The sequence below is a fragment of the Eublepharis macularius genome, chromosome 2, assembly GCF_028583425.1.
Source record: "Eublepharis macularius isolate TG4126 chromosome 2, MPM_Emac_v1.0, whole genome shotgun sequence".
NCBI lineage: Eukaryota > Metazoa > Chordata > Lepidosauria > Squamata > Eublepharidae > Eublepharis > Eublepharis macularius.
In genome coordinates this window covers 34,351,388-34,639,745 of record NC_072791.1, presented here as the reverse complement: position 1 = coordinate 34,639,745, position 288,358 = coordinate 34,351,388, and the positions used below count along the sequence as shown (strand labels likewise).

Genomic DNA, 288,358 nt, shown 5'->3' with positions numbered 1-288,358 from the left:
ATGCTGTTTCCCCAGTAGGTATCAGGCCCTTCCCTCTGAACTGCTATTAGCCACAGTCTGGAAAAAGTACAGTACAGGTCCCTGCAGCAGTATTTCTACTGCAGGCTATTTAGGCTGGGGAAATGGCACAAGAAAAAGTGTTAACTCCTTCTTTGCTCTAGCCCTTGATAAAAATTTGAACCCCTCATAGATTTGTTTTAATATTCAAGAAAACTCTGGGAGAGCTGAGCATGGGTTTGCCATATAGCATGTACACAAACCCTCAGACGCAGGGGCTATGAGTCAGACCATTGGTCCATCTGTTACAGGAATGTGTGGTATTAATGGCAGTTATAACCCAAGTTTCGGGCCTAGTTGTTAACAGGTCAATCTTGCCTAGTCCCACTACTTGAATTCTTTTCACTGAAGATACCAAAGACTGAGCTACAATTCCTTCCCTCCTAGAAGAGTTAAATAAATTTAAGTTGTAAATAAAAGCTACCCTTTTCTTTCCTCTTGTAAATAAGAGTTATCCTTCTTTCTGTTTCAACCCCGGCTGGCTTGAAATTGTTGATTGAAGGGAAATAACACACACACACACACCTATCTGATCACGACCAATGTACCTAAATAACTATATGGTGGCATCATATATGGGAAGCAAACACTGAGTTCCTGACTCCAATAGCCCTGGGCTTTTAGTGAATATAGGGAACTGGCAGCCTGTCTAGTAAAGTCCCTGAAAAAAAGGAGATAGCGGACCCTGTGTGGATTTGGGTCAGGGCTTTCTGCCCAGTTGTTAGAGACTAATGGATGGTGAATGGTGACTGCCCTGATCTGCCTGTGAAGCCCTGGGAAGGGAGGTTTATGGTAAGTGGCAGTGTGTAAAGGGGTCACAGAAGATTTTGCCATTGTAGACAGACAATTCCATCTCTGGTATTGTGGGCTGATGCAAATCATTAAAATCTGTATTGGTTTATTGGTTAAAAAAAAAAAGATAAGTCAGCATCAATAAGAGAATAAGTTGCTGTCCCTGAGAGATGCTGAAAAGATACAACAGTCAGAGATTCCACACACACACACACACACACACACAAACACACACACACACACACATTTCATAATAAATTTAAAAGGTTTAATTTACAGTTTCAAGCTGATAAAAATGAAGATCCTTCACCTAAGAATGTGTGAGGAATACCTCTGCAACTGGTTTACATGATACTCTGAATACTTCATAATTACCGTACACTCTGGCACATTATTTGCCTCATTTTACTTAGATTGTAAAAGGTAATTAGGGACTAAACTGCTGTGCATTCCTGTTTGTGCCTGCAGATGTTGAAAAGTATGACACAGTTTGCTTCCTAAAGATATCCCTGTTACAATGCGCCTGCAATTAAAGATGGCAGTGGGGAAGAAATTCTCGTTTGCCAACGGTCTATAGAGTGTTGGGGTGCTCTGCTGCCCTCTTTATTCTCCTTATGGAAAATCAGGCATGCAGACAAGAGACAGAGAGTCTCGATGCTGTCCATTATGGCTGGTTGACTACATCTGGAGACCATCATTTGGAGAATAAGTAGTGTGATATTATGATATTGTGGGATAAGAAATCTGTGAGTTTTCTTATCTGGAAGATAATCCATTTCTCACAGACTTCTTATCCCACAATATCACAAAATCACACACAAGTCACAATTTCAGGTTACATGGTGGATTGATCCATGTCTCATAAAACATGTGTGTGTTGTGTTATGTGCCATCAAGTCATTTCTGACCTATGGTGACCCTATGTATGAAAGACCTCTAAAACGTTCTGTCTCTAACAGACCTACTCAAATCCTGCAAACTGGAGGACATGGCTTCTTTTATTGAGTCAAGCCACCTCCTTTTAGGTCTTCCTCTTTTCCTGCTGCCTTCCACTTTTCCTAGCGTTATTGACTTTTCCAGAGAATCTTGTCTTCTCATGATGTGACCAAAGTACAATAGCTTTAGTCTTGTCATTTTGGCTTCTAGGGAGCATTCTGGCTTTATTTGATCTAGTACCCACTTATTTGTCTTTTTGGCTGTCCATGATATCTGCAAAACTCTCCTCCAGCACCACATTTCAAATGAATCAATTTTTTTCCTGTCAGCTTTCTTTACCATCCAACTTTCCCATCCATACATGGCAATGGGGAATACCATAGTTTGGATTATCTTGATCTTGGTTCCCAGAGAGACATCTTTATCTTTAAGGATCTTATCTAGCTCCCTCAAAGCTGCTCTTCCAAGCGTAAAACATGTAGTCACTGTATTTTGATCCCACACAAAAACAATGAATTTCCTGAGGCACCTTGTAGTATAGGAAGACTCAAGGTCTCCAGCTCTGAACTCCTGCATTCAAAGTTCCTTTGTTCTTGTCAAGGAACTAGTTTTGCATTGACCTAATACCAGATACGGGCTCTGTCAAACTATGGTCACATTGAGGTCAACATCCTATTGTAATATGACAGTGAAATTCTTAAGAATAATTGTATATGGCTTGTATTATATGACTTGAATGGCTCCGACTGTTTATTTATCTGTTCCATTCACTTTGAGCACAAAGCACTTTCTGCCATGTTGTTACATTGAGGGAGTTTTATAGTAATTTGGCCTTGGCAACAGATATTAATCAGTAGGGCTCCTGTTTAAGTAGTAAATACTTAAATGACTATGGTGGATGACAACTGACTTTTTTCCATTGGTTGGACCATTGCTGCTCCTCGATCGCCCACCGCATAAAATGTCTGATTAGGGGTTGGAAATATGAGCTGCCATCTAGATCTATCTTAGAACTGTTATTACTGAACTGTCTAATTATGGTTTTAATGAGAATTTTATTGTAAATTTACTATAGATGTCATCCGCCATGAGCCCATTCGTGGGGAGGGCGGATTATAAATATAATCAATCAAATCAAATCAAATCAACTCTATAATTAACAGAGAAAGGTTTAGCGGGCTCCTGCTTTTGTTCATTCATGCTTTCCTATTTTCTGCCAATGGATTGGGCCATTTTGTTTTCCAAACACAAAGCAAAATATGTTTCAGCGCAATTTCAGCAAATATGCCCTAACAGAAAAGTATTCACTTTGGGACCGAGAATCAGGGGAAATTTCTGTGAAGTATGAATATTTTCGTATGGAAGCTGTAGTGAAGTAGGCCAACCTCAGGTAATGGGAAATGTTAGTACATGCAACAATTCCTATTCAATACACACCTCCCCAGTGCATAGAAGTGACGTTATGTTAGTTCCATTAAGTTCTATCCCATCATGTCATACAGTACCTATTGATGTGCTCTGGTACAGTCACATGGAGGACCTGTGCCTAGTCATTGAATTAAACTGAATAAGCCTTTGTGCTTAACAAGGGATATGCAAAGTTTTGAAAAGTCTTCTACGGAACTGTTAAAACTGTCTGCCATGCATTCCAAAGTTTGCATCAAAATATGCCTCTGATGAAGAGAGCTGTAGTTCTCGAAAGCTTATGCTGCAATCAACTTGGTTAGTCTTCAAGGTGCTACCAGACACTTTACTATTTTTCTAAGTAAGTATGAACTCTACAAAAATGGAGACAATTTTCCACTACATTGCTTGATCGCTAAGTAGTATAATTGAATTTTTCTTTTTTGCATATTTTCTGCCTGCAGCAGTTCAATGATAGAAGGCAGAGCAAGAGGCCTATGAATAGCAAAGAAAAAAGATAAAGTCCCTCCAGGGACTTTATCATGGCATGCATAGGATTCCTTTCTGGGAACTGACTAGACCCAGACTTTTTCCAGCTTGAGGAAGACTGCTACACCATGTGCCTTCAGCCCACACCCTGAACTCATTGAAACACCACAACTTTGTGCGACTCTTCCTGCAAATTTTGCTTCTCAACAACTATAACTCCACATATGCAAAATCAGCCTAGGCATCTGTGGTAATGGTGGCTGTCCTTATCCCTAAATTCCCAAGCCTTTGGAGCAAACATGAAGAAATATATGGGGGGGGGGAGTTGTCGCAGATGTTCAACCATGGCAGACAACCTCCTGCTCCCACATTCTGGGCTCCTGCTGCTGTTTAATGGAACAGCAGAAACAAAACATGGATGGGAAACCAGTATTGCATGACACTGTGGTGTCAGTTTTGGGTTTGCAACATTGCACAAAGGTCTAGGCATTTCCAAAATGTTTATGGTAAAACAATTCTAGAAATTTGAGAAATTCTTCGATAGTCACTGATGCTGTGACATCATTTCCAGGTATGCAACCAGTAGTGATGTCACAGCATCATACAATGCTGGTTTCCAGAGTATTCCCACACACACATTATATTCCATTGAATGTCTAGCCACTGGGAGCAGGGCCAATTAGTATGATTCAGTCTGTATGTGCTGATGAATCTCTGAAGTTTCTGTCAATGGTTGTGAAATCACAGTGTTGTAACTGGACTGCCGAGGCCAAGGACTACCTTTCTCTACACTCTCTGGCTTCTACTGTGACCCAGGAAACTGCTGACCTTCCTGAGAGAGAGGAAGGAAGGAGAGAAGCTGTGAAAAAGAAGATGAAAAGACAGAGAATTGTAAGAGATGACTGTAGCAATTGGTAGGTCTGACAGAAGCTATAACTAGTGAAGTACCAGTATGGACTGGAGAACTGGAGTGGAAGATTTCAGTTTTAGCAGATGGAAGGCGCAGGGAAGCTACAGGATTCTTACACAAACTGACAGTGCTCAGGGAGGGACCAAAGGGCCTGAGACATTGCTGTGCCTGTGCTGTTTTGATACTGCTGTGGAAACTACAGAAGCTTTGTTAATGAGCTGAATGGCTATGTTTTGAATGCAGGTAATTCCAGGTGGCTGCAGACATCGCTGGTCAACTTGCCCCTGCTTTTTTTTGCAAGTGTGACAGCTGGAATATACGTAGATGAGTATGCTACAGAGGACATTAACACTGGAGTGCCTTCAGCACTTCTCTCCAGTGTTGGCCTGTTACTGATTTGTACTCTCATTACCATGTAATTTTGAACGGAGGAGAAGCTCCCGAGTGACATCACCAGGAAAACAGAAGAAGCCGGCAACATATGCTAGCCTCAAGCTTCTGTGTGAACCGAGAGCCATACAGCATCTACAATTACACTTTGCTGTTAACACAACAGTTAGCAGTATAAATTACAAATGCTCGAAGGGAAACTAGGGACCGGAGAAGAATAGGATCTATGTCGATCTGTAACTGAAACTTCTATGCAAAGCTGATGCCAAGACTGTAACCTGTGTCTCCTTGCAAAGAGCAGGATGGGCACAAGTGAGGTGTGCTCACACTGAGATCTGGCAGCCATTCTATGCCCCGTTTGGCTTTGCAAGAGATGCAAGATGATTAGATAACCAAGAGTGCAACTCTAAGCAGAGTTACGCCCTTCGAAGCCAATTGGCTCCGGTGGCTTTCAGAAGGGTACAACTCTGCTTAGGACTGCACTGCTGAAATGACTTTGAACCTCGCGGTCATCTAATAGTCCAGTTCTTTGAACCAGCGTTCTGGAAAAGAGGCATTTGGTATGTGGTGCAGCAATTGCAGGGCTGGGCTAAGACTACTTACTTACTTAATTTATGCCTGCCTTTCTTGCTCAGGATCAAGGAGGATTAAATATACACATTTTTTTAAAAAAAAATCAGACAGCATAAGACACCCAATAAACAATGCAATAGGAATAGGATTACAGAATTAGAAAACAATGCAAACAAAATACTGTCTACTCTAAGGCATGACATATAACGCAGAAAGTGACATCTGCTACTGCACAAAACTGGCAGAGTGTGCTTCCGTTGTTCTGGGACTCGAGCCTGGTCTAAATCTTACACTTACCATATTCTTGGCTGGTGCCATGATGTGTTGTAAGAGTACTTGCTATGTGTGTTTATCGTTGTAGACAACAATATACATTGTGTGTTGTAAAGTTGTTGTTTTTTAAGTTTCCACTGCAATGTATCCCCCTCTCCCCCAGCTCTTGGAACTCCAGAGTTTTCATACTTTGTGTGCCATCACTAACTTTCCCACAGAACTTGTAGAAGCTATATCTAAAGCCAGTACTTGGAAGAAGAACCACAGAAACACAAACGGTCTCCATTCTTTTGCATGGTCTGGAATCCAATACAATGCCAAGACTGATATGTGATGTCACTGAAAACCACATACCCTGTGAGCATAATGCAAATGTTCAGAATTCCACAGGCAGAAAAGATCATGGCATATCATCATGAAATTCTTGAAGTTAACACAACATGCTAAACACGTGTGGTAACCTTTAGAAATGAACAGATACGTCATGTGAAAACAGAAAACTCCATATGGTGAACATAATGTTGACACCAGGCTTCAGTCTGAGGGGATTTCACCCATGACAGATAATTGGTTTTGCCTAACACTCGTTCCAGCCATGCCACTGAAGTTAACTTTAAATCACGGGATTTGAAAATCTGTACAGCTGGCATGAAGAACTGATTTGTATGGAATGAAGGACACACAGAGAGCTGTGGATGGAGAGAGTAATCATATGGTGCTGGAGGTGAGTAGGGAGACACGGGACTTAGGAAGAAAGGTCTAGCTGATTGTCAGGAGAAGGAAGGGGTGTCAAAAAGACGGGATGAATGGGGAAATTCTCACACACTTCTAGGCAGAGATGAATTTAAAATGTCAATTCAAAATAGGGATTCCATTCTCTCGGTAGGGGTGGGGATTCCCCACTTTCACTCCCTGCCCCTCAGCCTCACTCAACTGGCCAGCGGGGGAGAAAGGCGTAGGAAGCGGCCTCCTGGGTGTTCTCCCGGGGCGGCGTGACAACATCACTGCTGGGAGTGACATCATCGTGCCACCTGGAGCTCTCCTGCGCTTTGTGCCGGGACTGACATCATCACGCTACCTGGAGCACTCTCAATCTGGGCCGCAAATGGGCCAAATTGGACCTGTTTAAGGCCCATATTGACCTGTTGTGAATCATACGCACACTCCTGCGCCTGTGCAATGACGTCACCAGAAGTGACGTCATTGCGCAGTTATGGGGTCACACGCGTATGGCGAGCACAAGTGAAGCATGAAGAGTGGAAGAAGGAGGTAAGAGTTGGATCTCCCACCCTCCTGCTGGCAGGGTAAGGGGACCTGGCAATCCTAACTCAAAATGGACAGTGTAACTTTTCATCATAAGTAGGGCTGCCAAAATCCAAGGAACTGGTCTCTTTGGAAGCCCATGGAGTTCATGACTGGTCATGAGATTTGTATTTAAAAGATTTTTTAGGTTGGGTGTCAGTGGTGGTAGGCCTACATGGACTCTCTACTCTGGGCCCATGGTCATTGTTGGTATCTATTAAGATACAAGGAGCCCACTTAAAAATACCAGCATGTGGGAAAGAGCAAGTATGACTTCCACTCTGCCGAGCTCCAGCTGAACATGAAGGCCTTTGGAATGATGGGACCCACTGCTCTAAGCACAATAGCCTCAGCTGCCTAGTTCACTGACTCAGCAGACCTTGCATAAAATCATTTCATCATGTAGCTGCCTCTTCAAGCCAAAAAGAGGAGGGCAGAGAGGGTATCTTCCATTTACAGCTAACCAGATGCATTTTCAGACAACATCTGTTCAATGCAAACATTCCTTAGATTGGAAAGAATAGCTAAACATTGTTTCAAAGCTCATCTGGTGTTTCATATTTTTCAGGCTGAGGCATGAACCCCTCAAAGAAAGCTCTTGTTTTTTTGTAACTGAGGAGACTGCTGGCTCATTTCAAATGGACCGTTTCATTTTTGTGCATTTCTTTTAAAGAACAAAGGGGTCTTTTTTGGTTTTTACATTGCTGCTGCATTCTGTAAGGCAGAGGGTTTTTTTCATTAGAGTTTGCCTGTCTCTTGGTCTGTGGAAGATAAATGATCTTCAGAACTAGAGTTGCCAACCTCCAGATGGAGCCCGGCAATCTCCCAGAACTGATACAGAGATCAATTTTCCTAGAGAAAATTTGGAGGGTAGACTCTGTGGCATTATATCCAGCTGAGGTCTCTCATTTCCCAAACCTAGCCCTCCACAGGCTCCACCCCCAAATTTTCAAGAATTACTTCTACCCTGAGTTTAGAATTTGGAATTTAGGACAGCTCTCACCTTCTGAATATACTTGTAGTTTTAAAACTCAAATGATAGAAGTTTCTATACATTTTACTTATTTTGGATAATGTATATGTAATATAATGCATGTGTGTGTGTATATCTGTATGTGTGTATGTATATATGTGTTTTAAAAAGTTGAAAAATGTTATATAAATATGTATTTAAAAATAAAAATACAGTTGATTCTCATCAAGAAAGTGGCTGTGATGATAAATGGTTATGCCAGATTTGGACAGTGTATGATTATTTCCACTATGTTATAGAATAGCAGTTCTAAGAACTATTTTGTAGTTGGATGAAGAGGTTAGGTAAGCTTTCTGTACTGGGGACAGTAGATGGGGCAAAAGGGGTCCTTCATTCAGCTTGAGATCTGGGAAAAGGAAAGAGAAGACATACATTATACTACTGCTCCATTAATTTGACATTAATTTCAGTAGTATATAAATTGCTTCCAAAGAAGACATGCCAGAGAAAGTTAGCTGCACCCAGATCTCAGGGGAATTGTTGAGCTTTCAGACATTTCATGCCTCTCTCCATGAAATGCCATGTAAGGGCTGCCACTGGGTTTGCAACTCAGCTGGGATTGTGTGGAGATACCGCAAGATTTAAATCCAGTAGCACCTTAAAGACCAACAATATTTTCAGTGTACAAGCTGTTGAGAGTCAAAGCTCCCTTTGTCAGATACAGAGGTGCACATCTGGAGATGCCAGTCATGCAAACTGGTACCTCTGCATGAGGAGCGAACCAAATACACAGCTCCTATGATTTGTGCAATCTCAGGGGGCCTTTTTTCAAATTGTGATGAGCACTTAAACTTGCAGCAGTTGTGGGTTTATCCCCACAACGAAGCATGATTAGTGGTTTATACTGATGGACTAAGGATTAGGAAGAATGAGAAGAATGTGGTGTGTTGAGTAGCAACCAACTCGTGGCAATCCCAATCACAGAGGTTTTCAAGGCATGTGATTAGCAGAGGTGGTTGGCCTTCCTTTGCCTTCCTCTGCATAGCAACCTCAGTCTTCCCTGGCAGTCTCCCATCTGAGTACTACTGACCATGGCCAAAGCTACTTAAGTCCCAAGACCTGACTAGCTGAGGTTAAGCTGGGCTATTTGGGCTGCTAAGAACTAGGAAACCCACCTTCAATCCTCTCTCTGCCATAAAGCTTACCAGGTGACTTTGGCCCAGGTGTAAGCAGTCAGCCAGGACTCCACCATCTTTAATAGCTATTTAATATAGCCACTTGTGATATAAAATCACAAGGCCCCTGGATTAAATGCAGTTTGGCTTGCAAATGGGAATTCCAGCTAGCAGTTGCTGAGTCTCGCCTGGGAGACCCAGGCATGAATGGAATGCCGCATGTCAATGCAGAGTGACCAGCGGTGATTAGTTTACAGTCCTATCAGCTCCAAAAGGAATCCAGAGCAACAAAGGTCTTGCAGTGTCTTCCCACTTAACCCTTTCCTTTCCCTCCTTCTGTGATGAGATCCCCAGCCCATGATTGAGGAGAAATCAATTAGCATTCATAAGATCTTATAATTAATTCCTGGGAAAGGTACATTCCATAACTAAATTCATCAACTTAGCTCCAGTGGACTCCATTAACAAACTGTCCCTTTTATGCAGTTCCAGGACAGACTTTGCGTTCTCTTTTACACACCTCGGCAGCAAGCAATTAAGGTAATCAAACCTTTGTTATTCCCAGGAAATGACTGTTGGAGTCTTTGTTCCAATGGCTGCGAGGACTCTCCCACCTCAGGGCACGCTTTACCCTATAATAGTAGTGCCCTTGCCCCATTCAAATCATGCACACTTACTGGATCCGAAGTGCTGCTCCCTTGAGGTTACCCTCAGCCTCTTGCTCTCCTGACTGAGAATGCTGGCATTCGAAGTTCTCCCTCTACAGACTTCCCTGCTCTCCAGATAGGTAATAATCACCTTTCAAACTCTCAAATCTATTCCACCTTCACCACTGATTTTCCAAGGCCTCTTGTGTGTTTTTATGCAATCTTGTATGTGTGTGTATGAATTTTGCCCCTTAAATAAAACTATCCTTTAATTAAGAACACCAGCTTCGTGTGCATCCTTGGGAAAGGACTCCGTAAATTACTGGTGGAGATCCCGTTGTTACCGTCTCTCATATAGCCATCTTCCTTGCCTCTAATTCCCCACTTACTCACAAGGAGACCCATTTCAGATAATACAATCTCTCTATATGAGACCTCTTATAAGAGGATGCTCAAGTGAAGGGAGACACAATGTTAGCCAGGAAGCTGAGTTTTAAAAGACAGATTGGAAGGCTCTGTCATTTTCCCCTCTCTACAGAGCCAGCAAAGATCGCTCCGCAGGGGATTTGTTTATCTCCTCTTCTTCTCCCAGAAGGAGAGGTGAAAGACGAACCTATGTCACAGGGTTGTTGTGAGGGAAAAATGGGAAACAGAGAACCATGCAAGAGAACCAGAGAACCACCCTGAACTCGTTGGAAGAAGGACCAGGATCAAAGTGTGATAGATATACATGATAGATACCTTTTTATTTTCTGGGACTAAGGTTTTTCTTTTTTTAAAATATCCATATTTATATTGTTGAAATGAACATAAGCCAACACACACACCCAATGGAAAGAACAAGGCTGGAAATGTAAGCATTACTATTTAGGAATCAATTAAGAATATCAGCTATAATAAACCTAATGGATTTTTATCTCTTTTTCTGGGCTGGAGTCTAGTACGTTTGTGACTCTGCATGACAGGGTTTCTATTATGTGCATAATACTTGCAAATGGTACCGCCAAGAACCTGGGAGCTGACATTTATATGGAAATGTTGTATGTCTTGTGCATTTTGTATATTGCTTTACAATGCACAGGCTGTTATGATTCTTGCTGACTAGTTTGGAAAGTTGTGGGTCTAGCCAGAAACCCTGGATTAAATTTGTTGTATTATTCAGTTGACACTAGCTCCAGACAAGGAAATGGAACATGAGCTGCAACAGGAAATTAAGGACAAAGTGGGTTTTTTTCCAGAGCAAGGAAGAGAGAAGATTTGAAGCAGAATGAATCAAAGTGGGACGAAGAGATGCCATCAATCAGAAAGGGTCTAAGGGGCATCAAACTCATTTCTCACGAGGAAGGCAGTGGCAAAATTATCTGTATTGTTACATTTCTGCTCTCTAGCCTCTCCTAGATTTTAAGCATTGCTTGCAGATAAGCTCAACAGCAGGGAGAGGAAAACGATTCTCATGCCTAATCTGGTATGTGGTATTTTTAAGCATTCAGGTAATGTTCTGCACTTACAGATTTGCTCATCCTAAGACTTCGTCTATCCAGTTAGTTTGCCCATACAAAACAGAACCACAATTTCATTGAGCTCTGCAGTGGATGTGAAAAGTGTAGCACCAGAGCCAAAGAAATGTCACATCCAGACTATCCTCCAATCGGTGAACTTTCACACAAGCAGGCTCAGGGTCAAACCAGTTAAGAGATTAGGAGATCCCCCAGGGGCTCTCCAGTGTGGTTTTAAATTCTTAAATAGCAGTTGTTGGGGAAGGGGATACTTCAGATAGGAGTCTTCTTAGGGAAGCAAACACACAATCTCCTTTGTGCCAAAGGCTTCCTAATCGTTGCAGGCCACTTTACCGCTTCGTATATATTAAAGAACAACTCAGAGTCCAAAAGCCTGCCTAAAGCTGTTATAAAGGCAGGCATGGAGGTCTCAGTTAGAAAAGCCTATTTCCAGAGGGTACTCACTACACTGGAGATAAGACAAACAGTAAGTGCCTTCAGTCACGTGAAGAATCTGCCTGAGTAAATGCTTCTTGCGACCGAGAGCCAGTACATAGGAATTAGGGTGTTGGTGTTGGTGTAGGGAGACCCATTCAAATCTCAACTTTATCTTAAAGTAGGGTAACCTTGGAGCAGTTCCTCTCTCTCTCTCTCTCTCTCTGTCAATGTTATCTACCTCACAGAGTTGTTGTAAGGATAGAATGGGAGGTGGGAAATGTCCATGTATGGAACCTTGAGTTCCCTGGAAGAAGGGCTAGTTAAAAACACATTTTAAAATGTGGGCCTTAGGTGTGGCTATCAGAGATCAGCTGTCTAGTTACTTTTATTGTACTGAGTTATAGAACAGCAACTCCATCTGGTATTGGCAGGGAATATTAATAAGTGCCTTGAGCAGTAAAACACTAAAAACATCTACACAGCTGAGAGCTACCTCATGGCAGGGTGGGGGATTGCCATTTGGTGGAGAAAGCCCATTTGGTGTAGTAGTAAGAGTAGCAGATTTCTAATCTGGAGAACCGGGTTTGATTCCCCACTCCTCCACTGTAAGCCAGCTGGACGACCTCTCTTGGAGCTCTCTCAGGGCCAAGCTACACATGACGAATGACACTTGAACAGCAAGTGTATTTCTCCCTGTTCACTTGCCCTCCACTCAATCCACTTGCCATTCAAGTGTCATTCGTCATGTGTAGCTTGGCCCTTAGCTCCTCCTGTCTCACAGCGTGATTGTAGTGAGGATAATAATAACAACACACTTTGTAAGCCACTCTGTGTGGCATTAAGTTGTCCTGAAGGGCAGTATATAAATCAAATGTTGTTATTTTAAACCTGTCATTCCAAAAACTGCTGTTCTATGAGCCAGATTCCGCCAGTTTTTCACTCAGTTTTGCTCTGTTTCCTTTCTTACTACAGCCTCTGTCTAACATGACTTTTCTCCACAAGGGTCTCATGACCCCAGCATAACTTTTTAGGTGGTCAAAGGGGACCCCCTCCTCCCTTTTTCATCAGCAAAAAGTTGATTGGATCCAACCCTATGTGGATGAATACATTTCCATCCGTTGGAAGACTGCAAATAGTATAAATCATGCATGAGCCTGCGCAAAGGTCCTGAGGATGTGTTTTGCCTGCCATGGTCCAATGTAGGCCTTAAGCAGAGCTACCACAGACCTGCATTCAAGCCATCATGAACACACCTAAATGAACAAACAGTACAAGAACACCCCAGGATATCCTTAGGCTTGTGTACTGCCCTCTTCCTTTCTATGGTACAGATATTGAAGATTTCCTAGTTTAGAACAAACGGCAACTTATTGTAACATCGGAAGCTGCAGAAATATTGTTTGTTCTCTTGACTCCAAACCAGGATTCTAACCCAGGATCAAACTATGGATTAGAGTCCTGGTATGGAGGCACATGTGCACATGAAACTACCTTAAGCTGAGTCAAACAAGTGGTCTGTCCAGGTAACCAATGTCTACTCTGACAGGCGGCAGCTCTCCAGAATATCAGTTGGAGTCCTTTCACATCACCTACTAACTGCTCCCCTTTTTAAAAATGGAGATACATTACATTTAAAATCTTGTCCATTTTCAGTTTCTAAATTAGGGTTGCAAACCTCCAGGTAACAAGAACAACAACAACATTTGATTTATATACCACCCTTCAGGACGACTTAACAACCACTCAGAGTGGTTTAAAAAGTATGTTATTATTATCCCCACAACAATCACCCTATGAGGTAGGTATGTCTGAGAGAGCTCTGGAAGAGCTGTGACTGACCCAAAGTCATGCAGCTGGCTTCAAGCAGAAGAGTGGGGGAATCAAACCCAGTTCTCCAGATTAGAGTCCCACACTCTTAACCACTACACCAAACTCCATGTAGGGGCTGAAGATCTCCCAAAAGGACAACTGATCTACGGACTAAAGAGATCAGATTCCCTGGAGAAAATAGTTGCTTTGGAAGGTGGACTCTAAGGTATTATACCCCACTGTGATCCCTCCACTCCCCAAACCTAGTCCTCCCAGGTTCTACCCCCAAATCTCCAAGAATTTCCCAAGCTGAATTTGGCAACCTTATCCTAAATACTGAGCAATTCCAAGGCTCAGGCTAAAATCTCGAATTGAGCCACATTTCCATCAGGACTTCATTGTTTATTAATGTATCATAAGTGGCAGGCAATTTTGGAGCAGCTGGGGATTTTGGGAAATGCTGATCTTGGCAGAAATCATGAATAAAAAGGTTTCTTTTTGATTGAGATTATCATTTGTTATATTGCTGAAGGAAACTGCTGTACGGCTATATTTTAAAGACTGTTAGGAAAGAACAATCAGTCACAGGAACGTGCCATGGCCCATTGCCAAAATTAATGTACTGAGTGCCTTCACTAAAGAAAAGAAACCACGTTCTTATCCAAGATTTTCTGAATTGTATTTTGCTGCATTGCTATTACAGTGGACATCATTTAAAATGGGGAGCGATAGGTAGGTATATATCCAGGAGACAAAATGGTTCATCCCCCCCCCCCCAGTTCTCACATGCAAAAGAATGAGGGGATAGAATGCTGACCGCATCACCTCAGACAGCAGGCACGAGCTTCTAGCTCTGAACGGTCCTTTGCAAACCAAGCTAGGCACAGATAGGAAACCAATGCAATGTGTAGAAAGGTCCCACCCTCTCTCTTGTGTTGCTGTGTTGGTTTTCTATCTGCAGGGAGTTTGTAAAATAGCAGAACATTCCAGAATGTGCTTCACCACCACGCGTGCAGCCCATTCTGCCTCCTCAGGACTCTGCCACCTCATTCTCCTCATTAGAAAGAAAACTTCTGGGGTGGGGGTACTTTTTATTTATTTATTTATTTCAGTTCACGACCAGCTTTAAACTAGTAAAATAAGACATTCCCTTATTTGTTAAGAATTATACAAGTTAAAACTTCAGTTAAAATAGTACAAATATAAATATTATAAAATCTAATTAGCATATATCACATACCTTGCAACAATTATCACAAATATAAATATAGCCCTGCATAAACACTTAAAAATTAGAAAGCCGAGATCTTAAACAGCCACCATATGGTAACCTCCTAAAGTGGTCTGAATTAAAGCCCAGATACGCCTAGTTGGTGTTTGTTGCGTAATTTGATCACCATTGCACAAAATTTAGCTGTTGCCTTAGTAGTGGCTAAAGATTCGACTTTTAATAGATTATCTAAACATGCACTGTCCGTCACTGTGTCAGCTCTATTTATAATTGAAAAAATCGTCTGAACTCGAATTTCTTTATAGAGGGGACAGTGCAAAAAAACATGTCCCATGTTTCTACCTCAGCCAGGGGGCAGGGACAGATCCTCTCAGAGTATGGAATCTTTTTATATCTCCCCTCCAAGATCACTGAAGGCATGACACTACATCTGGCCAATGTAAAAGCCCTCCTATGGGAGGGATAATCTAGGAGCTTGAGATATTGGGCCATATTCAAACTAAATTTGGTAGCCTCAGGAGCCCTAAATCCAGGAGATCTCATTAGGTCTTGTTGGCGTGGGGTGGAGGTTGAAATTCTCCTGGAATTACAACTGATCTCCACTTTCCCTGGAGATCAGTTCCTCTAGGAAAAAAAGCAGCTTCAAAAGGTGGACTCTGCGGTATCACTTCTTTACTAAGCTCCTTTTCCTCCTCTAACTTCATCCTCCTCGGGCATTGCCTCCAAATCTCTAGGAATTTCCAAAGCTGGAGTTGGCAACTCTAGCCTAGCCAGTGACTTCACTTCTGGAAACATAGTGACATCACGTTCAGTGCGACCTGGACAATGTGTCTCCTTAAATTTAAAGACTTTCAAATATGAAAAGGCAACAAGAAAAAAAAAGACTCCTGATCTTCAAACACAGAGGCTCAAATGGCAACAACCTGACATGTGTTTCTTTGCTTTGCACTCTTGTGATGAACTCAATTCCATTCCAGGTGTAGATCTCATTTGACAACATACAGCAAATAGCATGTTTTCATGCCCGAGTTAGAAACTCTCTAGAAGTGCTGACACAACTTTCTGTAAGCAGCCACGTGAGCAGGGCCAACTGTGATCCATTTACAGGAGGGAAAGCCCCTTCTTTCCCTGGGCTCTCCTATTACATGGCAACTAGAAACGAAGAAAGGGAAAATGTTTTAAGAAGCCTTTGTAGTTCCTCTACCTGCTTTTCTTCTTACATATTTCAGGAAGGTTCTTGGTGTAAAGATGAATCAGTTCCAAATAGTTAATCAGAATGGCTTTAAAAGGACAGGAGAGAGAGCCAAGTGAAATCTAGGAGTGGGCCCCAGCATTATGCACAGTCTCGCAAGAGATTGCAAAGGGGAGAGTAAGGAGACAAAATTCTGGGGGTCCCAGGACCTGTCAAGTCATCTGACTTTTTCATATGAACATAGAAACAAAAGAAGAAAAGCCTGGCTGTATCAGACCAGTGGTCCAGCATCCTGTTTCACGCAGTGGCTAACCAGTTTCTCTGGAGGGCCAATAACAGGACACAGAGGCTGAGGCCTTCCCCAGATGTTATTTCCCATCACTGATATTCAAAGGCTTACTGACTCTGATTGTGTAAGTTGCATTTAGTCACCATGGCTAGTAGCCACTGATAGACCTATCCTCCATGAATCTCTGATTTCCCTTTAAAGCTTTCTGTGCCTGTGGCCATCACTACATCTTCTGGCAGCAAATTCCAAATTTATGTTTATGAGATTTGGTTTGGATTTAGGAGTGAGGAGTAGCCCAGGGGGGATTTTTATGTGTAAGTGAGTGTGTGGGGGGGGGGGGGGCGGGTTGCACCTATGTTGCCTCTTGGCAGCCCTGCACAAACAGTTCCTGAGATAAAATTCTTGGATCACATGGCGGAATTATCCTGGCAGGAAATTATCTCATGCCATAGTTGGAAGGGTCCTTTATGGCCCATAGAGCTTTGGCCGGCATTTGGGTGTTCTAAGAACTTGAATGCATGCCCTTCCTTTGGTTTGGAGTGCTGAAGAGCAGAAATTTCTGTTTGGTTGGAGAAGGGCAATTTGGATTATGGGGAGACAAGAGGGCTGCCCACTCAGTACTGTGTTGGTGAAGGTAAGAGAGGAAATATAGAAAAGTTCAGTCTCTTGACTTGCCTTCTGACTTGATAATAAGTCCACCTCTTAATTGCTTTACAGGTGGAAGTCAAGGCCTTCGTTACTTTTTCTTTTCTTTCAACCTTTTAAGGTCAGCACCTGCAGCCAGCCCCAAGGACATATTATGAAGACACATGGCTTAAAATAGAAGCCTTTGTTCTTTCCTACTACCCTGTAACATTTAGGGATATTCAACACATAACATGACATTATCACAATTGGCAGTCAGTGAAATGGAATATGGGGTGGGAACACTCTCCATGTGGTGATGTCATGCATTCAGTATCTCTGTACATTATGGGTTGAAAAGAGAATGAGAGCTGAAACAGACGTGATGAGATACCTAGGTTCAACTCGTGTTCTCTTACCTCAAGGTTTGTTGGGAAGTGTAGGCGTCCTTGCAGCTTAAAGTTTAGCATTTACAGAGCAGCAGGGAGGGAAGTGCAAGCGCGGGGCGCCTTTCCTCCTGCTCTCCCCATGCAGCCTGGCATCGCTCTGCGGGGGCTGGGCAAGGGCATCGCTGCATCTTCCCCCTCACTTGCCTGGCTCCCACCTGAAGCTGCACGGCTCGGAGCTGCATAAACTTTAACCTGCAAGGACGCCTACACTTCCTGACAAGCCTTGAGGTAAGAGAACACGAGTTGAACCTAGGTATCTCGTCACGTCTGTTTCGGTTCTGAGACACAAGGTTGCTGTGTACAACTCCATGTCCTCCATAATGTTTAATTCCACAACCAGCTCAATTCCCTTCATGCTCTGCAGAGCAACTCTGGTCCACCCAACAGCTCAGCTATGACTCAACAGGAATCACTACTAGACATGGGCACAAACAGCATTATGAACGGAAAAAACCCATGAACAGCCCATTCGTCTGTTCGCGAACAAGCCATTTGTGAGGCTCCATTCTAAACGAACAAGTGGTCGTTGCAAGAGTTGTTCGTTGCCTTTGTCAGCCGTTCATCAAGCCAGACAGTCTGGGGCCTTTCAATCAATTCCCCTGGCAACGGCAGGGACTGAACTCTGTCTGAACTCCTTCTGGCTTTCCTTCTGGCTTTAACCCTTCAAAGTACTTCCAGCAGAGTCCCATTTTTGCCACTGTGAACAGAAAATGACAACAAAGGGAAGGACCCATGGATCATGCCTTTCCTGGGGTGCAATCTCTCTGAAACTTGGGGGGGGGTCTTTGGAGGACAGTGAGGACTATGTCCCCTGCAAATTTGGTGGGTGTTGGACATTGGGAAGGTCAGTTTGTGGAGTGTTTAAAGGGCCCTGCCCCTTGCATGTGGCAGGAAAGGGCCCTTTAAACTATCAGCTGGCAGGCAGCAGGGGGGAATTCCCTTGAATCAGTGAAATTTACTTCTGAGCAACCTGCCAGCTGATAGTTTAAAGGAATCTTTAAGAGGCCACAAACAATGAACAACGAACATGTTTGTGAACAGGGTCATGTTCGTTACTGTTCGTTTGTTGTTCATGGATGGTAACGAACAACGAACAGCTTGTTTGGTTTTTCCCCCACTAGTGCTCATATCTAATCACTACATGACAGCTGTATGATCTATAAATGGAGTGTTACTATGAGAATGCATGGGAATAAGGAAATGTTCTATGGCCGTACTTTGGGGGAATACTATCCGGACAGTTAGGCGTTTTTAAGTTCCAGCACTGATTTTTATGGAAGAGACTGAGTTAAGCATGTATTTAACTCTCATATTAAAATCCATAGCATGTACAACCTGAGCCTATCTGTGTTTATTGCTCAGAAGTAAATTTCACTGTTTCAATAGAATTGAAACCCAATGTTAGGAGTGTGAATTCTGAAATTCTTGAGCCAAGAATATACCTGAAAACTACTGATTGCGGTTGTCACTATGATTTTCTATAATGATTATACAAATCCAGGGGTGTTCTTTTTTTCTTTCGCAGAAGATCCCAAGTCCAATTACTAAGATCTTCAATCTTTTAAAAAAGGTTCAGGTAGTAGGTGATGTGAAAGACCTCAACACGAGACCCTGTAGAGCAGCTGCCAATCTGAGTAGATGATACTGACCTTGATGGATTGGTGGTCTGATTCAGTAAATTCCAAATCTGTGGTTAATTCAATTTTAAAACAAAATAGATGCATTGAAGGATGAATGTTTGAAAGCAGGTGAAAAGAGGCACAGAAAATGTCCAACAAGATTCCCGATAAGTTATCAACTAGGACCGAAGCAGGCTTTACTGAGGTTGTAACATAGGCTTTTTGCTTTCAGATACTTTCCCCTTTTTATGAGCAACTGTTCTCCAGGCAAAGTCGTAATTTTCAGTCCTGGTATGCTGCTATTATTTCATATAGTTTTTCAGAACAAGCAAAGGTCATTACTGCAAAAGGATGAGTCGTTTCTAGTTGCCATGGCCATCCCTGCGTCATGGTAACTAAGGCTAAACGACTTCTAGCTTTTGTATTGCAAATGTATTTAATCTCTAATGAAGGCTTGCTGGGGATTCTGCACCACTGATTCCCATCCCTGCAATCAGTTTAAAAAAGAGACTGTGGGAGCCGCTTGCTCAAATGACCTTTTAAAAAAACTACCCTGAAATCCGGAGATGAGATCGTGGCTTTTCAAGCAGGCCCTACAGTTGTCTGGTGATCTGCAAAGTGACATGGAAAGGACTGTTTGTGTCTCCAAATCTATGGTTCCTGGAATGCTGGCAGGAGCTAAGGGCTTTGATGGGACAGAAACGAAGGTTTTTGAACAGGTTGCTTGTGGTAAAAAATAAGAAGGCATTAAAGCACAGGTTACTGAATGAATTACTGTGTTCTAGTCATATTTGAGAGCCACTGGAATGTAATGGAGTGTCAGACCAGGATCTAGAACAGCAGTATGGAATCCCCATTCTGCCATGGGCCAGTCACACAGCCAGCCTAACCTACCCCAGAGGGTTGTTGTGAGGATAAATGAAGGAGAGGAGAATTATGTAAGCTGCTTTGGGTACCCTGGGGAGAAAATACTAAAATAAATTACACGCATATGTGTATCATATAGTGCTGCACTGGGAAGAAATGAAGGACCTGTGGAGCCAGAGAAAGGGGGTGAAAAGCTCCCCCTTTCTGGTGGTGAAAGTGGAATGGGAGGGAAACTGGAAGCTCCTTTCCCCCCCTCCAAGTACCTTTTAAGGTGAGTTCCCCCAACATACATGCAGTTAGGGAATAAATTATATAACAGGAAGGCCAACACATACACACACTCACAGAGGAAGAGGTAACGATTTTGCATGAGGATGTGGGAGAACCAGGTTTGGATCTCCAGTCTGCCATGGACGCTCATTGGGTGTGGTGACCTTGGCCCAGTGATTCTCTCTCAACCTAACCTACCTCACAGGATTGCTGTTGTGAGGATAAATTGGAGGAGGGGAGAGACATGTTCTAAGCCATTTTTGGTACCTTGGGGAGAAAAGCAGAGAGTAAGTACCAAAATAAATGGTGATGTATGTGTGTATCATATATTAGTGGAGCGTATTACTGTCTACCTCACACAATATGGCAGCCTAGTATACATTTTTGCAAATTTATACAGACTCCTGTTACTTCACCTATGTGACTAATTTTGTGCTGCACAAGGCAAGGATGTGTGTTTGTGTAAGACAGGCAAAGGATTGCTGGAGGTTGCCCTCAAAATGTCTACACTGACTCGGCACTGCTTAAAAAGACTTGTGATAAGAGATTTTCTGAAATGTGCCAATCCTGCTGAGAGCCCATCTGCTCAGAGTAGAAAGCCCTGCATAGAAAGCCATTATAACATAAACAAGAGGAGAGAATTCCCTTGCAGCTTTAAATGGAAGCAATTTTTCTTTCTCTGTGTAAAAACTGGGCACATTTCCAGAGGCTGATTAACTGAAGAGCAAGAGCAGCAAATTCTTTTAAAGCAAAATGTAAAAATTCAGCTTTTCCCCAAATACACACATATCAATTTTTAGGAACTGGAAAGCCTGTCAGAATGAATCCTGCCTACTGTGAAATGCTGGAGTTGGTGTGCCTGTTTAAAAATGGAAGCTTTGGCAGCTCTAGATTTCCATCGTATTTAAAGCTTACGGACAGGTAGTAGAATACCAGTGCAATCGTATGAGGTTACTCCAATGAAAGCTTATTGGATTGGAGTAACTCTGCATAGGATTGCATTGAACATTACTGCTACAAAGCACAGAAAAATTATTCTCCCTTACCATTCCAGTTCTTAATATGATCTGTTAAGAAGGATACTCTGCTTTCAGATATCCCAACATTACAGCATAGAAAGGGTCCTGCTGGATCAGTCTGAACATCAATCAAGCCCTACATCATGTTTCCAGCAGTGGACAGCTAGATGCCTCCAGAAAGCCGACAAACTAGGTGCAAAGGCTTTCTTTGGTAGCTGGAATTCAGAGGTATACCCCTCTCCAAACATGGTCATCTGTTCTGACTGATTAATATATCTCTTTTAATCATAATTATAGGATGACCATTTAATGCCAGAGTGTGTATGTGTGTGGGTTTTTTTTTGTCATTCTGTGATTTGAAATTAAATCAGTGTTGGAAAACGATCTATATCCTATTAGCTACAGTCCTTCGGGGAGATGCCTGCCAGCAGCTGCTGTTGCCATTTCATTTCGCCTTAATCCCCTCGTGCCCTAGAATCCAGACTAAAACAAATGTTGATATCTTGCAGGGCGCACAGACTGCATTTCATTATGCCATAGGTGCTGCACAGCCAACATTACTCTCCACATAAGACACTGTCAGTACATTTCAAAGGGAAGCCATTGGAAGGCTGGCCTGTGCCTCCTTTAATCCACCCTAGGAATAATGAAAACTCCACACTGAACACTGCCAAATGATCTGAGATTTTCTAAGCCTTCTTAATGCTGAACTGCAGAATAATAAAATCCAGCAGAGATGTGGAACCTTTCAGGATGGGGAGGGGCAGGGAGTGTCTGAAAAATCCTACAACAAGTTAATGGTAAGTGTGGTTGCAGGCACTCAGACTCTTAACTATGGGGAGAGAGTATCTTTATTTAATTATTTGTACTATCGGACAGGGAGGGAAAGCAGCATGGCCAGATCTCAGAAACTAAAAGGTACATGGATAGGGGATCACCGAGGAAGACTCTGAAGAGGAAGGCAGTGACAAACCACCTCTGCTTCTCGCTTGCCCTGAAAGCACCTTGCTGGGGTGCTGTAAGTCGCTCGTGAAGTGACGGCATATGCACGCGTATGTACCATCTGAGAGCTGTTCTGCAAATTATGCAGCATGGGGTGGAATCATGAAGTGGTGAAATGCTGAATTGCATCACTTCACACTGCTAGCAGACAGAACAGATTGTGTAATTGTTTCCCGTTTGGGAGACAGTGAAGTTTGTTAGGCTTACTGCTCTGGTTAATAAGAAAGAAATGAAAGATTGGGGAGCATATTGCATTGTGTTAGGTCAAAAGGATTATTTATGAGTAAAAAAAGTTTAGCTGTGTGTTTTGTTTTGAATTATATTTGGTAAAAGTAAGTAGCTCCTTATTTTGCATTTATTATCATATATCAGGGGTGGCCAAACTTGCTTAACGTAAGAGCCACATAGAATAAACATCAGATGTTTGAGAACTGCAAGACATGATGCATTCAAGTGACTTCAGAGGCGAGTTTGGGGGAGTGTCTTGAAAGTAGCATCACAGGAAGGGGTGGGGTTTTGGTGCAGTATGCTGGAAGTGACATAATCAGAAGGGGTGGAGCTTGGGAAGTGCTCTCACCTGACCTTTGACAAAAGAAATATCACATCCTTGATAGGCTTCACCCCCAAAGAGGTGTCCCAAGGTATTTTCTGAGTTGGACCTGGCAACCCCAACATTTTTATTGAAAATATGAAAGACATGGAAAGAAAGAAGGAAAGGGAGTGAAATAAACTAAAATAAACTATATGGCCACTGTGATACTCAGAGACCTCTGGGAGCCTCACAATATGTCTATAAGAGCCGCATGCGACTCCCGAGCCGTCGTTTGGCCACCCCTGTCATATATGAACTTAAAAAATGCCTTTTCTGAATGAATGAATGAATGAATGAATGAATGAATGAACCTTCCTATATGTACTACATGAGCACAGCAAGGGAGAGAACTACATGGAAAATTTCTTCCTGGATTGCTAAATTTTTTCATGCCAGGGGGATTTGCTTTAATCAGTAGGAGCAATGTAAAGTGCAATCTCTCATCCACTCCCTAAAGTCGTATAATCTAAAACTCTTATCTTATTCTATGGAAATTGCTCACCTCTCTATGCTATGCAGGTGGTATGTGAGTTCTTGCAGGGCAAGTTACAACTTAAAATGTAAAATATATTCCAAAATGGTATTTATTATGGGTGTGCACAAAGTTCAAGTTAAAAACAGAGAGCCTGAATGACAAGCTACATGCATATGTTAAAAATAGCTAGAATGTTCTCCATACACAGATGATGATACAATCCAATACAATTCATGGCAATACAAAGACAGACCATACGTGTTTTGGCCCTAAGGCCTTCCTCTGTGGTCAATTGTACAGTATTTATGGTAATCAAACATACCTACACATTCAGAAAACAATATAAAAATGCTCCCAATGCTCTTATCTAAAAATGCAAAAAGAGAAGGGGGAGAAATGTATTTATTGTTGGCAACCACTATATTCTAGAAATATTTTTTAGAAAAACACTAAACCAATTTTACCTCATGTATTGTGTGGTATAATACAAATGGTTGCAGCAGGCAACAATTGGATACTGTATTCTATAGAATTTTTTTTACAAATGTAGTAAATATTCCATACAAAACTTTTTTAACCCCCCAGGGCTCTCCAATCTCCAACAAACTTGAGGCTTGGTTTCCACACCCAAATACATTGGAAACCATTTTTAGATAAGAACATTGAGAGCATTTTTATATTGGTTTCTGAATGTGTGGGTGTGTTTGATTGCCATAAATATTGTACAATTGACCACTGAGGAAGGCCTTAGGGCCGAAACGCGTACATTTTGCTCATTGGACTGTATCATCATTTGTGAATGGAGAACATTCTAGCTGTTTTTAACATATGCATGTAGTCTGCCCTTCAGGCCCTATGTTTTTAACTTGAACTTTGTGCACGCCCATAATAAGTACCTTTTTGGAATATATTTTACATTTTAGGTTGTGTGACTTGACCCCTATATTTCCCCCCGTATTTGGGAACCTACCATGCAAGATCGTTACTCTGGAAATGAAGGAAATGTGGCTCCTCCCAAGAATTTTCAACTCACTCTAGCATACCACCAATATAACAAGATTTTCTGTGAGGGTAAATGACAGCTGGATATACTTGCCAAGCCACGGAGGTGCACAGTGGAAGGGCACAAATGAAGGTGCCGAGCAGGAGGAAAATCTCTTCCGGTGCTCTTGGAAAGCAGGAAAGGAAGACTGAGGCAGCTGCCTCAGAAAGGGCAGTTGCATCACTGGGGAGCATCTCTGCTGAAAAAATTATACCCCACTTTTCTCCCCTTTAGCCACCCGAGCAGCTTAGAACCCCCCTCCTCTGTTTTATCCTCACAATAACCACAACCCTGTGAGGGAGATTAGGCTGAAAGAGAACGACTGGTCCAGTGAGCTTCCATGGCAGAGTAAGGATTCAAAGTTGCTAGACGGGTGCTATAACCACTATACAAGACTGGCTGGTTATGTCAGCACTTGGGTGCCTGTGCTGAATACAGGTGGGGTTGCATCACCTCTGCCCTCATCGGAGTCAGTTCTAAAAGCACAGGCTATTTGTAGCCAGTTTCTCAGGCCTGAGAAGCTGGGATTGTACCCCCGACCCCAGTACAAGCACGATGCTTTTAACAGGCATGGACCACCAGAAACTCTGCATGTGTGTCTGGTGTACCTGGTATAGTGATGCTGTCCTGGGGGGAGCCACATCTATTGAATTTATGTATAGATAAAAGGAACAGTTTCTGAAAAGAAAACAATGCAACAACTCTGTTAAGGTTGGCAGAGACACTCCTTTGAAGGGAATGTGGCGGGAAGACTCTAGGGACAGGGTCTTCTTTGTGGTGATGTTTCATCTCTCAAGCTCCATCTCCAAAGCTGCTTCCGAGCCTTTGGAATTTTATACAGGCGATGAAAAATTTCTTTTTCACTTACACTTCCTGCTGTTTTTGTTCAGGCTTTTTGTTTTCGTTTTACAGATGTTGGGCTGTATCCAACTATAGCCGTTTTCACGCGTCTTTACATAGCGCAAAACTCATGGAATGAGGGTGTCTTCATGGCACAATTTCTGACATTATCAAGCCATGATTCTAGAATTATGGTGTGATGATATGAGAAAGTGCGCCATGTTCTTTGAATTCTGCGCTATGTAAAGACGTGTGAAAATGGCCTATCTTGCAGAGTTTGGAGTTTGCCACTTGCCCCTCCTGTTACAATCTATTCATTGCTAAACTAGATAACATTTTTCCTCTGAGTTGGATCTTGGTTCTCCAGTCTTGACCCAACTCTCATGCTGTCAGTCAGATGCCAGCGGTATTGATAAGCTACACATGTGCCCACCCCAAGACAGACAATGCCTCCTGAGCTATTTGGGGTTAGGAAAAGGGCATATGAGAGAAGGCAAATGCCCCTTCCCCCATGCCATGATCCTGTTCCAAACTAGTTCCTTGCAGAGCTTAAGAAATTAGTTCCCAGCAGCTGATATCTGAATAATGAGCCGAGAATCAGGTTTGCAATTTGTTGCTCTTGCAGTTAGAGAGTCTCTTTGGGAACAGCATCAGGGCAAAGGGGGAGTCTGCCACGGTGGGAAGGAATCTGCAGAAATTGCAGCCCCCTCAAGACTTAAGTACCATTGTGTTTGCAAAATTGTGTGATTACATAGATGCCACTGCCTTTACCAGTAGCTATATTGTAATATCTTGTTTTGATGTGATTTTCACAGTGGTTTTGGCTGAGAGAGGTAAAATGTTCAATAAATAGCCTGTAGACTAACAGCATTTAGTCACCTTCCTCAGAGGAGAAATGAATGGCAGTGCATTTTAGCGAGGGTGTGTGTGTGTGTTAAAATTTCTAACAAGGATAGCATCCGATTCAGAGCTAATTAAATGGCTGCCACCATCTGGTTCCTCCTTTTGACGGAATACTGAAAGCTCTTCTCCGTCCATTGCACGAACAGTACTGTGGGCACACTTGCTTTCTGATTTGCTGCAAAACATTCAAGTAATTATTTGGCATCCTTTCCACCTTGCTGTTTAAAATGTTTGAGTTATGTTTCCTATTCACACTCTTGGAGAGCAACACAAATGCATCGAGAGCAGCAGGAAGGAAGGCTGGGCATTTCACCTAAAGCGATCCAGCAATGCTACGTCTGCTAGCGTTTTAACCTGATCTGCCGCTTTTCTGCTACAGCTCTTCTCTGACAGCCATAATTGACAGCCACTTCTTTCTGCCGCATGCTTAAGTTACAGGATGGAACAGCTTGTTGAAATGCGCAAGCCACCTGCTGGTGGAACAATTTGGTTTTGTGTTCCGCCCTTGCAAGATTAAGGCTGTTTCCATGCTTGATCCTTCAAGTGCTGTTCCTCAGCAAGCCTCACGCACTTCAATGCTGTTTAAAGTAATGAGACAGAATTCATAAATTTAACTGAGCTGAAACAATGGGACTCTAAGACATGCAGCCTGATCTTATGCATCAAAAATGTCCCCCTGGACTCATAGGGGCTTACTTCTGTGCAGGGCTTTTCTTCTGGGAAAAGAGGTAGTGGAACTCAGTGGGTTGCCCTCGGAGAAAATGGTCACATGGCTGGTGGCCCTGCCTCCTGATCTCCAGACAGAGGGGAGTTGAGATTGCCGGCGCGGAGGGCAATCTCAACTCCCCTCTGTCTGGAGATCAGGGGGTGGGGCCACCAGCCATGTGACCATTTTCAAGAGGTTCCGGAACTCCGTTCCCCCACGTTCCCCCTGAAAAAAAGCCCTGCTTCTGTGTAACTGTCCAAAGGATTGCAGGCTTAGATTGCAAGGTGTTTGGCCAGAAAGCATTTTGTTATCCACACAAAAAACTTAATTTAGATCCTGTATTTAGGTTCTAAAATAGGAAGTTTTGGTCTAATCTGGTTTGATTCCCCACTCCTCCGCTTGAAGCCACCTGGGTGACCTTGGGTCAATCACAGCTCTCTCACAGCTCTCTCAGCCCCACCCACCTCACAGGGTGATTGTTGGGATAATAATAACACACTTTGTAAACTGCTCTGAGTGGGCATTAAGTTGTCCTGAAGGGCAGTATATAAATCAAATGTTGTTGATGATGATGTTGTTATACCCTTCTAAACCCATTGCCTCCAATGGATTTAGAAGGGGTAACTCTCTTTAGGACTGTACCACAGTAATCACAGAGCTAGTGAATTCCTGACTTCCAAATCTGTTTCTTAATCTGTACAACACAAGCAGAAGTATTTATTGGGCTTTGTACTTCTGGCTCTACACAGGTTACAGTCAGTGGGTTAGATTTCTGCTAGTGAAAAAAAAGGAAGGAGGGTCCCCGCCGAGCATCCCCAAAAGGCTATGCTTTTGCAGTTTCATGTATAAAGGACATGTGGGGTGAGGACTGTAGTAAGAAAGGGATTGATTGAAATTCAACAAGAAAGATGGCTGGGTCCAACCTATTGGTTGGGGGTGAGGAACTAGCCTGACTTGGTGCAATAAGCAAGCCATGGATAAATAATTTAATTGGAATCTTTAGTGGTTAGTTACCACTAAATAAGAAGTGCTGTGACATGAGCCGGATGTACGCACCCTGACTGAGTTCCTGGGCCTGGATCTGGAGCCTTATTTCTGTTCTTATTTTGTTCATTCTAGAACTGGTTCTCTGCTGTGGACTGTGCTCCTCTGTGCTAGGCAATTTCAGATCTTGAAAGGCATTGATTTTTCATTATCCAATTCATTTCTTTTTGAGTTAAAACAATCTAGGGTTAGACTTTTGAGACTTTTTTTTTCCTTTTAGGAGATGGATGCTGGTCAGCACCGTCTATTCAGGCCAGATAAAAGGCCTTGAGCCACAGATGCAAACCTGAAAGCTTCACAGAGGCTGTGCCTGGCTTGTTAGCATGTAGCCTTATGGGGATGGGGGGCTGAGTTCTTCCCCCTCTCTTACCTGTGAGGAGAGGCCACAGCTGAGCCTGGCATCAGAGGTTTTTGGCCCATCTGATTGGCTAAGAATTTAGACCATCTGCAGGCATCTGGTCTTGAAAAAAGTGTTGTTCCTTCAGTCTCTTAGATCAGGAAATCAGGGGGAATCAGGGAGGAGAAGGGGAACTCTCCATGAATGCTACACAACTGGTGGATTCCTATGCTAGCAACATTTCTGCTTTTGTCTTTGGGACCTCTGGACTTAAGTGTTAAAGCTCCCCTTTGGACTCTGAAACTTGCTGAAGGTAACATCTAGAACAAGTTTAGGAACTTCTAGTGAATATAGCCCTAGTCTAAATAGTCTGTTGTTGTTTTATGCTTCTCCACATACTTCTGTGTTTATTTTTGTTTGCTTTTGCAGTTTCCTTTAATAAATTCCTTTTCTTAAGTTGGTGTGGGGTCACTGAGAGTTGTGGCTTCAATCCAAATCCTGTTCTTTGGCCATTTTGCTACACACTACCCTGTTAGTTTGCTTCTGGACTCAACCTGCTGAGTGCCTACCTTGCAGGTCTGGCTTCCTGTTTAAAAGCTGGTAGGGCTGGGGACTTGCCTCTTGTTTCCACAGCTGAAGGTTTAGTTAAGAGAGGCTAGTGGCAGCTTTCTACCCTGGCAGTGAGGCTTCACTTGGAAGTCCTTTTGGAATTTTGCCTTTTGACATCAGCAAGTGACTGGCAGCCCCTCCCCCCCCTGCAGACCCAGGCGGGCTTGCCAAAAAACCAATACAATGAGAATGGCTATTGTCAGAGCAAAATACACTTCCATGGAAGACTGCCTCCACAAAGGAAAATGATACTACGCAAGGCTTAGGATCTAATCCTACTCTTCCAAACCTAGGAAGTCTGAGAGCTTGTGGGTACTCAGTGATGAAAAGGTACTCTCTAGATGCTCACATCATTATTCCTCTCAAGAAAATGGCTGTTCTGGAGGGTAGACTCTATGGCATTATGCCCTGCTGAGCTCCCTTCCTTCCACAAACCTTGCCCTCCCCAAGATCCCCCCACCCCAAATCTCCAGGAATTTCCCTACCCAGAACTGGCAACTCTACCTTATACATACTTACTTGTTCACAGTGAACTTGCTCGTGAGTAAAGATACCGGGATTGAAATATACTTGAAAATACCATACGCTGGCGATTTTGTCTTAGGAATTCATCGAAAACATTGTCTTGTGCGGTTTCTTATCATTTTAGCAACTCTTTTATCATTTATTTAAATCAAATTATGTATAAAATTTTAGCAATTTCAAATAACGCTATTACGAATTTAAACTCCCCCAGACATATTTTCAGGTAAAGGATCACATACCTCATTATCTAGAGATGCTTGCACATCCACCAGCTGGGCTGATGTTCTGCTTGCCATTTTTCAATGGGCTGTTCATCTGTTTGTAAGCCATTTGAGCCTGTTTCTTGGGTTACTTCTCATATATTCAGACAGTACAGTACAATACAGAGCAAACAGCAGTATTTGATGTATGCATATATTTAAATCAACACATTGGTAGTCCTAGTTTCCTCCCACACCCATAGACCTATCCTGCTTACTGCTTGACAGCTGTTTGTATAAATAAACAGTGAGAAAATTAAATGGCTAGCCAATTTATATATATATATATATATTGAAAAAGTCTTTATATATATATATATATATACTCTCTCTCTATATATATATTGAAAAAGTCTTTACTGTTTGATGTTCACTTAAGTACATGTTATCATTGAGGTTATGTTACGCACATGCATTTTTTGCACAGCCTTATGGGAGTTGTAGTACTGCCCCGCGTCATTTAGTCACTTGATCCAACCATCCATGACCTTGAGAGAGAATAAATTTCACCTACTGTGCAGATGCAAATACAGCTTGCAAGGCAGATGGAAATTAAATGAAACTGAAACACGGCGGCTCCTACGCAACTGCAAAGTTCTCTGGCAGCTGCCAAGGCAGACGACAGCAAGTTGACAGGAGGAAGTCTCCATTTGCAAGTACTTGTGGCTGTCAAATGTGGGTATGTTTGCCTGCTGAACCTGTTTGCTGGGAAGTTCGTGACATAGCCAGCTCCCAACAGCACATGCAAGTCAGAACCTCATATGGAGCACTACACAGCTGGGAACCTTGTGTGGAAAAACCCCTATCTCATAAAGATGTGTTATTGTAGGTGCTAATCTGATTTTCTGTGTGGAGGAACTGGGGACAGAGAGCTTGATTCTGCTGTTTCCCTCCATGCATTGTGGGAAAAATGTGAAAACCCTCTCATGTTCACAGTTATTAAAACAACAACAAAACCCGACCCTTATATTTTGCAGGACTTATCAGACACACATCTGCCATACTCCAATGCCTGCTTGAATGCTGAGAGATAATTTTGTTCTCCTTTCAGAGAACCAAGAAGGTCATACTTCAGCCTTTTCTCTGCAGCAGCCTTGCAGATTTCTTCTCAGCATGCCGATCATCTTTTGTGTACTGTTAACCTCTAAAGACAGACATATACAAGACTCTTTCATTTAAGGATGCTCCTTCATAAACAAGACAATCTCTTCATCTGTTAGCACACAGAATAAGGGCATAAAGACAGCCAACTTCTAGCAGACAGAAAAAGAAGATCAGATAAAAGCTTCCATCATTTGAAGGCTGTGTGCCCAAGCTCCAGCACGAAAATGACTGAAGCTGTCTTGCATTAAAGAATATATAGATTCCAGTGCTTCAGAGGAAAAAATCCCATGTACATCTCACAAGGCAAACTTGATACACGGTGCGTACCCTGATTCTTGGGTGATGTTCCATCTCAGGAATTAACAGCTTGGGTGGGCAAACAGCCTTAAAGCCAGATGAACAACACATGAGCAATAATTAATTGTGCAAAAGTCAAATGTTGGTCAGTCAAGGACAACTTAAGGCATTTTGAGATACAAGGGACCAGAGAGTACAAGAGTCTGGGCTATGTGTTCCCTGCACACCTCTCAAGAAGTTTTATATCTCCACCACCATCAGAGAGGAGGAGTTTTTTTTTACCCACCAAAGGGTTATCCTTATTTTTAAAGGTACAGCTAAAAATGATTTAAGTCTGTTATTTTTCTTTCTTTCTTGCATATAGAAAGTGGCCCTGGAGCAAGTGTTACCTTCTGAAAACACGAGTTCTTTGTATAATCCTGAAGCTCACCATTTTCCTTCTCACATGGAACCCCCGGATTCTCCCCTGATGAGAACGTGCTTCTCTTGTATTATTTACTCATAAAAATATGTATCTAAAACCTGACCTTTCTTTTCTTGTTTGCTGTAGGGAATAGATTATCTGTTTCGCACAGGCAGCCTTGCCACTGTGCCTCAGGACAGCAACGATTTGCAGGAACCCTTGCAAAATAATTATGGGAAGTTAGTAGGGTAGAAGGAAATGTTCTCGACCATTTTCTCTTGCTCCAAAGGATGTGAAGAAACTGTAAAATAAGCTATGACATTGCTGCAAGACAGGCAGTTAAAATATTCCACGCTTTCTCAAGTCTGCTTCTTGGTATCTGATAGCAGTTTCATATGTAGGAAGGGCATCAAATCCTGCCCCCTCTCCCAAGGCAAGTTCTCTCTCTCTCACACACACACGCACATACACACAATCCAGACCACAATTGAAACATCAACATAAAATAATAAAATATATATTTTAAAAATGTTTATTCAGTTTTCTCTTGAAACAATCAGCTCTGGGAAATAGCTCAGATGCTGAACTGACTGGAAGCCCAAACTACACCTGAATCAATATTTTGGGCCATCAAATGGTATTCCAGATTTGTGAAATACCCCCCTCCCCATGTTTAGAAGCACCCAGAACCTAATTCATGGCATCATCACTATGTAGGGTTGCCAGCCTCCAGGTAGTGGCTGGAGATCTCCCGGAATTACAACTGGTCTCCAGGCCACAGAGATCAGTTCACCTGGAGAAAATGACTACTTTCCCCCAAACCCCACTTTCTCCAGGTTTCTCCAGGTTTAACCCTCAGATCTCCAGGAATTTCCCAACTTGGAGCTCGCAATCCTATCTCTGTGCTACTGATCAGATTCCTCCCTGTATGCTTTCAATGCAATCCTCAGCAGAGTTACTCCAGTCTAAGTCCATTGAAATCAATGGGTTTAGACTGGAGTAACTCTGTTTAGGATTGCACTGTTTGTCTACCCCAAAATGGCATGGGAAAGATCACAGGGAAGATGTAAAACCTAGGAGGTGCACATAAGCGCAGTGTGGTGGGAAAGCAGCACTTCCCAATAGCATCCAAGTTGGGGCAAACAACCTGTGTCTGAGTGACCCCAATTTTTGTATTGTTTATGGAATGTCATGCTTTATACTCTTAGAGCCAGTTTGGTGTGGTAGTTAAGAGTGGTTGGGCTCTAATCCGGAGAACCAGGTTTGATTCCCCACTCCTCCACTTGAAGCCAGCTGGGTGACCTTGGGTCAGTCACCGCTCTTCCAGAGCTCTCTCAGCCCCAACCACCTCACAAGGTGTTTGTTGTTGCGGGTATAATAATAACATACTTTGTAAAATGCTCTGTGTAGGGCTGAATCCACACACCCTCGGAGCATCCCGGCATTGCACTAAATGCTTGCTAAACACCCGGAAGTATACCGTCTTTATAGCGCGATTTCTGAATTGCGCTAGAAAGACGCTACACTTTCGGGTGGATTCAGCCTGGGTGTTAAGTTGTCCTGAAGGGTGGTATATAAATTGAATGTTATTGTTACTATTACTATTATTATTATTTGCATTGTTTTCTAATTTGATAATCTGGGCTGCATGAGCTATGTGACTACGGTTTGGCCTGGCTATGGAGTCGTGGGGGGGGGAACCTAACCCAAGAGGAGGAAATCCACCTCTCTGAAGAAGGGATTTAAAAGATCTGCAGCTTTTTGTGCTGTGTTGTTCATTTGAGGACTGGAAGGGGGGAGGTAGAGGAAAGCTGTCTCTACCCCCTTGGCTCTCCAAAAGGATCCTGAAGGATGCTACGGTAACCCTCAAGTGCTGTAGCTAGACATTAGTCATGTCCTTTTCATAGTTAGCTGCTAGGTTTAGTGTGCTATATCTTCCTGTCTATTGTGCGCTCTCTGTTTTTATATTCCAATAAAGATCTTTCTTTAGTTAAGAACAAAGCTGTGTCAAACGGCATCCTCACTCGCCCACCTACTGCTCATCCATTTGCTAGACTTTGCTCACAGTCAGAAGCTCACCAGTTTCCAAATGGCTGGTGAGGGTTCAAGCCTATAAGTTTGGGGGCAGTAGGGAACTTAAAGAAATATGATCAGGAGGAATGAAAGAAGTCCCCCCCCCACTGCCATAATGAGGTGAACTAATAAACATTCTTGTCATTTTGAATACATTATATCCTGTATCTAATGCTGAACCGGGATCCATGCAGATCAACAGACCAAGAAAATGGGGCCAGATTCTGATAGAAGGTATTTGTCAACGAACTCAGGAGATTTTAACCCAAACAGAGGTCCATTGTCTGTGCTTGAGTAACCCTTGGTCCACCAGAAGGAATTAAAGAGTTGGAGTATTCTTTGTAAGGGAAAAAAGGTGCAATTTTCCCTGAAAAACTGGAAGGCCTGAAATTGCGGGAGAAGCACTCTTACCTCAGAAGCACTCCTTTCTATGAACACTCTCTATTAATATTTTAGGTATGAGAATTTCTTATACTAATTACTGGAAGGGAGGGTTGTGTTTATATTAATTGGCTGTTAGTTTGTATTTTGATTATTGTTGGGACTATTTGAAATGGATGTTATATATATATATTTTCCTTGAGAGGCTGGAGGGCCTAAAGCTGCAGGGAGAAGCACTCCCACTTTAGAAGCACTCCTTTCGATGAACACTCTCTATTAATATTTTAGAGGCTCCTGTAAAGAACAGAAGATATCCCAATGCAGAGCACAGCTATAAGTTGGTGCATTTTCAAAGGACTAGCTAGAAAGAAGTCAGAAAGACTGAGACCCGGGTCTGCTTGAATACAACAGGCCTGAATTGTTACATGATTCTTGTATATCCTTTATTATTGTACCAAATAAGATATCTTTTCAAGTTGGTTCATTATTATTTTCATAAATACAAGTGTCACAAGGTAGGATCACACTCTCATAGATGTGAACTCTCTCAGTACTTTAAATTAAAATAAAACGACGATATATTTATCTGATATTGCTCCTCAAGTTAAATAGGTTACACATGCACAGACAATGTAATCCTACTGAGTGCTGGTGTGGGAGAGTCAATGGGAGTGGCAGTGGCACTGCAGGCAGGTTGGCTGGCCAGCCATCTTAGTGAGCAGAGGGTGGAGTATGGGATCCCCCTCCCCACAAGTCTCATGTGCCCCCAGCTTTTATACATCTACATTAGATGTAAACAAGATAAAGACAGCTGAGAATTCCATTTCTTCACTAAGCATCCTGTTCCACTGTTCAGCTGTTTGCGCAGCCTGATAACTATGCAGAAGTAAGTTCCACTTTATTCAATAAACCTTACTTCTGAGTAAACATTGATAAGACACTGTAAATGCTATTGTCCTGGCTGCCCTTCACTGATTTGTTAGGAACCCTCTTCAAAGTACAAATCAACAGCACAGCTATTTTTATCAGCAAAGGATCTGGTATTTATCAGCAGCAAATCAAGAGGGGCAGTATTACAATCAAGGGTGAGTCTTCTATTTTGATGACTTCGCCGATTACTCGTTTGCTAAGAAAATGCCCAGAAATGTTCCCGTGCAGAGCCATAAGCAAACTCCTGAAAGCACATTAGACTAACAGTTGATTTTTCACATTCATTTCCCCTCCCCATTAATTTCTGGTCATTTTACTTCTGTACACCAAAGTGTGAAAACTGACTTTAATGGAAGTAGTGTTTTAGCCTAAAGGACATAATTCCCCCTGCCTGCCATTACTGAGTTGGTTTAGGAGCTGTCCTTGGTAGATGGCATTATATTCTGAGTAGAAAATGCATTCTGAAAACACACAGCTTTGTTCATTGTTTGCAGCACGTAGGCATGCAGTTCTAGAAAATTTAGCTTGTTACTGTTTTCATTTTTGTACTTTTGTACATTATTGTATTTGGTAGTCTACTTCAGCATTTTAATAGCCGTACATTCATAACATTTTATGCTCTGTCTTTCATAAATTAACTGATATTCATTCTCACAATTGTTCTATTAAACTGGTCATTAATTCCTGTGCTACAAGTTGGGAAACCTCTTATATGTATATGTAAATGTTTATATGTATACATAAACATTTTTAGTCTTTATGGTGCTACTGGATTTTTGTTTCATTTTGCTACAACAGACTAACATGCGACCCCTTTGCAATCTTACATGTAGCTCAAGAGAGGTAGTCTAAAGTTTGCGTCTGATGTGACTAAGATATAAAGTTGCAGTAAATGCCTATGAAAGTTAAGGTAGTTTTCATTCTTTATAACATTGTCCTCTGATTTTGTAATCCAGCTTTATTAACACTGTAAACAGTATAATGTTTCAGTGCAACTTGTAACACTGCTCTTGTATTAGTATGTTCTCTTACTTGGTTTTATATATGTCTCTCTTCTTACTACATTGTTTTTAGTTGTAATCTGCCATCAGTCTCAGTGAGAAAAGAGGACTATAAATGAAGTAAATAAATAAAATTAATAAATAAAATGTATCTGTTGAAGCAGGCCTTGAACACTATCTTTTGGGCTATGTATCATTAAGTTTTTACATATGGATTCCAAAAATAGAAAAAGGCAACTCAGTCAGTGGTTTTCTAAGCACAAAGGATTAAAAAAATCCTGGGACAGTTCTTAACTACCACACACAACCTCCTCCCCTCCCCAGGATTTGTCTCTCTTGCAAAGCTATTTATAGTGACCAATTGTCTAGCTGCATTACATCTTCACCTAGATCTTGCTTCCAGAACCAAACTGAAATGAAAGCCCTGGGGCTGTGACAAAAGCCAATTTTAATATTAAACAGAATTAGAAATACCAAGAGTGGAAGAGAAAGAAATGTATTCCCAGCTGGAAAGAGAATATAACGTTGAACCCATTTTTCATTATCCTCTGATTGATTTTACTGACCAAAAACATGACAGGAGAGGTAAATGTTTGTAAGTGAGTTGGGGGGGGGGGCGTTGTTAAGCAAAGAAAAGAACAAAGAGACGCAAATGAGACTGAACAGATTAGAACTTGCTGAGGGAAATGCTCCTCCCTCCTGCTCCAAGAAAATCTGTGTGGAAATCAAGGAGGACTGTTCACAGATGGATAAAAGAAATATTGCACCTCAAAGAGGCTGAGACTGTTCAGGAAGGAGCCCTGAGGAATAGATGATGAAGTGGCTCCTGTGAGTGGTGGTTTCAGAGATTTCCATTTGCCTGAGCCAGCCTGGTAGTTCCTGAGGCATGTTTATCAGCGATGTTTCAGGGCAGGCAGCCTCTGGCGTTCATTCACTGCAGGGAGAACAGCAGAAATTGTCGATTGTCAACTGATTCCTTATGGCCAAGGACTTGCTTCCTTTTCAAGGCTAACTGACTAGGGAACACACAACACACTGGGGTTACTGCCCTACTTAACAGTGCTTACTTGAGATGTCCATGTAGGGTCAAGTTTGGTGTGTCAATGGGAAGATCTGAACTCAGATCTCACTCTGCCATGAAGTTCATGGGCTGCTGATTCCAGAATCCTGTTGCAGACTAGAAACGACGTGGGGAAAGAAGGGTGAGGGGCACGGTGACAAACACACCCCACACAAGTGCTGGACTTAAAGGAGGCCACAACTTTATTGATTTTACAGCTCACGGAGCATTGGCATTACCTGGGGCATGGATCGCAGCATCAGCTGTCCTGTCTGACAGCTGATGACCTCCACGGCCCCCTTGGACCTTTGATGAGGGGAGAACGATGGGATGACAGTTAGAGGGAGACCACCTGGGCAGATGTCTCTGTGTGGATCCCCTGCCATCTGGAAGTGAAGCAGACCCGACAGCCCTCGAGCTGGGCATGCACCTGCCAAATCTCACTCTCCAAATCCCTTAAGGAAATTCCAAAATTAGGAAACCGAGCACCAAGGCCCTGTTTCCCGCCAAACAAATCAGTGCCCCATGCCTAACTGCCACGAGAGCCACAAAATGGCTCCCACCAATGCTTCTAGAGCTGCAACCAAATCAACAATCTGTCCCAGACGTGCTCCAAGTAGAATGGCAAGGAGCGAGGCCAGCCTCCATTAAGGCCCCTGGCTGCGGACCTGAGAGGGAACTCTGTCCCTCATGTCTGCAGGGCTCCCCCAGTCCCTGACTGCCCAAGCTGGTCAGCGCTGATTGGCTGGAAGTTTGAACTGCAGCCACGCGGGCTCCCCAGCAACGGTCTGTAGAAACCCTGTAGCCCAAGCAAACATGTCAGCCATCATGCATCTTGCCCTCTGCTTCCCCCTGCTGCCCGCAACTGGCTCTCCCAGGTAAGTCTTGGCGCTGGTGTTTCTAGTGAGGAAATTCTTACTTTGCAATGTTTATTCCTATGGTATCCTTTCCTCTGGATATATTAGATGGTTACAATTTTCATCATGTCTAGGGTTCTTACTAGGGGTGTGCAAGCCAAAAATTTTCGGCTAAAGCCGAAAGCAGAAAGCCGAAAGAGGATTCTCTTTCATATAAGCTGAAAGCCGAAACGGGCAGCCGTTTCGGCTTTCGGCTTACTTTCGGCTTTCGGCTTTCGGCTTTTTCAATGGGAAAATGCCTCCGGCGTCTTCCCGGACGTCTGGGGGAGGCATTTTCCCACAGAATCAGCCCAAAATTGGTGGGGACCTTCCTCTAACCCCTCTCTACAAACCCCCCAAGTTTCAGACCGATTGGACTTTATGTTATGGCCCCCCAAAGCAAGTCCCCCTATCCTCCCATAAGAAAGCGAAGGAGCAGCATATTGTTAGCATGCTGCTGCTCATCTTCTTCATTATTTCCTATGGGGAAAAATGAAGAAGCAGGCTTCCTTTGCCAGGGGTGGCATTTTGCATGCAAAATGCCCCCTTACCCTCAGGGGCCCTTCTTCCACCCTTCCTCCCACCCCCCACCAAGGCTCAGCCTGCTCCCACTTGGGGGGGGGCATTTCATGGCCTCCCCAAGTAGGTGCTCTGCTCTCATCTCTACCACTGACAGCTGGGGGAGGCTTGTCTTGCCAGGGGTGGCATTTTGCATGCGAAATGCCCCCCAGCCCTCAGGGGCCCTTCTCCCACCCCTCCTCCCACCCCCACCAAGGCTCAGCCTGCTCCCACTTGGGGGGGCCATTTCATGGCCTCCCCAAGTAGGTGCTCTAATCTCTACCACTGACAGCTGGGGGAGGCTTGTCTTGCCAGGGGTGGCATTTTGCATGCAAAATGCCGCCCAGCCCTCTGGGACCCTTCTCCCACCCTTCCTCCCACCCCCCACCAAGGCTCAGACTGCTCCCACTTGGGGGGGGGCATTTCATGGCCTCCCCAAGTAGGTCCTCTCAGCCCCTAAAGTCCACCCCTTACAGCCCCACACAAACCCAATTCCCCCCCAGCTGCCACACACAGACCCAAATCCCCACATTAGCCCCTCACAGACCCAAATCCACCCCCACCTGCCCCACACCCATAACCCCAGGAACAGGCTGGCAAAGGCCAGCCCTCTCCCTTTGTTCCCTATGCTGGGAACTTCTAAACTCTCTTTCCCTGGGCAATTCTGCACAGCCCAGGGGTGCCACAATGGTGAGCACACTTCTGAGTGCCAGCTGGTCCCTGTGAAAGAGCACCTGAACCACAGACACCCTCCCTCAAATTCCCCCACCACCTACAGAGATGGCTGGCCAGCCAGCCCCATTGTTCCCTATGATGGGAACCAACTGCACAACAAAGAATAAAACAAGAACAACACAAAATAAAGTTTTTAAAAAATTATTTTCTCCCTTCCAAAGTACAAGTAGGCAAAGCATTATGACACATTACACCATTGAAAAAGCCTAAAGCCGAAACGTTTCGGCTTTTTTTCTTTCGGCTAGCCGAAACGTTTCGGCTTAGCCCGAAACGTTTCAGCTAACCTGAAAGAAGCCGAAACACTTTTGTTTCGGCTTTCTTTCGGCTTTCAGAAAGCCGAAATGCACATCCCTAGTTCTTACCTTTAAAACCCAGAGTGGGTTGGGACCGACATGTCTTTGGGACTGCCTCTCCCTATATGTTCACCAGAAACTCCTTTGATCAGAGGATAAATGTTTACTGGTGGTCCCTGGCCCTAAGGAAGCCCACCTCACTTCAACCAGGGCCAGGTCCTTTTCAGTCCTGGCCCCAGCCTGGTGGAACGCTTTGTCAATGGAGACCTGGGCCCAGCAGGACATATTATTGTTCCGCCGGGCCTGTAAGACAGAGCTGTTCCGCCAGGTGTTTGGTGGTTGAAGGGGGCGGTGCCATGTCGGCCTCCCACCTTTGGGGTGGGGTGGGGGTTCTCCCCACCATTGCACTTTAATGTACTTGGTTAATTTATTTTATTATTGCTTATTGTATGTTGATTTTAGAATTATTGTTTTCTTGTTGTTATTGATTTTAACTGTTGTTCACCACCCAGAGCCCCTGAGGATGGGAGGTTTATAAATCGAAATAATAAATAAAATAAATAGATAGGGGAAACCAAAGAACCTCCACAAGGGCATAGTTCACAGAGTTAAGAAGACATAAAATTCTCATGCATCTTGTTGCCAGAAATGCTAAGAGTATACATGCAAACTCTGTTCATGAATACACTTCTAGATTTCCACATGAAGAGATCTTTTGCCTGTGCTTGAAATTAGTACAAATTTGGACAACACCTCAGGCTGGGGCTTGGGATGGCAGGCAGTGAGGGAGCTTTAATCTTCATTGGATATATTAAATGAACAGAAGAAAAAGCAAAAAGTGAAGGTAGACTGAAAAGAGCAATATAAAATACTAAATTTGTGGAATTACTGGACTGCAAGTCGTCAGATGGCATCTGAAACTCTTACCAGCCCAAGCAAATCAGAAGATTTCTAGTGGAAGGTGTCCCAGTTACATGAGATATTTCTCCTTCAGGCTGGTCCAGAACCCATCCTTGGTTTTGTTAGGAGTGTACTGTGTCCCCTGAGAGATGGAGATGGAGGGGGGGTAAGGGGCCAAAGATGCAGGTTTTCGTTGAGCAGCTCTTCAAATGAAGGGAGAGGACTTGGGAAGAAGGAAGAGGGACTGGTTTAAAGAAGCACAGCAGTAAGTTTCATACATTTCTTGACCCAGATGTCTTAATGTGGTTGGAGTAGTTCCAAGGCAGTGAAGAGTAGGGGCCCATGTGGAAGGACGGGGTGTGTGTGTCTCTGTTCACTGATTTCAGTAGCGGAGGAACGATCTTTGGGGGTGAGGTTAAACCTAATTTTTGTTAGAGCGAGTGTTAAACTACGCTGCGGAATTAAATGCCGAGCTGGTCAGAGAGGCAAAAGCTTTATTTGAGGAAGTTACATACTTGAGGGAAAGGGAGAGATAGATCCTAGCTATCTGACTACATCTTGCAGAGACAGAGAAGAAGTGTGGCAGGAGAGAGAAGAAGCAGGATATTGCCCTGTTTAGCCCAATAGGAGACAAGACAAGGAAATGACCCCCAGGAAACAAGAGAGGTGCTACTCTCACTGTCCTAACTAAGTGATCCTTGCTGCCCCCTGCGTGGTAGGCTCTTCTTACTTCTTGTTGCTGCAGTACACCAGACATTGTTATTTCTAACACCCCTTCTCAATGTCTAGTGTACAAAGTCCACAAAGTTCAGTCTTTCTCGTAGACTTTGAAATTTCTCTTTGGCAAGTGGCTTGGTGAGGATGTCTGCTGTCATTTCTTCTGTAGGGCAGTACTGTAGCTCAACAAGTCCATCTTCTTGCATATTTCTCACAATGTGATTCTTTATGTCAATGTGCTTGGTTCTTGATCCAATTCTTTCTGTATTTGCAAGCTTTATGCAAGATTGATTATCTTCAAAGAGTTGTATAGGTTTGGGTTCATTTATCCCAAAGTCTTTTAATAGTTGTAGAATCCACTTGAGTTCTTGGCATGCTTCTGCTGCTGATATGTATTCAGCTTCTGTAGTTGATGCCGCTACTAGGTCTTGCTTTCTGCTTGTCCAACTGATTGCTCCTCCACCATAAAAGAATACTCGTCCACTGGTAGACTTTCTGTCTGTGATGTCTTCTGCCCAGTCAGCATCCGTGAATCCCACTAGTCTGGGATTGTCGCTTGCTGGTAGCTTGAGCTTCAGTTGTGCAGTACCTCTCAGGTATCTTGCCAGTCTTTTGACTGCTTGCCAGTCATTCACACTTGGTGATGCACTTTTCCTGCACAGTATTCCAACTGCTGCTGCTATGTCAGGTCTGGTCACTGTACTTATGTAGAGCAGTTTTCCAATTGCTTCTCTGTACACTTTGATGTTTCTCAGAGGTTCATTGTTTCCATTTTGTTTCAGGAAATCTGTTTCCATTGGAGTACATGTTGGTTTTCCATCTTTCATGTCCATGTAGTCTAGGAAATCCATGATCTTTTGCTTTTGATTGAGAAGATAGCTTCCATCTTCCTCTCGCTCTATTTGAACTCCAAGGTAAAAGCTGACATTTCCAAGACGCTTTACTTCAACCTCTTGGTTCAGGTGCTGAATTATTTCATCACAATCTTGTTGATCTTCATAACAAAGAAGAATATCATCTACACAAATCAGGATAAAAGTCCATTTGTTGTCTTTCTTTCTTGAGTACAGGCAGCGTTCTGCCCCGCCTTGCTTGAATCCTTCTTTGATGAGCATTTGGTTCAGTTTCTGATTCCAGGCTCTTGCAGCCTGTTTCAGTCCATAAATGCTCTTCTGCAGTTTGCATACAAGTCTTCTGTCTTTGGACTGTTCAAATCCAGGAGGCTGTGTCATATACACATCTTCTTCCAGCTCTCCATGAAGAAAAGCAGTTTTCACATCCAGATGCTCCACATGCATCTTCCTTGCGGCTGCTATGCTCAGTAGTGTTCTTACTGAAGTGTGTTTCACTACTGGTGCAAAGGTTTCATCATAGTCTTCTCCATACTTCTGGGAATATCCCTTTGCAACTAGTCTTGCTTTGTACTTTTGTACTTCTCCATCTGCATCAAGTTTGGTTTTGAAAATCCATTTGCATCCTACTGTCCTTTTTCCAGGTGGTAGTTCTGTGAGAATCCATGTCTTATTCTGGATCAGAGAATCGATTTCTTCTTCTGCAGCTTTTCTCCATTTCTCTGCTTCTCTTGCTGGCATTCCTTCTATGTCTTCCCAGCTAGAAGGTTCTGGTACAGCTTCTGTTTTTGCCAGGTAAGAGAATTTCAGTGGTGGAACTCCTTTGTTTGTTCTGTCTGAGCGTCTGACACTTGGCTCTGCTTCCCCTTCTCTTTCTGTGGGCTCTGCAGGTGTCTCTTGCGTCTCAGTCAGGTCCCAGAGTTGCACAATCTCTGGCTGCTGTGCTGCATCAGCTTCCTTTGGTGTAGACTCTCTGGTGTCAGGCTTGCTTGCCTTCTCTTCTTCATCAATGTACACCACATGGCGGATCTTCACCATGTCTGTCTCTGGGTTGAGGATTCGATATCCCTTGCATCCCAGTGCATATCCAACAAATATGCCTGCTTCTGTTCTGAGATCCATCTTAGACCTCTTTTCCTTCGGAACATAAGTGTAGGCTTTTGATCCAAACACTCTCAGATGCCTTACATTGGGCTTGTGGTTGTACCACAGTTCAAATGGTGTGCTGCTTGCACCCTTTGTAGGTAGCATGTTCTGCAGATAGGCAGCAGTGTTGATAGCTTCTCCCCAATATTTTTGAGGTAGCTGTGCTTCTTGCAGCATGCTCCTGCACATTTCTGTGAGAGAACGATTTTTCCTCTCTGCTATCCCGTTGAGTTCGGGGGTGTATGGCACGGTCAGGTGATGCTCTATTCCTTCAGCTGCTAGGAAGCTTGTCATCTCCTTCCCCGCATACTCGCCTCCATTGTCTGTGCGGATAGCCATTGGTTTTCTCTGGAATCTGTTCTGCACCATTGCTAGGTACATCTTGGATTTTTCCAGTACTTGGCTCTTTTCCTTGAGCAGGTAAATCACAGTAAATCTTGAAAAATCATCAGTAAAAGTCAGAAAGTACTTACTTCCACTGGGTGTTTCTGTTCCCATGGGTCCACAGACATCACTGTGAATCAGCTCCAGTGGTCTTGTCGTCTGCTTCTCACTCTGTTTGGTGAAAGAAGGTCTTGTGCCTTTGGCTTGAATACAGCAAACACATTTCTCTGCATCAGGACATTTTCTCATTTGCAAATCATTAGTCAGATTCTGCCTTTCAAGCTGATATATATAATCCATATTAGCATGTCCAAGCCTTCTATGGATAAGACTAGTACAATTCTTGTGAGTGCACTTTTCAATTAAATTCACTGCGCCTTCAGAGCAATCCAGCATATACAGGCCATCTTCTAATGTGCCTTGTGCAATTAATTCACCTTCATTGCTAATAAAACATTTCTCTCCTTTGAATACAGTCTCGATTCCTTTCTTGGCCATAGCAGAAACCGATATTAAATTAGATTTAAGTTCAGGTACGTATAGACAATCAGTGATCTGCACTTCTCTAGTTTGGCCACTGGGTAGTGCACAACATGCAGATACGGTCCCTTGTCCCTGAGCCGTTAAAGCCTCTCCATTTGCTGTATACAATTTGTCGTGGCTTTCTTTCATCTCATTAAAAAACTTCTCTTGATTGCATAGGTGGTTAGTACACGCACTGTCAATTGCCCATTTGCATGTGCTTTGATCATTTTTACCAACATTTAAACAATTCTTATCAGATCTGCTTTTCCTTTGACCATCGGCATTAGGTGACTTAATGGCTGCATTAGCATTCCTAAAGCCCTTTGTTCCCATCCATCGTGGCGGTTGCTTGCTAACTCTCTGTGAATCACGAAACCAACAGTCTTCCTTTAAATGTCCTTTCTTTCTGCAGACGCTGCAGGAGAAATCCCTTCTTGAACTGACTCTTAAAGCTAGCTCTCTTGGCTCACTTATATGATCCAGTTTGCTAAAACTTTCCTCTTGCAGTCTTGCAAGTACATAGTTTAAGCTTAAATTTTCTCTCATTTCCAACACATGTACTATGTTTGTATAAGATTGAGGAAGACTAGACAGCAAAATTATAGCTAGATCCTCATCCTGGATCTCCTTTCCAAGGGATCTTAATTTCTGTGTTAATTCCATGAAATTTGCAATATGATCTTTCAGTTTTTCCTGAGGCTTCATCTCAATCCGATACAATTGCCTCATTAGCAAAATTTTAGTTTTAATTGATTCTTGACGGTTTATTTCTAGAAGAGACGTCCACATTTGTCTAGAAGTGGGCTCATGAATTACTCTTATCAATTGTTTATCACTTAAAGCATTAATGATAATAGATCTTGCCTTATTGTCTTGCTTGACCCATTTGGCTTCCCTCTGAGGATCTCCAGTCGGTTTTTCATCTGTTACTGCAGACCAGACGTCCAGTTGAATAAGATGGGCTTTTATTCTTTCTGCCCAAAGATCATAGTTCCTCCCGTCGCCTAGTCGGTCGATCTGGAACCCCTGCTGTGCTCCCCAGGAGTCCGCCATCTTTCCTCTATTGTCTGCCCTCTGTGCTTTAGCCTGCGGCTACGGCAGAACTTTTATTGCTCTCTCTTAACTTCAGCTTGCGTTAATTGCCTCTGTGGCCCATTACCCTGTTAGAGCGAGTGTTAAACTACGCTGCGGAATTAAACGCCGAGCTGGTCAGAGAGGCAAAAGCTTTATTTGAGGAAGTTACATACTTGAGGGAAAGGGAGAGATAGATCCTAGCTATCTGACTACATTTTGCAGAGACAGAGAAGAAGTGTGGCAGGAGAGAGAAGAAGCAGGATATTGCCCTGTTTAGCCCAATAGGAGACAAGACAAGGAAATGACCCCCAGGAAACAAGAGAGGTGCTACTCTCACTGTCCTAACTAAGTGATCCTTGCTGCCCCCTGCGTGGTAGGCTCTTCTTACTTCTTGCTGCTGCAGTACACCAGACATTGTTATTTCTAACAATTTTCCCCTTGCTGGGTTGCTATTTTTTGTCCTCTTTTTCCCTTGAGCATTTACTATTGAGGCTGAATCTTATTGGTGGCATTTTGGGGCCCTTTGTGAAGGTAACAAGAGGAAGGGCATAGACTGTTCAATTGTCATCATAAAGGGGAGAGGCAGAGGACAATCTGTATAAGATAAGGCAGGTGGGAGATTGGTTAATTTGGGAGGGATGACTGAATTACCTGAGTGACAGACCTGATTATCAAAGGCCAGGAGACAGCTGCTGGCCCTGGCTTCATTCATATTTAGGTTACCAGGGAAGTCTGCATTGTAAGGCAGATTCCTGAGTGGTCCTAAGTCAATTATTGTTCTCCAAACCTTAAACTTGCCTTGAATTTTGATGAACCCTCAGGAAGTCAGAGAACAAAGCAGGGGATTGTCCAGGTCCACAAGGGAACCTCGCTGTTTCCTTGTCAGTCAGTAGCTTGATTTTGCCTGTAGCCTTATATTAATTTCTCGGCTTTACTATGAAACACGGATTCCCTCCCACCATCTCAGGCAGTGTAAGGTCTGAGAAGTCATGGAGGGAGCTCAACAATTGGCTCTTGATCAGGGGTGCTTGGGGAGGTTACAACTTCCCCCAAACTGCAGTACAATGAAATCTGGAATGGCTGTTGTGTATTTTCTGGGCTGTATAGCCCTGGTCTTGGCATTGTAGCTCCTGATGTCTTGCCAGTAGCAGTGGCCGGCATCTTCAGAGGTGCAGAGCCAAAAGACAGAGATCTCTCAGAAATCTGGAATGTTTGTTCAGCCCTCTGTACAAGTGTGAAGGGATTTCTCAGAGCTCTTCTTTGATGCAAATTCTGGAGTGTTTACCCTGGATGCCAAAGATACTTTCCTGGTATTTCCTCATATGTACCTTTTACTCGTCACTAACATGCCAAGGACTTACTGAGAATACAGCTGATATTTCTACACACTATAAATTGGTCACCCTCAGTTGTTCACTGCTACTCTTTCTCCTGTCCTTATGTTCATATTATTTACTGATTGGAAGTGATTGGAGATTCTGGTTATCCAGCAATCTCGGCAGAAGGCTTCCTCTTTCGTCCCTTTGCAGTTTCCACTGCTAATTTCAATCTCAGGCATCTCCTCACCTCACTCTTCCAGGAAACTGCCAGGGTTAAACAACTGGCCCTGTGTCAGGCTATGGATGACAGGCTATGGCAGATAGATCCCTGTAACATTGCAACAAGAAATCTAGGCTCTTGGTTAAATGGCTTTATTCAGAAATCAAATCATTTCCACAGATATGTCCATAGGATTACTCAGAAGCAAGGTAAGCGTCTGAGCAGTAAGAGCAAGATTGACAGGACTAGTAACATGTGGGAAGATCCTTACTCTTAACATACACGGCTGCTCCTTCCCCCTCCCAACAGTAAACAGGACTTTTGGAGCGACTTTATCCTAAGAGCATCTCGCATATTTGTACTATCAAGTCGAAACACTGAGAAAGCAAGAGATCAAAGTCGAGACATAGCAATGCATGGGAGTGAGCAGTCTACAAGGTCACAAGCACTGAAAGTGTCTACAGTCCGTTAGATAAAGCACCTGCAATAAGCCTGTGAAAGAAACAGTTATGGCACTGGCAACATGACATGAAGTTACAGTATGAAACACTGGTTCAAATCAATAGGTCAGCATTAGCATTAGCATTGGCATGGATGGGGTCTCAGACATGACACCCTGGCGATTGTGTGGCAAAAGATGAAAATCTGCAGGGAAAGGCCATGAAAATGTAATGTGTAGACAAGGAGCAGGAGGTATACTCAGAGACCAAGGCCAGGGAGAGAAGGGCAGTGTACCAGCACTTAGAGCATCTGTGTGGGGGGGAGGGGAGCATTGGCCCACTGGTGGCTGATGACCAATCTGTCCCTGACTCTGAGGTTATTGGACCGAAGGACATAGGATGGAAGAGAATCTAGCAAGCAGGCAATGAGAGAGGACAAAATAAGTATCAATAAACTAGCTGCCTGGTAAGACAGATACAAAATTGAACTTATTTGGCAACGTCGATGCTAAACCAGACAGAACATGGTTGTTCTGGTTCAGCATTAATAAGAGCCATACAAAAACCTGTCTGGCTTAAACAGTAAAGTTCTGGCACACTGTTTTATCTTGTCAGTGATAGGCTTTCAACATCTTTGTGGGGACTTGTTCTGTAATCTTGTGCACAAATCCCCTTTTCTAAATCTGACTCTGGTGCACCATCTAGAGCCACAAGAGAATATTGCTTATACTGAGGAATTTCTGGAGCTTCAATAACATTATGAAAAGAGTAGGGAGCACTCCTACTTCCTACTGATTTCAATGAGATGGATTTAAATGGCTGTATAACCCTTTCTGCAAAATCAATACGACTTAAAAGCATATACCTTCGCTGCCTCTGTTTTCTGCATATTCCTGTCTAAAACGACATGACTGTTATGCACACTAAACTATTGTGAATCAATTATGTGTATAAACGTAGGAGAAAACTATTTGGCATTGCCATTCGTTTTGTGTCAAATAACTTAGAATTCAATGAGATTATTGAATTATACAAAACAAACAAGGAGGCCCCATGAAAATTGGGGGTGGTGGGTGGAACTGCAGAATGCCACAGATCCTTGCAGTCCCCCTCCCCACCATCACCCTGACCTGGTCCCCCCACAGCCTGCCACAGCTCTTCCCCCATCTGTGCCTCCAGCCTAGTCATGGTTGTGGACACTTCCCCCTGTCTGACACCAGCTTTGTTGTTGGGGCAGTGGCGGTAGCTTCCCCTCGGAGCTCCCCCCTCCCATCTTATTGAGGGTGTGGGCACTTTCCTTCTCCCCTCCACCAACCTCAGATTTGCTGTGACAGCAGCTCCCCCACCTCCCCCAGCCTTGTGAAGTCCCCTCCATTCTGCCATCTTTGTTCCCATTGGTCTCTCCCTGCCTACGCCACCACCATCACCAACAACAGAGGACAAACTTAGGGAGTGCCCATGGTGGCACAAACATCTCTTTTATGCCACCGATGAGCACGTTTAAGTATCTGCATGCCACGGGCACGTGGCTATTAGATGCGATTGTTAATCCAAGTCCAAACATTTAGTAAAGCATCGTGGAAAATTTATGGTCTTTTGCAGATATTTTATGTTTCCCTGTTGACTGCAGTAAATCCTTCATATACGCATACTGCCTTTCTCAGGAGCTCAGAAAACAGGAATGTTCCAAAGAAGTGCAATAAAAGTATGTTTACATCAGTCCATTAAACTGTGCTTTCTTGATATGTTCTGCAATTGCCTGGTCCAGCAAGTATTTATTGGTTTAGATATTTATGCCCCACTTTTCTCCACAATGTGGACTCAGAGCAGTTTACAATGACTTTCACCTCTCCTCCATGTTATCCTCTCAATAACACTGCGAAATAGATAAGACGATACCTAGTCTCCAGACCTAGAAATTAGGGACTTATTTCAAACCCTACAAACTTCTTTGGTTTCTTTTTCTATACTTTTATTTTTACAATTGAGGCTTTGTGTGCTGCTTATCTCTAGTCCTCAACGAAAGCAATACTTAGACAAAGGGTCCACTCAGCCTTCACTTGGACTGTTGTGAGAGGATTGTGGATCTGAAGGAACAACACAGTCATCTCGATGAAAACGACTAAGAAAGGTTTATTTCAGTAGTGTGCATGGCTTGGTTGTTTCTTTGTTTTCCTTTTCTCCAGCCTTCTCCGTATTATAAGAAAAAGTTACTGGAAAGCTGGGCCCTGAGAAAGAGAACAGTTACAAAGCAGGTTTTGTGTTTGACTGATTCAGACTTATAGACTGTACAGTTGATGGATGATGGCGTGTGCAGTTGATGGAAAGCCAGCTAGAAGCCTCTTTTGATGAAGATGGAGGTGGGATGCTAGGCACTGGACATAATAACAGGCACACAACTCCAGTTGGGTGAGAGGTAGTACTTCTTACCATCATTTCCTACCCTACTCTTCTGGGCTTGCATCTGTCTTGACAACAGGAACTTGGGAAGAGGCAGAAGAGTGTGTGCACACTGCAGCCTCCTGAACATCAACGCCATCTTGTGCCTCCAGGATTCAAGATGCTTGATGGATAAGGTGGGATAGAAACGTAACTAAATAAAGAAAAGATACGGAGGGAGGAATTGGATTAAGCATGTGTGCTATGGGAGGGGGGCTTGTATACAATCATGGAAATCTTTTTTATTAGGACCAATCACAAGATCGCAAAATGAAGATCATTTCATTTCTACAAAACAGTTATGCTGCATCATGGCTAGATTAATACACATTAAGATTGATACACCAAAAGTGGAATTGGCTGCCTAGGGATGTGGTGGGTTCCCCCTCATTGGCAGTCTTCAGGGAGAAGCTGGACAAATACTTATCGGGGATACTTTCGGCTGTACCTGCATCGGGCAAGCGGGTTAGACTAGATGGTCCCTTCCAACTCTGTGATTCTGTGACATGGTTCTATATTTCAAGTTGTTTTGTTACCGCTGTTAGCTTTGTCTAAAGGAAAGCATTTTTCTTTAACAGGATTTGAGTGTTGCGTGGTGATTGAGAGAATAGTTAATCATCGGCATAAGAAACCTTGGAAAACCAATCAGTGTGTGTGTTATGGTTTAAGTCTGACTCCAAGGTTGCTGCGGGGTCATTTTTAAAGCGCAGGTGGCATTTGTTTTTAGCCTTCAGAATTAATCGGAGTACTGAACAAACCTCAGTGTCAATATAAACCATTTACTGTTCCTTTGCTGCAGCCTGGACCTCAAGACTTGCAAGCTAAAAAGTTTGTTTTCTTCAAGTTAGGCTTCAGATACTTTATCAGATCGTGATTTTAAATTGAGGCTTTTAAAATGTATTTTTATGTCTTGAGTGTTATAAGGTGGCTAATAAACAAACAAACGAATGAACAAATAAATAAATGGCATCACAAAACAAGCCAGAGGCACCAGCAAGAACTGAACTAATGGCCACCGATTTACAGAACCAGTGCTGTAACCACTGAGCTATGCAGCCACAACCCAAAACCTATGCTGCGTCTTTCCAGAAGGCAACAGATACGTTCGGCAATCACCGCCTGTTAAACTTATTGCATTCTTTCTCTTTCGCTTGCACAGAAATCCATAAATCCTCAGCCACCGCGGTGCTTTTGAGGTGCACCCCAGAAAAAAATAAGGGCTTGACAGGTGCGGAGAGAGGGGAACCCAGTGGCGACCGGCAAAGGCAACCTTCCTCGCCTGTGTGTCGCTTTGGCAGAGTCTGGCAAAGAAGGGAGCAGTCGCCGCTGCTGCTGCAGGGAATTTCTGGGGTCCCCTTTCAGGAGATCTCCGTTCGCCCCGCCCAGGAGGCCAGATTGCCCCCTCCTTCCTGCAGGCTGCAATGGTGTCACCGCCACTCGGAGGCGGGCTCAGGACCAGCCACTCGCGCCGGGCCGTTTGTTTCCCCTGCGCTTGGAAGGTTTCCACGGAGAAGATGGGAGTCATTTCAGGTCGTTGGCAATAGCGCCGAGCAGCGACGTGCCACGCCACGATGCGTTAGCGGCGCTTGGCCACTGGAGGGCGCGGCCGCACTGTTTCAAAGCGGAAAGAGCGCTATTGCGCCGGGTGATGCCCGCCTTGCTACGTTAGGGCATGTTGACTTCGGTAAGGAAATCCACTCTGTACTGTGGCAGGGAAGAAAGGTGGGCATGTTGAACTCTTTCACAGGAAGCTGGCCTGAGACCAAACGATTGGTCCATTTAGGCCCGGTATTGTCTAGAAAGCTGCTCTCAGGAGATGTTCCCCAGCCAACTGAACTGAAAATGCCTGGGATGGTTTCTGGTATCTTGTCCCACCACTGAGCTAAGCCTTGGCTCAGAGGTAAAGTTTTGCACGCGTTTCTGAGGTTCCAAATAATTAGGTGGTATCTTTAAAAAAATAAACAACTGTCAATGCAGTCCTATACAAAGTTACCCCAGTCTAAGCCCTTTGAAATCAGTGGAGTGTCTCTGAGTAGGATTGTGGTGTATGTTGATAGCTAGCAAGCTTTCAGGTTATACAGTGCTGCTCCACAGGTGGGAGGAGGTAGAAACCGAGGCTGAAAGCAGAGCTTGTGCAAGCTGAAAGACTGCTTCTATGCTCTGACAATGCACTTTGAACTATCTGAGATCCCAACCATCCGAGATCCCAACTGTCCGAGATCCCTTGAGTCCTCTTGTCAGTTTTCCTTTCTTGATACAGCAGAGCATCAACAGTGATTTTCCAATAAAACATTTTTTGTTGCAAACAAACACACAAGTCTGTAGAAGGCCACTTCAGCAAGGTGCTACCATGGTTAATTTTGTTGATGCTCCACATTAGTTACCTTTCTAACTGATTGTTAGTTATCTGAATTTATTTTCTACCTTTGTAGTCCATCTTTCCTCCAGGTTGCCGCAGAGGAGTTTGAATGAAGTCTATTATTTTTTAACATGCAAGGCAGCTTCAAAGCCAAGTCATTTGTCCACTGAGCCCAGTTTTGTCTCCTCTGCCTGACTCCAGGGGGTCTGGCAGAGAAGGGTCTTTCCCAGCATCAGCCACATGCGATTTTCTAACTGGAGGCAACAAGGATTCAACCTGGGACCTTCTGCATGCAGGACAGGTGCTCATCTACTAAACCACACTCCCCTTTAGTGCTTTGTATTACTGAATTACTAATACTTTGTATTACTGAATTATAGGTAAAGGTGCAAGCACTGAGTCATTACTGACTCATGGGGGACGTCGCATCACAACATTTTCTTGGCAGACTTTTTGTTACGGGGTGGTTTGCCATTGCCTTCCCTAGTCATCTACGCTTTACCCCCCAGGAAACTGGGTACTGAATTATACTGAAATATACTGAATTATAGAGCTCCTTAAATCCCTTAAATAAATAAAAGGCTCCTGGCACCTTAAAGCCTAACAGATTTACTGTAGCATAAACATTTGTGGGCTTGAGCCTATTTCATCAGATGTACTTAGAATGGCCAGCTCCTGGCTGGAAAGCCCTGGGAGTCAGGGATGGTGAAGACAGACCGAAACAGTGTCCTGTGATACCACAATGCCATTTCTGGCTGTGTAAGTGGAAGTGCCCCAGACCTGGATGGCCCAATCTAGCCTGATCTCATCAGATCTTGGAAGCTAAGGAGGGTCAGCCCTGGTCAGTGTTGGGATGGGAGACCAGCAAGGAAGGCCAGGGCCACTATGCAGAGGCAGGCAACAGATGAACCTCTGTTAGTATCTTGCCTTGAAAACCCTAGCAGAGATTATCATATGTCCACTGCAACTTGATGGAATACACATACAGAATGGGAAGTGACTCACAGTATTGTAGAATGCTCTAAGATTTCTCTAGAATTCTATGATAAAAACCATAGTGTTCCAGGAAATCCTAGAGCATCTCACAATACAATGACATCACTTCTGGTTACACAGCTGGAAATGATGTTGTGGTTTTGCAGGACACGTTCTAGGCCCTTCCATATTTCCCCTTCTACTCACTAGAGCAAGGATGGGGAAAAGAGGCTGTGGGTAGGAGTCTCCCTGCCCTTACTGGGCAGTTGGTAACCCTAGATGTAATAAATGAGCATTTCTCTGTTAAAATGTAAACCCTTTCATTGTATGCATCTCTATATCAATATCAGTGCTCCCAGGGGTCATTTCGTAGAAAAAGAGCTGGAGGAACTCATGAGCATAACTCATTAGTATATGCCACGCCCCTTGCCACCACCGGAAGTGTGTCATTAGCATAACTGATTTGCATGTGCCACACCCCCTGACATCACCTATCCTGGCTGTTTTGGAACTAATCCTGGCCATTCAGGGATGAAATTGGGCCCAAAATGGCAAAAGGGGGCTGAAAATGGCTGAAAAGGGGCCCAAAATGGTCAGGATTGGGCCACTGCTGAGTGGGAGAGTGATCCACCACCTGTCAGAGGCCCGATCCAGGCTGTTTTGTCCCCAATCCAGGCTGAAACAGGCCCCAAATGGCAGAGAGTCAGGTGGGCGGGGCCACTTGCCATGTGACCTCTTTGGAGAACTGCTGGAACTGCGTTCCTGCGCATTCCCCCTCAAAATGAGCCCTGAGTGCTCCCTGATTGCCAGCTGGAATAAAACAGCTTTAGTCACTGCCCTAAACTTTCAAATGGATCGGACAGACTTGACAAGTCTCTATCCAGAGTGAATACAACAACAAAGGACCCACCTCTAAAAAGGCCCTGCTCTTGTACTCACCAAGCTGACCTGAGGTACAGGACCCCATTCTCGCATTATATTTATGGCATGCAAAGGTAATGTTAAAAGGCCTGAGTCATGTAGAAGGACCCCAAACTCTTCTATGCTACAGCAGTGTCCCAGTTTCCAAGAAGGGTGTGGTGTCGGGAGGAGTTTCCAACGTTTATCAGGCTGGAATGGTGCCGTGGCTACATTGACTTGCCATGCAATGAAATATGACTGTGAACCCAGAGATGGCATCCGGAACCTCACTGATAATCACAGGGCATGTGGAGGCTTATACCTGGGTTGATACCGTATTAGAAACAGTGGTGTAAACTGACCTTCAGTTTCCTGATGGGCTTCAGGGCTGACAGAGGAAACTGTTTCTTTCCACAGTGTGTAATTGGCTTGCGGAATGCACTGCCACAGATTGTGGCAAAGGCACATAGCCAAGAAGGCCTTAAAAAGGGCCATGATGGCTGAATGTCTGGATACCGTCTCCCTCTGAATGGTAGCTGCTGGGGGTAGCCACAGAAGGAAGCCTTTGTTGTGGCCGTAGGGTTGCCAGGTTGCAGTGCCAAGCCCCAACTGGGGGCAGGGCCTGACTTACCATAGCAAGGATGGGTAAAAACTGGAAGTGAAATAGTGGATGCTCTCGCAATTTGCAAAAATATTTTTGTGGCGTTCTAGAGCATCTGGTGCCTCGGGAATAAGGAAATGCCAGGAGGCAGCTCACTATGATGGGAGGCTTGGCATCCCTATGTGGGCTTTTCAGGACTGGAAAGATCATTCACTGTGGTAAACAGGATGTGGAACTAGAAGAACCACTGGTCTGATCCAGCAGGCCTCTTATGCATCTAACCTTCTTAGGTACATGGACCAAGATGGTCACCCAGCAGCACAGGACCAAGCTGCAGAGCCAGCTTAGTAAAATCTAGTAGCACCTTTAAGACTAACCAACTTTACTGTAGCATAAGCTTTCGAGAATCACAGCTCTCTTCTTCAGATGCTAGAGAGCTCTGGTTCTCAAAAGCTTATGCTACTGTAAAGTTGGTTAGTCTTAAAGGTGCTGCTGGACTCTTTTCTATTTTTGCTACTACAGACTAACACAGCTAACTCCTCTGGATCTTAGTAAAATCTCTATCACTGCATTTCAGAGGCTGAGCTCAGACAGAGCCTGGTTTTCTTCAGCGCATTAGTATTGACAAGGCAAGTCTCTCAAATGCATTTTTAATGACCTTTTCATATGGTGTAATATCTCTGAAAACCCACTGCATTCATTTCTGTCAGTTCCTAATGGTTACTGGTGTTACGTGCAAGAACTTAAAAGATGGCTTCCCTCCCTCCTGTTACGGTGTTTCATTTTTTTAAAGGGCCTGGAAAACATTAATGCAGTGTATATTAATAGCCCAGACTTTTGGAAGAGTAATCTTGCTCTGTTCGTGTTGGGTAAAGAGTGCAGTCTGGCAAATAGAATAGTAGCTTTCCAGTTCAGGAGCCAAGCCAGAACTCCAGGAATCTCCCTTCACGGCTGATGATTTATCAGTTGGTCTTGACTTTCCTTGTCACTGCATCGGACAAGAGAGTGTGCAGACCCCTTAAGCCTTTCATCCCAAGTTATTAAGCCATCTGCCTTGAACCACATGACAATATTTGCAAAATGTTCAGATATCATCTATGCTTTCCACCTTCCCATCCACCCAACTCTCTCCTGTCCCATCCCCATTATTCAGGAAGTGCAAGCAACCAAACTACCCCCTCCTGGGGAAGCACTTTGACCCAGCATTGCTTAGTCACCTCTACCATTCTGCCAAGTGGTCAGAAGTTTTTCATGTCAGGTGCTGTTGCTTGGTAAGGTAGGTTGTAGAATATGTTGTGACATGTCTGCCTATATCCACCCATTCCCTGTCCCTCTGCTCTGGTCCATTCCATGTAACCCATATGTTAGCAGTCAAACCTGCCCTCACATGTGGCTATATCATAATCCCCTCTCCTTGTGTGTTTTAAACAGAGAACACTGCTTGGCAAGGCAGGAAATGGCTGTCAAACTGGAGCCTTGAGTTGGAAAATTACTGGCATGTGAGTCACGAGGGACCTGATAGCTGCTCCCATCTGGCCATTGTGAGTCATCAAGCACCTTTTCTACCTTTAGTAACACCCAGGAAGGTTTAATGAAACCTTTCCTAGTTTTATTGTTTCACCCTGGAGACAGCCATTGAGTTATTGTTTCTGGGCAGAAGATGCAATCCTACCCCACGGTATGTCCCACAGTATAATTGGGCTACCCTCTGCTATAGTTGTGTGTGTGTCTTTGGAGCCAACACCCATCCTCAGACACTCGTCTGAGCCTCTCCTCTTGCCGCAAAGTGCTGGTCCCTTCAATTCATGTAATCCTCTCCACTTTTCTTCCCTGTTTTCTAGTTAGCTGTGAGTGTGTGTGCTGTGTATACTTTGTGCAACTGATCTTTATTATTTTATAAATAAAAACTCTTTGGTTGAACATCCACTTGTTTTCATTAAGACAATTTACATTGGTGGAAGTTCTCGCTTAGTTATCCCCTCTCACTGCCTCTCCATGCACGCTGATTCCCCAGACTCGAAAGGAGACCATCCATTTGGGTAACTCTTAAGGCTTCTGTGCCACTGATCCCCATCACAGTGCTAACTTCCTCCTTCCTCAAACCCTCTTTTCCTCAAAACAAACACCCAATCCTGGCTTTCTTCTACTCCACTGAGTAGGAGGCGGTTTCAAAAGAACTCAGGAAGCATCAGCTTCATGTCTGCAGGGAACACCCATTCAAAAACAGCTGCCTCCATCATAAGAAGAGCTTGGCTTGGAACCTCCTAATATTTTGGGTTTAGCCACAGCATCCCATGGCAGCCATTTTATGGTGACATCACTCACTATCTGTTCTACAAATTTCAGAAGTTCCCACAGACTCAGTAAATTTGGGGACTTCTGTTCTAGGCACATCCTTGGCAAGGTATGCTACCTGTTACATGCAATGTTGTTTAATTGTGGAAGTTAAGTGTTATGTATTTGGACTGTTGGAGCCACTGTAGTTTCGGGGGCAGGGTCACTAGTTCTCCTCAGAGTTGAGAGAGAGTCAGTTAGGAGTTAGTTACAGCCAGATAGAGATGGCTGCAGTTGTTGTTCCCTCTTACTAGTTATTGTTCAATAAATGGTTGATTGTTGAACTCCTGCAGTTGCCTTTCAGTCTCAATACTTACTGTTAAGCAAGCCTAGCTTTGTGCACTGCCTGGGTTCCGTTCAGGGAAATTATGTGGCCTGAGTGTTAACTTTGTCATGGGTATTGCATTTACTATATACCCAACCATTCAGAAAGTTTCAAGATCTGATATTCTTAGGTATACGTCTCCCCATGGACCCTGTGGGTCAGTGATGGATCCAACACAAGTGAAAGTGAATGAAATTAATGTCCTCTGTCCAGGCCAATGTATTTGACCTACCACAGGAACATAATTTTCCATCCCGCTCTATAAGGCCATACAGCCTACACCACCCGTATTTTTTACTGTAACAGATTTTTCCCTGATGTGAAATGATTTGCCTTCTTCTGGAGGGCCTTTGGCAGCGGTGCCGTCATTTAGGGCAATAAAAATGCCTCATCACATTCTCCCCTCTTGTGCTGTCTTTCATTGTACGTTTGTGTTTTCTTTAGGGAGTGGGGGGCCAGGAGTGATGCTCGGCAGGTAGTCACTCGGTGTGTATGAAATAATATCCTCTTAAATGAAAATGCCAAAACTGGTTGTACTTTATAGGCAAGGTGATAGGAAGTGAGTTCCCTATGAGGTAAGGTGTGTGTGTGTTCAAATAAGATTTTCCACACCATTTCATAGCTATCTAGTTAAGAACAGGAATCACGCTTCAACGGAGGATCAACAGGTAATTTTCTTTGACACAGAGCACCTTCTGTTCTTTCCGTTATCCTGTGTCATGATATGTACTGAATATTAACATTGACTTGCTGTCCTGCCTTTAGCCATAACGCTGACTTTCCAGGAGGAAAAAGGACTAAGGAACTAATTCTCATTATGAACCTTGTAAATCCCTATCTATAGGAACAATTTGGCACAGTACTGAAATTCTCTCCTGTTCTCTTAAACAGAAAAAAACCCTTTTGAATCTTAAATTCCAGGTACTTACGTATTTAAAAAATTACCTCCTGCCCCTTCATATGCCAGCGAACCACAGCAGTCATCTTTAGAGGCCCTGCTTTGGGTGCCTCCAGTTTCTGAGATTGGGCAGGTGGCAGTCCAGGGGAGGGCCTTCTTGGTCATGGCACCAAAACCCTGAAACTCTCTCCCTAGAGAGGTTTGTCTGTTCATTTCTGTTGCCATTTCCCAGCAGGGTTGCCAGTCCCCCCATTGAGGCCGGGGGATCTCTCACGCTCAACCCCCTGCCTCTCTTTACCTGGCTGGCAAGGGAAAAGGTGAGGGAATGCGCCTCCCAGGGTATGTTCCCAGGCAGCGTGGCACGCACCTGCACTCTGCAGTCGACCGATTTGGGCCCCAAATAGGCCGACTTGGGCCTGTTTGGTCATGTGAAGTGCAGGAGCATTCCAGGGACCGACACGCCACCCTGGCAGTGATCCTATGCTCTGCAGTGGGCAAGTTTTTGCCCCAAACGCGCCCAATTCAGCCCACTGCGAAATGCAGGAGTGCTGCCTGGAGGGTCCAGGAAAGCTACTGCACTTCACAGCAGGCCAATTTAGGTCCCAAGTGGGCCCAATTCCGCCAACTGCAGAGCATGGGAATGCTGCCAGAAGGGCCCTGCAGAGCTCCTGTGCTTCACAGTGGGCCAATTCAAGCTCCAAACAGGCCAGATTGGGCCCCAAACGGGCCAAAAACAGCCTGCTGCAGAGCATGGGAGCTCTCCCAGAGGCAACACGAGGCCCTGCGCAATGTAGTCACTTCCCAGAATTGATGTCATCATGCAGCCCAGGAGCACGGTCCTGGATCCAGCATTGCTTATGAATGTTTAAATAGCATCTGTAGCTCAGATTGTCATCTTACACCTTGAATTTGTATGCCAGCTACGTCTTCCCCCAGGAAGTACTGATCTTGCCAAGTTATCTAGGCTTGAATGACATCCAGGCTTGAGTAATGCAATGTAGAGATGTCATGGATTTTACTGAGAATGTGTTTGATGGCTAAACTTACTGCGTTAGACTGTGCTGATCAGATGTGAACCGATCACTGGGTGTGTTCAGTTTGGCACTGAACAACTCAAACACTCGACTCAGTTTACATTGAGTTTTTCCGTAACTACGCAGGCACAAAAATGCTGCCAGTTGAAACAGATGGGCAGCCATTAATATCTCTAGGGATTACTTCTTAAATGCATATCAAACGGTAAGATTATTTTTTTACCACAGCATTTATTTACAACTGGGTTATATAATTTGTGACTGAATTAACTGTCTATTTAAACAATAGCTCGCTAAGCATAGCAGTGGCTCAGAAAGTACAGAAGGGAGTAAAACTCCATTGAGCTGTGTGAGAAAGTATGAGTGAAAAGCCAATTACACTGTACTGAACAGTTAGGAAGGAATCATTGAAGGAACCCAATGAACAGGTCAAGGAATAGATTTTTTAAAAAATGGCTGTCAAAAAAACAGCTCCCTGTTCGGGGCTGGTGGATATTCAACCCCCTAGAGTATTGTGTTATATGTGGGGCTGCCTTGAACTTCAGAAACTTTAGTTGGTTCAGAATAGGGTGGCTAGGCTACTAAACCAGGTTCTGACATAATGAGGGTACCACACCAATATTGGCGTGCATGTGGGATAATTCAAAGGGGTAGACACGATACTTAAAACCAAAACCTTGCATTATCAGTCTCTCTGCTCCATGTGCCCGGTTGTTGCTGAAGTTAGATAGGTGGCTAATGCAGAGACTTCTTTGTGGTGGTGGAACTTTTCCCATAGGAAGTCAGCTTCATGTCTGCCTTCTTTCTTTCCATCATCATGTGAAGTAAGTTTGGTTCTCCCATGTTGAATGCCACTGATTTATTGACTGATCAGTAGACTTGCCAGTTGCTGGTGGGAGTGGGGAATCCCCCACCCCCAGCCTCTGCCCCCCCACTCACCTGGATGGCGGGAGGAAAAGGTGCAGGAATGCAGCTGGGGAGGAGTGTGCTCCCACACACTCTGGAGCACCCCCATGTTACTGCGGGAATGATGTCATTCCTCGCACAACACAGAATCACTGGGGGGTCCGACTGACCCCAAATACTAAATTGTGGGCTGATTTTTAAAAATTGCTCCCCAATTTAGTATTTGGGGTCAATTTGACCCCTGGCACAACCTGATGCTTCCATGTTGCATTGGGAATGATGTCATTCCCAGCATGACAGGGGACACCCCCCCCCATGCTACTCAACCTTAAAAAAAACCCGTCCCCTACTTTCACCCCTCAGGGGTCCTGGCAACCCTACTCATCAGGGACCCACTCACTGGAGTTCACTGGTGGGGGGAGTGGCTGCACATCAGCAACAAGGATGCTGTCTTTTACATCCCAGTATTACCACTGCACAGACAATTATTTTTTCTGTCTTCCAAAATGAATTTGTTCTCATCAGTGACTTCTGAGTATAGCTGGCCAGCATGGTTTTATTGCTTACAATTTAGCTAGTTTACAAAGGAGCCCAAAATAGCGGTTATAGTTACCCATAAAACCAGGAATGGATCCGGAAGGGAATGTATTTAATATGGTCTCTGCAAGCAGAATGAGGCTGGGTCCTTCATCTGAGTAGACCTGCATAAAGATGGCCTGGGAGGCCAAAACGCCTCTGGAAGATCCTCCCCTCAGCCCTCTTCCTTGGTTGGAAGAAAGAGAGAAGACACAAACCCTCCAACCACTAGGTAATACCGCCTAGTTAGCCTTTTCTCTCGTTTTTTTTAACTTAATTTCTTTTCTACATAATACTAATAAATCTATGCATACTTACTTGAGAACAGTTCTCAAAAAACATGGGAATGAGTCTAACATGGTCTGGGCAAATAGAACGAGGATACAATCCTTCTTTGGAGTTAGCTCACTGAATAAAAGGGTACTTGCCTCTGAGTAGATCAGCGTAGGTCTGGGAGGCCAAAACAGCTCTGGAGAGACCTCTGATTCCACTCCCGGGCTGTCAGTCTAGCCTGGGGGGCTGTCATTGCACTTTTAGTCCCCAGGGTCTAAAAGTGCAACCCTAAACTGGTTTGCTCAGAAATAAGTTGATTTTTATTCAATGTTTACTCTTAGGAAAGAGGATTGCAGCTCTTTCTACTTTCAGGCACTGTGTTTGACCCATTCCCTTGGTTTTTTAGATCCGTACCTTGTTTTGTTGGCACCTTTGCAATGGAGAAAGGGATCTTCAGCTCTCTCTGCAAGTGCTGCTTGTTAGCAGCAAGTTTACAAGCAGATCTGCAGTTTCCCACAATAATAAAGTAATCAGGGTAAATTCACCTGGTGAGCTCATTCATGGCAAAGTTCATGGCATCTCTAACATGAGATTTACTAAATGCATATACAAAGAAAAACAAAGCATACACAGGGTTGCCAGGTCCCCCCTGGCAACTGGTGGGGGAGGAACTTACTGGGTCATGGGCTGGGGGGGGGGGGCGCTTGCTCGTAATGTCCCTATGTTGCTGGCAACATACCGATGTCTCCTTATGTGCTCAGAAGTGACATCAGTGCACTGCTGGGAATGCCAGGGATGCTCTGGTATTTGGGCAAATCTATCATTTAACCACAGAGTTTTGTCCAAATACCAGAGCATCCCTGGCTTCTCCCAGTGATGTTCTCCCAGTGATGCACTGGCATCACTTCTGAGTGCACAGGGAACTATGTCAGTGCATCTGAGCACTGCCCATCCTCCCCCCCAGTTTCTCACCATTTTCCCCCGCTGGCCAGCTGAGTGGTGGTGGGAAGTCCCAGCTGGTGGCAGGGGATCCCCTGCCAGTATCAAGGGAATACCATACAAAAAGAGAGGCTCCTCCAGAAAACAGCAAAGAACAAAAAGCAGCCCCCCTGCACCAGAACAGGATACAATCGATCATGAAGTTACAAAGCTATTCACAATCTATTAGTGCCCAGTGCAAACAGTGAATAAATATACATACTACAAATACTCATAGTCATTCATGGTACCCTATATAAATAGCAATAATTTACATTTCAATAAACATTTCAACAGTCCTTCCAGTAATATCACTCACTGTCCAATAAGAATGAGTAATCCATCTTCTTAACTCTATCTCTTGCAGAGCTGTTGGAATAAGGTCTTAAATTGACATGTGAATTGGCAGATGAATTGTGGACACGGCAAGCAAGTGCATTGAATTCGAATATGTTGTTAACATCCTCTTTTTCTGTTTATCTTCTGATAGGGTGGATACCAAATCCCAGGGGACCCCCTAAGAGCCCAACAGGGAAGCCAGCTCACTCAACCTGTTTAGTCAATTCCACTTTTTCAAGGGCAATAACAGTATATATACATCCCTGATCAAATGGTCTGAAACTCACGACTATCCAGCAGAAACTGGTAGAGCAGTTTCTGGCTTCTATGTGCATAGTGAAAGTATGATGGACCTCCTTCACTCTCTCCACTGTGAGGCAGATTTTCCCACCAAAATTCAATTTCTCTGCTTTGACTGAGCAGCCCCAAGTAGCATGTTAATATTTGTGGTTTTGAAAGTCTGTTTGTCCCACAGACACGCAGATATAATTTTAGCTTTTTAGCCCAGCCCAGGAATTTGATGAGGAAAAGCAGGAGCCCTCTTCCTTTTTGTTGGAAATGGCATCAGGGACTGTATAACATTTAAGAAGAAATAACTTTATTTAACAGGTAGCGATTGTGTAAATGTAGTCAGGGACTGGAAATGCAGAGGTAAAATTTTGTTGGTATTTGTTGGTTCGTGTAACAAGCAAAATAGTATCCTTGAAGCTTATTTTCATATATCTTGGTTCTTAACAGTGACATCTTTTACTTAGTAATTTAGATACAGCAACAATGTTTCTTCAGGAAGTTTCCTATAACAGTTCAGGTTTTCTGGAGTTAGTCACTTTCTTTGTGCACCTAAATCCCTTCTTTCTTGAAACTAGAGGATATTTCTATCTCCATAATAGCCTAAAACCATTTTCTCTTCAAAACAGACCCGGGGTCCTCCTCAGAGCCAAACCCTATTTGAAACTGGGCCAAAATTAATCTTTTTCTTCTCAGAAGATATAACCCCTCTTCTTTTTCGCTTAAAAGGGAGTCTCAACCCACTACCCAATCACCCTCGCCAAAACACACTCCCAGTTTTCTGGGGTCTGTGTAAACAGTACTTCAGTTTATGCAGACACTTAGACTTTGAATTCTTAGATAGAATTCTTCCTCAGGACAGTAATCTTACAGTTAAGGCAAAGGAGCCTTCTCCTTTCACTCTAAAGGTGAACCTGTCTAACTTTTCTTGTCAGACTCCCTCCCTGCAAAAATCCTGACAGAAACCAACTCACTGCCTTCTGACTGGTTCTAACTGACCAATCAGAAAAGAGGGAGTAGCCTGTCACTCAAGCTCTACATTCTAGGGAATAGTTAATCATTCCCCTGCCAGCTTTCTGATTTTGCTGCACTTCAGAAACCTGCTGTTAAGTGCAGTCCATCCCATAAGAACATTTGCTGTGCTCATGTCTAGGGGTGTGCAAGGCCTGCCTGTTTCAGTAAACCTGATTCGGTTTTAACTGAATCAGGAAACCGTTTCAGGTATGGCAAGCCAATTCGGTATTCGCGTTTCAGTAATAGTTTCGGCTTTTCGGCTTGATTCAGCCATTGTTTTCAATGAGAAAATGTTCTCTCCGGTTTCTGGGAGTTTGGGGGGGGGGCATTTTCTGTCCAAATCACACCAAACTTGGTGGAGACCTTCTCCTAACTTTCCTCTAACTACCCCCCAAGTTTCAGAAAGATTGGACTTTGGGGAGCCATGTTATGCCCCCCAAACAAGGTACCCCCATCCTCCTACATTCTCCATGGTTCTCTATGGGGAAAAACAAGTCCTCTTTCTAGGTGGCTTGGGGTGGCATTTTGCAAGCAAAATGCACCCAACCTTCAGGGGACCTGCTACCACCTGTCCTCCCACCCTCCACCAAGTTTCAGGCAGATTCCACTTTCTCCATTATTTTCTATAGGGGAAATAAGAGAGGTTTGTCTGGCTAGGGGTGGCATTTTGCATGCAAAATGCCCCCAACCTTCAGTGGCCCTATGGCCACAGGCACAGTCCCCCTTTTAAATCCACCCCCCCACAGCCCTACACTGACCCAAAGACACCCTCTCCAACATTCCCACACCGGCCACTACCCCAGGAGCAGGCTGGCCAGCCAGCCCCCATTGTTCCCTGTGATGGGAACTTTTAAACTCTCTTTCCCAGGGCAATTATGCACAGCCCAGGGGTGCCACAATGGTGGGCACACTCCTGAGTGTGAGCTTGTCCCTGTGAAAGAGCACCTGAACCACAGACACCCTCCCCCAAATTCCCCCACCACCTACAGAGATGGCTGACCAGCCAGCCCCATCAAAAAAAGTGAAGTGAGTTGTGTTATTTTGTTTAGTAGACTGCTTTCATGCCCTGTTGTGCCCTCCTACTGTGTAACCTAAAGCAGTTAAAGAAATAAAGTGTTTTTGACAAGAATTGTGTTTTGGGTGATTCTTTAATGTGAAGATTTTTCTGTGTGGGGGACTGCTGGTGTAATGTGTCACAAAACTTTGCCTACTTTTACTTTGAAAGTGAGAAAATATTTTTTTAAAACCTTATTCAGTGTGCGTGTTTTATTCTTTGCTGTGCAGTTGGTTCCCATCATAGGGAACAACGGGGCAGGCTGGCCAGCCATCTCTGTAGGTGGTGGGGGAATTTGGGGGACTGTGGATGGGGTGGATTTAAAAGGGGGACTGTGCCTGTGGCCATAGATGCCACATTCCGTGGGTTCCTGCTGTGGGAGATTTTCCCATAACAGGAATCAATAGAAAGTGGCTGGCCACAGGACAGGGGGGGGTTAGGTTTGGGGGAGGGTGTGTGTGGTATTTGGCAGGTTGGGTGCAGGTGGACTGTGGCTGTGGCCATTGGCAGCCCCAATCCCATGTGTTTCTGCAGTGTGGAAGTCTTCCCCACAGTAGAAAGACAAAGTGGTGTGGCAGGAGAACCACCTTTGGGGGGGGGCATAAAATGGCCCCCAAAGTGGGATCAGCTTGGGCCTTGGTAGAGGGTGGGAGGACAGATGGGAGATGGCCCCCTGAAGTTTGGGGGTATTTTGCATGCAAAATGCCACCCCTAGCCAGACAAACCTCTCTTATTTCCCCTATAGGAAATAATGGAGAAAGGGGGGGCTAAGAGCAGCATCTTTGGGAGGCCATAAAATGGCCCCCCAAAGTGGGATCAGCTTGGGCCTTGGTGGAGGGTAGGAGGACAGGTGGGAGATGGGCCCCTGAAGGTTGGGGACATTTTGCATACAATATGCCACCCCCAGCCAGACAAACCTCTCTTATTTCCCCCATAGGGAATAGTGGAGTGGAGGTGGATAGGGGCACCTTCTTTGGGAGGCCATAAAATGGCCCCCCAAAGTGGAATCTTCCTGAAACTTGGTGGAGAGTGGGAGGACAGGTGGGAGCAGGTCCCCTGAAAGTTGGGTCATTTTGCTTGCAAAATGCCACCCCAAGCCACCTAGAAAGAGGACTTGTTTTTCCCCATAGAGAACCATGGATAATGTAGAGGATGGGGGCACCTTGTTTGGGGGGGCATAACATGGCCCTCCAAAGTTCAATCTTTCTGAAACTTGGGGGACAGTTAGAGGAGAGTTAGGAGAAGGTCTCCACCAAGTATGGTGAGATTTGGACAGAAAATGCCCCCCCAGAGTCCCAGAAAGCTGGGAGAAGGTTTTCTCATTGAAAACAATGGCCGAATCGATTCGGCAATCTGATTCAGTATTACCGAATTTTTTCAGTATTCAGAAAAAGTTTCGGTAATACTGAAAAAAAACGAAACGGCCCTGATTCAGTAACTTTAACCTAATCAGAATACCGAATTGCACACCCCTACTCATGTCCAGAAGTCCAGGTATGAAATTCAGGAGGCAGCAGTTATAAAATGCAGAGTTTAATAAAAGGTTCCTTCTGTGCCAGAGTTACAACGGCAACTAACGTAAGCTTATTTTCTGAACTTCCTTTTTGTCCTTTCAGTTCACTGTAAATTCTGGAGTGGATTGTCAGGTAATTAATCCAGGATAGTGTGAGCTACTGGCCAGAATCAAATGCCATATTTTCCACAGCACAATTTGGAATATTAGCTAGTGTGTGAACAGGATTTTGTTTTCTCTCTCTCCTTAAAAGAAGCTGTACATGCCTTTGGCCTTTTTCCTGGACCTTTCTGGACAGAACTGTTTTCTTCAAACATTCCTCAGTCCTCGTTTATGCTTTCCCAGGTCCCTGCATTTAGAGAAATCTTCACATGTATAGATTCCCTGCAGCACTTTATGATTTACTGCACCTGCTTATTACAAAATATCCAACACATCTACCAACTGCCATTTATAACGTGACATTTTACTGCAAAAAGACACCATTTTCACATTAACGTTATTTCTCTCCCACATTCTCGTTTTTTTATTACATTTTTTAATAAAGACAAAAAAACAAGCAGATTAAAGCTACGTAGGTTTATTTCAGTTAAATATTCTATCTGTGGGGGAAAAGAATATTCAGACATGCTATTAAGACAGGCTTCAGATTGGCTGAGGTCCAGCTAAAACCACTTAAATGAACACTAATAGAGAAATACAATTATTGTTGACAGTGGAATGCCAGCAAGAATATGAGACCATGGGTTGTATGAGGTGGGCTCAGATAATACACAGTTTCAGTAGCCATTATTGAATTGAGGTGGTGTGAAATTTGTTTAGATTCTTTCTCTGTATAGAAATATAGTGCATCTATTGGAGCTGGAGGTAACAAGGTTGCCTAAGTCTTTCTGCTGGCATGGCTGTTGCCCTAAATGGTGGGGCGGGTCCTTGTAAGTTGGGGGAGTTAGCATACAAGGAGGTGCAGCGAGATGGGGTAACTAGCAGGATCTCCACCAATATATACAAGGATCTTTCCCTTACAGCACTCTCAAATAGACAGGCTAATGTTCAACAGGAACAGTTTTTCTTAAAGGAGCAATAAAAGAGCAATGGCACACAAGATACACAAAGCATACACACAGAGCTAACTAAGAAATCAGTGAGGAAGAGGGATAGAGATTCAGAGTCAGGTTATATTTACCAGTCTAGGAGAAGAAGACGGACCTTGGAAGTAGCAGCGAGGATGGCCAGCATCTCATAGAAGAGAAGAGAGGAGGGCTCAGACATATCTGAGGGTGCATGGGTGGGTTCAGAATACACACACTGAGCACATAGCTGAAGAGTCCAATTATACTGCAAAACATATCCTGGGGCAAAATTGATGTTTCTGCCCCCAAAACAAATAGCTTAATGGCTGTCTCCAGAGGTGAGACAATAAAACTGGGAAAGGTATGATTATGCATATCTGGGAGGAATGGTAGGTAAAAATAGTGATTGATGACCCACGATATTTGGATTGGAAGGGCTTATCAGGTACCTGAATACCCCGAAGTGGGAAGAAGGATGAGGGGATATTTGGAAGGGTGTGGATGAGATAAAACAGGAGTTTCTGGAAGAAACTCTTTTGTCTTAAATCTTTGCACATCTCCAAGGTGTGGGACTGATAGTCTTGCCTCATGACTCACATTTTTCCATCTCCAGCCAGAGTTGGGAACTGATTGTGCCTAGCCAGGCAATGAGACGTGCTTGAAATGTCTGGGGGGGAAGGCTTATGTTATGTCCATATTCATAAGCTTCTTTAATAGTGTGAGGCTATGACTTGACTGCTAACATGGCCTGTTTTACCCCCTTCGGGCTGGTTGCCAGATGAAGGGTTTTATTTTTCCTTATAATGGAAGGACTATGAGAGAAATTGAATTGTGTGTTTTATTTATTGTTGTCTCCGTGACTGGAATGACTCAGATCACTTCAAGTGAGATCAGAGAGGTCCTGGCCTTCCATCTCACCTGAAGGCATTCTGATCATAAGGGAAATGAGCACGGATGGCAGAAGGAATTTTACATAGCCTTCATCCCTGCTCCTGGCTCGGCTATCACATACAAAGTCCCACATGACCTTGGTCCATCATATCTACAGGACCACCTCTCCCCCTATGTTCTGCCACGGCAGCTTTGCTCATCTGAGCAGGGCCTTCCGCAGGTGCCAACTGCAGAGCAAAATTTACAACTTTCCAGGTGGAAAGTAGGATCCTACTATGTAGTTTTTGAATTGCTGAATGCTTCTTGTTAATATGTATGCTTTGCTTCAGTTCTTTTTTCAGGTTTCTGGTTGATTCCATATTTCGACATACATTTTTTGTATGTCCCATCCTGTTGATTGTATTGACTAACTTCTGTGTAAACCACCTTGAGTCTTAGCGAGAATGGCGGACTATAAATAACAAATAAAATAAGTAAAAATAAAACCCCTGGAAAATTAGAGGGTGTGGCTAGATGAAAACGTTGTGTCTTAATAAATATCCACTCATCATTTATAGTGCTGCAAGCTTATGAATCTTTAGAAATGAATTGCTCAAGGCAAAAGTAAGATAGACCTTGTTATATGTTTGTATGTACTACCTATGTTTGTGTATATTACCCTAAATCTCTCATCCCTCAAACCAGGTTAACAGAGAAAATATACTAAGTGCTACTGTAAGGTTCAAGATGAAGCCATTCAGAGTACCACTGCTTCTTCCAGCTTCACAGCAAGCCATTAATAACTACCTTCTAGGGATAGCTTCTCAGCTGATCAGCCACTTACTAAATCAGTAATCTTTTCTTAAAGAACACCATAATTTCCCCTTATAATGCTACTCCTTGCTCCATTCCACTGTCTCACATATTATAAGATGACCACTATTTTTCTGAAACAGCAGAGAACATGTTTTCAAAAATGTCCAATGTCTACATTAAAATTATGTCATTCAATGAGTTCTGAAGATGGAACTATACATTATGGCAGTGGTTCTGAAATGGAATCCTGGAGTTCCAGGGAGGCTGGAACCTTCCTCTACTCATCAGCCAAGTTCCAAGAGTTGAATGGTCCTTGAGAGAGGATCCTCAATGATCCACACTGGTTTTTGAATGCCCAGTTTCCCATCAGCCTAACTTGTATTAGAAAGAAGGATGTTCAGGGTCAGAGATGTCCTATGCCTCTTCTAATGCTAGGGTGGATAAGTATATCAATATATAGATCCTCGCATGCCGCACTTGGAGCTTCATGTATCTATACATAAGAATCCCTGAAGGTTGTCCTGTTAAAAAAATGACACTGGCTTCCAGGAGCCCTGAGCCCAGTAGGTTTAAAAGAGGGTCCAGAGTCAAAACTGTTGAGAAACAATGCACTGCAGGGTGACATGCAGCTGCCACTGAAAATGTCATGGAGTTCTCTGTTTTTCTCCTATAATACTGTAGAATTTTTATTTATTTTATTTATATTTCAATTTATATACTGCCCATCCTCAGGGGCTCTGGGTGATGAACAAGTTAAAATCAAGAAAAACAAGAAAACAACAATACTAAAATCAACATACAAAACAATAATGAAATAAATTAACCAAGTGCAATGGTGGGGAGAACCCCCACCCCACCCCAAAGGTGGGAGGCCGACATGGCACCGCCCCCTCCAACCCCCTTCAAGTGTCTGATCAGACACTTACTAAATCAGTAATCTTTTCTTAAAGAACACCATAATTTCCCCTTATAACTTACTCTGTGGCATGACATCAAGATGTTATAATTTTTTACATCTCATAACTGGATGCCACAAACCAAAGCAAGGAAATATAGCAGGGTATGGCTTGGCAGGAGAGGATGAGCACTGCTACCTGTTACAAGGATGCCCATTTTGGTGGCAGCCCTGTGTTTCTCAGAAGATGTAGTTCCACTCTAACAAAAAGGACATAAGAAGGTTGGGGGGAAACCTTTCTTCTAACCTATACAATGTATTTTTGTCATTCAACTTCTCCTACAAAGGTGAATGTGAAAAGGTAAAGCTTTTAAGCAAATAATTATGACTTTCTAGGTACATGGCTGGTAGGCTGAGCCCACTCCATCAGCCATATCATGCTCCCTTTGGTATCAGGTCATCGTATTTCCATAATCATTAATCATGTTGCCCAATAAATTCTTGAGCAATTATTTGAACTGCTGTCGCTTATCAGCAACCCACTCTGCATTGTGCCACCTTGACTGCAGAGTTACTTGTACTCCTTTGATCTGGAGCCCTTTCAGTCAGGTGAGCAGAAGGGATGGGGGGGGGGTGACGGAGTGCAGTGGGAATCAAGCACCAAAAGGTATGACTTTCATGTGCAATATCTCATTTGGAAGAACCCTTTCAACTCTGAAACTAAAAATGTTTGTTTCTCTTTCTGCTGATAAAGGCTTTAACCCGACTGGGGGAAAAAATGTAATGCGGAACACTGCTTGCTAATTGAAACAAGGGGGAAGGCATACGAACCAGAGATGAAAAATAACATCTGTGGAAAGAGCCAGCACCAGCTTTGCTTAATTCCTAGCTGCCAAGTTGCAGTGCCTCTGAGGGGTGTTTTATGTAAATTATATAATTAGCTAATTTGCATGTTTGAAAATTATTTGCATATACATAGGACTAAAAAAAAAACCCTACCGAATTTAGCTTCGGATAACATCCAGTATGGCAGTATGCTCTGGTGAGGGAACTCCTCTGTATTTCATTTCAGGGCAGCAACAGGTTGTGATTCGCCTCTTTTATAACAGGCCCTTTTATCCCAGACAGGGAGGGTCTCTGAAGACCAGAACAATTGTATATCTTCAAACTGATCTTGGCACAGAACTTTAATTACATGTTTACTAACTGAGCTGGAATACAGCTGCACCAAGAAGCTTCTATATCAATGGCTTCCCCTGTTTGCCACTTTTGTATCCTGCTCCCTTCCTCCCAGGGGTGAGAGATGCGATGATCTCATTTTATCCTCACAGCAGCTTGCTGAGGTAGGCCCATGGTGGCCGGGCACACTTCATTCCCGAAACGAGGTTTGAACGTAGGTGTCCGTCCCCCAAAACCAACATTCTAGCTACTCTGGATCAGTGCAGATGCCACACTGGCTGTGTTATGTTAACTATGGTTAACAGGTGGGAGCCAACCTATTTGCAGCCATTCCTGCTACAGTCAAGAAAAGGAGAGGGGGCACACCTATTACAACTTACATATAAAATACAAACATTAAAAATGAATAATAGGATACTAAAATGAAATAATAATAATAATAACATTCGATTTATATATCGTCCTTCAGAACAACTTAATGCCCACTCAGAGCGGTTTACAAAGTATGTCATTATTGTATTGTCGAAGGCTTTCACGGCCGGAGAACGATGGTTGTTGTGGGTTTTCCGGGCTGTATTGCTGTGGTCTTGGCATTGTAGTTCCTGACGTTTCGCCAGCAGCTGTGACTGGCATCTTCAGAGGTGTAGCACCAAAAGACAGAGATCTCTTAGTGTCACTGTCTCTGTCTTTTGGTGCTACACCTCTGAAGATGCCAGCCACAGCTGCTGGTGAAACGTCAGGAACTACAATGCCAAGACCACGGCAATACAGCCCGGAAAACCCACAACAACCATATGTCATTATTATCCCCACAACAAAACACCCTGTGAGGTGGGAGGGGCTGAGAGCTCCAGAGAGCTGTGACTAGCCCAGGGTCACCCAGTTGGCTTCAAGTGGAGGAGTGGGGAATCAAACCCGGCTCTCCAGATTAGAGTCCCGTGCTCTTAACTACTACACCAAACCGGCTCTCTACAGACATTAAAATGAATAACATAGTAAAATACAACATTAAAACCCATAGTAGAATACGAACATTAAAACCCATACATCCAAAAGAACAGTGCCACCCCTATACCCTACTCATACTCATTGTCTATAATTTAAAAACTGCCCTAGGGCCAGGAAACACCAACAGGCCCTGAGTTGTGGGCTGTAGGGCACATGGGGGGGGGGGTTATATTTCATTTGATCAAGGTGAGAATTTAGAGACGTGGTGGTTTTGCAGATCCCTGATGAAGTGACAAGCAAAATATGTTGGGATCTATAATTACAAAAAAAAAATGATTCTCCCACTGCACCTTGTTTCTTTTCCTGCTAGGTACAGGTAAGCACTTTGTCAATGCCAGAGTTAACTAAAGGCTAGTGGTGACCTAACTATATGTTACATTATCCTCATGTTCTCCCTGAGGCCACTATGAGAATTTTTTATCAGACATGTCTTGCAGTTTCTGTGCTCATAACAAAGATCCCAGGTGTGCAGGGATCCACTTTGAATCATGACCCTGGTGGGTAGCCAGGAGGGGCCTAAGCCTCTGCCTTTGCACCTGAAAGGGCCCCAAGGGGCTTCAAGTTGCCCCAGTGGCCATATGTAGATGCACAGATGGCTATACATAAGTCTACCTACAGAGGCAGCTGATGGCTTCCCAGGCTGCTTCAGGTCACAGAAATGGCACAGAGGAGAGGCTTAAGTCTCTTCTCTCTGTACACTGTTGTTCTGATCTGAATTGGGACTCTCCAATTCAGGACTCTCCACATCAAAGAAAGGAGCAGAATCAACTTCTCGCTTTTTCAAAGGTCAAGAACTCATAGATTTGCTGCTTCTTACATCTGCCAGATCAGCTCAAAGTACTAGCAGAAAATGATTTGATTGGTTAGAAGAAAGGTTAAAGCACTTGGGGCTCTTTAGCTTGGAGAAATGACAACTGAGGGATGACATGATAGAGGTTTACAAGATTATGCATGGGATAGAGAAGGTAGAGAATGAAGTATTTTTCTCCCTTTCTCACAATACAAGAACTCGTGGGCACTCAATGAAATTGCTGAGCAGTCAGGTTAGAATGGATAAAAAGAAGTACTTCTTCATCCAAAGAATGATTAACACAGGGAATTCACTGCCACAGGAGGTGGTGGCAGCTTCAAGCATAGACAGCTTCAAGAGGGGATTGGATAAACATATGGAGCAGAGGTCCATCAGTGGCTATTAGCCACAAGTTGTAGATGGAACTCTCTGTCTAGGCAGTGAGTTCTGTATTCTTGGTGTTCACAGGGTGATTGTTGTGAGGATAATAATAACACACTTTGTAAACCACTCTAAGTGTGGCATTAAGTTGTTTTGAAAGGTAGTATATGAATCAAAAGTTGCTACTTTTTTATTATAGTTAGTTCAGGTATAAAATCGATTAGATTGCTAGTTTCCCATGCAAAGGATTTCGTTACAGAAGTAGAGAAATGCTACTTTGTGTGCAAAACGGTGGGTTTTCAATTTAATTATAGAATTTTGGTTTTTGTGCGACATTGTTTTCTTTTCTTTTTCTATGAGTAGCTCAAAAGGGGACAGAGCCCCTTACCATAGTTCCTATGGGCTCCTTTCCCATCCCTTCAGCTTCAAGTTATCAACACATAAGGAAGTTTCTTGCAGCCTCCAGCAGAATTTCCCTTCCATTCAAGTGGTGAAATTGATTAGAACTCTGATCAGGTCCTTTTGAGTTGTGGCCTTATAGAATCAGTTCTTTGGGGGATTTGATCTTGGAGGCCACATGCAGACGATGCAAGCATTTTACCAAAACTTGCTTTTAAAGTGTTGCAGACATAGTTCTCACTATTTTGTTAGAGAAGGTAATTAGAGATGGGCACGAACAGAAAAAAACTGAACATGATGTTCGTTGTTCATTGCCATCCACGAACAGGGACTCTTGAACAACTATGAACATGGCCCTGTTCACGAACATGTTCGTGGTTGGCTGTTTGTAGGGGCCAGCAGGCTCTCCTCCAGCCATCATCCAAGTTTGGTCAAGATCCCTACTGCACCACTCCCAGAAACCCTACCTGAGCAGGCAGCAGGAAAGGTATAAATAGTAAATAATAGCTTGGCCCCAGAGCCTGGCAACAGCCCTGGAACCTGAAGGAGTAGATCCATATCCCACCACACACAAAGAAAATTCAAGCTCCAATGCACTCTCCCTGTCTATCAAAAAGCCAACAGCAGCTGTCTCTCCCTCTCCACTGTCTGCAAAGATTAGTCAGAGCTGGGAGCCCCCCTCCCCCATGGTCTTTGCTCTCTTGTAACAAATTTGGAAGGAAGGAAGGAAGGAAGGAAGGAAGGAAGGAAGGAAGTCCTTCCACACTTGGAAGGAAGACCTGCCTATCGAGCTAAATTGGGTTTAGGCAACAGCAATTTAAAGTTTAGGATTTCCAGGGCAACAGCAGGAGTTCAGACAGAGTTCAGACAATCCCTGTCTATGTTGCCAAGGGAATTGATTGCAGGTGCCAGAACGTCTGGCTTGACGAACAGCAATGAACGAAGCTTGCAATGACCACCTGTTTGTTTAGAATGGGGCATCATGAACAGCTTGTTTGCCAACAGCAGATTGGGCTGTTCGTGGCTTTTTTTGGTTCATATTGCTGTTCGTGCCCATCTCTACTGCTAATCTGGGCAGCACATTGAGAAAAACAAAATGGCTGTCAAATCTGAACACCCAGTGCTGAATCTAACTCTGCATGCAGGACATACCACAGACCCTATGCGTGCCTAAGCTATAGATGAGTGACTGTATATAATAACAATATATTATGCATTAGTGCCAGCATAGGCTGTGCATTCACAGCCAGAATATTACAAGTTTGGCCTGGGAATCACAATTCCATTGTCTGGAATTCAGTTCTTGGATTTATTGCTTTACTATAAACCCTACATTAATTACCAATTGTTGCACACAGCCATTGAGTCACACTAACGGTGGCATTACTATAAGGGCTACAGATGTGTAGACAATCAACCAAGTGAATTTCTCATGACCTAAATTCATTTTAACAGAGGAGGGGGCCAGATTGTAGGTGTTGGCTTCACACCTAAAATGTTGCATGGGGCCTTTGTAGTTTTCCTGCCAGCTGTTCTCAAAGGGCTGATAAAATAGCAAGGTATTTGCCTAGTAAGTGACAACATTTCCAAGCACACTTGCAGCAATATGTACTCGGTACTGTAAATAAGCAGGGTTGTAATATTTTTTTAAACTCCTTGCTTTGTAGCCTCCGGTCCCCCTGGTTCTATAACGCAAGTCATTAATTTTTCCATTAGTTGCTCAGGCGATTTCTCCTTATTCTGTCCCAGAAAAAAAAATCTGAATTTAAAATACATCTCACATAATTGGATCCTAACGAGACAACACTAAGCAATCATATTTTTCATTGAGACTGCAAATTTGCTACAGACAAGAGTGGGAAGCATCTTCTGTTCATTATCTGCTATATCTTTTACATACTGGTGTGACATTGCGTGGCTTCGATATGGGCAACAATAAATGCCAGCATGGTGCTGTGGCTGGGCTCTGTTCTGTCAGACCCAGGTTCCAATCCTCACTCTGCCGTAGATGCTGGCTAAAAGACTTTGGGCCAGTCATTCTCTTTCAGCCTAACCCACTTCACAGGGCTGTTTCTCTGAGGATCAAATGCAGGCAGGGAGAAGAATGTTGTAAAATGCTTTAGGATAAATGCAAGGTATAAATATCTTAATCAGTGGTACTCATTCTGCAGCCCGCAGAGGGCCACAATCACAATTACCATCAACCAAAAGTCACATTTACTTCCATCCCTGGCATGAGGCTTGCACTTCAGGAAGACTTGCAGCTAGGGTTGCCAGGTGTCTGGTTTTCACTTGGACAGTCCAGTATGTTGGGGAACTGTCTGGGGCAAACATTCCCTAAATACCGGACACCTGGCCCCTCCCCTCCTCCCCCCTTGCTCCATCGCCTCAGCCCGTCTGCCCAGCCTCTTGCAGCTGTGTGATGCCACCAGCCTGGGGAAGTGGCCAGGCAGCCTGGGGGCCTGGCCTCCTGAGTGGTGCCAGCAGCAGTGGCCAGCCAACCCAGGTGCCCGGCAGGCCTCCTGCAGCTGTGTGGTCTTGCCCAGGAGTGGCCAGCAAGCCCAGGCACCTGGAAGTGGGTGGGACCAACAACAAGACACACTTTTTTGAAATAGGAGGTAGCTACCACATTGGGGAACAGTGGTCAGAAAAGCCACAAGTAGCATGTCAAAGAGCCACTGATTGGGTATCACTGATCTAAATCATATAAAGGAGAGTGCCATAAGAATCCAATGCTCACCCATCCAAAAGGGAACAGTTTAGGCAGTGCTGTCCCTTCTCAGTGCTCAGGGAAGAGAAGGTTGCATTAATAAGATCAATATCTGTCTCTATATCTATCCGACACATCGGCAGGGACCTGGTTACAGGACTGCAACCTGAATGAAGATTTATGAAAGATTTCTATATACGGGTTTATGTATTCTTTTACACCCGTTCTCCAAGGGGCTGAATGCAGTGAGCAACTCCCCCTCCTCCATTTTGTCTTCACAGTATCCCTATGAGGTAGGCTAGGCTGGAAGGGAATTGTTAGCCTTACATTACCCAGTGCGTTTCAGGTACCTGGTGATTTGAAGAAGGGTCTCCTCAGACTTAATCCTACCCTCTGTCCCTGATACCACGCTACTTAAAATGTTGCACAGACTAAGAAAAACGACTAGGAAGAAAGCGGCACTTTTTTTTTTTTACTGCTAAAAGATTTGCAGAAAAAATTACTCAAGGGAAAGGTAAACAGAACTAAAAGATTAGCTAGAGAACCATGGGAACAATTTGGAGCAAGTGTACTAAGGATTAAGTCCACATTTATTCAATGGCATTTACTCCTTCAAAAGACTAAGAGTTAAGACTGCAGCCTAAATCTGGAAAGTTCTGAGGAACCAACCCGAGTCTTGAGTTGCAGTCAGCGTTTTAATAAGCGCCAGTTCTTTCCCTGACACCAAACCCTTGCTCTTTAGAAGAATTGAAACATCACTTTCATTTTACCAAGTCTATGATTTCATGGAAAGCATAATTTTCACATTTCAGCAGATGTGCTGTGCACCCCGCTGTGTTATGACTTTTCAGATTTCAGCAAGTCGCGTTAATTTCCATTTGCCCAAGCTTTCACAGTGGAATGTGCACTTGGGGTCAATTTCCTATCATGACTTGATCATCCTTGTGTTGCTGGATATTGGGCCACATCTCTGCATACCCCATACTTGCAATTCATTAGCAATCATTTCTTTTCTCTGCACGAAGAAATATGAAAAGGAAAGAAACCGTGAGAAAAAAGCAAACAAAATTAGCTCACAGTCTTAGAGGCTTGACAATGTCAGAAAATGTGCATGGAAGTAAGTAAATTGATTTAAAATGGATATAGCAGCAATGTCACTCTCACTCCCTCCCGTTTTAGGTGGAGAGCTGTGTCGGTCTGTAATAGAACAGCAGCATTTGAGTCCAGTGGCACCTTAAGAGACCAACAAGATTTTCAGACGGTTAGTTTTTGACAGTCAGAGCCGTCTGAAGAATTGAGCTCTGACTCTTGAAAGCTTACACCCTGAAAATCTTATTGGTCTCTAAGGTGCCACTGGACTCAAATCTTTCTGTTCCTCCAGTTTTAAATTATTAATAAATATATAATCTCATTTAAGAATTAATAATTCACTTTATCTAAAGTTCAAGGTAGATTACAATCAGTCACAGATAAAAATATAAACACATTTTATTTATTTATTTATTTGATGTCATTTATAGTCTGCCTTTCTCTCTGAGACTCAAGGCGGATTACACAGTGTGAGATTAGTACAGTCAATATCAGGAACATTTACATAAACAATGCCATAGGGTAAACAGATACAAGTTCACAAAGACATAGCATTAGCAGGAATCCAAGACAACATAGTAGTGGTTCCTAAATCATTAGTGAATCATTTGAGATCCCCTCCCTACAATACAGCCCTCCTATCTGAGTAAAAAGCCTTTTTGAATAATTTGGTTTTGCTTCATTTGCAGAAAGCCAAGCACGTGGGGGCTCTCCTGATCTCCTCAGGCAGGCTATTCCACAAGGTAGGGGCCACCACAACAAAATCCTGTGTATGGTCTGCTGTTGATTTCGCCGATGTGCAGGGTGGCATCTGCAGGAGACCCTGTTTGGAAGAGTGAAGCTGCCATGGAGGAGCATAGGGAGGGAGGTGGTCCTGTAGGTATGCCAGACCACGGACGTGAAGAGCTTCGTAAGTGATAACCAATACTTGAACTGAGCAGGGTAACTAATGGGTTGCCAATGGAGTGACTGCAGGATGGGAGCGATGTTCATGCTCCTGCTTGCTCCTGATAAACAGTTGAGCTGCAGTGTTTTGCACCAATCGGAATCTCCTAGTTAGTTTAGATGGGAGACCTATGGATAGTGCATTACAATAGTCAAGTCTTGATGTTACCATAACATGGATCCAGGTGGCCAGATTGGCCATGTCGAGGATAGAAGCCATTTTTCAGGCTCGGGAGAGGTTGTAGAAAGCATTTTTTTGTGGCTGCCTTAATTTGTTTTTCTAGTGATAGCGCTGGATTCAATATAATCCCTAGGCTCTTAACAAAGTCTGCAAGGTTCAGACAAATTCCATCAAAAGTGAAAAGTGGTCATTACAAAGTAATCTTAAGGAAAAATCCAGATGCCCCGTAAAACAACTTCTAGAGGATGGATGTTTTAGTCTGTTTCACCAAAACCATAGAGTCATATGGCATCTTAAATAAAGGCTAATGAATTTATTATGGCATAAACACTTCTGAAAGTGGGAGTCAGTGTGGTATAAACAACAACAACCGCCTTGTGCTTATATAGCGCTCTTCAGGACAACTTAATGCCACACTACTAATTCAGTGTCATTATTATCCCCACAAACAGACACCTTGTGAGGTGGGTGGGGCTGAAAGAGCTCCAAGAAGCTGTGACTATCCCAAGGTCACCTGGGTGGCTTCAAGTGGAGGAGTGGGGAATCAAACCCAGTTCTCCAGATTAGAGTCCCACCACTCTTAACCACTACACCAAACTGATTAAAGTCAGCCTAGGATCTTGAATACTCACATTCAAACTCTGCCATGGAAACTCACTGGGTGACTTTGGGCTAGCCACTCTCTTTCTCAGCCTAACATACCTTGCAAGGTTGTTTTGGTGAGGATAAAATGGGGGAGGTGAGAATGTGTAAACTGCTTTGGATCCTCACTGGTGAGAAAAGTGGGATAGAACTAAATAAATAAAACTTCAGATGCATAAAGTGTTACACTCAGTAGGCAGAAATACGTTGCACAAAACTGCAAGCAGAAGTGGGGGAGAGGAAGAGTTATTACACAGGGACATCGGAATGCTCAATATCTCAGGAGTCGGGACATAGATGTGCTACATTACACTGCAGAGCATAGATGAAAACTAGCCCGTCTTGTCAGAAGAGGAAACAATGGTATAAACAGTCCAAGCTATCGACATAGGGTCAACGTAGGCTTTGTAGTGGGCAAGCCATTCCCAGTTGGCAACTGAGACCCCGATAGTGTTAAATTTGCTGATGAACTCCAAAGTAGCAGCTTCTCACCGGAGTCTCCATTTAAAATTCTTCTGCTGATGTATGGCAACCTTTACTGTACGTCTATTATTGAATGCCAAAGGCAATTGAAATGCTCTCCCACTGGTTTCTGCACATTTCCATTTTTAATGTCTGATTTGCATCCATTTAATTTCACACATAGAGACAGTCTAGTTTGGCCAATGGAAGTGGTTGGAGGGCATTTCTGGAAATTAAAAAAAAAATCCTGATAAATAAGCAGAAGAATATTACTCTGAACAAGCCCTCCCCTCCCCCAGGACAATTTTGAAAGCCGTGCTTTAATGGAAGTGCTTTCTTCACATTCTCTGACAGGTCATTTTCCTCATTTCTACCACTGCCACCAAAAAGGCATATGACCTTTGCTGTAAATGTCTGCAGATGTTAGTGCCGTGACAAGTGACTAAAACGTTGTCAGAGAATAAGAAGACACCACATGTTTCTCAGGGTCAGGTATGGCTGCCCAGGAAAGATTTTAAATCTCTTTCCCCCTTCGCCATTATCCTAATTTACTTTTCAGCCAGCTTTCCTTGCCCATGGTCACAGCTCCAACCTTGTGGAAACTGTTGGGGAAATCCACAGGACTTTTGATTACGCACAGTATCTTCTCCTTAATTCAAATCTTGCATTTTTAAATAAAATTCTTTTACATGCTGTGCAGTAACAAAATGATGACAAAGCCCTGCCCATGGAATTAAATTATAAATCAGGAGCCAACAGGCAATGTACTGCTTTCTCATAGTCATAAGTCTACACTCAGCCTACAAGGTCCTGCTGAATTTATACAAATGTGTGGTAAAAGTTTTTGCTTTGTTCTCCAGAAGTTGGGAGATACTCCATATTTCAATATAATTTCTCTGCTCCTCTAGATTTTTTGTCTAAAGTGGCCCAGCCAATTGACCATTTCTCTGACCCCCATCTGGAAACATGGCAGCCTTGCCTAGCAAAAGAAGACGGCTACAACCCTGACTAGGCTCACCATCCTCTGAGTCCTAAGAACCATCTGATTCCAGCCAGCCAGCCCCATGCCACTCAGTGGCCTATGAAACTCCCAGACTGTCTGAGAAAATAATTGTTGAAGGTGGCTACCTCACAACACCTCCAGACTGCCTGCTGTACTAAAGCTGTTTGTTAGCAATGAGGCCTATTCAGCTTTCCAAACTGTGGCGTGTCAAAGTACTTTAAAAGGCTTAGTTTTGCAGGACACAATTAACGTTCTTTGCAAATGATGCAAAAAGGGGACAAGGTAAGACGTGGAAAGAAAGCCTAGGTGGAGATACTGTGTCCTTCAGAACACAGATGGCAGATGATACAGTGCAGAATGTCCTGAGAATTAGAGATCAATCCACAGCGAAGTGCAAATGGCAGCCTGCTTAACCCTGGGAGAGCAGAGACAGAACTAGATGTAAACTGAAAGATGAAAGACCGTGACTGACTGATGCAGGATGGACTGTCATGAGATGAAGAGCGCAAAGGGATGCTTATGTAAAAAGACCAGAAAGGTGATTTCCAAGCATTACAAAGAGATTTGTCTTAGCTGGGGCTCGAGGCACCAAGTAAGAGAACGCCAGCTAAAGCTGAGCCCTGTCCAGACGTGACACACTGGGGAGTGTAGGGTCTAGGTGTGTGAGCTGGCAAGTTCCTTTTTCACTCAAGTCAATGTAGTGCAGAAGGAGCCTTGCAGTGGCCCAGATTCAAATCCACCATGAAACTTTGAGCCAATCTCAAAATAATCTACTGTACAGGTTTGTTGCAAGTATCAAACGTGATAGCGATGAAGAAAGCATATATGCTATCCTGGGTTCCTTGGAGGAAGGACGGGATAAAAATCAAATTAATTAATTAACAGGATGAGATAAAAATCAAATAAATTAATTATCAGACTCCTTAGGTGGTACTAGGCAAGACGAACTCTCTCATCCTCAATTCTGCACCTTTATCTTCCAGTAAAGATGACTCAACTTATTTATGGGAAGGTCTCTGAACAGTCTAAAACATATACAAACAACAAGAAGAAGCAGGGAACTTGTGAGGAATCACAGGAGGAGTGAGTGATTCGGAATTCCCATCTAAATCTTCCCCTTCTGGAGTCTATAAACTTTTGGGGCACCATGACTTGAGTGGGCTGAGTCCCTCCTTCTCTTTCATTAGTGGACTCTTAAATTGCTCTCAGTATTGCATTGTTCTGGAACAGTGTCTGCCCTCATCGAGCCATTTTTCTGCAGTACCACCTCCGTTCTTTTGTTTAAGTTTCTCTATATAGCTGGGCGTTTTAACGTACAGAGTATGTTAAAATGGCAACATTGGCCATTTCCACACACATTGAATAATGCACTTTCAATGCACTTTAGCAATCCTTTGAAAATGGATTTTTTGTTCCACACATGGAAAAGCAGTTCCAAATGTTCACTAAAGAGTATTGAAAGTGGATTATCCAATGTGTGTGGAAGCAGCCATTGTCTGTGGTTGGCCACATTGTGCTTGGCCTGGGTTGGGGGAGGGGTCAGCTGCTGTACTATTAGATACAGGCTGTACTATTAGATACAGTCTCGAGAGGTATACTGTCTACCAGGTACACTCATCCAGGATGTGACAGAAAGTGTAGGAAGACTCATCAAGCCCACAGATTATTATCCCTTCTTGCTGATCCATGTGGGAATAAATGATATTGCCCGGAACAGTTCAGAATGCATTGAAAGGGACTATTTGGCTCTGGGTAAAAAGGTTAAGGACCTGGGAGCACAGGTTGTGTTTTTGTCAGTTCTTCCAGTTGAAAGCTGTGGTTTAGGAAGGGAAAAAAGAATACTGCAAATAAATGACTGGGTACATAGATGGTGTCATCAGAAAAGGTTTGGGTTTTTTGGACCATGGCTTACACTTCCGTGATGAAGCTCTTCTATCGAGAGATGGTTTGCACCTCACGAGGGTAGGAAAAAATGTGTTTGGTAAGAGCCTTGCAAACCTGATAAGGAGGACTTTAAACTAAATCCTATGGGAGTGTGAGACAAAAATTCAAAGCTTATAACTGGAGATGAGAACACTGAAGATTTGCAGGAAGTGGAACACATGTTAGGAAACATTAACTCACAGGTAAGCATAGAAACAAAAACCTCAGGGCATATAACTCATGGGTTCCAATGTCTCTACACTAATGCGCACACTATGGAAAACAAGCAGGAGGAACTTGAAGTCCTAATACAGGAAGGAGACTATGACATAATAGGCATTACTGAAATTTGGTGGAATGACACAATTGGAATACTAGGATTGAGGGATACAACTTGTTCAAAAGGGATAGACAAATAAGGAAGGGGGAGGAGTCGCATTATATGTAAAGGAGGTATATACTTGTGAACAAATACATGTATCTGAGCATGGAAGTTCAGTTGAGAGTCTCTGGGTGAAAATAAAAGGAGTAAGAAATAATAGTGATATTATGGTGGGGGTCTGCTATAGACCATCAAGCCAGGCAAAAGACTTGGATGAGAAACTTCTAGAACAAATTACACAGTTCACAAAGAGAAGGGACACAGTAGTCATGTAGTCACCAGATATATGTTGGAAGTCTATCTGCTAAAAATGAAAGGTCAAATAAATTCCTGACTTGTCTTGCTGACAACTTCATTTTTTAGAAAGTGGAGAGGGAAACAAGGGGTTCTGCTATCTTGGACCTGATTCTCACCAACAGGGAAGAACTGATTGACTAGGTAAAAGTAGTGTGCACCCTGGGTAGCAGTGACCAAGTAATTTTGGAACTTACAGTCTTGAGGAAGGGAAAAGAGGTATATAGTCCAACATATAGGTTGGATTTCAGGAAAGCAAATTTTAAGAAACTGAAAGTTATGCTGGGTAGAATCCCATGGTCAGAAATACTTGAGAAGGGAGTTCAAGAGGAGTGGGAGTTACTTAAAAGCAAAATATTGGAAGCACAAACACAAATGATTCCTATGAGAAGGAAACATGGGAGGAGGTTAAAGAAACCACTGTGGCTTCATAAATAGCTTTCTAATTAATTGAGACAGAAAAAAGACTCATTTAGGAAATGGAAGGAGGGCCTTATAACCAAGGATGAATATAAACATATAAACAAGGATGAATATAAAATAACCAATGCTTGTAGGGAGAGTGTTAGAAAAGCTAAAGCTCAGTATGAGTTTAGGGTAGCAAGAGATGCTAAAAACAACAAAACAGGGTTCTTTGCTTATGTTCAAAGTAAGAAAAAAAAGCAAGGAATATGGTAGGCCCATTGTAGGGACAGGAAAGTGAAATTGTAAACAGGTGATGAAGAGAGGGCAGAACTTCTCAATCCTTACTTTTCCTCAGTCTTCTCCTGCAAGGAAAATGGTGCTCAACATGGCAATAACAGAGCACATGATGGTGGAAGGGAGTTACAGCCTAGGATCAATATAGGGGTAGTACATAAACACCTAGTTGCTTTAAATGAAACTAAGTCCTCAGGGCCAGATGCATTGCATCCAAGGGTACTAAAAGAACTTGCAGATATAATTTTGAGCCTCTGTCCATTATTTTTGAAAATTCTTGGTGAACTGGCGAGGTGCCAGAAGATTGGAGGCGGGCAAGTGTTGTCCCCATCTTCAAGAAGGGGAAAAAAGAGGATCCAGGTAACTACCGACCTGGCAGCTTGACGTCTATACCTGGAAAAGTTTTAGAACAAATCATCAAACAGTCAGTTCTTTAGCATTTAGGAAAGATGGCTGTGATTACTAAGAGCCATCATGGGTTTCTTAAGAACAAGTCATGCCAGACTAACCTTATCTGTTTTTTTGAGAAAGTTACTACCTTGCTGGATCAGGAAAATGCTGTAGACGTAGTTGATCTCGATTTCAGTAAGGCTTTTGACAAGGTTCCACATAATATCCTTGTTGACAAGTTGGCAAAATGTGGTTTGGTTCGTATTACTGTTAGGTGGATCTGTAATTGTTTGACAGATCACACCCAAAGAATTCTTGTTAATGGTTCCTCATCCTCTTGGAGAAGAGTGACAAGTGGAGTGCCTCAGGGATTGGTCCTGACTGAGACCTGTTTTGTTCAACATTTTTATAAATTATTTGGATGAAGGAATAGAGGGAATGCTTATTAAATTTGCAGATGATACTGAATTGGGAGGGGTAGCAAATGCAGTAGAAGACAGAGTCGGGATACAGGATGATCTTGACAGGCTCGAAAACTGGGCTAAAACAAATAAAATGAATTTCAACAGAGATAAATGCAGAGTTCTGCATTTAGGTAGGAAAAATCAAATGCATAATTATAGGATGGGGAGACTTGTCTTGGCAGTAGTATGTGCAAAAAGGATCTCGGGGTCTTAGTAGACCATTCACTGAACATGAGTCAGCAGTGTGATGTGGTACCTAAAAAGGCAAATGTGATTTTTGGCTGTATAAACAGAAGTATAGTGTCCAGATCATGTGAAGTGATGATATTGCTCTATTGTACTCTGGTTAGACCTCACCTAGAGTATTATGTTCAGTTTTGGGTACCACAATTTAAGAAGGATATAGACAAGCTGGAATGTGTCCAGAGGAGGGCAATGAAGATGGTGAAGGGTCTGGAGACCAAGTCCTATGAGGAAAGCTTGAAGGAGCTTGGAATGTTTAGCCTGGAGAGGAGATGGCTGAGAGGTGATATGATAACCATCTTCAGGTACTTGAAGGGCTGTCATATAGAGGATGGCGCGGAGTTGTTTTCTGCTACCCCAGAAGGTCGGACCAGATCCAACAGGTTGAAATTAAATCAAAAGTGGTTTTGGCTAAACATTAGGGAGAACTTAGTGATAGTTAGAGTGGTGCCTCAGTGGAACAGGCTTCCTTGGGAGGTGGTGGGCTCTCCTTCTTTGGAGGTTTTAAAGCAGAGGCTAGATGGCCAGCTGATAGCAATTCTTATTCCATGAACCTAGGCAGTTCATGAGAGGGAGGGCAGGAAGGGTTACATCAGTGCTTAGTTCTCAAGGCCCCTTCTTACAGGCCCAGGGTAAGGCCAATCACAACCTTGGGGTCAGGTAGCAATTTTCCCCAGGCCAGTTTGGGCTAGGGATCTTGATGCCATTTTGCCACCTTCTAGGCATGCAGTAAGGGTCACTGGGTATGTGTGTGTGTGTGTGTGTGTGTGTGTGTAGGGGAGGTAACTGTGAATTTCCTGCATTGTGAAGGGGGTTGGACTAGATGACACTTGAGGTATCTTCCAACCCTATGATTCTTTGATCTCCAGTTAAAAGGATCAGGTAGTAGGTGATACAAACATTTTCCACCTGAGACCCTGAAAAGCCACTGCCAGTCAGAGTAGAGAAGACTGACCTTGATAAACCAATGGCCCAATTTGATATAAGGCAGGTTTTTGTGTTTAAAGTGTCATCTTTTCTACAACATCCCTAAAAGGTAGTATCATTACTCCCTATTGCAGATGGGAAGTGGGTTGAGAGGATGGCTAGTGTACGGCCACCCATTTAGGTTGTGGCTGAGATGAGAGTTGAACTTGTTGTCACCTCCCAGAACTTTGCTGCAATGCTACAGAGACAAGTGTCATCCTCCTACCCATAAGATGTGATTTGTCACAGCTGCTGAACCAGACACTTCACCAACAGCACCCAGACACTGGCCCAGTGGCAGTAGATAACTATTTTGGTTGGGTTTTTTTTAGTAAGATGAAAGAAAAAAAAGGAGCTACAAAGCAGAGGGGAAAGAGGTACTCTGATATTGAAATGCTTGAATAAAAGTGTTATTGAACGAAGAACTAAATTAGCTTCTAGTAAGACCATATGCCACAAAAAGGGCGATACAACTAGAGTGAATGATTCAGTCTTGCTCAATGAAAATCAAAGCCCTTGTTTTCTTCTCAGTCTCTGCCTTTACATTACAATCAATAGTGTCTGAATTGAGGGAATGTTATCAGAGCCACAATTGCAACCTCTAACATTAAAATCCATAGGGTTGCTAGGAGCATTAGAACATCCTAGATAAATTAATTCAGTCTAAGTAAGAGCTTTGAAGCTCGAAGCATCACCGAGCTTTTGAAGCTTAAGCCCTGTTTAGATTACTTGATTAAAGTGGGTCCAAAGCTTCACCAATCAATATGTTTTGCTTAAAAGCAGTGTTGATACAGAAGCAGTTTTAATTGAATATGTAGTGTCTTGCCTGGAAGATAGTTCTTTAGGAAGTAATGAAATAATGGGCATCTATGGAGAGTAAAGCCAAGTGATGGAGACAAAGTATTCCCTGTTTTTTTATTTATTTTCTTATTTTAGATATTTATACTTCATTTTTCTTCCCAATGGGGACCCAAAGTGGCTTACAACCTCCTTTATTTCACCTTCACAACAAACACCCTGTGAAGCTGATTAGGCTGAGAGCACATGATTGTCCCAAGGCTAGCAAGCTTTCATGGCAGAGTAGGTTAGGGTCTCCCAGATCCTAGTCCACCCACTTTATTTATAGCCCACCGTTCCCACTATGAGCCAAACCACACAAGACAAATGGCACGTGAACAACACACGATCGGACTTACACGTGTCTCCCCATTGCTTTCCTGTACACTAGCCAACATGGCCAGACTGCGCTTGATCCCGTGTCCATGCTGGCACAGGTTTCTTCTGCGCTCCTGCAAGATGCAAGAATGGTATCCCATCATGCACCACCAGTTTGCGCATGCTTAAACCGACCCCTGTAACCATCCCGTGTTCCCTATTGCCTTTCTGTGAGGGAAGAGAAAAGCAAAACAGAATCACCACTCTGCAACAGCGACTCAATGATATTGACCACAGACACTCGCCAATGCGACTACACATAAACTGCTTTTTTGCTGACATGTGTGCAGAGCAGAGCCACTGACATGAGTTCACTGGGGGTAAAAGAGACGTGGGAAGGTAAGGAAAAATAAAGAATCTGGTCACTCACATAGACTCGAGTAATTTGTCTCGTCTAGTTCGGCTTTAAGACTCAAGGTGAATCAAGTGATATAAACAATATAATAATACAACGTAAGACATCTGAAACTTAATCTTGACAAAAAAAGAGGTGATACTGGTGGGAGAAATGTTTGACTCAGGAACAGCGATATATCCTGTTGCCCTACCCCTAAAAGAGCAGGTTTGTAGGTTTAGGGTGCTGCTGGAACCAGGTGTCCTGTTAGATAAACCAGTGGCAGTGATGGCCAAGGTCACCTTTCATCTGTTTCAGCCCTCTCTTGCCACTGTGGTGCATGTTCTGGTGACATCCAGATTAGATTACTGCCATGTGCTGTATGTGGGGCTGCCCTTGAAGACTGTCTTGAAGCTGCAATTGGTACAGAATGCAGTGACCATATCACTCCAATATTGTTCCATCTACATTGGCTCCCAATTTGCTCCCAGGCCTAATTCATGGTGCTGGTATTAGCCTTTAAAGCCCTATACAGCTTGGGACCAGCATACCTTAAGGACTGCTTTCTTCTATATGAACCAGTAAACTCCAGTCATCTTTGGAGTCTTTGCTTCAGGAATCACCACCATTTGAGGCTAGATGGGTGGCAGTCCAAGAAAGGGCCTTCTTCAATGTGGTGCTGAAACCGTGGAACTCTCTCCCTAGAGATTTGTCTGTCTTCCTCTGTCATTGTCTTCCGTCAGTGGCTGAAGATTTTTTTGTTTGGTTTGCTCTACCCCCTTCCCCAGTATAGAAACTCCCTAGTTTGTATGTTTGTTTATATATGCCCTTACCTGGAAAGCCCAGACAAGCCTGATCTTGTCAGATCTCAAAAGCAAAGCAGGGTTGACCTTGGTTAGTACCTCTAACAAAGACCAGGGTTGCAGAGGCAGGCAATGGCAAACCATCCCTGTTAGTCTCTTGCCTTGAATACTCAATTATGGGTTGCCATAAATCAGCTATGACTTGATGGCACTCTTTACCTCCACCATATTTATATATGTATTTGAATGTTATTTGAATGTCTTAGTTATTCATTAACTGCCTTAGGGACTCTACTTTGAGTGGAGAGGTGGCATATAAATGTTTTAAACAATCTAATAGGACTAGGATAACAAAAGTTACAAAAACAATATATTATATGAAAGCTAGGGTTTTAAAGGCTGTTAAAGAAAAGGTAGCATGCTGCATCATTCAACCAGAGTGGTCTCTATCTTAGCCTTCTATTGATGTGCTGAACCCAAGTGGCTTTCTAAATGCAGTTCTTACACATAAGACACATACACATATCAGGATAACAATAAAACACAATAACTTGTCTTTTTCTAAAACCATAACACATTGCTGCATTCTCACATACCTTTTTTAAATCTGAGCTAATCATTTGCATGGATGTATCTTATAAAATGTTTAAAAATCCTAACTCAGATTGTAAATTCTATTAAGTAGTGATATGTCAGTCCCTAGAAAATTTCTAGAATTAGGCCAGACTGAGGTCTTATTCTACTGCTCCCTTGTGGGCCTAATTTGATAATAACTGGCCCCCAATATAGGGCTGCCAGTCCCCCCAGTGGGGGATACCCTGCTCCCACTCACCTGGCCAGTGGTAGGGGGAAGGCCCCGGGGGACAGGCCTGGGAGGCAAGAATGCTCCCACCCTTCACAGGGCCCTGTGAAGGCTGAGAGCAGGGTGTGATGACATCACTCCCAGAAGTGACATCATCATGCCTACTGGGAACACATGCAAGAATATCACACAGGTAAATGCCAGCCCCCCCCCCAACTCCCACTGGGAGTTTAAAGGGATCTGACAACTCCACCCCAATCTAGAGCTGAAAGCCAATTTTTATCAAATCAGCTTCACACGGGTGGCCTTCACTTCTCTGTTGCTCCAGGAATTATGTCATTCCTGATGTGACAAGGAAGTGCTCCAGAGCACGTAGGAATGCTCTGCAGGGCTCTCTGGCCTGTTCTCTGCACCTTCCCACCCCCCATGAGCAAGCTGGGAGTGATAGATCCCCCACCCCAACCGGGGGAATGAGATCCCTGTTTGTGTTGCAGGCTACAAGAAATACATTATTCAGTCTTCTGATTGCTTCTGTTCATCTTTCCCTCCCCTCCAGGATCTTTCTCTCTCTCTCGTTTCCAGTATTGTTCATATTAACCACTGACAGTCTTCTCCTCCTCTTATGTTTACAAAAACAAACATAGCAGCCACGTGCTTCCTTAGAACTTGCAAAGTTGCTACAAACAGGACTAACTGAACTTGAGAGCCTGAGCAGTTTCAGGATGCTACCTGGCAGCTTGGGGAGGCATTGTCTTCCCTGGGAAACACCAGAGTTTACACCCCTCATCACAGCCTCTGAATGTTAAATGCCACCAGATTTTAAGGTGGCATTAACCTACACAGGACAGCTTCAGCCTACCTGGTTGATGCCTAATCATTTGCTTCTTTCAATCACCAAAACATCAGTAAAGCCTTAGCTCAGTTCTTTCTTCCATTTCCATTACTTTGAAAATTATCTTTGTGGGAAAAAACTCAACTCAAAGAATCTTGGAGAATGCTTGTGTTCCCGGACGCAAGTTTATACTCGTCTGTAAATCGGGCGATGGGAGCTCTGATTCTGTTTGCGACTACGTACTTTTATGAGTCAGTTTTCAGCATTTGTTGCCATCAAAATGAAACGCTGAAATTGATTGGATGCCAAAGATGAAATGTGCATTACCATGTCAAAGCCCACTCCACAATTTCAATTTCTTACTTACGTCAAACAGCAGACTTCTCACTGAAATCCACTTTACAGCAGAATTAAAATTTACTTTTTGTTTTATTTACAAAATTTGGATTTATTTAATTTTTTTTTCAGGGAATGGGCATTAATTAAAATAAATTATCCTATACAGGTTAGCAAATTAACTTCTCCTCAGCTTGCAGGCCTTCCCATCTCAGCTGGAACCTCTGAGCCTTTCATTTCTGAGCTGAGCTCTAGCTTGGTTATTGTTTGGGGGTTATTGGACCCCTAAATTCCCATGCTTCTAAATAACAGGATTGAGTATTTGTTGTCTGCAATCTTGTCTGGTCAGGGAACACTGGGCCCTCTGATTGTAATCACTTGCCCTAGCCTCCTGCCATTTATAGGTCTGGACAGAAATCTGCCAAACAAATGTTAACACCTTATGTATCTGATGAAGTGGGCTCTGGCTCATGAAACTTTTTGTCCAAGAAATTCATTACTCTTAATATAGCCACAAAACATTGTCATTTGGCTGCAGCAGCTACTTCTCTTCAGTAAAACAACTGCATTCTACTCTATCCTACAGTGCTTCTGCTGCCCCTAGCTCTGGTTCTTTGATGTGCTTTTGCTGTTATTTTACTTAACTGGAGCTATTGTGGTGCTAGGGTTGCCAACTATGGGCTGGAGCCCATAATCCTAATCATAATCCTAAATCGAGCCCATAAACAGGTAGGCGTAATACAAGACTAACTCTATGTCTTAAGTAGAGTTCCAGTCCATCACTTGGAGGCTGGCAACCCTACGGGATTGTGTAATGCAATCTTGTCTGGTCAGGGAACACTGGGCCCTCTGATTGTAATCACTTGCCCTAGTCTCCTGCCATTCATAGGTCTGGCATCAACGCCACACATTGACCACTAATGACTTCAGGCTAATCTAAACAATATACTGGCCACAGGCTGATTTCTGTTTTCATGACGTACTTGTTTGTTTAGAAGAGTTGCCATATGCATTTAGCATATTGAGTTGGTTGCTTGCCGGGATGCTTTGATATTTTCAGCCTGTGGCATCCTGAACACTTACTCATGGGGAATGAGGACTTTTGGTGCCATCATAGAGTTCTGATTACAAACTGTCTGAGAGAATAGAGACTGTCTCTATGGTTCTCCTCCTAAAATAAAATCTTCTACAACTGCCTTTAAAAATTTATGGGATAAGAAGCCTCCAGAGCTTGGGGGCAGTGGGGGGGGGGAGAGATCATCTTGATGGAGAAGTTTAAATTTTTTTTTTTTAACACCACAAGTATTGTTTGCATCAATCAGCACGCATGGCAAGTACTCATGTCTGTCTTCACCTCACAAGTAGGAATATGGTAAACTGTATTGTTTAGACTTAGCCTTAGACTGAAATAAAAATATACTAAATCAGCATCTGAATAGCAAGGTAGAGTATGTTTAAATTACTGCATCATAGTGATTTCTATCATTGCTGCACTTATGCAAGATAATGATTCAAAATAGGGTTTTCACTTCATGGTTCTTCATATTTTTAAGACTGTTCATTCAAAATGAGAGGAATGGATGAGGGGGCAGCCTGTGAGTGACTGTAGCTGCCCTGTTTCCATTTATCTTCCTCAAATAAATTCATCACGGTTAACACCGTACTACAATGCTGCAGACTGTAGCATTCCTGGGTGTTTTGACAGTGGAAGGTACAAAAAACCAGAGTCTGGGAAACAGCTTTGTCATTTATTTGAAAAGCCCGTCTCAGCATGGGATTGTAGTAAATGATCAGTTTCTTGGTTTTGCTAGTTATTAACTTAAGTGGCTCTACCAGGGAGAACATTCTGTTCTTTGATGAGCTTAGATATACTGACACACTCCAAATTGACCAAAAGGGCGGGGGAATCACTGTGCATATGACCCAATCAACTGGGGGAAATAAAGGCACATAGATAAAATGATGTTGCATCTCAGGAGTAGGAAGAAAACATAATTCAAGGCCCAGTTAACTATGTACACTGGAGAACTGAAGGCAGGTACTTAAAGAGAGATTCCCAAGCTGATTTCCCCCAAAACTTTAATGCCAAGTAGCATATATCAGCAAATAGTTTTAGAAAGCTGTGTGACTGTTGGCCAACCTGGGTACTTTTTAAGTCAAGAGCTGAATTGTATGATTCACTACAACATAACGGCTACTGATCCTGCACATACGCGTGTGTTTAACTTATTTTGCCCCCAGAGCAGGGACTGGGCTTTTGACCAGCCTATTCCATTCCAGTGAGAAATAGACTGATGAAGCATCTTCATATTGGGAACGCTGGAGGACAGGCCAAGTTAGCCTCCCCACCCCCGTATTAAAAACAAGAGGATTTCCCAGAGGCCTCTGAAACAACACCAAGTGGTTTATGAGCCAGAAATAGTACCTTGTACAGCAGCAGCATCTGTTATGAAAGGCACTCCTTGCCTCACAACAGGCACCCCATGGGAAGTTCTGGATGCCCAAGAAACTTCAGTGATACTGCAAAGGTGTTTTCAAAAGCTGTCTAGAGTTGGGAACAGCTTCTTGTGTCACTTTTAACTATCTTGACATCTCTCTTGACTCAGCAGGCACCCCAGCAGACATGTTGGCCCTACAGAGGTTTTTGTGATGTTGCAAAGTCCTCTGGTACGTAATACTAGGAGTGAAGATGAAAAAGGTTGAGATAGTATTGTTGGGCAGGACAAACAACGCACTGTTCTGAGTTTTCCTTTCCAGAGTCCGGTGCCCCAGAGAATGCTCAGTAAGGACGGCATCCATGGGAGTGCTCAAAGCTATTCCTGATGGCTCTGAGAACTCTCTCACCTAGGCTGGGGAGGCGGGGTTGAGCCCTCTCCAGCCTATCTGCCTGGAGGTGGGGGGTAGCAGCGATATCACAGCTGAGAGTCTAAGCAGGAGGATCTGAGTACGTTGGCTTTGTACTGGTGTACTATGGGCGTAGTCATCTTAAGCTATTTGCTCTCTAAATGCTCATCCTGGTACAAATAAGCGTAGCAGTAGCCTCTTCTTGTTGTGACAGGCAGAGCTAAGCTCTCAAAGGGTAAGAAGGTTGACATGATCTGTTATGCATCTTGTTGCACCCTAATTCCTTGACCTTGATCAATTCTTTCCCCCAAACCCTCCATGCCTGAGCTGTTTTTAAACCAGATAGTGGTGTAATTTTAATCTAACATTTCAGCTGCATTGCCTATCCAAAACAAGGGCTGGTTAGAATTCTAAATGAAACGCTTAAAAAAAAATCCATAAACTGCAATTATTCAATTGATGCAACTCAGTAATTTTTATTGCAACTGGAAGACAATACATCACAGAAACTTTATGGTAGGTTTTGGGAAAAGTGTTATTTACAATAATAACTGATGAAAGAGTTTGTCTTTGGCAATATGATTACACATCAAGAAACGTAAAATGCAAGTATGCCTCTAGATCAACTTTTTTCAAATTTCCTAAAGATTGGCTGATTGCACTTGCCTTCCGACTGCTCATTTAGGTAAACACAAATACAACTTAATATTACTGTTTATGCCCTCCCGTCACAGTACTCATTTCATGTTAATGAAACTGGCAGTTCCATACACCTAGTACAGCATAAAAACAAATGAATTAAAAATAAACCCAACAAAGGAAAGGAAAAAATTGGCTTATTGCTGTACTAAATTAACCTATTGGCGAGTGAAGGTCTCACAACCCTAAAGCATCAATATTGTACTTATTGGTCTTTTGATTGCTTCATCACTTTTTTCTGCAAAACAAAATATTTCAAAAATATTACAGAAGAGTATAAAAATGTACAAGTTCATAATGCTTTTCATACACACAGAAATCATTCCCTACCCCCATCCCATCCAACATTTGACACCAAGGCAGAGGTAAGTAGTGAGTGTGTATAATGTTTATATATTCGTGAAACTGGTATCAAATCATCCCCCCCCCCAACACAACAGCGGACATTTAAAAAGAACATAAAATGATCTCCTTAACTGGAATTGGGGATGGGAGAGGGAGTATTGAGGTTTCAGGGCACAGTCAAACAAATCCTAGCATACCAGTAACATTAGAAAGCAACATTTGAACACAAATGTTCTGATCCAGATCCTTGTTTGGAGGATCAGAAGGAAGTTGTATTCATCCCTAACACCAAAAAGCCAACTAAAAGGAATCTGGCTTTTTATAAAAGGCTACATCTGCAAAGTCCTTTCTGCACTACGTATACTTAGATCACAGCCACAGACCAATTAACACAATCCTATTCAGAGTTACTCCAATGTAAATTCATTTATTTCAATTGGCTTAGACTGGAGTAACTTTGCACAGGATTACATTCTTGGCATAGTTCTTAGTACTGCGTTAATTTGAATAGATTTCCAGCACCAGCAGCCCTGTGAAGTAAATATTTATTAAAGAGAAAGACGTTGGCTTGTTAGCACAAGATCTATGAAGAAGTCTGTTGTCAACATTCTCCTTGTGAAATTTTAATATAGACCAGCAAAATACAGCACCATAAACTCAGTTTATAGGGGGGGGGGGGCGGAATTGGTCAGTGGAGTAAATAGTAGTTTGGTGTTGTGGAAAGGTTGCATGGTTATGGTCAATGGTGTCAATGATAAATCTCAGAGAGAATTCTGTGCTTAACTCAAGATGAGGAGCACACACGCATTCGTGTGCACATGCATACACGGCAACCACTGCCCACTCAAAGATAATTAAACCAAAAGGGATATAACAAGAGGTATGAGAAAAGGCCAAGCTAATAGCAACAGAGAATTTTGTGTAAATACTTGTGAAATTCAGCTTAAAAAAAAATGCAGTCAAGACCCTTTGAATTTTATTTATTCATTTTGTAAAGGAAAAATAATGAGGTGTAGTTGGCTACAGCTTTTTATTCCCTACAACAGAAAGCAAAGATCCAGACAGAGGTTGGAAGAATTATCACTGTAAAAAATGTTAACATATGTTTCATATTAGTATAAATAATAAAGTTATTTAAGTTAGATCACAGTGCTGCAGTTATGTATATAACAGTGTATTACATATTAGTGGGAGAATCGTGAAGTAAAGCTTATAGATGTAATTGCCACTCAGCCGAGAGGATAAACATTTCAGGTTTGGGGGCGGAAGAATACCTTTGGGGGGCTACTCTGAAAACAACAAATGCACAAGGCCAGACAACTGAGCTTCCTCCAGCTAAAGTTCTCAGTTGCCTTTATATGTGAAAGTTGTATTTCACTTATTCACCTCAACCCCATGATGCCTTTTGTGGATGACAGAGCCAGAATTTGCTGCAATAGATCTGTGTTAATTTATTCCCGGTAAATAATTTGGCTCTGAAAGCCACCTTTTGAAATCTGCTCTGGGAAGGCAGACAGTCTAGGTCGATGGAACATCAATGGATAAGTGCGGAGGACTCCAAACTAAGTCTCCTTTGATCACCCCAGCTTTGCCTGTTGCGCTTTACTGACATGTGTCACCTCACGGATCTCCCCTTCATCCAAACTTTATGTAAATGCAATGCAAAAAGGGCATCACGTGCAACAAGTCCTGAGCAAATACTTGTGAACAGCTAGTTTGAACCCTTGTTCTGAAGTTCCCATGATATACTGGATTACATTGCTTTTTATTTTTTTCCCAAACAAAGGGAGTGACCTGTGTGTATGTTTGGAGTCTAGTCTCAGTCCAAAAGTTTTACAGTGTAAGGAGAGGCTATGTTCTTTTTTTTCTGCACTGAGGACAGCACCAAATGCAGGACACAGTTTATTTATTTATTTACTTTTGGACGACAGAGGAGCGAATAAGCCAGCATAGAACCAGTTTCATCAGCAATGTGTACTGAAGCCCTCTTGGAGAGGGCTATAAAATTGCATTGGAAAATGCAGTTCAATGGCCCACTTATGTACAAACCAGTACTAGCCTGGGTAAAAGAAAGGCCTTAATTTAGCAAAGTATTAATTTAACATTTTTGCTGTGGCACAGGGATAAAAAAATGTTCAAGTATGGAGGATATAATCCACTGTGGACTAGTGTTTCTGTGCAACATCCATGAATGGAAGTAGAACAGCACCAACGCAGCTGAAGTCTACCACCGGACCCAATTATATCAGTTTATAAGTTTGGCCCCAAGATAAGAAGTTGGCACCATAGAATCTATTGGTAGAGATTTCATTGAGAAAAAAAGATGACAATCTCTGCGTATTTTGGAGTTTTATGACAGTCAGGCCGAGATTTCACCAGTCCTTCCATATTCGAAAAGCACTTCAAGTTCTGATTTGTTGCATCCTACATTAGTCTGTAAAAAGATAAACTGTAGTTACTTCTGTACAGTGTAGCTATTTGGCATAATCAAACACTGTTGGTAAACTGACCCAGAGATGATCAATACATACAGTATCAATCAGCCAAAGTCAAGCACTTTTAAGTTCTCATCAATTTCGCTAGGAAAGGTGAACAACACCTCCTGAGCTGTCCCATTGAATTCCATGGAACAAAGTGTCAGGCTTTGAGTTCAGTTGCACCCAATGTATAGTTTGGCCCTCTTTCCAGCAGTGGTTTGCACCAGAACTGCTGTTTTTCCGCTTTATATTGTCCAGAAGACCATTTTTTTTTACAAGTGGGATGAAAATTCCTGCAATGAATCCCAAGGCTTGGATACATGTGCAAATTTACTGCATTAATGTCTGGCAAGCAGAACTCTGGATATAAATATAGCACAGTTTAAACAGCAAATCTTTAAAGTACCACCAATTAGATAGTTAAAATGTTTCTTGGGTACTACTTTATCAGAAAAAAACATGGTAGAGTATAATATAGTTAACCAAATACTAGAGTCAGGAATATTCTCTTTTGCGGACCAAAGAGGTCTATGCTAGTAACATTGGGCAACACATTCCGAAGAAACTAATGAAATAAATGCATTTATTTTGGATGCACATCTATGTTACAAAGCAAAATATACGCAGGAACGACATGCTTCCAGATCCAAGGAATTCAAGGAAGACTACAGTGGTATACATTATTTAAAATATATTTAGGACAAAACAGCCAGGAATTTCTCCAACTCAGGTCTCATTAAATTGTCTGGAAGTTTCTTTTTCCTTATAGAAGCTTCATTGAAATGGATGGAGGTTGCACAAGAGATAGTCCCTAGTGTGTGCATAGTATGCACAGAGGGGGAAAGGTAGGTGCAGTGGCACTCAGATTTATAATTCAACCAGAAGCACATGCCTGCTTGATGTTAAGCATCACAGAAGGGGTGCAGGCAAGATGCTGCAATGTGACATGAATCACGAGCCACCTCTTGCCATTGCAGCAAGAAACCAGAGGACAAGCAGAGATCCATTCTTGGGATCCTATACTTGTTATTTGATTAATTCTAGACTTTAGCAACTGAGAGAACCCTTTGGATCACAATTTAGACTTCAGTGTACCAAATGCACTGTACTCTGTTGGTTCTCTATGTAAGCATGACTCTATGGGTATCAGTCATAGTCATATCAGTCATATCTATGGGTATCAGTCATAGGAGTGAAAAGCCTTTCCACTCTTGACTTCAAAGCCTCCTGGTGGAATATTTATTTCTTCCCACTAAATAGGCAATTCTGTCTCTTCATCAGCTGTGCTCATGCCTGGATGTATCTCTGTTGCAGTTATAGGGATGTATAGTGCACCCTGGTTTGCAGAGAACTCTCTTATATTCTTTTATTGTTTTCCTTTTAATTCCTTAAAAAAAATTTTTTTTTGCTGCTTAGTCAGGCATTACCTCCTCATCCACCCTTTTATTTTGCCAACACAACCTTTACTTCATATTTGTCCACAAGGACAAAGTACAACAGAAGTGGCAACACTCTGACAGACTCCCAGTCTGATACTGTTTCTTTCCGAAGTATCTCAACATGTGCCTCCTGCTCATACTGTATATATATTTTCTGGATTGTCATTCCCGTGGCTTGGATCCAATGGAGCATTTCCATGAACAGAAGTATTTCTACCCGCGGAATGTGACTTTCTTGCCTCTCTTGTCCTGCTACACTCTGAAATGTCCCCCCCCCAAATGCTGTTCCTCCCCAGGAGCTGCATTTTGGGGGGCAGTCTGAACTGCAGCAGGAAGGGAGAGAGGTAAGGGAATCATGCTTCACGGTCAGAAATTTCTCTCTCCTTGGAAATGAGTCGTTAGATCCAAGCCAGTGTCAGCAAAATGGTATTATCTGAAATGGCTTTCAGCATTTTATGTTACAGTTGTTTTTTTTTTTAAAAAAAAGCTTCTTGGAGTATAAAATTACACTTACTTCACCGGAGCCTATGGCCATGATCCAAAGAGCTCCATGCGTGCATAATGCATTTCTGCATGCAGGTGGATGCCTTGCCCTGTCAAATGTTACTCTAACAGAATCATTTTCACAGGTCGATGCTATGGTGGAAAGAGAGGTCCAGAAAAGACCTGATGCATGCACTATCCTTTGAATTGCAGTTATAAGCCTGAACACAGCCTGAGGATTATGGCCTTTGATGCTGACATTCTCAAACAGTTGCAAGAGGGTGCCTTATTGAGGAGACTTCAATCTCATTACAGGGCTATTATCACTGAATGGGTAAGGTAATCAATCGCTTTTTTACCACGGTGCTATTCACCTTTAATCACTCTAAACAAAAGAAAAGCCCTCCCTTAATTTAGTTCCCCATTGTAGATTAGCCAGTTGGGGCAGTTAACTTCCCAAACCAATTTGTATGTTGCTTTGCCAAAATTCAAGTCTCTCTCCTCCTGAAGCTACTTACCATACACACTCACTGCTTGCCTTGCCCTCAAAATTATTGCGTAATGTTAATACATATAAAGACAACAAAAGGACAAACGTGTTCAAAAAACAGAGAAGTAGGGGGAGGGGGCTGAATGTGCAGACAAGGCAATTTAATTCAACCATCCAAGCCCTACCCGAGCATGAAGATTTATTTTTAATATTGCAGAGTAAGTTTCCCCAACAGTCAGTATTTGTCCCTGAAAAAGGTTAAACCTTAAAACACCTGCTTCCAAAAACAAAAAACAAAACAAAAAGGAAAAAAATCCAAAACAAAAACCCAAAAAACAAACTAAGCCAATGGGCTTAAAAATTAGAGGCATAGCCTTTTCTCTATTTTCTATATTTATATGAAAATAATTCATGCTTCATGCTAAATACATTATTTACCTTACAAGAACTTCTGTTATCTTTGAATTAAAAAAGGGTTTTGTTTTGTACTCCCTCGTCCCTCCCAGAAAGGAATCCATGCAACGTGGATCAGAATTTTCTGTTGGCTATACTGGTTTAAACTGGAAATACATCGTCATTTTTGCACAGATGAATCCTCACTGACATTAACTGGGTACATCATTTTGAGGGCACTGTAAAGGAGCTCTATGTAATAATAATTACTTTATATTTTTGCCTGAACACATCAATTTCTTTTTAAAAAATGTAATATAATACTAATGGCAGGTTTTGTAGCATGTCTTTTTCCCTAGCATGATCAAATCTTTTTGACCTACAGAAAAAGGTTTCTTCATTTTGATCCTCCTTATATATCTACTCATAATTTTCTTTAGACTTGATTGCTTTTCACTCAGGCAGTTAAGAACTCATAGCTTGTTTTCCCATAATATTTTTGCAGGCAGTGCCAATCTTCAGGCTTATGGCTTTTTTTAAACATTCTTTTAATTTAAATATAGAAGACAATTAATTGATTAAACAATATCACTAATCTCCCCCCCATCCCCTTCTCTTTATTTCACTGAAACTCATTGCATAAACAGTTCAGTTTTCCACAATTTAAAAGCTAAGTCTTCACATTATGAGCCATATACAGTACATGAAGCAATAATAGTTCATTACTGTATGAGCAGCTGTCTCCAGTGGCTATCCCAAGATTTTATGGCACAACAGCAAGCAAATGCCACTATAAGATTATTGGTTTTGAGGACCATGTGTGCCTCTTACTTTCCCCAAATCTATAGTCACATTCACACATAAACCCAGTCATAAGGCCTTTTAAAAAAATTTATAAGAGCCTGGCCTGAATGATTACCGAATTAACATATTTCTTCTAGGTATATTTCCAAGTGCCGAATTTTATTCCTCTCACATTAATTGGTGATGTCACGGTGTATTCAACCATGCATTTCTGACAAAGCTGGAGAAAGCAATGGCAATTTTGGCTTTTGTTATTTTGTCTTCATGTAATGAAAAGCTTTTGTAAAATTAGTTGAGTATCAGTATGAGTTCTATGGCTTCAATCTCCTTTAAAAAATAAAAATCTTAAGGGTTCCAAAAAGAAATTAAAAAAAAAAAGAGAAAAAGAAAAAACCTGAACAAAGAAAATATTTGTTGATATTGCCACAAATCATTAGAATTCACCTGACGTGCTGAAACGAAATTGTTTTTAAAGTTCAATCAATGGATTTGTTCTCATTTTTTGTGGTGTCCTTTTGCTCTTTCTGCCCCTTTGCCGTCCGATTGGTGATGTTATTCAAACAAGACCGAATCCCTGCCAAATGCAGGAGAGATCCAGCTGCTTCCTTCATCTCCTCATCGTCACTCTCTGGGGGTTTCTCTGTACGTCTCTTTTTAAGAGGCAGTGTGTCACTTGGTACTTTTTTTGCCTTCAGTAAATGCTGCCGTTTCTTGTGCTGAGATGCGTACCCACTGTCAGCTAAAGAATCCTTGGTCTCTTTCCGATTTTGCTTTTTGTCCTCCTCCTCTGCCTCACTATGGCTCTCGTGGCTGTGGGAGCTGACTTCGCTGCCCTCACTACCGTCCCGGCTACCTTTTGTAACAAATTCGTAATGGTCATCCGCAGAAGAAGAGGAAACTGAGTCACTAGCAGGTGATGTGCTCCTGGGGTTGGAAGATTTGGCACTGCTATAGTTGTGATCCTCCTTCGGGTCACCGCTAACCACGGGGGAGCCACAGGATTGTTCACTCTCTGTCCGCATCCGGCAGTTTACTATTCCATTCCTGTAAAGGACGAGGGGAGAGAAACACAAAATGGAATATATTTTTAAAATTATTTGCAATACACAGGGTGTTTTTTTAACTCTTTCCAGGAAATGGCTATTTTTAAAAAATAGGACAAACAAGGCTAAAAGTTGGAGGATACTGGAAAGTGCCACTTGGTGTTTTCCATAGTCTTCCTGGAGGCCCATCTTCCTGGAATTAACCACAATTCCTGGCCTGGGGCTTCTATCTGACTACAGGGAAAGCACAGTACTGTTAGTAAGAATGGCAGTGAGCTATGCCATCTTTCTGGCCAGTAAGACGCTAGATCAGCCATAATTTTAATCAAGCCTGGTAAATAAATGCTTAATTTTAGGGCAACCAACTTCATGTGGTACATTCATCCGTAAAGGTTTTAGTTGATAAACAGCAGGAACTTGTCTTCACTGAGGAAGAGATATTTTAATTGGCAGCAGTGTAACAGAACTGTACATATATTTATTCTTCAAAATCATTTTGGTGGTGGCATTAGCATAACAGGAATGGAAAAACAAGAAGATTAATGTGGACTTATTTCTTAACTACTGGCGGTTGCTTTTGTAAATTCTTATACTTTCCATGAAAAGTATTCAACATTTAACCAATTCATCAAAGGCAGATCAATTTAACTGATTTTATAAAAATTGGCTGACAATTCTAATGAAAACATGAGGCTTATTTAAGTTACCACAAGCCTTTAGAACATCTTTAGAGCTAGTTAAGAACATAAGAAATCACAAACTGATGAAACTAAATCTTTTGACGTAGAGATTATTTAGTCCTACTGAAGTCCACTGAAAATATAATGAAGCACACATAAATACCACCCCACCCTATTTAGCTGGGAGACAAGAATGGCAATCTACAACAAGCACCTTAGAAAGGGAACTGACTTCCATAAAATACAGTACAATATCACAAAATTGGGCCCCAGAGGCTCATTAAACATTATGCCACAAGTCACCTTTTATGTTAGGCACCTGTAATGATTTTAAGTGTGTGTGTGTGTATGTCTTTAAATGCTTGGTGTGTTACAGATAAAGAGCGGGGGTCCAAGAGAGCAATGAGTGAGTGAGATGACTGGTTGATGACTGAGTGTGGGAGGAGTGAATGCAGTTGTTAAGTTACTGAGCAGAGAGAGAACATTGAGTCTGGGCAAGGCAGGAAAGCTGTGTGCAGCCTAAGAGTGTCTATATATTTCTGACAGAGAACACTGAGTCTGGGCAAAGCAGGCAACCTGTGTGGAAGCCTGAGGGGATTCTCATTCTAGTTCTTCTAGGCAACCTGTGTGGAAGCCAGAACTGTGTATGTCTGTGAGAGAACTTTTATTCTATCTGAAGCAGCCAAACTGTGTGTGTGCCTGAGAGGGCAAGTTTATGTATATCTGTGTGACTGAGCCTATGTGAGCCTTTTAAGAACTGAGAACTATCTTTGAAACCATCAGGCTTAAGTACTAGAGTGAAACTGATGTGCTTCTTGTAAAAATAAAAGGGTTTTTTTAAATCCTAGGGTATTTGTCATTACTATATATCCCATTCCTATCCTCAGGGCCACACAGTCCCATGAAGGAGACTGACGCTTGGGCACATTATTAAAGGGGAAATTTAAATTATTTTGGAATCTAATTCCTGGGGGCAGCAATCTACCCAGAGGGTGTAAGAGAAGGGTTAAAGGCAAAATCTAACTGAAAAAGGGGGTCATAACAGCACCCAACAGGTTGGATTCTGCCAATCATTTCTGCACACACAAGGGGGGCATTGTCATTGATGCCCTCACACACAGTAGACCTCCAACTCCCCCCTTAATACTGCTTCCAGTATTTCCCCATCAGTTGCATTTTGGGATGTAGCAGGAGGGGTTAGGGGGAGGAATTACATTCCACTGACCAAAATCCATGAGCCAGTGGAGAATTTCAGGATCCAAGCCATTGTTTTCTCTCACGCCACTGAGCATGCACATATAGGACATCTTTTAAATACTCATCTTTGAAAATTCAGCCAACCCAAACCCTTCACATGCAGAATTTCCCACTATTTACAGGGAAATGCTCTGTACCTACAAGAGGAAATCCCTATGAGTATATTCCCACTGCTTACAAGAGAACAGGGAAACTCCTGGGCAAAATAATCTAAGTGCTGCATCTCCAGAGGCATTTTAATGAGTACAGTGCAAATGTGCTTTTTATGTATTTCTACTTCACGTATGTAGAGAATAAGTAAAAGGGCACTATGAATGAAAGGACAATTTTGGATCTACTCCATAAGATGTTATTTTGTGGTCCTACTGCTGACTGAAACTACATAGATTCTAGTTACATAAGGCATTGTAACATACTAAAATTCATTAATCTGCAATATTCATAAAATATTACTTATTTTATCCAGAAAACATTATTAATGTAAGACTATCTTCTGCATTACGTTGCAACACTCTGGGGCTTCTACCTAAAATCAGAGTCTCACTGCTGTAGAAGAATATAATATAAAATAGGATCTGTTGATGGTTTACTTTAGTTCAGTGAGGATTTCCATCACTGAAGTCCATGAGAGAATATGTTCCATTAAGCCAGTTTAATAAAGTGAGGCCCTTTGATTTACAAGCGCCCTCAGTTCCTGCCATACTTGATGATTCTCAGAGCATCCTAAACTAGAAACCTAATCATGGAAGAGATAAAAATGCAAGGCATTTCAATGACCCTTGAGAAACCACTCCAAGACTTAATGTCTTATCATTGAAACTGTCTTTCAATACCATCCAAACTGCTGCATTAGGCCACCTCAGAGCTGATCCACCATTCTTCTGTTTGGCACCAGGCATTACCAAGGATCACAGGACAACAGCACAAGAATCCAAGAGACAGTGAGAAAGAAGCATCCAATGATGCAGTGAATTCACTAAACCTATCATCCAGAGGTGCGTGGAGAGGCCCTAGGTGCTGCGCAGCATTATCTTGTCCTAGCTGCTGTATGGCATGTGTGGGGGGGGGGGGAGGCAGCATGGTATAGCCCAATCTTGTCAGATCTTGGAAGCTAAGCAGGGTAGGTACTTGGATGGGAGACCACCAAGGAAGACTCTGCAGAGGAAGGCAATGGCAAACTGCCTCTGCTTCTTACTTGCATTGAAAGCCCCTTGCTGGTGTTTCCATGAGTCAGTTGTGATTTGACAGCACTTTACACACACAGCTGCTGGCATAGCATGGCAGGGGGGAAGGGAGTGACGCTCAGCACCTTACAGCACAGAAATTATGTGCAGGCAATGAGGAGTAAGGCATGGCTGCATAGCTGTGTGCTGAGGGTTGAGCCAGGGTGGGGTTACCCCAGCCATAAAAGTAGCTTTCATTAACAATTGGGGGGGGGGGGGTAAGTTAATTAGGTTACCAAGGTGAATTATGCTCCAGATCAGTTGCAATAAAAACTGGTTTAACCCATGACTTGTGCTGCACGCCTTCATTTCATAGTGGGGGGGGGGGCAAAGGGTCAGACAGCAGATTTGGGGAAAGATTGTTCTCTGCCCAAAACTTTATGTCAGTCAGGATAGACCACAGTGGGGCAGATAGACCAATCTTATTCAGGAGTAGACAGTTTCTTTTTTATTTAAGAAAATGCTTAGTTTTATTTATATTTAAGATACTGCTAGTGTAATTTGTTGCATTTGTAATTTACAGCTTCCGTAATTTACAAATTACATTTATTTATATTTAAGATACTGCTGGTATAATTTGTTGCATTTGTAATTTGCAGTTTCTGTAATTTACAAATTACATTTATTTTTTTTAAACTTCGTATGAGAGAAGCAGTAGTAGAAAAAGAAAATGATCATGTAAGAACAAGAAATCAATTTGAAAATTTACAAAGAATCCATTTGATTAATCATATCCTTCAAAAAAATTTTCCAATGTATGAGGATTCTGCTTTCTCTGAAAAGGCACATACAAGCAAAGCAGAGAAATTCTTAACATTTCCCTAGCCATTCTTCCTCCATAGGGTTATTTCCCCCAAAACCTTAACAAAGACATGTCTAGCTGCAGTTATATCACATACTACTTGCTTACTGCATGGTAAAAAGATCACATGGCTAAGAAGAAAAATCTCTGGGATATGTGGAATCAACATGCCTGCTCCCGTCAATAATATTTATTTTACAACAGTTCTATGTTGCTTTCCCACCCAAATAGGGTCCCCAAGGTGGCAAACTTCAAAACATGAAAACATTACAACACTAACAGTGTAAAACGTTTTAGACATTCAATCAGCATTTAAAATAGAGTAAATATAAAATATGTAAACTATTTGACAAAAGCATATAAACACATACAAAGGCCCTTTCTTGGGGTGCTATCTGTTTAACCGCAGATGGTGGGGACATCAGAAACAGGGCTTCCAAAGATTACCTGATTGGATGGGTAGGTTTATATGGGAGAAGGAATGCTGGTCCCAAATAACAACAAAACAATAATAATAATGTACCATCAAGTGCAACCAATGTATGTTGTGGTTTTTCAAGGCAAGAGATAAGTAGAAATGTTCCTCTGCATAACAACCCTGGTCTTCCATTGTGGTAGCCCATTCAAGTACTATCCATGGCCAACCCTGCTTAGCTTCCAAGAACTGACAAGATCAGGCTAGTCAAGGCTATTCAGGCTTACATGGCAGAAGGTATGCCAGCCCTATACCCTGCAGGGTTTTAAGGTAAATACCGGCACCTTGAATTTAGCATAGATGCAATTTGGGAGACAGTGTAGATGGAATGCTCCAGTCAACTTTCTGGCTAAAGCATTCTGTTCCAACTTCAGCTTTCAGACAAACTTCAAGGGCAGCCCCACAAGGAACACACTGCAGTAATCTAATCCAGATTATTTCTTTTTATACAGCGTTTTTAAATTGTAAGATGCCTTGATCAGAACTCTAAAAGGCAGCATTGGAAAGATTCTAAACAGATAGATGTTACCAGCACATACATCACAGTGACAGAATCTTTCCTGTCCAAGAAGTGCTGCAGGTGGCTCACTAGCCAAAGCTGGTTAAAGTTACTCCTGATCACTGCTGCCACCTGTTTATTCAACAGGAGACCTGGGTTCAACAGCACTCATAAGAAAATAACAGAAACCATAACTCAAGATTCCTGGACAAGAGGACACTCTACCTCATATTTTAAAAACTCAGGTTTCAGCAGTACAAAAATAACTTCCTTTCTGATTGTGATTTCTCAGTGCTAAATGCCAGGACAAAAAGTGCCAATGATACAATATCTTCATCACATCATCATGCGATATACTAATCGAGAATGATGAACCTAATGAAGTTCCATACTTCATGAGGATTCACTGTGTATCACCCCTTCTTATAAAACCTGTTGGTACTTTGACACTCTGTATCCAGTAAGAGGATACAGTTTGGAGAGCAAGTATCTTCCACCTTCAACATTTTCAAAATTTGTGAGTTCTCTGAGCAACCCACCTTTTTCTAAAACACCTGTCAAGAAGCTTTTGACCTGTAGATACCGGAAGACTGTGATTGTTATTATTACAACTTGTGATTTCCTCAAATTTGATCACCTTGTTTTGTAACAAGTACTTATATCATCACAAACCCACTTCCCTTCCAAGACTGGACATTTATCACATACAGAGACAACTTGCACCTCCACTCATAGACACTAAGGAAATTCTCAATCCACAATATTACCACAAGAATTTTAAAAAGTTTCATATATATGCATGATGTTGGGCCAATTATGCTGTGCGATGTGAATGTGTGGGAAGAATGAGAGAGGGAAGCAAGTTTTCAGAGTCAGCATTTGCCCTTCTTGCATTTCACTAGCATTATCTATGCCTGTTCCACGAGAACTTGGATCTTTTAAAAGTACAGTTATATTCTTAACCAGCTGATAGCAATGCGTCTCACAGTTTAACTAGTAATCCAAATTTATATACCACTTACCAAAGCAAAACATCTCTGGGTGGTTTACAATGAGCTAAATATTCCAATTGGAGTAAAACATTTGCTTTCTTTGCTTTAAATCTGTTACCTACTAATTGGACAAACACTCATTAAATTTTATTAGGATATTTCTTACACTACTTTATGATAAATAGTAAAAGGACAATGCTGATATATTAGGCCTGCCATATAATCCTGGAATCCATATGTCTCAGGCAGAAAAAAGGATGTATACATGGATCTTTCTACTGAAGGGAACAAGGAAGCTGTTTCAGGAAAGAGAGCTCTATGCATAATCATAATTTCAGCACCTTCAACAAATTTTAGGAATGGGACAATGCCATTCCTAAAAAAGAAATGAATGTGATTTTTTTTAAATTATGGAAGAAAAATAAAATGAGCAGATAATCTCAAACTGCATTCTGAAATCATATTTTTAAAGCTATTCCTTTTCCAAAGCACTGCATAGCAAGACATATATGTGTTTATCTTTAAAAATGCTAAGCAGTTCAAATCTTGAAAATGATACCTCATTCTCTTGGTTACCATGCTGTACTTTTAAAACAACAAGATTAAGAAATATGGAAATGATGGCAAGATTACCAAGCCTTCACTCTGTTATTCAGAATATTTCCTGAAAGATAAATACAAACATTTGAAAACACCACAAAATCATTAATTCTATCTTTTCTTGCTCAATAAAATTTAATTTTGTTGGGTGTTAGGAGATGGTTTATGATCCATAAATTATATGCAGAACCCAGCAGGAGAAAGAAGGCAAAGACAAAGCTCTTTCAATTATTAATAGCTAAATGCAGTGTCATTCATGATACTGCAGCAAGCAAGCTCCATTCACTCTGGGATGGCATCGCCACTGCAGGGGTTGTCGTTAGACGATGCCAAATGCTTAAGAGTAGAAGCCATCCATATTCAGAACAATTGTATGGTGAATTTATAACCAGTTCCTTAAAACAATTCATTAAGGAAGAAACATGTGCTGCCTGTGAAGTGCCTAGTTCTTAGTTTTAAGGCTAAAATTAAGAAGATGCTTGAGAGCTTCCCAATTGTGTGTATGTGTATAGGGGCACTTAAGCGACTTGATTTTTTTCTTTACTTACAACAGCATACAGTTCAAGCAAAGCCATTCAGTCAAGGGCACACACCACTGAATCTTAGCATGAAACCAGCAATAACAACCTTGCTTCAAGGAAATAAATGCTGAACACAATAGGTGGGAAATAACATGGTGTGGAAGACTCTTTGAGAACAATGCATATCAAGCTTCTCAAACTACTTTGCATTTTTTTTATTTTACCATATTTAAGAGACTGAGTATCTTTTTAAAAACTCTGCTCTGTTCCCTTAAATCTAAATATATATTCTCTTTTCGACAAGTGGGTAATTTGGAGTGAAGCATTTCAATTGTATTTTTATACTTGATAACAGGCAAAGGACAGACCAACTCTGCTGATATGTGGAATGGAGAGAGCAGTAGGACGCTGCTTGCCTTCTGTCACAGTCCCAGAAGTCCATTCCACCACCTCCTGTGTTCATCAGATTAAAAGTGCCAGCGGCAAACTTCAGTTGTTAAACCATCAGGATGGGGATATGGAGCACCTGGGCTGCCAGAGCTAACAAAGTGTTAAATGTAAAATGCACTCAGGTGCTGAATGCAAGCCCCACAGCATTCTTTACACCAGTGACTTCCACTTGCAGGCTGCTTCTACTAGATTCTCAGAAAATATATTTGCCACCTGGTCTTTCCTCCACTGAAGAATACTACTGGAAAAAAAATGTGAATGTACACTTTGATTCTGCATTCCTGTATGGACTGCTGGGGTGGGTTGGAGGGGGACACAAGCTGGCACTACAACATGTTAAGCAGAAGAAGCCTGCACTTAATACAGTGCAACTGTCCACTTGATGATAGCATATAAGATTTTTAGGAATACTTGAGGACTACCATCCATGCCATACCTTCTTGACCTACACACCTAGCGCCACAGAGAAATATTTATGTACTGGCTTGCAAGTGCTTGTTACCCTTTAACGTTTGTCACTCATGAGGTAAAATGATTATGGTATTTCTGAGACAACTTCTCCCTTGCCTCAGTAAAACCCAGTTATAATCTTGTCTGCCCTAAATAACGAAGACAACAGAGATTTAATAAAAAAATAAATATATTTTTCTGGGAAGGAAAAGGAAATTGCAGGTTTTCATGATCAACTATATGCAAAGGTAACTTATTGAGAGTAGTTTCAGGTGGGTAGCCATGTTGGTCTGTGGTAAAAGGGCAAGTTCTGGGTTGGTCTCTAAGGTGCTACTGGACCTGGATCGTGTTCTTACTGAAAGTAACATATGGAGATACAGTCTCCTCACAAAATAATGTTTCACTACGCAGAGTTAGTCAGGAATCGCTGCAATACTTTTTGAATGACAGGTCTGCCAAGTTTTATTTATTTATATTAATTTCAAACTTTTCTGTGCTGTCTTTCCACCTGAATAGGGTCCCCAAGATGGTGAACATCAAACATTGAAACATTTCAACATTAAAAACATTTAAAATAAATTATATATATAATATATAGGTTTCCTAACCTATTTAAAACTACACTTGAGCTTTTAAACCTACAGACCTCAGCCTGCACCACAGCTTTCTTTTATATCAAAAAACTATGTCTGTGAGCTTAAAACCAACAGATGCCACTTCAGGTCACCATACTAACCCAGACCATTTCCACCAGAAGTGAGATACAGCCAGATCCTCAACCTGCTTAATGCACCTGTCAACCCTATCTCTGCCCGAGCAACAGTTAAACTCCTCTTTCCCATATCCCCTCCCCCAACACTCCTTCCACACACACTCCCTCCTGCCTCTCCAATGATCCTGACTGGCTGTTTCTGTCTCTCTTTACTACATCAAAAGTGTAAAAGGGGACTAGCAAAGCAAGCAAAAGGGGATGGACTTAGCTCAGTTGGACACAACTGCCTTACACAGATTTCAGCCACCTGAACTACTGCTGCTTCTACAGCATGAGGGAGAGGTAGGGCTGTGAAAATAAGATAAGGAGAAGACCAATTAGAAGAATGTCAGCAAACCCACCTAACTGATACCAATGACTTAAGCTCACCTACTACGTCTGTTTGACAACAGCCACGATGCTTGTGCTACTAGGCCCAGACATAAAGAATTAGTCAGAATGGGACTGAAACAGGGCCTGAGATAGTCAGATGCTTAGAAAGGAGATAGTGGAATGCTCCCAGAGTACAGCAGTAGCGATGAAAAATTTCTGGAAATTTTGAAGCCAAACATTAAAATTTGGGAGGAAATTGAAAAACATGCAATGTTTACTTTCCTACCAAACCTAAACTTATTTTACAGGTTTAATAACATTAAATGCATCATTTATAATTTAGTTAGCATAGAAAATTATACTAACTGGCATATTTATGGAATTTAAAAGTATAAATGTCTTTTTAAAAGTATAAAACACTTATTCTGCTGGAACACATTTAACATGGCTCCCCCCATTGGGATGATTTTTCATGAGGACCTGATAAACCTGAGCGGTTTTGTGGTAATTCCTCACCACTCCAAAAGGATTGTAGCTTTAGCCTGCTGGGAGATTTAGGGAGTAGAGGTTTTTTTTTAAAAAAAAGCAATGTCCTGGAACACAATATTTTTTCTTGAAGATTTCTGTATGAAGATATTTAAAAAGTTTCCAGTTCAAAGCAGGAGAAATGTTTCTCAGGAACTGCTGGTACTAAGGGAGTAAATTAATACTAAGTAATATTCCCTCACACAATCAGGTCCTATCCCAGAAGGTCAAAGAGTACAGATCAATGCTACTAACATTCTGATACCATTGGTAGGACCGCTGACAAGAGGGATTTTAAATCATAATTGTACATGCACACCATCACAGCAAATACAGGTTGTGTAATGATCTGTTAATAAAACACTGTTTTGTCTCTGATCAGAACAGATCTGCCATTAAGGCACGGTGTGGTTAACAATAAGAAGTTAATTCTGAAAATCTCTGTAACATCATGGTATATACTTCCCACATATTATTTTCTCAACTGTAAATTGCACGTCACAGTTTGATTAGTCATAGGGGAAAATTTTTATTACCAAGATTTAATTATTTACAAAAATGCTTTCTGGATTTGTTGTCATTCACAGATGGTGTGGCACCAAGAGATGCATATGGCTAGAACCTAGTCTATATGCTATAACTGTTCACTTCACTTCAGTGCCGATGGGCTGAAATAGCCAATTCTAAAAAAGGGGGGAATCAGAAAATGAAATGAAAACAACACCCTTTACATCAGTTACTTTGGTTTTAGATTGGTGTTGATAATTTATGAATGTATGTTCCATTAGGCCTAGTGACAGAGTATGGTACTCCCTACAGTAGGGGTCAGCAACCAGAGAACCCTAAGACAAACCAGGTTCCCTGATGCTGAAACATGAAATAGGAACACAGAAGGAGCACCAATGAGATAAAAGGGGCTTGCTGAAAAGCCACTTCTAGCAGGGTGAGGGGTGGGGGCTAGCTTATTACTGCTAACTGCTAACCATAGTCTTATAGCCTTAAATAAGACAAGAACTAACTACCAGTTTTTACAGGCTCACAACTGACCCATTCCCCTTACTTGAACACAAACTTCGTTGCTGCATATTTTCCCACCTGCAACCATTGTGCCATTACAAGCTTTAGTGCATCCAGATGAGAATCTGTGAATACAGGCTAATCTTTGTGCCTAGATACAGGCAATCACTGTGGTATTGTATGCACTGTATAAAGTTACAGGTCAAATAGGAAAGAGTAAAATTGATCTGAAAGGTGCACAATAAACCTTGGGGATTAAAATGTCCCTTTACCCACATGTATATACACCCATGCTTCAGCTCTAATGCTACCTGTCTGATCCTAGCATTAGGTACACACCTGGGGATCTGTAAAATCGTTCTTAAAAACTTAAGATTGCACTCTTTCTTGAGGAGTGAAACACGAGCTGGGTGGCCCTACAAATGTTCCATACAATAATTGGGGCAACTTTTTAGCCCTGAATAGTTTAAGGGCTGCAGGGACATACTTGCCTCCTTGTGATTGGTAGAATTTTGCTATAGAATTTGCTTATCTTTCTCTGTGATTGGCAGCATATTTACTGTGGTTGACCCTGGAGTCTGAATCTTGTAGAACTACCACAAGATATTTAAAATTTTTAACTTGATCAAACTGATAATCATTAATCGACCATGACCTGGTCTTTGGTCTATTCCCAAAGGCTACTATTTTAGTTTTCTGGTATTTGATGGTGAAAAATTCACTTTCACACTATGAATAGAGCTTCCTAAGAGCTCTCCTAAGATCTACCAGGGTTCTTTAAAGTAGCACATAGGAGCATTGATACAGGTTTATTGTGAAGTTTGGGGAGATGGAGTTCAGGACTATTAAGCTAGCTAGCTAAATTGTTTATATAATAAATAAAATCGGAGCCAATAGGCATCCTTGTCTGACCTCTCTAAAAGTCTGAATGGGCCCAGAAAGATGTCCTTGTTTACTACATGTAACTCTTTAAAAAGTTTGATCATGCAGCACTCATAAAAGATACAAGAGTCTTCAGTTGATGGATGAATTTAACAATTTGTCCCAAAATTGGACAAATTTCAAGGAAGAGAAAAGTATGTTTCATATGGTCCAAGAAAGTAATTCCAGGCTGTTAATGGTGCATCTATCTTGAATTCTGTATGCAACTTCTCCACCAACAGCCAAGTATACGGTCTCCACAATTATGAAAACGGCATCTTCTTTATTATGGAACCAAACAGCGCAACAAGTAAGCATAGGAGGATCCAAATACGTGAGGACGACACAATTCGAGGTATGAAAATAAAAGAGTTTTCCTACAAGGTCAGAGCTTTTGCGGATGACATAATGTTAATAGTAGAGGATCCAATTGAAAATATGCCAAAGGTAATAGAGAAAATAAAAGTGTTTGGAGATCTGGCTGGATTTTATGTGAACAAAAAGAAGTCAAAGATTTTATGCAAGAACATGACCAAACAGAAACAGCAAGAGTTAATGGAGATAACAGACTGTGAGGTGACTACTAAAGTAAAATATCTTGGCATAGAATTGACGGCGAAAAATATAGATCTGTTCAAAAATAACTATGAGAAATTGTGGATACAAATAGAGAGAGACTTAATAAAATGGAACAAACTGAATTTATCATGGCTGGGAAGAATTGCAGCAGTTAAAATGAATGTCTTACCACGTATGATGTTCTTGTTGCAAACTATACCAATTATCCGAGACTCCAAACAATTTGATAAATGGCAAAGGAAAATCTCAGATTTTGTGTGGGCAGGCAAGAAACCACGAGTGAAAATGAAGGTTTTACAAGATGCCAAAGAAAGAGGAGGCTTGCAACTGCCCAACATAAGGCTGTACCACGAGGCAGTGTGTTTTGTATGGCTGAAAGATTGGATAATGTTAAAAAATCGCAAGTTGCTGGCCCTGGAGGGACATAAAAAAATATTTGGATGGCACGCATACATGTGGTATGACAAAGTAAAAGCGGACTCTATGTTTTTGCATCATTATATTCGGAGAAGCCTCTTCATGGTCTGGAAGAAATATAAGGTGTATATGGAAGATGGAATTCCTTCATGGGTGGTTCCGTATGAAGTAATAGATCCGAGAACTGTTGATAACGAACAGCAATGCCTAACTTACAAGGAGATTACACAAATACAATATTCAAAACTGAGAATAAAGACAGAAGAAGAATTGTCTCCTCGTTACGGATGGTTTCAGTACAGACAGATCAGAGATCTTTATAAAGCGGACTGCCTGAGAGGAGGTATAAGACTAGAAAATTCGGAGTTAGAGGAAGTGATATTACAAGAGGGAAAGAAAGAAATATCTAAGATTCACAAATTACTTTTAAAATGGTTTACGGTAGACGAAACAGTAAAAGTCCAGATGGTGAAGTGGGCAATAAATTTTCATAAAAAAATAACAATGGAGGCATGGGAGTACCTATGGAAAAATACAGTGAAGATTTCAACTTGTACGAACATTAAAGAAAATGTGTACAAAATGATTTACAGATGGTATTTAACACCAAAGAAAATTCATATGTGGTGGACATGTGAAGTAGCTAAACAGTACTGGGGTGAAATAATTGATGCAATTAACGAGATTTTACAAATACAAATAAATAAGAACCCAGAACTGTTGTTACTGAACTTAGGAATGGAGGCAGTTCCAGTGCAGTATAGAACATTGTTATTTTACATGACTGCAGCGGCAAGACTTTTGTATGCGCAGAAATGGAAGACACAAGAAATACCAACTGTAGAAGACTGGATTTATAAATTGCTGTACATGGCGGAAATGGACAAATTGACAAGGAAACTTAAAGATCTTGACCTAGGACAATATATTGCTGACTGGGGGAAATCGAAACAATTTTTGGAAAAAAAAATGGGATGTAAAAGGAGAACTGTGGCAGTTTGAAAATTTTTAAAAGAATAATGTTGCAATGGGAAGAGAGAAGGGATCTTACCACTTAGGGGGAATGTATCTATAATCTAAGCCAGGGGTGGGCAAATTGCGGCCCGTGGGCCACATGCGACCCGCTACAGAGTTTTTTGTGGCCCGCCAAGACAGTCAGAAAAATCCACCTTGAACCGAGATATAGATATGAAATTAGCACAATAAATAAATTGAATAAAACTACCACTATTTTATTTAATTTATATTTATTGATTTTTATGATACAATTTATACCTTTTCTGAAATGCAAAGTTAATTAATGAATGCAATCATTTTAAAAGGTGTGGCCCTCCGCTAACCTCCGCTCCCACAAAGTGGCCCCCGAGCCAAAACAATTGCCCACCCCTGATCTAAGCAAATATAATATTTAAGGGAATTTTACATTGAACATATGGGATAATGAAAATGGATAAACAGATTTATTAATGAGGTATATAGTGCCAGTATATAGTATAAAACAATAAGGTAGCGAATCAGACATTATATTATAATATATTATGTGGTTGGGTTATATTGGGTTGTGTGCTGTGCTACATTGGTGGCATAGCATACAATCTAAGTCTTGTGATATATACTATATTGATAGTATATTTGATGGAATATATATTTAAAAGAAGAGAAATAGAAAATGTCTAAAGTAAGAGATACTGAGAACCTGGTTAGATATTATACCATACTGTTGTGTTATATGGATATGATATATATTATATTGATAGTATGCTTGATAGAGTTTATGTAAAAAAATAAGAATGTGCTTAGAATAAGAGATATTATGATCTAGAGGTGATAGGAAAATATAAATGAATTAGATTTAAGCAATAAGAAGGGTTAAGGGTTGGAAAGCTGTTGGAAGTCAATAGGGAGGGGGGAGGAAAAGGGTGGGGGGATAGAGCAGGGGGAATAATGAGATTAGATGTGTTAAATTTGGGGAAAAAATTCTTTTGTTTATTCGCTCACCAATAAAATTTTATTAAAAAAAAAAAAGTAAGCATAGGATGGATTTAGAATCCACAAAAGCAGCATACAGTGAAGTTATCCCCTTGGTTGAATATTTCTCAATAAGATGTTGAATAGTCAGACATGGATCAAGCGTGGATCTCCCTGATCAAAAACACGTCTGCTCTACTACTAGAATGTTTTCTCAGTTAAGCCAGTCCAAGAATTTATCTAGGAGATGCCTTGCATTTAACAAACTAATCAATCTGTTATTCGATGGAACTTCTCTTTTACCCTTTTTATAGAAGGGAACTATTATGGCCAGACACCATGATTTAGGTATACAGCCTGAGTCATTAATATAGGTAAAAAGAGATGCTAAAAAAAGAAGCCTACCAGTCCTTATTTTCTTTCAAACGTTCTGGTGAAACACCATCATACCATGGGGCTTTAGTATTTTTCAACAGCTCTATGTGGGATTTGATCACGCCTGAAGTTACAGAAGGCCATTTGGGTATATTGTCTATAGCTAATAGAAATGAACTTGATTCACAAACTAAAAATGGTATATTTTCATTTGCAGATCAGTTTAGGACAAAAGAGCTATTTATATTATTGAAACCAAAAGGACAATAGACACATAAGAACATGATCTCTCCATGGCTACTCTTTACTTATATCAAGTACTAAGTTTGTCCTGATTTTTTGTATTTTGGAACAAAGCACATTATTTAAACAATTCCCATTCTTCTGAACCTTGTTTTGGATACCCAAAGGTGAAACAACTGCACAAGGTCACTTACTAATTGGCTCCAGGGCCAGCAGCCAAGTGAGACTGTACAGAAGCTGAGAATGCAATTCATTCATTCAATTACTGCATGAAAACAGAACAGTCTACAAATGGCCTAAACAGGAAGGAACTGGGACATATAATGCATCAGCAAAGTATATTTAAGCACATTGGTCAAATGCTTAGTTAGAACTCATATGTTGTGAGCACAGTAGTAGCAATTTGTACATACATATTCTTATAATCAAATGCTGCATCTGGCTGCATTCCCTGCAAAAGCATTTCATGGAATGGCAAAAATGGGATCCAAACCCAAGACAAGACTTAAAATCCAGTGAAATCCGTAACTGCAGTTTTTTTGCCTTTTACAAAGAATAGCAAATGCTTTGGGGTAGACAGCCTGCAAGATCCACTGCTCAAACAATCCTGTGATAAAATATATACACATAGATGGATGGACTGGATAAATTTTGTTGGCAAATATTTTATATTAATGGGAAAGGCTGCTTTATTCACACACTAGGTGTGGTCAGAATAAAAGGCACAAGTGTAAAGTGAAATGGCCTTTTCTTGGTTGACTGAGAAAAAAGGCATTTTTTTATATATTGTACCAGCTGATGCAAATTTTACCAGACTTGTCAGTTCAAGCTTTCTCCAGCTTGGGTGCCACAGTGGCCATAATCATGAAGTGGATGGAAGCTACCCAGAAAGCTACGCTGATATGGCTGGAGATTGCTCAATAGCCACAGCACCACACAGTTAAGAACCACCAGAGACTGTACAGTCCTTACCTCACTGCAGCAGCCATACTTCCAATAGGGTTTATTGGCAGTGGTCTAACTCCAGGGAAGATCCCTCTACTCAGAATGCGAGCTCCATTTTGTATCACTCCAGGAGGAACTGAAAGCAAATTACAAGAAAAAAGAAAAATTAGAAGAGCAAGAACAGAGCAGTTTATTAAGAATCTAGCTTCTTGTAATTTCAATCTGCTCAAAATAATTAAAGAGAAGGGATAAAAGTACAAGGGATATTTAAAGTGCAAAGGGCAGTCAAAGAAAGTTGTAACGGATGAAACAACTACAATGTGGTGGATAAGAGCACGGACTGAGTAGTTCAAAACCAGAAAGTCTTGGGTTCCAGTGCTACTACTTGAACCCAAGCTACAAACTCACTAAATGGCCTTTGGAGAAAGTCCTGCAGGTCAATGGAATACACAAAGATTCTGGGTTCTCCAGCACTAACATTTTACAAAAGTCCATTGCCTACAACTCAGGGAAGCAGCTGAGATAAAGGTGCCAAAGGTGTGACTCAAAAGAAGAGAGTTTTGTTTGTTCAGATCAAACCAGTCTTCTCTCACCCTTAGTACTGTAGCTGCAACATGATGATAAAAATACTGGCTTCCTTATGTGGCTTTTGTAAGAACTGAGGCAATATATATAAAGGGCTTTGATCATCTTACGAGCAGTAAGAGATTCCAGGCAGCACAATTCAAAGTAAGATATTTGAAGACTGCTCATAAAATCAATTTTTAAAAGCATATTTAATGCTGAGATAAGCAAGTAATTTGGTTTTTATTTATTTAGAAAGTTTGTGTGCTGCTTCTACAGACCTACTCAAGGCAGCTCATAATTAAAATAGTACAAACAAATCAGTATAAAATAAAAAATCAGTATCAATAAAATGAAACTGGATTATAGAAACATATAGAAACAAAGCTGGAAGGTAACCTCAAGGGTCATCTAGTCCAACCCCTGCACAATGCAGGAAATTGCAGTAGCAATTTGTACATAAATATTCTTATAATCAAATGCTGCATGTGGCTGCATTCTTTGTGAAAGCATTTCATGGAATGGCAAAAATGGGATCCAAAACCAAAGCCTTGACTTTATAGAAACATAGAGCTGGAAGGTAACTTCAAGGGTCATCTAGTCCCTCCTCTCCCCCAGTGATCTCGATCTATGCCCAGAGGAGGGCAAAAAACCTCCAGGATCCCCAAACCAATCTGGCCCAGAGGAAAATTCCTTCCTGGCCCCAAAGTGGTGATATCCATTTCCCTAGCCATGTAAGAAAGAACTACAAGAGCCTAGAAGGGCTTAACCATTCATGCCTTCCCTCTCCCAATCTGCACACATTCTCATTGAGTCATAGAATCATCATTGCTGTCAGGTGGCTGGCCTCCTCTCTCAACACCTCCTGAGGAAGCCTGTTCCACCGAGGAGCCGCTCTGTCAAGAAGTTCTTCCTAATTTTTATCTAGAAACTTTTTTGCTTTAATTTAATCTGTTGCTTCTGGTCCAAACCTCTGGGGCAACAGAAATCAACTCTACTCCATCCTCTATTTGACAGTCCTTCAAATACTTGGAGGGCTATCATATCACCTCCCAGTTGCCTCCTCTTCAGGCTAAACATACCCAGCTCTTTCAATCTTTCCTCATAGGACCTGGTCTCCAGTCCCTCACCATTTTTGTTGCCCTCCTCTGGACACATTCCAGCTTGTCAACATCCTTCTTAAACTGTGATGCCTCAAATATAATATAAAGGCACTTAAAAACAGAGCTGTCTAAAATGATGTTGATAAAACAGTCTGCTGCAAGTTAGGAGCAGGCCATAAGGCAGCTAAAAAAAAGGATGGAATCTGTTAGTTAAAAGCTCGGGCAAAAATAAATGTTTTGGCCTGGCGCCTAAGAGTTTGAATAAAACAGAAGCATGACCCAATAAAATAAAGAACATTAACTATGTAACTGGGTCCTTTAAAAATAATAACCTAATAGCTAGATAATGTATTTTAAAGCAAGAACACTTGATTCTGTAGCAAGTATGCAGCATTGCCTGTTACCAAAGAATGCTCCTCCTGGTATTTAACTGTAAGGTACAAAGACTGGTAGAGGTGGCTCTTCTCCCACCACTGAAGCAGGCAGGCTTTTAAAACTCTAGGACAGGTCCAGGATAGGGGGGAAAGCTCTTTAGTTTGTGATAGCAGATTGTTACAAAATGAAACGTACGTATACGTAAAGGTGTACACTCAGATACTCTTCTCACTTGCTACAGCCAACCACACTTCTCCTTCACCCCCAAATAATAACAGTTCCATGTTCTACTTTTCATTTGCATGCCACTATAAGTGGGCTGCCAGCTCCTGCACTGTACATGGCAGTTTTCAAATTGAAACCAGAAGTCAAGTCTGTAATTGTTTCGTAACTCTATGATATACTAAAGAGATTGGGGTCCAGTTTAAAAACTGATTGAAAGGATGCACCCCCTACCATTTTTTTCTTAAATTCAAATGGTATCTACACTGTCTTAAGAGATCCATACAAAGTTTCACAGTTATCAATTATACCAATGTTGGTTCAATGGAGAATTCCGCATACAGTTGCTAGCTTTCTCCACTATCCCCTGACTGTAACCAAATTATGAGTGATAAAACCTGCTTTCTTTCCAGTGGCTGAAATGGGAACTTTTGTATGTCGTAAGCACACAAGTATTTTCATCATAAAAGCAAAAGGCATACTTTGAAAACATACATGAAAAAAATATCCAGACAAAAAAGTATGAACAATTTTTCCCCATTGGACAAAATGATGGGAAACATCAGAAGGATGCCACATGCTTTCAACATTTAAACTGCTATAACACAACCATTTTTTATCTGATTGTGTTGAAATCTGGAAAGTTTGTACGCCTTTGAAATGTGAGGCATTATCTGTTATGTCAACAACAAAAACTACTCCTCACAAAAATTAAGATAATTTGGCATTTGGGATGGAAAACATCTACAACAAATTTCAAATCATCTCAGTTTTTTGTAGGAAATAGATTTTTTGGTTGTCTTAACAGGGAATGCCTCACATTTTATGAGACTCCCATGCCTCCATAATTATAAACTAAAAGAGTCACAACTAAAAGAGTCAGGCTATCCAATACTTAGTCCATGCAGTATTTCAAGAAAAGCAATTTACACCCCTACCTCATCACTGCTTTAATTTATTAACTTCATTTATACCCCACCTTTATACCCCACCCAAAGCAGCTTACATCACCACCTCGCCTCACATTTTATCCTCACAACCACCCTGTGAGGTAGGTTAGGCTGAGAGTCTGTGACTGGCCCAAGGTCACACAGTGAGTTTCCATGGCAGAGCATGAATTTGAACCTGGGTCTTCCAGATCCTAGTCTGACACTCTAGCCATTACACCACACTGGCTCTTATGCAGCCAAGCAGGAGGCAGACCTCCTAAGGCAGGTATGGAAAACACCAGAGGAGCTGTCCATCCCTTCATCATCTCCTCCCTGCACCTGTATTTAAAGCAGGAAAAGACATTTTCATTACAATATCAAATCAATGCAATGGAGCTTTGATATTTTAAAAAATTATGTCCTATTGAGAGAAATTAGGTTTTGTTCTTGCTCTGCTTGTAGGACCTCATATCAGCTTTTTTCCAATTACTTGGCAAATCCAGCAGTTGGTCTCAAAGGTGCTACTGGACCTGGAAGACACTGCTGTGAAGCAACAACAGGGAGAATTAAGGGTGCTGTAGTGTACCGTTTTCCCACCCTAGTGCCTTGTTCTCCCCACCCCCACATGGCATACGTCAGTCTGGAACCCATCTAGGGAAAGGGGAGGACATGGGGAAGCGTCAAGCTGGTAAAAGTACAGCACTGCACCACTTCCGTGCATTTAAACATGCATCTCAATCATATCAAAACTATCAACATCAATCTAGTTTGGCCCTTAATCTATAGCAACTAAAGGACAAAAAAGTGTTGGAGCACATTAAGAGGCCCAGTTTTGTGCCTCCATGAGCTTTCACAGGCGTATACAATGTTTTCCAAAAAAACCTGAATGGGCTTCTCTGCAATTAATAAAGGACTTACAACTGCATCAGCTGCATTTCTTACACCAGGTTACTAACCCTGCTTCAAGATGCCCCACTTAAAAGATCCTATTAAGAAAATGAGCATTTTTGTTCTACTGACTAACATTTTCTTTCCCCTAAAAAAAAAATCCAGTGACTTCTCTCTATCTTTGATTATGTGGAAGAACTTCTTTACCAAGGCTATGTACCCAAGTAATAAAAGTGCCATCCAATTCAACAGCCTACATTTGGTGAAGGAGGATGCAAAACTCTCTGCCAGTCTTATACAACAGCTGCCAAGTTTGCAAAGAAATGTGTAACCAGTTCTGTGATCCCATATGCATGCCTTGGATGTGCATGGCAAATTGATTTTGAGGTTGGAGCAAGTTTCCAAAGCAGCTGTGACAAGCTTGGGAGTCTGATTGTCAAACAAACTAAAGTAACTCAAATAAACCTTTGAGCATGTCTTGTAAGCAGTCAGCCCGGCCTCTGCCATCTTTAATAGCCATTTTAACATGCCTACTTGTGATATTAAAAATCACCAGGCCTCTGGGTTTAAAATGGCAGTTTGTATTGCAGCCAGAGGACCTCCAACAGTTACTGAGTCCGGCCCGGGAGACCCCGGCATGTATGGAATGCCACAGAGGAATGCGGAGTGATTAGAGGTGATTGGATTTGCAGTCCCTCCAGACCCTAAGGAATCCAGTGCAACAAAGGTCTCGCAGAGTCATCCCCACTTAACACATTCCTTTCCCTCCTTCCAAGATGAGATCTGGAATTCAGTTCAGCAAGACAATGTAGTAAAACTACTGAGGCCCACCCACTAGTCCTGCACACCATTTCCAAATATCCAGTTTTATAATAAAAACATACAGTGTCTCTATTTGATAGGACTCACAACAGTTTCTTTTTTAAAAAAACCCTCTATCATCTTCTAAATTTGAATGCCCTCATCCCCATCTTCTTCCTTTCCAACTGTTAACAATCAGATTGGAAACTCTTTGGAGCCAGACCAGTAATGTGCGTGCATACTGGTCTGCAATTATTGATAGCATGTAATACTTTATTGCGATTCATGTTAGAAGGTGTTAAAAAGTATAGTAATATTCAACATCGCACGCATGGCTGGTTTGGGCGCAGAATATGTCAGATAAAACAGGAGATAACTCCTTGCGAAAAACTGACCTTTAGAGCACCAAGGCACAATAGAGTGCTTAGAAATCAAAATTAGTAACACTAGGATAAGTAATGGCAAAGAATTTACATTTTCCTGTTTCTCACATTTCCCCTGTAACTCTGCTTCTTGAACACCCACTTTGCTCAAAGCAAGATACAATTTGCACCAAGGCAAAGTTCCACGCAATGTTCATCCATCAATTTTTTTACCTTGCCTTCTGGCCTCCAAAGGGGCTCTTAAAGCAGCTTTATAAGGTAAGTACAACAAAAATTGAGCCCTAAAACGAGTGCAGTTAGAGGCAACAGTTAAAAATATTACCCACAGATAAAACAGCAACAATAAAATCATGGTACCCAGCAGCTTACCAGCATTAAAAATTCTGTTTTGAAATAAGGAAATGCAAATCATTATCAGACTCCTGGAAAGATCAACTGCGCACCTGATTCCATGGGACTTAAGCATTTGAAGACAACCTCCCTTCTGTCAATCTGAATTACAAGACAGGCAGGCAGAAGAGCAGCATACAGGGCTTCTTAATAAATGTCAATTTATCTCCTCATTACAATGGAAGTGTGGCTGCTTCTTTCCCTGGGCATCTCTCCAGCAATAGATAGCAAAAGGAACATTAAATTTATATCCCTTTGTTCAAAGGCACTGAAGATGATGCACATGTACTTCCTAGGCAGTGTTCTACCCACTGTTGGGAACCACTTAGGTTCAGCAAGATTACAACATAATTTGCTTCTGGAATATCTCTTGTGAACATGGTTGCCAACACAGGAAATTCCTGGCATTTGGGGGATGGTACCTTGGGAGGAAGGACTTTGGGGACCAAGCTTAGTGGAGATATTTATTTAAAACGTTTCTGTGCCACCTTTCCTCCAGAATATGGTCCCCAACGTAGCAAACATCAACATTTAAAATAGCATTTAAAATTATATAAAATATTTGAACAATTCAATAAAAACATACACACATGCAAATGCACATAACAAGCAGGGAGGAAGGTAAATAACAATTACAGGGGGTATGCTGAACAAAAAAGTCTTCTCTTTGTGGAGGAATATCATGATAGCAGGAGACAGATGACTCTCCTTGGGGAGGGGGTTCCAAAGTCTTGGTGTCACAATCAATAAGGTCATTTGTTGTGTTGCCACTTGTCTAGCCTCAGATAGTAGGGGCTCCCAAAGCAGGTCCTCCAAAGATGACTGGATTGGACAGGTAAGTTCTTGTGGGAGAAGACGGTCCTTCAGGGATGCTGTCCCCAAGCCTTATAGGACTTTAAAAGTCAATACTGACACCTATAATTGAGCCTGAAAACAAACTGGGAGCCAACGCAGATGGAACAAGGCAGGAGTGATATGACCCACTCCAACATCCAACATTCTGGCCACAGCATTCTGTAACAGCTTCCAGACAGTCTTCAAGAACAGCCCCATGTAGAGCATACCGCAGTAATCTAACCTAGATGTTACCAGGGCATACACCACAGTGGCAAGATCTTTTCCACCCAGAAAAGGCTGCAGTGGAAGACATCTGCTTATCCTACAGGAGACCTGGGTCCAGCACCACCCCCATCCTACACACCTGCTCTCTTGGGAGGGTGCAACCCCATGCAGAACAGGAGACATCTCAATTTCTGGGTGAACCTCCCCCCGCCCCCCAGTAGTATCTCCATTTTCTCAGGATTAAGTTCCAGTTTGTTAGACCTCACCCATCCCAAAACTGCTTCCAAGCACCTCTTCACAGTTTCCAGATCTTCCCTACTCCCTGGGACCTGCTGGCAGTACAAGAGAGCTGAGTATCATCTGCATATTAGTGGCAGCTCAGCCAAAATCTCCAATGACAACTTCCAGTAGCTTTACATAGACATTGAAAAGCGTGAGGGACAAGACAGAACCTTGCAAGACCCTGTAAGCCAGAGGGCAGAGCAGCAGTCTCCAAGTACCACATTCTGAGACCTGTCTTCAAGTTAACCACTGCAGAAAACAGAACAGCGCCTCCCAGTCCCAACCCTGAAAGGCAGTCCAGCAAGATAACATGACTGATGGTATCAAAAGCTGCCAATAGGTCCAGTTTGCACTCCTCCTGTCCATGTCCCACCACAGGTCACCAGGGCAATCAAGACTGTTTCAGGCCTGAAACCAGACTGGAATGGATCCAAATGATCCACTTCATTCAAGAATTGCTAAAGGAACTCAACATTTTCTTTGGGTAACCCTGGGTAATCTAACTGGGTGCCAGTTCTCGCTTAACTATTGTTAAGCAATCGGGAATGCTGCTTTTGTACTGCTCCACAATGGTACTTTTGCTATTTCTGTTACGGTGGCAAAAAGACAGGATACACATGTTGTAAACAAACCCTTCAGCTGTCTGCCATGCTCTTAAACTTGGGCCTTTCCCCAGCAGTACGCTCCCTTTCTCCCTTTGCCAACTCCTTTATTCTCTGGCTCTCACCTCAATTAGTACCCTATACTTTGGCTTTATTGAAGACAGTTTTGGCTTCCAAATTCCTCCATTCAGTCTCTTGCGGCATCTCTCACTGGCTCTATGTTCACCATTACCGCTTCAGTCTCCGGGTTCTACTTAATTCTCCTGTTTCCCCTTGTGTTAATAATAGATAGAGTCTTATTGCCCCATCAGGACTAGCACATTTATTGTGGAATAGATCTCATGAGCCAGATATAGCAAGTGGGACCCTCAACTGGTGCTACCCTTTACAAGCACAGAGGTACAGATGGAAGTCAGAGGATATTATTTCAAAGTGCGGCTATGCAGCCCAGCAGCCTAAGAGGCAGGCATGATGCTCAAAGGAAAAGAAGACCAGTCTCAACAGTTACAATACAATCCTATGCAAAGTTTCTCCAGTCTAAGCCTATTGATTTCATAGTGCACAGGACTACACTGTAACTGATCAATCAGCGTAGGTGATTGGTGATCAATTGGCAGAGAATATAAATTACAGCTATAGGAGAATTATTTTCTGAAATGAGATAACCATTTCCTATTGAGACCAAATCTGACAGTGTCCGATCTACTTATGATCTTCACATGGGAATTATTCTTTGAAAACTTTTCTCTGAAGTACCTTTTAAGTTTGTTACTGTACTATGTTTAACTCACATCATTAAATCACTCCTCAAACTCACTTGTTCCTTAGCAAACCATCTTTGAAATTTGGACCGTGGTCATCAGTCTTTGAAAAATCTCTATTAGCGACATGTCTGCAGATCTGTATCTTGTATCTGCATTTGTTTACAACCTCTCTTTTCATTATTATTTTGATTTGCATTCCATTGAGAACCTTGGCGAAAGGAATTTTTAATGCTTGAAATACTTTCTTGCTTTTGGGACTTTATGCAGGGTCAAGTGCAGATCAAAATGCATAGCTTTGCAAGCGTTTAATATTTGTCAGTTTCTTTCAATAAGTGAGCTAGCAGCTCCCCATAGTGGAGTAAACAGTAAGTGGTATGGACAACCTTCTTTTCACTGAGTTTGGGGGCCACAATGAAGAATTTTTAGGAGTAGGACTATTATTTATGGAGACAGTGTAACAGACATGACTAGACAACAGGGCTTTTTGAGACTGCAAAACAATAGAAACCTTCTTCCTCTCCCCTTAAGCTGCTTTACAAATTCCTTTGCTTTTAAAAAAGAGGTTTGCCATGCAGTGCACGTGGCAGTTTCTTAGAAGATAAGCCCCACCGCACAAGCATAAGCCTGTGCATGTGTGGAAAGGGGTTACTTAGGTGGTTCCTCCATTTACTTGGACACTGGTCTTAGCTATAATGATACAAGATAATAATGTTCAAGCAATTTTAGACTGTGAGCCATTTTCTCCCATGCTGGGTCATTTGCAGGTTACTATGTTTCTCCATAGAATTGTGAACTTCATTCACCAGTGATAACAGCCCTGCTATATTTTTATATTATCATTACCCATGGATGAAAGACTTATCGCTGTAACAAAATGACAGAGAGATAATAGCCTCAATGCTGGCAGGAGTTGTTCACTTATTCATCTCACTTCAAATGTTGCCTCTGCCCTTGACTGTATAAGCAAATCAGGTGCTAGAATGGGCCTCTCAGGATGACTGATTATGTAAACAAATATACATTATGGAAGAGGGAAGACCATCCAGAACTCCAGTGCCCCAACCAATCACCCTTCTTGACCTTCATACCCTGTAACTGCCTCTCCTCAAACCTCTATATTCACTTCCCATTCCCCTATATAACCAACACAGACCCTTTCTCCCTACTTTGAAAAAGTTCTTCATGGTCTTGGTAACCAGCATGTCTTTTTACCCACTCAAACTCCTCCCATATATGATTATGAATTAAAGCTGATCATGTCTCCCTACACATTTACTGAAAATATGTCACAAATGGGTTTTTGTTTGTGGGGGGCATTGCTCAGTGCGTAATTTTCCAGAGACAAATAGTGCAAAAACTGGCCAACATCAATGGGGAAAAGGACATTTTACTAGATGGGAGAGTTAACCACTCCATTTGGGTTCTGTTAGTGCCACTACAGGTTAGGAATCTCACTGCAGACATAATTTTGAGGGCTGAAAGAGAGTAATTATTTTAGCAGTACTAATTATTGTGTACAAAAAGGTTAAGTATTATATGGGGTATTCTGTATTAAATAATAATGTATTGATTAAAAAGAGCAGTTGTTAATCTTTATTTGGAAATTATTACAATGGCTGAAAATGTCTATGGGGGGAACAAGCTGGTACAGCATGTATCCTACAGACAATACCGTAGGGTTGCCAGCCTCCAACTAATAGCTGGATATCTCCCAGAATTATAATTGATCTCCAGATGATAGAGATCAGTTCCCCTGGAGAAAATGGCTGCTTTGGAGGGTGGACTCCATGGCATTCTACTCTGCTGAAGTTCCTCCCCTCCCCAAACCCCGCCCTCTCCAAGCTCCACCCCAAAAATCTCCAGATATTTCCCAACTCGGAGCTGGCAACTCTAGACAGTAGGCAGGTATGTGTAAAGATATGTTACATATATATTCCTTTTCTTTATTTAAGATATTGTTGAAGAAAGTAAGTGAGCAGGGAGGAGTATATCACTTCCCTTGACTATTCCCTTGTACACCTACTGTATTCCTTTATTGGAACTGAGGTGTATTCCATTCCATTCTGCAGACCGTGAATAAGATCCAGAGACCCTCTCTTCTGGAACTGCACTTCCACTCACTGCAAAAAGAAGGAATTTTTGCAATTCCCTCCTTCTATTTTGGATCCCTCAAAATACACTCCCACTGTTTCCAAGAAGAGCCTTGAGGATCTCTCCCATGGAGCCACTCTTTGAAGCATTTCAGTTAGGTATCCATTTTGGCTATCGGTAGAACAGCAGAGTTTGAGTCCAGTGACACCTTAGAAACTAACAAAATTTTCAGCATATAAATTTGCAAGAGTCAACATTCCCTCTTTGACTCCTGAAAGCTTATACTCTGAAAAATTTGGTGGTCTCCCAGGTCCCAAATCCTACTTTTCAGAGAGATCATGGATTACAACAGGAAAAGAGAACAACCTGTTCCGTAAGCTGTCCTTTGGATCTACCCCTCTTGTTTTATCTAATTGACAGTTAAGCCCAATGTCAGAGAAAAATGGATCCCAAGTCAATCTTTCTAATAAAGAGAAACAGAAAGCCATACAGATAAGTAAAGTTAGTAAAATTAAAGAATACAGAGAGAGGGAGATTTAGAATTGTTTACACAGTATATATAAATTATATTGGCTATTTTAACTCATTTCAAAATCAGTTTTTTGAAAGACAAATTAACTACCTAAGAACTATCAAACAGTTGTTATCTGCCAACTCTTCTGGGTTTATTATATTTAGATAAGGGGTAACTAAAGACTAGTTTGCGCAATATATTATCTCCTACATTTAAATAGTTGGAGCCTTCCTTAAGCATGACCTCATGTGGACAAAAGTATTGTGTGAATGGGGCAAAGTCCACAATTGCCCTTCCTCTTGCCATCACAGTCATGGAATTGCTGCTGGCCATACTCATGACTGCCTACTCCACATTGCTCATTTCCCCATGTGTACTCAATGGAAAATGGGACAGATCAGAAGAAAACACAGGACATCAGCAGAGCAAAAGTCCTGAATGAGTTTGAATGAGTGTGAATGAGTGTGAACGAGTTTGTGTTTTTAGTCTGGTAAAAAGTTCTCTAGTTGTTCTTTTATTCTGCAATAGAAGAAGAAATGACCTAGGAAAACCTATTATAAAAAAAATTTGCTAGTGTTCTCCCTAGACAACTTCTGATTTAACTATGTGAATTAACAATGGATACAATCAGATGCAACAAACCATGGCTTCTCATTACAGAAACAAGCCTTATATATCTTTTGGCTTACATATGGTTCAGAGATTGAAAGACTCCCACATTTGCAACAAACCATAACCTGTAGTGTTAATGTAAAAGTCTTCAATCAGTAAACTCTGAGGGGTACGTTGAAGCCTGAAAACTTCCCAGGCATACGTCTTTAGGAACAAACCACATATTGTTCCATTTTAAGTGAGCCATTCAGTCTAAAGGATCAAATACAGTTTTTCTTCTTCAAGTTTTTGCCCTTAAATGGAACTGATACACACCCAAAACGGGTGAATAGCAGCAAAACTTAACTTTCTGATAGTCACCCTAGTACCACCTTATCTGTCCAGTAAAAAGGTGATACATTTCACTTATTGTTGTATGAACTGTGTATCTAACACATTTCACTATTTACATAAATTAGATACATACAACTGGAGAATCAAGATCTGCAGGCAAGAAGGGAACTCTATGAGACATGGTTTGAGCTCAGCTCCTTCCATCTTCACTCTGACCTGTAAGTGAAGGCAAATGCAGCCAGAACTGGGTTATCTTAGGTAGGCCAGATCTGATGCAACTACTATGGTGTATACTGGAGACAGGGGACTGCATGGCTCCAGAAACAAAGTTGGAAGTGCCTCCTATTTCAGCTCCCTTGCCAAGTCTTTCTCCTGCCTCTTTGTGAATAAAGAGGACATTGCCCTTAGTGTCTAGATATGGATAATAAGGGAGAAATTTTTAGCATCCCATTACTGTATGAATTATAGTTGTACATATCTAACACATTTTACTACTCATGTGAATTAGATATATACAATATTTGTTATTCATTAAGCATATAAGGTTTATGAACAACCAAAATGACACTTAGTAGGAAAAAATAGTAATTGCCTGAGTTTTTATTTCTCTATCAGAACTCTTTTTTAGGAAAAAATGCCCACTCCTATCGTCTGTGCCCTTATGAGAGAGAGAAGGTTAGGCTTACATATCTATGGTGCTATAGGCTATAGAAATATCTACTCACAACCTGCTTGTATCTCAGGGGGAGTATTCAAAAGCATCATGGCAGTGGCAGCATCAATGTCAGGATCTGGAAAAATCAACCAATAAATATATTAATTTACAAAGTGGGCCAATTCCCACCCCCTCTAGAATGAACTGACTTTCTACAGTGAAAGAGCTACCAAAGTATGGCTAAACTATCCAAAAGATTAGAGGGAAAATATTCAAGGAGTTCATCAGGCCATTACAGTGCTAAAGAGCTCCGTGTGTAAGTCTCTCATCTCCACCCTTCCTCCCTCTTGCCTGTGCATGAGTTACTCAAGTGCTGCTGAACCCTACGCAATCTCTCAGAGCGAGGGAGCTACTCCTGCAGGCAAATGTATCATGCCCTTACACGATTTCAAAGGCTGTGTGCAGTAGCTAGGTCACAAAATTGGCATAAATGTATTAAAGAGGAGGTAAACAGCAGACTAGGGAGTATGAACAACTCTATTCAGGCAGTCGGTATTGTTTTTTTCCTGTACTATGAAGATTTTAAACTGCATCTGCATATAGAACTCAGGGAGGAAAAAACCCATACAAAACTAGAGCAGAGAGGATATCCTAAACTATTTGCATCGGGCACCCTGGTACTTTTAATACAAGGGTCATCAGTCGTCTGCCGTTATCCTTAATCGTTTTCTGAATCCATCACGCTCAGTCAGTTAACAGATGGCAAGTAAGGGACACAGAGCAAAATATGATCCTTTTATAACTATATTCACTTGTCTCCAAGAGGAGGCCGTACGGCTGCTATGGAAATAGAGGTAACCATGGCAACAGTAAACAACCAAGAACGGCCAGTGAATAAGCTGAAAAGAACATCTGCCCCAGTAAAGCGTCCCAGCTGCCCTAGGGCGAAACTTGCTAATCGTGTAGTGATGCTGTGTGACAGAGAAAGCCGCCTATGCCATGTCCAAGTAAATGAACTGTGCAATTGAAGCAGACATAAAAATGCACACCCTTGTTGACTGCAGCCTCTGTACTGCTAAACTGAATGACTAATAGGCTCGGGGTGGGGTGCAGGGGGAGAGAGTAATACTTGTCACTATTTATACTAAATTACATACCACAAAATTCAATTTGCTGTTAATAGCTTCTTGGCACTTTATTTTGGGTATTATGTTGGAGAATCACATTTTAGCGTTAAAAATACATATTTCATATTTGTTATAAATGCAGTTCAATTTCAAGGGTAATAATGTAATGGAGTATAAAAGCCCTGCAATCTATTAATAAATACAGACCTTGCACAATGTAAAAGACAGTAATGGCTACTTCAGACAAACACACGTACACACTCACAATTTTTCTATGCCATCTTTCAACTCCTTTTCAGATGATGCTGACATAGGTTCAATTGCCAGCACAATAAATGCAGGATCAGCTAGAAGCTTTGCTGCCACACAACACTCCTGCTCTGATTTTCACTGATTATCTGTTCTAGAAGGAAAGGCAACTTTCTATGGGTTCATGCCTGTTGCACAGTTTTCTATCCACAAAAGAGAGAGAAAGAGAGAGAGAGAGAGAGAGAAGGCCAAGTCTACATTACAAAGTCCAGGCTCCTTAGAGAAGAAAATTTGACCAGGCTATCAATGGACATCACACACGGTGTCCTGCAGTACTCTTTGGTTGGGGCAATATTTTCAAAGTAGCCCAAATGTGCTCCCAGTGCACAAACCTTTTCAGACAGCTTTCTTCTTGAGGATTCATACGGGTTTATTCCATGCATCACCGGGGTGTGATCTGGTTTATGTGAGCCTACGTAGATTCATGGGCAGACATGAGTCTTTACAGCATCATCACTTAAAAGTGTTCAATGTTACACTCAAAAAGATAAAAGCATAGTCTTGTCTGCAGGACTGCATTCTGACACAAAGTAACAATGGTGAAGGGAAATGGAAAGGACAAGATGGAAGACAGGGTTATGTAGAAACAATGCATCGGCATGTGTGTTTGTGGGGGTGGATGCAGCTGCTTCTTGAAAGATGGAAGCAAGGGAGCTATTTGAAAAGAGAGAGCGAATTCCTTTGAATGGGTTCAGTCACGGAGATGCTCAGATTCTCTAAGAAAGCACACAATTTTCCTGGGTGCTTGCAACCAAAGTCTGCTGACAGGGGACTTCAGCTTGGAGATGGGTAAGCCTTAGAACATTCCTTGCATCTATATGAGGGCATGAAACAGTTTATAAAATCCTGTTCTCATAGGAGGGCTTTTGTGGATTTTTCTGTCTCATTTTTCTTTCTTTTTTTTCAGCTATATTTTTTTCTACATATCTGAGAGGTCGCTCAAGTACATAGGAGTATCTACTTTGTCTGTGGATGCTCCTATATCACTGCTCAATTTATCAGCATGAAGCCACCAAGTTTGGGGGCCCTTAAGAAGTTGTGAGGAGGAGAAATATTTGGAAATCCTCTCCAAAATCTCCCCTGCCAAAATTGTCTAATCTCCCTAAAGGGCTTGAGAACAGGTAATCCCTGCCCCTCCCAGACTTATTTTACTTTAACTGATTCTTATATGTTGCCAATCTGTGGTCCCTGAACCCCTTTTGGTTGCTTTACCAAGTCCTAGTTTTTTTAAACAGCTGGGGAGTTGTTGGACTGAATGTGACAATGGCTGCTAGGACTTAGTGTCATCCTAAAGAGAATGACACCCTGCTAAGTCCATTGAATCAACGGGCTATAACTCTGTTTAGGATTACACTGGCAGATGTTTTCACTGAGGATGGGTCTTTCAACAGCTATTTCCCACAATGGTTAAGTGGAACCTCCATGTTTGGAGATCTCTGAATGCCAGTTGTTGGGTGGCTGGGTGTGCATTTGGCCTTTGTGCTGTATTTGCGCGACTTCTAAGGCATCTGCTTGTTTCCAGTGGAAGGTAGGATGTCAGAGTAGGTAAATCGCATTACTCTTCTTACATTCTTAATTATTTTAAATGCTACTCTGCTTGCACACTCTCAGTAGAGAGGTAGCTATCCTGGTTTTTTTTAAATGCTGTTTCATAAAGTGACTTGAAACTTCCCTCAGTTTAACAGAAGTATGCAATAGCAGGGGAGGGTTCTACTCAAGAATCAAAAGTCCAAAGACATTTGGATTACTGGATCCTGGCCCAAATACTTGCACCATGGATTCTTAGTTCTGTGCAACTCATATGGTGGTGCATGAAGTAATTTACATAATCATGCTTGCAACCAATCATGGCAGAGACAATGTTTCCATCATTGTGAATCAAAGGCTGCAGTCAGGGAAATTAAAAAGCACATGTGATGTACACTATACCAGATTCAGTGATTGTCAACATATCCATCAAGAGGCTGCTATTCCAGATCTTTTTCTGTTTTGCACGTGTATCTTATATGTATAAAGATATATATGACACTTGCTGCATGCTAAGATTTGTTTCTATGGCACTGATCACATTTAATGAAATCAGTAATTGACTCTAAACACTGTAAGGAGAATTGTTAGATATTATTTGCAAACTCAGCCTTTCAGTAAAAAACAAAACAAAAAAATCCAGATACAGATACTCAGGATATCTAGCTGTGACATAAAAGGACAGTATTTCCAATTGCCATTAACACCAAGAAAGAATGAAATGTTCTTCTGTGATCTATAGTACATCACTGGCCTGAAATTAAAAGTGGCTTTTATATGCTTTTCATAATAATCCAGTACAAGACACTGTGCTGGGAAGATACCAAGGCTATAGACCATTAATCTTTTCTAGGACGGCAATTCACAGGTTCAAATGAGCCATTGTTAGTGTTTTCAAAATGGTTTTCATAAAGTTCATCATTGAACAATATGTACCACTGATAACAGAAATCTTTCTCCTACTTATTTTCTTCATTGTATACAAGAACTCTGTTGAATTACATTTAGTATGTGATAATGGCATTTTATTACTGAATTAAAAATGGATAGAGTTACAAAAGCTACTAATAACTGAACAAGTTAAGCTCTCTTCTTTCAACTCTTGCTCTCCTTGCTTTTGCTGCATTAATTTTTGCATCAATGTGAATCCACATCAAGTGGAACCTCAATTATCTGAAACACCAACTGAATGTCGTTTGAAGACCAATGGTATATATGGCAGCTAATGGGTGATAAAATCTTTACAGGGATGTAGATTCCCTAAAAAATTGGCAGATATTCATTGAACAGAGGGTATGATAAAATGTAAGCTATAGTTTTTGCAAGAAATTCTGCTCTACATACATATTTCATGTATGATATGCTTGTGTGTGCCATTCAGAGAGGTTCAGAGGTTGTTTACCATTACCTGCCTCTGCATACCAGCCCTGGCCTTCCTTGGTGGTCTCCCATCCAAATACTGGCCAGAGCCAACCCTGCTTAGCTTCTGAGATCTGAAGACATCAGGTTACCTAGACCATCTAGGTCAGGACATAATATATTTATATCTGGCCTTTGAGTTCAACAATGACCGTATAGTTCAGCAAAAGAAATTTAGTATCTGGGTCATCAGGCCAGAAAAGTTCCATTGTCACAGGACCCATAAGGTCACATGTATGTGTTAAGAGATCTGCTCTTGGGACCTGTAACAGACAAGACTGTAATGGATCAACACCTTATTTTGCATATATGAAAGATTAGCCGTTCAGCAGACCTAGGGCTGGGGCAGACATAATGCTTAAATATGGCCTGTTTTAACTTTAACATAAACTGAAACTATGGTTTCTATTGCCAACTCAAGCCCCACCCTTAGAAGTCTCCCTAAAAACACTTTAGGGAGACATGCTTGTTATCTTGCGAGTTGGGGGGTGGGGGAGCAGAAATTGCCTCAATGCTGATGCAACCTAAAGTCACTTTAAACATTTTTTTCCATTTTGTGGTTTGAGGCCAATCCCTGACTATGGTTTAGAATTCAGATTTAATGCTTAATTACGAGTAAAAGAAACACCATGGTTAAGTTGATGTATGCATATGGCTTTAACTCTGCTACTTCCTGGGTCTCACAGGTATTTTATTTGACTTTATTTGACTTAACTTTCCACAAAAAAACATACTAAGTACTGTAGCCATGTTCTTCCCATTTTGTCATAAGGCAGAGCAACAGAGGAGGAGCAGGCAGCCAAGACTTATTTAATATAGCATTATGGACTTGGGTTGATCAGCAACAAGATTTGATACGTCAACAAAGTGCCAGAAAACAGTTGAAATTCTTGTGATGCCACACCTTGAATACACCCATCCCCCACCAAAGGGAAGCTAAAGATTAGCCCGACCAAGATTCTTGAAGGAGGCAGTTCTACAGCTGAAAAAGTCCTAGAGTACAAACTAATCCTCGAAAAGCGAGGGTATATGGAATAGTACTTTATCAGAAAAACTAAGAACATAATTTAAAGCTCTAGAGAATTAAGTACATACACACTTAATTCTCACACGCAAACAAAAACACAGAGGTTACCTGCTGCTGTTGTGTCTCTGCATGATTCATTGGGGACACATACTTTCATAATGCTGTGCTGAATATTTGGAAAATTTAACCATTCTCAACAAAGAAATGCAGCAGTATTATCCCTACCCCCACCTCCCTCCATCACAGACAGCTTGCCCTTTGTGTGTCTGTCTGAATCACAGATATAGGCATGCTTACTTCCAGTCAGAAGGTACACCAAGATGAATGCCAGGAGGCAAACCAAAGTTTTGGACTCCACTGAGAACAAGCAATATTTCTAAAGCGTGTAAAAGTAAGACTCAAATAACAAAAGTGAAAAACAAAAAGCCATCTAGTGGCTCTGATTGGGTAGAAAAGTAGAATATACAGTTTGCAAATAAAATTTTATTAATTTTTTATTAATTTTAAATTGTATTAATTTTGCAAATTAATAAAACATTTTTAGATGCAAAATTGAAGAGGACTTCTAATTTCAATTCTGATAATAGGGTTGCACAATCATCAGAAGTTTGAGAAACAATGTTCTAAAAGTTAAACAAGAAGTTTGTTACTGCATTGTAATTCCTGGGTTTTTTCCGTGTTTTACCTATACTTATGTGAGAGTTTCAGCCAGGTACAAGCAGCACTTCATAAAACGGATGACCCAAAATTTTGGTCAACCAATTTGCAAACTTCCATATTGTAATGAGCCAGTCTGGTGTAGTAGTTAAGAGCGTGGGACTCTAACCTGGAGAAGCAGGTTTGATTCTCCACTCCTCCACTTGAAGCCAGCTGGGTGACCTTGGGCTAGTCACAGCTCTCTGGAGCTCTCTCAGCCCCACCCACCTCACAGGGTGATTGTTGTTGTGGGGATAATGATAACATACTTTGTAAACTGCTCTGAGTGGGTGTTAAGTCATCCTGAAGGGGGTTTATAAATCAAATATTATATTATTAATAGCTCAAACAATACACAGCAAACTCATTAAATGTACCAAGAAAGGGGTTTTTTTCAACTTCATTTTCTAAAGGGACTTGATATGCTTTTGGTGTATAGGCAATCTGGGAAATCCTTTTCCCATCTGTAATTATGAAGTCTAAAACTAAGGCATGATAGTAGCTAAACAGATGTGTGTCACTGTATTTTTATGCAACTTCTTCCTAAAGGAGCAGATTAAAAGCATTTAATTGCTAACGAGGTTGTTAACACAAGACTCATTTTGAATTTTTTTTAAGGCAGAGTCCACTAGCTTTATGCACAAGAAGAAAGGCCTGTGTACCTACAGAAGATAATCCCACTGCAGGAATTTCTTGTTTACCCTTTGAACATGTTAACTGCCCTCTCTCCCTCCATCTAAAATATCAACAGGGCTACATGAAAAGTTCTTAGAACAGGTAATGATGGAGATTTAATCCCATTTCCCTCTGGAACACTTGGCAATTCTCATTTTGCCTTGCAGCCATATGATACTGAAGCAGGGAAGCCAAGGGCCCTGGTATTTCTTGGGAGGATGGCTATTGGATGTTCTCCACAGGGAACCATATTGAATTGTCTGGGATAAGCTGCTTTTTTACTCTTTTGATGCAGGTTAAAGACTGTAGAATGCTACAATAGTAGCCTTGGATCAATACAATTGTAGCGGGGAATGGTTTTCTTTGCTTAATGATGACAACACAGTCTGCTTCTACAACAAACATTTCAACCAGAAAAAATGTTGGATAGCTCATGTTTCTAATGTGTGTATGAACCTGAAATGCTAATGGCTGCCAAGACCATTCAAATGTTTCATCTAGCAGAACTTTTTAAAAACAAACTTATATGAAACCCCAATCAGCAAGCTGACATCCAATACACCTTAAAGAGTCTACTGAATAAAATAGGTTCCCAATTGCATGGATTGCGTTGTTTTCCAATTCCGTGTAGAAATTGTTCAACTGGGCTGATAAATTTTTCATAACTCCCCCCCCACAAACCAGATTAGAAACACTTTAGCAAAAAGAACTTTTCATTCAATATATCTTCCTTCTGTTCTTCTGCAGTTCTCCTGTGGAAGCCCTAATTTCCCTCTTGTACAGCTCCTGAATTTATTGTGATGGGGAAAAAATATCAATAATTCCTCCGCACAGTCAAGAGAAGTTATAAAGGAGAAAAAAATTATACAGGCATAAAAATAATCTAGTTGCTTTTTTTAAAAAAAATCACAGTTGGTCCAGCTACATTTTCAGGCAGTAGGGGGAAAACAGCTGGTTTAAGATGCGATTTACCCTTTTTGTCCCTGTACGAATGAAACAAAACAGAGGGAAAAACCACCCATGCTTGGTCTATTAAATCCAATCTAAAAGTTGTTTTCTTATCAAGATGATTGTCAAACATCTAACATAAAATGAAGAGAATCAGAATGCATTAACCTTACACACCTATTTCTGCTCTTTTTGAATGCTAATCTCCAATAATAATTCACTAGAGAAAATCAAATGCATTTGGAAAGGACCTCTGAACAATGGAGCTCTTACTAATCTGGTGACCCCGTCAGGGCTCTAAAAGGAAGAGAGGGGACACGAATGAACGAATGAGAACTTTGGAATTACTTCGCTAATGAAAAAAGACGACTGTCATTCTAGAAAACACAAATGGCCTGCTTCTTGATGTGTCCAGTAGGGGGTAGAAAAATCTCAGTGTATAATAAGCCGCTCTAAAATATTTACATGAAGCAATTTCTATTTGATTGTGCTAATTCAGCCTTCTCTTCTATACAAAAGCAAACCTGACCTGCTATCTGATACTGTGGATTCTTGGGGCCATTACTCATAGTCTCCTTTGTCCTTTTATAATACTTCTATAATCATTTTTTCGAGTACAAGAAGAACACTTTACATTCGTAGCGTAAAATAAAACCTCCAAATCACCAAAAGCAGGGTCTGGGTTTTCTTTAAATTGGTAAATACGTCATTGGTACAGTATGTATAAGATGTAAGGTTTTAATAATTTCACACAAAGTAAGAAACGAACATTTAGGAGATCTAAATCATGGGCAAATAGTCAGGGGTAGAGGGAAACAGAGAGCCAGACCAAGGTCCTCCTGACTGTATGCCTATAATGAGTCAATGAGTATTGACTCATTATAGCCCGGTTCGGACATGCGATTACTAGTATAGATTTTCAGCTTGAAAACGTAACTACCTAAAAAGCTGTTCCACTTGATCCTCCAAATTTAACCACATGATTGCAAAATGCAGAGATTAATTATTATACTCTGTTGAAAACTGACAAAATTAGGTGGGAAACTGCTTCATGTACTCATTTAATTTTAGAATTTTTATCGTCTCTCTTGCACTAACTGCCTTGGAAGCAACCACTGAAAGTGGTACGATACATTTTGCAAACAAACAGCTTGCATTGGAGTGCAGTGTCCACTCAATTGCTTGTTAAAGTAGCCTCCATGCATGAATTGGTCCTCGATTAATGACATTATGGCGTTCCTGAAATGTTCCTATATATTATAGGAGGGTTTTTTTAGGTTCCGAGGGTAAGACTTAATACTGACAAAGTTTTCTTCTAGACTCATACTCCTAAGACAACAAAACTAAATCTCTACCATGCTTTTCAAAGTCATATCTGCATTTGGGGGGAGTTGGCAGAAAACACTGGATAGCTGAATTAGGCAAAATTCCTTGAAGATTTATTTTTCTAATACTTACAGAATGAAGCCAGGTATAATTTCTTTATGCAATGACTCGCACACTATGGACTGTGGTTAGGTGTCACCAGGTGAAACCTTATTTTATAAAGCAAGTCCAAAGAAAACAAAACACTGTTGCTATGTGATTCAAATAAAGGCCATAGCAACACATTAGGGAATGAGAGATGATAGGGAATCTGGGCTTTACTTATACCAGCAGGTTTTACAAGATTCAGAATTTTAATGCCACTGGGCAGATATAACATTACATCTGCACTAGATGCAGCCTCATCCTGTTCAATTTTAACCTCCCGTTGTCTGAAATACTTTGTTTTGCTCAGTCAACAGTTCAACTAGTTTGCTTCTCAGCAGCCACCTTGCTGAGTCAGTCTAACTCCTCTGTGTGCGTGTGAGAGAGAAAGAGCGCTAATTGGCAAACTTAAAATAAGAAAGGAGGAACAGATAAAAGCAGGGCTCGTGATTACTTGAAAGAGACTCAAGGAAGGTCTGGCTAAGAGCTCATGTTTGCTGAGGTGAAAGAAAAGCCCCAGCACAAACAAGTTATCAAATTCACAAGATGCTTTAGATCCTTGATTTTGCCTGAGAGAGATCTCCCTCCCCTACCCATTGCCTCCAAAATGTAAGGGTAAAGGAGTCTGATGCAGTGAGAATGAGGAGCCTCCACAACAATAAATCTTACTTCCTGATGGACTTATTTACAGATAAAATTAAGAAGGCAAAGAGAAGCTTAAAAGGAATGAAGCAGGAGATCTAAAAAAGCAAAAATGAAAGAAGCAAGACTAAGACAAAGAAAAATAATACAAAGCCAGCTGGGAAAGCAGGGAAGTTGGGACAGGTTTCCATTCACCTGCCCAATTAGCTATACTACCTCTACCCTTTATCTCTAAACAAGCATCTTATCTGAAGAGCCCAGTGTACCGTTTGGTTTATTTATGGATCATTTTGGCACAGTTGCCATGATGGGTGTTGATAGGATTGTGGGATCCATGGAGGCCACCATTTATATCCTGCAACCTTGTTCATTCTAGTGGCTGAAACATATAAAGATCACATTAAGTCTCAGATGTTCATCATAAATCAATAATCAACTCAGGGTGCTTTGAAAACAGGTAGTTTTCCATTCGTTGCTTTAAAAAACATCACTAGAAAAGAATGATAAGGGCAATTATTGCTTGGTCTCTAATTTGCATTTTGTACAAAATGATTGAGAAATTAATTGCAGACTGACTCCAGATCTTCAGAAAGACTTCTCTGCTCTAGAGCTCTTTCAACTGGACTATGGGATAGTGACTTTAACTGATTATCTCTCTTTGAATATAGACCATGGTCACACCTCTTTGTTGCTCTTACTGCATTTATTAGTAACCTCTGATACAGTGAACCATGTCATCTTGTTGAGGTGTCTGGAAGTAGAAGCAGGTATCAAAGGATGTGCTTTGGCTCGGTTAAAAATTTTCCTTACGGACTAAATTCAGAGGACTGTTGTTGGAGACCAATTGTTAATAGGACTTGTCCTTGTTCCACAAGGGTCTGTCTTATCTCCCATGCTATTTAAACTCTATGTAAAGCCCTTAGGAGGAACCATTCATGGTTTAGTGTAGGCTGCCGTCATTATGCTGAGACATCCAGCTCTACATTTCTTTATCAAAATGACCTGGTGATGAATTCCTGAGTCATTGCCTAACTGCTGTGGTTAAATGGCTAAGGGTGAAAAAACTGAAACTGAATTCTGACCAGACAGGGGTGATGCTAGTTGAGAAGATTGAGATCTTGAAGGAAATTGAGCTCCAGATATTTGATGGGGTTCTGCTGACCTTTGCTGGTTCAGTTAACAATCTAGTTTATACTGGACTCCATTATTATTGCAGCTGTAAAAAATGTTTTCTTTCATGATCACGTAGCCTCCTTACCTTACCTTGGCCATATGGATCCATCCTATAGTAACTTCAAGGCTACACTACCGTAATATAGCAAAAAGTCCAGTAGTGCCTTCAAGACTAACCAACTTTATTGAGGCATAAACTTTCAAGAACAACAGCTCTCTTCATCAGAGACATGTGATGAAGAGAGCTGTGGTTATCGAAAGCTTATGCCTCAATAAAGTTGGTTTGTCTTAAAGATGCTACTGGACTTACTACTATTTTGCAACTACAGACTAACACGACTAACTCCTCTGGAACTACTGTAATACACTCTACATGGGTATTCCCTTAAAGTCAACTCAAACTCCAGCAGGTACAGAATGGCACAACTTCGTTATTATCAGGAGCTTGGCAGAGTATGCTTATTAACCTATTCTGCAGTCACTCCACTGGCTATCAATCAGTTACTCAGTTCCGTTCAAGGTGCTGGTTCTCACCTACAAAGTCCTTCAGTGGCCTTGATCCCACTTATTTACAGGGCACCGCCCCTGCTATGTTCCACCATGACAGCATCAATCATCTGAGAGCAAAGCTACAAGTGACTTTCTTCACGTGGAGAACACTAGATTTTTCTCGCAAGGTTACCTGGGAAGTGAAGTCCAAGTGGTCCTTCCCCTCTCTGTTAGAATCCCTGCTTGAAGAGCCACAAGAGGGCTTCGTTTGGGAGCGGGCGGCTGCTACTTTCTCCCAGGGCGTCCAGTGGGCTGCCTGCTCCCAGGGAGCTGCTCTGGAAGCGGCAGCGTCGGGGAAGCTTCAGCCACAGCGACAGCGGAAGAATCTGCAGCAGATCCTTCCACTGTCGCTGCGGCTGAAGCTTCACCGATGTGGCCGCTTTCTCCATTTGTAGTCACACTCTGAGCCTTCTGATAGTGCCACACCGCAAACAGGTAAAACAACAGTGGCTCATTCCTGAACTTTCTCTGCTGTGACCCTTTTTCATAGAATGGCCTGCCAAAGACAATCATGGAGGCTCCTGCATTTTTACACATTCCGCTGAATGAAAGACGTCTTCAGGAGAGCGGTTTTAATGAAGAAGCAGAGTAATGGAATGGTTCAGGAGAGTCCTTTTATAGGGGAATACGATTGTGCACTCTATTACACTGTTTATTCCTCTGTGTGTCACCTTTCTTTTGCTGCCTTCTATTTTTGTAATCCATTTTCTGTAATGTTTATGGTATGTCAGATCTTAGACTTTGTTGTGTCTGCATTGTCTTTTAATTCTGCAATCCTACATTGCTTGTGGGATCTCTTATGACATTACATTGCTGTCTTACAGTGTCTCATCATGTTGTTTTTATATTTTGTTATCTGACTCAAGTCTCTGTGAAAAAGGCTGGCTATAAAGGAAGTAATGCACCCGGTCCACCTTCTGGAGAGATTACCTGCGCACCCTCCCCCCCAATATGCAATGAATGGTAGTATTCCTATAAACTGCTATTGTTCTTCTGCAGCCCTCACTTATGAGGCCTTGTCCATTATTAATGTATCTCAGATTTAATGTACTGCTGGTTCTGTCTGTGAAGCGATGTGTTGTATCTCAATACTATGCAGTCAGAAATTTTGTGTCTGTCTGCCAGGAGGTTTAAGATGAGCTTTATACATTGGCACTTCTTGAGATTTCTCTGCCTTTGCAGTCAACTTTAGCTTGCACACGTTACAGTGAATACATGCACAATCTGCACAAACGTGTGTACACCTGTTGTAAGAAACAGCCAGTGCTCATTCACTTTACAAATGAAGCTGCAGACCAGTAGACCCATACTTGGATAAATGTGAGGTTTAAATAACCTATTCAGATGTACGTGCATTGAATGTAACATGAGAATTACTCAACTCTGACCAGAAATATACAGAAAAATCGAGTGTACACCATACATGGACTGTAAGCATGTCCAGTGTAACTTGTGATCAGAATGTTGTAGTTTTTGGCTGATTCCGCACACGTTGGATAATGCACTTTCAATGCACTTTATCAATCGTTTGAGGTGGATTATTTGTTCCGCACACAAAAAATCCATTCCAAATGATCTATAAAGAGGATTGGAAGTGCATTATCCGACATGTGCGGAATCACTCATATATTAGAACCAGAGGACTTGGCAGAAGAACGCAAATTTAAGCCCACATAACATCCCAAATTCAATCTTTACCTAAGAGAGCCTTAGACAGCAGGGCTGGAATAAATCTTTCCTCAAGTCCTTAGAAAACTGTCACTAGTCCAAGTGGATGGTGCTAGGCAACATAGATCAGTAGGTATATGGCTGCTTCTCATATTCATTGGAACCCACAGTCCCTTGCAAGGCAGACAAAGATTCGCAGGGAAAGTGACCTGTTCCAGCTTTGTTTAAATGCAACAGGATTTGCATAGCTATGCACTAGTTTTAGCTCATGAACTTCAATTAATAAGCACTGGGCAATTTAGGTTTGTTGTTTCACTATGCTGAGGGTTTATTTTGATTAGAATATTCAGAGCTTCAGTGAAAACTTTCAACAAATATGAAAACATGGGTAAATATTAAACTCCTTGAAGAGTTGCCGAAAAAGACAGCTACAGTTTAAAAATACATGACTCAAAACGTACATTTCAACACTAACCAAGAAAGACTATTTTGGGTACTGTATCAGTTTTTTTAATTGCCACAACAGTCTGTTGCATCCCTAAATATAGCATAAGGGAGAAGATGCTTCTTTCAGACCAGTTTATTTCCATCCAAGTGTGAAAATCACTGTGTATTCCTATGCGTCATCCTGGGTGCTGATTCCAATGGCAACAACAACAAAAAGCATATGAATTGTTTGCCCCCTAAAGGTCCTAACTTTCCAACTTTAAGTAGTTCCCTGAGTAAAACAGTGGCAATCTGAAACACGAATAAAGCCTTGGCAAACAATGACTGGTTATCTCAAGAGATCTGGAGGACTTCCAGTAGTACTGGTACAGTGCCAGGTTTTCACACAAGGCCCACAATACTGTTAAGTTTGCATCCTGGGGGTAAATGGCAGCTCAATAAAAGGCACAGGTCCACCCGTTAATTGATCACCATCAAGTGATCATCTTCCACAGGGAGATACCTCTCTCCATTGTTCCAGTAGTTTGAGAGCCACTCCCAGCAATATATGAAATGACTAGGGCAAAGGCAGAAAATGTGCATCAGGGACAGGGTGAAGGTCTGTGCATAACAGGTACCTGGAGGTCTGTTTTTGCTAGCTGCTATGGAGTTGGTTTTGCTGATATGGAAGTTGTCTGAAGCCTGCAAGATTAGAAAATTTGGGTAATCTTGGCTTCTAATTTGGGTTTGGATATCCTTTAAAGAAAAAAGTAATTGCTGCGCCCTGGAAAGGAAAACATTCCTAGTTCACCTTTACATTGTACATTGATCTATTGTCTGGATGGAGGGCAGAAGCTGTTACATACCAGTTTGGTCAGAATCCAGTGTGATGAACTGAGCCACCTTGAGTTGGAGGAGATAAGACGAGCTATAAATGTTTTAAATAAATAAATGATGAGCAGCAAGAGGCAGAATGTTTGTGTGTGTGATATGCTGTCAAGTCACTTCTGTCTTATGGCAACTCTATGAATGAATGACCTTCAAATCTTCATTGTCAGCCTTAAAGTTCTGTAATTCCTCAGTAGTCATGCCTTTTGTCTTCTTGATGTTCAACTGTAACCCTGATTTGGCACTTTCTCCTTTAACCTCCATTAGTAGTCATTTTAAGTCTTCACTATTTTCTGCCAGTAATCTGGTGTTATCTGCACATCTCAAAATGGTTAATGTTTTTTTCCAACAGTTTTCACTTCACCTCATCTAAATCTAATCCAGCTTTCTTTATGATATGTTCTGCATGTAGACTGAAGAGATAGGCAGATAAAAATACATCCTTGTCTGACACATTTGCTAACTGGAAGCCATTCTGTTTCCCCATGTTCTCTTCTAACAGTAGCTTCTTGTCTAGTGTACAGGTTGTGCAACAGATCAATCAGATGTTATGGCACACCCATTTCTTTTAAAACCATCCATAGCTTTTCGTAATCCACACAGTCGAAAGCTTTGCAATAATCTACTAAACACGAACTGATTTTCTTCTGAAATTTTATGGTATGCTCCAGTAACCAACATAAATTTGCTATATAATCTTTAGTGCCGCCTCCTCCTCTTCTGAATCTAGCTTGAACATCTGGCATTTCTCGTTCCATATATGGTGAGAGTATTTGTTGTAAAATTTTGAGCATCAATTTGCTTGCAGGGGAAATTAATGCAATGGTCTGACAGTTGCTGCAATCTTTGACATCTCCTTTTTTGGAACTGATTGAGTATTCTCAGTCTGTGGACCATTATTTTGTTTTCCTGAATGGCATACTCATTAGGATTTTGATGGATTTGGTTTCCTTATCTTGAAAGAGCTTTATTGATATGCCATCTACTCCAGGCAATTTGTTTCTCCCAATTGTTTGAGCCCAGCTTTCACTTCACTTTCTAAAATTGCTGGTTCTTTATCAAAAGTTTCCTCTTTGAAGGTGCCTGCCATTCTTTCATTTCTTCTGTATAGTTCTTCTATGTGCTGGTTCCTTCTTTTCTTTATTTTGTCCTGGTAAGATCACGTATTTCCGTGTTGATCTTTCAGCATCCCTAGCCATGGTTTGAATTTCCCTTTGACTTCTTGGATCTTGTAGAACAGGTCTCTTGTTCTTTCTTTTTTATTATATTTATTTATTAAAACATTTTTACCCCACCTTTCTGTGTGGTTCAAGGCAGATTTTTGTGGTTCTATTTCTTTGCACTAGTTATTATTATAATAGTTCTCTTTGGCTGTATGCCCAAGTCTCAAGCAGCAGAATGCAGGTAATTTATTGGCGAGTAAGGATCCACAGGATTAAGAAGTCAACACTGTTCCAACATTAGCCACATCTTCGTATTCAACAGTAGGCCAAATGACTGCCTCAGTTCTTCACCTCAACTGAGAGCCTGAAATTATGTAAAGAGGCAGTGCACTTTGGCACCTCTGCAAAGCACTTAGGAGTAAACTGTCCCTTTAAACAGAGACTTAATGTGTGGAAATGGGCACCTGAAGCTGTTCCTGGCATGGAGGTAAATAATACCTCTTGGTAAATAACATCCCTTTAAGCCTCTACTAAAAGGACAGAACATTTTTCTGCCAGCCAATTGGCAACCTTATCTATGGGTGTATTCTTACAGGGGTTTACAAGGAGGTGAGGAAGGTAGCTGTTTCTGAATTGGTCCCCCTGCAGACACAATGGAGATGCCACCTGAGCTCTACAGAAGAACCTTGTGTTTCAGTAAGGTAAGGGAAAGCAAAGATTGGCTTTCTGCTTCAGAGAAGAAGCAAATGGGCAACAGGAAACCCACTGGCAGGTGCTATGGTGCCCCTGGGAACTATATTGGGGATCAGTGATCTAGTCTGAGAAATGGGTCATAGTGCCACCTATCTGACTGGTGTTTGGGAATAAGCTCTAAATGCTGTTAGCAGGAAAATGTACACCTGTGTGCCGTCAAGTCAGACAGAACAGAAAGGAGACTCCATTCCAAATTCTTTTCACAAGAGGGCATGCAGAAGAGCTCCTGCTTGTACATGCTCTCATAGGGGAAGAAATAAAGTGTGCTACATGCTCACTACCTATTACTTTACTTTTCATAATTTCATTAAAACTAAGAGTTGAGCTCCCCCCCCCCCACGTAGTTTCCCCCGCAGTCTTGACATCTACTATGCAGCAGTTCACTCATTTGGTTTCATATTATGAAAAGAAATGAAAACTAATCTCTTACGGCTCTCCTCTTTTTTTGCTTGTAGTCTCCTAATCCATAAACACACCAGAAAAAAGAAGTTGCAGCATACTTTGGTAGCTAGCACTAAGTGCTCTTTAGAAATTACATTTCTCACAAAAGTGCCAGAGGCCTTTTTTCTTCTTTACTTTATGCTAGAGACTAAACCAATAACAGCCTACCCACGTCTTAATTCTGCTGCCTACTCTTTTCTTCAGCTGGTCTCAATTCACCCATGACATTATTTAGCTCAAATATAAACTATTACTGAGATTACAGCACTGCAGGAATTCACTAATATCTAGCCATTAGGTCATAGTGGTCAGGTTTATTACCAAGCAACAGTGGGACTAATTCCACAAACAAGAGAAAAGCTAAAGAAGAACCCATTTATCAAATTTCCAAAACAACTATAGTCTAAAGCTTGAGAATGTCAACAGTTATGCAAAACCAATCACCAAATGTATAGATAATTTCTGCCCTATTTCTGCTGGTGAGTGCACAAGCTCAAAACCCACCTAACATGTCTGACATAGGAATATTGGTTAAAAATGACATTTAGCAGTGACTATCTCTCCTTGTCTCCCCCCTAAGGGACATTATTTCAGTCTTTTGAGTCTGGATTACACAGAGACCTACTAGCATTTTTTTAAAATTTATGTCATTTATAGTCCGCCTTTCTCACTGAGACTCAAGGCGGATTACACAGTATGAGATTAGTACCATCAGTATCAAGGACATTCCAACAAACAATGCCATAGGGTGAACAGACACAAGTTTAAAAGACATAGCATTAGCAAGAATCCAATATACAGGCGGATTACACAGTATGAGATTAGTACCATCAGTATCAAGGACATTCCAACAAACAATGCCATAGGGTGAACAGACACAAGTTTAAAAGACATAGCATTAGCAAGAATCCAATATACAGTAGAAAAAATACTGAAACAGAACATAATCAATTCTAGGACTAACATTAGACAATATGGAGCACAGGTGGTACATAGGAATACATATTTAAAGCAACAGATAATATGTAAGGCAATATAGTGATGAAGTCTAAGGTCCCTAACTCAATAGCGAAGCATCTGAGACCCCATCCCTAAAATACAGCCCTCCCATTTGAGTAAAAAGCCTTTTTGAATAGTTTGGCTTTGCATCGATTGTGGAAAGCCAGGAGAGTGGGGGCTCTCCTGACCTCCTCAGGCAGGTCATTCCACAGGGTAGGGAACACCACAGAGAAAGCCCAAGTACAGATTGCTGTTGATTTCACCTGTGTGCAACCTGGCACCTGCAGGAGATCCTGTTCAGATGAGCGAAGCTGCCATGGAGGGACATAGGGAGGGAGGTGGTCCTGTAGGTATGCTGGATCAAAGCTGTGAAGAACTTTGTATGTAATAACTAATACCTTGAACTGAGCACAGTAACTGATGGGTAGCCAATGGAGCGACTGTAGGATGGGAGTGATGTTCATGCTCCTGATAACAGTCGAGCTGCAGCATTTTGCACTAATTGGAGCCTCCTAGTTAACTTAGATGGGAGGCCTATATATAGTTCATTACAACAGTCAAGCCTTGATGTTACCATAGCATGGATCCAAGTGGCCAGGTTGGCCATATCGAGATAAGAAGCCATCTTCCAGGCTAGAGTGAGGTTGTAGAAAGCATTTTTTTGCTGCTGCCGTAACTTGTTTTTCTAGTAATAACGCTGGATCCAGTATAACCCCTAGGCTCTTAACTGAGTCTGCAATGGTCAGACAAACTCCATCGAAAGTGGAGAGTTCAGTGCCCTTCAAGATCTCTGGCTTCCCAACAAGTATCACTTCAGTCTTGTCTGGGTTCAATTTCAATTTGTTGTTTGTCAGCCATTTCACCATGGCTGTCAGGCAGCAATCTAAGATTTCTACTGCATCCTGTGGGGACCTGGATATTGAGATATAGAGTTGGGTGTCATCTGCATACTGATGACATCCAACTTCATAGCGGCGAATGAGTTCTTCTAAAGGCTTTATGTAGAGGTTGAATAACATGGGAGATAAGATTGCCCTGTGGAGCACCGCAAGATCGTTCCCATTCTACAGATAGCTCTGATGGCAACCCTTTGGATCCGCTCCATGAAAAAAGATTTAAACCAGTCCAGGACATATCCTTTGATGCCCACTTCTGTTTCTAAATGCCTCAACAGGATGGCATAGTTTATTGTATCAAAGGCTGCAGATAGATCCAAGAGAATCAGATGGAGATCATCCACTAATGCTACTAGTGCTGTCTCTGTCCCATGTCCTGGTTTGAATCCTGACTGGATTACATGATAGAACATGGGCTCTATCATGTAAAGTTCCTCAGAGTTTGATTCTTCCACTCATGTTGTTTAGCTCACAAGTGAGAACATGAAAGAGATTGTCCAGAGGTTCTAACAAGTCATCTGTATGCTGATGATCGGCTCTGTGTTTCTTTGAACAAGCCACCAGAGACAGTGCTGGACCAGTGTGTGGAGACTGTGATTGCCTGAGGGACAACAAAGGTAAAGTTGAAACCAAAAGAGACAGAGGAGAAGCTAGTCAGTAAAGAGAGGACTTTGGATGGGGCTGGGTTGAATACAACTACCTCTGTAAAGTGCAGAGGAGTGTTATTAGATCCTGCATTAAGGTAAATTCAGTGGCAAAGATGTATTTTGTCAGCTGCACCTGGTGCTGAAATTATCCTCCTTTGTGAGTTCCACAAACCTGGCTGCACTGATCCATGTAACCTTGAGGCTAGTTGTCCTAGTTGGAGCTGCAACTGGTCCAAAAGAGGATAGCTGCTTAGTGATTACAGCATGCAAATGCTACCAGGACATTCCATCAAGGACTTAAAGGTCACTGTAGTTCAACAAAAACCTTTCAAAAACAAAATCCAATGGGAAGCTGCTGAATTGGAACTCATGTGTAAATCTGACTCAGGCTGGGATTGAATAGAGACTATGAATGGTTATCTCATTATCAGAAGTAACTGACTTCCTTAACAGAAGCAAACTGATCTCCATATCAGAAGCTACTGTTTACATCTACTCCTCCCTCCCTTCTCCACCTATATATCTGACCAGTTTCTTCTTGCCCTCCATGCATCTGACGAAGAGAACTGTGATTCTCGAAAGCTTATGCTACAATAAAGTTGGTTAGTCTTAAAGGTGCTACTGGACTCTTTTTGATTTTGCTACTACAAACTAACACGGCTAACTCCTCTGCATCTATGAGCATGCAAATGGGAACTGTGATGGACAGAACTAGTTCCAGCTCTGCCTCTCCCAGGGAACAGCCAATGAGAGCTGGCAGACATTTGAAATCCATTAAGGAAGTTGGTGAGGAAAAGAAGGTTTTGAAGCTGCTGAGCAGCAGCAGCAAATAGGTGCCTTTTGACACCTGTTAATGTATATTACAAGCCTTCACTATTATAAGAGTGTGGGTTATATCTGCACCTCTTAACACTTATGTCCATATGTATTTTAACTAATTCACTCCAGTGGTATACATCTTTTTTCTGTTTTCACTCTGGCTGGCTTGAAGTTGTTGGCTGAAGGGAAATAAAACACACACACAAATATCAAGCATTCGGGTCATGACTTACGGGCCTGATTTCTTAAATGGTGGAAGTGTATTAGGGAAATTTAACTCTGAGTTTCTCTTTCCCCAGTAGCCCTGGGCATAAGCTGGCTAAGGGGAAGTAAATATAGGGAGCTGGCTGCCTGTCTAGTGGAGCCTCTGGGAAGAGGAGAGGAGCTGATGTGGATTGGGGTCAGGGCTCTCTACCTGATAAAGATAAGACAGTTCTATGTCACCTGGGCCCTGTTTAGTTGAAGGACAGCCTCTCCCATTATGAACCCGTTTGCCACCTCAAATATTCTCAGGACTCCTTCCAAGCTGTGGCCTCACTTCAGGCCATCTGCTCAGCTACACTGCAGATCCACTGTTTTTTGGGGTCACTGTAGTGACCTCAAATCATAGCATAAATATTCATAGACATTCCAGGGGAACTTTACTGGCTGCTGGGATGCCATTTTTAGCAGCATCTCATAGCATGGTTTAACTCAGCCTTAAAAATCATCTCCAGGCAGGGCCAAGTATTTTTGAAGCGGGGAGGTATCTAGTGGAATACTCATTCATAAAGTTTGAGACATGCAGCAATAAGCAGTAAAACTTGAACTACTCTTCCATTAGGGGAATGCATACTGTGTCAAGCATCTGAAATGTAACTACGGAGGACGGGGGGAACGTTCCCTAGAAAAAAGAAAAATGCTCAGCGTAGCTGCCTTGGTGGCCCTGATGAGGGAAGAAAGGCGGGATATAAATTTTGTTTAAAAATAAATGTACTGAATGCAGATCAGCAGATGTAATTTGGAAATTCCCATTAGCATTCTTTCTTTTAGAAACAACTATTTTTCTGATTTTGGGGGAAGTTCTGCAATGTACCCTATTCAGCTGGGGTAATGATCTTGCTTTTACTGCTACAGTTAAATAAAAAGTTTGTTCATAGTTAACAGCAATGAAAAGTTCGTTTTTGTCTGTGCAGCCATGCAGACTGACCAGTCCCTCAAAAAGTTTTCATTGCATTGGCCATTCATCACTCTGCAACCTCAAGGACTATTTTTGAACTGTACAAACAAGGCAGAGACAGGACCTTTTGTTCAGCTACATTTTTACACCCACTAGTTTCACTGCCACAACAACTAAACAGCAAATAAGTGACTTGAGTTCATTTAACGTACTCCCAGTTGGGAGCCTGCCTGTATTTTCTGCAGCAAGGCAGACCAAGGGAGCAAATAGGCCCTTTGACTGAAAAGGCTGTTGGCTCGCATACGCCAAGCCGTTCTGTGAAAAGAAAGATACTCTTCAGAGTAGCTTGCAGCGACCTAGTTCATCACAAACCACTTTGATGCCGTTTCTACTTTAACAATGGGCTGGCTCGTTCCTCATCCACTGACAGCAGCAATGAATGGCAATCCACATGTGTGAATGAGCTCCTGCAGATGACTCACCCCAAACAGAACTTTCATATTACCCAATGTTGCCGCCAACACAATACGGTTCTTCGGGGCAGCGAGTCAACAGTGAAGTCATCAAGTGATGAAATGCTGATGCACGGACATAACTGAACCACTTCCTTACTCAGAAATCTGTTTTAGAATAAAAGTGAGTGGGTTCACATCCACAATTCCACTGTTCGCAGTGGCGCACACTTAAAGTTAATGTAACACTGAATAAAAAGTGCTCCCTCTCATTTCGGTGAGTGGCTGCTGTTTTTGCACATCCACACACAAGCTGTGCCACACTGGAGCGATCTCAAACATGTTTACTCATAAGTTAATGCTACTGAGCTTAGTGGAACATACCTCCTAGGAAGCATGTTTAGGAGTCTTAATCACTTACATTTAGCAAAAACAAATTCCTGAAATTGTGTCACTCAAGCATTTCCAGTACTCATTTCAAAATTAAACTACCTCATGTATAAGAGAGAAGAGAGTTATGCCGAACTCCCAAAATTCTCTATCCAAATCTCTTAGATGTACTAGCAGTCCACAAAAGCATAACTAAAATAAGGTACTTTTGTTAAATAGATGTCCAGGATTTTAAGGCTGCTTTCCTTATTGTAGACTGGAGATGCCCATTAAGTCCCTACAAAGAAAAGGTGGGTTAAAATGCCTCAAATAAATAAACAAAATATAAAACAACTATGTTTTGTTTTAGAAACTGGTGCAGAGGGAAGCTTTATGTTCAAAAAGTTTCCAGAGGCTATTAAAACTCTCCCCAGGGAGATTCACCTGTTCCTTTCTGTTGTTTTCTTCTACCAGCACATAAAACGTAGCAATTGCTTCCCCACCCCCAATGTTTTAACTCTTGTTTTTCTTTTGTATTTATTTTAAAATAGCCCAGAGAAGCCCGATCTCATCAGATCTCCGAAGCTAAGCCAGAGTTGACCTTGGATAGTAATTGGATGGCATACCTCCAAAGAAGTCCAGGATTGCAGAGGCAGACAGTGGCAAACCACCTCTGTTAGCCTCTTTCATTGAAAACCCCAGCAAGGATCACTGTATGTCAGCTATGACTTGATGGCATTTTCTACTGCCATTTATTTTAAGACCTGGTTCTATGTCGTTTTAATGATGTGCTTGCGTGCTGGTTTTAATGATTTTTAAGATATTTTAATCTGTATGTTTTAATTTGTTAGCAGGCTTGGTGGCCTTACTGGAGCAGCAAGGTGGGGTAAAAATCTTGTTCAACAACAACAACAACAACAACAACAACAACAACAACAACAACAACAACAACTGCTACTACTACTACTACTACTACTACTACTACTACTGATCTGCTAAGAATCTTATACAACTTAACTGATTTGTGAATAAGCGTTTTGGCTGGGTTGTACCCCTGGTTTCTGTTGGCCAAACAAAAGGAGGAACTTTAAAATGCCACACTGTTGAGTCTGCAGGTTCCATCCTTTTCTCTGCTGCTGCAGGACTGAAACTCAAGAAGGAAGATCTTGTGGAAAACAGAAGTTGCACTGCATAAGGAAGTGCAGCTGATGCCCCCACTTCTATTAATCTCCAACGTCCTATCAAATACTGTGGGAAATCTTATTTGAACAGCACCCATTTAGAAGCTGAAGCATATTTAAAATACTGGGGGGGATTAAAATAAAATCCTCTTCACACACAAAAGAAGGGCCTTGGTGAAGATAAACTACACCCACAACTTAACAGTGGAAATGCTATCTGTGCCTTTGTGGCCAGTTAGTTGCACTAAGAATGGTCACAGTTCCTGAGATCTCTTATAATTTCAGTTCATGCAGCAGATCTGGGGAGGAACACCATATATTTGCTGCTGCTTTTGAAAGGTGGGTTGTCCTCATACCTTTCCAACATCTCTACAAACCATGTAGATGCAGTACTTGCTATAAGCTCAGACTTTGACATGGACAAAGATCTTCTGAATGGCATTTGGGGACTTAAATTGTCCTACAAGATATTATAAAAGAAACGATGCCAAAAATGCAGCTTCATTTTAATTATCTAAACACTAAATATCTAAATCTAAAAACACTTTTAGGATATAGCTTCTATAAAATGAATTCCAAGTTACACCACATTTGCTGTACTTTGGGTACGTTTTCCACTACAAACATGTTTGGTACTCTATTGGATGATCAAGTTTTCCATCTTATACCAGTAACTCCCAAAAGGTATTTTATATGAAACAACGGCAAAATGAATGTAACATCTGTATTCTATTTGCTAATGAGCAATCATCATTTTTACCTCTCCAACCAGGGATTTTGCTTCTTGGAATACTAATGCCACTACAAAAAAAAAAAATCACTCCCCTCATTAGCACCACAGTTAACTGAATACCCAGAACACTCATTCATTATTTGTAGTCCAGCTCTGCATCTACATTCACTGCTTTTTATCATTTTAAGAAAATTGGAGTTGTCAAAGAAAAAAGGATTTTACACTTAAGTACTATATATATTCATACAGTTATAACATTTATATCATAGCTCTCTTAGAATGAGATTTCAGCTTCACTAAGAAATGGATTTGGAAGCTTTAGGATCTTTTTAAAGCCATACAGTAAATCATTATGAAATTTACATTAAATATTTTTTTTAAAATTCATAACACTTAGGAGACAAGGGGTGCTCAACAGAATACAGAAAAAATACAAATCCTGCGGGCTTTTAATTCAAATTTTGCATTTCCTCTCTGATGTATTTAGGGCATTAGTCTGCCTAAGAACTTATCATTTCTTGGTTAGCCACAAGAAAAAAAAATTGGTGAGGTAAGTCCCTCAAATCCAAAGAAGTATTTTATATAAATGCACACAATTTTATTTTGATATGTTTGATCTTTATAAATTATAAACATATGGTTGGAACCTATGGAAGATTTCCACACGTGCGCCAGTTCTTGTTGTCTGCTTGGGGTTAGTGACAGCAATTATATTCCCTTTGGCTTTTCTGCATGCTCAAAACATAGCACAAAGTATTTCTTCTGATACAATTTCAACACCCAATTAAATGAAATCATGTGAACCATCCGATGTACATTCCATTGTTCAATATACACACAGTTATCATATTAAACATTATAATAAAACGCTATGCATTGCCGCAGCCATGGCACTACCACTTGCAAACTACACCAAGCACATTTCCCTTTCCACAGATAACTCGGTGGATCAAACACATCAGGTAATAGATGATGGAGCAGGATTTCAGGTTGGGGGTCAAGGAGATGGGACTACAGCCCAGCAATGCTAGCTAGTGTCATAGCTGAGCTCACTGGTCTCACTCTGGAGCAGGGACACACAGGGAAGTCAGAATCTGCAGTTTAAAAGTCCGGGATCAAAAGTTGCTACCTGGAAATCAATAAGTCTCAGGTGACTTGTGGCGATTCTCTAGGCTTTTCGAGGCAAGTGGTGAACAGAGATGGTTTCCTTTAGACCTTTCTAGTTCCAATGTCCTTTCATTTCAGTTTATGGGGTGTGACAGTGTTGCAGCTTCCTTACAGGCACTGGGTGACAGAGAGCTCCTGGCTGTTGCTGCATCCATACTACTGTGGGCTGTATGTTCCTGGATGCTGTGGCAGAAGAGTGCTGCTCTTCTGGTGCTTCATATGACAATGGTGGTGGTGGGAACACCCCATGTGCATGCACGGCACTTAGTTGCAGCCAGGCACTAGAATTCACAAGGACTACACATGGTACACAAAAAGTACTCTTATTGCAACCTGTGTTGTTTTCAGGTATTGAAAGTCAAGTTTTACTTCTTGTCCATGGGGGAGGCGGGGGGGGGGGGGAGAGCTAGTTTTTAGAAGATTAATCCAAATATTTCTCTTAACCTTGGATTGTATGAAAAAGTTCCATGTGCCCTAGATAATCTCTGCCATAGTACACACTTCCTCTTCCTCCAAAACTTTTATTTGCACAAGATCAATGCTTTTCAGTGGGCCCTTACACAAAAAGAAGTTTTAGAGCAAGCGCACTCCAAGACAGAGACTACCTTCTAGTGCACATGGAACACATTCATAGGGTCCAAGCCAATATATCTAATAGTTTAGCAGAAAGAACTAAAAACACAAATGGAGAACCTGTAAACCCAGTCTTATGTATCTCAGTTCCCATTGTACAAGAACAACACACAAGTCAGCTTACTGTTTTTGCAAAGGAAATCCCTCTTGGTAACCAGATGTCAGCCAAAACTGACAGTCGTCCTCCTGCACTGTATGAGTATCTGCATTTTGGTTTGATTCAGATCTTTGCCAAATAGCATAAAGCAGGAATAATTTCATTCAAGTGAGCAAACAAATAAATCAAGTCTGAACCAGGCCAGCAACATCGACCTGCTCCATTAAGGCTGCTTAGGCAGAAAACTGATTTTAACCTTACAAACAATGTTATTTGGAATTAGTTATCAGAAACAAAAAAAAAGTACTTTAAATATCGAACATGAATGTAACTGAGCGATTCACTTCTCAGAAATTACAATGTTGCCTTAAATGTGAACAATAGGAAATCAGGCATACTGGCTAAATGCCAGAAACATGGTCTATTAACAATTCCATTTTTTCCTCAGTAAAGCAGAGACGTGTAACCTGCAAAGCTTGCAGTCCTTTAAATTCTAAAAATAGAACATTTATAATGTACCACTTCTGAGCATGCCAGGCTAAGCCATTAAAAACTGGTCCCACTAGATGCGACGAGATTCTCCAAAGGGCATTCTGAAGCCTTATAATATAATATTGCTATAGTTTCAGCGATTTCCCAGTTCAAGATATCTTGACCGTAACATTTCCTTCCTTAACATAGGCCAGCTTTCAGTTGCCATGGCAACTAGTAACATTTAACATACCACAAGCACTATATCATACAAAACACAGGCTGAGCAGGAAATGCCACACTACTCTTTTTAAAAAGTCTTCTAACTTAAAGGAGAAAAAGAAAATAACCACACATTCCTAGTAAAATACTACTGTTTACACACAATCTGCGGATGTATTTATGAGCAGCGTTTTATCTGTTGATCCCAAAATGTGCTTTTATCACTTCAAAGTGTATGCTTTGCAAAAAGAAAGTGTAATTCTTACTCCCTTTCCAAACAGCAGTTGCCCCATAAGGCTTTGCTCATAAAACATTCACTTAGCTTTCCTAGTGGTAAACAGTCATTAACAACAACAGGGGGAAAGGCTGTTTTTCCTGTATTGCAAATTTGTCTAGAGATAATCAGAATGCCTCAACCATCTTGGATTAAAACATTGTCTTTGAAAAGTATCTCTTTTTTTAGATCTCTCTACTCAAGACATAAACACACAAAGAGGGGAGGGCTAATAAGGGTTAGCGAGGCAATGGCTAAACAAAACAAAGAAGTCTTCATCCACTGATGGAAGACAATGATAGGAAGAAATAGATGAATTGCCCTGGGGAGACAAAGATTATTTGTCCAGTAGCATCTTAAAGACCAACAAGATTTCCAGAGTATAACCTTTCAAGAGTCAAAGGCCCCTTCATTTGAAGGGAGCTTTGGCTGTCAAAACTGTATACAATGGAAATCTAGTTGGTCTTTAAGATACTACCGGACTAAAATCTTGCTCTTCTATTGCAGATGAACATGACTATCCTCCTGAAACTCACTGGGTAGGGACTTCAAAGTTTTGGAGCCACAACCAAAAAGGCTCCTTTTCAGGTTGCCACCCATCTAGCGACAGATGACAGGGGTACCTGAAGCAGGGCCTCTGAAGATGACATGAGAGGTTGGGTATATTCACATGGGAGTAGGCAGTTCTTAAGGAACGCTGGTCCCAAGCCATGTAGGGCTTTTAAAGATCAATACCAGTACCCTGAACTGAGGCCAGAAGTAAATTGGAAGCCAATGAAGATGGAACAAGACTGAAGTGACATTTATTTATTTAATTAATTACACTTGTATTCCGCTCTCCCTGAAAACCAGGCTCAGATGATATGATTCATATATCATCTGACCATATAGACCAAGTCATTATTTATCTAAGTAAGAGTAACCCCTTCTAAACTGTCCACCACAGTTCTCCATGCCCCATTATACAATTATAGCTGTATGTGTAGTTCTGCTCTCAGTACACATATACTAGTTTGCTTTATAATAGAGAACACAGAATTATCTCTTGGATCTACTGGTCTTTTCCAACAGCTCTATTAACTTCAAGACTTTCATAGGCCCCAAAGAGAACATTGGTGTTTTTCCAACAAACTCCAGCTCTGTGGCACCATCAAGAAGTGGTTTCAATATCCCTTCCACTCCCACAGCTTTCTCCGTGGAATATGCTGATGACAGAGAACAGCAGGATTTGAGTCCAGTGGCTTCTTACAGACCAACAAGATTTTTAGTGTATAAGTTTTCAAGAGTCAAAGCTCCCTTCTTCAGATACTGATGATAGCATGGGAGAAAATGTCAAATTCCAGTGACTGTGTGTGTATGTGTGCGAGCGTGCGTGCCCGGGCGAACAGATTTTACATTACCAGTCTGGATTATGCAGGTAATTTCCTGTTGGGCCAATATCCTGTTTTCCAGCTCCAGAATCTGGAAGGATGGAACTGGAATCTCAATGTATTATAGGTACATGCTCTCTAAAACTTAGAGGTGGGAGTGATACACAAGCTCTCAATAAATTTGACAAAAAAACGAAATATTCAATAAAATGGTGGACATAGCAATGGAATAAAAAGATAGCATTTCCCCAATAAATAAATATTACAATTTGAGTGTGGGGGAAATGTAGTGTTACTACAACTGGTGAGAAACCATTCCAAATAGTGCAAAGAGCCTGTACAATAATTGTTGACATTTTCATGTGGCAACTCTAGAGCTGCTCTCTGAACAGTAACAGAAAAGAAGGTTAAAGGAGGTCTTCTAAGTGCAGCACTCAGAGAGCTGGAAGGGAAAGAGTTGCCAGTTGCCAGGAATGCAAGCTTGCTTGGGGGTTATTCTCTCCTTTCTGACTGGCCAGTCAGAACCAGCCTTCAGGATGAGAGTTGGTTGCTGACAAGATTTTTGAGGAGAATCTGACAGGGAAGGTCAGACAAGTTCCCATTTGGTGTGAGGAAAAAGAAATCTTTTGCCCTAACTGTAACATCATTGCCTTAAGGGAGAATTCTAGTTAAGTGTTCTAAGAATAAAACCATCACAAGGTGAAACCTGTTTACACTGCCACGATAGAACTAAGGGTGTGTTTTTGGCAAAGAGTGATTGGGTAGTAAGTGGAGACTCTCATTCAAGCCAAGTGAAGAAGGGTTAATTCTTCTTAGGAAAGGATTAATTCCTGCCCAGTGTCTAAAGGGGATTTGGCTCTGAGGAGGACCCTGGTCTGTTGTAAAGGGAAAACAGTTTTGAACAAGTGCCAAGAAACCTGAGTTGTAAAAGGAAACTCTGTGAAGAAACATTGTTGCAGTAACCAAAGTATTAAACAAAGTATTTCTCACTATTAAAGATTAAGACTATAGAAACTAAGCTTCAAGAAAACTATTTTGCTTGTGATTTAAAGAATATTCCTTTATACCAACAAATTTCACCTCAGCTCTTTCATTCCGATTGTTCTTATTCTATCCAATAAAGTTATTTCTTTTAAATGTTATACAGTCTCCAGTGCCATTTCAAGCACAGAGGAAAAGGGCTCCTGCTTTCCCCCCGTCAAGTTTCTAAACTGGCCTAAAAAGCCAAAATTATAACTACTTATCAGGGTGAGACACAAAAGAACTTTAAAACTACAAATAGAGACACGCTGCTTAGGGCTGCTTATCCAAAGCCAGCAAACTTGAATTTTGTTCGGAAAATCTGCCTCAGAGTGGGTGAGTGAAGAAGGAGTCCATCATAGGAGTGTTTTCTATCAACTGCGTGGTTCACCAACTAACTCCTTAGATTCAGCCAATGTGGCCATGCTAATCCATACTTCCACAACCTAAAGTTGTAATACACTCTGTAACATACTCTGCAAGGGTTGCCCTTGAAGACAACCTGGATCCTGCAACCAGCTAAGAATGCAGGGGCTTGATTATTGTTAGAGCCTACCCTGCCTTAGAACAGCTATGTCGACTGCCAGTTTGTTTCTGAGCTTAGTTCAAGGTGTTGGTTATGACTTTTAAAGCCCTACATGGCCTAGGATCTACATATCTAGGATCATCTCTTCCCATATGTCCCTGTTCACCAGCTGCAGTCTTCAGGCTGCCACCTGCTAACTGTTCCCCCACTTAAGATGGTTGTCCTGGCATCAACCAAAGCCCATTCCTTTTCAATATCAGATGCTACTTTGTGGAGCAAACTCCCCAAGGAGGTCAGGAGTACACCATCCTTAGACATTTTAGGGACATATTTGCTAGGGCTGTTAATTGGGCTATTTCTTGGAAGAATTTAATGGGGTTTTTACTTTATTATGAATGGTTTTAGTAATGGTAAGTCACCTTGAGCCGCAAGAGAAAGGCAGGGTATAAATATTCTAAACAAACAAAACCAAACCCCTTGGTTTGTCTATTAGTAAAAAGACAGCATTCCATAAATTAATTAAAACCAGGATAGGGCAGACAAAACTCTAGGGCATTATGTAACTGACATTAGCTGTATGACCACATTGTGGCAACTACTACTTTGCCATAAAGGGAGGTTCCTTTAGTGTATTGTGCATCTTAGATGAACAAAGATGATCCCTTATGTGGAAGAATAAAACAAAGCATTTGCTTGGGGGAGTGGAGACAGTTAACTCACGAGGGATTTGCCACCCCAATGTCCACTAGCAGAAGACTTAAAAAACATCCGGTGACTCTTTTCAGAAAACTATAACAAATATAAAAAGAAAAACCCAAATGCATGGCTTTTTGACAGAAAATGTTTTTTTTTTACTCACTGAGTCTGATACAATAATGTTATAAAAGCCACAGTATCCACTACCACCATGTCAAAATGGCAGAATGCTGATGACTTCTGACAGGAGGCATTTCTAACTAAGCTCTCCTTTATAAAAAGCACTACAATATTTCTTTGTGCAATGGAGTCAAGAAGAAATAATAAAAAACCTCTCTTCTTTGTGTGCTGCCAAGCAAAATGATCCGAAGAACATACTCTCTATTCTTTTGGTGAAGGAAATTATATTAAGAGAAATCCAACACAAAGGATGTTTGGGCAGCGAGTGAGCCTTTTCATGTAATGTTGCATAAAACACCCAGAGACATATATTGACCGGTCTACAAACTCACTCCTTTATCCACCAGGCTTTTTTGGCTGTGATCATAGCTAAAGCTGCATGATTTCAACTAGTTTATACATATACATATGAACATGCTGATACACACAGAGATTTATTGTGGCCTCAGCTTTCATATGCAATAGCCTACTTATCTGGATGTATGAAGAGACTCAGAGGTAAAACATACTGTTCTCATGCAGTCCCCGGTATCTCCATTTGAAAAGGTTTTTGGATACCAGGATCAGGAAAGATCTCTGCTTGAGATTCTGGAGATCCAAGGCCTGTTAGAACAGACCCTACTGGACTAGACAGACCAATGGCCTCCCCGAGTCAAGCACAGTGCCCTATGTCCATATGACTGAAGTGTCCAGAGATAAATTCTGAGGAACAGCTGATGTGAATATACCATTATGAGGTTATTTTTTTCATCTGTATGCTCTCTTGACAAGTTAAAGGCTGGAACATATTATGGTTGCCAAGGAGATGCCAGTGAAAACTGGCTCCCCATGGGAAGCGATCTCGGTCTGGCCTGTAAATGTTTGCAATCACATGATCTGCCTTGAACATGATGCCAGTATTTGCAAACATTAGAGGCTAAACAGGGATATATTACCACTGAGAGGCCCATTTTCAGCAGCATCCCTATGGCAACTGATCTTCAGTGACAAATAGAAACATGGCAATTAATCATGGCTTGGGAAAAAAATGCAGAAAACTGTGTTCTCAGGACCTGATGGTCAGTGATCTTGTCACTTATCTGTGACATATGAGAACATTAAATAATTGCCAGAAGCCTCCCTTAAAGTGACCCATGGTTACTTCACAATCCTGCTACTTATTTATAAACTGGCCCACATATTAGGTGGAACTTGTATGCTAGGCTGTTTCTGAAACTTGCAAATATGCTTTCAGTCCCCTACACAGATCTCATGAAGTAGGCCAAAATAAACTCATTGCTCAGTCAAATTCCATAATGCTTTGTGAGACATTTTTCTGCTAGGGCTACCACTGATTCTTACGGGATACAGCTAAGAAAAAAAACCTTTTATTTACTATTCCTTTGTATTTATGTTATGCACATACATTTTATCAGGTAACATAAAAAACAGGGCTTGCAGAAAAAATTAGGGGGGGGGGAACCCCTGGGGTTAAAATACCCCAAAATAATAGAAATAGTGTCTATAGGTTTAAAAAACGAATGCCCTCTGTGGCCATTGCTACAACAGTACTGCTGTTTGAAACCTTGGTTTCTGTCAGTAAAAGTGGGGGGTTGGGGAAGGGCCTTTTGCAGACAGTTGTGGCTGTTGAGGAAGGACTCGTTGGGGCCAGGCCCAGCAGCAACTATTGAGTAAGTAGCTACCGTGTGACCTGCATGACTCACCCAGGCCCAGTTGCTTGCTACTGTTCAACAGCAGCCGCTCCACAAAAAACCAGTGTGGTGTAGTGGTTAGTTTTCAGACTAGGATTTGAAAAACCCAGGAGTCATAAAAGCTCACTGGGTGACTTTGGGCTAGTCACACACACAGCCTAATCTACCTTGAAGATTGTTGTGAGCATAAAATGGAAGAGAGGACAATTATGTACTGAATTTATTCAAATGCAAGACTAGGTTTTTTTCCCAGGTATGCCATAAACAAACATATAATTTACAGTTACGTCCAATAAGAAAAATCTTGGTTTGTATAACATTTGCGGGCATCTTACATTTTGGGTTGTCTTCCTTTTGAGTAAATATATTAAGCTGCTTTGTGTCCCCACTGTGCCGAAGGTTTAGGTATAAATGAAGTGAATAAATATAGCTGAAGATGGTGGGGCAGATAAAAGGTAGACTGGCTGGTGAATGGGAAGGAGGGAAGGAGGCAGAGAAAGAGGAGAGGCTATGAGGGACTTCAAAAAATGGGAAAATATGGTGCTTCCCTGCAAATCCTTGGGAGTTCCCCACTTATATCTAATTTTGAAGTGTGGATCAAAAATCCACACAACGGGGCCTGGAACAGACCAGGGGGATATTTATATATGGGGGAAGCTTCAGGTTTGCAGAAAAATGGGAAATGTTAAAAATACATTGGAGGTTAGACAAAAACCCAAACCCAAACTACAGAAGCAATATTTGCTTCTTCACTAAAAGTATGCCACTGAGATCTCACAAGACTACATTGTGAGATCTTGGCAGCCATTTTAAGGGTTCCTAACACTAGCCCACAACCAACCAGGCTGAAGATTTCAAGCCTCGGTATCAGCACAGTGGAGGGCAAGGGAGACATGGAAAAAGTGAAAGCCAGGAGGAAGGGAAAATAAAGCTGGAGAGAGGAAGAGCAGATGAAAAAGAGGTAAAACTGAAGATGGGGGAGAAGAGAAGTGGACAAGTGAGTGAATGGGCCAAAAACTGCCAAGGGAGAAACAGAAAAGGGTAGGTAGGTGGGTGAGAAAGAAAGAAAGAAAGAAAGAAAGAAAGAAAGAAAGAAAGAAAGAAAGAAAGAAAGAAAGAAAGAAAGAAAGAAAGAAAGAAAGAAAGAAAGAAAGAAAGAAAGAAAGACTGCTAGAGAGGCAAAAGGAAAGCAGAGAAGACAGGAAATGGAAACATGAGATTCTCCTCTTTTGCTCCTCACAAGCCCCCCCCCCCTGCAATCTTATAAATGAGATTAAGTCTTTATGTGTATTTTACAGAAGTTCCAAAGTGTACATTATTACCCTGCGTATATAACCAGAATAAAACAGCTGCAACAACCATGTAAATCAGCGATCCATTAAATCTCATTTTGTAAGAACATACCAATAATTAAGTGTATTCCTGTTGCTGGTTTTGTTCTTGGCTGGCAAGTCAAGATTTTCTGTTCTTCGATAATCCCAGTAGAACTACTTCAAACACATGTGCTTTATGCCAATAATAATAATAATTTGGAAAAGCTTCTGTTTGTAAACATATAAACTGGCATTGGCCAAGCACCAACAACAGATTATAGCAATGTCTTACTAAATCCATAATCACGAAGAAAAATCTAAACTTAAATCAACTCATCAATGTGCAGTTTTGGGAAGCTAAAACTTGCAAAAGAAACACAAAACCCTAAACCTCCTTGCATATACACCACCAAGTTAAGTCTAGTCATATAAAGAGCCAGAATAGAAGATTCACGTGGCTATGTTGCACCTCATGTCGCCTCTTGCCCCCACACTGACATCCACAGCCTCGTCTTTTTGCTAGCAATTGAGCAATGGGGCAGGTGGGGAAGGTGCAGCCAGGGTGCTTCCCTTTGGTCTGTGCCAAATCTTTAAAGATAGATGACTACAGTTGTAAGCCTAGATCTTTAAGAAGCTGGTGATGGGCATGAACAACAGCTTCTGCCATGCCTTGTAACTGATTCTCTTTCCCTGGTTATCTCCAAAATGGGGGGGGGGGCTAACTTCTAGTGTTCAGGCAGTCATTGGAAACTGTTGTTCCATTTTTGTGCCACACCAGGACTGAAGGAATCTGTAACTGATAACGTTATGATCTGATTTTCCTCTATCCAGTTTATCTGCATTGTCCACCTCTCCTTCCCTTTTCCTGACACAAGAGGTACAGGTGAAGAATATGCAACTATCTGACTGTGTGCGAGGACTCCCTGAACGCAGATTCTGTCCTGCTCTGGACTGCAGCAGACACTACTGAGGTATAGCATAAGAACTGCTTCTATTTCCATTGCAAAGCATAAAACCAGGCTACTTACCGTATGATTCTTCAACTGGCTTAAAAGGGTGTAACTGTTCAGGATTACACCATTAGTTTCTTCTACTTTTATAATGCCTATTATTCATGATAAAGAATGGTAATATTTTATAGGTGTGTCTTTCTTGCAGGATTTTCTGTTTTCCTTTAGACAAAAAATGCCACAATTCTGAGGATTTAGAGTTCTAAACAGCATTTGGATCTCACTATAACAGCATGGGTACAGAGAAAGAATGGGAAATATAAACTATATCAATTTTACATCTACCGATGGACAATTTTTTTCATCCAGCCTTTAGGTTGTCATTCGCAATAGCTGCTGGTGCCACTCACTACCAATACTAACCTTGTCTAGTCATTACAGAAAACTCATTTTGCTCCGCTGAACTCTTCACCAGATCTAAGACCCAAGTATTTGCCTTATTTCATTACCCATTGCTGTTCCGTAGAAGGGCACTCTGACATACACAGCTTCAATCTGCAACCAATTCACTAGCAATCCATTTAGAATGAAAACACAGAAGGCAAGAAGGGATAGAAAAGTAAAAAAGAATGGCAAGGCATATCCTCTCCTATTGGTGATCCCCCCGCCCAACATTTGTCACTGATCTTCATGGTAATATACTCAAACTCGCACTTCACTAGAATGTGACGGACTACTGTGACAGATGCTGCAATTAAATTTAAAAGGTTTCAAAGCTACTCTTCACGTCCAGCTCAAAAGTTAATTGTCAGACTGTATTTAATAATCAGTTTATTAGATAAGGATCAAGCAGTTGACGTCACATTAATCCTAAACCCCAACTCTTACATAATATACAAGGCACAATTTATAAAGCTTGTTTCCATTGGAAGGGGGGATGATGACAACAACAGTAGATTCATTCCTGAAGCTTGAATTTCATTACTGCATTGATGAAACTGCATAAAAAAGGGTCCTATTGTCCAGAGTTAGACTTACATTTGCAATTGCTACTATTTAACACAGTCTCTTTAATGACTATAATTCCAAATCATATATTTAGGGGACAGAAATTATCAATTATGATGAAACTTCTACAATTACTATAAGAGAGATGAGATGCAAAAGTTAAGGGTGACAGAAAAAGAATCAGAATTCTAAATGCAGCTTTTCAGAAACTTGCACACAGAGACAAAGAAATCTATTATAACTCGTGCAAAGAAACAGAACAACAAAAAAGGAAGAACAAGAGACCTATTCCACAAGATTCAGGAAATCAACGGGAAATTCAAACCATGGCTAGGGATGCTGAAAGATCAACATGGAAATGCAGTATCCAATCAGGACAAAATAAAGAAAAGATGGAAACAATAAACTGAAGAACTATACAGATGAGATAGGTTGACAGATTCCTTCAAAGAACCAACAATCTTAGGAAGTGAAGTGAAAGCTGCACTCAAAGAAATTGGAAGAAACACATCACCTGGGGTAGATAGTAGAGATGGTCACGATCTGCATTACGATAAAAAAAAAACCACGACAATGGCAATCTCCCGATCGTGACCTGGTGGATCGTTGTCTTCCATGGCAAACGATCCAGCAGTCGGGAGGGGGCTGGACTGGGGCGATCGTGATAGGATCGGGAAGCTAGACATTCAGGCGCCAACAATCTATTCCCCTGGCAACGGAGGCAGGGGAATGCCTGAGCTCTGTTTGAAACTTGATAATATTTCCCCTAGCGAGGAAAAGCAAACAGTTGTGAGTGAAAAGGTGGCTTTTCAGTGCGTTGAAAGAGTTAACACTGAGAAGAGATCTCTTCTCAGTGTTAACTCTTTCAACGCACTGAATGAAAACAAAAACCCCTTGCTTTGAGAGCAGCTATCAACTGAAGCTGTTTTGCGCTCCTCTCCTGAGTTCATTCAGTGCGTTGAAAGAGTTAACACTGAAAAGAGATATCTCTCTCCTCCTGGCTTCTCAGCCCAGTGCCTGCTTTTTGCAAGAAGTTGATATGTGATTTGATGTTTCATTTGTGTTTTTCCTATTTAAAAAACCATAGGATCCGCGAGGATCCGTGTGGATCCTGGTTTTACTTTCTTCCTGTTTAAAACATGCTTTTGGAAGACTGGCTGCTTGCTTTTAAAATCGGGTGGGGAGGAATGGAGGATTCTATCCCTGCTTTTTTTAAAAAGCTGGCTGAAACTTGTTGACGGGGTCTCTCTCTCTCTCTCTCTCTATGGAGAGGCCGGGATGGGTTAAAAGCTTCCCCCCCTGCTCTAAGTGCGTGCATGTGGTGTGTGTGTGTGTGTGTGTGTGTGAGAAAACGTCCCCACCCTGAGGGGAGGCGGCTCGTCGCCGGGTTAAAAACTCCCCCCCTCTGCTCTAAGTGTGTGTGTGGGGGCGCCCCTCCGCTTTGGCCTCCTCGATCGGAAACGGGACTTTATCGGAATGAATCGGTGATCTGGGGTCGTTGCCAGCGCAGATCCACGATCAGCTTGATCAGTATGTTTTTTTGGATCGTGCCCATGTCTAGTAGATAGTATACCAATAGAGTTATTTCAAGCGAAAGAAACGGAATCCATCAAAATCTTAACAAGAATCGGTCAATATGAAAAAAAATAATTGCCCACAGATTGGAAAGACTTAATCTGTATTCCAATTCCAAAAAAGAAGATGCCAAAGATTGCAGCAACAATCGCATTAATTTGCCATGCAAGCAAAGTGATGCTCAAAATTTTACAAAGACTCTCACTATATATGGAACAACAAATACTAGATGTTCAAGCTGAATTCAGAAATGGAAGAGGCACTAGAGATCATATTGCAATTTTGTGATGGTCAATGAAGCACACCAGAGAACTCCAGAAAAAAATCATCCTGTGCTTTATAGATTACAGCAAAGTTATGGATCATGAAAAGCTACTGATGGTGTTAACAGAAATGAGTGTGCCACAGCAGCTGATTGTTCTGATGCACAACCTGTACTCTAGACACGAGGCTACTGTTAGGACAGGATATGAGAAAACAGAATGTTTTCCAATTGGCAAAGGTGTCAGACAAGGATGTATATTATCTCCCTATCTGTCCAACCTATATGTAGAACATTTCATAAGGAAACCTGGATTAGATTTAGAAGCTGGAGGGAAAATTCATGGACAGAACATTAACTATTTAAGATATGCAGATGACACCATACTACCAGTACATAATAGTGAAGACTTGAAATAACTACTGATGAAGGTTAAACGAGAGAGTGCCAACGTAGAATTACAGCTGAACATCAAGATGACAAAAGTATTGAGGAATTACAAAATTTTAGGGTTTCAATTTCTTCATTAAGGAACTGAAATCGTTAAAGCTTTTCAATCATCAACCAAAAGGGAGACTGCAACCAAGAAATCAGAAGGAAATTGAGGGCTACCATGAAAGAATAAGAAAAGATCCTTAAGGATAAGGATGTGTCATTGGAGACCAAGACTGAAATAATCCACACTATGGTATTCCCTGATACTATGTATCGATATGAAAGCTGGACAGACTTCCAGTTGGGCATCATGGAGGTCTGAAGCAGCTCAGGGAGCTGGGCTGTCCAAGTTGCTGTTTGTCCGGGCTGGTGGGGTGCAAGATCGCCCGCGGCCCCCTCCTTTCAGGAGGAGAGCAGGCTAGAACGCTTGAGACCCTGAGAGTGAGTAGATCTCGGCTGAGGGGGGGGGGTTCTGAATAAAGGACTCCCACCCAGCCTTGAGGTCCCGCTCTAAGAAGGGTGGCTGGAACCTCTGCAGCAGCCTTGGAGTCATTAAATTGGCATAGGACGTCCGTACCCAAGCTTCAGTAACATAAATGGACTAATTTGAACATCAGAAACAGCGATTACAACCCAGAAAAAAGCGGAAAAGGTAAAGATCGATATCTCTTCTATGACACGAGATTTGGACTGGAAAAATAAAGTAAAAGCGGAAATTGGACTTTGAAATTGAGTAAAGAACTAATTAAGCCCACTCCGGAAAGAAATTTATGCAAAAATAAAATGTTTTAAAGCTGTTAGAGAAGAAAAGAGACTATTGTTTATATACTTGCGGTTTGGAGAGATAACAAACTGTGGGAAAGGAGGAAGCATCGTGAGAAGGTAGCTGTGGGACAGGAGAAGGAACAGGAAGTGCATCAGAAACCATCGAGTGGAGGCGACAGCGGGACCGCTGAGGGAAGAAGGAAGTAGAAGAGCACCATTTTGGAAGAGGGAAAGAGCATGACTTCAGTGTAAAAGGAAGTGCTCCATTTTGAAGAAGGGAAAGGGCAAGACTTCAACTTTAAAACCATAGAGAAAAGACTTGACAGCATGTAACACACCCAAAATATCCCTAATTGAAGAATGCTTGAAATCCTGTGATAACCTCTTTCTTCAAATAATTATGCTCTTTAGAAAAGCACAGATGCAGCAATATAGCTTAATTCTGTCATATAATTTAATCCTGTAAATCATAACGAAGAGGTCATGCAGCCAAATCTCTCATATCACAAGACATAACTGGATTGCATTCATATGCAAATCATGGTTCATTTTTATAGGATCAAGCCTTTAAAATGCTCATGGTCACACATGGCATCGTACACTTGCATGTAGGGTTACCCATGTAAAGGCGGGTCCTGGAGTTTTCCTGAAATTAACAACTAAACTACAGAGACCAGTTGCCCTAGAGGAAATGGCAGCTTTGGAGGGCAAACTCTTGGGCATCACATCCCCTCCCAAGATTCTGTCCTCCCCAGACATCCCCTCTCAAATCTTCAGGAATTTCCCAAGACAGAATTAGTAACTCTACTTGCATGCAATCTGGGAATTAATCACTTCAATATTTGTGATAAATTACAGTTTTGAAAAAGCCACAAGCAATTTTCTGATCCTATATTTTTCCATGGAAAATTTTCCACCCCACATTCATACATTCAGTCTGCTTATCTATAGTTGGCAGGATTATTGTGCTGCAAGTCAGCTTTGCTAGATGGGCTAAATGTGAGATATGAAGCACAGAAACCCCAGTGCTTGTATATGGTCCAGGCTTGTACATGGTGTGTTTGGCTTCTTTTGCTAACATTATTTGAATATTTAGTTTATTCGTTTAAATTAGAAGTTGAACATTTTCCAGAAAATTCTCCCAGAAAACCTACATTACAGGAGAAAAGAAACCACAGTTTGTGATTTGGCTAAAGTTACAAACTATAGCTTTATTATTATTTATTTGTCATTAAGGCTTGTCATTAAGGCTGACATAGTTAATTTCTTAATTGCATAGCAAAGGGAGGAGGAAGAGGGAAAGGAACAAGACAGCTTAATTTCCAAATCTCAGTCCTCTGGATGTAACCTGGATTTACTTTCAAATTTCAGCACCTGATAAGAAGAAATTCAGATTTTCACTTCCAACAAGTTTGATTCATTCCAAAGAAAGCGTAAAAGTGATACTATTTTATTTTACTTACGAAAACATAAAAACTATTATTTGTTTGCAAACTATTTAAAGCAACAGGATGGCAAATATAGGCCCCAAAGTAAGAATAGATAAAGAGCACTCCAGGCCACATGAGTTATGGTTGATAGGCTCATGTTGGTGCACTCTCTCTTTGGAGTTACTGAATTGTTTCTCATGCCCTCAACAGCCTTTCCTCCCAGTTTTAGATTGCTGAGCAATTAGTTTTATATGGTAACAGTCAAAACGGTTTCAAAAAGTGAAAAAAAACCCACTGTTGAACCATACGGGATTCCAGTCCAAATGAGTGAAGTTTACAACCAAGAAGAAAGTTATTGGGAGCTGCACTGCAACTCATCTTAAACTGAAAGCTTGTGGCTGGCTCTTTGACTGGAGAATTCATACCCTCTTCACAGCAGATGCAAGAAAGTCTCCCACCTCCAACACATACTGCCTTTCATCCCCCTCTACCCCATATCATATTTTTGCCAGCAGAGGTCCTTGTGGCATCAAAGAACATGTAAGCCAAATATTGCACAACAGTGTTGACTGGTCTCCCTTTAAGTACCCAGACTAGCATCACCATGCTACACCACAAAATTTAACTAGTATAATCATTCTTTGACTCAGTAGTTGGGCTCAGTAGTTCCGTGAGGCAACCAGGGGATCTAATAGAATCCTCAGCACTTTATCAAAGATGTTCTAGTGTTCTTTAAACTAACAATTAAACAGGTTTAAAACTAACAATTAAACAGGTTTAAAACCAACATAAGTTTGGAGCATATATACATTTCAGAGGATGCCAGTTGGCAACAGTGCTCTGGTTAGGACTCAGACATAAACATTTCAATCTGGAAACTAATGTGCAATCATCATAAACTGAGCATGTAGCTGCTTGGTGAAAGAGGACCCAACACAGAGGGAGAGAGAATGATTTTCAATAGAAAGGGCTGAGTGCAGAAATAAAGCAAGGTGCACCCCCCCCTCTTGTGATCAACTGACCCAGAGCCTCCCGCAGTCTAATTACTGAAGCAGAAAAACAGCAAAAGATCCTCTGGTGTTTGGATGTTACGCTGGATTATGAATAAAGAAAGCAAGGAGATAAACATCACAAGCAACTGGGTGTGTCACAGTATCAAATAAATCCCTTCATTTGGGTTTGGGTAATTTGACTTGCTACAGCGGCAGCATTTCTGAAATACTGTCTTGAAACTCTGCTACAATCACAAGTAAGAAGTTGTTTAAGCAGCAAATTCTCTCGGCAGAGAAGAGGAGGGTGGGGCGGGACAATGTTTTCACAGCATGCCCAGGATGGCTTATGATTGGGGCCCATGGAAACCACTGTAACAAAACACCATAATCATCACCAACAGACTGAAGGGAACCTTGCCTGAGCTATTTCAGTCTCATGACTGAAAGGCAGCTTACCTTGACTCAAGCTACTTCTCTGCATTAGTAGAAGCCCTCAGCTGTTTTAACATTACCTATCAGTGGTGCCCAAACAAACTTGCTTTATTGATAACAACTACAATGCCCTACTGTGGAACAGGAAGGCCACTGTCCCTTGCTCAGAGGAAAAGTACGTGGTGTTCATTCAGAGGCCCCATGTTCAGGATCTCAAATTCCTGGAAAAGTCCCTTGCCCAAAATCTTGGTGAGATGCTGCTGTCGAAACCCACTTGTGTCCGTTGGACAGTGTGGCAGGTCTTGCTTAGCACATATTCATGCATGTAAAGAGATATTATGGACTTCAGATGTTGATATCAAAAGAGAGACATTTAAGACATTTATTAGAATAACAGTCCACCTTTACTACAGGAGATAAGCGTCCCAAAACAAGAGAAGCACACTCAAGTTCTGTTGATTGTTTCAGATGGCTCACACGTTTGTGAAACCACCCCAGGTAAAATGGAACACTGCAATGTTAAGTAGTCTGATTGGTGAATCAGCTTTTAAAATCTGTACTTAAGACCAAAATACATGCATACCTTCTCAAGTGTGAAGGGTGTACACATGCCTGATTAGGTGCCAGTCTCTCAAGATGTTTGCTTCTAAGTATTTTAATTTGTAGATGCACACGTAAGATTAATACATGAACTCAAAAGTGCTTAATATATGGATCAATCCTAAGTACAAGTGTACAGCAAAAAAAATCCATCTGGATTTCCATCTGAATATCAGAAATACCATAAATATTTGGTATTTCTGCTATCCAGGTCAGATTCTTTATCCAGATTTGGTTTTATCAAAGAATCATGAATATATTTGGCCTTTCCAGGCAAAGAGAAACCTTAAGCAAAGACAACCCCTGGCCAAAAGCCACTCCCAGATGCAAGTCCAATTTCCAATGCAAGCTGAACCAACAAAGCCCAAAAGAACCAAATTGAAGCAAGGGAACCAACATCAGAACAGAGAATCCCTTCAAAACCAAACTGAAACAAGAGACATTGTAATAAGTAATTCAGCGGCAAGTAAGCAACTGCTTAAGCAACTCACCCAAGAAGCAAAAGTAAATAAACAGCAAGCAGTTGCTTAAGCAACTGCCCTCAACAAGAACAACTCTTACAGTGCAATCCTAAACTGAGTTACTCCAATCTAAGCCAATGCACATCTCCCCAATGCACATTCATTGGCCACTCACTCCTCCTGAAACCAAGTAACAAAAACAGCTTGGAAAAGCAGCCAGCCAGCTTTAAATTGGCTGAGCTGCATTTGACAGATAACAAATATATTCGTTTTTATCCAACATTAACGTATTTGGAATCCCGATTTTATTTGGGATTCTCTCATTTGATTCAGTATACTGGATAATGCTAATTTAGACATTATCCAGGCAAATATTCAATATATCAACACCAAATCATATACTAATCCTAAACAGATCTATTCAGAAGTAAGCCCCGTTTTATTCTGTCAGCCCTACTAACAGAAAAATGTTCTTAGGATTACAGTAGTAAGCATAGTTTTAATAGCTGTAAAAATTGTAGAGCTGACCATTTGAGATCTTGCCTGATATCATACTATGGAATGCCTTATGTGTAGAAATGTAAAATCACACACATAGTGCAAGAGTTTTTGTTTGAGAAAGTTACCAGAAAACTATCAAAACAATTAAAATACAAAATTAGGGAAGGTGCTCTCTAAACTATCCAGCTGAGAAGAAATCCAAACAGAAACCTTTAAATGGTCTTTTATTTCTTTTATGATTATATATGAGAGCCAGTTTGGTGTAGTGGTTAAGAGCGTGGCACTCTAATCTGGAGAGCTGGATTTGATTCCCCATTCCTCCACTTGAAGCCAGCTGAGTGACCTTGGGTCAGTCACGGCTCTCTCACGGCTCTCTCAGCCCCAGCCACCTCACAGGGTGTTTTGTTGTGGGGATAATAATGACATACTTTGTAAACTGCTCTGAGTGGGTATTAAGTTGTCCTAAAGGGCATTCGATATAAATCGAATGTTGTTGTTGTTACTCTCATGCAGTGAAGACTCTCCACTCTACAATTCAGGCTATCTAAATGTATTCCTTGTTGCTAAGCAGTAATTATTCCTGGATATACCCTGTTGAACTAAAGGTACCTGTACCTTCGACTTTTTAACCTTGTGAACAGGTAAAATATGGAAAAAGATCACTTTGCTGATTAGTTGCTGTTTTTTAAAAAAAAACACACACATAGCAATCACTATAGACAGCTAGGCACCATTTATGCAGCATCCTTGTACAGACTGCAATCTTTTTCATGGAAAATACAAAGCCATTCTTTTCCTGTAAAATAAACAGTTCTTTTGTTTCTAGTAACTTATCTGTCTATCCTTGGAAATGACATCTATTTGGCTAACTGCAGGGGAGGCATTATGCCTGGCAACTGGGGTCAGACCCCTCCATCCAACCAACCAAGGCCCTGGCAGCACTTCTGGAACCAGTGGTGCTGGAGGAGGTACCAGGCATGACTTATACCATCACAGCATCCTAAACCTGCACAGCCACCAACCAAGTTCAAGGCAAATCCCCGAGATGCTGGCAACAGCACCTTGAGTCCTTTTTCATTACAGACAGTGTACAGCTTATAACAACAACAACAACAACAACATTGTTCGATTTATATACTGCCCTTCAGGACAACTTAATGCCCACTGTGAGTGGTTTACAAAATATGTTATTATTATCCTTACGACAATCACCCTGTGAGGTGGGTGGGGCTGAGAGAGCTCCAAGAAGCTGTGACTGACCCAAGGTCACCTAGCTGGCTTCAAGTGGAGGAGTAGGGGATCAAACCTGGTTCTCCACCACTCTTAACCACTACACCAAACTGACTCTCTATAAGCACCATAATGCTTATAAAAAGCAGATCATTAATTTAAAAGAAACTTATGAGAATGGGAAAAAGTTTTGCATGCAGTCATGTTTGTTGATGATTTAAAGTAAAGGATTCCCAAACTGAATGAATCTACTCTCTGGGTTTAAATGTCTGGTGCAGGACTGGATTCCCACCACCTCCCTCCCCCTTTCTTTCAATGTATGAACGGAAAAATAGATGAATGGGAAAATGGATGTATGAGACTCACTGCTGTAGCCTGCATGCAAGCACACAAATGTAGGGGAATATGAGAAGCACTACCAATGCCCAGAAAGGCAATCTTTTCTGATGGACTAAGAAAAAGGAAAAGAGTAGGATGCCGGAAAGCAAAATTAAATAAGCTACCCCCCAGTTGTAAGGAGGGTGCCTGTTCATTGTTTTGAAGTTGATCAAGAAATTACACACACTTCCCCCCTAAGTAATAATGAACTGTGCCTCTAAATCTTAGTTTAGAATAAACACTTTTTCAAGGTAACAATGGCTTAAGTATGTGCAATGCACAGAAACAGTTCAGTTAAGAAGACTTTGGAAAAGTGCTTAGTTTTTTTGGAAATAAGCAAAGAATTGCAAGCATACGCTGTTTGTACTTGAACATTTTTTTCAATGTCAAAACCATCAACAGAAAATTGAAAAGACAAAACAGTTGAATAAAAAGGTCATTTACAGGCAACTTTTAGTAGTTCGATATTGTGCAGTGGAAATAAAAGGACGTGCCACAGATGCTGTTATACACTTCTTACCATTTTATGCAGAAGTACAACACAACTGGATGCCTTTAGAATTACCATTGTAACTACTATTCTTTATGACGCCTTTTCTTTTGGACCTTATGGCCACAGTGAGTATACTGTTAGAACTTCTGAGTTCTATTTACATCATTATGCCCCATTTCCCATGATCTAAGCAATATTTTTTCATTTGCTTTTTCATGTCCCCTTTAGATTACCACATCTAAGAAGCTGGGCAAGGACTTGCAGAGAACAATGACATTAGTAAGGCTATTTTTCAATGTGCAGTTCTGCAAAGCGAGTGCTTTTTTGCTCAACTGTTCACACAGGAGCTCTGGCTTCAGGCAGACTACAGCACAAACACACTCCTACCTAACCTATGCTTTATGTACCCTGACCTGCCCCGAAGAACTGGACCACTCCCATTGGTTGTCAAGGCAAAGTAAACTAAGACAGTAAACTTTGCCCTGAGTCATTTAAAAAAAACATTCATTTGATACACAAACACAATGCAGTCTCTGTTTTGAAACTAGTACAATATTTTGCCTTGTGCTCAAAGTAGCTGTATTATCCTGTACTTCGGTCCAAGATGCCCAAACTAAATACCAGAAGCAACATCAGCATGCCGCACTGACTTTATTTATTTATACGATAAACATTTGCACACCGTCTCTTCAGAGACCTGCTCAAGGTGGTTCATGAAATATAAAACAAGATAAAATTACAAAGTATAAAAATAATCAAAAGTTCTGCCGACAATAAAAAGCAGCCAATTTAAGATCTAGAATCTTAAATTTTGCATGATAGTGCATACATATTCCATCATCCTGTCCCATTACCTGCTTCTTCTCCAGTGAATCATCCTTACCTTGCAGAGTGGCCATCTCTGTCCTTTGGGCCTCCCTTCAGCATATGCTCATATTGGAAATTCCCAATAATCTCAGTTTATTATTGAACAGGAAAGTCATGAATAAACTTCTCTGGAAAACGACAGAGCACAGAAAATCTCCCTGGCTCACAGCTTGGATATGGAAGCATTCACTGCCTAGTCTATACCAAATAGGACACTGGTTGGAAATAACCTCCAGAAATCTTTACGCTACAATGAAGCTCACTGAGTGACCTTGGGACAATGACATTCTCTTTCTCTCTCTCTCAGCTTAACTTACCTCATTGGGCTGTTGAGAAAATAAAAATGGGCTAACCTAGTCATAGATATAGAGACATCCTAAACTTCTTATAGGAAGGGCAGAAAGAAACACAAGAAAAATACCTGAGTTACAGCTTTCACTTTTTCTTTTGCTACTGGTTGTTCTAGCCATGTTATTCATTTATTAAACCATGTCCTCTATCTTACTAAAGGGCAGTGTTTCACAAATGACATTTTTTCTAAATACTACATTAATGCTAAAAAAAAGCCCTGCACATGTTTACATCACCACATGACATGTCTATTTTGTCACGTATACATGGAAGGACAACAGATAGCAATCAAACTAGACAGGCGTCCTTATATGATGATATACATATGGAACAAATGTCGTTTTCTATACAGAACTCATATCCATATTACTGGGAAAAAAATACTGCTTACAGTATCTCAAAGACTCAGAACAATTTATGAGGATTCAGGATTTCACGCTGGACATCTCAAGAATGTTATTCCTTAGTCATGTTTACACAGTAATAGATTAAACTATGTACACTTGCAAACAATAATAGCACTGAACGCCTAAGTAGAAATATAGTCAAAGTAACAACATTTGCTTCAGCAGAGGAATTTTGAAGTGGAAATAGGGGGAAAGATGCTGGAGAACATTTATGGATGTAATCAATTAAAGTTCAAAAGGAAAAAAATGGCCATTCTGTTAAACTGAACACCTCCAACATCCAGGAAAACATGATGGCCATTGTTAAGATCAAGAGAAAGCACTACTCTATTTTTGTTTCACAATACACTCACAGAATCTGCACTGCCTGCTTACATTGTCCTTTAAATGCTGCTAACCAAAACAAAATAAACACAAGTAGTCGCTAGTTCCATCCCAAAGTGAAGCTGTTGCACAGCAGAGTTGCAGAATCCATCATTTCAGGGGAATCTGGTTGTTTCTTACCTGAATAGCTGTTTTTAGAGTTGCTGGATAAACAGTCAGTTGGCTGTAACCAGGGCTTTTTTTCTGGGAAAAGAGGTGGCGGAACTCAGGGGGTTGCCCTCGGAGAAAATGGTCACGTGGCCGGTGGCCCTGCCCCCTGATCTCCAGACAGAGGGGAGTTGAGATTGCCCTATGTAATTAAATGTAATTAAATAAATATGCGCCACTGAGCAGCGCAGAGGGCAATCTCAAATCCCCTCTGTCTGGAGATCAGGGGGCAGGGCCACTAGCCATGTGACCATTTTCAAGAGGTTCTGGAACTCCGTTCCACCGCATTCCTGCTGAAAAAAAGCCCTGGCTGTAACAGTTTATAAAATTCAAATGAGATATTTTTAAATAAAGATAAAAATGCTCCCAGGGGGAATTATTCGGTCTTTAAATGCATCTTTATGCAATAAGAATGCCTTCATTGCTAGCTTTCAAACCCTTAAGCTGCCTTGTCCTATATATATTTGATTGTTTGTGAAGTACTATAAGTTCAGTCATTTGGGTATCTCTACTCCTCTCTCCCATGTTAACTTCTACGTTTTTCTCTTATAGCTCCTCACACACAGAAGGCGACTTACTTGCAAGTCTAGCTCCACTTTTGATTTCACCCCAAATCTTTCTAAATCCTCAGGAACAAGCAAGCACTAGCTGACATTAGCCCCACCTTATTTACTCTTCCCCATTGAACCACTACTTCCTTCCCCTACAGCTGTGTTTCTCCCATTTAGGCCAAAAGCATATTTGACAAGGAATATGTCTGCTTAGTATCTTGCATGGCTTACATTAATTTAATTGCAATTTGTACTACAAAACAATACACATTTAATAAATAAAAAAAGTCTAGCAAACTTTGCCAGGACTTGGACAAGATGATACTTAATATTTCTTCAAACAACAACAGAACTACCCTGCAAAAGCTTTAATCAAGCTAGCACTCAGGGCTTCTCTTTACATTGCTCTTTTTTCATTACTGTATACAGCAAAGTGCATTGGGCTTTGAATAGTGGCTCTAAAAAGATGATAACCATGCAGTTACCTCGATTTCAGGCAATAATTCTCTTTGATCAATAATTGGAAACTTGGATCCATACATTTCCAATTTTGCCATGCTGCAGTCCATCTCCATTCATATTGCATCAGCAATCTAATAGGACATTCTTAATATCACTCATACAGGCATTCCGACAGTCGGTTTGTACGTTTTTAAAGATTTCTATCTCTTTCCACATCTGTTTTCATCCTTTACTACCATGTCTCTATCATTCTGGCTCATCCCTAAAGAATATTAGCGCACCATATTTAATGAGAAAGTCATCTACAACAAGATATTATAACAACACATAAATGGAAGAGAGTTCTTTCCTTCTCATAAGTGATCGTGACCATGAGCTTCTTTGGACTTATCAGGTGGAAGTAGGAAGGCCACAATAAAGTTGCCAACAGGAACTCTAAAGTAAGATCCAGTGAGAAACCAGACTTGTAGGGTATAATTGCTGCACAGATAAGATAATTTAGGTTACGGTTAACTGTTCTCATGAATGCCACAATATGAGAGCAGAAGCTACAGTTGCTGAACTTTAGCTTTCTCTGAACCCACTTGTCCAAGCGTGCTAGAATTCTAAACTAAAAAAGTCCAAATATGTTTATAGCTACACAATAATTAGAGCTAGACGACTGCTTTAATAAGTTCAGGGCTCTCAAGTTTCAATGACAGCTACCCAATCTTTATGGAGCTGCCCAAACCTACCCACATCTCTCCATTCCTTCAAATCTCTTCTCAAAACCCACTCTGCCTGGTCTTTGGTTTACCCATGTAAAGCTCATTCCCAATTGGAATCAGTCTTGACACGTAACTACATTAGCCCACATTCATACCTCCCTGTCTTTGTTTCTCCTTTATGTTCTCTGTCTTTCTCCATTCTCTTGTAGCTGGTAAACTTCTTGAGAGTGGAGGCCTGTCTATTTTTGCTTATATAACTGTTAAGTCAGCCCTGACATGGATAGTCCAGGCAGCATGATCTTGTCAGATCTTGGAAGCTAAGCAGGGTAGATCCTGGTCAGTGGATGGGAGACCACCAATGAAATCCAGGGTGCTACCACAGAGTCAAGGAATGGCAAACCACCTCTAAATGTCTCTTGCCTTAAAAACTCAATGGGGTCTCCATAAGTTGTCCACAACTTGATGGTGCATATGGGCGCGCGTGCGCACACGCTCACACACACACAAACACAATTGTTAAGTACCAAGCATGCAAATGCTACAGCTACAGAAGAGACCCTCTCTCCAGTACATTACTGTTTCATGACCAAAAAAGTACAGGCATCTGTTCTTAACTGATGGGTAGGTACATGTGGGAGGAGGTGATCATTCAGATTACATTGGATCCTGCCGTCAGATGCTGTGTCCTACATCCCTCTCCTCCCACTACATCCGTACACTGTATAGACTACTGGGGATAGCTCCAATGGAAATCTCAATTTCGACCTTGGAATCTTGGCTAGTCATCCAAAGCTACAGAACTTTCCTAAAACATAGTTTATGTTGAATAACCTGTAGGTATCTCAAACGCTTAAAATAAATTTAAGCATCATTGTCTGTACAGAGAACTGTGCAATCTAAAGCTATAGCTCAATACATGGAAATATTTTTCCAATCTGAAGTATATCCATCTATTTAGCTCCATGTCCTTTCTTAGCGCCAAAGAAAGTAGACTGCATTGTCCAGAGGCAAAGGCCAAAGCCGCCCAATATTTACGTATAGCTATATGTGTTACAAGTACAGTCTTCAAAGGATCACTGACAGTCAGCCAGACCTTCTATTGATCTGTGCACTCAAATTTCACACAATAAATTCTGAAAGCACAGCTGATAACTAGACCCAAAGAGACTGACCTAGATTCAGAACTGATCATAATTCAATATTAAATGCATGTGGCATAAAGAGAGATTAAAAACTCTTCCAAGTTACATCTGATCAAATTTTCCAGTTACATAGTCATAATACACCTGTCAAGATTATTCTCAGCAGAGGATAAAAAATCTCCTATTAGATATGTACAGGGGGGAAATCCCTGAAAAGTCTTTATTTCTGAACTTCCAAAATCTCTCCTCCAAAACTGAAGGGTTTTTCCCCAGAATATAACAAACCCGAAAGGTATTTTTTTATAATCAACCACCTTCATTTTCAATAATACATAAGGACTCGCGCACAACGGCCACAGGAGGCAAGCTAGCAAAATACGCAGCTCAAACTTAAATTGAAAGTTAACTAGAACATGTTGTCCTGCATAAACTCCGTTGACTTTGCCATAAATGGGAGGAAACAAAATCAATAATTTGCTCACTGGGAGAAGAACCCACCTTTGCAAAGTGCGTGCATGACCTTTTGCGATAAATGTGTTGAGCTCATACAATCTATTATGTACAAACTTTAATCTCCTTTCCAAAAAGTTATGGCAACTGTCAAAGCAATTAATGGGGAAAATACACAGATAAAATAAAAGCAAAATCTGTGACCTACCTTGCAGAAGGGATCCATTTCTCTTGAAAAAGGTGCTTCCGGGCCAAATGGGAGGACCTGATGTGCTAAAGGTAATAAAAAAATGTAAAGAAAATCTCATTTACATGTAGTGGTTTACTAGTTACCATATTATAAATCTTTCTTTTCAAAGAGTGTCATCCATTTGGCATTTTATCTATTCATTTAAGTATTTCTAGGCTGCCCTTTTCCACCAGGAATGTTGAATATAAACTATCATGAACCGTAGACGCAGGCCCTGCTACTATTTAATGAAATAGAATAGTTATATTCTGTTCACAAGGAAATTCAATCTGGTATCTGCCCACAAGTATTCTAGGGAGGGAAATCACAAACAAAAATATGTATCCCTCTCTCTCACACACACCCAAATGTATGCTTTGCTGCACTGAGAGTGTACTTTGTTGGGTTTGCATCATCTTCTGAAAAGCAGTTTCTCTCAAAATTTCACATTTTAAAATTTTCGGCCAAGGATAATATCAGCTTCTTCTATAAAAAGGCTCTGAATCAAATGCTATACCACTGTTGCAGGGCAAAGGTTCTCAAACTGTAAGGCAAGCTTTTCTAGGAACAATAATCTAGAAATTAGGTTCTACAGGAGATTAAGGAAATATTGACTTGTGCCTTGCTGCATGTAGATCACATCACCCGCACTGCATTCAGTCCTGCAGTGTGGAGGCACGTGTGGGCAGAAGGAGCCAATTCACACAAATGCAGTCATTAAGGTCTTTCCTGACCCTCTGTGTGAACTGGGTCCAGGCCTCCCCGCCAGCCTACACATCCCCCAGAATTTCTCTCTCTTCAGAACTAAGGAAAATAATCTCATACTATTATTTGTTTTGTGGTTCCCCAAGGCTCCTCTTTGTCTTAAAAGCAAGGAGTTGCATTTCTGTTGGAATATGCTCCCAATGAGACCTAGGGAAAGAGTGGGCTCTTCAAGATGACCTGCTCCTGTTTTTATCAGTGCTCAAATAGTTCTCTCAACTTTGGCCAAGTTAATGCAAAGTAACATAGCCCCACGTACACATTTTAATACACTTTTGTGTTACCTGGCAATGTAAACTCTCTAAAATCAATGCTTTTACTATTACATAACTTGGTGTTCCTCAACCTTATTTTGTATACAACTAATTTAATTTAATTTATATACAATTAAAAACATAGGATAAAAAAGAATTGGAGGTCAAAGCCAAGAAAGCAAGTTATCAAGAAGAAAAAGTCTGACCAACAATTCTATACCGTGAACTCCTTACTTCACTAATAATTTTATATAACACAAGGAGTGAATGGTAAAAAAACCCATTTCACATATTTATTCAGCGTGCCTTCCTACTCATTCAAAGCATTTCACATCCATCTCAACAATCCTTACAACAACCCTGTAAGATGTGCCAATATGTTTATCTTGCTTTAGAAATTAAACCAGTGGCTTATATAAGACACTAAACAAGTTCATAGCTAGACAGTTTTGAACCATGAACCATGTACACACACACTTCATTACTGTGACCACTTATCAACATACAGCTTTAATTATTACCATCTACAGCAGGTCAATACTGATAATGTTCCAAAGTAAACAGATACAGCGAGAGCAATGGATTATCCTCCCTTAGTTGTTTAGGTCTATTACTAATTCCACTGGATGTCATCCAACATCTCAGTTATTGCCAGTGCTTTGACTAATGGTGGTTTATTTCTTGCCCATAAACTGGGATACTAAACCAGAATTAAATGATGGCTTATATAATCCTGTTTTATGAGCAAGAAACAAGCCCCAATTTAACATGCTGGAATTCAAACACCATAACAAAAAAAGACCTGGAAGTCTTCAATCTTGGAGTTTTGCACAGAAGAGTGGAGAATGTGTAAGCCCAAGAATCAGACAGACTCTGCCACAAACCAGAGTTTGTTGGTAAGATCTGAAAACAACCACAGTATACCAATAACAGTCTTATACAAACCTAAAGAGAAAATAACGGTTGGTTGGTTGGTTGTTCATACAAGTTTCCAGTACAGACAATATGGTTGCATTCTTATGGAGAATGAGGTCGCCAGTTGGAAACAAAAGTTTCATTCATTCACCACGTGTCAAGAACATTACGTATTTTCAAGGGAAGGGCCATAAACCAAAGGAAACTGGTGTATGTTATAGCATTGGGTCACTAAATGAAATGGAAACATCATGTCCAACATATCTGCCTGGCCTATACAGCTAGCATCGAAGGTAGATGGACCATCCCAAGTTAAATAAGTCCAAAAAATTTCATTGGTCAGTTAAGGGGTCTGTGTGTGAGTGTGTGCGCACATACGTGCACGCACACATGCAGATTTAGAACTCTGGATCAAAGTTATTCTTTATCCAATCACTTGCCTTGGTGGCCCTGACTGAGCAGCAAGGCAGGATATAACGTAAATGGGTTTAGTAATAAACATGACATTTTCTAGATCCAAATTTATTTTTGCCCATGTGGAATGCATTCATGCAACATACAATGGGTTCATTTTATCAGGTAATACTTGTTTTCAGCATGCTGCTTTCAAAGCAGTGAGGATAGCAGCAAGCTTTTGAGGAGGACTATGATATGGACCAGTGGTCAACCAGTGTAGCAACAACTTCCATGTCCCATCAGGCTCCCCAGGCCTGCTGCACTTCCATGTAATTCTCCCCCCCCCCATACAATGATCAATGTTTACTGTTCATGGTGTTGTTTACCTTTAGTTCCGTCAGACATTGCTGAAGATTTAAGTTGTATCAGTTGAAGCTTATCGAAATACCAGTTGAATTTTACAGAAATCTATCTGCTGCTTCCGACACCGTGTACAATACTTTACAAAGTGCCAGCAAAACAATACATTGGCAGGATCTTGTGTGTCACACTACAACCCAGTTGGTTTATCTTTCATGTTTATCACTTTAAGCTTGGCCAAAAAAGTGCAGAAGTGATCACTGTGCTATGATGCAGGTAAGATTCTGTCTGGGTCGAGGAATCAGAAGCAGCCCGACACACTTCCAGTGCCCTGAGCTTCTGTTTTGAGAAGTGAATCTTCCTTTCCCCCACATTCATTTGCTGTTACACAGGCCCATTATTGCTGGGTTAAAAAAAGAACTCTAGGGACGGTCTTAAAATATTAGTAGATTTTCATCATTCCGGTTCCACCACAATAACTTTAAAGTGTGCTATGGTAATCAGGAGAAAAGGAACAGCTGGACAAAAGTGCTCTTGCACTGCCAAACAGAGATCACTGGAGCCATCAGCCCCTGTTCAGGTGAGAAAAGAAGAATTTAAATCACACCCTCCCTTCCAAATAATGACCAGCTTTGCCAACACTGATCTCTTCTATGGTAGAGGGCATCCTTGGGTGCAGCAGTGGGTGCCTTGCTCAGTTCTATCCACAGACCCACATAGGAAAAAGTGTGAGCGCAAAGAACTATTTGCAGCAAGCAAGAATGGTTAGAAAAAAGAAGTTTTCTAAAGCCGTACTAGATGCCCTTTAAATGCGGCATCACACATTGTGGTTAGAGAAACTGCCAAATCAAATAATTCTACATCCAATATCAATATTGTTGTTGCTAGGATACAACTTTCAAAAACTTTCAGCTTCATTTCAGGCCTGATGAACACAACCAGTATTAAATCAGGTAACTAAGACATTTGATCCAATAGATAAATGTGACCTTGACCAGTTCTTTTCCTGCCTTCATTGACACGGGAAGGTCTGAAAGTTTAATCAGGTGAAGTTTATGATCTGCCACATTCCTGCTCTGCTTTATATTACAAGATAAAATAAATTGCAGGTGAGAAAATAGAAGGAAGAACAAATAGTCATCATTTTCTTTATGGAAAGATTATCTGACTACTTCCAATCTGCACAATACAGATTATTTAGTCCTGCCTTTACATGTTCTACTCCACAGGTCCTAAATATAGTTAGTTACTGCAGGTACATTAATGTAGTTATAGCTAAGATCCCCAAATGCAGTTGTACTAACACGACCTCTTTGTACAGAAATGTGGGTATGTTAGATATTGCATTTTGTGATGGTAACACATTTCTACATGGTTCTTCAGGCTTGCATTCTGATTCCAAATCTTTCGTTTGTTTGGGGTGGGGGGAATAGAAATGATTTTATGGTTTTATTTATTCATTTATGCCCCCATTTAAGCCCCAAAGACATTGTGGTCTTCTCCATTTTATCTTCACTACAACCCTTGAGGTAGGTTAGACTGAATGTGCGCAACTGGTCAAGGTCACCCAGCCAAATTTCATGGCAGAGTGAGGATATCACACTGGATCTGTGTTCTACATAAATAGGACACACACCCCTTTGTATACTTACACACAATGAGGAAAGGGGAGAAATAACGATGTTAAGAATTTACAGACAATTCTGTAGAGGTTCTAGAGATGCCTGTAATTCTGAGTTATATCCAATGCTTGCAGTTATTATGCCAGCATGCTAATTTTTATACTCAAAACAGCGAAGCAAACATGAAAATTCTAAGTGGATTTTGGCAGCCACAGACATTCAATAGGCACACAAGTTAATTTCTTTGTATGATAAGTACACAAGGCTGCTCATATGACCCTTTCATTCAGGTAGCCTGCATCCACATTTTATTCTTGTCTGCCTTTTCTAATCTTCTGCATGTCATAATCCTCTTCTGTGAATCTACAACTGAGCCCTGCCTTTTTAAAAACTACGGTAAAAATTTACCTTTTCTGGGATTAGGTAAAAAAAAAAAATTCTAAACTGTTGCTGTACAACACCTTTTTGTTCTAATGTAACTGTAACCCTCAAAATGTCTTCGCCTCCATCTTGGATTGGGTGTTCCTGCTGGCCCTATTCTGGCAGAATGGCTATGCTTTAGTGGTGAGAAGTGCGGTCAAGTCATAGCTGATTTATGGCAACCCCTGGTGGAGTTTTCATGGCAAGAGACTAACAGAGGTGGTTTGCCATTGCTTGCCTCTGCAACCCTGGTCTTTGTTGGAGGTCTCCCATCCAATTACTAACCAAGGCTGACCCTGCTTAGCTTTGGAGATCTGATGAGATCAGCTAACCTGGGCTATCCAGGACAGGGCATGCTGTAATAAGGAGATCTATTTAGTCCATCCAGCTTTCTGTTTCACACAGCTGCCAACCACCTGCCTGGAAGGGCAAACAGGGCATAGAGGCTGAGACCCACCCCTTCTGCTGCCTCCCAATACTGTTATTCAGAGGTTTGCTCCCTCTGGACATGGAGGCTCCATTTATTCACCATGGCTTGTAGCCACTGATGGACTTCTCCTTGATGAATCTGTCAAACCACCACCACCTCTTTAAAGCCATCTATGTTCGTGGCCATTGCTTGCTCTATGTTAAGAACGTGTGCTTTACTTCGGTACATGGTGCCCACTGCTAGAGCACATCTGTGTGGATTTTTCCTCTTGCATATGTACTGTGCCATGGATATCTGGCCTTCCAGGGCAAGTGGCTGGTCATTGTGTGAACCAGTACACTGGACTAGACAGACCAGTGGTCTGATCCAACAGGCTTTTAAAACACTCTTAACATTCATGTACCCTCCCCACTAAAGCACCATCAACTCTAAAATCTACCAACCACTCCTGTAGAGTTCCAAGTTTTCCTAGGAAAACCGCACGGCGTGTCCTTTCTTTCAATAGGCAGAAGCAGGCACTGATCTCTTGCCATTACCCTAAGGGAGCAATCCTGAGCAGATCTATCCATCCCATTATATTTAATGCGGCTTACTCTCAGGAAAGTATTCTTAGGATTGCAGCCTAAGTGACACTTTCATGCAGTCTGAGATAAAAGAAAAAAGAAAACAACAACAATTCTGAACTGCAGTTGTGTCAAATTCTGTAACAAAATGGTTAGATTTCATTAAAGGACCCATAATCCTACTCCTCACAATGTTTCAGGAATATTTTAATAGGTCTTTCAACAAACAAAGTCAAATATCTAGCAGGTTTCTTCTGCTTTGGGATACTGTCAGGGAAATGAGCAATTATTACAGTGGTAATTGCTGGATCTGAGTTGGAAATGCAAATTTTGGCACGTTAAGGATGACAGCAGACATCCAGGGACAGCCAAACAGAAAAGACCAAATTAACTAACAGCATCCTCAAGAGAAAGACATAAGGCAAGCAGAAAAAAGAAGGGAGGGGAGAGGAGAAAAGGCTGGCAAGAAAGATGTAGCCATTGTTTTGGTTATACAGTTTTGAAAAGATTTGGATTTGTGTTTTGAGGGTGTCTTTCCTTCCTTTTTAAAAACATTCTATAGGTATTTTATTTTCATACCTTTTTTTACCTTGCTTGAGCCTGGAAAGAAAGGATACACTGCATAAATTTAAGATGGGTATAAGTTAAGTTTTTGAGAGAGACGACCCATGCCCCCCTGGGTGACTAAGCATCTCTTTTCACTTCCTGGTGTAGCTGGAGCTTGGAACCAAAGAGGCCAAGGCAACCCAATTAGTCCACCAGAGACCCTGGAGAGCTGCTGTCAGTCAAAGTAGATAATTCTGATCTTGATAGACGAACGGTCTGACTCAGTATAAGGCAGCTTCATGTGCAATGATCTGCAAAACACTTCAAAGGAATTATTCTTGTTCTCCCTTTTCAATCTATCACAGATCCAGAAGCTTTCAAAGGAAGAGCTGGAGAAAAATACAAAGGATCTGTTTTACCTCAGAATCTTTTCAAAAAGACTCAAAATATTTTTTTTTCTTTATACCTTACAGCGATGCATTTTTCGACTAAGTGGTACGGAAGGGAGAAGAGACATTTCGGGAAAACGAATCCAATTTAGGAAAGAAGAGATGGGACACTAATGTGTCTTTTGCTTGACCTGAACTAATTATATAATACACACACACTTGGGTCTTTCAACATTCAAGTGACACACTAAACTAATATTTAGAGAACAGAATTCCTTTGTAGAAAACAAACCTCCATTTATCTAAATCGTCATTCTTTTTATCTATGTTGGAACTTAATATTAGTTATTCTGTTCAGACAAGTGTGCATTTAACTCAAGGACAGCCTAAAGATGTTCAGTACAAAAGGGTTTCCTAGTTAATGAAAGGGGCTTGATGATGTTATCTTAATAGCTGCTCCATGAATACAGCTGCTAACGCTTGTGCAAGTTGGCGGGGAGGGGGGAGAGTACAAACAAATACAAGCAGCAAAGACAAAGAGTTAAATAAATTTGCTCTCACTGTACATTAAGGAGCACAAATATTGCTTTACTTAGCATCACTGTTGGTTTTGACCATAACATCCCAGAGAGATTTGTAATCACAAGCAGCGCATGTACTTTTTGGACTATTCATTCTAAGATAGCAAAAAGAATGTACACTTTAGTAGCAAAAAATCTCAATAGCTTTTGTGAGTTAAAGGGGTGGAGTAGTGGACTCGGACAGCCAGGGAAAAGTAAATAGTGTACTGGCAGCAGTCATGCAAAACAGGTCTTTATCTAACTTAGAAAAAAACCTACACTACCAAGAATAGCCAGTCCCTTTCCAAGAAGGCCAAAACCCACCCTCCTAATTCAGACTTTGTGTGCTCAGGCACAGTTCCCAACACTTCACATCTATATTATGAAAACATTGTAGTCCTACACGAGTTGTACTAGAAGACAAACTATTTCAATTAAGATCTCAGTTGCATACTGAACAACAACACCAAAAACCAAATCTACAAAAACTTAACTTCAAAACTCACACTTTCCTGAAAGGATATGCATTTATTTACCAAAGCTTCCCACCCCCATCTTTCCTCATAGTTCAAGGCAGTTTACAATAGTAGATAAAAACATTTAAAATTAAATCCAAAATAAAATAACCCTCAAATCCTTCCTGCCCCTTAAAAGATCCCTACCATTCAACCCCCCTCAAAAAGAACTGGCAAGCCTTCTAACACTTCCTGAAGATCTCCAAGTTTTGTGTTCCTTTCACCTCCTCAGGGAGCCCATTCCACAGAGCCAGGGCCGTGATGTGAAAGGCCCAAGTTCCTAAAAGATAGGATGGCCAACAGATGGCTGCTTGAAAACCATGGTAGGTACACAGGTACATATGAAAGGAGACCATTCTTAAAATATGTGGGTCCCAGGTTGTGAAGGGCTTTAAACACCATAAGATCTACAAGTGATCAAAGAGTTCATTTATACCTTACTACTGAAAAACAAAGAAAAAACCTTAAAACTGACAAGAATGCACATCTGAAAACAGAACTGGTTTTCCTGGTCCTCAACCCTGGAAAGTAAGAACAAGTTTCATGTCCAGTAGCACCTTGAGCAGTACCAAAGTCAGATTCAAAAGAGAAGGAAGTCTCTCTATTCTCTGTGCTCTGACTCACAAACTGCAGACAGGCCGTGTTGCATATTGGTGAGGCCTCTTTTTTTCACAAGTTCTGAGAAGCCACTTTTCATCACAGTGACTCCAGGAGAAGTTCCACAAACACTCAGGAAACATCCGTGTCAGAAGATGGTTGCTTTTCTGCCAACTGACTGTCTCCACAGGGGTTCTCCCTCTTTTTCCTTCTTCAGGAACTCCCCATACTCTCAGGATAAAACCGCTCAGCTTCTTCTCTGCTTCTCCTTTCGAATCCCGTTCTTCCACGGTCATGTTGCCAGGCAACCACTCACTCATCCTCTCTGTAGAAACCCCCTCCTTCTAGATGGTAGCGTGGCCAGTGTGGCAGGTACAAACATGACACGAACTTTTTAATAATAAATAAATACTTTTACAAGGTTTAATTTTTTTAAAAGATACATTGAGGGTTAACTTCCCAATAGAAATAATACAGGCAACACCTGTAGCTTTAAGAAATTAATCACTTCAGAGGTGGTTGCTAAGAAACCACACGGTGTTGCCAGGCTTCAAGCCTTGGTTTCTATCAGTAAAAGGCACAGCATGTCTGTGTGTGCCTCTTTTGGCCTTGCAGGTCCCCCACTTGTAATTTTCTTATATTAGGGAATAGTTAGAAATTGGATTACAGAGTTTGTTAGAAAAGAGCACCAACAAGAATTGTTAACATAAAATCAAGTAACAAACTGTGTTATAGTGCAGTATTATAATTTTTTACATTAAAGATGACTATTTATGTATTGCAATTGCTTTAGTTAATTTTGTTAACAAGATAAAAGAATTTACCACTCCTTGTGACAGCTGCTGGCAGTTAATATCACAATTAGGTGTTACTTAGCAACAGCCAGCAGTATTCTTCCCAAATCAGGGGAAAGAACGAAGAAATATAACAGTAACTGGGTTAATTATAATGTATTCCAGTCTTTTAAATGCATTATGCAAAAGTGCCAGTTGCTCCAACTCCACCCCCTATAAGGCAGTATAAAAGACCTGTTACCTGGGTCTGGGTGGGGTGCATTTTCTTACTTCCTTGGCCTGAAGATGGCCGGCTGCTCTAAACTCTTCATGAAGAGAATTCTATCCCCTACCTATTCTATCCCCCTACCTACAATTAGCAAAAAGTACTGTTGCCTGGGTTTGGGAAAGGAGAAACTCATAGCTACTGGCATTGAAGATCTCCCCCCCCCCCACACACACACACGCAGCAGAGATATATTTTGTGTCTCTCATGGCCTTGACAAGCAGTAGGAACCATCACAGCTGTGAAGAGTGGACTCCACCTCCCAAACTGATTGCAATTCAGCAAGCATATTGGATTGGTGAAACACTACTTCCTGCTTGATTTCTCTTTTTATCAGTGACACTGCTACTGAGGCAGCAGTGTCTGAGGTGGAATCCTGGGCATCTACTGGGAAATGTTGTTGCTTGTGACAAGATGTGTACAGCCAAACAATACCTTGTGTGGACTTAAGGAGCAGATACCACTGGCAGAGTGGTTTCTCCTGGGGGGGCAACTTTGCTGGGGTCAGAAACAGCTTTCAGGAAGGAGGGGAATGCGGTCGTCACATTCCACTTACAGACTGCAAGATCCAAACCACCGTATTTCCATCTGAGGCAGGGGTTATAGACATCTCTCCACATGCACCTTTTTGAACCTAGTTTCGGGATACTAAGTCTGTGTACAGGCATATACTTGGAGCAGTTGGGAGAGGAGGAGGAGGGAGATACTAATTTTTTAGTTGACTGATCAGATTCTGAGGTAGACAATGAAAACAAAGGGCAATATAGGACAGGTCAAAAAAATACAAGACAGTTCAGATAACCTCAAGGCAAAATGCAAAAATACATTGTTACACTTACCTGTAACTGTTGTTCATCTAGGTCTTCCATGCAGACACACATGGGACTGTGCATGCGCAGGCCTGCTGATTTTGGAGATTTTATATAGCTCAGAACCAATAGGGGGCACCCTCACCTCTCCTCGTGCATGCGTGGCTGCTTTCCCTGCCCTTAAGAGGTGGGGCACCCTCGACGTATGCTCAGTCCTCTTTCACCGCCAAGCTCTAATGTAAGTACCAAAGACATTAGCGGGGAAGGAGGGAGGGTATGTGTGCCTGCACAGAAGACGTAGATGAACAATAGTTACAGGTAAGAGTAACACTGTTTTTTATGCATGGTCTTCCTGTGCAGTCTGACATGGGAGATTACAAAGCTTAATTACCTGGGTGGAAGTATTGACTAGTTGTCACAGGAAAAACTGCTGCGCCCATCGCTGTCTCCTTTCTGTCTAGGACGTCAAAGGCATAGTGTTTAACAAACGTGTCAGCCAATGCCCACGTTACTGCCTTGCAGATGTCCTGGATCGGGACCCCTCTCAGGAGAGCTGCCGACGACGCCTGAGACCTGGTGGAATGAGCATGAACTTCTAACGGACAAGGTAAGTTTGCAGTTCTATAACATGGAGGTCTAAAACCCTCATCTTTTCTCTACTATAGACAGGTTGGAATACAAACCCAAGAGTGAAGATTGATCGGGAGTCGCAAGTAAGGTAACTGTAAAAACTCAACTTTATAACCAATTTGAACAATTTTCAAAACCCAAGCATGAGGGGTGATCTTGCACCATTCTGCAAAAAATGAACTCAGCCTGACTCCAAACATAGGATCAGGTCCCTGTAATTGTCAGAATTGTTTTTGGGAGTGGGCCTGTTCCTTCGAATGCTGCTGATGAGCTCGCTGTTTGCCCTTATGATTTTGCTTTCTCCTAGGAAAGGACGACTGAGGGTTCTGATAGGACCGTTGGGTATGGTAGGCATACTCCTGGTAAGGATGGAAGCGGTGCTGACAACCCCGTGAGGAGGATCTATACTGGAATCTTTCAGAATGAGGCTGCTGTTGCTGGGATATAACTCCGTAGGAGCAAGCGGTAAGTCTGTCCTTTCGCTTCTTAGAGAGATAGTCATCCGTTTTTTCTGAAAAGAGAGTAGGTCCCTCGAAAGGGAGATCTTCAACCTTAGTCTTGGTCTCTGCTGGCAAGGCTGTGGTTCTCAGCCAGGCAAATCTCTGTAGGACTACTGCAGAGAGTAACAACCTTGCAGAGGTGTCCGCCATATATCTGCTAGTGTTGATTTGATGGCGAGACAAACGGACCACCTCTTCCTGGATGACCTTGAGAAAGATTCTTTGATCCTCAGGCAATTTAGGTGGCCACTTTATTCCAGAGTAACAACTGATAGGCTGCCATCATGGCTGCATAATTAGCTATTTCAATATAAAAGGTGGCAGAGGTGTACATCTTACGCCCCACAGCATCTATCTTTCTGCTCTCTTTATCCGAGGGCACTGAGAGAGACCCTTATTTAGGCTTGGATTGCATTTCCTCTGTAACAAGCGATGAGGGAGGAGGATGCAGAGACAGGAATGAACAGGGGTCTTCCTATTAGTGGTGGGAGTGGAAGCTGGTTTCAGAATTAGGCCATCAAGCAGATCCACAAAGTCCTCAATGATAGGAAAGGCTATTGCAGGAATGGATCCTGAATAAATGTGTTGCAGAATCTTTTCTCTTGACTTCGGTTCCGTAGATGTCACATCTATCTCTAGAGCCTTAGCCATGCGCTGCAGCAGCTCTGAATATGCATGGAAATCATCAGTCGGTGAGACTTCCTCCGAAGGACCAATCACACCCTCCGGAGAGTCGGATAGAGGCGAGTTGTAGGGCCTAGGTCGCAGGGAGTCCTCCTCAAAGCCCATCTCTGAGCCATGTGAGGTTCTTCTAGAACCAGCGTAGGAGTATGCCCTCATCGAAGGGGACCTCGAGCAGTTCCTCGTCAGATGTTCTGAGTAGTAGGAGCCTACTCTGTGGTGGTGATACAGAGCTGCATCTTCACTGGCATGGTAACTCCTTGAGTAAGGGCTTCCCTCTCTATATGAGTAAGGGCTCATCCAGTATCTGGAACGTCCTCGTCCTTCTTGGGAAGAGTGTGATGACCATGAGCCATGGTACGGTGACCTAGAATGCCCTAATGGAGTAGAGGGCTTCTCTACTAGAATCACATCCTCCTCTAACCTGCTCTTAGAACAAGGGGAACTGTGGGGTGATGAATGATCGCCCGACCCTCGATGCCTCTTATCACGGGGCTCAGATACGATGTCCCCTTGAGGCTCAGTAGAAGTCTGGGAGGAAATCACGCTTTCTAAGATCGCCTTCTCGCGCTTCGAAGAGTGATGTCTTTTCTTCTTCTTTTTCTCCAGATTCGAAGGTGGATCCGATACCACCGCCGGTTCTGAAGCCTTCGGAACCGAGATTCATTTTGCTGGTTTCAAGGGGACCTTTGGTCTGAAGACACAAATGACATGGAAGGCATTCTGCTCCGAGGAGTCTTGGAACCTGAAGCCTTCGATCCGGAACTATCCCGTCAGGACCGGGGCGAATGGTCCGGGATAACAGTCGGCGCCGACTGTTAGTCACAATAGCTACAAGCCACTGATAGATCTAAATCCATGAAAAGACACATCCATGAGGTTTTCTCATTATTTGACTAACTGTGAAAGGGGTGCTAATGGGGCAGGAGGCAGTTACCCCATTCACTGAGGATCCACCAGCCTGCTTTGTTTTATGTGGAATGTTAACTTATTGTGGAATGTGGAATGTGGAATGTGGAATGTTAACTTATTGTCCCACAAGCACAGATTGTTCATTTTTGTCTGAGTGTTGGGAGGTTGCATGGAATCAGAAGACAAGCCTTTGACAAAGGGGTGCAACAGTTCCTCCTGGGCTGTCTCATCAAGAAATACCATTTCGTTGCACTTAATTTCTGTTGTGATTCTCTGGTCTGATTCAAGATAAGAGTCCATCTACACCTCAGGTTTCTAAGGCCTCAGGAGTATAAAGGTTTTATATGTAACCACAGATTCTAAATAGTTTCTTCAATTATGGGCTTTGTGGAGTGCTTAATATCCTTACATAACGGCTTATTTGCAATAATTTTTCTGTGTTTCCTAACTGTGAGGGAGGGGGTTATGTTTAAAGACACACACCAAAGTACCTAAAAACAAGGGTCGCTGTGTTCTGGAAACATTCACCACACAGTTGACAAATGCCTAAATAGCACTTAAATGATTAGGAAGACACTGACAGCTTAACTGAAGCTTGGGGTAGAAGCGAGACCAAAAAACTAACACAGCATTTGAAATAGAAGGAAGTATGTCTGCTGACTGCAATGTGAAGATAAGGGGAGGGAGAAGCTGAGCTGATGGGTGGGGGGAGAAATGTGCCAGCTTCTGTTTTCAGTTATGTCCATAGGCGCTTTAAAAATACAATTTCTTTAGAACCTTAAAACTTGTATTCTAGCCCAAGACCAATTACACCTAGATGTTTCAAAGGCCCATCAGTATGTCTTTAGGCAAGCCAGAGGGACAACACAAGTTGAAAGGTGCTGTTCTCAAAAAGCCAAACTGTACATGTTTCCAGTAAAGTTCCTTCTTCTGCCATTTTCCTCAACAGCAAGGTTTTTTAAAAAAGCTATCGCAACATTCTACGGCAGATCTTCGTTTACAGTACTGTGCCATTCTGTCATGAGACACATCTCGGTTCTTTTGATTCCCTGTATTAGTTAAGCTCCCAAAACAGGCAATCCCTTTGGGCAGCCTCTCTAGAAAGGCCAGGAACAAGCTAGCGAATAATAAAGCCCCACAGACAGAGAGAGTTTCTCCTCCAAGAATGATCAACCAATTGGCTTAGTATTATCTGTAGCATGAAAAGAACACCTAATTCTGGAAGGGGATGTGATCACAGAAAAAATTATAAACCCCTGAAGTTAAGAGTTACAGCTGTCCTTCCATAAGTCTCCCCCTGAAATAAAATTAGAATCTAAGAGTGACTGTGCCAACTCCCAATTGTTTAGGTGTAAAAATGATTGGGTTATGTGTGGGCCACCTCTTAAGTGAGGCTGTATGTTTAACTGAGTGAGGAGTGTTGGGGGGGGGGGTGGATAGAAGAGGCAGAAATGGGCCTGTCAGACTCTGCCTCAGATCTCAAAGTGACAAGTGGTGGCAGCTACCTGGTGAGTGTGTGTGGGCTATTGTTTCAGGGACAAGCCACTGCCAAACAAGCTCCAAGGTGGCTGGGTAAGTAGGATCCTCTTTCTTCGGTTCCTGCCCCTCCCGAGTAGCCTGTGGCACATTCCTTCTCTAAAAGTTGGGACAATACAAATAACCCTCTGGAATAATCCAGAGACTGGAGTACTTTCCCTATAAAGAAAGTCTTTTAAAAACTAGCTCCTTTTTAGTTCAGAAAACAAACCAAGGATAGCAGCAGTGGGAAGGGGACCTGATGTTAGTAAAAATTAAGAACTGTGTAGAGAGCAAACAGAGATCAATTAGACTCTCTCTCAAAACACCAGAATCAGATTTGCCCAATTATGTTGACTGGCAGTAGGTTCAAGTCAAACCAAACAAGTACTTCTCCACACAACAGATAATTAACTCACCTGATTCATTGCCACAAGATGTTGCAATGGCCTCTAGCTTTAAGCAGAATAAGATAAATGCACTGCACATAACCCTCCTGTTTTATTATCTGTTACATTTTTGTCCACTGTTGTTCTGTGCTTGGGGTGGCACAATCCTCTCCTCCCCTCCAGTTTATCTTCAGCGCTCAGCTGAGAGCTGGTGACTGGGTTTTAACATCACTCTTCATAGCTGAACCTTGGTCTCTCTTGCTCCAAAGCATACTCTGCATGGGGCTGTCTTTGAGGACAACCTGAAATCATCAACTGATGCAGAACAGAGTTGATCAGTGTGCCCATTTACACTCCGCACTGTACCAGTTATGGTGGGTTCAATTAAAACCCTCTAAGTAGAGATGTGAAAGCCTGAAAAAAATGGGTGGGAAGTTCTCCCCATATTTCCCCCTCCAAAGACTATTTCCGATAGAATAATTGGAAAATTTGGGGGTGCACTGAAAAAAACACTATGAAATATATGTATCTTTTGGAATCAGGGAAATCTGCTAATATAACAGTGTGCAGTAGTCTGTAGCTCTCTCACTTGAATATTACATATATTTGCACTTTGGCTTACAGAAAATGAAGACATTTATGCCTAAAGTCCATAAATATGCCAATTAATACAATTTTACGTGCTATGTTATAAATACAGTGTTTTATGTCATTAAAGGAAAGATAGGCTTAGGTTGTTTAGGCTTGATGGGAAATTTCTGTTTTCCCCCTAGAAAAAATTACTTTCCATGGCTTTAAATGAATTTTACATCTCTACTTTCAAGCAAAGGAGTTCCAGGTCATGAATAACTACCTCTTGCCCTAGTGCCCTCAAAACAACTTAGACTGAGATAGTAAGCCCTATTAAAGATTCACCTGTCTGCCACTGAGAACACTGGCTAAAAAAAAACAGGGCTTCTTTGGTAGTGGCACATTCTTTATTGAATCACTTCCCTAAAGAGATGCAGAAAGTCATATATATTGTTTTTTTAAAAAAAATAAGGGCTGTAAGACAGTCCTATTTTGCCTGACATCTGGTGTTTATGACAACTTTCCTGTAATTGGGGATTTAAAAAAAACATTATTTTGGTTGTTACTTTCCATTTTTATTATTGATGGTGAGTTTATTATGGTTATCATTTTACCCAATTTTTATTCGATGCAGGGAAGGCAATATATACTTTTTAAACAAATGATATCATTGTGACAGTGGCAGCATACCTTCAATTATGAGATGGCAGGAATAAGCACACAGGATTTCTATTTCCTATCATGTCTCACTTATTAGTGTCTCAGAACACAGGGGTGAACTCCACTGACAGTGAGAGCCAGAATCCAAAAACCATGCAACTAGCTCAATCAAGGGGTTTTGGACTTGTGATTTTCAAATACTAATACATCACTGAAACTGCTTTTGAAACAGAAGGGTCTAGGTTTTTTGCTATGACATATATCAACAGTCCAATAGCATGCCTTTTGGGCCCAGGGCTAGGGGATGGACTAAACAAAAAAATTGGTCTTACCAACAAGGTCATTCTCAAGTTAAGGGCAAGCTACTGGGGACCACCAGTAGCATGGAACCACATGTAGGCCCATACCACTGGCCTACAAAAGTTATAAGGCGTGTCACAACTTAGAACAAGGCCTCATGTTTTCTAACACTAACCTACTACTGAGAAACCTGTGTATGTGATCAGTTACCTTGGAATTACTATGCCTGAAATCATTTCAGCACCTGACCCCTTCAAGCTATAAGTCAGTCAATGAAAGGATGGAATTAGCTAAGAGAGCCATCAAACTCAGGAAAGCCTTAAGTCACACACCACTTTCATACTATGGTAAGTGATCACATAACTAGCTGGCTTACTGGATCTGATGGGTGGTGTTTACAACTCCACAGATCAAAACAGTGACTAGATGATCCTTGCTGACTATCTTGGGAGTGGGCTGTAACACCCCAGATTTCTTTTGTTGAGGCATACATTACCTTTACCTCTAGATTTTGTCACTGTGTGTAAACAAACCCGAATCAAAAGCACATGATCCTTTCCTAATCCCTTTCAAGTATTTTACACAATCATTATTATGGGTGGGGAACTCAGCTGGTGATGAAAATCTATAGCTTGCTATTTTCACCAGAAACTATCCTCTGCTAGCTCTTTTGGGGAGGAGAAAAAGAAACAAGATAAGGGGCATTTATTAGTTTACTACAGCATTCTGTTATCATGCCTTTACACAGTACTTGGATAAAGCCACCAACCAGTAGGTTGGATCCTGAGATGTGTTGCTGGAAGGCACTGACAGCAGCAGATCTTTACTGTATTCCCCTCCCTGCAGAGATCCCAGGGTTGTAGGACCCAAATGGAGGCTAGTGGAGGCCAGGAGGTGGGGAAGGAGGCAAAAATCACCTTCCCCTCTCACTATCTCAGAGTTACACTGATGGAAAATAGTAGAGTCCAGTAGCACCTTTAAGACTAACTTTATTGTCACATAAGCTTTCAAGAACCACAGCTCTCTTTGTCAGATGTATAAGCTTTCGAGAACTACAGTTCTCCTCATCAGATGCATAAGTTAGTGTTATTACCCCCAAAATACAGCTAGGGAGCTGGGGCTGAGAGGAGTGGCTTACCCAAGCCCATACTGGGCTTATGGCAGTTGTGGGATTCGAACCAGTAGAGTCCTAATTTGCAGCCAAACCACTTAACCACTGTGCGGTCTCAATGCCAGGAGCATGAGCATTACAGCAGACCAACAGGGCCAAAAATAGGAAACACAAGCAAAGAATGAGGAGGTAATGCCACCGTAAAGAACAAGCCAAGAGTCAGAGCCATGGAATCAGAGCCATGGAGGAAGCCATGGAGCCAGAGCCATGGAGGAATCCTCGCTATCATCAAATAGCCTTACTTTGTCATCCTGCTGCTCCCCTGAGCATGTGTGCAAAGGAAAGCAGGTGGCACAATATCCTTGCTCTCTACTCATGCACACTACCAAAATGGGCCATCTGTAAAGCAAGAAAAAAAATGGCAAATCTACTGGAGCCTGTGGTCCACCCCATGAGGCTCTGTGACCTTCCAAAGGGTCCTGACCCATGGGTTGCAGATCATTGAGTTATGAGAATCAAAAACATTTGCAGTATAGTCCTAAGCAGTTAACCCTTTTAAGTTCTTTGATATCACTTTTCTCAGTACAGTCTCTGCTTAGGACTGTACTACAAGACTGCACTGGAAATTTGAGGCATCCAAGGGGCATGCATAATTACAATCTAACGAACCCATACTCATTAAGTCATCCTTATTAAAGTACCAAAGGAGCTGCCGTATAAGTGGGAATCTCCTGTGCAAGAGTTTGAAAGTGGTTTCTTTTCTCCTCACTACTACATTGCTGAGGGCCGTCAAAATTACATGCGGCTCACTGGCAAAGTAGCTTGTGCTCTGTTTATATTTCGTAGACACATGCTTTGCATCATGTTACAGTGATGGTATGTGCAACCATGGCAACGGCAACTTATGATAAGTGCTACTGATCCATTTATTTTTCTTCCTCTGGGGAGTGGGGGGGTGGCGAGAAAGTCCCAAGGCTAGCCTTATGGTCTGAACAGAAATGAAACTATCCAATGACTGTTCATAAAAATAAAACCTAGATAAAACTAAAACTAAACCCACATTATCCATGAAAATGAAAGACATACAGTAGCTTATAAATCTAGTTACGTTTGTGCATTTTTAAAGAAAGCGTGACAGTATGTAACCCAGGTAGGGAAGGATTTGTGTGCAGGGAGACATACTCTGCAACTGCATATATCCAAAGTACTGAAGAAAGGTTACTAGGAAGGATCAGCCTGTTCTTTCTATATCCGGTGGAGATGGTTCGTTGCGGGGAGAAGTCTGCTCACTTCAATCAGTAGCCCTTTAAGTTCCCAGAATGTGGAGTTCAGACATCACAAGAATATTAGGAGGGAGTGCTATGCCTCAAGGCCAAAATGAACAGCATGAGAAAGAGAAGTAGGCCCAGAAAGGAGGTAACAGGCAGGGGGTGGCTGTAATGGGACAGCATCATTAGCAGAACTCTGGAAATCTGGCAAAGAAAGGATTACAGAGAAAGGACATTTCAGGCAGGTAGCCATGTTGGTCTGCAGCAGAACAGAAGGATTTGAGTCCAGTGACACCTTAGAGACCAACAAGATTTTCAGGATACGAGTTTGCGAGAGTCAAAGCCCCCTTCTTCAGATATAGGGAGAGGGCATGGCCACCTGGCAGGAGTAGGGGATAAAAAGGAAGAAGAGAATTGTCAGCAGGGAAGCTTAGAAAGGAAAAATGGTATGGAAAATGCTAACACTTATTCAAAGCATTTATTAGCCGCCTTTCTACCTTACGGCATTCAAGGCTGCTTGCAACATTAAAAATACATTTTAAAAACAATCAAATGCAGTTCTAAATACAACAGTCTTCAGCCGCTTCCTAAAGATCAAAACTAGGCACACCACCCTGGGGAAGCTGTTCCACAATTGTGAGTTTGCCACCAAAATGGCCCTCTCTCATGCACCCGTACGATGAGCTTCTTTGGTCAACAGGAGAGTTGGGAGAGCCTCTCCCTGTTGTCTTAATTCTCAGGCAGGAAGGTATGGAAGCCAGTTTGGTGTAGTGTTTAAGAGCAGCAGGAACCTGGTTTGATTCCCCACTCATTCGCTTGAAGCCAGCTGGGTGACCTTGGATCAATCACAGCTTCCTGGAGCTCTCTCAGCCCCACCCATCTCAAAGTGTAAACCACTTTGAGTGGATAGTAAGTTATCCTGAAGGGCGGTATATAAATCAAATGTTGTTGTTGTTGTTGGGAGAAGGCAGTCCTACAGATAACCTAGTTCCAAGCCACATGGGGCTTTAAAAGACAAGCCCAACACTTTGAATTAATAGAGAATGGTCACTGCAAAGTTGCAGTTGGATGAAAGATGTTCAAAGGATGAGGGTCAGAGCTCCCACCCATACCATCTTCTCTTAGTATATAAGACTGTGGTAAGGGTCTGCTGCTCTTTACTGATGTCTGTTCTGTGCAGACACCAAGGTGTTTCCTGCATTAAGGGCTTAAAAGGACTTCTGGTCATTTTATTTATTAAAAAAAAGAGGCAAAGTTATGGGTCTCCTCCCTCTTACTTGGTATCCCCAGTCCCCCCACCCACTTGGTAGGGTGGAGGGGGAAACAGAGGGTGAGAAAGCCAGTGTCTAAAACCATAGATTCAGTGGATTCATAGAGCATTCCCCTTGCTCAATGGTGTCACTTCCAGCTTTGCACTGGAAATGACATAAATGCACCTGAATGATGCTGATTAACATGTCTTAGCCCCAAAAGCTCCTGCCAGGTGCCAACACCGGACTTGTAGTATTGTGTACTGTGGGGCTGCCCAGAGGTACAAAATTTCTGGAAATTTTGAAGACACTGGAACTGAAACACATGCAATACTTACTTTCCTATCAAATCTAAACTTCTTTTACTGATTGAACAACAGAAAATGCATCATTTACAACTTAGCATATAAAATTGTACTATTTGAAATATATATGGAACTTATAATGATAAATACCTTCATTTTCTGTAGGAAAAATTGCAAGTATACCCAATAATTGAGAAAGAATTGCAGATTGCAGAACCCTATGCTACCATAGCACACATCTTTAATTTTTGCCATCTGAGGGGAAGGAAAAAAATAAAAAGTTGAAAGTAGAAAACAAATTACGCGGTAAACAAATAAATTGTTTGGACAGAAACTCTCCTAGAATCAGAACAGATAGGACTACATGCATGTTTGGATATTAAGCTAAACTTTGTTTCAGGTGGTCTGCAGTAGACCAGCAAAGATTCCAGTCTTGCTCTTGAAGAGCAAGAAAAATTTCAGGATATTAGCTTCGAGAATCAAAGCTTCCTGACAGAGCTTTGACTATTGAAAGGTTATACCCTGAAAGTCTTTTTGGTTTTCTAGGCGCTGCTAGACCCAAATCAAGCTAAATTTTATAACACTGAAAACACCGAACTCTTTAATATATTACTATTAAATACATTATAGCAGATTAATTGTAGCTGCAATTATTTACATTTAAACAAAAAAATCTTGAAAATATTGCATATCACTACAGTAAAAGAATATTTTTAGTACTTCTAAAATGTCTCAATTTTTTCATTGGAAAAATGAGAATGTCCTTAGATTTTTTCATGATATATTTTCTAAGCATGAAAAACTTTCCCTGAAAAATTGTTTTATTTATTCTAAAAGAAAATACCTTTCACAGGAATCTTTTTCAATGTTCTCCAAAGTTTCCACAAGGAAAACTGGAAAAAAGTCCTCAAAAGAAGTCCAGAGAGAAAAAACAGTTTCTCCTCCATTTGTCCATTTTTTCCCCTGGCCTTCACATTTCTATGGCTACCAGAATTTCAACAGCAGTATGTGGAAATGCTTGGAGGTGTAACATGCTCCCCACCCATTCTAGATACCCTGTATGCTGAGAGCAGTGGCAAAGTGTACATACAGTAAAGAACGAAAAAGAAATCCTGCCCTCAAGTCATAACTGACTTACGTGATCCCTGGTGGGGTTTTCGTGGCAAGAGACTAATAGAGGTGGTTTGCCATTGCCTGCCTTTGCAACCCTGGTCTTCATTGGAGGTCTCCCATCCAATTACTAAGCAAGGCCAACCTTGCTTAGTTTTTGAGATCTGATGAGATCTAATGAGAGCCCATTTGGTGTAGTGGTTAAGAGCGCGGGACTCTAATCTGGATAGCTGGGTTTGATTCCCCACTGCTAGAAGCCAGCTGGGTGACCCACCCACCTCACAGGGTATTTTGTTGTGGGGATAATAGTAACATACTTTGTAAACTGCTCTGAGTGGGCATTAAGTTGTCCTGAAGGGCGGTATATAAATCGAATGTTGTTGTTATTATTACTATTATTATCAGGCATACCTGAACCATCCAGGTCAGGTTCCTATCAATTTAAGATACCTAATCTGGGAAACACAAGCTTTAATATGGGACTGTGACAACATTTCTGATAGCTACAGAAACTAGCAGGAGTTTATTCTCTGTGTGTGTTATGTGCTGTCAAGGTGCTTCTGGTTTATGGTAGCCCTATGAATGAAAGACCCCTCTCCCCCAAATGTCCTATCATTAACAGTCTTTTTCAGATCTTGCAAACTGGAGGCCATGGCTTCCATTATTGAGTCAAGCCATCTAATTTTGGGTCTTCCTCTTTTCCTACTGCCTTTCGCCTTTCCTAGCATAATTGTCTTTTCCAGTGAGCCTTGTCTCTCTACATCTACTGCCTCTGTAGGACTATCTCCATACAGCCTCAAAAATAAGCCAAACTCTCACTATGAGGAAAATTGTGCCATTCCTATTAAAGCAAAACGACAAACAGTTTCCTCTGAATAATTAAGAATTTAGAAACAGTCTTGTCAAGAAGCTATAAGCAGTACACATTTACATTTATTTATTCACACCCCACTTTTCTCCCCAGTTGGGGACACAAAGCAACACTGTCCTTCTCTGCTCTATTTAATCCTCACAACCACCATCCTGTGAGGTTCAGGCTGGGAGTGTGTGACTGGCCCAAGGTCACCCCAGCAAGCTTCCATAACAGAGTGGGGATTTTAACTAGAGGTGGGAATGAACCAGGGGGGAAACGAACCATGAGGTTCACGGTTCATTTGGTTTCATGAACCTTCACGAACTTGCCTCAGTTCCCAAACTGGTTCGTGGGGTTTAAATGCCTCTTTCCGTACTACTGCAAAGAGGCACAGAAAGGGGCATTTCACCCCTTGGCTTGGATCAGCTGCTTGTCGGGGAGATCCCCGACAAGCAGCTGATTCGGGGTTTAAATGCCCCTTTCCCTGCTGCTGCCTGCCGGTTGTTCTATTTCCCATGTTTGCAGGAGTTTGCTTATTCCCTGCTGGCTTTAAAAGTCAGGTAAGGGCTAAATGGCTGGTTTTCCCTTCCTCCTTTGGGGTATGCACACACTCTTTTTTCCCCCCAAAGGCAAGAAAGTGTTGCAACATTGTAACATGGCAACATTACAACATTACTGCAATTTCCTCCTGGCTTTAAAAGCCAGGAAAGGATTAAATATCTGCTTTCCCCTCCCTTCCAGGTATGTTTCAGGCTTTGCCAAAAGGAATAAAAGCAAAGCGTTTTGCACAGCCCTTTGGAAACAAAGTGGCAGGGAACTGCTGCTAGCTTCCCTGCCACTTTGTTTCCAAAGGGATGTACAAAACGCTTGGTTTTAATTCCCTTTGGCAAAGCCTGAAACATGCCTGGGAGGGAGGGAAAAGCAGCTATTTAATTCTTTCTTGGCTTTTAAAGCCAGGAGGAAAATGCAGTAATGTTACAATGTTGCTGTGTTACAATGTTACAATGTTGCAACACTTTCTTGCCTTTTTTAAAAAAAAAAGTGTGTGTGCATACCCCAAATGAGGAAGGGGAAACCCGCCATTTAACCCTTTCCTGGCTTTTAAAGCCAGCAGGGAATAAGCAAACTCCTGCAAAAATGGGAAGCAGAACAGCTGGCATGCAGCAGCAGGGAAAGGGGCATTTAAACCCCGAATCAGCTGCTTGTCGGGATCTCCTGACAAGCAGCTGATCCAAGCCCATCTCCGACTGTCTAGGAAACTGATTTATCAGTGCCAGGCTGTCTATAGTAATGTACTGAAAACAAACCAAATGAACCAGTCTAAAGTCCATCCAGGTTCATCAGAAATGGGCTCTGACGAACTGCTGATTCACGAACCACGAACTAGCCCAGTTCATGATGAACTTTGGTTCGTATTTCAGTTTGTGCCTATCTCTAATTTTAATCTGGTTCTCCCAGACTGTAGTACAGCAATCAAACCACCCCATGTCATTGGCTCTCAATTCAATCCTATAGCCATACAGTAAGCAGGATTTACTAGGAATATGTCCTTTGTAACTGAGAGGCCCATGCCTCACCTCTCAGACCTTTTAATGACAACATATATCCATTGGCAAATGAAAATGATAACTGGACACATGACATGCTAATTCTCACCAATAAGAATTAAAGACACGGTTGAAAGTACTCCTACTTCTATATAAACTCTCCAAGCAGCTGAATGTCTCCTTCCATAGCTCTTCCTTTTCCACAGTGGTATCTGCAGAAGCACAGAACGGGATTTTCTCTGTATTAGCAACCTCTCCATCCACCTCCTGTTCAAGAACATTCTCTTTATCTTCAGTGTGCATTATCTTTTACCACCAAATGAAAACTTTGCTGCTCAAACAAAATGCTTACAAGTCAAGGTTGCTTATAAACTATTTTCGCTGTATTCCACTGTTTACTTTCCTACTGAAATGTGTTTATAGTAAGAGTTTTATTCAGATGTTATGGTTTAATGGGTATATTGTGGGCTGAGTAGAAACAAGATGTTATAAACAAACAGGGACTTGTGCCCAAGGTTTCCCAATAGAACTCTTCCTGCTTTGGTGTATTGTACCTGCTGACAAGACGCTATGGAGCAACAGGCAGCGGTGCAGCAAGGATCTCCTCTGGCATGAAAAAAGGGGGGTGGGAAATCAAAGGCCATTGTATATTTCTACCTCCATTAATAATGTAAATGAATAAAGCATATGGCTCCAGTAGGAAGATCTCCTACATTAAAATCCTCCTGTCTTGTGCACAGATTTATTCTTATTAACTTCAATTTTCAAACTTGCTGCCATCCTGCTGAGAATGCTGAAAGTCTATTTCCTCTGTAGCTTCGTAACACTTCATTACTCTCTCAAGACAAACGACACTAATCATGCAGGTAAGACAGTAATTCATTAAACAGCAGTGACCTTTCCATAATTTATGCAGAAGAGGTCAACTTTCTCTCCATTGCCTGAAATTCTTCAGATGACTGATTAGCAAATTACTAAAAAGGAAAAAGGGATCACATTGCACAGAACGCTAGAATCTCAACTAGCTAGCATCTCGACTAATCCAGCACCCTCGCCAAAGATGCTATCGGGCATGTCATACATTCTCCCAGGCAACTCCATAAAAAAGGTCTTCTTCTGTCTTACAGGTTGCATAACCTTACTAGCAGCGTCCCTCCTGCTGCCATCTTTCCCTTCAAACCACACTAGAATGAGGAAAGCATTGAGGGTTTTCATTTCTGCTTTTGAGTTTTCCTATAATTCCATTTGAAAAATGGGTAGAAACTGTCAGCTGAAACATTAACATAATCGACTGGTAGGCTGCAAGGACACTGCAATTCTGCAGATATATACAAGGTGACACTGGCCAGAGACTCACAAATTTTTAGAAGAAGTGTAGTTTGTTTCTAATCCCTACAGTTTTGAAGATATGCTTTTAAGCGTGCATGTCTAGGGACTGGATCGTGCCAAATAATACTGAAGGCAGAAATCCTTGCACTTGAGCAAATATTTAGCTGGATCTCAGCCTTTCAGCAATGGAATGTAATTGCCTTCCCCAAATGCTGTTCCTGGAACAGCATTTTGGGGCTGAAGAGGGAGGAAAGTTGAATTCCATGGGCATCCTATCACCCATGGAAACATTTGGCAGCATCCAAGCCAATATTTGCTACCTGTAAGAAATCTGGGTAACTCGACACTCCCCATGATGTGAAAAACTGGAATACTTTATGCAAAATGAGCAAAAAAGTTTAAATGTGCAAAATTTCTATGGGCTCCAGCATTTAAATTGTCCGGGCACGGTGTAGAGAACACAACAACCCAGAGTTAGGATCCATAGCAAGTACATTTCAATGTGGTAATTCTTTCTTTCTTTCTTTCTTTCTTTCTTTCTTTCTTTCTTTCTTTCTTTCTTTCTTTCTTTCTTTCTTTCCATCCTGCCTTTCTCCTCAGTGTGGAGCCAAGGCAGCTTACACTGTTCTCCTCTCCTTCATTTTATCTTCACAACAAGGTAAGTTTGGTGGAGAGTGTGTGACCAGGCCAAGGTCATCCAGGAAGCTTACATGGCAGAGCGGGGATTTGAACCTGGGCCTCTCAGATCCTAGTCCAAAGCGCTAACCAATATACCATGTAGGCTCCAGTCACTTCTTAGGTAGGAAAAGGGCAAAATGCAAGTATTTAACAGCGGAACCAATACATTCCAAGCAAGGGAAAGCATTTAACTCACAATATCCACAAGTGCAAACATCCCCTTCACTTTATACCAACAATGCTAACAAAAACAAAAACTCTGTCACTTCCCACTGTTAAAAAAGAACATCAAATTCGCAATCACCTCAATTTCAACCTTATTGGCAGTTCCAGGAAAACCGTTAACCCACCATAAATTTAAATGACAATCACCATTTTAATGTATTGTATATTCATTTACTGCAGTCAATTATACATCAATACATATTCTCATGCTTGTATAGCTTAATACAAATTCAGAAATATTGGAAATAAAGAAAAGTCATCTTGAAACAAAATACAGTTTTGCTAGATCAAGATGGGTGGTCATGTTAGTCAGTAGCAACAGACTCTAGTTTTGCTACTACTCGGAGCTGGATTTATGCATGTGCTGAGTAAACTACAGGTCTCAGATTAGCAATGTTCTGTACATACACAAAAATTACTAAATTGGGGAGAGGGTGTAGGACTTCAGTATGCTTTATACGGCCCTGCCATTACTCAGACTTTTCGGGGGGGGGGATGACTTCGTTGCCATATACGATGCTCTTTACCACAATGGAGTACAATGAAGACTGCATTTACCAATGGTTAACACTGGGCAGCATACTGCACAAAAAAACCCCTTCAAAATTGGGCAGCATACTGCACAAAACAACCCCTCTACCCCTGGTTGGGGTTGCAAGTCAAAACTCACAATTTGGCAAGTTGCTAAAGTACAGAGTCCTCAAGTGACCTTGAGCCAACAGAGATTCAAATGAGGATTATCCGAACACACACACACTTTGATTTCTCATCTGCTAATCCTGGCTGCGGCTGCCCTCTGGTTTTAGATTTCGTTTATGAAGTCTTGAGCTTTGTCCTTGCTTCTGGGAACAGGATCCCAAACATCATTTCAGCACTGATAGTTTTATGCCCTGGGATCTCTACTTTGGACCAACAGATCTCAGTGATAAAATATACTACTGTGACCATTCTGCAGACATCTCGTCCACATGCAAGAAAATAAAGTGGAAATATTGGGGACAAATCTATGGGGAACAATTTCATTCTCCAACCTTCTTGCCTGTTAATAGAAGGTCAAAATACTTCTGTTAAATAAGAGCAAGGCCTTTGGACAAACAAACTAGCCTCTTTCAGCAGCTTGCAGAGTGAAGAAAAAAGTGTTTAAAAAGTGTAGATTTTCATAGAGGAAACATTTATGCCCCACAGGGTGATCGCTTTAAAAAAAATAAAATCCCTATCAATCACACGCTTAAGTTTTCTAAACTGGATTGTCGCAGCAGCTTGACCAAAACTATTGAATTGTTGAATTGTTTCCTTGACAAAAGAAAGGCACTTTCAGGTCCCATAATCTCATTTCAAATCCCTTTACCCCACTCCCTACTCTTTTTGGCCTTTAAATTGCAATCCTCTTTAAGTAATCTCAAGACTAATTGGTGCCAGCACTACAGTCGCCTTGGCCATTTCCACCCCTCCCCTCCCCTCCTCCTTTCTTTTCTGCTTTGTTTAGGGGCTGAAAAGGAGAAGGAGGTGTGAGTTCAATGCCCCTGTAAGGCTGCTGTTCTTGAAAGAGGTGGGGGCAACTTTATCAGAAGAAAGAGCTTTGTCTTTAAGTTTCACAGCCCAAGCACCAAGATTTTTAAAGAGACACTTTCACCAACCATTAAAGACTTTAAAAATTTCTCTTTTTTTTTTGGCTACTTGCATGCACACTATTTTTGCTGCCCTTATGAACTATGATGTACTGGACTGGCTTGAAGAAGCCTTCTGAAGCTAACAGGAAGCAGTTATCTGTAGGAGTTTACTTCTCAATCTCTTTGCTTCCCAAGAGGTAGAAGACAAAACATGTCCAGAAAACCTAAACAGAGTTAGATGCCGCTTATAAAAGCTGGGGGGTGGGTGGAACATTTTGAACAAGTTGGGAATAAAAGAAATATTTAAAAAATTAACTTTAGGATTTTTTAATTAAAAAGAATCCGGCAAAGCCTGCCTTTCAACAAAGGAATACCATGTTTGCTGGAGTGTAAGAAGAAACTCCCAAGGATGCATAGCCGTGGTAAGGCCAAACTTGATGTGCTGGCATCCTTGGGGCTGCCACAAGGACAGCACCATTCAAAAATCATTTAAAAATGCCACGAGGACTCAGTCCCGCAGTGTGGTTCTTGTCCCCTCCCTCGAGCACCTATGACAAAACATCTGGGGGGGGGAACCATTTGAGTACGTGAAAAGGCAAAGGCAAGAAAGACTCGGCTTCCTGTGCTATGGGCCCAATCGTGATCGGGCCCTTGTAGTATTTTTAAATGCCTTTAAAATGGCAGCGGCATCCTCGTGGCAGCCACAAGAATGTCATCATGTCTAGCTTGGCCTGCAGAAAGTAGGTCTTGCCTTACACCAAGCATTGCCCATCCAACCAACATGTGGTCTTCTCTGGCAGCAGATCTCCATGGCTGAAGGCATGTCAAAAAGGACAGATTCTAGCTACCGTAGAATCAAGCATCTGGTCCTGGATCATTTCAGATACATCAGTACCACACACCGTTAACTACCTTAAGAAAGCAATTGATTTTTACAAGGTAAAAATTTAATCAGGAGAAGCAATCACTGAGATTTAAAGAACCCTGCTTTCCAGAGGAGAAATTATTATCCATCTTGGGAAAAACAAAAAATAAATCACTGCAGCAGGCTTTAAAAGCAGGAATAAGAATTCCTAAGCATAAAGAGGCTCGTCCTGCTGAAAGCAACCCCTCCCAAATTGTTTGTACAGGCAGAAAGCACTGCTTTGAACTTGAAATGCACTGCGCAATATAGTTTAGAGTAACAAAACAGCACCAGGACTAGCAAATTCACTTTCAAGGTTTGGCAGTTATATCCATATAAGCTGATTCAACACGGTAAGGGCATCACAGTAAGACACCATTTTAAGCAGGACATTTTACCAAAACAAAAGCAGAAGTTTGAAAAGTCCAAGAGGCTCTAGTCTTTGCCTAAAAAGCAAGCCAGCTACATAACTTAAGAGTAACCTGCTAAAATCCCAGATGTACATGGCAGAACACAAATATACTCCACTAGCTGACCTGTTGCGTTGCTATCTGTTGCTTTGTGTATGATCCTACCGGGTAGTTCTTGGTTGTTTTACGTGGTTTAATGTATGATCCGTAGAACTGCTTATGCTCTGTTTCAGCATTTCTCTAACTCCTATTAGATTTCTGCTGATTTTACATCCTTGCAAATTTGTATTTATTGACCCTATTATGTTGCTTATTGAAATGTCCTTGAAATTGACTACTCACTCACACTGTGTAATCCACCTTGAGTATCAGCGAGAAAGGCAGACTACAATGTAAATAAATAAAAGTTTCTTCAAAAAATCAGAACGAGAGGCTGAAAAGGCAGCTTTTTCTCAAATCTGTTGAATCTTGAGACAGCCAAACTTCTTGATGTTGGGGGACTTCAACATCAATGATGAGGCAGTATTGCTGTGGGCAGCTCTGAGTGGTTCGCCATTACAGCCATATTCAATGCACCCAGTACATGTGGCAAGGCATACATTGAATTTGGTGTTCTCTAGCAGAAGGGTTTGTGCTCTATCAGTAGGCAATGCAATAAATACTCCTTTAATATGGACAAATCATTACTTGAGGAGTATGAATGGTACTAGACCCATCACAGATTATGGATTACTTAAAACAGACTGCTCCCAAAGGCTACTACATCTAGTAGGATTGTAGAATTCCTTGGAAATGTTACCAGATTATTTTATTGAACCTAGACAGGCACGAAATGGGAAAAAACCAAAATGAGCATTTCGTGTTTTGTCGCATTCCATGAATCATGAACTTTCACGAAATTGTCCCGTTTCATGAAACTATTAGTTAGTTTCATGATTCGTCTGAACCCAGGGCATTTCAATGGCCCCCTTCATATCCAAAGATGCCAAACTCACAGAGAGACTTCAGCAGGCTATCCTCCACCCACCGTCACCCAACAAGCCAGCAAGAACAAATGCTCTAAATAAGAATATAAGCAAAGAAAATTAAAGAAAAAAAGTAGACCTCAGTCAAGCTAGGCCCCAGAGCCAGGCAATGCCCTGAGACTGGGATTGGGTGGGGTGGAGAAAAGAAGGCACCCTCACCCAATGACCTTCCCAGCAAGGCCAAGAGCTGAAAATAAAAAAGAGGCTTTTCAGTCTCTTCTAAAGCAGTAGCAAATCCAGCCTAAAGCTCCCAATTCCACTCTCTCACTCCAGATCTCAGCAACAGGTTGTCCCTCTCCCTCTGTCTACTGGATCTGAAAAGCACAAGGCAGAGAGCTGTGCCTTATATAAGCAATTCTCACACAGAGCAGAACAGAAGGTCTCTGGTTGGCAGACAGACTTGCCTAACAACATTCAGAGGGATGAGATTGGTGTTCCCATGGCTACAGAAGGCCCATCTCTTCAGTTGCCTAGGGCAGGGGTGGGCAAATTGCGGCCCGCGGGCCACATGCAGCCCACTACAGAGTTTTTTGTGGCCCGCCAAGACAGTCAGAAAAATCTGCCTTGAACCGAGATTTCCTTCCCGTGCGCGATATGAAATTAGCACAATAAATAAATTGAATAAAACTACCACTATTTTATTTAATTTATATTTATTGATTTTTATGATACAATTTATACCTTTTCTGAAATGCAAAGTTAACGAATGAATGCAATCATTTTAAAAGGTGCGGCCCTCCACTAACCTCCGCTCCCACAAAGTGGCCCCCGAGCCAAAACAATTGCCCACCCCTGGCCTAGGGGATTAACCCTCCTGCTCCTTGCTGTATAAGGGAGAATGGAAGCTCTCCAGTTGGCAGGGAGAGCTGCCTATCAAGGTTATGTGGGCTAAGATTGGGGTTTCCAATGGCAACAAAAAGTCTGCAGACATTCCTGGCCTATGTTGCCTAGGGAATCAATGGATCAGCGCCAGCCTGTCTGGCATCACAAATCATTCACGAATTGAATGAATCGGCCCAAAAAGTTGTGAATTTTGTGAAAACCATGGCCCCACGAAGCATGTTTCATGAAATACGAATCGGCCTGATTCATCACGAAATTTTATTCATATTTAGATTCGTGCCCATGTCTAAGTCAAAGTCTGAAACCAAGAATTAACTTGAACAACAGATATGAGAGTTTTAACCAGCATCTACATAAATACACCTGAAGTAGTTGTCCAAACATTTGGTGGTATTATGCTGATTACACCCATTTTTATTTTGCCTTTTCAACTGAACCAGTTGAATGGTGAAAGCTCTGATGAAGCACCATAAGGCAATGATGAGACTGAAGAGATTGAAATTCAAGCCAGACGGGGAAAAGATACCTCACTGGAGAATTCTTTGGAGTTGGTAGCTCCCCCTTTCAACATGAGGTCACACTCCCCACATGAACAGATCCCTTTTCTGAGGGGAAGTCAGTAGATACAGCCAATGTATTTGGGCTTCTTTTATGCTGGGCCCTCATTTCTGTCTAACTGCACCTAACTGCAGGGTCTGTATGCAACAATGTATTTTTGCTATCTCTCCAGGGTGGACTATTTTATGACCATCGATGTGGATTTACCCTCAAACACTGCTCAGGAAGTTCAATTAGTGCAAAAATCTGAATACATATCTAATTATAGGCTTGAACCAGAGGGGGGGGGGGCACATTAATGAGCACCAAAAAGGCTACAATGGTGTGTGTTTAGTTTCTACACAGGTTTTTAAACACTTTTTTCAGCCTTTAAAGCCTGGACGCAGCTTGTCATTTACCATCTTCCCCATATATTTGTTGGAAATACGTCTTGTATACAGAGAAGGCAGAAGACACAGAATACCTGAAGGGGGCAGCAGGTCTGACAGTTAGATAGATGGCAGGATGGGCTCCTCCTTTCCTCCTCTCTTCTGTCCTTGCATGTCTCCAGATTGGTATTCTTAGGCTACTTCCTGGAAGTCCCTCTCTCCCTTTTTAGTGAGGTAGTTAGTATCCCGTTTCTCCGCTTTCTGTCAAAGTTGTAGTTCCTGAATAAACTCTCTTCATTCACTCCTTAATCAGACTCAAGATCATTCCTAAGATATACTAGAGCCTACAATATTGAGATCCTCAGAAGTAGCTTTCCACTGAATTACTTCTTAATTTACATTTTTTAATTTACTTCTTTTATAATTATAACCCACCTTGCTCGCTGAAGGTCAGGGGGATTACAAAATTTTAAAAAGGACCCCCAATCAACAATGCAGGAAGAATCGAACCAGAAAAGAAAGACACAAAGGAAGAACTGTCTAAGCCTTGAATACATCATAATGCAGAAAGTGCAATGAAAGGTAGGGCACTAAGATTCTGCGCTCTCTTTGGAACATTCTCCCCTCTCAAGGGGACTCTACCAAGCTAACAGGGTATTTTTTACCTTCTGAGAACTGGCGATGGTATTTTTTTATTTCAGAAGGCATTTGAAAAACTGCAGCTTTCCCCTAATTTTTTTAAAGTCAGATTGATAATCCATTGGTTGCTTCTGTAGTATTAAATGGAAAAACATAATTCTATAATTCTTTTATTGATGTCTTATTATTTAAATTGCTTAATTTTTTCATAAACTTATGTTTATTAGCTGCCATGCTACAGATATAAATGCAAGAACTAAACAAAATAACAAATTATTGATTTTCCCTCCCTGTAGTTCATGTAGCACTGGAAGGGGGCGGGGGGAAGAATTGTGTTTGTTCAAAACACACTAGTTACCGTTGAAGTTAAGACAATCAGTCCCACAGGACCCTTCAAATAAGGTAATATTAAAGGTAAACCAAAATCCGCTAACTTCAATGAACCATCAAAGTTCTGAAACCAGGGCTGAAAACTACACTCACAAGCAAAGGCATTAAATTAGCATTTCTCTCTGCAAGGGTTTTTTAGTATATGTTCATATACAGAAAGTTACCTTAACCAAGGAATTGGAATATAAATGACTGAAATAAGCAGTTCCCAAAAGGTGGTCTTTAATAGTGCAGTCTTAAACAGAGTTGCATACTTTTAAGACCGCTGGCATTAGAAGACTTGGAAAGATTTAACCCCTTTTAAGATTGCACTGCTAAACTTTTATTAACAGCAACATATTTCTCATTTTTGGATGGTGCAAAAAGGAAAAGTGTTGTCTACAAATTTCCCTCTAAGCAGTTTGCTAGTATTGTTTATAGTTGTTCAAAAAGGGAAGGCCCCCTACAGAAGCAAACAAAATTCACTTAAAATTGTTACTCATAGCAGAGGTTCATCTCATGAAAAAGTAGTTGCCTTGCAAACAAATTAAGGTGCCATCATATGTTTTTTAAAATTTCTATGTAGGAGAACTATGTATGGTATTACAGGTATCCAAAGCACTGCAACATTAAAAAAGAAACAAGTCTCTTGTTTATATGCACATAATATTTATATGCCACATTCTCAGGTTTAAAAAATACTCAAGATGGCTTAAACAGTTGTTAAAATATCAAAATAATGAAACCCCCATAAAACACATTCTACAGCAACAGCAAGATAATATTTCAAATTGTGAAACATTATCGGGGGAGGATGCACTAAGCCCCATTTCAATCACCAACAAAATGCCTGGGGAAATAACCTGTTTTCACTTGGTGCCCAAAAATAAGTTTCAGTGACAACCAAACCAATGTAGAGCAGGAAACAATCACTGAAATGGCCTGGTCTCTAGTTGCAACTTGCTATCCATCTTACCTCCATGGATTAGGCTTAGTATGTGCCCAACTATGGTGGGCAATCTGTACATTGCCCACAGCCACTCTAAACAGCAGCAGGAGAGCCAGTGGTGTATAGTGGTTAGAGTGATGGACTGGGATCTGGGAGAACCAGGTTCAAAATACCCACTCTGCTATGGACGCTACCTGGGTGACCTTCGTCCAGCCACACACTCTTGGCCTAATGTACCTCATAGGTTTGTCATGTGAATAAAATGGAGGAGGAGAGAATCATGTAGGCCACCTTAGATCCCCATGGGGAGGGAAGGGGAAAGGAATAGGAAAGAAGCTCCTGCCTTTGTGCTGGCATATCACTTCCATGCACAACCCAGAACTAACGATGGGTAGCTCTAGGGATCTCTGGAAACTATGGTAAAACTACAGTGTTTGCCATAGAGCTGTGCTGATTCCTAGAGCTATCCATTGCTACTTTCCAGTACCCAGAAGTGAAACTGAATTCAATGATGTCGCTGTTGTCACACACCTGTCACACACCTGATGTCCCTACCCCCAAACCCTCCCACTCTACCAAGGATGGAGCAGTGCCTCCATCATAGATTTTAACTAACAAGCAAGTAGTCTATTAGATACCTTGGGGTCCAAGGCTGCTTAAGGCATTAATGGTACATTTTCAAACAATGATCTGATGAAAACCTTGTCTACTGAGGCTCTGTGTGTAAGCCATATGAACGCAATTATTGATAAAGGATCCTTCTAAAGATGTTTTTAAATCACTGGTTTACAACTTCTCAGGAACTGTAAAAACATTAAAATGATAGTAAGCATTTCAGTGCAAGCTTACAACAAAAAATGTAAAAAAGAAATGTGATGTGTAAAAAGCACAATCATAACTAACCATTTCTGAACCCTGGGCAGACTGTGTCCCTATTTCAAGTTTCTGAGCAAAATTTATAAGCATTCATTTGTTTATATTAAGAACTTGGGTTTTTTTTCTTTCCTGGGAGAAAAAGCTCACAGCAACCTTCAATCAGAAGAGCAATAAAAATAGAACATTTTAAAAGATCACAACAAAACAGCATCAAGAGTATAAAGAGCATGAAACACTACATTACTCTAGAAGCTCCAAATCAAAATCTAATCATAAAAATACCTGAACAGATGGAAATGTGTCTACAAGGATGCCCCTTTCACAGGTCATTGAAGGATGTTTTGACATAACAGAAAGGGCACACCTCAAGGGGGACAGATAGATCCTGGCCCAAAGTCCCTTCAAAAGGATCTCAAAGAACACAGACATTCACATATGATACAGCGATCCTATATATGCACTGCACTGAAGCTATACAGGGCTTCACACAAGCTGTTCAGTACGTGAAAGGATCCCAGGAAAACAGGGACAACCAACGTGATCCAGCTACTGTTAAATGAGGAGAAAGTACTATTCTGAGCAAGCATCTTCAGTGCCACAACACTGTAATTTGCATTCTACCTAACAGTAATACAGCTGACTCCATTATTATCACAACAGAAGCAAAATTATGATAGGCACAAAAAAGATATAGGACTTTCTATCAGGGTCGCCCTTAATTTTTTTTTTTTAAAGTGGACATGTGTGTGTATGTGTGTGTGTGAGCGAGTGAGCAAGAGAGGGCGGGGGTCCCCCCTTCATTGCCCCAAAAGCTAACTACAATGCCACATTGGCTCAGTTAAATACCAATTTTTATTATATTCATTCACATTCTGTTTAAATTTTTAAATGTACCGAGGTATTGGGAGGGGGAGTGGACAGAAGGAAAGTTACTCTGAAAGATCTTCTGCTTCCTTGTTAAGTATAAGCAGTTCCCTCCCCCACCCCCTTCAACAAAATATTTGTTCTAAAAGAAGAGAATACACTATGGGTCACCAGAAAGGGGCAAAAAAGAGCTGGCCAGTGACACAAGAATTTGCTTTAGCTCTGCAAACATTTCTATGGACAGAGCGTACATTCTGTGGCTACATTCAGAACCAGTGTAAAAAGACGCATTTTGCTGACAGGGATTAGAGAACCCTGCTATGCTAAAATCATCAGTGACATCAACTGTCAAGGAACATTTAGGGTTTATTTACAATACATCAACAAGGGCAAAGAAGGTAGAAGGATTTTTGTTTGCTCATTAGCTTCCTAACCTGCCCTAGTACAAGGACTCACGGGCAGGAAGCCACAATTTTAAAAAATCTGCCAGAGTCCACACTACAGTTCCCTCTCCATAGAGATCGGACCTTTGGACACTTACTGTGAAGGGTCCTTCTCCTCTGAGGAAAGGAGGACATCTTGGGTGATTCCCACCATCCAATCGGGGAGGCAGGAACTAATTTTCTTCCTCTTCCTGTCTGGCGTGTAGGACACCCTCTCTCTTCAGTTCAGGTGACTCCACGAAGTAGTAACATTGAATTTATCATTTAGCAACTGTCGATACTGAGAGAAAAAACACCTGTTGTGTTAACATGTACTGTAAATAAAGCATAACCCAAAGGAGGTAGAAGAATGAGGCAGCAGGGTAGAAGAGGATGAAGACCCAGGGAGGGCAAGATGTCCTCCTTTCCTCAGAGGAGAAGGACCCTTCATGTTAAGTGTCCAAAGGTCAATTTTCCCTCTGAGGCAGAGAACATCTTGGGTGCTTCCAAAGCAGTTTCTACTTTCTGGGTGGGACGTGGTCTTCGTATGAGATCATGCGCTGCAGTACTTTTCTACCGCAGGTGGTGTCTGCAGAATAATATAGATTTAATTTGTAGCATCTCACCAAGGTTGAGATCGACGACCATGTTGCTGCCTTGCAGATTTCTTCTACAGAAGTGTTCCTCTGTAATGCTGCATTGGTAGCGGCGCTCCTCACAGAGTGAGCTGTTATTCCATTAGGAACCTCTACAATGAGAGCTTTGTGAGCTTCAATAGTGTATGCTTTTTTACTGGCACCCACGGCTGCTGAGGGCATTTTCTTCCCCAAATTGAGGAGAGATATATTGATGAACAGTAAGTCCGACTTTCTGATTTGTACTGTTTGGGGCATGAGAGGCGTTGCGAAGTGTGATGTTATCCATTAGATGAGATCTTTCTTAAGGGACTATTCAGCTTGCTGAATGGTCTACCTGCTCAGCCAGTCTGCCTGGACATTGGATATGCCTTTGATCGAGACTAGGTGATCTTCCTCCCAGGTAAGTATACTTGTCGCCTCCTTGTGCCACCTGGAGGTCTTGTATTCCCCCTGCTTGTTTACATATGTCTTGTCTGAGACCTTGTCCCTACAGATCAGAATGTGTGAATTCACTATCTGATCTCTGAACTGGAACAGGGCCAGACAAATTGCTCACATTTCCAAGACATTGAATGGAAGATGTGCCTAACCTGTGATGCTTGCATGTGTATTTGTTGTTCTCGAGGGGTCGTGGATCTTTTGATCTGAAGTGGTACCTGAATGGGAAGATCTGTCTTCTCCATGATCTGTTGTTAATAAGAAAGGTCTGAAGTAGTCTTGCATGTAGATGACCCCAAGGTATCTCCTTGTTGCTGCCCACTAGCAAGCCCATCAGTTTGGGTAGTGTTGTGAGAAGTGATTTTGAAGTGATTCTCACTCTGATGACAGTCTTGGCCAGCTGTTTAGTCTTCCTGATCTTTTCTTTGGTGAGGGATAGACAACACTCTTTTCAGGATCATACCCAGGTGTTCCAGCTTGTAGGAACTGAATGGTGAACTGAGTGCCATGGTGAGATTTTTCTTTTGAATGTGATCTGATCAGGAGATCGTCTGGATGCAAATGAACGTGAATACCACTCTCTCTGAGACATATGATGGGGTTGATCGGGAGCTTTGTGAACACTCTTGGCACAGTGGATAGGCCGAAAGGGATGGCTCAGGACTGCCAATTGATTTTTTCTTCTTTTTTTCTGTGCAAAATCTTAGGTATTGTTGATGGGCTGTCAGAATTGGTACATGGAGGTATGCTTCTGTGAGATCTGTAGATGCTTCTGTGAGATCTGTAGATGTCTTCTGGTTGAATGGCCTCTGCAACTGAGCGTAGAGTTTCCATTCAGAAGTGACGCAACTTGATAAACTTGTTCAAAAAGTTGAGGTCTAACAATGCCCTCCAGTCCCCATTCTTTTTAGGGACTATGAAGAAGGTTGAGTAGACAACCCCATCCTCTTTCGTTGTGGGGAACATGCTCCACAGCTTGAATGTCCAGGTGTGGGATTACAGTTTGAGTTAAGATTTCCCATAGGGGAGAGATGACAAAATGTTCAATTTACAGCTTTCAAACTGTATGGAATAGCCTTCGGAGGCTATTTCTAAGGTCCAGCTGTCTGCCTGTGTGTCGACCCAGGCTTGATGGTAAGGAGTTCTTGGCCTCTCACAGGGATGGCTTGCGAGTCCTGTCTTAGAGAGCTGGGTATCAAGGTTGGATCTCTTTCCACGTGTGAAGAACTGTATGTTTGATCTTTGGACAAAATAAGCATTATCCTCACAATACAGCTGGGGAGCTGGGACTGAGAGGAATGGTTTACCCAAGGCCATGTGGTAAGTTCATGGCAGTAGTGAGATTTGAACCAGCAGAGTACTGCAACACAGTTCAGTTACTTAACCACTATACTACATGTGGGTTCTTGAAAGGAAGGGAAGAGCAAAGGAGTAGGAATGGGAAAGTGAAAGTGAAGTCTTAATAAGAAAGTAGCAGAGCTAGTCTGCTACTAGACTGCTCTGCCTGGAGGCAGGAACAGAACTGGAGAGAGAGGGCGTCCCACATGCCAGACAAGAAGAGGAAGAAAATTAGTTCCTGCCTCCCTGATTGGACGGTGGGAATCACCCAAGACGTCCTCCGCCTCAGAGGGAGAAGCACCAGGTAGTTCACTCCTATAACCATGCCCACTGTAAACCATTGATTTCTGAGAGTTATTTCTGAGAGTGTACAAAGTTCTATTGCTTTTAGTTGTTGTTTTTTAAATCTTTAGAATGTAGTGTTTTTTTATTTCACTGTTCTACTCTTGAAGTTTTACATTTGAATTTATAACTTCACCAAATACTCGAAGCAATGTAGAAGTAGAAAAGCAACTAGGAAATGTGAATACACGCAACAGAACTTGAAGACAACCAAAAAAGCTTACATATATGGGAAACTTGCTCTCAATGGTCACCCCAAAATGCCATGGAGATCGCAACAGAATAACTACAGCGCTGGGCAGAGTAAACTCTGAAACTGTCCATGTGAAACTTCAATGCGTTTGTTTCTCTGCGAGGTTTGAAAGATGCAAACAGTGGGTCAATTTACCTCTGCAGGATCCTGCCAGCCTAGCTGCATAAACCTTGTAATTCCTTCTGTTAATCCAGCCCCCCAGAGGCATCTTAATATTGGAAGAATTAAAGTAATTCTGCATGTCGTTTATTAATTTCAGTCACTGAGCTATATAGGCAAAGTCTTTGGTTTTTCCAAGTTTTTGGGATGCAACAGGAATGCAGCCGGCCAACTGTTCTTTGAAGATTGCATCTGCACACCTAAAAATCATAATTTCATTTAGCAACTTGCTGTAAACTGCTGACTTGCAAATGGGAAAATGTGCACTTCCTTTGGTGATTCTGATAGTTTCTGAGAACCAGTTAGGCCAGTTTCACACTAATGTATATGGAAATTTAATGCTTCTCCTATATATACACAGCTTTAGCGATTAGCACTATTTTTTAAAAAAAGACTGGTGAAATGGTTTCAGTGTCAAATGTTGTCTTGTAACAGTTCCTAGCATAACTTTATACAAAACTAAAGCACTGACAAATACAGTGGAGAAGAAGTGAGGTACTTTTGCGTTCAAAATACTTATCAAATATTTTAATCAGTTATACATTCTTCAGTTGGGGGAAATGTACTTCAGTTTTACTTTCCAACTTGGAGACTGTCTCGTATCCAACAATAAAATCAAAAAGAGTCCAGTAGCACCTTTAAGACTAACCAACTTTATTGTAGCATAAGCTGTCAAGAATCACAGTTCTGTTCGTCAGATGCATGCATCTGACAAAGAGAACTGTGATTCTCAAAAGCTTATGCTACAATAAAGTTGGTTAGTCTTAAAGGAACTACTGGACTCTTTTTGATTTTGCTACTACAGACTAACACGGCTAACTCCTCTGCATCTGTATCTAACAATAAATACAAGCACTCTGAATTGCCAGGGATAGCAGCACAGACATGAGTAGATACTTTATCAAACTTAGCACAAAAATATTTGACAAATTGCATATCCAAGGTGAAAGCTTGATGGGGCTCCTTAAAGAAATGCCAATGGATCCAAAGTGATTCTGGTGCCAGTGTAGTATGTTAGTACAGAGAGAGGCAGCAAAACAGACCTGAGGTTACCGCTCTAAAGTGATGTAAACAAGTGGGGTATGAAAACAAGAGAGTGAGGGAAGAGCCATATCAAACCACAGTTATCTTCACAGCAAGGCATATTCCAGTCGCAGTTCAAATCCAGAAATCTTAATGTTTTGTAAAGAGATTTCTAGCACATTAAAGACCATTAAATGAATTGTAGTGTAAACCTTTGTGAACTAAAGATCACTTCCTCAGAGGCAGCCTCTTAAATTGCTGTGTGAACACACAGACTCTCTCACACACACACACACACACACACGTACAATGAAAAGGGGGAAAGTTCCTACATGGCATGGCCAGAAGGCCTAGAAAATGCATGCATCATGACTGTAACCCTACATTCATTCCATTGTTCTATGTGTTGAACCACTGCTAATACTGTGCCTTGATTTCATGTTGCAGGCACTCTAACCATCTAACCATCACTTTAATTTCTCCCTCTAGCAGCCTGAGAACACAGATGTTATCTCTTTCTTTGAAGTTCACTGAAGTGACCTTGTACTGTCTGAAATGTTGCCGTTTCTGTTATGCCTCTTTGTCATGTCTAGTTTGATGTATAAACTCCAGCAGAAGTTCCCAGACTCTTTCCCGCTCGAACCTGTGGTTTGGGAGGGGGGAAATGTTTGAGTATTTAGAGCTGTACTTTTCTCAAGTTTCTATTCCTATCAAGGAACCGTGTACTGCTTGGATGCTTTCTTGCCTCTGAGTAATTCTGTGGACATAAGTATGGAAAAATTGGATTTCTGAATAAAAACAATTTAACCAAGAGCTTGGACTTCTTGTTGCAATGGTACAGAGACCTGTTTACCGTATCCTGTCATCCATAGCCTGACAGCATGAGAGAGAAGTAAGTGTATCACAATTGTATGTAGAACGTAGAAGATCAAAAGCGGGTATAACCAGCTCTCAACAAACTGCCATGGGTGTTAGGCTACCTTTCTTGCTTTGCAAATTTAGCGACTGAAGCGGAACAGTTGTATTCTTTACTGAGAACTCCACTCTTAATGCTTGTTGAGCACTGAATTCTACAGTGTCATATTGGCTAATGAATTTTAACTCAGTTTAAAAGGTGCTGAACCAGTTCTGGAATCTTTTTTCCCCCCAGCAAGGCAGGAAAAATAAAAAAGAGCAATTCAATACCAATCAACTCAAACCATAATCTTGTTTTTGCCATCATTCAGCTCACTGGACATCCAGGAGTAGCATGATGCAAGTAAGACCTGCTATAATACCAGATCAAACCTCTGCCAATCATTATGAGCATTTCCCCCCCAGATGGTATCAGTAGCCAAAATATTGGAGCCTGGATTCATCTACCCATAGGCAGAGATTCCACAAGGCAGAGATTCCACAAGGCCTGTTACTCAAAATCCTTTGTAATTACAGACGTCATTAATTGAATCTCAGAACTTGCGCTAACAATGCATGTATATTTTAGTTTCAGTACCCACCCCCCACCCCTGCTATAGCCCTTAATGGATGCTAATGCATTCTTTGAATTTATATACCACCAACCCCTCTTGTAGATGCTATTTGGGGCACCATCAGCCAAAGGAGGACACACAGAGAGCACGTACAAGGCATCGGATTCAAAGCATGAGGCTTTTAAAGCATGACACATTTTATTTAGCTTAATTTTTGTCTGAATAATTTGGGTTCAATAAACGCATCCCAATGGGGTGGATGACAAATCCCAGAAAGTGATACATATCCCATCTGAGCTGTTGAGCAAAGAGTAAACCATTGGATGGGCCGTTGATCAAGCTCAATAGTTCAAGCTGCCAAAGCCATCACTTTGTATCTATCCAGCACATTTAGAGAGCAATTGTATGCATACACCATGACTATTATCTGGGGTTCCATCCAGAGAAGACTGCCTGTGGAGCAGTGACAAGGACAACGGGCAGAAGAGAGGCCATCTTCCGCAGTCTTTATGTTTGCTCTGCAGTCTTTATGATTTTTCTTCTGCTCTAATGAGGAAAAGTTGCTTTTAAGGCTGAAAGAATTAAATGTTTTTTTTTGCCTTCTCTTTCAGTTCTATAAAATTATTTCATCCATGTTTTGACAAACGGGGGTCAGAAATCTAATTCTATGACTAACAGTACCATGCTAAACCATTCTTTCTGAGTCCACTGAAGTGAATTCCTTATGGCTGCACTTTAAGAATACTGAAAGGATATTTAGTAGGTGGCTTTCGTTACGAATAGTTAATGGTACCAAAATCCTTATGTTGATGGAGGGCTGAGGATGAGATGTTTGTCTAAGGTCACCTAGTGAATTCATGGAGGAGATGAGCTTTGAATCGTAACATCACCTCACATCTGTAGCTTGGGTAGCCTAGTGGTTTTGGACCATCAACACCACTATGGCAATACAGGCCACTCTTTCTAAAGAACAACAGCAGGGCCATGCAAGGATATCAGAATAACATGTATGGGGAAAATAAACAGCAAGGCACCATTCAAAACTCCTTTCCCCACCCTCCAATTGCAAAAGAGCCAATCCAAACCTGTCCTAACCTTGACTGAACAAAAGGAGTTTCTAACAGTGATATGAACGTCATGTAGGACAGAGGTACGCATTTCAGGGATAAGATGTCACAGTTGCTACGGCAGCATAAGCTCTTGCTTATAACGACATTTCTCAGTAACATCAAACTATAAACATTTAGCTGTTCAGTTATAGCAGAATGGCTGCTGCTAGATGGGAGGGGGGGGGGAGAACACAGCAAAAAATTAATGAGTCTCTATTAAAGGAATGAAGGGGAAGGGGCAAAACGAATGCTTTAAGTGCCACTAAGTTTGCATAACTCTTTCTATTTTCTCATGCGTTATTTTACCCGCCTTGGGCCATCTCATACCTCAGGACATCTCATTTCACCTTCTGAAGTCAGATGCCCTTACACTGAAAGCTCTGAGTCTGTTGATTTAGACTCAAAACACAAATACAAGCAGGTAGAATGCACTTTTTTTTAAAAAACAACTCGAGAGAGGGAAAATGTTTCAAGCCCACTGTAGTTGCTATGTAGGGTTATTTGTTACCAGGGAAACAGCGTATATCTAAGTACTAATGGCCTGTCCTTTTGCCAGGCAACAAACAGCCTTGTGATGCAACTGCACCTGTCTCAGCTATGCGTTACTATGGAGATGCTCTGGTTACTATGGTTACCATCACGCTAATCGCCTAGCAAGGGCAGACATACAGCCGTCTCTCGTGAAAGCCCAGCTGTTCCTCCCAATCTCTGCCTGAAGATTGATCGTCTGGCCATGTGACGGAACGCCGCTGCGCAACAGAGATGCTCGAGAACTTCATTAACATTACCTGAATTACATTATTGTGTATGTTGCTGCAAAAGGGAAGAAAGTATATTTGAGAGAGGAAATATGCAAAATAATAATACTATCCTAAACGCCCATTTATAACCATCAACCCACAGCTTTGGCAGTAGACACATTTGAAGGCAAAAAAGACTCACATGTATATTTTTTTGCAACAGGTTACAGGGTGGTTGTTTTTGCCTAATGTTGCCCTAGGCACTTTGTTTCTTTTTTTTTTTTTTTTTAAGAGCAGCCCTGCTGGACCAAACCAGTGGTCCATTTAGCCCAGCATCCTGTTTCCCACAACAGCTAACCAGATGCACTAGAAGGCCCATGGATATGCTCCAAGAAAAAAATTGTTATAATTTTGGATCTTGCATGGAAGGGGGAGGTTATTGCGATCGCTGGTTTTGGGGGAGGACACCACCAATTTGCGATTTAAATCTGTGTGATTTTTTGGGTTCTAGAGTTCCGGGACTACTATTTTCAATGGGGAATGTATTCAAGTGGCTGGGGCACCTGTGCACAGAACACAGCCCTCCTTCTAATCCAAAGTGTTTCAAGCAGATTGAACAAAGGGGTTTGATTTTACAAACTCATGATATAGGTGACTCTCATAGAGAAGTGCACTTTTCTCTACTGATTCCTATGGGGGGAAATGGCAGTCAAGTAGCAGCCTTGCAGGAGAGCACCAGCCAGCCATCAACATATAAAAAACCCCTTGTCTGTATTCATTTTAATATCCTACTCTTACAGTGACTGACTGACAGTAAGAACATCTTATCTTTCCACTGAAAACTCTGCATTTTCCATAATTCCTTGTTTGGATCTGTTTTTTGCTTCTTTTCACAAAGTGAGGAAGGAGTAGGAGGAAAAGAGAACCACAGCTCTGCCATTATTCTCCATGGAAGGCTTGTGGGAGCTGGAGCAGTTATTTTTTAACCAAATGACACCCAAATTGCAACATAGATAGTGCTGCCTGTCCACTAAAGAACCCCCAAGTTTCAAGTGAACTGGACTGGGGGAACAATTCTACGAGCACCTGAACAAGGTGTCCCCAAACCATTCAACTTGCAGAGGAAACTTTGTTCCCACAAACGAAGAAGGGAAGGAGGAGTGACCAATCACAGCTCTGATGGGTCCTGCAGCTGAGTTGAGCCAACCAGGAGCCACCCTTCCTGAGCCACTGCCTCGAAAATTTGAAGAAACAAAGAAAAAAACAAGACACCTGCTACTGATGGTAAGCACCAGAACACAAAAATCTACAGATTTTTTTGGAGCGTACGTGTATTTGATAATGCCTAAGAATCCCAGATTTTTGTCACTGTTTCAAAAAATCACAGTAATGACCCAAACCAGTGATTTTTACACACATATTTTGCTCAGGAATAATGGAATGCACTCCCCTACCCATGGCCCCAAATCTGCTCCTCCATCCCACAATTAGCATTCAGAAGTATACTGCCTCTGAACACTGAAGTCCCCTTTGGCCATCGTGGCCCACAGCTTCTAATGGGCCTCTCCTCCGCAAATCTGTCTCACCTCTTTTAAAACCATCTAAGCTAGCAGCCCTCATTACATCCTGCACAGCATGTGTCATTTAAACTATCCTGATGTATCATGGGAGCAACCTTAAGAAGTTATACTTAGAAGAAAGCCCCATTTTAGTCATATTCCCAGGCAAGTGTTATTAGGGTCGCAGCCCAAATCATTTCTTTCCTAGATGTTCATTATGAAGGAAGCAACTGATCTGATATCCCATAATTATATACCTTCATTTCATTGAGTAGGTCACAAACAAGCATTACTCTGCCATTGATACTTGAATGTCTAAAGTCACACACTCTAGCTGCAGTTCACTTTTTCCAAAATAAAAAACCCCCACCCCACACACACACTTTTTTTCAAAAGGCATGCACACACCTTGGCAAGTCTCATAACTATACTGAGTCGTCTCACAGAGCAGGTAACCACAACAAGAAACTGCTTCCAGTCACCTGGAAGCAAAAGTTTGCATAAGATGCTATAGCTACCACTGACAATGCAAATCTCAAACACCCGAGCAACAAGCCAGAAAAGACACCTCACCAATACTGTGCTTTCAGAGCGTTAAAGATTTGTAAAAAGCAGGAAAAGAAGGAAAACCTGGATTGATTTTTTGTATTTTAAATTTCAGCTGTTGCCCCGGGGGTACAGGAAGCAGATTTTTAAATATCGCATCTACAGAAGCACCAACAACTGAGCCTGCTGAGCTACAATGAACATGCTGGATTCCACCAAACCTGGTAAGGAAAACCACAAGTCCAACAAACGTTTTTCTGCACCTATTCAAGTTTATGATGCTTTTCACAACTGTTTTAATTCTTTATGTTAGGGATGGGTAGAAGGTATTATGCAGTCTGCCAGTCAAACACAGAGCAATTTGGGGAAGGGTGTGCGCTGAGGTTCAGCGACATCAGCTTTGCATGCAGAAGGTCCCAGGTTCATTATCTGGCAACTCCCCAAGACCTTGGACAGTCATTGCCAGTCTGAGCAGACAATACTGACCTTGTTAGACCAATGATCTGGCAATATAAGGATCCTTCATGTGTTCATTTCATCCAGGCTACTCTTATATGGTTAAACAGGACTGGACACTCTGAACTATTTAACATAGATCTGATAAGCTTTAACTCACATAAAACTAAAGTCAGCTTACACAGCCATTGCCTGAGTGAACATTTCAAAGAGATACAAAGAATTGCCCAAATAAAAGTATATTCGAATTATCTTACCTTTGATATGCCTGAGGAGATGCGGGAGGTGTGCTGAACACGTGAGAATATGGATGATAGGGAGTCTTTTTCAAAGCCTGGATAAGGTTTTGTCTATATTCTGGGTCTATACACCATAAAGACCCCTTCCCAATACTCTGCAAAGAAGGATGCAAAAAAGAAAAAAAAAGTTAGCAACACATTTACTGAAAACTTCTGAAAAGATTGACAATATGCCTTCTTGTACACAGAGAACAACAAATCTCATTTCTGTGTCATGCATTTTAGATTAGGCGGTGCCGTATTTCACTTTTAATAGTCAAAAAGAACTGAGGAAGATTGGATATTGTAAGGAATCTGAGAAAATAGCTGTTGCTAAGCTTGGTCCAGTAGTTCTCTGGAAATTCCATCTCTTTCACTTACACACCACACTGAAAGATCATAATTATTCTTCAATACCAACTGGAAGATAAATAAGCCTCTCAGACAGGGAATATAACTACTATTTTGTTTTAATATTGTGAAAGAAAATGGGAGGGATTTTTTAAAAGGCAGCCTAGCTTAAGCCTTCAGTCGGACATTATTGCCACTCTAACACAAAAAGTTAGCTGATCAACTTTTCCTGCACCTAATTCAACAAAAGCATAAGTAGAGCTGAAAATAAAACTTCAGTTTAAGGTCCGAGAGATCTGGTATTTTAAGCTTCTAGGCTGGGAGAATCATCATCCCATTAAGTTTGTATACAACAGGAAAGCTTTTGCCAAAATTTACTGCCCATGAAGTTCACACAACTCCTCTTTCTATTTCCTTGAACATCTGGCCAAGAAGCAGAAGTTTCAAGGACAAGGTGGCCAAGCTGAACCTTGTATGGATTAACTCAATTCACAAAGGTTTTTCTCTACACTATAAAAAGACTGGCTGGTTCCCCAGCTTTGGCCACTTTGCCCTTGAAACTGGCCTGGCCCAACCACCATGCAACTACTACTGCTGCTAGGACTGAAGACAGCAGTTGTGCCAATGTTTGACACTGAGCCGTCAAGTGCTTAGTACCCTTTTATCTATTCATTTAAAACTTAGCCACCTTTCTACCTTGCAGGAACTCAAGGCGGCATACAATATAAATGAAAGAACCATAAAACCAAGTTTTAAAACACAGTTTAGGACTGCCAATAAACACAGAAACAAAGTTAATTAAAAACAGACCTAAAAGCAGTTCCTAGAGGGAATATGTTGTATAACTGCTTCAGCTAATCACTGCACAACTGCAGGCTACTACACAACCACTAAATGGCACCATTTTCTGATGTCACCAGGTATACGTGAAGTTTCTTGGGTCTTAATTACCCATGCTGGCATAAAAGAAGGAAGGATTGTACCGGTGCAGTGAGACGCATTTATGGATCATACCCTCTGACTACCCACCGGGGTTTCTGACAACCTCTTTCACTTGAAAAACAGCCCTCTCCATTCCACCATACACGGCAAGCTATTTCTAAAAATGCTTTGTGGCCCCTAAAGTAGCTCCCTGGATTGGAGTTCATGCAATTAAAACAAATCAAAAGGGTTCTTACACTTATTGTAATATAAATGAGAGCAAGAATACCTTTTCACCCAAACAAACATCAGCTATGCCTGAAATGACTCAACATGTTCCTGCTCCTAATTACTGTAAATGCTTTTCATAATAACTCACACATGGCTGAATCCTGTTATCGTGAACACTTTCGAAAAGAGCTGAGCGTGTTTTGAATCACTTTCAACACTGCTCCCAGGTAGAAGGAGAAAATGTGCAATCATCACAAAAGGCTGATCACATGATAGGACTTCCTATTTTAACAAAACCACAGAGAAGTTCTCAGAACCATGGACTTCCTCATTAATGACATGTCAGAATATCCAGAACAAAATTCCAAGCTGAAGTATCCTTATTGCAGCAACAGAATTGTTACATTTGGGCCAGGACGTTCTGAAGGATTTTTTTTTAAAAAAAGCTCTTGTGAGAAGTTGTGAAGAGCTTCTTGCCTGACTTTTCCAAATCAACAGAATTCAGGCCAATCACTTAGAGATTAATTTCCATCTTCCGACATTTGGCATGCTACTCCAACAACGCTCCAAAGCCAGAAGTCAATAGTGTCTCTAATCACAAGCCAGGAGGAAAAAAGCCCTTTGATTACATTTGTCTCCAAGGCAACAAGTGACTATGGAGTGGATTAACAACACCCTGATAATCTCAGCAATGGAATGTTTCAAACTCCTTGACCGTATTTCCTCTCAAGATGAGAAGTGGTCATTTATCCATTTGTTTCACTCTGCCTTCTATCATTAAGGAAAGAAAATGTGTGTTATTAAATCTCCCCTTGACATCTGGTAAAACTTGCCTAAAACAACTAGCCCATAAAAATGTTTATTAGCCCACATCTGATTCTGAACATTGCCCCAGACTGCAGATCAAAACATCTGCACAAAATCAGGCCAGGTACAAGCAAGCAGATGTTTCTGCAAATTTAGGGGAACCTTCACGTTGGCAGAAAAAAATCATAGCAAGAAGGGGTAGTGGTGGTGGTGGTGAGGATAAACATGCACTCTCAGACTAACCTACATCACAGGGTTGCTGCAAAGATAAAATAGAGCAGAGGAGAATAATGTAAATTGCTTTATTGAGGCACAAGCTTTCATGAACCACAGCTCTCTCCGGCAGATGCATATGACGAAAAGAGCTGTGGTTTTTGAAAGCTTATGCCTCAATAAAGTGGGTTAGTCTTAAAGATGCTACTGGACTTTTTGCTATTTTGCAAATACAGACTAACACGGCTAACTCCTCTGGGTAAATTGCTTTGTGTCCACATTAGGGAAAGGCAGGGTATAAATAAAGTAAAATTTAAAAGACCAAACACAAAACAGTTAAAAACAAGTGGGGACCTGAAAGGACTTGCAGGAGGCCTGTAATTTTCTTCTCCACCACCATGTCCCTTTTCTCTTCCCTGCCCCGTGCCGCCCATAGCCCCTCTCCCTTTTCCTGCTTCTTTCTCACCCAGCTTTGTCTGCCCTCCCATTACCCCTTTCCCCCCTTCCTGGCAGCCTCTCCCCTATGGCCCTGTTGTATGGCACTGGCTGAGGTAATCCAGCTGTAAGCTGGGAATCAGAAAGTGCTTGTGAGAATTCATTTTCCCCTGGCTCCCTTCCCCACAATATTTCCTCTTTCCTTTCTCCTAGCTCGCTCCTCCATACCCTCCTTACCCTACGTCCTTCTCACCTTCAAGCCCACTAAACAACTTATCTTTTATCTGCTCTCATCTTCATCTATCTATATTGATTTACTTCATTTATATACAGTTTTTCTCCACAATGGGGACCCAAAACAGCTTACATCATTCTCCTTTCCGCCATACTATTCTCACAACAACCATGCTAGGTAGGTTAGGCTACAAATGTGTGACTGGATCAAAGTCACTCAGTGAGCTTTCACAGCAGAGTGGGGATTCTGAAACTCTAACCAATCTACTACACTACACTGGGTTTGGGAGGGGGGTGCTGTTCATCAGTAGCAAGCAGCCAGGTGTGAGAGAGTCAGGCAAGTCAGGTGGTATTAAGTTGCTGATGGTTGTTGCTGGGACTGGCCCCAATGAGTTCCCCCTCAAAGGCCTAAACAGCCATGGAAAGAGCCCTTCCCCTCCCACTGCCTTTTATTGACAGAAATTAAGCCATGGATGTTGTTGTGGTTGCCTAGCAATGATCACTGAGAGAATCTGGTTAAAGCTACAGGCTCACGTTTTATCATCTTAGTTTTTTTTTAACCCCCAGTGTAGGGTTGCTTTTTAAAAAAAATAGATTTCAGATCTTTCTGCAAGCCTAGGGCATTCTTCAGGTGTGTAGAAAGATCTGTATTGTCCGTTCATGGCTCCAATATCCAGATTTAAGCATCGTCAGATCTCTGCCACTTGATAGCCGAGATTTCATGATACTGCCTCACAAGACCTCAGTATCCATTTTGCTTTGCCTGGGAAACCACAGGCAATATATAACCTATGGTTCTTTGCAATGAAACTGAAATATGATCAACGGAAGAAAGAGTGGGAGAGGCAGGTGGGAAATGCAGACCGGGGGGGAAGGAAATTCTCCTCCCCAACATATTTCATTGGTCCCTCTCTTATTCACCTATATCATGCAAATGTATCCTACAAGCACCCCTCCAAACTTTCATAAAGTTTCAATGGGTAAGACAACCATTGCTTAAGTGGTAACTTCCAATGATATATTATGTACATATAATAGGCTGATAGGTCTGTCAGTAGGATGGTCTGGCCAAATGCTGAAGAAAATCTTCAGCCCCATTCAAAAACCAAAGGTGTAGGGGATTCAACTGGACAATGAAATTGACCAGTTTGCCATAGGTGTGCGCAACCTGGATCCAGGAGTTGAGGGAAAAGCCAGATTTTCCGGATCCAGATCCCTAGATAAATCTGCGTAAATCCAGGAAACACGCCTTCAGCTTTTGGCTGGCTCCTTCCTGGACTTCTCTCACTTTTTTTTCAAGAGCAAAGGGGGAGTAGGGAGTCAGGCAGGCAGGAGCGAGGGGAAGTGAGGCAGGGAGGGGGAAGTGGGTGGCCGATCTATGTAGGAGCCCTCCTTATCTGCCTGGCTTCTGTAAGTAACACTGGTTCATCTGGGCTATGTTGCAACAGTGTCCCTTGCTTCACTTTGATTTGGGTGGAATTCTCTGTTTTGACATGATTCTTTAGTTTGATCTTGGTCCCCTTGATCCACTTGGGTTCTGGGGGGATTCCATCCATTCTCTTGCATCAGTTTGGCTCTGGGAGGATTCCTTCCATTCTATTACTTCAGTTTGGTTCTGTTGGGCTTCCTCTTGCATTTGGGAGTGTGCTTTTGGCCACTGGCAGCCATGCCCCTATGTGTTTCTGCCTGAGAGCTTGCTTGGAAATGTTTTCCCCATAGGAAACAATGGAGAATGGCTGGGGACACCTTTTTCAGAGGCCCATAGAATTGGACCTGGGGGTCCAATCTTCCTGAAATTTGGTGGGTCTTTCGAAGACAGGAGGTTCCTACACATTTGGTGGAGTTTGCTTGAAAAATGCCCCCAACACCCCCCCCCAGAAAGCCCCCAGATAGTTTTCCCCATAGGGAATAACAGTCAAATAAATCTGGGATTCTCTGATCTGTCTTAACTGGATCAGAGAATCTTTCTGGGATTTCAGGAATCCTGGGTTCTTTGGGGATCCCTGAAATCTGGATACAGATTTCTCAGATCTCTGCGGGGTGAGCACCCCTAGTTTGCCATATAGTTACATGCAAATCGTTGGAAATGGCTACTTTGGAGACAGCAGCAGTCTATCCTCACTCATCGCCTAGTTGCCTAGAGGCACTGTTACTCACCACCAGCTACTACACAAGCAGCTGTTCGCAACTTTGCACAGCTTTTTCTTACTTCTAAATGTTGTCTTCCTCTCCTCACAGCTTCAATGGAGAATTATCGTGATCAAGTTCCATTATTTGTTCAAAATATATGCCATGCAGCAAACAATGCGAAATATCTTGATGCATACTCTGTCATTCTCCCCACTGGAGCACACTTTACAGAAACATGAGGGTTTGAAATCAAGCATATTGTTTTTAAATTACTTACAGTACAATCCTATGCAGAGTTACACTGCTCTAAACCCACTGAAATAAATCCGATACAGTGCTATTCCAGTTTAAGCCCACTGGAATGAATGGGCTTAGACTGGAATAACTCTGCATAGGATGGCGGGGGATGTAGGTATAGAAGCAAGCATAGAGCAAGATAGATTTACAGTGAGTAAATGTAGTATTAGGCACAAAGGCTAGCTTTTTTCTTAGATTCTCAGCATCATTTTAATAAAAATACGTTATAAGACCTTATGATTAAAAAGAAAGGCTTGTGGGCATTTCCTGTTCAAGTCTTAGAATACAGAAAAATATCTGAGCAAGATTCCAGTGGTTGAAGATGGACCTTTAATAGCCTTGCCCATCCCCTGACTATGAAACATAAGTTATGCAAATTAAGCATAGTTTCTTGTATTTTGTTTAATTGCTTGGGATAAGCATTTACCGCGAAGTAAATGTTACCACCAGCTTTATTTATTTTTTATTTTATTTTATTTGGATTTCTATTCTGCCTTCCCCACGAAGGGCTCAGGGCGGATTACAACATATTAAAACACATCAGTTTATACAGTTAAAACCACAAATAGATTGATAAAAACATAGTATATTATAACATATTTCACATATAAAAATATAAAGATATATATTCAGATATATATGTAGATGGCAGCAATCGACAGCAGCAGATACAACTCGACATGATAAGGTGGTGGGCAACCTTAGTAGAGAGGGATTCAGATTATAGACTGACCAGGATGGCCTTTAGGACACCCGAACATTGGGTTCTAGTGAAGCCTTTGCACAAAGACAAACATTTCCGATGTGGTTCTCAGGGCCAAACAAGATGTCCACCCAAAATGAATGCAAGCTTGTCAGGAAATATGATGTATAGCCACAAGGTCACACAGGCTTGGATTCTATGAACAAATTTAATGCACACTAAATAAAACATTTTCTGCAGAAGAGACTGCTAGAACTTCCATTTGTGCAAAATCTATGGTTTTCAAGGAGCCCTTGGAAGTGCTAGCAGAAGAAGCACTTCCCACAACAGAAACAATATTGATGGGGCAGAACTCATTCATAGGATCCAAGCCACACAGGTTCCCTTCTTCACAGTTTTGTTAAGTTATCCTGATAGTTCACATGTATGTTATTCCTTTTCTTTTGAAATTTAGAACTGGCAGCCTTAATAGTTTGGCGCCATACCTATATTTTGCTCTCTAGCTTGCAATATGCTTGAAGAAATAATATTACAGATGCTAAATGCCCAGATGGTGCCTTTAAAGAGAAAATGTTTTGTTACTATAATGTACTATTCTATTCTCAGTGCTTAAACCTAAAAAAGTTTCGTTAGAAATTATGAGTTAGTTGAATTTCCCCTCAGGACTCCACAAAAGGTCATATTTAGTCTTAGTCAAAAGGTCATGTGTCTTCTTTCATTGCTTTTCAGTAAAAAAAAAATAATGTTTAGGGTATACTGGACACCACAGCCCCTTTTTAGAACATAGCCTAATTGCTGGTGCTGTAGCTTACAGAACATGTCTCTTGAAGCATATAATTTGGACATGCCCAGTTATTTGAACTTTTTGGGAGGAAGGTATTACTTATATTAATTTTGCATTAGAATATGCATTGATTTTTTAGAATGTTTATGAACTTTTAAACTACCTGCCTGGAACCTGGAACGTAATTGAAGGCCAATGAAAATGGACTTTCCATGCCCTTACTACAGCTAAAAGTCCTATATTATAAGATGGAGAGACAAATACACAACTCCCATAATTCAATAGATGGAGGACATTACAGCTTTATCTGTACTCCAGAGTATGGCATACAGGTGACAACTGTAGGAGAACTTATTTTTAGATATTTGGAAACATTTTATGGATGCTTAGGTGTACATTTCTCATTATTTTTTTCATATTTTTCTGTTGTATACAAAGCTTACTTTAATCCCCCCCCCCTGCATTTTGTATGGTTGCAGGGGGAGGGGAGGTTAAGAACCAGTAGACCATGAAAAGTCAAGATTTCAGTAGCACCTTAAAGACCAGCAAGTATGTTTTCAACAGTCAACTTCCCATTGTCTGACCCAGGAAATCTTGTTGGACTTTGAAGTGCTACTTAACTCAGCACCAACACATCTACCCATCTGAAACATGTTTCCACAGTGTAAGATAATTTTTTTTTAAGTTATGAACATTATACTGTTATGGTTAACTACACTTTATGGATTTAAAGCATTCAACTGACCGAAATGCAGCATATAAACCTGCCTGCCAACATTTCACAGATGACTACAGCACACACACACCCCTTGTACTTCTGGCACTCCATATTCTTAGACCAAGGCATATCAGCCTGAGGACCAGCACTGAACATTGTTGAAGAATCTACACCCAGATGCACATCTGAATGATTCAGGAGGGCTTTTTTACACAAGTAGGAGGGCTGTACTATACAGAAATGGTTCAATAAGATGCTTTGGTAAAGGGATAGGACTGTAGACTATACTACTTTTTACTGTAACTACTATACTACTATAGTATACTATACTACTATAACTGTAAGAATGCTTCTACTGGATAATTTATGCACCATTTACTATGCCATATTTAACTGCTTATGCTTGCTCAGCATTGTTTTAGTTCCATATTAGATTTCTACTTGTTTTCAAATTTTATGCCATCCAAACTTTATTGCATTTTTTACTGGATCTCCTAGCTGTGGATCATATTGACTTGCATTATGTAATCCACCTGGAGTCTCAGTGAGAAAGGTGGAGTATAAATAATGTAAGTAAATATATAAATATTCATTTACTATGGCCTTCCACCAAGTTCTGGTGTTGGCACCCTGCCACTGGGAAGGGTAACTGTTGCTTGCTCTTATTTAAATTTAAGAACTGTTAACAGACTACTTATCATCGCAAGAGATCTGGTTGAATTGTGCTGATTACGGTACCCAATTTAACTTCATTTGCTCTTAGAAGAGCCTGTTGTTTTGAGAACAAGTCGATGCCTGAAACATTCAAGAACATGCTAAAAAAGGTTTTAAAAGGTACCTTAACTTCTCCTGAAGAGGAACAATAGGAGCAACACCAGTTCCACCATTCTGGACAGGAACCAGAAAGCAGCTGCCATTCCCTGACAACTAGCAACAATGGTAACCTGAAGTGATCCTTAAAGCAGAATTCATACATTCCACTTGAAGCATTGTTCAAGCATGTCTGTGAGAATACAGAAGTACAGTTGCATTTCAGCTTCTCAGAACATTGTCTTGATGGTGGAGACTGCCATCAAGTCATAGCTGACTTATGTTGGGGTTTTCAAAGCAAGAGACACTCTTGTGTCTCTACACCAGACGCCTGGACGCATGGTCATCAAGTGCCGGGAGATGCAAGGTTAGCTGGGAAGCGTAGTTTTAAAAGACAGAGCAGGCAGAGATCGCTCTGGAGGGGACAGATTCTCTCACAGCCCTCCACCACCTCTGGTGTGCCAGACTGTCTCCCCTTCCAGAGTCTTTGCCCTGTCACCTTTGATGCTTAAAACTTTGAATTAACTGAGCCTCGGCAGGGCAAAGGCTCTGGAAATGGAGACAGTCCAGCACACTAGAGGCAGCGGAGGGCTGTGAGACAATCCATCCCCTCCAGAGCAATCTCCGCCAGCTCTGTTATTTAAAACTACACTTCTTGGCTCACATTGCATCTCCCGACACGTGAAGAACACGTATCAGAAGTAGAGAGACTCTAACAGAGGTGGTTTGACATTGCCTGCTTCTGCAAACCTGGTCTTTGTTTGATGCCGCCCGTCCAATTACTAACTAAGGCTAACTCTGCTTAGCTTCCATGATCTGATGAGACAGGGCTTGCCTGGGCTATCCAGGTCAGGTTGTGATGATCTTAGTATAAGTTTTCTGTTAAAAGGCTTAAACCAAGATCATTATAAGTTTAAATCTTTGAACAGAAAACTGCTTTGCTCTAATTGTGGTCAGGAAAATGGGTGCTCCATTTCAGAATTCTATGCAACCTGAACAGAGCAGCCAAGTCACACTGGATTGGTCTGAACGATCACATGGAATCTAAGTGATACGTTTGTGCCAGATCTACATCTACTGCCAAATCTGTTTTGAATAATAAAGCTAATCACTAGGATGTATGAAATAAGACAATTGCCTCTGAGCACACCCAGAGAGCTTTCCTCACATACACATGACCACAAAAATATAATCCCCACACTTTTACGATAATTATGGTAGACAGCATGGCAGCCTTGATTTGCCACACCTCTCTCTTCACAAGTTAAACACACTACCATAACCTGGATACCATACAGCTCAAGCCCTATCCCTGACATAGACTTGAGCAGTCTGGGCAAGCCAGTCATCATCCACAAACCAGGCTGTCACGAGTAAATTAGCCGGAGTACAACTCTGCCGGGGTACCACTTTCCACTGCTCCCAAAATAAATTCCAAATGCTGTTTTAAAAATGCCAAGTATTTCAACACCAAGAATAACAGATTTCTTTTACCACGGTTAAACGTGCACACACACTGATTTTATTACAATTAATTTTTATTCATCACCTGCTTTCCTCTGTCATCAGGACCCAAAGTGGCTTTTCACATCACTCCCCCTCCCTCCCAACCACCTTGAGAGAGCAGATTAGGCTGAGAGGCTGTGATGGGTCACCCAGCAAGCTTCCATGGTCTAGGGAGGGTCCTTGGTCCTAGTCAGACACTCTAACCACTACACCACGCCAGTTGGGAGCAGGGCACATAGTGTTACTAAAAGCCCAAAAGAGTGATGCAAGCCCCATGCTAAGTTGTACAGAGTTTAATCCTCCTGACAGGTGCTGATCTATTGCACAGTCCTTAGGCACAACAAACAAACAATTTTTATCAGACAATTCACCCTCTTTAATCCATGATCCCTTGCATCTCTCTAGCATCTCATGCCACAAAACCAAGCAGCATTTGTGAATTTCTGATTATTTGAATGTTGCAGATATTCTCTCACAAACCAGTTATTCAGATAAACAAAGCCTAACTGCACCTAACGGCTCTCGCTGTGCAAACAGAGCATCTTTCTCGCTGGGTGCTTGCAAAGCCAAAATATACATCATATCCTCAAAACAGAGAAGGCAGATGGATAATTCAGAGGTGCTAACCCTTTTGGTCTCCCATTGACTTCAGGCATTCAGCTGTGAAGATTTTGGCCATGCATCTGGTGATGGGAGCACATTAAAAAGGTTGCCATGAGAACATGAATCCACCAGTGAAGCTTGTTCACCCTCCCGAGACTTTAAAAGAGTCGCAGTTTTGTGTCTCCTCATTGTCCTAATGGGACTGACTCAATCCCGGCTCCCATAAAAGCAAAACTTACTGGCACACCAAGGCCAAGAAACCAGAGACTGAGAGACATTAACAGGCCAAAAACCAGCACTGGATTATCCAACATGTATAATTTCAGCAACTGCATTTCCATATGCCATCTTAAACTATGGATATACTTTCCCAATAAAGCTGTGTGTGTGCACGCGCGAGTGCACCACAGTGATTTCATGATAAATGCTGTTATCTTCATAAAAATGTCCATATACAAAGTGTCCATTTATAAAAATGTCCATCAAATTAGACTTTCTAGGCAATGTACCACAGAGGAAATTGCAGCTCTTTGAATGCTTAAAGAAATGTTCCCTTCAGCTTTTCGGTGCACCTGAGGCATGCAATAATCTCTGAGAAATGCACTTTGGGGAAGGAACATTGACTCAAGTAATGCAGCTGCTTTTCACTAAAGGAAAAGATGTGATTTTTTTTTTTTTAGAAATAAGTTGAACAGCATAGATTCAGTAGCTTCCTGCACTAGCGCGTGCTAAAATTCCTAGAGATCTTAAAACTTGGTAAAGCCTGCACTCCTGGAAATAAGCAGGTCACAGACGAGGAATTTAACAAATCGAGCCTACTGTGACCATTTATGTCTTGTTGAATCAGCAATGCAGTGGCTTATTGGTTGCCCAGGGCAGAGCGGCCCTGCCACATATAAAAAGGGAACTTGCCCAATGATGAGTATTTACTTTAAAAAGCCAGCTTTGTCCTATGCATTCTCAAAGACAGAACCAAAATGTGCTTCCCTGCCAGCAACTGCTTCCTCACTTGAATTTTATCAGTCCCCTTTCCCTTCTAATCCTGTTCAGCAACCTCGCAGGTGTGGGGCAGGCAGGGAGGGAAAGAATCTGTTTACACCAGAATAAGGGAGTCTAGTCAGTCAATCTCTTTATTATGGTCATAGACCACACAATAATAGCATACAACCTACAGTCAGGGTAAGAAGGGAGTCAACAACTTGGGTATGAATTCAAGGCTGCTGCTTCCATTTTGCAAAAACATGTAAAAACTTACTTCAAACAGTACCAAGATTTTGTCGAGTTGGTATTAAAACAAGCAAACAAACCTGCACTGATTCCTCCATGCTGTTTTGAACTTTTAAAACACAGCATTAAAAATTGGCCTTCATAGTATGTGACAGACAGCTAGGAAGCACGCAATACCAGCTTGACATTGATCACCCTAAGTGCCACTTTATGGCTGCCACAGGTCTCACCTGTGGCTGCTGATACCATTTTAGAGGAGAATTTAGCCATTTAAAAAATGGCTGCAAGGACCCAAACTTGATTTCAGTTCTGATTGGGCTCACACCACAGTGGCACCATGTGATCGTGTCCCCCCTTCCCAGCTGCTTTTCAAGGGCCAAAATAGTTGTGGGGGGCTGTTATTGCATTTGAGAAGGCATAAGGGGAGAACAAAAATGCTTGGTGACACGATGCTGTGGGCCCAATTAGGCCTACAAAGAAATGTTTAAAAGCTAATTTTCTCCTCTAAAATAGCATTTGTGCCCATGGGTCCCACCCATGGCTGCTGTAACATGTAGTTTGGTGCTAAACTGGATGGCAAGGCGGCATTAAAATGTTTTCAGTAAATAAATAATGAGATATCACCACCTTGAAATGCAGACTACACAATACTGTAAAAAGCAGTTCCATTATTTGGACAACTCCTAAGGGCACGGCTTAATACAGTTGACATCCTCAGAGGTTGCAGACCAAAGGGGGGGGGGTGTTTACTTGGAATAATGTGCACAAGTCACTTGGATGCATTACCAAGCAAATGTATTTAGGGTTACATATTGGACAACTTTTGACACTAACACAGCTGCTCTAGCTTATCTTTTAAAATAGGCCTGCAGTAGTGAGAAAGTTCTGAGAAATACTATTTTGTTGAACAAATACAACTGCAGAAGAATTCTTTTTTTAAAAATCTAACCACTGATATTAAATACACACATAGTCCCTCTCTTCAAATCCACTGTAATCTCACATACAATATTACCAATAACCACTCACGCGGCCAGTAGATTCTCTACACCCCTTTCAAGCATTTTTAACAGAGTGGAATGTTATGCCTGCATTGACACACAACACATTAAATAATCGTTTTATTAAAAACTATGCAACTTTAAAATCCCAAACAGCAGTATTTCTGAATGACACGTGTCAGCCTACTTTTATACAGAAGAACAAAGATTGCTTTTTAAGACAGTGAAAACAACAAGCATCACACACATGTACAGCTCAACAATGCTTGCCTTTTATTTTGAATTCCACCTCCATAAGACATTTCATAAGCCTTATTATCAGAGTCTACTAGGAAAAAGGCTTCTGTCTGGAAGCACAGGATACCCATCACAAACACATATTCCACAATCCTTTGAGTTAAAGCCCTAGTAGACTGACAGTGCTATTCAAAGCAGAGTTGCACATTTCTAAGCCCAAGGGTTTAGAAGAGTGTAACTCCAGCATTATTACACACAATAGCATACTACATGAAATAAATCAAAGGCCCCTGTGAGTTCAGCACACCTACCTATACAGGACTATGCCTATTGCCTCACTGCATGATTACCAGTTCTGGTTTTGTGTTCTTCAAATTAACTTCCATAGCAAGTGGGGTAATTCTGCCACCTCTGTGTCATGTTGCAATCACACCATTCAGTCAGCCTCAAGGGAAAGATATGGAAGTGCACCTGTCTTTGAGGAGGCTGCCTGATGTGTGTCTGTGTGAATCGCTGATCTAAAGCTGCCTTCCTTCTATTCGAACAAGAGGCATGCTCAGAAGCAATTCACATTTTATTTATCTGTTATAGCATCTCTCCTTAATAGTAGGCCCGAGATGGTTTTAATGAAAGATCATGTCTGTGCCTAAGCACAAACATGACAATTAAAATGAAAACAAAATCAGAAAACCCACCACCAATAGCCCAATCTATACAGTATAAAAGAACAGCAAAATCAAACATTAAAGTAGTCTTAAAAGCCCTCTGGAACAGTGTGGTTTTCTTTGCTCTCCTGAAAGTGGATAAGGAAATGACAGACCTCACTTCTGCTAGTAGCACCTCTGGAACAACTGAAAATGCCATGGCCCAGGTCGCCATAGAAGAGCACAGAAAGAGGGAGCTGGCAGGAGTAACACAGTTCAAACACAAGCTTATACAGGAAGAGATGATCTGTCAAATACGAGGCTTAAATCAGTACCTTATAATGGAAGTCAATGGAATCAGACTGGAAGCCAATGCAGCCACCATAAGACAGGCATAACTTGACTCAAGTACAAGAAGTGGGCTCCACAGAGAACAGGTAATTTTTCTCTCTGCCATATTTTAGAAAGTAAAACTTTTGGGATGTATGAATGATGTAGGTTTTCAATCACCACCTGCAGCAACTGCATAGGTACAGCAGGCCCACAAGGCACAGTTGGCAGAACGAGGAGTTAGACATCCCAAAATGATAGAATAGACTGTACCAGTTTACAGTGCAGGTGGGGAATGCCATTTTTAATGCTCTCCCCATAATCCATAATAATATCCATCACATTTTTATCCCGCCCTTCTTCTAGAGAGCTCACAGAAATGTACATAGTTCTCCCTTCCTCATGTTATCCTTGCTACAACCCTGTGAGACAGGTTAGGCTCTCAGAGAATCACGGGCAAGCTTCATGGCAGATTCGATACTGGAATCCAGGTCTCCAGAGCTTACTCCAACATTTCGGTTACAATACCTCACATGCTCTCGTGAGATAATTATTAAGTTGAGGGGGAATATTTAAGAATTTACATAGTACTGTTTGTTTTCAAATGCAGCATCTTGCTGTAATCCTTACAGCAGCCCTGTAAGGTAGGCCAGTAACATCTTCACATTGCAGGAAGAGGGTCTGAGTTGGAGAGAATGGCTCAGCTAAGGACACCCAACCTCATGATATCAGGGCACAGTGAGACTTTAACTCTACCTCTTAGACCACAGTTCATATTCTTAGCCACTATGATACTAGCACTGTAATAACAAACAGTGTTGTCCAAACTGCTCCTTGGTGAGTTAGAGAGAGCTCTGCAAGCAGAAAAATATTACCAATTCCCCACTTAATTGTTAGTATCCATTCTACCTTCTCAAGACTTTATCAATTCATTCATTCTTCACAGTCCATGGAGGTGTCAGGATTTACTCAGATAACCTAGCAGCAACGCAATGATTCAACAACAAACAAACAGCTAGGTCTTAAGACAGCAACAAACCTGAGATACTTAAAATATTTCTATGCCACTTTTCTGTGCAAATAGACAATCATCGATGCATAGGGGCTGTCAGTGCTAGGACAGGAGTAAAGACAGTAATAAGCATGAAGTGGGATACAAATATCACTTTAACAAACTCAGGTCTTTCAGAGTATTTAAGGACTGAGAACAGCTATCATAGTGCCCCTCCCCTCCATGTTCACACCAATGTTCCCCCATCCTTATCCATTCACTATAACCTTCTGGGTTTTCAATACATGGGTGTTCCTGATCCTGCCACCGAGTGTGAGCAATGATAGGTTTTCATGTAGTGGCTGCCCCTACAATTCTGGTACTCGCCAAAACCCAGCTCCATTTCAGAAGGTCTTCTTTTGAAGAGCTGCCTATGATTGTAGTTAAGGAAGTTGCAGAAGTCATTTGGGATTTTAATCTCTTTCACATCCATCTTTTTTTATTTTGACAGTTGGCTTTTATACCGTTGAATTCTAACGTGTTGTAACTTGGCCTAAATCCTAGGGTGGGGACAGAAATCCAAGTCAATAAATTGCAGCAAGTTGACAGCATTCAGATGACTATCAGATGCTGACCTGGGAAACTAAGCACCGGCTGTAGGCCCATCAAGACAACCCTGGAGCTTATCAGTCTAAATTACATTCTGAACACCTCTGGGGCTTACAAGCCCAGCAGGCTCTTTCTGTGGGGAACAGATCCTGGTATCAGTAGGAGAAATGGGATCCTCCTTTTTCATTCTGCCACTCCCTATGTTACAACCTTGGGCAATTTACAATGATTTCCCAGAATTTTGATGGTAAGCTATTGCTTAACTAATGCCATGAGCTCAGCAGGTGGCCTTGGGTAAGCCATTCCTCTCAACCTCAGCTCCCCAGTTGTATTGTGGGGATAATAATAATATTTACTTTGTAAAGGCTTTCACGGCCGGAGAACAATGGTTGTTGTGGATTTTCCGGGCTGTATAGCCGTGGTCTTGGCCTTGTAGTTCCTGACGTTTCGCCAGCAGCTGTGGCTGGCATCTTCAGAGGTGTAGCACCAAAAGACAGAGATCTCTCAGTGTCACAGAGATCTCTGTCTTTTGGTGCTACACCTCTGAAGATGCCAGTCACAGCTGCTGGCGAAACATCAGGAACTACAATGCCAAGACCACGGCTATACAGCCCAGACAATCCACAACAACCAATATTTACTTGTTTACTGCTCTGGACGAGGCACTAATCTGTCTAGAAGAGCGGTATATAAGCGCAATTATTATTATTATCATCATTACTATCATCATTATTATTAATATTAATATCATTATAATCATCATAGAAATCACAGAGGTGGAAAGGGTTGTCTAGTCCAATTCCCACTGCTCAAAGTAAGAAATTGAAAACTAGATCTTGGACAAATGACTGCCCAGCCTTCACCTGACACCTCCAACAAAGAGGTGTTCACCCACTCCCTCCCTCTCCATAACCGGCCTCATTGTCAAACTGCTCTTACCACAAAGACATTTCTCCTAATTTCAACTGGAATCCAGCAGCAAAGAACAAAATCTTGCCCTTCCACCATACGGCATCCCTTAAGGTATTTTGAAGAGCGTGATCATGTCCTGTCTCTCTTCTCAAGGCCACACTTACCAGTTCATTCAACCTCTCCTCATATATCACTTGATTTCTAGACCCCTGACCATCTTTGCTGCCTTCTTCTGAACCCTTTCCAGTCAGTTCACACCCTTTGTGAAGTACAATGACCAAGAAGCAGGCACAGTAAGGGGTGAGGTTTGACAAGCACAACACGGAGTGGAAATGTTACTTCTTATGACTTTGATACTCAGCAGCATAAAATCCTATTCGCTCTTTTTTGCAGTTGTATCACACTACTGACTCATGTTGGGCTTGTAGCCCCCAGACCCACTTAATGTGTGTTACTGCCAAACATACTTGATTTTTCTACCCACATATCTGATTCTTTTTACCTAAATGCAGATCAAGCATTAGTTCTCTGGGCAAGGCCAGAGATGAAGAAGATTCAGGTATTCTTGCCATAAAATAACATTTCCAGCTAAGATGCTCCCATAAAGTTCAAGGAGGGAAAGAGAGAGGTGCAGCATCAAAGCATCATGAGAGTTTCCTGGAATAAGCACTCTCATTTTGGTTAACTGCATTTTTAATACTATCTCCCTCAAAGCTATCAATATATCTAATTTTCAATGTTACCTAATTTGAGGATACCTAAATCCAGATACTGGAACCCTGGACAGACAAGACAGCTCTTTCTGTCTTGAGAAAAGTCAAAGGTCTGCAGAAAAGTCAAAGGTCTGCAGAAAAAACAGGGGGGGGGGTAACCCCCTACTCCCCAAATGGTAAAAGCAGTACTTGTAACTTCAGGAAGCAGACGCCTTCAGTGACTGTTACTAGGCAACCACAACAGTATTCAAACCTTGGTTTCTGCCCGGAAAAGTCCAGTTGAGAGGGAAGGGCCTTTCCTGGGCTTTTTTAGCCTTTGAGGAAGGATATCCTGGGGCCAGTCCTGGTAGCAGCCACTGGACAACATGCTACTACTACTTCTACTACTACTACTACTACTACTACTACTACTACTACTAACAATAACAACAACAACAACTTATATACCGCCCTTCAGGACAACTTAACGCCCACTCAGAGAAGTTTACAAAGTATGTTATTATTGTATTGTCGAAGGCTTTCACGGCCGGAGAACAATGGTTGTTGTGGGTTTTCCGGGCTGTATTGCCGTGGTCTTGACATTGTAGTTCCTGACGTTTCGCCAGCAGCTGTGGCTGGCATCTTCAGAGGTGTAGCACCAAAAGACAGAGATCTCTCAGTGTCTTTTGGTGCTACACCTCTGAAGATGCCAGCCGCAGCTGCTGGCGAAACGTCAGGAACGACAATGACAAGACCACGGCAATACAGCCCGGAAAACCCACAACAACCATATGTTATTATTATCCTCACAACAAAACACTCTGTGAGCTGGGTGGGGCTGAGAGAGCTCCAGAGAGCCATGACTAGCCCAAGGTCACCCAGCTGGCTTCAAATGGAGGTGCGGGGAATCAAACCCAGCTCTCCAGATTAGAGTCCCGCGCTCTTAACCACTACACCACTAGCTCTCATGTAACTTGCATGACTCACCCAGATCTGGCTGCTTCTTACTGTTCAACAGCAGCTGCCCCACAAAAACTGGTGTAGTATTTAGTTTTAGACTAGGATCTGGGAGACCCAGGTTTGAATCCCCATTATGCTGTGGAGGCTCACTGGATAACCTCAGGCCAGTGACGTAATCTGCCTAACCTACCTCACAAGATTGTTGTGAAGACAGAGGGGAGCAGAATGATGTAAGCTTCTTTGAGCGACCGATATGGAGAAAAGAAAATGAATAAATATAGCTGAAGGAGGCAGATAAAAAGTAGATTGGTAGGTAGGGAAAAGAGAAGGAAGCAGAGAAAGGTGATGGTATGGGGGCTGCAAGGGGGAATAGTATAGGGAGGATATACAGGAGAAAGTGAGGTGCCCACAGGTCTTTGGGGGTTCCCTACCATGCAACTTAACCATACTCAACCAGCACTGCGCAACTTGGCCAGTGCTCTCCTATGGAGAGGCCGCCAGGAGGAGGGAAAGCTGAAGATAGGGAGCAGATAAAAGTAGGTTGGCAGGAGCGTGGGAAAGAGAGAACGAAGTAGGAAAAGGGGAGAGGCTATGGGGGCTTTCAAGGAAGGGGAAGAGGAAATAGTGAAAGGGGGGATAAAATGCCTCCCAGAACCCTTTGCGCCCCCCCTTTTGTTTGTATTTATTTCCAAGTCAGACCACTGGTCTACATAGCTCAGTACCACCCACCATGGCAGAGGTTCTCTGAAGTTGCAGGCAGACAGATCTTTCTCCATATCACCTACCAGAGATCCTTTAAAATGTGATACAAGGCAGAATCAGACTTCAAACAAGTAGTTAACATTATCAAACACAGAAGATCATGAGTGGCACCTAAAAACCTTCTATTACAAGCAACTCTGCATGTCACAATTAAGAAAAGCTACAGCTATTTAACTGAGGTCTCTTCTTTCATCTATATCATCGATACAAGCATTAGCAATGCTGCAGAAGCCTGCATATTATGAACTCGTATAATAACAGGGGAGTGCAGAAATATATTTCTACATTATTTAGCCCTGACTCACCAAGGAGCTCACAACAGCCCTAGAAAAGGCTCTCTCAAGCCATGCAATAATCTCCATGGCACAATGAAGATCTGTCCTCTCATCTCCCTAATCCAGCTGTGTCCGTTACACAACACTGCACCTGTCTTTTTCCAGCAATTTAAAAATAAATACTGAAGTCCCAAGTTCAAATCTCTTCAAAACCATATATTCACCAGGCAAGCCATTATTCACTAAGCTTCTGATACACGCACACACACACACACACACACACACAGCCCAATCTTTAGCAAGACCACCTAGGAGGGCTGTTGTAAAGGCAGAGAACGTGTGCAATGAAAGTACTTAGCACTGTTAGCAAGCCATTAAAAATTTTTGGTTTCTCTGTGTGTTATTTTTTCATTCCTGTGGATGTACAGAAAGACATTTCAGTTATTGTAAGAGCCAGACAACGTCCAATATCACTCCAACACTGCCCATCTGGTAATCTCCTTCCACACGCCTCATGGCTTCTCATATTATTCCAGCAGCACAGGAAGTAGTCACACTGCATTATCTTCCATGTTGAATGAAGTCAGAAAAGGTCTTTAAACCTGACCCAGAGGGGAAGGCTGATTTGCACATTACCTTCTTGTGTGCTTGCAGTGAAAATGCAGATATACTGCAAGCCATTCTGAATAGGAAAAAAGAGGATATAAATATCTTAGCAGTAAATATTTGTGCGAGCAATTACCAATGCAAGACTTGCACCCAAACAGAGCCCATCAAACAGGTTATGTCCAAACCATCTTTTTAATCCTGAGTCAGAGCTAGGATTTTAATTATAGTATATAATGTGAAAGGAACCTGTAATAATAAATTATATGAGACCTCTCTGTGTCCTAAGAACAGAACAGAGGGAGGTAGAGGTATTTCCTGCATAATATATTGACAACAGCAAAAAAGTGCCCCCAAATAGTTTTCTCAGGAAAGAGCCTTTTCTAAGGGAAAAGCAAAAATACTGTATCATCATGCAACTTGTACCTAACTTTTTAGAAACATTTTTCCTTGTCTTGCGTCCAGTCATTTAACTGGATTTTAAATGAAACTGGTAAGCACAAAGAGAACTTTTGTCTAGATCAGCCGTTCAGCTATCTTGGGTGTTTTTATATGGAGTGTTGGGGGCAAGCTCCCATCGTCAAAGTCCAGCAGATTTTCATAACTGGAACCGGTCAAACACTCAGCAGAAGCAAAATGCCAGATGTTCTACATCAAGAAGCCAAGTCCTGTCACCATGGAATTTCTCACTCTACTACATGCCAGCACTACGACAAAGCACCCATATACTGCAGGAGGAGCATATCAGAGAAGTGGAAGAATCTTGGTTCTTGCAGCACATTTGACCAAGTTCCTCCTTCCCTGCCTGGTCTCTGGAACTGCAGCAATTACGCTTCTCCTGGACATTCTTATATTTGCTCATCTCTCCATATCACCCTACATTTAACATTACCACAGATGTGAGAAAGATGTGGCTATATGGAGTGAATGGGTGAGTGTGTAAATTGCCATCAGGTCACAACCAACTTATGGCAACCTCACAGGGTTTTCAGATAGGGTTTGCTGTTGTTTGCCTCTGCATAGCAACCCTGGTCTTCCTTGGGGTCTCTCATCCAAATATTAACCAGGGCCAACCCTTCTTAGCTTCTGAGATCTAATAAGATCAGGCTAGCCTGGGCCATCCAGGTCAGGGCTGTAAGGTAGCAAGATACTCTATAAATCTTGCACAGGTAGGAGAACAATATGATTATTAGCTTAAGTCTTCCACACTTTTCTCTCCATTGATGCATCTAGTCTGCGATGAATAGGACTATGTTTTTTAAACAAAAGGAATATTTGGAAGTTGGTAAAAAGTAGTGGTGTGCTATTTGGGTTCGGTATCGGGTAAAAAATAACAAATTTTACCTGATTCAGTAAAATTCTGTATTACCAAATTACCGAATATTTGGTAACACCCAATTTGTTTACTGAATGTATTCAGTAAAATTCAGCAAACTTCAGAAACCACAGCAGACTGTTCCTTGCTGTTCCTTTCCTAAGGAACAGCAAAGAAACACTGCTTTCTCACCTTTTTTAACCAGATGAGAGGGGGAGGAGGGGGAGTGAAGCAGAGGCGGAAGGGGGGAAGTGTGAGTGGCCAATCCTTGCAGCAGCTCTCTTTCTCTAGCCAATGGGATTCTCAACAAGGAGAGTGCCTTTTTTAAACTGCTACAAGGAATTAAATTAGTCAGCCTCCATTTTTCTCTGGCCTCGAGACTGAGAGAGACACTGCTGCTGCTGCTGCTGGCTGTTTCTTCTCTGTCTCTGTGGTCTGGGCTGAGACTCTGGCTGGCAACTGCTTGGATCCTGAAGTGAGTGATTCCTGCTGCTGAGACCTACACTTGGACAACTTCTGCTGCTGCACCTGAGACAGCACCTGGACGTCAGCTGCTGCCAGTGCCAAGGACACTGAGTTGTTATATACTTCAATTTCTGGTTTTATATTTATTTACTGCTTTATATTTGCTGCTTGTTCTTCGGTGTGGCTGTTTTATCCTGTTGTGGGCAATTTGTTTTATACTTCTTGTTCATTTTATTAAATTCACTTATTCTTCAGGAGGAAGGGATGTTTTCCCCTGTTGGGCTTTCTTTACAGAAGTCCAGTTGGTGTTTTTTGCAGGATTCCTTTTTTTTTTATTAGTTTGGTCAGGTGTTTAATTGTTGTTGGTTGTCCTTCTTTTGGAGGGGGGTTGTTTGTTGGGGTGCTTGTTTGTTAACTTAAGTTACCTAGTGGTGTTTGGGGGTACTTTTTGGATATCCTGAGAGGGTGCAAGCTTTTAAAAAATGTTTTTTTTTAAGATAAGTTCATTGTAGGTCTTGTAAAGAAAAACTTTTTTTTTATAATATTTTTTATTTTTCAATATCTAACATACAAAACTACTACATACATACATAACCTACAAGACAGTAACTACAAAAGACTACAATAGCACAAGGGATGGGAAAGAAGGGAGAAAAAAGAGAAAGGGAAGGAGGGGTGGAAAAAAGGGGAAGGTGACCTACAAACACTAAACACTACATTTCAATGCTTTCCCTTCATACTGCCATAGTAAAAAATAGCTTAATAAAATAGTGACGGAGTGGTTGATCATACAAATTACAAATTACAGTTCAAATTAACTTTTTCCCTCCCCTGGGCCTCGGGCGCAATTCCCTCTGCGCAGCTACCGCCGGAGCGCTCATTGCCTCCCCCCTCCCTTCAGGCTTCGAATCCTCTTCTCTTTGCTTGGTGTCTGGTCCAAATTCTGAATTTTTATCCACAAAATCCCTTAGCTGATCTTCCGAATTAATCTTGTAAGCTTTATCTTTATAACTAAACCCGATTCCTTCCGGGAGTAGCCATTTGTACTTTATATCCCGTTCCCTCAAAAGAGCTGCCAACATCTTGTACTTAAATCTTTTCTTCCGCACTAAAAATGGAACGTCCTTCAATATCTTGACTTTATTTCCCAGAAAGTCCAATTCCGCATTGTATGAATTATATAGGATACTGTCCCGGACCCTCCTAGATGAAAACTCGATAACAATCTCGCGAGGCAGCTGCCGCTTCGTTGCATATTTTGAAGAAGCCCGACGGACTCCCAAAATGGCGCTTTTCACTTCTTCTTTAGTTGCCCTCGCGGGTGTCGCTAAAAGTTCCGAGGCGAGATCCCCTAAATCCTCTTTTTCCTCCTCTTTAACATTCTGGAGACGCAAAATGGTTTGTGTTCGCTCCACTTGCAATCCGATCAGCTGATTTTCCACCAACTTTAATTCCCTGTTCGCTGCTCTCGTAAGTGACGCACTTTCCCGGGCAGACTTCTCTGCCCCCCCCCCCGCTGCTTCTTTAATGGCTTTCACATCGCTTTCAATTAAGCCCACCCTTTGATCTGTTTCATTCAGCTTGTCAACAAAGGGTTTTATGGCTTCCATAACCGCTCTTTTAACCAGTTCCTCAAGCGTCTCGCCCCTCTGCAAGGCCGCCGTAACTGACTTGCCAAGAGAAGGACTCTGCTTTTTCGCTGCCATTTTAGGGGGGGGGAAGCCGCCAATCTTCCGAGACTCTATGAGGGGGGAAAAATCCGAGTCTTCTAACCTTCAGACCCCACCACTCCTCACATGCGCTTGTAGTAACAGAAGGGATTCGCTTACTTGCAGGCTTTCGCCTAATCCTGCTCCTTGCCGTTTTCCATAGCCCGGCAGCACACTGGGTGCCGCGCTCGTCTGCCGGCCTCCATAGGGACAAACGGGAGATTTACCCCCTGCCTCGATCTGTCAGAGGGCTCTTCCCGCCGCGTCCCGGACTCAGACTCCCTGCCTGAGAGTCTGGGGGCTAACCTTTGCAGATCAGCCGCCCGGCCAGGCGGCTCGGCCGCTTCCTCTCGGACCTGCCGAGAGGAGCGTCTGACATGGCTGCAAAAACGAAAACGAATCCGTAAAGAAAAACTTAATTACTAGCTTTTAGGGACCAAAGAGTTTCCCCCCGCCCTTTAATAGGCTTGTGTAGGGAATTAAGAAGAGTTCAGCTTCTAGTCAAAATCTATAGATACATAGGCCGCCCATTAGCGCATTTTTAACTAGGGTTTCTCTGCTCATCTCCGGTTCCCCTGGAGCCAGGCAAGGCATATTAGAAGTAGGTTTTTTGTCGTATTAGGCTTACCTGTAGATTAGGGTTCAGGAGTAGCTTCATTCCTGAAGAGTTTTTTCCCATAACAGAAACAAATGGCATTGCTGGGGCACCTTTTAGAGGGGCATAATGTGGCCCCCTGGGGTCCAATCTCCCTGCAACTTGGGGGGGGGGGTCTTTAGAGGACGGTGAGCAGTAGGTCCCCTGGAAATTTGGTGGATTTTGCTTGCAAAGTGCCACCCCCAGCCCCCTAGATGGCCCCCATAATTTAGCCCAATCTTCATGAAACTTAGGGGGTCATTACAGGACAGTTAAGAGTAGTTCCCTGCAAATCTGGTGAAATTCAGTCAAAGAATGACACACACACACACCAGCCACCGGATATTTCCAAATTGAGTTTCCCATAGGAAACAATGGCCAAATTTGACCAAATTTGCTCTGCATTACCAAACCAAATTTGAGTATGAATTCGGTATTCGGGGAATACTGTTCCCCCCCCCGTTTGGTACAACCAGGGCTCATTTTGAGGGGGAACGCACAGGAACGCAGTTCCAGCAGTTCCCCAAAGAGGTCACATGTCAGGTGACCCCGCCCACCTGACTCTTGGGCATTTTGGGCCTGTTTCAGCCTGGATTGGGGCCAAAATGGCCCAAATCGGGCCTCTGACGGGTGGTGGATCACTCTCCCACTCAGCAGCAGCCTGATCCTGACCATTTTGGGCCCCTTTCGGCCATTTTCAGCCCCTTTTTGCCATTTTGGGCCCAATTTCGGCCCAGAATGGCCAGGATTGGATCCAAAACAGCCAGGATAGGTGATGTCAGGGGGTGTGGCATACGCAAATCAGCCATGCTAATGACACACTTCCAGTGATGTCAAGGGGTGTGGCATATGCTAATGAGTTATGCCAATGAGTTCCTCCAGCTCTTTTCCTACGAAATGACCCCTGGGTACTACCAAACCTGAATTTACTGAATTTGTTTCCTGTGCACACCCCTAGCAAAAAGCATTTGGAAATGAAGAATATCCAAGCATTTATGACCCAATTCACATGCTATTTTGGAATTCCACCAGGAATACCTGCAGGCTTTTATTCTTCAGGGGGTTTGACAGGGCATAAAAGCTTGAATTTATTGCCAAGGTCCATTGTGTCAAGCAGCAGGGTGCGATTACAAGTCTACATACAAACACTTCAGGGTTTCTTCTGTGCAAGCTGCAATTGGTTTGCCTGATGGAACCTAAAATTAAGAACTCAGCTATAGCTTGAGGGAAGACACACTATATGAAATGTCAGTAGCCAGAGGCAAAATTTCTGTGGCAGCCAGGAGCAATGTTTCCAAACAGAGATGTAGCAGAGACAAGATTTTTTTAAAAAGGTACTTTCAGCTCCTCATTTTTACAAAGAGCAATTTAAAAGCAGCAACTGCTGTTTCTGTCCTCAGTGAGCAAATGAGAGCCAAACAGAAGCCTCCGATATCTGTAGTATAAGGATTGGCAATTGAAGAATGCAGAGTGAAATCACGTCCCTGAAAGAGTGCCACCGTGTTCTCTGAGAAGAAAAAGTTAAATAGAGTTGGAGCAGAAGGTAATATTCATATTGGGAGGGAGGGAAGAGCCAACCACCAAAGCATTATTGCAAGTATACAAGCTCAGGTCACAGATATGGCAAACCCCAGCTATCTCAACGTAAATGTATTTAGTTAGAAAACAGAGATGCCAACTTTGGGAAGGGAAATTCCTGGAGATTTTGGGGAGGATCCTGTAGATGGCAGGTTTGGGGGACGAGAGGGAGCTCAGCTGGGCATAATGCCATAGAGGCCACCCCTCCAAAGCTGACATTTTCTGATCTCTGTAATTGCAGGAAGTCTTCAGGCCCCACCGGTAGGTTGGCAACCCTATTAGAAAGTGAAGGTCTTCAGCCACCAAGTTTAGAATTGGCAAGATACCTCTGCCAATCATCAGAATCTAATTACTCATACCCAATAGTTCTGGTAAGTAAGATCACTGGAAAGACTACTAGGACAAGTTGTCAGAGTGGATCTTTCCCTTCCTTCCTTCCTTCCTTCCTTCCTTCCTTCCCCAAGCGGCCTGCCTTTTGGCCTGAAAATCCTCACAAACCAAATGGGATGCTGGAGGGACAAGGAGGAATCAGGTAAAATTGCCTCTTCCTCCTCCTTTCACCAACTCTGGCAAGCATAGAGGGCGGTGATCTTACCTCACTCCACATTGTTGATCTGGTGCATGTTGTTCACAAGGCTCTTCCAAGCCTCAGTGAGGATTTTTGGGGATAAAACACCAGGCTGCATGGGGAAAGGGAAGGCAGGGGAAGATCTGCTCCTTCTACAACATTTTCTGCTGAGTTCAACCAGCTTGGATGTGTGAACTAAGAGCAATGTGTACTCCTGCATGGTGATGTCCTAGCTATGGGCCCAACGTATCTTATTCTCCCTCAATGCATCTATCTTACTAATATCAATTTCAAATAGAAAGCAAGAGGAAATTGAGGGAAGTAAGGATCTGCTGAAGTTCACTTTAAAGAGGAACTTTAACAAGATTCTAAGCAGACAAAACCTCTGTGATCCTGTCTGACAGAGACACAACCTGGGCACAGGTCAAGCATCTTTAAAGAGGAAGCCGTTGCATGCAGTGGGTTCAAAGCTGAAGTGAATTGATATTAAAGGGATGCAGACCTGGGCTGAGTTCTTGACTTGATATCATCAGCCCCGTGAAATCACCACTGTTCTGGGGGATATAAAGAACCTGCAACCCTAGGGTGTTGGCATCGTAGTTTAATGAAGAACTGAAGGAACTAAAGAGGGTACAGTGACATTTAGAGCACTGTTGTTAGACAATTCAGGCCAAATCAGACAGCGCATACTACGGCACTCATTTGAAAGCTCATAAGGAACCAGTGACAGTGGCAAAGGAAGACTTTCCCCCTTGCTACCAATGCCTCTGTTGACTCTCTCCAAACTGAAATGTTCAAAGCAGTGATTCCTACATGGATTTGATTGGAAACAGAGATTCAGTGACAAATCGGGGAACTTTAACAAGATTCTAAGCAGACAAAACCGCTGTGATCCTGTCTGACTGAGACACAACCTGGGCACAGATCAAGCACTAGAAGAGTCACTGGCACCATCTACACAGGTAGTAATAGTCAGCTCCCTGAGTGTATCTAAATGTACAAAGTGTTTCAGGGGTTGATTGTCTTACTGACATGATTTAACAACCTTAAACGAGATCTTCAAAAGTTCTAAACTATGCTGCTGAGATCCACCGCTACATTTCAGTAGCTAAGCAACTAGTCACAGCCATCTCTGCTCGGGGCCACTGCGTAGATACCACAGTCAAATTGTTAAGAAGGAATAATCTTAGACTGAATCTAGATAAGGTGGACATGTTAGTTCCAAAGGCTGATTAACTGAAAGGAGCTGTTTAACCAACATTGGATGGGGTCACCGTATAATTGTTTGGTAGTGTTGCTGGACCAAGTTTGTTGACAGAAAAAACAATTGGTTCAGTTGGCTCAGTATCTTTTTCATCAGCCAACCTGACCAACCTCAACTATGCTTCTGTAATCTTCAGACTAGCTTATTGCAATGTGCTCTACACCGAGATGCCCTTGAAGACGAATCAGAAACTATGGCTAGTTCAGAATACTGCTGCCCAACTTTTGGCAAGTTTTGGTACTGCCTACATACCACACTAGACCAAGAATATTTGCACTGGCTGCCAATGTGTTTCCATGCTCAATTCAAAGTACTGGTTTTGACTTATAAAGCTGTACATGACCTGGGATCCATACATGCAAAAGATCTCCTCTCTCTATGCGACTACTCACCTGAACAATTCCTTCTTTCAGTTCTTTCCTTTAGGACAGGGACACCCCAAAAGGTTTTAAAATAGTCCACCACAGTAGTTGCCCCCCCAAATTCTGCAATGTGCTTCTTTCTGCCCTACATTTCACAGGCCCTGTAGTTTTTATTTAGGAAAGCTCTTAATAGAACCTAGCCAGTAGGATCCCTGGACAGCAGTTTTTGATTATTTCAGTATGCCAGCTTGTACTGCCAAAGTGTATAATTGGCTGCTTTGCAATTTGTGATGTGGTTTTGTTTGTTTGTAAACTGCTTTAAGTTTGCAGGTAACAAGGAAGGGAAGTTTTATAAATATTTAAATTAAAAAGTATATACTTCTCATCGTAGGTGCACTCTTGAGAAGGAGGTGGCAGCAAAAAAAATTGGATTGCAATTGTAAAGCAAGGCAGAAAAAAACCACTCAATTTTAGAATCTGGGAAATATAAAAGGCAGTCACAACTCACCCTCTTCAGTAAAACAAAAAAGCAAAATATATTTTTAGCACACTAGAGGCTGAGAAAGCATGTGAAAGCAGCTAAAAAGAGTATCGGTGTATAAAAATACTGTCAAGAAAAGCCAAGATTAGTCAGTGGAACAAAATCACTTGGACTTTACATTACATCAGGATAATGTACAATTTGAGGAACAGCAAATTCACACAAGTTCCATATAGTAAGCCTCAGACCATTAAGAGAAGATGAGCCTAGAGTCCTTTAGGGTTTAATTCTTCTGCACACCTTAAATTATCCATTTGCAGATTAACGCTATATACTCTTTCACACACATTCTAGGGTGTAACACTCTTTGAAGTCAGTCTAGATTAATGTACCTGGGAACGCGGTAACTTTGGAAGAGTTCCATTTTTCACTGACTGCAAATTCACTTCATGTATCTCGTGAATCAGGCTCTAGACACGAAGACTGGGCTACAATAAATCTGTTAGGCTTCAGGAGTCACAAGACTCCTTTTTGGTTTTCTTACAATAGACGAAAATGGCTACCTCTCTAGAATTTATCTCTGGGGTTAATTTCTTAATCTCAGAGACCTCATCAGGATTTAGCCTAGGATCTTTCTAACTCCAGGGCTGAATGTTGGAAAAAAAGTACATTTGGGCATGCCACTCTATCATCACTGAGTGTGTGCATTCTCCTGTCTCTCCATATACCCAAATAGTATGGGAACAGGATGCCTCTGGGCAAAAATCTAGGAAGGTGACAGCACTTTTTAATAAGAAAAAAAATACATTCAAGTTCATGGTTTCACAAACCACAAACTTCCATGAACTTTCACCTGTTTGCAAACTGGTTCATTTGGTTCGTGAAAACACCACTTCCGGGTATGCAGACAGCCCATCCCCCTGTTGCCTAGGAAACTAATTGATCGGCACCAGGCTGTATGCAGTGACAAACTGAAATATGAACCAAACAAACCGGGCAATTCCCACAAACCGCCAATTCGTGAACCATAAACCAGCCTGGTTCATGATGAACTTTGGTTTGTATTTCGGTTCATGCCTGCCTTTTTTAACAATTTAACAGAATGGAGAAAGACGACAATTACATTTTTAAATAATGATGCTTCTATGTTTAGAAGTTTGAAAAAACACCTTTGCCTTCTCCAGTCTTCCTCCCCTCCTTTTCCCAACCCCAAAAGCTTCCTCTGCAGCCACTGCCTACTCCTCTCAATCTGAGAGGGGACAGAATGGGAAGCAGCTAACAGTAAATGCATTTCATTTGCATTTAACACTGAAGCTTCTTGGGAGAAAGTTGCAGGGCAGGGAAGGGAATTACCAAACTCACTCCAAAGAATTTATTTTATGCCATTTCTTTTGCATGCCTCTATGAATTAATCAATCAATAGCTTTAAGATACTTTCAGGTGGGTCGCCGTGTTGGTCTGCAGTAGAAGAGCAAGATTCAAGTCAAGTAGCACCTTAAAGACCAAGATTTCCAGAGTATAAGCTTTCAAGAGTCAAAGCTCCTTTCTTCATAGTTATAAGAAGAGAATGGGGGACATATCATAACCTTGCAGGAGGGATTTATACTGTAAATGAGAAGCCCTTGCCTTTACAAAAAAGCAAAGGAAGGAAAGATTGGAAGTGTTATCATCAACTCTGGTGTCAGAAGGTGAAGTAGTGGCACTGATACAGAGTACAAGAATTTCTGTACCACATCAGAAGCTGAGAGAGCCCGCACTCAAAGGGCGCTTAGATCCTGGGGTGTGAGTTATACTTTGCCTGTTTGGGGAGTCTGTCCCCGATAGTGAAAGTTCGGGCAAGTTAGCCTTGAAGCAAGTCTGATAACCGGCCTTCGGGAAAGGCTCCCTGAAGTCAGATGCAGGTCCTGAAGGCAACCTCTTGCATCACCTTCACAACAGAGAGCAACGTCAGTGTCTGAAGAAGGGGGCTGTGACTCTTGAACCTTTATATCCTGAAAATCTTATTGGTTTCTAGGGTGCCACTGGACTCAAATCCTAATATCAGCGCTAGAGTGACAGAAAAAAATGACTACTAATGCAATCCTAACAGTTACTCCACTCTAAGATCATTGATTTTAATGGGCTTAGACTGGAGTAACTCTGCTTAGGATTGCGCTGTAAGCATATTGGGGCAGATCTTTATTCATCTATTTAAGGTTTAGGTTTCTCCTTATGGGGCCATACTGTCTGCCTCAACAGCTCTGTGTTGCTGCTGTGTTAAATACGGCTGCTGCAGTAACAGTGGATGAAAGAGAACCAAGTGAGAAGGCACACTTCTTCCTTTTGGGGCATGAGCAGTCAAGACTGTGCCTCAGAGGGAAGAGGACTTTCACACCTCAAAATTAGTTCTAGAAGTTTCTGAATCCAAGCTCTGCACAGGTGGGACAGTTCATCAGTGTGATGCACAGAGACCATAAAGAAGATTATGCAGCTGTCTTCCGTGCTGTGGCAATAGCTTGTTGACTAACTTATTTTCCTCCTAGTTTGCCAAAACCTCTCATTCATTCAGGAAACTTCTGAACATAATCTGTGCGAATGCTGGGGTTTTTTTTAAAGTTCTACGTGCTCTTGCCTTAGAACAAATCTTATTGCTCAGTGTGATTTATTTCAGGCTAGAGATAGACAGCATTGGGCTGCACGTATACCAAAAATATAAAAGCAGCACAAAAGCAGCCGAGGACTGAAACAAATTATCATTATGAATCTTAGGTAATTACGGCCAGATTTTTTGTGCTAAATGTCACAGTCTTAATAAAGCTAATAATTTACTCTGATAAAAAAAAGAACATCCACTGATACTGTCCTCAGTACAGAGCAATATAAGTACCATTTGGATAACTATCAGTGAAAAAAAATATTGGCAGGACTTTAAATATAGCTTTTCCCATCCGCACTGCTATAAGAGCAGACCTACATTAGAACCCAACAAGGGTTACACAGAAGATTCTTAGCTTTCGATTGCTCAAAGCAGAAGACCTAATTTAGGAACAATCCGCTCCTAAATGGCATATAAGGGTCCAATGGGGGTGAATGCTTCACTTGACAGCTTTCCAAAGCACAGCCATGCAACTCCTTGCACAGCTCCCTCCCGTAACACACAGATACCCTATTATGGACGCAATCGCTGGGACACTCTGAGCGGATAGATATGTTACATAGCAGCAGAGAAAGAAGCAGTCTGACCTCTCCTTTTCTCAACTGTAATGCGTTAATTGGTATTTGCACATGCCGCACATAGGTATGAGAGCTTCAGTTATCACAGTGAGGGACACATGAAAGCCCTTCTGTGGGTGAGCTCAAGTGATGAATTCCCTGAGGATATTGGTTTGATGTCCTCCTGGTTATCTTTCAGGCATCAGTTTGTCCTATTTATTTAAGCGTTTGGTGGCTGCTTTACCTCCTTCCTTGGGGGCTGCTTTTTGTAGCAAACTGTTGCCATTGTCTTGAAGCCTGTTTTTAAATGCTGCTGCCGTGAGGTTAGATCCTCAAATGATTCCATTCCTCTAACAGCAAGGAAGTTATTTCCACTGGTATAAGACTCCTTGTTAACAAAATAGAGCCACAGCATCCAAAGCACATCATTTCATCAATTATATTCTTTGTACTTTATTATCCTACATCTTGGATGCCTACTAAGCTAAAAAGGCTGTATAATTTTTTTTAAGTAACTGAATGAATCATAGTAAAAACAGGACTCCAGTGGCACCCTAAAGACTAACCATTTTTTTCCAGCATAAGCATTTTTCCACTCAAAGCTCACTTCATCAGATGCACGACATGTCTATCCAAGGTATGTTATGTTTATGCATTTGACAAAGTGTTCGTCCACTGAAAACCTGTCTAATGTTGCTACAACAGACACACTCTGTTACCTGCCTGGAATGATTTGAATGAATCAAAAAAGCTAGCTCTCATCTGCAAACAGAGTACAGATTTTACTATATGAATAGTTTATCTAAAACAGCATCCTCGCAAATATTTTGTTTGGGTTGTTTGCCTGCAGTAGATCAAGTTTACTTATTTGTTCCCCACTGGTCTACATGCCTGAGAGTCTCTTTATATGAGACGCTGGGGCGTGTGTTCATCAAGTGTTGGGAGATGCAATGTTAGCCGGGAAGCATAGTTTTGGAAGACAGAGCCAGCAGAGATCACTCTGGAGAGGACGGATTCTCTCACAGCCCTCCACCACCTCTGGCGTGCCAGACTATCTCCCCTTCCAAAGCTTTTACCCTGCTGCCATTGCTGCTTAAAACTTTGAATCAACTGAGCCTCGACAGGGCAAAGGCTCTGGAAGGGGAGACGCCAGAGGCAGTGGAGGGCTGTGAGAGAATCCGTTCCCTCCAGAGTGATCTCCGCCAGCTCTGTCATTTAAAACTACACTTCCCAGCCAACATTGCATCTCCCAATATGTGAAGAACACGTCAAAAGTATTGTGTAGAGAGACTTCTTAGATACCCATACTGACCATCTTTCAATTCATAGTGGGTAAAAATGGGGGTAAAAACGATCACCAAATTCTCAGCAGCCATTTTCAGCATTCATAGACAACATCAGTGAATGATGTTTAACGCATGAAGCTGCCTTATAGTGAATCAGACCATTGGTTTATCAGAGTTACTATTGTCTATTCTGACAGGCATAGTTCTCCAAGAACTCACATGACTTACTTTTTAACTGGAGATGGCAGGAATTGAACCCTAGGACCATCTGCCTGAGTGGTCTCCTGGTGGGTCACATCCCTTCCCCAATGTTTCTGTGGTTGCCTAGGTGGTCCATAATGGCTGCCAACATGGCTTGAGGTAGTCTCACAAGAGGTCAACCTGCTATTTTATGTTCATTTTCTCCCCCTGCCTTTGTTTAGTTTTATTTTTTCCTGTAAACCTGGAAGTTCCCCCAGGCTTCTCAAAGCATCTTCCCAATCTGTTTCTGGCCCCGTCGAGCGGATTTTTATTTCTGCGCATTGAATGTCAAATTTGGAGTCAGACGCAAGATAAGTATTGATAGACATGCTGCCACAGCCATTCCACTGCTGTTTTTAAGTCAAAGGCTGACAAGTAGAGGTGAGCAAAAAGAGACAATACTTGGAAACAGTGACGCTGCAGAGAGCGGCACTGAGACTATAGGAAGGAATTTATGTAATAGTACCAGAAGTCACTTCCACACCATTCTCTGTTCTGCAAAAGATAAAATAAAATTCAGGTACTTAAACCCTCCTGCCCACATTTTTCACTTTCAAAATTCAGCAGTCACAAGGGCTAGATGTTTATTTGTTTTTAATGTAAACTCAGATTCTCTGGACTTTGTATGGAGACTGCCAGATTCTACCGTTTGTGTTAGGAATATAGGTAACTACTTTTACTTATAACTGCTTCCACTGAAGACTCAAAATGTGAACAAGGAATAGGGAAGGACTATACTTAAAGCAAAACAAACCCCAGAACAAATAGCACCCTATGAACATGCACCTAAAAAGAGGATGCTGACGGATTAGTTTCAAAAACAAATTAGAGGCAAGTTTCTCTGTGAAACTTGATTCTCACAAAGAAAGAGGGATTCCAGAGTATGTCTGTGTGACCGCATGGAGCTTAATTTCCTTTAAAAGCCAAATAAATGTTCAGCAGGCTTTGGATTCTTTCTCCCTTACTGAACTGGAATTCCTTGACCTTCAATCAAGCACTTCCCAGCAATTTAAAACCAAGAGATGCTGTGGAAATGGAAGAAACCAGACAAGCAAAATGCTTCTCTTGGCTTAGAGAAGCCAAGAGAAGAAGTCACAGGAAGGAGAGTCAATAGCAAGGAGGATTCCAGAAACGGCACCAATCAACTGGCAGCTTCCACTTCATCATTGGCCTAGAAGTGAACTCCCATTGGTGAAGCAAGGGATGGGAACAGACGATTTCCTCAGGGTGAACTTTGTTCCCGTTTCTTACAAACACATACAAAACCACACGGTTTGCAGCCAAGATCCGCTACCCAAAGGCCTGAAAGGGCAAATTCTGCAGCCTGCGCGACTCCTTGGAAAAATGATGGGCTACAACAAAGATATTAACAGTCTCTCTTAACTCCAGCGGCACTAGTGGGCGCAGCTATAATTACAGCAGACCTACATGATGCATTTGAGCCAGCACAGCTCTTTCCCTGCAAGCAGAGGATCTGCCACATCAGTAACTCCGTTGCTAGGGCAACTGCTTACTTTCCATATCAACTGCAAACTTGTTGCCTCGGAGACGCATATACAAGAAAAATTCCTCTCTATAGCCAAGGACCAGATGGTAGGGAAGCCAGGAGAGTCATGGGCTAAAGGGATTGTACTGAATGGGACACATGGTAGGGCATTCAAATCTATACACTAGAAAAAGAGGACGAAAGCTCAGCAATTGGATATGTAGGTCTGGCAACAAGGACAGAAAATAAAAAGGGAATTCTCCCATGCAATGATTAAGGCTGTTATACATACCACAACATTAAGATAACTTTGTCACTGCACCAAGGTCTTTCATTCCATATCCTGATATAAATTCATCTTAAGACACTAGAATCAGTAACTGTTTTTAAAAATAAGTAGCACAAACATAAGCAGTGCTAGTGTAAAGATAGGGACAGCAGTATTTCAAAAGACCCTCTCACTTCTATTGCAGCATGTGAAGACATTGCTATCTGGAAGAGTTTGGAAATAAGGACTCCATTTGCAGAGTTAGTGCATGGTGCACAAAATAAAACACATCTTCTGTGAATCTACAGAAGGAAGCTTGCACAAGCTAATACAAGTGGGGGAACTTTCCCTAAAAAAAAATCCCATTACACTGAGTCTGTCTCATACTGAATGTACGTTTGCTATTTATTAGCCCACTCCATAAGCCAGTTAAGACACCAGCGCATGCTTTTAGGGAACATTGTTCTTTAAATCAATAGCTTTACTTCCTTGGAACGTTCACTGAAAGCGATGGAAAGTAATAAAAACAGGACACAAACGCCACAAAACACCCAAATCCATATTACACAGAAGTAAACTCTGTTGAATTACAGGGGATTTAAATAATCGATTTAGAACCAGGGTGCAATTTGTTTTTAAATAAGAAACAGTTTGCTTCAAACATTCTGGCTACAGTCTACAAACTCATTTTTTAAATACATCTTAAAAATAAATGGAGGGACAACGATGCTATTTTTAAGAACAAGCAACAAGTGAACAAAAAAATTAGGAAACCAGCTGAACAAAAAGAAATCAAAGCATCTAGGTGGCTGCTAAACAGGAAGTCTGTTCCTAAGAAGCTGCAATACCAATATCTCACCCCATGAAACACAGACACAGGAAAGCCCTGTTTAGTGGTCCTCAAACAATTTTTGCTCCCTTTCTTACAAATGGGGGCGGGGGGAGGGGCGGAATGCTCCCACTGTGAATGGTGCTGTACAAAATGTGCATCTGAAATAAATTAAGCTTATGAATTTCAAGTTCTGTCCTGTTGCTGCTGGGCTGATAAAGATCTGGAGTTTGATGCCTAAGTTTAACATTCTTCACCAAATATAAAAGGTTGCTTGTAGTATTGCCAGAGACTGTCATCTTGTCCACGCTGTGAGGTGCATGAGGCTGAGAGAGCTCTGAGAAGCTGAGACTGACCCAAGGTCACCCAGCTGGCTTCAAGTGGAGGAGGGGGAAATCAAACCCGGCTCTCCAGATTAGAGTCCTGCCGCTCTTAACCACTACATCAAACTGACTCTCAAATCTGCAGCAGCATATTATATAGAACTACACCTTTTAAAAAACTGGGAGCTAAAAGCCAGAACAGACACATCTCACCCAACCTCAAAATATGTAAGAGGCACTACTTTGTTTTTGCTGGCTGACATTATTAAAACATTCCTAGCTTACCCATGTTGTTATATGCAGTTAAGCAAACAGGCTGACAAACAGATATGCTATTTGCAAACAAGAGAAGGCCTCTGCGTTTTTATGCTAGGGCTCTACACAGCCACTCAAAGAACAGCCCAACCACATCTTAGCCACAATGCTTTTGCAAAAGATATTTCAATAATGTCATCCTGTCCATGCAGTCATTCACATGTGCAGCAAATTGGTTTTGCAGCTCAAGAACACAGTCTTCAGATGAGAAGGACAAACAACTACTGGAATGTCACTGGGAGGCTTGTATCACTGATAACCCTCCAAGGCAGGTATCTGACAGTCACAGACACCCACTGCAATTACAATGATGTTGAGCACACTATATCTACCTGGGAAAGCTATAGTGTGGTAATAGAAAATATTGTCAGGTTGCAGGCAATTTATGGCAACTTTGTAGGTTTTCAGGGCAAGAGACATTCAGAGGTGGTCTGCCATTGCCTCTCTCTGGATAGCAACCCAGACTTCCTTGGTGGCCTCCCATTTGGGTACTAATCCAGGCCAACCCTGCTTAGCTTCCAAGATTGGACTACCCCATATGCCATAAAATACTCTGGATGGAAAATAGTTATCCTCCAAATAACATCACTATGTTGAAAAATTCACACAAAAGACATACTAGAGATGTTTTTAAAGTGCTTTTAATGTGCAGAAGGGCCCAGGGCTTCTCTTAACTATTACATCCAGTAGCTACTGTGTTGGTTTGGGAAGAAGATGATACTTCAAAGCCATGCAGACAGTTCTGATGCCCACAAAAGAGCACTTGGGTATCTGGGGGACGAAAGTGAACTCCATGAGAAAAGCTTTCCTTTTACATGTTGTTATAAATTTTGCAAGAATGGCCATGAGGAAAAAGAAAGAAAATAGTAAAGATTCAACATCAATTAACAAACGCCCACAATTCTCAGAGCTGATAAGTGCTATTTTACATCCACCAAAGCCTCTCTGAAGATTTCAAAACATGCCATTTGCTAAACTCTTGTGCTGTGCACTCCCCTTTTATTTATTTAGCATGTATTAAAAATTACAACTTCAAGCTTAGCTACTTTCAGAAAACGAAGTTGAAACTTTGGAGGTCATACTGCTGGTGGTGGAACAGTTCAGCTTGAAGCCCAGAACGTCTTTGGTACTGTATACATGACTTGGCCAGCTGCAGAACTCTGTGCAACATATTCCAAGGCCATAACCTACAATCACTCCCCACTTATTTCTGTTCCCGGGGAACAAACTATCCCGGCTGGCAAGGTGGCAGCCATAACACAACAGAATCTTGAGACTACCAAAGAAAATACTTTCAGGTAGGTAGCCATGTTGGTATCTGACCAAGGGAGATTTGACTCATGAAAGCTCATACCCTGGAAATCTAGTTGGTCTTTAAGATGCTACTTGCTCAGATCTTGCTCTAAGACTACCCAAGTCATCTTTCAGGAGGAAAGGTCATCCTTTTAGCCCCACTTAACAGCCACTGTTTACACAAAAGGAGCTCATGCCTCAATACCCCTTTAGCCACTCTGGTTATAACACTTGAATCTTCCTGTCCCAATTTGATACTATTGGTTTCTCCAGAGCACTCTTCAGTTGAGCTTCCTACACCTTTCCTTTTTCTGGCTGCTTCTCCAGAGCCCTAACATCCATTCACCTGCAATCTCTCTGTGTACCTAATCTTACCTGTCAAGGGAGGGACCATGGCTCAGTTACGAGAGCTCAGTTAACATGCATTAGGGAACTCAGGCACCCAGGAGAGCCACAGCAAATCAGAGCAGCCAAGACTGAGCTAGAAAGGACAAATGGTGTGACCAAGACAAGAAATCTTTATAAGCCTTCCTCATATGGTGAAGCAACCATATCTCACTTGAATGTGCCAACACCACCACCAAAAGGACAATCAGTGGCTTGTTAGGATTACAGATTTTATATGGGAGTCAGCATATTTTAAAAGAAAATTCCCTTGATTTTTATCAAGCCCTTTTAGCATCCTCTTGTCCACAGTACAACAGTACAAGTTGCGCATCAAAACAATCACATGTTGTGGCACCTCCATTAATTTTTAACACTATCCACAGTCAAAAGCTTTGCTGTAATCTATAATACATAGGCCAATTTTCTTCTGAAATTCACTGGTATGTTCCATTAGCCATAGGGTAGCCATAGGTTGGAGGTGATTTGACGGCACATAACACACACAATGTGGGGTCCACCCCAAATGTACAGAAAACCTGAATGTAAAGAGTCTACTTATAAACAGAGGCCTATTTTAAGGGGTCTTTTGCTTTCTGTTAAAAAATGGTTGCATACCTGGCTTGCTTCACTCATGGAAAGAAAAAATGTACAAAAAGGCCTATATACAAATGTATAAAACGTACAAAAACCGCCTAAGTGTACAAAAAGCCCTGATGAATTGAAGCTCCCCAGTAGAGTTATCACCTCCCCCTCAAAAATACTGCAGGTTGCAGCAAAGTTTCCCCTGAAAGAGAAGGGATTACTTTTGAACTGCTAAAAGAACAGGGAAGCCAAAAAAGCGGAAGAGCTTGAGTGTTCTGTTTAACATTGTAAGCACAGACCCGGCTGAGTTTTTATTTTTTGGACATTCTGGATACTTGAGCAAGCCTCAAACATCTCAGGCATCTTGGAACTGATTTATAAGTGTGTCTTACAGAATGTGTCCATTCCAAACGTGACCTGAGTAATCACAAAAATGGGTCTGCTGCATTCTTTGCAAAGAACAGCAATGCATACTTGGCGGGAAAATGCTCCATTTCCATTTAAGGGACTTTTTACCTTGCCAAAAGCAAATCTGTCGCAACAATAGAAAGCCTCTTGTTGGGAGTTGTGTTAAATTAATTAAAAAGTCACACTAACAAAGGAAATCAAAAACCCACATAAGGAAAACTACCTCAGGAAACAGGGTAAGTTGAACTATAAAGACAATTTCCAGCTCAAACAGTCCTGCAATATCTTCCTGCTTTTCTGTGTTATACACCTCAATATCCAGGGATGGTATTTTATTTATAGTACACCTTTCTCCTTAATATTCAAGGCAGATCACATAAGTATCAAAAGTATACAGTGCAAATAGGGTTTCCAGGTCCCCCTACCCCTCAGGTGGCAGGTTAGAGGCCTGGCACTTACCTACTGATGTCCCTTGTCTGGGAAGTGTTGTCATCGCGTGGGGTGCGTGCTGCCCTGGGAGTGCTCCTTCATTCCACAGGAGGCCAAATTGGGCCCAATTCAGGCTGCTGCAGAGCACAGAAGCACTGCTGTGCTCCGCAGCAGCCTGATTTGGGCCAAATCGGACACGATTCAGCCTGAATCCTGCCCAATTTGGGTTGAATTGGCCTGAATCCAGCCACTGCAGAGCATGGGAGTGTGCAACGCCACCCAGGAGCATGCCCAGGGAGGTGCGTTCCCCCCACCGGCCAGGTAAGCGGGGGCGGGGGATGGAGTGTAGGAGTGTGGGAACCCCCACCCCCAGCGGGGGACTGGCAACCCTAAGTGCAAAACAAGTGCCGCTCAATGGAAACAACTCCAGCTGCTTTGTAAAGCAACTTGTGTACAAGTCCATGTAGGAAATACAAATAAGTTACGTCTGGAACTTTCTATAGGGCTGGAATAGGAATATACAGACTGATGAGTTTCATCAAAGTCTTCCTGAGTCAAAGTGGAAATTTCTTCCTTCCTATTCTTGTCTTATCCAACACCATGGAAAATACTAACATAGAGCACACACACAACTGAGTCAGACAATATTAACACACAGATCTGCCTAACACCATACATGCAGAAATTCATTGTACATAACTGAATATAAGTACAGAATATGGTCCAATGTCGTGCTTCTTAAAAAGCACTAATTTTTCCTTTTAAAAATTTAGAAATTGATTTCAATCAGATATTTAGAAGCTACAGGAATTTTCATTTTACACAGCATTTAAAATTAAGCTGCTACCTGCTGGCATTGTTAAACTACACTTCTAATCTCTTAAAACTGAATCCATAATCCAGTGTCAAGGATCACTATTCTTCTACATAAACAGCAAACCATGGGATTAAACCCCTGCATTTCGAAGTTCCACACAGTGTCTCAGTTCCAAGCCTTGTTTTACATCAATAAAAGTGTCATGCTGCCCGAGGAGGGGAAACACATTTTTAATGAACCCCGACTCCACCACAGACCCCAACTTTACACCCAGTGCTGTTCCAGGGGACTGGGCATACATGGAGCCACCTTTTACTGAATGAGACCACTGTTCCATCAAGGTCATTACTGCCTCCACAGAACAGCAGTAGCTCTCCAGGGTCTTGGTTAGAGGTCTTTCACAGCACCTACTATGCGCTCCTTGTAACTGAAGATGCCAAGAATTGAACCTGAATGCAAGTAAGCTGTCAGCAGTACCATGACAGCCACACCCTGACCTGGATAGCCCAGGTGAGCCTGATCTCTTCAGATCTCAGAAAGTAAGCAAGGTCAGCCTTGGTTAGTAATTGGATGGGAGACCTCCAAGGAAGACCAGGGTTTCAGAGGCAGGCAATGGCAAACCACCTCTGTTAGTCTCTTGCCATGAAAACCCCACCAGGGGTCACCATAAGTCAGCTATGACTTGAGGGCACTCTACACACACACACACACACACACACACACACACCATAGAGCCACAGGCATGCTCATTCCAGGAGAAATCAATGAGCGTCAGTGGGAGAGGGGCAGCAGAATGTTTTGTTCCACTCCACTGAGCTATGCTCATGCTACTTTAGGTCCAAGACCATAGATATTACATAACAGATCAAGGGTCCACAACATTGTTTCAGCGGCAGCTGCCACCACAGAATTTTTATTCTCTCTCATTCCTTTTCCCCAGTGTATTTTTAATTACCCGCTCTACTCCACAACACTTGGGTTTCCGGTGTGTGCATGGCTTCGTCTTCTGCAGCAGGCATTTTGTGGTTATGCCCACCACCCTATGTCATAATTCCAAAGATGCCCACAGGCTCAAAAAAGTTGGGGACCCCTGCAATAGATCGTGTACAACGAGTTGAACAGAAACTCGTACAAACACTGTCCAATTGCTTCCTCCCTCTAAAGCCACTGATAGTAAAAAGACCCTTCCTGAGCAATATGACAGGCAACATAAAGGCTTGTAGCAAAGAGGGGCAAGCATTGTGCAATTTAAAGTCTGGGGTAGCATGTGATCTGTTCTACGTAGATTTGCATGCATACTTAACTTTTAATTACTGTTATAATGCAGTATGACACAAGTCATATCTGTCTATTAAATAAGCAATGTATTTGTGTATCATTTTCTCAAAGTGAAAATACCATATAATTAAGAAATCACATATAGTTATATTAAATCCTCCTAGGTGAAATAAATTCTTTACTTCACTTTTATAACAAACAACTGCTTGGCACTTTTTAAAAGCAGTAGCTTGGATCGAGTAAAACACAAGCAGAAATTTAAATGGACTTAGCACTGTCCATTTATGTGAGTGGCTGGGCCTTTTAATTCTCTTGGACCTCTTGGTGGCTTTAGATACCATAGATACCATTTAGATACCACTGAGAGCCAGTTTGGTATAGTGGTTAAGAGCAGTGGGACTCTAATCTGGAGAGCTGGGTTCTATTCCCACTCCTCCACTTGAAGCCAGCTGGGTGACCTTGGGTCAGCCACAGCTTCTAGGAGCTCTCTCAGCACCACCAACCTCACAGGGTGTTTTGTTGTGGGGATAATAACAACATACTTTGTAAACCACTCTGAGTGGGCATTACGTTGTCACAAAGGGTGGTATATAAATCAAATGTTATTATTGTTGTTGTTGTTATTATCATGGTATCCTGCTGGAATGCCTTATGGTGTTGGGATTATGAGGCACTGTTCTGTGGTTTCAGTTCTGCCTTGAAAGTAGGTTTCAGAACGTGGTGATGTGAGATTGTTGCTCTGCCTCTTGGCCTATCGGGACCCAGAAAATTCTGTGTTGTCTCCATGTGTTTCAACAGCTATCTAAAACCATTGTGAAAGTAGCAGGAGATTTGGACCCAGTTCCCATCAATACGTTGAAGACACACACCTCTATCTTGTGCTTCCAGCAGGTGACAGGGAGGCTGTGGAAACTGTGAATGGAAACCCTGAACAGGTACCTGCAGATTGTTTTGGAACAGCTGAGGGCTAACTAGCAAACTAGAGGTGCTACCGATGGAGGGAAGATTTGACCCAGGAAATGGGGTATCTCCTGTTCTGGATGGGATTGCTCACCCTTTAAAAGAGCTGGATCATAGCTTGGGGGTGCTGCTGGGCCCAACCCTCCACTGGACAAATAGGTAGGAGTGGTACCTTCAGCTGGTGAACCAGCTGCAGCCCTTCCTGGGTTGGAAAGAACTTGCTACTATGGTGCATGCCCTGGTAATGCTAGATCAGATTACAGCAATGCACTCTGTGTGTGGCTGTCCTGAAAGACTGACTGGAAGCTACAGAATGCTGCAGCCATCAAGTTGACTTGAGTGCATCATAGGGACAATATCAGACAAGTCTTTTTACATCTCTACAGCTCCCAATTTGCTTCCAGACTCAATTCAAAGTGTTGGTATTGACCTCTATATGGCTTGGAGCCAGCATACCTCAAGGATCACCTTCTCCCAACCTACTAATCCACTCTGGTTGGGTGCTTCAGGTGCCCCCACCATCTGAGGCTAGACAGGTGGTAACCTTCTTGGTTGTGGCAACAAACCTTTGAACTCCCGTCCGTGGGAGATTCATCTGTCTCCCTCTCTCATTGTCTTCTGCTAGTGGGTGAAAACTTTGTTTTGTTTGACATAGCCCCAATAGCTCCTATTGGCCCTCCACCCCAGTTGTGGTGTTAAGTGTGACTCTATGTTTTTGTTGAATTACTTTATATATGCTTTATTTTAAATGCTGTTTTAATGTTTGGCACCATGGGGATCCTATTTGAGTGGAAACACAAACCAGAAATGTTTTAAATAATAATCATCATCTTAATGGGAATTTTAAGAACAGAGATTACAAAGCAAGGAGTTCTGTCCGAAACCGGAAGATTTTAATCAATAAAACCAAACAAGGGGAGGGGGGTTAAAAAACAGAACTGGAAAAAAATTGCATATGGGCAATTTCAGATACAAAAAATTATGATTTTTCATTTAGTATCTCAAAATTCCTCCACTTAGATTTTAAAGCATGTAATAACTTAACAGTAACACTATATACAACTGCATCATACCCCAAAACTAGGACAAGGACAGTTACACTAAAAAAAATAAAAAGAGACAAGAGACAAGAAGAGACAAGGATATCATTTCCGTGCTTTACTGCCTTGAAGAAACAAGAAGGGAAAATGTGCACTCAGCCACAATCAAAGAACTCTGTTAATTCTTTTAGGGCTTTCTTCAACATTTTACTCACAAGTGTTATCTGTTGTTTCATACCATTATGCCTGCCACGGGCTAATGGCCCTTAAAGTCCTCATTTACCAGATTGGCTAGAAGTGACACTTCAAGCAAGTTTATATGGGATTGTCAGTACAGTTAAGGCAAGTTTCCCCAACGTTCTGCCATTACAACACCTGAAAACTCTTATCCTCATTACATTAAGACAAGTTGGTCCACTGGTCTTAAATATGGCCCAAACAATCTATCTGAAGATCAGCGTAATCTGGCTAAATTTCAGGGGGGGGGGAATGAGAGGTAAAATGGCTGAGTTATAGAAGTTTTAAAAATGTCTTGATCATAGAGTTTGTGACCTATTTTTTGTGCACTAGAAACATGCCTTCAATTTCCCTCCCCCCCCCCCCCCGGCTTACATTCCATTAAACATTCCAGGGGCCTGGTCCTCTTCAGCTTAGTGAAACTCCATTCTGTGTTCATGAAGTTGTGAAGCTAAAATTTCCCATTTAAGTTATTCAGCGAAGCAGGGGCAAGTTATGAGCACGTGTGCATTCGGAAAGGGAACTCTGTGAAATGCCTTCCTTAACTAAAAATGGCAGCTGCTTGACCAGCACAACGCAGAGAAGGCAGTAGCAAGACAATTTATCTGGGAAGAGGGATCCCAGGAGTGATGAAGACAGGTAAAACAAGGGAAAATGTTTTTCAACAGATTCACTTGGATGGGGGCAGTTTTGCTTTTGGGTGTGCTATTTCACAATATGAAATGTCACAATAGTGCAATACCATGCTAGCAGAACACTTTTTTTTTTTTTTTGTAAAATTAACAGTGTGTGAAAAAAATATTTTTTTGGCACCCAGCAGATTTTTGAATGGATTTGGGAGGATTTTTAGCTACTGTTTGACATAATGAGTGCTGTTCTGCTGTTGCATTTATGTGCAAAGGCGAAAAAAAAATTTCTATCCCTCCACAACAGAGAGCTAATACAACTCAGTGAACATGAGTAAATTCGAAAGAAACCTGCCACATTCACTTCCAAACCATATGAACAGTACAGATTAGAGTTCCCCAAATTATAATCGGGCTTTGTAGCCAGCCATTGTTTTCTACTAGCCTGCATTAAAGTCCTATCTTACTTGAAAGCTAGACAGACTACAAATTGTTACTAGTAACAATAAAATAATTACCCATAAAATAATTCCTAGGCAAAATTAGATCTTCTACTAAATAAAAGAGAACACTTAATTTTTATTTGGTAAAAGACAGGCTAGGAAAAGTGGAAGGCAGTAGGAAAAGAGGAAGACCTAAAACGAGATGGCTTGACTCGATAAAAGAAGCCACGTCCTCGTTACAAAATCTGAGCAAGTCTGTTAATGATAGGACATTTTGGAGGCCTTTCATTCATAGGGTCGCCATAGGTCGGAGGTAACTTGATGGCACATAACACACACGTACACACAAAAGACAGGAGTTTGCATTCATTTCTACATACTTGGGATGGGCAGGCTCATACCTGTGAGATCTACTTAATTTTTAAACTGAGCTCTGATATCCAACAATCTAGAACCAGACATATAATGGTGATTCACCGGGCAGAGCCAGACAGAAGAGACAATACATTCTTTCCTCCAGTACACACACAGGTTGCTTCTAAAAGAATCAGCCAAGGTCAGCCTCTGAACCCATAACTACTAGGTTGTTTCTTCATTTACTACGTTTAAGGGACAGCAAGTTCTGTCACCACTTTTATGACCAGAGAGTTCGATTTTAAAGTTGAGAACACCCAGATTCACACAGGGCCATTCTAAGAACACTTTCCTGGGCATAAGCCCCATAGAGTACACCTGCTTAGGATGGGATTCATAGATCTGTAACTTGCCCAGTGACAGGGCAGGGGACAGAAGCCTATATATGAACACACTGCTAGCTCTGCCACTTCTAAAAGAAAAACCAATTGATTTTCACATTTGTGCATTATTAGCATTTAAAAACAAGCACCACTGGAACTTCAGCGGGACCTTTCTCACAAGTAACTGTGCACAAGATTGCAGACTTAGTAGTTATACACCCCCCACATTCTCCTTAAAAATAGTTATTGGGAGACTTACTACCAAGGAATCAGCTTCCAATGCCACATAATTTTACTTTACTGAAGATTACTAGAATTTCTCTGGAGATTCAACAGTCTGAGACAAGTCTTTATTCTGTGCCCAGCAAAAAAAAGTAGACTAATAGTAATAAAGCAAAACAAAGTCAAGACGCCCCCGCCCCCCCAAAACAAGGCTATAAAGGTAGTGGTGGGTGAATAGTGACAAGAAAACATCAGAGAACATAGCAGGGGGAACTTAGGGTCAAAGCACATTTTGAAGGGAGTGGGAATTAGAACTAATGAGGAGTGGTAGTGCCTGAAGGTTAAAGTGATTTTTTACCTTCCAGTGTTTTGCTGATGGAAACAGAGCACCCTTGTCCATAAGTATATATGTGGAGCTTGGTAGGGGGAGCTGGGAGCAGAGGCACACCTGGGCAAGGGAAACAGAGGCAAAAGAAAGACATACACCGGTGGGGGGGAGGCTAAGCAATCTGCCCTCTCCTCACACTCCCAGGCAAGCTAGAGAGAAAGCCTGGGGCAAGCAACTGCACAATATAAATGCAAATGGGAAAGTGACAAAGAGCTTGGACAGAGAGCAAAACATTCCTTGCCTACTGCAAAGAAGCCGGGATGGTTGGGAAGATCAATACACATTCCGAGCACCCTTTGGCGGGCTCATCTTGCCCCAGGAGATAGAGTCATCTAGATGAAAACCATGCTTGCTCCTGGCCTGAGGGGTGAGTGCTTTTGTGGGAAACTGGTAGAGACATTATCCAGTTTGATATCCTATGCTTGTTTATAACTCAGCTAACACTTTCGCTTAGTCTCTTTACTCCCAATCTTCTTTCTCAGCAAGTTAGGATTGTCATACTGAATATGGGGTCAGTGTTCTATAAAATGTTTCATTAAAGACCAGTTATGTGCCAAAACGAATGACATGTCATGCCCATTGAAAGAAACAGATGCAAAAACAAGACTAATTTAGAAAAAAAAAACCTAGAATGCCCAGTGAAAGGAATTTGCCAACAGACACGAAAAGCCAAGCCACCTAATGCCTGTATGATTCAAATGATGAAGAACCAGTTTTTGTATAAGAAGAAAGGTGGGAGGAAATACTCTCATGCGAATTCTCTGCTCTTGTTTTAACCACCCAGTCCTTCAGTATGCTGCATTGTTCTGAGAGGCCCCTCCAATGAGGCTGCAATTGCTTTTCAGGAGGCATATCTGGGGCTGTTGAGCAAAGGGGAAGCCAAACAAAACTGCTTCCAGGAACTCACTTGGTTTGCAGAACCTTTGGAATATCCCCCCCGCCATACTGCCCCACCCCAAAACTCTTAGCTACAGCCTGTTCCTAGGAAACCAAATTCATAGAAAGAGAAAAATGTTATCCAAGCAAAGAACACTGTCCAATCCACTCGACATAATGCAGTTATATGCATTTGCATAGTTGGAAACTATTAGCATACCACAATACCACCCCCACCCCCACACCACTTTCTTAGACATGGGCAGACAGTGATTTCTATTCTGTCAACAATGAACCATGTAAGAGAAGTACCATCTTTCTGAGTGCAGTAAACTAAAATTGGAAGAACAGGGAAAAGTGGGAAGAGTACACAGCTTCTGTTCCTAAGACTAAAATGGTTTATACAGGCAGGGAGAGTACTACTGTTCCAGCCTCACCTGGCTCCTGTCTTTGTCCACCTTCTTAAAACACTTATTCAACGACAGATTATGCCTCACAGAGTTTTTCCATCCAGTGGGGGCATTTGCAAAATAAGGGAAGTGTTCCAAAATCCAGTTGTATATATCCTTCACAGGCAGTCGTTTGGTTGGAGAATCCTCAATGGCCATAAATATGAGGCAACTAAAAGAGTACGGTGGTTTGCAGTTGGGGTTCTGCTTGGCGTCGTAGGGCATGTCGGCATGAGCAGGAGACGGCGGGGTATCATCTTCAAGATCCTGCACTGGGCTAACGCTTCTCAAGACTGAGTCCCCAAAACTTTTCAGCAAGTTCTTACTCTCGTGTAGCCAGTTCAAGTTAGTTAGTTCTTCGTCCTCCATGGGCCCTTTTTCTGATCGGAGAGCAGGTAAAGAGAAATCCAAGTCCTCGTCATCATGTAGCGTCTTTGATAAATCACTATCCTGGTAACACTGGCTCAGTCCACTGGAAACGGTAATCCCCGAGCCCTCTGGCTTCTTACTGGGAGGCATAACTGGACCCATTTAGAGGGAGGCTCCTGGTAAAGTAATCCAAGAAATTGAAGGGGGAGGGGGGAAACAGAAGCATTAGTTGACAACACCAGAGTTCACATCACAATCTGACAGATTTCTTCCCTTGCCCCCGCCCCCAAGTCTGCAATTTGGTCTTTTATGAAATCTACATTTAAAAAAAAAACACCTTAAAGTTTGTTAAGTGAAAGGATATAGCCGCTAGGGAAATAACTGGACTTCAATCACTGGCATAACGCAAGAATATTCCTAAAATGATTTCTTTTGTTGGCCGTACACAATGTTCCATGCAAAAAGGAATGTATATTCTAAAGTTTCATTATTAAGGCTGCAAATCCACACAAGCTTATTTGAAGAGTAAGTCCCATTAAGTTCAGCGGGACCTGTTTCTGAGTAAGCATGCATAAGGTTGGACTGCATGTCCGCCTGTAATAAGCACAAAAAATTGGGAGCTTAAGACCAGTTGCTTCAGATTAAGTTCAGCTGTTTCACTTCCAGTACGAACACAGCCGCATTATAATTATAGTCTCGCCTGCTCTAACTGAATGTGCAAGCAGGCAAAACTCCACGTTTATACACACAGCAGCCACAATGACACCCAAGGGCTTGCTCACTACAGCTACCAACGTTTTGCCTCCAAATAAAGTGTAAAAGGACTCTCCTATTGGGGTTCACTGCCAAGAGTTAGAAAGGCACACATCCCCCAGTGCTGCACATTTAACAGACCTGAGAGCCAGTGATAAATACAATAAGCATATCCTAGAAGAAAGCATGAAGAGTGACGTTGTATCTACCAGCAGAGGCTGTTGTTTCTATATTGGTCTCTGGGAGTAATAGGCAATGGCTATGATATATTTTTGTTATATCAAATATAATTTAACACAGCAAAGGACACATGATCTAAGTACAGAGGGAAGAATTCACAGCATAACAATCTTATAAACATCCAGTCCAAATTCCCATCTTCAAATTAATCAAAGCCACATCCTTTCTATGCTCTGTGGGCCTTTCAACACTGATCCAAAACAGCTAATTCTTCTACCAAAAGCCTGATACTTTACTTTTTAAAAAAGCCTCAGTATTTGTGCTGGGGGACATTTTTTGTTCATTAAAAGTAGGCAAGGTTTTTTTTTAAGAACTCAAGCTTGGAAGTTTACTCAAACTTAAACCAACAGAAACGGTATTAATCAAAAACATTCTGGTTACAGTACACACAAAGCGTTAACAGGAAGTGTGACACCACTCACATCTTTTTTAACCTGTAAGAGGCAGGACATTTTTATACAATTGAGCAAATGGCTATTACAAAGGAAGTGGGAAGGCTCTAGTTTGATATGCTTTAAAGGAAAAAGCAACTAGGAAGTGAAACTTGCATTTACAACTCACAAAGCAAACTTATACCCACAGTGGAACAAAAATGTTTAGCAAAGGCTTTAACTTTAAAATATCACATTACAAAGGGGTTTGTTTCAGAGCACTGACTGCTGAACAAAACTCTGTGGAAGGGGCCAAAAGATACATGAGAGGAAGTGGTAATTACATAAAAAGTCATTAAAGAAGGAGAGGGGCCCTGAATAAGGAGAGAGTGGGAAAAGATTGTGCTCTGGGGTGAAGGACAGAAATATATTTGAAGGAGGATACAAAAACGGCAGCGGGGTGGGGTGGAGTACATTGTAAACATTTCACATTACAGCCAAGGAAGGAAAAGTGTGTCAGAGATGCTGTAAGACCTAATAAAAATAAAGGAAGTCAAGGGATACAGTTTAAACTGTATACTTTTTAAAAGACCACAAAAATAACTTGCAAACCACATTCCCACCACTTTTCCACATCCAATAAAAATGTATTTGAGACAAACGGGACACAGTGCTCTCTTACTACTGCTTAGACGCCTTACTACACTTCATATAAATGTCTGAATTGCATCTTATGACCACTGCATAAAGGGGAGTTTGCATTTTTTTCCTGACATAGAGCTATTAAGGGTGCTATTAATGACTTGAAACACTCAAGTACCAGGGAAGGGGAGGAGTGACTGACTGTGCCTAGAGAAATAGGCCCTAAATGATACAACCCTTTGTGTATCCCAGCTGTATTTTCAACTGGGAGCATGGCAGACAAACGAGTTCAGTACGGACAGAATTCATGTCCCAGGAGCAAGCTTTTAAATAGGAAAATTATATCATGGCTGACAACATAATTTAATTGCTCTGTTGCTATGACGACATGCTGCTCTCTTTCAGTTTAAATGTGCTTACTTGCCAGTATCCTCCCAAAGGGCTGTATTGTACCATCAATTGTACACACAAAAAATAGTGACTACTCTTTAAAAGCTTACAGTAATTGATGGATACAACCAATCTTGCAACTCTAAAGGATCAAGTTTAACTGACTAACACTGGTCCCAGTACAGTTAAAACTGCAATCTACAAACCATTTCCCTCCAGAATAGTAGACTAGACACAGTGACTTTACGATACAAGCCATTCCTGACAGCAGCGTTAGGTGTAAACATGGGAACTTCATGCTGCAACCTTAAACACAGTAAATGTCTTCCAACTCAATGGCACCTGATTGTGCTACTGACAGCAGTTTAAAGACATAAATAAGCCACCGGGAAACCCCACACCTGACTTTGGCTGGTTTTCAATCATTAGGCCACATGTATATTTAAATGTCAACGGTCTTCTTTTCATCGAAGCTGGTTTCAGTTTGGAATCCCCTGCCAAAAATTCAAGTGTAAAAATTTAATTGTCTTATAAGTGTGTGCCCAGAAGGATCACTTGCCGAAAGGCATATAAACTTTTGCACCTTTCAAGCAACTAAAAACCCAGGAACTGCACTCCCATATGGAGGGCAAAACGGAAAGAATTATCAGTACACAGCTTATGTTACATTACAGTGTACCAGAAATCCAGTGAAGGTTTAATCAGCGATGGAGGGAAATGCTTTCCTTGACCCGTCTCCAGCTGCTAAGAAATTTTGTTCCTCACTTCCTCCACAGTTGAGCAAATTACATGAAGTTCTGAAGCTGAGCAAACATTTGAGCTGCCAGTTCAGTAGCTCCATCAGATATGCTTCTAGCTGCTCAGGAGGGAGCTCCACTCCCTCAAAAAACCTCAACAACTGTACAGTTGTCTAAGACAGTCACAACCTCTTGAATTTCCAGTTGTAAAAATTGACATGGCAGACAGAAAGGGGGGGGGAGAAAAGGGGAGCCTTAAGACAATTCGCAGTTATTAATGTTTGTCAGCCTGATGTCTGTTACAGACTACAGCAAAGGCCGATGCGAAAAGCCTAAATTCAGAAGGGGCATCGCTGCGACGGGAAAGAAAAAACAGCGGAGGAAGGAAAAGGCAGACAGCCAAAGACAGTTTTTCTTCCTGCACATTGCAACACTCCCTCCTGTCCTAGTCAAAAACATTTGAAGGGGGGAAGGAGCGCGCCGATTGGCCGGGAGTCGAATCAGTCACTGGCGTTGCTAGGAGACTGCAAAACTGCACTTATGCCTCTCCAAGCCATTTGCAGCAGACATACCTTCAAATGCTGGTCAGATGTCATAAACCTTAGCCTGGCCTTCCCGAGATCACGCCAAACTTAGGCATGAGACTTCAGAAACCTAAAAGGGCCTTTCAGAAAAAGGGAATTCTTAACGTTCTGCTATTTATTCAGAGCAGAACGATCCACAGAAGGGCGGGGGGCAATCCCCGAAGGATCTTTAAAAAGAAAATAAAAATATACCCCAAAGAGAGAGCTCCTCAAAAAACGAGCGAGAGAGCAACCTGCAAATATTCGATCAAAAGGCCGGAGCCCTCCCGGCTCCACGCAAATGTCCTCGCCTCCTAACTTTACCAGACAATGCCAACTCTATTCGCCAGGAGTCTTAGGAAATCAGAGCGCAGCAGCAAAAACAGTATTACACATTCGGGTCGAGCTTGCAACTCTTCGCGTCTCTCCGCCTCCTTCGTCGCCTCAGGTAAGCGAACGGAGGTGGGGAACAGGCATACATACCCCGACTAGCAGGACGTTGTTTTCAAGCCTTCAGTCGCTGCCACGCTAGTCCACGTCGGGGGTTCCCCTCTCCCCCCCCCCCCAGTTTTTCCCAACGCAGATTCTTACGCAACCTTTCAGAGGAGCGACCCGGGCGTTTGTTTCTCCCCCCTCCCCCCCCCCAGCAGCAGCTGCAGCAAACTTACCTGGCTTGGGAGAGGTCGAGCTTTTCACTGCTGTCTTCTTGTGCTCATTATGCAAACTTTCATCCGATTGAGCAAGGCATCGCTCCCTCCCCCAGCCCGGAGCCAACAATGTGGCCGAAGGGAAAGCCAGAGAGACGGGGATCCCAGAGCAGAGGAGGAAACGCGAGGGCATGGGACCGGGCGGCGATTCCCCCGCCTGCTCCGGCTTCCTCCCTCCCCTCCTCCTCGTCTGCCCCCTACGGATGAGCAGCGCTTCGGGTTGGAGCTAGCCGAAGAACGCTAAATTGTTTCCACTGCAAGCAACGAAAAAAAAAAGGGCAACACATGACCAGCCAACAGAGGGAGGGGAAGGCGAGGCCAGCCGCGAGAGAAACCGGGGGCAGGGCCAGCCCAGGCGAGCCGCCACCGCGGGGAGGAGAGGGCCGGGCCAACCGTCGGGGGCGGAGAGGAGGGCGCTCGGCTTTGATTGCACCGCGACCCAAATTGCACGCCAAGGAAAGGCGGAGGGGGGAGCGTCCAGACACGCGCGCGCGGCGGCAGCCAGAGCCAGCGGCCGGGCCCCCACCCGCCTCCGAGGCCTGGAATCGCTCACAGGAAATACTGGAGCGGCGGCTCTTGCTCCTGCCGCCGCCTCCCGCTGCCAGCCGCCTCCGCCACTTAGAGAGTCCGAAATGCTGCACAGACCCACCCACGTCCCTCCTTCCCAGCCTGCCCCCACTCCCTCTTCAGCCTACGTGGTAGGGATGAGCTCAAAGTCACTTCGGAGAGTTTCCATCTCCCGTTTGATACTTTGCCTTTCGAAAGCTCGGTTGCAGGCGCCGCTGTTTCTTCGACGTGCTAAAGAGCGCTGTGTTGTTCCTCTCTCGGAAGAGCAGCGGGGTTGGAGTCCAGTGGCGCCTTAGAGACCGATAAGATTTTCAGAGTATGAGCTTTCGAGAGTCAAAGCGCCCTTCTTCAGAGAATTCTCTCTTGAACAGCAGCCGGAACCACCTTCAGGGTGACCTCACACGTTACTTTCCCCTCTCAACTCGGGAATTATGCCCGAGTAGGGACTGACAAGTGTTTTGTCGTCTCGTCAAAACAGCGAGAGTGCCGTTTCTGCCACGGGCATATGCGTACCTGCCACAGTCCTGGGCGAAAAGGGGGATTTGAGTCCAGTGGCACCTTAGAGAAAAGATTTTCAGGGTAACAGCTTTCGAGAGTCAAGGGTCCCTTCTTCAGATTTTAGTTTATATCCTTAAAATCTCTAGTCTCTGAGGTGGCACTGGACTCAAATCCTGCTCTTCTACTGCAGACCAAACGGCTGCCTCCCTAAAACTAGTTCTGGGCCAGACACTGATACTGTGACTGAAATGTTACTTTAAAAATGCACAACTTCTGCAGCCTAGCATATACAAGTTTTCTTGTAAGTTCTGAGGGGCTGAACCCCCATGTAAGCATGCACAACACAGTCCTAATTACTTTAATACATATTTCAATTTAGCAACATTTCAAGCAACAGCCAAAACTCTTCCATTCTGTCTGAGCAGAAATGGCCTCACCGGACAATCTAGTCTCTGAGGTGCTTCCTCCTCTCAGCACCATAGTGGTAAAATATATAAGCTAAATGATTTACAGGCTGCTGACCTTTAACACACACACACCCCAATCTGCCCTCTGAGGTAATTTCACTGCACGGGCTGCCCATTAGTTTCCAGACACACTACTCCAAGTGATAGTTCTTCCCTTTAAAGACATAAGCATCTTAAGGCCGGGTTGGTTGCAGGACCCTTTGCTTTCCACCAGTTGAGATCTTCTCCAGCCCTTCCTTCTGTGCCATCTGCAGACATAAACAGGGTGGCAACCAGAGACAGTGCTTTTCAGTGGTGTTGACTTGCCCATGGAATGCCTTTCCCGAGCACCCACATTGCTGTCTTGCGGCGGGTACCAAGCCAAATCTGTTCACTCAGAAGGGGTTGATTTTTTTAACACCATTTTAGTGTTTTTTAATTTGAAAACTTGTTTTAAACCGCTCAGTAGTCTATTTTTATGTTCTGTGTTTTTATGCTGTGGCTGGGTTTTTAATGCTGGATTTGAATTAATACTTGTTAATTTTTTTTAATTATATTTTGAAAGCTACCTTAAGCAGGTTCCCTTGCCTTAAGAGGCAGTATTTAAAAAAAATCTAAATAAAATTAAATAAGCTGCCTCTGGAGAGGGCTGGCTTTGTAACTGAAGTAGACGTTTTATTTATTTTAAAATTTATTTCTCACTGAGGCTCAAGGCAGATTACACAGTGTGAGTCAACATGATCAATCTGTGCAGAAGTATTTTGTGAACCACTCCACCTGACTATAAGCATAGACAAAGTCAATGGGCTTAGAAGGGCATAACTCTGTTTAGGATTGCACTGGTAGAGATGTAAAGTTTCCAGGAATTTTAAAGCTGTGAGGAAAAAATGGAAATTTGGAGGGAAACTCTAGTGCATGCATATAATACTTGTTTTCATATCGAACCTGAACTTATCAGCAGATTTGCAGTTCAAACTATCACTGGCATTGACCGTCTGCTTCTTTTGTTAGGGACTAACATTCTTCTTAGTTCTCGCTGCTTAGTTCTATAGTGGGCACCCTCTCCAAGTTAGCAGAGGCACTCTTGGATGTGGTGCTGGAGACTCCTAGATCGGTCATTCTGGAGGACATCATTAGTGCTGAGGATACCTTACGGGGGCAGGCCCAGATATTATAGCTTCTTTGATTATCTTTACTGGGTTCAGTTCAAAATAATAGACTGTCATGTACAAAGCTCTTCTAGGCCATGACCACTCATATCTCCCTATGCAATACCCTGAGAGATTCACCCCTCTGAACTGGGCCTTCTGCAGATACCATCTGCCTGTACAAGCGCATTCTCTGTTGTGGCCCCCACCTTATGGAATGACTCCCACCCTCTTGGCTTTCCACAAACTATGCAAAACTGAATTATTCAAGAGTGCTTTTTTATCCAGATGATAGGACTGCACTGTAACAAAATGATTCTGAAAGATGCTTGGGTAAAGAGTTAGGGACTATGGACTATGCTACTGTATATAGTGTGCACTGTCTGTTGCTGAAAGCCTGCTATGTAATTTTTGCATCATTTAAAATGTATTAATATTTATGCTTTGCTTCAGCTGTGTTTCAGATTTTTGATTGGTTCCACATTTCTACAATCCAAATCTTGTTGCATCATTGATTGGATGTTCCATCCTGTTGCTGATTCTGTGAACCTAGGCAGATCATGACAGGGAGGGCAGGGAGGGTCACATCAGCGCTTAGTTCTCATGGCCCTTTCTTACAGGCCCTGGGTAATGCCGATCACCACTTTCAGGTCAGGAAGCAATTTTCCCCAGGCCATTTTGGCCAGGGATCCTGGAGATTTTTGCCATCTTCTGGGCATGGAGCAGGGGTCACTAGGGATGTGGGAGGCGGGGGGGGGGGGAGGAGTTGTGAATTTCCTGCACTGTGCAGGGGGTTGGACTAGATGACCCTGGAGGTACCTTCCAATTCTGTGATTCTATGATCATACTGCCTTGAGTTCCAATGAGCAAGGCAGATGATAAATAATGTAAATAAATAAATAAATAAACCTATATCAGGCATATAATTCTGAAAACACTGAACCCTTTAATAATGTATAAATATCAAATATATTCCAACATATTGTCAAAATTATTCAGACAATAAACATATACTTAAAATGTTATTTATGTCATCAATATACAAAAGACATTCATGCTATACAATTTTAGTTAGTAAAACCTTGTCTTAAAAGGCATTTTACTCAAAATTAAATGTACTTAAAACTTTCTGACCTGACCTGGATAGCCCAGGCAAGCCTGTTCTCTTCAGATCTTGGAAGCTAAACCAATGGAAAACCTCCAAGAAAGAAGAGGGTCACTGTGCAGAAGCAGGCAATGGCAAACCACCCCTGTTAATTCCAGCAGGTGTCACCATAAGTCAGTTATGACTTAATGGCACTATCTACCACCACCAAACTTTCTCAATTTTCCCATCTGAAAAATTAGGGGAGGGGATACTGGAGGGGAGAGTGTTTTTCCATTCCTCCCCCCGCCCCCCCACCCGGGGCCTTCAAACCTTTATAACCACTACACCATGCTGGCTCAATAGGTACTGGTGACTTTTTCCAACCCTCCTCTCCTCTACAATATTCCATCTCTGACCATTTAGGATATGCCATAGTGCAATTGTTCCATCTCAGATTTCACTGTAGACTGCAGGATCCAGCTGTGGGCATATGATACCCCTGTTCAAGAGGGACTTAGGCTATGTTAAGAGTAACTTTTTCACAGTGCTCTTAACATCTGTCTGAAAGTATTACATAGTCATTAGATAGATCTAAGGAATGGCAGATAGCAAAATCCACAGAATGGGGCCAACCATTATTATAATTTAAGACTCTGAAATGCAGGGAATCCTGCAGGCTTGCAGAAAAATCTAAAATGGTTTATATGCATATATATAAGTAACCTCGTCCCTGAGTTAGCTGCAACATCTGTCCATACACAAACACTGAAAAAACGGGCAGACTCTTTGGGGATCCCCTTATTTTTCCATTTACTATGGGGACTGTGCTCTTACTTTGCTCCCATAGAATAAGCCTCAAGGGAGCAAAGCTCCCTTTATATCTTTATAAAGCTACCTTTATATCTCCTCCCAAGAAACAATGCAAAACAAGAGGCAGTTCTTGTACTGATTAGCAGTACTGAGTAACTTGGCTTGCACTGAATGTTTCTTTTTATGCAGAACCTAAAGCTATCAGGACAGATTATTCTGTATTTCATTTGGTCAAATTTTCCACAGAGTTGCGCAAAGCTAATACTTCACAGATATTTCTTTAGCATCTCCACCACAGTGACACAAAAATGTGGAAACAATAGCCTTCAGCCGTATATGCGGGACTCGCAAAAGACCCCTAAGAAACAAGGCCTTATTTACACTGCGATGTAGGGACTGTAACTTAGTATGAAATATGGTTCTGCAAATTAAGAACAGGAGGAATTTATTTAGAATAAGAGGGGCTGTAGCCCTATGCTCCTCTCATTGAAATTAAGACCCATTGAATATAGTGGAAGGAATTTCTGTGTACACACTCTTAGAACTCAGTTTATTTTAATGAGAGAGAAGTGCACAGCATAGCACATAATGCAGGGTGGGAGGAGAAACATATACCCAGCTTGATCACATGGGTTAGTTTATTTATGTAGAAGTTTTTATTCCCTCCCAACAAACATACCCTCTTCTCAAATGATTAAACTAGAAGTTACATCTGGTATGAGTTGGGTCAGGGTTTCCTCAACCCAACAATAAAGTTTGCACATCCATACATGTAACATGACACCAGGGCACCCCTATTGGCTCAAGGCTGTTTTGGTTCCGAAATATGGAGTGGGGAGGGAAGCTAAAGCTCCCCGTGCCTCCATGCCTCAGTCCTGAGCTGAATCAGGTCTCAGCATGCTTGGGAATTTCAGTTTCCCACATCCTGTTTGGCTGTGCAGACAGACTTGTTTTGGACATAACGTCTAGTTTGGGCCTAAGTCTTTACTGAACTATATTGATTCCTTTTTACAAGCATTTACAAGGTGACTATATGTCTCCGTGAAACACAAGAAGGATTCTGACAAAGTGCTGGTTTTAATGGTTGGAAAGACAGAGACTATCTATCTATCTATCTATCTATCTATCTATCTATCTATCTATCTATCTATCTATCTATCTATCTATCTATCTATCTATCTATCTATCTATCTATCTATCTATCTATCTATCTGTCACTTCTTCACCCCATCTGACTTGTTCTCTTAATGTGATATCATTAAGTCTGCCACACTTCCTAGCCTCCCTTTTCATAAAGCTATGAACTGCAGGCTTTAGGGCTGTTCTGCCTTTTCACTTCCATCACCCATCACCTTTTCTTTTTTTACCCAAGACCCTGCCCGATTAAGACTTGCACTCACCATTTTGTGATGCTTTTGTTCGGCCCTAATGACAATGTATTACACAAGTGGTGTTTTTCGGTAAGTATGTACACCATAGTACAAACATGAAGTGAAGCCAGTTATTTGTCTTATGTTTTTCTTGCTGAACCCACATACCGAACTGGACTCTGGCATTCAAGTATGTTTTATCAGAAGAACCTGATAGGTAAACTGCTAAAACCAGTTCTTACATTTAAGACCCTTCTAAGAGAATTTTTTTACAGAAAAAAGAATACAGAGAGAACCACGCATATAACAATTTCAGTAATTATGAGAAAGAACTCTTCCTTTTGAAGTTCTGTTGAGACCAGGCATTGGACCAGAACAAAAAATACTGAGAAGAGAAAACACCAAGACAATCTTTTGCTCATCAACGCAGTCCTTGTGGACTAATCAGTCTCTCGCTGTCTCCTGAAGCCCACAAACTACAACTGATTTATTTTATTCCTGGATTTTATTGGTCTGGACCAATAGCTGGAACTTGTCTGGTATATTCCTCTTTAGTCCAAGCCAGCTTGTTACATGGAAGCCAACACTATATCCTTACCAGTGACAAGAATTAATAATTAAAATAATGGCCTGTAAAGCAAAATATGGTTGTTCCTTTATCCTTGCTTGCTCTGCAAGCAAGCTCATTTTATCTAATGCTAAAGTGGACCTTGAATTACTAAGTCAAACATCTCTTATCTCATGGTCATTTTGTTAGTATGTATGTGTGTGTTTTTAAACACAGCTTAAGTAAGTTACCAAGTGCTAACCCCACCTACTGAAATGCATAAACTCAAAGAGCTCCAAGAGTTCTGGAGGGGGATGGGTTGAAAGATAACTAGGTAAATCAACAAAAAAGGAGACATTCTCCTCCTGTTTGCAGTGGATGTCAAAAGTCAAGTGTCTCAAAAACACATAGGTCAGTTTGACAGCCACTGTTGTTCAGAGCAACAACTAGCTGTACTTCTAGGACCTTAATAGTTTGGGTTTATTTTTTAATGCGTAGCCGGCCAGAGGGAAAAAAGATAATCTTGTTGATCTAGGAACCAGTTCTATATCATTTAATGAGGCATACTTGAACACACATGCTTTTCAATCAACATGGTTTACATAGCTCAACAAGTTACACTACCGGCCCATTCACATAGCCCACAACAGTTAAAAGTGTGCATGCCACTTTTACATGTTGTTAAAATGGGACGGAATGGGGGAGATGATATGATTGAAAAATATATATTGGCAAGATTATATAATTAATTGCATTACAGAATGCAGCAGAACAAAGCACTTCCTTCCCTTCCTTCCTTCCTTACTCCAGATTTCCTGATGTGGGTCAGAGGGAGGAAAGAAAAATGCAGTAAAGATTGTGCAGGCCCTTCCAGACAATCCCTAATTCAGGATTTGGTTGCCATCATTAATGGCAAGGCCACAGAGAGCTAACTTGGGTCAAAACATAATCTTGGGAGCTACACTCCCACCCATGTGATCAGCAGATAACACAGTATTTTTAAATACATAGTATATTTACATAATACATTTATTGGAAAGTCCAGTGAGTAGTATTTAACGATGATAAATTCATTAATAACCATGAATGTTGATTCACTAGACAGGGTTCTGATTTGTCTCTGTGAGCTACTGCCCCAAAGGAAAAAGGTGGAAGTTATGGACAGTTACAATTTTGTCTAATAACCTTAGACAATAACCAACAAATGCACTGGATGCCTGAGGCTTGTGGGCCCTGAAACAGTTTGTTCTCTTTGTCAACCTTTTCTGTGCCTCAGGTTGTAGGGGGATGTAGCTATTTATTTATTTATTTAGAAAATATATATGCTGCCTGTCCAGAGACCTGCTCGAGACTGCTCAACTATATAACTGTCTTCTTCCATGGTTATGCTTCTGTTGTGTGTGGGTGTCACTTTCTTCCAGCAAATCAATAATATTCCGTGGCTGGGAAAATGCAATTCTTTGGCTAGCACCATGAATGTCAATGTGATTGCTGTTGGAACCTGATAAAATTGCATCCTCTGAAACTACTTTTCCTGGCAAAAGTAGATGACACTGATTTGTTACATAATCATGTGCAATATGTAGTCCTTCCCTGAGCAATCACACCTTGAACTCCCTGTGTCAGTGCATTATCTACACTGTAAAGTTTTGGGGTTTTTTGCAGTCTTCAAATGAACAGCATTTAAAACATATAATCTGGTGCAATCTTACCTGAGAGTAAGCCTGACGGAATGAGAAATTTATCAGTACATGTGCAAGGAATTGCACTGCAAGATTCATATTGCCTTTGTATAGGTGAGATGAATCACTTTCTGAAATCAATTTTAAAGATTTTGACTAAGAAGCCATTTCAGTTCAAGTAAGTTCCATTTATGTTCTTTGAATGATGGTATCAAAATACCTACCCGCTAAGCAATGATATCAAAATACCCACCCACTAAGAGTCTCTCTACATGAGATGCCTGGGCGCGTGTTCATCAAGTGCCAGGAGACCCAATGTTAGCTGGGAAGTGTAGTTTTAAAAGACAAAGCCAGTGGAGATTGGTCTGGAGGGGATGGATTCTCTCACAGCTCTCCACTGCCTCTGGCATGCCAGACAGTCTCCCCTTCCAGAGCCTTTGCCCTGCCGCCTTGCTGCTTCAAACTGAATTAATCGAGCCTTGTCATTTGGTTGCAAGTCTGTAATTTAAAACTATGATTCCTGGCTAACATTGCGTCTCCCGACACGTGAAGAACATGTGTCAGAAGAAGTCTTGTGTAGAGAGGAAGAAGAATGCTCCATACTGGCATAGATTTTCCCGTTTAAGGGCGTAATTCCCCAACTTTAAAACTTTGAGGGAATCAATTTAATTTCTTCCACTTAACTACTCGCCCAGTCATTCATATTTTTAGGCAGCTTATAGATACTAACACAAAGTTATCACCTGCTTCTATAATACATAATGTTTTTCTTTCTATCTGGTCTCTCTTTCAAGAGACACATGTTTCAGCTGGTGCTTGGGGCTTTTATATTTTCAAAAGAAGAGCAGCCATTCTTTTCTGTTTCTGTGGGCTTTGTGAAACTGAGATCTTACTGCACCAAGCACAGCCTAACCTAATTAACTTCTGAGTCACACTTATTCCTTTCTATCTTAAGACCTAAAAAACTGCAGACTGGAGCAGTTCCATCATGACCAGTCACATCCTTCCTTCCACCTTGCCAACGTACTGAACAGTTTTGGTGAAACTGAAAACTAGCTTGGTTGTTGGGGGTTTTCCGGGCTGTATTGCCGTGGTCTTGGCATTGTAGTTCCTGACGTTTCGCCAGCAGCTGTGGCTGGCATCTTCAGAGGTGTAGCACCAAAAGACAGAGATCTCTCAGTGTCACAGTGTGGAAAAGATGTAGGTCATTTGTATCTACTCAGGAGGGGTGGGGTTGAGCTGAGTCATTCTGTAAGAGTTTCCCAGGGTGTGGAATGCTAATGGCGGGAGGCTTCACTGTAACCTGAGGA

General features: G+C 41.9%; 1 protein-coding gene and 2 long non-coding RNA genes across 5 annotated transcripts; 2 read left to right on the top strand and 1 right to left on the bottom strand.

Annotated features, from left to right (window-relative positions):
• Window positions 1-69,947: 69,947 nt before the first annotated feature.
• On the top strand, window positions 69,948-82,477 carry LOC129324877 (uncharacterized). Its single transcript, XR_008596566.1, has 3 exons — window positions 69,948-69,990; window positions 77,569-77,622; window positions 80,018-82,477. It is a non-coding gene; the product is annotated as an uncharacterized LOC129324877 (long non-coding RNA).
• Window positions 82,478-100,213: 17,736 nt separating this feature from the next.
• On the bottom strand, window positions 100,214-279,200 carry FOXN3 (forkhead box N3). Of its 3 annotated transcripts, none has more exons than XM_054972628.1 (7): window positions 278,855-279,200; window positions 274,110-274,666; window positions 226,625-226,761; window positions 180,410-180,474; window positions 129,476-129,541; window positions 116,863-116,971; window positions 100,214-100,813 (listed from the first exon to the last, which is right to left on the bottom strand). In XM_054972628.1, exons 2-7 carry the CDS (start codon window positions 274,650-274,652, stop codon window positions 100,246-100,248), a joined length of 1,488 nt encoding a protein of 495 aa, XP_054828603.1. In that variant the 5' UTR covers window positions 274,653-274,666; window positions 278,855-279,200; the 3' UTR covers window positions 100,214-100,245. The 3 variants fall into 3 exon arrangements, with proteins under 3 accessions (XP_054828603.1, XP_054828604.1, XP_054828605.1); XM_054972629.1 differs by having other exon boundaries at window positions 129,479-129,541; XM_054972630.1 differs by lacking the exon at window positions 129,476-129,541 and having other exon boundaries at window positions 278,855-279,199.
• Window positions 145,707-154,211, top strand: LOC129325101 (uncharacterized). The gene is made up of 3 exons (XR_008596577.1): window positions 145,707-145,813; window positions 148,670-148,818; window positions 152,199-154,211. It is a non-coding gene; the product is annotated as an uncharacterized LOC129325101 (long non-coding RNA).
• Window positions 279,201-288,358: the final 9,158 nt, after the last annotated feature.

What these genes read in the sequence shown, in the direction of transcription:
- FOXN3 (XM_054972628.1), bottom strand. Translation starts at nt 274,652, where the DNA reads ATGGGTCCAGTTATGCCTCCCAGTAAGAAGCCAGAGGGCTCGGGGATT. An exon ending in TGGACAAAGACAGGAGCCAG is followed by an intron (nt 226,762 to 274,109) that starts GTGAGGCTGGAA and finishes CCTTCTTTGCAG; the next exon opens with AGTATTGGGAAGGGGTCTTT. An exon ending in CCCTGAGATACAAGCAGGTT is followed by an intron (nt 116,972 to 129,475) that starts GTGAGTAGATAT and finishes ATTTGCTTTCAG; the next exon opens with TTCCTCCTGGAGTGATACAA.